Source organism: Haemaphysalis longicornis, unplaced genomic scaffold (assembly GCF_048455015.1).
Source record: "Haemaphysalis longicornis isolate Haplotype H1 unplaced genomic scaffold, Haemaphysalis longicornis Haplotype H1 scaffold_2, whole genome shotgun sequence".
Taxonomy (NCBI): domain Eukaryota; kingdom Metazoa; phylum Arthropoda; class Arachnida; order Ixodida; family Ixodidae; genus Haemaphysalis; species Haemaphysalis longicornis.
This window is the reverse complement of record NW_027526295.1, coordinates 236,624,768-236,906,076: the sequence shown is the minus strand read 5'-3', so window position 1 is coordinate 236,906,076 and position 281,309 is coordinate 236,624,768. Positions and strand designations below refer to the sequence as shown.

Sequence of the window (281,309 nt, the reverse complement as noted above, 5' to 3'; positions counted from 1 at the left end):
AGTATTATTATTTGGACATGTTAAAAAACGCGAAGTTGTCCGCTCTACGCGTCCTGAAAACCTGGCTATTACACGAGGCACCACAGTGCTCAATGCTTTCGCCGTCATTACACGTTCGGATATGTTAAAGGGTGAACACAGGAAGGGGTGTCTACAGAGTGAATTCCACATTTTAGTTTTTTGCTAATTCCACGGCTGGAGGCAGCAGAAACGAGTCGATGTTGTTAGTAGGAATTCGGCGTGTAATAATTTAAAACACCGAGGTGGGCCTTTTTTGTTTTGTTCTCCCATGGAAACACAGTTCTCCGAAAATATTGGCACGTCTGATACCCCGTATCAATCTACTACATGCCGTATATTGCGGGACGGCAGAGTAATTTAGAAAACCTGGGAATCTTTAACGTGCGTCGAAATTCAGGCACATTGAAGTTTTCTCATTTTTGTCGATATTATAAAAACGGCCGCTGGGTGACGTAATCCAACGGTTCTTCGGTTGTTGTGTAATTTTCGTGCTTCAACACCCCTCATGTAAAACCCCACCCATTGGGGTCTTTGAGGTATCTGTAAATAATAAATAAATAAATCAGCCAACGGCTCCGCCACCGGCCAGCTTTGATGATCACACTTGTCAAGTGTTTACACTTTCCACGTGCGCGACATTCGTTTTAAGCAAATTACGAAAGGAAACAAGTGTACACATCTCCGGTGTGGACCTTTGCCGTTGCGCAATGCGTCATTCTTGCGTCCTGGGTGTCGCTACACAGCCGCAGCGAGGGAAGGGCAACTAAGATGCTTCGTGTCACCTGCAGGTTTTCGAGAGCGGGCCGTTTAGTTTGTCGAGCCTTGCACTCAGCTTGCGCTACCAGCAACAGCATAGCAGCATCGGGAATCGGGGTGCACGCCCTTCATCATCTTGTAACGACGAAGAGGAAGGAGAAGGAGGTAGCCTTTATTGTGGCAGGAAGACTCTACGTCAAGTGGGGGAAGGGGGAGTAGAAGGTGAGGGTTTGTAACTTGGGACATCTTAAATGCGTACAGTTCGACCCAAAACAGGTGGGCTCCTTGAGAAGGCTGGAGAGGCCGCGTCGGGTGAGGAAGGCAGGCTCACGACTTGAAACTGCTCGCGCTAGACCGCTTTTTAGAGAAAAATGTGACATTAAAGCCAGCATGGAGGGTCCCGGTGTTCGAGGGTCGATGTAAAGAGAGGTTGTATTTGGAGGAGGCTTGAAGGTTCTGTAGCGCGCGAACTTTGTGCAGTGCCAAATTAGGTGCTGGAGATTGGCGGGCGGGGGGAGGCGCAGAAGGGACGAGAGCGTCAGGGGTGCTTGGAATTATCTTCTCAGGAAAAAGTGCGGGAGAAGTGTGTGAGAAGATGGGTTAAGCGTGCTCAAAAAAATAACTGTTCGGGTTCGGGTTCAGTTCTGGCAAACATTCCGGTCGGATCCGGTGTCCGGTTTAGTTTGGTTTTGGTTAGACAGCCTGATTTTAAACCACTCGATATTTCCAGAAAACGTCTCATTGAATGAATCGGGAGAATGCTTCAGGAACCCCACTTAGAAAGCCACGTCGTATGGCTAGCGATGAATATGAAGAAGTTGGAATTAACCCAGAACAGACTTGCAGAAAGCGTCACCTTTACCCAGGTAATGCAATGTTCGAAGAGATATCGGTGCATGAATATTACTGTCTTGGGCAAGTTACCACTGCTGGATACCACGAGAAGAAATCGATCTGGAATAATTGCAGGCTGCACTGTATCCGGTCAGCAAAAAAAAAAAAGGTACCCTTAACAACGAAGTTGTCGGTGGGGCGCTTGCTCTACTACTCCCAAGCGCAGGATGTAGTTACGTTGGCCTAGATATTAAAGATAGTGGCGAAGAACGCAGCCACCCAGATTGGCTTATCGCGTTACCATGGTACGAGTAATCAGGAGGTCGCGGGTTCAGTCCCCGTCCCGGACCACGGCATTATTTTGCTTTTTTAATGTGTCAAAAAATTTCCATTTATACACGAAAAAAGTGCTACTTACCCTTTGCCACGGAGCAAGAAGTATTAAGGAGGCGAAACAGGGCTTGCTCCGGCGGCGCGATAAAGTCACGGCGCCGGGCAAGGCTCCGACGCGCCCTCTGCCGCGAGGCGTTAGAGGGGAAAGGCTCGCCGGTTCAAGGTTACTCAGTGCATTGGGCGCTGCCGTCATGGGCAAACGACACCAGCGAGTCCCTCGCGCGACTGGACTTTCATTGGAGTTGGTTAGCGGCGGAAGAAATCTTCCCGTTTCAAACATCGTTGCCTATAGACGAAGGGGCTTTGATTATTTTAGAACGCGAAACCCACAAAAAAAAAAAGAAACTTCTGGTTGAGAATCCAGGTATAATTAGTTTCACTGAATGATGGTTCTTATTCCTCTATGCCACTAGTTCATGTTTAGATTGTCCCAACTTCTCCGCCCTGCGTGTGCAACATGAAAAGCTCGCGCAAATCTGAGAACCCCTCGAGAGGCGAGAGTGAAACACTCGTGGCGGGCAGGCGGCGTCGGCAGACGTCGCCTGCTCCGGGATTCCTTCTAGTGCTTCGTTTCAAGCGTGGTATGGCTTTTTACTAGGGCGGTATTTATTAATAACTGCTGCTAAAATGTCCACTACTTCTTTTTGTTTATTTTTTATATAGGTCAGGTCAGAAAAACATTCTAGGGACCCACTTTCTTCAAAGTGTCTCCCGCCCGGCCTCCAGCGGCTTGTGGACTGGACAACCCCGCTGCAGCCCGCCACTACACGGCAGACGCTGCTTTCTCTGTGGGAGTTCGCGCGCTCCTTAGGCGTCGACCGCCGAATGTAACCTTTAAACTCTCCCCCCCCACCTTCCTTTCTTCCCCATGCTGACCGACGTGTCCACCTCCTGTAATTAAGTTTGGTTATGTTATGTTATCTTACAGAAAGAAATCTGGAAAATTTCACACTATATTTGATGATATTGCGATTTTTGTGCGTCGCATCCGTAGAAGAACATGTAAACTATAGGGACCGGGCGGCCACTGTATGGCACCACCGTCGCTTCAGCGAACAGCGCCGCCTGTGGCGAACCACTCGTCAGTGGAATGCCGGAGGCGCTCAACGCACGTTGTTGCGCATGGCGTTCTGTCGTTCTGCTGCGGTGCAGCTTGCACAACGTAGATAACCATACGGACTTTTTTCAGATCGTAGAACTTGAGCGTGGAGGTGACCTTTACGAGGCATGCCATGTGCATGATTTACGCCCATACTCAGTAATTACAAATAGCGGACGACGCTCAATGCGCCCAGCTGGAAGTCAAGCTAGAAGTGTAAGTGCATTCCTTGATACAAATTTTTCATGCCTGGATGCAGTTTTGCGTAACGAGGAATATATTGCAGTAAATTGTCCTACAAAGCCGGTGTGTGCAGCCGATCCAGAAATGCTGCGGCGCTGGCGTTTGGCAGTTGACGAAACGGCATCGGGCACAAGCGACAAAGTTTGGGGGGGGGGGGGCTTCTAATATTTACCTTATAACAGAAATTGTGATGGACGACGCTTCCGTAACTTCATTAACTACGGTAGAAACGTGTTTAATTTCAGAGAAATAAGCTCAATACAGTAATCGGGAATAGTTTACAGAATAAATACTGCAAGATAGTAGAACGTTATTGATTGTCGTAGAAAAACATTGCTTTACAAGAATTGCGATGATTGCTGGCTAGTTGGTTAATGGTTTTTCAAAAATCAATTCCCGCATGGCTGAAGGACGAGAGACAGGAGGGTTCCGAAAACTATGTTCTCAGTTTCACAACTGAATGCTGCGGTCAGTTTACAAGCTGCCACCCACGCTTGAAAAATCATGAACTCCTCCGTCTAACGACGATAGCAAAGCTTTCTCGTGTGGATTTCGTTGGTTGCCTTCTGAATTTAAAATTTGACTTGTTGAGCTTTGAATTTGACCAGCACGCAGCTTGGTCTTTTGATTGCAGCGCACATTTCGCATTAGATTCCGCGAGAAGAAAGCTTCGCGTTCAACCGTCGCTGTCATTAAACGGAGGGCTGGATGATTTTGCTGATTAATTTTGCACTTCCATGCACCCCTTTCCACACTCCAACTGCTTCCAGCGGGTCGGAAATATGTTTGTGCTGGAAGACTCGGGCTGATGCACCCCCATTTGAGGCAACTAGTCGCGCGTTTTGATTTCTTCACAAGGCATTGCACGATGTACTCGGCAAAGAATACTTAAGCGTTATAAAACACAGGCTGACGTTAGCACTGCCAGATTTTTTAACTCTCGGTGCCAGCCTTTATACCACGTAGGTGGTAAAATGGGAAGGAGAAGGGGGATGGTTTGTAGCTTGGGTTGTTGGGTGGTTGAATAACTTTGGCTCTTGATAAAATGACCAATACAAACGTGGGAGCTCCCCACTTCAGCTATTAGGCTCCCATGCTGTCACAGTGTCGCTCACCAAAGCCGAAGGCACAAAGCTCTCGTTTACAGAAAGTGTAAACTGCCGCGACGTTTCCACGGCCACACGGTAATCGACCTCGTACGTAAGTGCCTTTTTCAAAGCGCACGTATCGAGGTATCCCAGCGCTAACGCTGGCGTGGAAAACGTAGTTAATGAAACCAGTGCAGATAATTTAAAGTTGTAGAAATGAATATTAATATTAATATATTGTTTTATTCCTACTCAGATCGAGCGGAACCAAGCGCAAAGCGCCGAAAAAGCGCTCATGCGGATGTAGCCCATTCCCAAACGTAGAAGCGTCAAATAAGGTTACGTGGCCGTTAGTGCATTGAAGAAGAAAAAGATACCAATAATAGTAGTTTTATTTGTACTCAGAACGTGTAGGGCAAGCGTAGATCACTGCTAAACATGCTCATATCATGTAGCACTTACCCAACTTTAGAAGCGTCTGACAAATTTAGGCAGCCGTTATTGCATCTAAGAACCCAACACGTATTGTGCACGTATTGTACCCATTGTACTAGACTTCATTTCAGCGCATATATCCGCTCAAAACACCACCAAAACGTTCAAAGCACCGAAGGAAACACGGCAAAAACAACGGGAGGCTGCGTAGCCCAATGCACCCGCTCATTCCACTAACGAGGGGAGCGCCGATTGGTGGCGCCACCCGTCCAGATGCCCGGTCCCTATGGCAACGCGCTTGACGCGTCATCTGTTGTGCTGCTCCGCAAGCTGCATTTCCCCCTCGTCAGATAGTGACACTAACGCGCCGCCCGCCCGCGCTATTCCAGCCCAGCGGATTCTAGCCCCTCCTCAAATACATCTTCCCGTGCCCTTTGCCGTAGTCGGTGTTCTGGACTACCGGATTTATGTGTCTAACCACAGAGGAAAGCTGTCCGAGTAGATTTCCTCAAGCATATTCCACATATCCTAGCTAGATTGACTAAGTAAAACAATGCCATCGCAAATTTTCGATGGTGCAACTATTCTTCATTGATCGGCAATGCTGACGTTCCCAATCAAGTTCTCCAACCCCCCCCCCCATTATAGACATCGTAACAGGGCTTCAGTAACCTGCATACGCTGGACGCAAACGGAAGGGATAATACGCCCTTCGATGCTGCGAACGAAACCCGCAAACTCTGGTTCAGCAGCATAACGTACACCGATTGTCTGCAGGGATTTTTGGCCTTACCTATACGCACGTATGTGGAGAAAATGAGCGTACGCACGTATACAGACGTACATTTAGTTCAACCAAGACAGCACATCTCATTCGGGTTTAGCAAACGTCGCATATTTGCGCTTAAACACAATTCTCCAGAAAACAAAATGAACATTAACTTCATTTTACCATAAGACCCCCAAGTTATCAAAAGCCAAAATGCAGCTATAGAGGCAACGTGCAGAAAATGAGCACCGGCTTCGAAACCGTCTGGCGTATACCTTACACGCGAAACACAGAGTTTAATCTTGCCGAAAACATAGATGGTCTTTATTCAGCAATCCTTTTTCTCTGTGCGGGCCGCCCCATTGATCCAAAGGGGATATGTCGAGACACCTAGGCCTCGCCCGCGTGGTGTTCGGGGCCTCCCGTATGCAGCGCCACCCCGCTGTGGTGGGCCGGCGGAATCGGGCCTTTGCGATCCGCATCTCCGGCGGCGGCGCTGACGTGGCCGTGGGTGTCCGGATCCCAGCCCATCGCCAGTGCGGCCTCCTTGACGTGCTCGTGGTCAGCCTCCGTCATCCCGGGGGGCACGATGCCGCGTTCGAACAGGAACAGCCGGTAGCGAGTCAAGATGGGCAGTTCCTTGGGACCCCATTCGGTGCTGGGCTTAACCGCCTCGGAGCAATTCTGCATGAAGAAATGGCAGGATGCAGATGCGTCGAGGGTATTGCCGAAAGCATATCGATTGGGGCAGTATCTGCGTGGCACGAAGTATTTAGCCGGGTTTCTCAGTGAAATAGTAGGACCATCCGGCGAAACTCGTGGCTGTGGACACAACCATAAATCGGAAGTCAAGCAAAGAATTAAGATGGGGCTTTATACGTTAACGAGCGCGTTTGACACTGGCGATATCACCGACGTAGCAGTTTCACGCATTTTATAAGGGAGAATGTCAATAGTTACGTTGACGTTACTATGGTTCTATTCGTTTCCAGGGTATAAAGACATTTGTTTCTTCAAGTAAAACTCAGCCGGAAGTTAGCGCCCGTCCATTGTAGTTGTGTGTTTGCTTCTGCCCTGTCGGTGTGGTGTGTTTTCTTCAAGTAATGTCGCTCCGACTCGCCCACATCATCTAGCTCCCGCTGCGTAAGAGTGACAATACATTTTCTTCGTAATGTAGTGCTGCATACAGTTCAGAACGTTGTCGCTGAAGTCATACAGCAGGCGGCTCTGGAATTTGTGCAGAACGAACTTAGCGTGACGACCGAGCACAAATTCCCAGACTTCCCAGCAATTTTTATTACGGATGCACGACTACGGATTCTAACGCGCACCACCGCCAAACCCGCGGATGCACTCACTGAGACAACCTATACATATGAATCGACACACCGCAGTCATTCCCAATAGTTGTAGTATTTTCGAATTTTTTGCCCCCAAAACGCTGCTGTATTCGAGATTTCGGCGCCCGTTAAAGATTACCAAGTGGTCAAAAGTAATCCGAAGCCCTCCACTACGGCGCGCCTCATCACCTGTGTAGCGTCGGCGTGTTAAATCAATCAATCAATCAATCAATCAATCAATCAATCAATCAATCAATCAATCAATCAATCAATCAATCAATCAATCAATCAATCAATCAATCAATCAAAGTTTTTGACCCTCGTATAACCGGACAAAATACAACTTGGAGTACTCCTCAGTCACATTCAAAGTAAAGTTTATTTGCATCGCAGAAGGGAATGATGCAGGAAGGCCCTGCCGAGAAAAGCGTTAATGCTGAATCACTTCGTGAACAAGGATCATACGCAGCCGGTGCAATTTTTTACAAAGGCTTTGATTAGATGGTTTGGCGGCGCCAACCAGGGAAAATGGTACGAAAGCAGCGTACGCCATCACCTTGAAAATTGACGCCATGAAATAAATAAAAGTTCCTTTAGCGCATAGACAATAACTAAAACTGCTAGTTTTCTGGGGCGTTGTTCTTCAAGGATGCCCATTGCGATAGACATCAGCCTTGTAGCGTTTTAGATGAGCTGAACGCTGGAAAGAACAATAAGTTCCGGTGAGAACAAAATCTCGACATTGAGGAAAAAAAAAATAACAAAAAAAAAACGGAGGTCGTGGTTTTATTCCCAAGCTTGCAAATCTATAAATACGGGCACTATGAAGCTAATTTCTTGTTGGTAGGCTAACGTGCTGATAAGGTTTAGGAGAACATGCAAAACATACGTTTCTGGACAACATAAAATGTTTAATTGCCAGATGTCTTCATTGCATCATTAAAAATCCGTTATTACTAGTACTACATGATATATTTTTGTTTGTGGACTTATGGGTCACTAAAATTTAAGAAAACACACAAAAAAACATTGTTTTGCTTGAAATTAAAAATAATCCGGGTTGAAAGGGTTAAAACGCTACTTATCTGAGCTTCGCAGTAGGTATACAGAATTCAGGGTCTGGGCGTAGATTTCATGTCATGTGTCCAGACTGACGGACGGACGGACAAATGGAATGGAACGACGGAATGGAACGGAATGGAATGATAGAACAAAACCGAACGGAACGGCAGGAAGGCAGGGAGATTGACTGATTGATTGATTGATTGATTGATTGATTGATTGATTGATTGATTGATTGATTGATTGATTGATTGATTGATTGATTGATTGATTGATTGATTGATTGATTGATTGATTGATTGATTGATTGATTGATTGATTGATTGATGCTCCAGCAGCGCCTGTAGGAACGCGCGCTGCAGCAGCACACGTTGCCGTTTATAAAGAAAGCATTGTCCACAACACCACAATACGGCCATGTGCAACTCTGTGGGTATACATATGTACCACTTTAGTGCAATAACAGCAGCAGCTCTCGGGTATGTGCCAGAGCTTAGGCCTCCAGTTTCACTTTGAGGTCTTACGACGTCATCCGCTACCCGCTGCCTGAAGTGCGAGGAGTACAAGAAGTATTTCTGCCAGTGGGTAGCAATTGATGGCGTTAGGCCTCAAAGCGTGATGTTAGGCATATAACGTCCTACGTTTCGGCGTAACGATTAAGTACCTCTTAAGTTGTGCCTTACAACAAACCAAGCAAAGTCATTCTCATTGCCCGTGGAGCTGCAGGTGCCGGCTGCCGGCTTTAGGCCTAGCGTGGGGGCGCGACATCCCCGAGGCACCCCGTTACTCAGCTGCGCGTCAAAGTTATAGCGCAGGCGAGTTAGTTGCAAACTGGACAGTATACTGGAGGCTTCGGACATGGTCACGCTGATTTGACAGACGTGCCACTTTTGCTTGCGCGAAAAAAAAAAAGCCGTTTCACTGCGGTGAATGCAAGTGGTAGCGCAGGGAACGCCGCTTGGTTATTAAAGGGACACTGAAGCGATCTCTAAACATTGCGCCATTACGAGCGAAAATTATAGTCTGGAGTCTGTAGCCCAACTTCTCTCGCTGCGTTTACGAGACTTTATTCACCAGAAAAATTAATTCGAACATGCTGTCCTCCTCTTTGCAACCCCGCCCATTTTCGGTGGCGTTTTGTATGACATCAGAAAAAAATGACTTGGCTTCACTGCGCGACTGCACGGCTCGCCGACCTTCCGGTGGAGCCAGTAGGGTCGGCGCAGCATTTAGTCCGCTGGCCGCCGACGGGTCGTCGCAATTCGTTCGCTCAGTTGAAACTAAGCCACGACACTTTTGTGGATGAAGAATGTGCCTTTCTTTAGTTTGTTGGTTTGTACACCGTATTTGATAGCTCCAAGTCCAGGTCGCTCCACACAAGCGCTAAACAAGCGGACATGCGATGCTTCGCTGACTGGTACGCTAGTAGGAAAATATAGGGCCACTTGAAGGCTGGAGAACAGTCAGCGAAGGAAATATAGGTACTAAGGAAATAAAATCAACCGAAACTTTTCCCGTACAGCGTAAAACTAGGGTGCAGGAAGCACTTTCTTGCGCTGGGTGATCAAGCACAGCGGTCAGCAGCACGATCACACATCTGCGAACGCTTTTCCGTCTTAGAAATGCAATTGTGGAAATTTATGGGACGCTTACTGCGCGAGCGCTATACAACAAACAGTCACCTGAGCTGCTCGAAATACTATAACTAAATAAAAATGTAAACTGGTTATACGTTATATACCTCATATTTCAAATGCCGGTAGCGCTGGCTCGTGGTAGAGATAAAAGAGAAAAAAAAAAGGCTCGTGGTCGAGTGGTCTGCAGCGCTAGGTATTTATTTTGCAAGTCGCAAGTTCGAATCCCCGAGAGTGCATACTTTTTTTATAAGTTGATTTCTTGAGTGGGCACAGGCCAGAATCAGCAGACCCTTGGCCTGGTGCGATCACGCTTTTTACGACACAGGCATGAGTGAGGCAAGCTCCAAATATGGGTGAAAAGCGCATGGCATTTCAGCGTCTGCGGTGACGCGGAGAGCGTTCGTTCATCCACTGCGTAGGCCTCGGCAAGCGATTGCTACGATTCGAAGCCGTCCTGGTAGGTTTAACTGACGCATTTTACAGCCGACAAAAACATGGCAGAAGCGCGGTATGGAGATTACTGAGACATCGCGAATGCCCATCCAATGATAACGTCGGTTGCCAAGCACGTTGTTTCACAGAACCGAAACCGAAACTTGTTTGAAGGCTAATCTTGGGCACCGTCCAATCGCGTAGCACCTTTACCTGACGTCACTGCGGTTAGTTCGTGCAGCCGCCGCAAACCACGCATGGTAGTTTTTCTTCTTTCAGGCTTTATAAAATAAATACCGCCTTAGCGCCCGAATAAACTATGAAAGGTGCGTTCATTTGAGCGAATCTACGCAGTACAAGCAAAAACGAGAGCTTGACAAATTCGCTTCAGTTAGTTCGTGCAGCCGCCGCAAACCACGCATGGTAGTTTTTCTTCTTTCAGGCTTTATAAAATAACTACCGTCTTATCGCCCGAATAAACTATGAAAGGGGCGTTGATTTGAGCGAATCTACGCAGTACAAGCAAAAACGAGAGCTTGACAAATTCGCTTCAGTGTCCCTTTAATTCTTTAATGCGTAGCATTCTTTGCCGAGAACCCCCCCCCCCCCCCTTCCCGACAGGACTCTGTAACGCCCTGCATTTCCACGAAAATGCAGATATCGCGGACGTTTCACCGGTAATCGCTATAATAGCGTAAATGGAGGTAATGGTTGCACAAAATTGTGAAATAAAAAATAAAAAAGCTACGGAAAATGACGAAACGTGTAACTTCCTGCATTTCCACAGTAATGAATATTTAGCGAAAGTTCAACCTGTTCCACCGGACAAAATATTGAAAAACTAGAAAAAAGAAGAATATAAAATAATTACGGAAACTGGCGAACCGTGTAACGCCCTGCATTTCCACAATACCTAATGCACATTTCGCGAAAGTTCCAAATGCATTCGTTATAATAACGTAAATGGAGATAATTCGTCGGAAGAAATTTTAAGAAACTAAAAAATAATAAAAATGTTAAAAAATTACAGAAATTGACAGAACCTATAAAGCATGGCATTTCCACAAAAATGCATATTTCGCGAAAGTTCCAAGTGTAATCGCTATAATAACGTAAATGGCGATAATTGGTCGCGCAAAATTTTCAGAATAAATAATTAGAAAAATATTAGGCAATTACGGAAAATGGCAAACCGTATAAATCCCTTCATTTCCATGATAATGCAATTGCGGGATTGGTGAGACAGGATTTAGAAAAACAAAAAAAATGGCTTAAAAAACTCACATTCAAGAGAAGTGGCGTAAGAATGCTACGCATTAGTAGATAATTCTCTGAATTTCTGCAGAATTGTTATTAATTATCCTGTGCTTCCTTGATGATTTTTAAATCAGTTTTAATTTAACTGGCATTTGGTGGTCAGCGGACCCACATTGAGCTTCGCGTCGTATTTATGCTGTTTTTCAGCCCAACGAGAGCATCGATATCGGTCGCAGCACTTGAACCGTTCATATATGAAACACAAGGAAGGCCACGTAAGCCTAAATGCTGCAATACATACGTAAAATATATCTCCGTACTGCCGTCCTCTAAGCATTCATAAAGACAAAAAACACACTCAGACATACAGACACAAAGTCATAGTGCGGAGGGTGGACGGGATTTTGGTAATCGATTCTGGCTCTGCGCCTAAAAAAGTCCTAGGAGACATCAGTTTGTTCGTGCGCACCACTCACCATGTTGCAGTTGACGAAGTGCTTGATGCCACCCGCCACCATGACCAATACGGGGATGTAGACGAGCACCACTCCAGTCAGCTGCACCCACTCCGGATACTTGTAGTCTCCGAGCGTAAGCGGCTCCGTCTGGATAACGCTGCTCCCACAGATCACCTGCGGGCGAAAGCAGTCACAAGAGCACCTTACTCCCAGGGCACGAAGTGCTCGTTGCGAATAAAATGTGATTTCATAAGGAAATTAGCGACCTGTTGGAGCAAAACAGTTTATACTTGAAGTCAAGCAGGGATTTTTTTACCTCAGCTTGAAAGCAGGCTACAAATACGCCGAGCTACAGCATCTAATTGACGAGGCAACAAACTGCTTTCATTTAGAGATCAGCGTAAGGGGCATCACACCGACAAAAGCAAGCTTTCGGTCAATACTGGGTTGTTTGCCCCTACATCTTGAAATTCGAGAAACGGGAATATTTCCCGCTAGGGACAAATATAAGCAAAATACTGACAATTCGATATCAATTAATCGTGAATTGCGGATAAGTCGTAACAACTTTTAGAACTGTTCTACTTGGCAAACAAAAAACTGAGCGCGCGCTAAATTTCCTTCAGAGATAAACTGAAATTCCGCAGCGAGGAAGGCCTCTGCCACGGCTCGCGCCGTACTGCGACACTGTATTCAGCTTCGCAATTTCGCGCAGCCTTGCAGAAGCTGCGATGCGCGAAGAAGCGCAGCACACAACGCGGAAACGAAGATTCTCAAGGCGCATGCTCCGTTCTTCTGATGGCAGAGCAGTGTAGCGAAATAAAGTGTAACTGACCGAAATATAATGAAGCCCGAAAATGAGATAAAGTGTGAATTGGAACGACTGCACATAGAAACCAACTAAAATGCATTAAAATGAGAGTCAGCATAGTAATTGCAAGAAATAACTACTAAGCACGCCCTTCATATGAAGGCGAAAAGCATAAGTAAATACATAAAATAAACACAGAAGCGCACACACACAATTAAGATAAACTAAGTTTCCTGGCACGGAAGCCTTGATGACTTCAGAGAGACACAAAGGCTACGTTCCCCTCGGTCAACGTTATTATCGTTCCCTCCATTCGGTTCAAAGCATACTCCAGTCAACGACCGGTCCCCTTCATGACCAGTCCCGTCGTTGGCCACCACAGTGATGCATCCGGGGGCGCGGGAGGAGGAGGAGGAGGAGGAGGGGGTCTTGCTCATCCTCTCATAACCAACACAGGAAGTGCGTCGAAAGCCCGTTTTAAAGCGAAGCTTTATTGTCCTCACTGATGCCTTTGTACGCCAATGCGCCCTGCAGGAAAGCCAACTTTCTCTGACGATGGTGATGAAAGAAAAAACGAAGGAAGCTCACACTAATGCGTAAGACGACGGTAGCGAAGCTGTACACAACAGTAGCGTTCTTCCTCTTTTCGCCTCACGGCGTTGTTTACAGCCCTGCCGCTGTACGAGGGACCAGCTAGATATTCGTCTTCCTCTATCGTACATGGTTCTGCGCCGCAGGTGTCCTCGTGGCCTTCTTTCGTGGCGCGCGCTTATCGCTGCGGTGGTGGCCACTGATCTCCACTTAGTTTCTGGATGGCGCTTATGCATCGTCAAGCGGCCCAGTTCCCGAACGAGACGTTGAGTGTGTCCTAGCCGAATGTGTCCTAGTTTATTCTTGTCAGTGCTTCGGGCAAGAACATGGAACGGCCTATATACACCTCGAAGTTGCCTTCCGGTGTTCTCAAATGAACATCCTGTATGTGTCAGCTTAAATAGAAATAGGAAGACAGCCTTCGTCTTCAGAGAGGTTGAAGAGGTAAGCTTGGAGACAAAACTCCGAGATCTCTTATTTGATACTCCGGATTTAACTCTCCTCCGCAAATATGGTAGATGGAACGTCTATCGTTTCTTTTACTCGTGTATATGACACCACACCAGGGTTTTGTACTGTTAACTGCTTAGCCGTATTGTAACTTGCATATTAGCAATAATAAATAGAGAACAAAGTATGAGGACATTTAGGTGCTTATGAATTGGGAATCTGAAAGCAGTATCTAAAAGAATTGTTTCTGGTCCCTTTAATGTCAAGGCTCGAGGCAGATTCACGATAAGCCCGTGTCATTGCGTGAAAAGGTGTTTCGAAAAGATCTTTCCTAAAAAAACCATAAAAAACAATAAAACTGCCAACTTACAGTGAGTACGATGGGACAGATGTACTTCCAGCATGTCTTTACTGGGCAGCCCACCTGCACGCCCATCATAAACTCTGCGTCCAGGCTGAATCGCTCGATGCCTGGAGGAGCGACCATTGGGTTATCATTAATGAAGCCAATTCTGCAGCAGGCAAGCAGGTTATAATTATACACAGGAATATCTGGTTACGGCCACACACGTAATACAAACTGCCGGATAAGTCGAAAAAATCTAAAGCCAAAACTATTATAGTTTTCAGAAGTATATAAGGTTACAGTAATAAAAACTACTACAGCCATAGTACAACACCTTCAGCGAATGTATTCCTCGACACGGTTGCTCGCTACATCGAAATCGCTCGAAACCCACCATACCCCCCCTCGATCCTAGCAGTCACCTATAACGCGAGTACCCTTCTCAACGCAGGTACGTTCCTTCATCTCTCTTATCTCTCTCCCCTGCCATTTCCGTTGTGGCAGCTACTCAAACACCCACCAACAACCCAACTATAATCACCGATTCTCAACAGGCCTTCCGACACTATGGAAAATATCACCGGCGGCCCTCTAAATCCTCAAAGCCACTTCCGACATGCCCACAATCACCATCCCAAGCAGTCCTGAGCATGCTTAACTCCCCGGGAACGAAGAAGCCCATGCTGCGAGTCGAAGCTTCACTTCAGGGCGTGCCCTACAGGGTTAGGTGGTTCGGCCCATACGACGGCCACTCTCCGTCCTCTTCCCTCTACTTCACTCACAGCGTATTGCACTATCATCACACTCACCAAGGTATCACCCGCTCTGCTCTACCCTCTCTGCCGAAAAATCGCGGATGTGGTGCCGACTACATCTCCCCTTCACGCTTCGCGGACAACTGCCCGGACTGCCAAGTTCGTGCCACTGCGGTTGACCTCGTCTTCAGGTGCCTCCAACACCTTATTCCTTTCCCTCGCCTTATTCCCGACCAGTGGGAATTCCCGATGAGCAGCTCGGATATGCAGGAGCTGCGCAGCCTGAGCCCAGGGCCCACATGAGCAGTGGCTCCGCGCGGCTTACTGGACTGAGGAGGCCACTGTTGGGACTATGGCATTCCCAGCGCTGTCACCCCTGCTGGGAACCAGCCATCCCGACGCTGTCACCACTGTTGGGGCTGGGGCCTCTCACCGCAGCCACCATTGTTGCGACTGGCCATACGAGCGCATTTGCCTGTGTAGGAACGTTGCCTTGCTCCGTCCGCTATCGACGTGGCGCAGAGCAGAGCGATGAAGTTCTCGAGCCGACGAAAAGTTGAAGCAACATTTATATACAGCATGTTACAAGGGTAACAAAAGCGTTTCACGGCTCGCACAAAGGCGACAGCACCTCTCCACTCGCCGCCTCCAAAAAGTGCCGCCGATAACTGCCGCGCTCGCTGCGCTTCCGGGCAGGGGTTTATACCCCCGGGAGACCGTTGCAGCCGTGAGCGGTTTGAATCGCTCCAATCAGGACTTTCGCTGGTCGAAGTTTCAAATCCGACGAATGGAGGCGAAGCCGTTGCATCAGCCGAGCCGCCACGGCGGGGAAAGGGAGGGCGACACAGCGGCACCCTCTCCAGGCATTTCGCTGCGCGTCTTCCACCGGCTGTTCTCCCGATGCATGATTCGGCCGGGCCGCCACGACGGGAAAAGGAGAGGCGACTCTGCGACGATACAAGTTTGGGCCTGTCGGCCGTGGGTGGTTTGGTCAAGGTGCGAATCGGCCCCGCTTTCGGCGCTTCACCCCGTGCAGTGAATTTGGCCTGGGCGCTCTGGCACAACACTACCCACAGTTTTAACAGGGGAGCTGTTTATGCTTGAGCTTGGTCCCGCGTCGTTAGCAAAAAAAAATGTCATTGATACTTCTTTCATAGGAATCGGTAAAACACGAAAGTGAAATGTGCCTTCACAGGAGCATTTCAATGTTTATTGTGCATGAATATGAACTTGCACATCGCTGTTTATATTTCGTCGGTGTGGCACCGTTAGACGCATCAACATTAGACACTAAATTCCACCCGCCGGAGCATTGCGTATATCCGAGTGAAACCCCACACACTGGCAAACCCTGCGAATCAAACTGAACGGGTTGTCAGCGGATCGTTTGGTGAAGTCACGGTCGGCTACACCGAAAGGAGCACGATTTGCGGGTCGGCAACAGTCTTGTGGGTGCGCTTGGCGAGCGACGTCCAGCTCGCGAGCGACGTCCTGCTGGCGGGGCGCTTCGGAATAGGTGCGACCCCATTGCTTCTTCTCCGTGGCGTGTACGCCAAACGCTTGCGTTGCGACGAGCTCAGCTTGTGGAACGCGGCGGCGGCGTTCCACATAGGCGGCGGACAGATGAACGCTGCCTTATCGTGGCGCCAACTATCGGCGCTCATTAGCGTCATGAAGCACTACTTCGCTTCACCTCTCCTAGGCGGCAGCACCATCTGAACGTTGAAGTTAGAGAGAAGGACATAAGGCGCGTTCGTACAGCGATTTCGGCGTAACTTCATGGCTCGATTGGCAGAGCATTTCACACCTCCCATTGCGGCAAGACTGATCGTAAGCTCGAATCCTATCGCCGGCGCACCAATAGAACTTTTTCTGGTGATGCCATTTCCGTGACGGATATGACGTCGCTGAAATTTGTGCACCCCGGCATAAAATACTTCCGTGTTTTAAAAAAATACCAAGAAAAGGAACTGCGCCACCTGTAATGGCTGCACCAGCACAGATAGGGTATCATAACAGTGAAGCCGACTTTCTCGCAAGCGTAAGTGTGAGCTCAAGGGCAATTTGCGTATGGGCACTCTTCACTATATCATTAGAAGGTGATAGTCTTTCTTGGGCTACTAACACGCAAGAAGTTGGCGCAGCTTGCACTGGGGTGCAAGGCTAAAGAAACAGCGGAGCTGGGGGTCGTCCAAGCTTCTTCCCCCCTCGCATCCGCAATCAGTGTGGGGGAACGACCTGAACGGCCTTGTAACAACCGCCGGCTAAACTTGGCCTCACCACTCAACCCTAAGCCAAGCCCAACAAGCACATCACAAAACCAAACAACTAAACAAAGCTAAAACAACTAAACAAATAAAACAACTAAACAAAAACTGGAAGAAGCTAAGTCGACCCCACCCCCCTTCCGGTGTTTCTCCAGCCTTGCACCACTAGTGTAAGCTGCGTCATTTTTTTATTTTCCCTCAAACGTTTCACGTGCACGTCACAAACCCACACACGCGCGCTCACGGACACACACACACACGCGCACCTGCGCGCACACACACACATACACACACACACACACACACACACACACACGCACACGCACACGCACGCACACACACACACACACACGCACACGCACGCACACACACACACCTACACACACATGCACGTATGCACGCACGAAAGCACGCACGCACACGCATACACACACACGCACGCACACACCCTCCCACCCAACGCACACACCCACGCACACACACGCCCACACACACGCACGCACACACACCCACACGCACGCACACGCACGCACACGCACGCACACACACACACCTACACACACACGCACACTCACACACACGCACCCGCACGCACGCACAGACACGCACGCGTGGACATGCGCATACGCACGCGCACACATCCGCACGCACGCACGAACGCACGCACCTCCACACACGTCGCTCACACACAGACACGCGCGCACACACACACACACGCACGCACGCACACACACTCACGCACCCGCACGCACACATACCTACACACGCACGCACGCATACGCACGCACACCTACACACGCGCACGCACACACACACCCGCCCACACACGCATGCACACACATACACACACACACGTACCCACACGCACGCACACATGCCCACACACGCACCCACGCAAACACACGCAGGCACGCACATGCACGCACGCACACACGCACGCACACATGCCCACACACGCGCGTGGGCACACCTCTCTTGACATAAGATCTTGCAACAGCCCCAGAAACACGCAAATAACGATATGGGGCCAATGAAACGCGGCATGGGCGCAGAATGCACCGGCCGGTGCGGTAGATTATGGCCTGGGTAGTTGACTGACCAGGAAATTATATTTTTAATATTTTTTCTCAATAAACGTTGTGCCTCCTCCTCCTGCTCCTGTGAGCCTATAAAAAATTGGCCACTGTCGAGTATCACTGGAATGAAATAAAATTGAACTACTAACATCCACAGAGCTTGGTCATAACGAAGTTTATACGTTACACAGGGAAACAGTAAATTTTATCATTCGTAAAGTAAATATACTTTTACAGCTCAGGTGTCAATAGAGCGTGAATAAGGGGCCTTGAAGTGTGCACAGAGCACGGGATTGGGGAGTGACTGGCGTCCGGAGCATTAACTTCTGGTGGTAGAAATAGTACCGCCGATATGCTTGAAGTGTAAAGGCGGATGCCGTCGCGGAGGGTTTCGCCAAGTTCTGCGTCCGTCACATCTGCGTAGCGGTCGTCATAGCAACCTTGCCAGGTGCACAGGGTAAGGTGCAAACAGAGCAGTCGTGGCCGTGGTTGCGTCAAGCAGAGACGTTGGGAGGGCTGCCCGTTGCGAAGAAAGCTCGGCGCCCGCCGTCAGATTTCTTTGTGGTCTTGTTGAAGCAAGTACGTCTCACTCTAAGTGTGCGGTGTGTGGACAGCCATAGCGGCCGAATGCATGGAAGCCATAGCGATCGAATGCGCCGAACAATGCATTACAAAAACCGCATGGTGAAAGTAAGATTCAGAGTGCGCCGCACGATTCCGTTCTTCCCTCGCCGCGTGTGGACGCGTCACTCCGCGCGCAGTGCGTGTGCGCTTAACAAAGAATAATCGGTTTAACGCAACAGCCGCTTGAATGGAACAAGCGCATCGGAGTTGGTTGGTTTTGTGTTGAGGGCCTGAAACAACGCTCGTCCCCTGCGTCTGGCCTCATCACTGATTCGTAGTTACGTTCTGCTTGCTGTCGTGCTGAGGAAGGCGTCAGTCTCACATCATAGACCACCGGCTCTTACCGTCCGGTGACCTCCGCAGGCGGAATCGGCAGTCCGAATGCCGTGAAGTTCATTCGAATGAGAAGGTTCTGAACAGTTTTGGCGAAACCTGTCGCGCATGGGTGGTGCCATTAAAAGCGGCGGCCAGGGCTAAAACCAGGAAATGTAAAGTTCACAAGTCAATAAACCGGAGCCCCCGTTGTATTTTCCAGGCTGAATAAGTGGGCGGTTTACATGCTTGATGTTCTTGTTTAATTTCTCTAGTAGTCTTGAAAAAAGACCACCCACTGCTTACTTTTGTGCAATAAGTTTGCGCCTGCAGTGCACCGTTTTACTTAATAGCTAAATTTCGCCTCGCGTAGTGCTGAAGCCGCTCTTTTTGTAAACGAAACACCTGATATACGGAACATACTTTTCCATTCTCTTGAGCTTATATGTAACGGGAGTTAACAGTATATGAAAGAATTAATAGGCTGCGCACAACCACAACAAAAAAACTCGCATTGCGTAGTGTCGAACTTAGCTCGTCGTCGAGCGCACCGGCGTGCCACATGCTCTCGCCGTTAGCCAGCGCTGAATGCAGAAGGGGTCTGAAGTTCTCTGTATAGTTCCATACAGAGGTGCATTTATACTGCAATATCAAGTGTTATAAACGAATATACAAGACAAATTCAAATAAAAAAAGCAAGATATTGTTCACACGTACACAACCAAACAACTAACTTTTCTAGATAGACGCAGGATGTTTTCCGTAGCACCGTCTGAAAGTTTAATGTGCCGATTAGGAGCATATTTACACGCGCGACGGTTTGTTCTTCTTTTTCTTTTTTTTCTTATGCTTAATGCTCCAGGTATGAAATGCTACCTTATCCGGAAGTAAAACACCATCCCGGTTACCTTGGAGGCTAGACTAGAATGGTTCAACCATGCTAGGAAGGGTCTTGGGGACACAACCAGCACTCCCTCACAAGAGGTGGATCTGGCCACCCTGGTGTATTAGTTGGCCCAACACCCTCATGAGTGACCAACCAAAATCTCGGCGCTCAGTCCCCAGCAGCTGTAGAACACCTGACCACGGCGGCGGTCAGGCAAGTGATACAGCTGAGATTGCTAAGAATCCCTGGGTCCGGACAGGCTGCCAATGGAACTAACATCGCAACGTTCAACGCACGAACCCTCTCTAGCAAGCGTAGCTTAGCTGTACTATTAGAGGAACTCAAAGACCTTAGGTGGGATATTATTGGGCTAAGTGAGGTTAGAAGAAGAAAAGAAGGCTGCATAGAACTGACTAGCGGGCATATTCTGTGCTATCGGGGGCCTCACGAAAAGGAAGAGCACGGGGTAGGATTTTTGATCCACAGGGAGATAGCAGGAAATGTGGAAGAATTCTTCAGTGTTAACGCAAGGGTCGGAGTCGTTGTGATCAAGCTTAACCAGCGGTACAGGGTAAAGATAACACAAGCGTATGCACCAACAGCTAGCTACGAGGATAAGGCCGTAGATAGTTTTTACGGAGACGTCAAGTCAGCAATGAATCAGAGAGCCGCACAGTTCACAATTGTAATGGGAGACTTTAACGCAAAAGTAGGCGCAAAGAGAGTAGGAGAAAAATCAGTGGTAAATTTTGGAATAGGCACTCGCAACTGTCGAGGTGATACACTGGTTGGATTTGCTGAGAGAAATAACCTCAAACTACTGAATACGTTCTTCCGGAAACGCAAGAGTAGGAAATGGACTTCGAGAAGTCCTGACGGGATTACAAAAAACGAAATTGACTTCATTCTGAGTGGCAACCAAGGTATTGTGCAGGACGTAGAGGTATTAAGCAAGATTCTGCGCATTGATCATAAGATGGTTAGGTGCAAACTAAGGCTAAATCTCAAAAATGAAAGAATGAAGCTCGTAAAAAGTAAGAAAGCCAGCGTAAAGTCAGTCAGAGACAGGACGCAGGAGTTTAAAAGAACCCTTCAGAACAAGTTCGTGCTTCTAGACGGTTCGAACGAGGACAGTGTGAACAACACCCTAATGATAACCTAACAGCAATCACTGAGGCCACAGCGGCTAATGGAGAAGCAGTATGTAGAAAGCAAACTGGAAAACTAACTAGGCAAACAAAGGAACTTATTTCGCAGCGCCAGAAGATGATATTGTCGAGTACGGTGGATCTAACTGAACTAGCGGAGCTGTCAAAATTGATAAACAGAAATAAAACAAATGACACTCGTGCGTACAACATGGAGGCCATCGAGGAAACGTTAGAAAAAGGAGAAAGCTTGAAGGCAACAAGGAGGACGCTCGCTATTGGCAGAGACAGAATGTACGCACTTAAAGAAGAACAGGGTAACATTAAGCACAATACGGAAGAGATAACAAAAAATTGCAGAACCATTCTACACCAGGCTATACGCCAGCGACGCTGGAGCGGGGCAAAATACCGAGCCTACAAGCGTTGATTGCGATGTTCCACCAGTAACGAAAGAGGAAGCAGAAAAAACACGTAAGTGCATGGAAAAGGGGAAAGCGGCAGGCGACGACGGCATAACCATAGACCTTCTAAAGAGGGTGGAGATATAATCTAGAAAAGCTTGCTGAACTATTCTCAGTAGTTTAAGGACTTTAAAAGTACCAAAAGCCTGGAAATTCGCCAACATAGTTTTAATTAACAAGAAGGGTGATAACACAGATCTCAAGAACTACAGACGCATAAGCGTTCTGTCAGTTGTATACAAGCTGTTTACCAAGATAGCAGTTCACCGCATAACCACCTGCCTAGACTTCCAACTACCCAGGGAACAGGCTGGGTCCAGTAAAGGATACTCTACAATGGATGATACCCGTGTCATCAACCAAGTAATAGAAAATGCGCAGAATATAATAAACCACTTTACATGATATTTGTAGACTGTAAAAAAGCGTTCGATTCAGTAAGCACCGCCACGGTGATGGATGCCTTAAAGTACCAGGGAATAGAGAAGACCTACCTACGACTCCTAGACGACATATATGAGGAATTCACAAGCAACGTGGTAAGTTCCCGATCCGAAAGGGAGTGCGACTTGGAGATACCATCTCACCAAAATTGTTCACAGCATGCCTGGAGGGTGGATTCAGGAGTATTGACTGGAGAAACTTGGGCTTACGGATAAACGGCGAATGGTTGAGCCATTTAAGGTTTGCAGACGACATAGTCTTGCTCAGTGAATCTGCAGAGCAACTCCAAAACATGATTGAGGAAGTGCAATCAGAAAGCTTCGCTGTAGGGCCGAAGATAAATATGAATAAAACTAAAATGATGATAAATAAACATGCTGAAGGCACCTTTTTTAGCCTTGGAGACGAAACACTGGAACAAGTAGAAGAATATAACTACCTTGGCTAGGTGGTCAGTGCGGACCCAAACCCCGATAAAGAACCCAGGCGCAGAATAGAACTGGGATGGGGTGCATTCGGCAAGCAGTCGCTAATAATGATAAGAAAGATGCCTCTATCGGTAAAAAGAAAGGTATTCAACCAATGTGTCCTGCCGGTGATGAAATACGGAGCGGAAAACTTGGCGACTTACTAAACAATCGGAAAGCAGGCGTAGGTCCGCTCAACGTGCCATGGGGAGAATAATGTTAGGTGTAACGCTTAGGGAGAGAAAACGAGCTACCTGGATTAGGGAACAAACTCGGATAGATGATATCATAGTGCAGGCTAAGAAAAAGAAATGGACTTGGGCTGGTCATGTGGTACGACGAACGGACGACAGGTGGACCACAAGGACAACAGAATGGACACCGAGAGACAGGACTAGAAGAAGAGGAAGGCCGTTAGCTCGATGGAAAGATGAATGGACTAACAGAAACGGGTGAGGGTCAATGCGGGAGGCCGTCGTCCTGCAGTGGACCTAAATAGGCTGTTGTTGTTGTTGATGATGATGATGATGATGATGATGATGGCACACAACTAAGTAGTGACGTTTTTGTTGGATATCATAAGATTTTAATTAATATTATGTTTGTAGCTTAAACGTTTCTTTAAGCATCTAAGACAGATGGTATTAAGAGTAGACAAGTCGTCTGCCATCACTAACGTTTTCCTTCGCAACTGGACAGGCAAGCAGAACGAGCAGGTCGCAAATATTTGATCGCCAGGAAGCACACTAACCGTAACCGGCGGCCAGGTACGCAGTCTCGAAGACGGCGATCCACCGAAGCAGTTTCCCCCCGATTTCGTTGTCGAACGCGTTGAGGATGTACAGGCCCCCCTGCGAGTGAAAGTTCATACCGTGTTGTGTGACGCTAAACGGTTACTAAGCGAAATTAAAGGAATAGTTGGGCATGCTTTCAGACAGTTCGAAATGTGATAGGCATGGTATGCCAATTGACGCCATGTTTAAAGGCGACCAACTTGGCTGGCTAACGGGCGCTCACGCACACACCTGATCGGGGTTCGACGATGTATACGTCGCAGATAAGAAGTTTGGGCCAAAACTCCCTATAGGGAATTGCTATACGGTGCATAGCAATCAAATTGGAATCATACGTAGCATTCAAATTGGAATCATCGTCGCGCTTTATTTTCAGGCGGTTGCAGCGACCCAGTTGGGCACGCGAGAAGAAATTGCGCATAAATGTATACGCGTGACACGTGTGAAGTGAACGGCGGCAGCGGTCAGGCGCCGCTCGAGCCGACAGCTCCTGTCGCCGTTCTTGTTTTTTCTTTCTGCTTGCTTTTTGTTTGGCGCCACTTGCGGCAGCGTGAGGCAAAGTATTTCTATGTATTTTTGGTCCAATTTTATCTATCATCTCTACGATGCCGTATTTCTAGCCCAGAGCACAGACCGCATTTTTTCCTTGTCTTTTGTTGTTGCGCGTGACACCGCTCGTGACAGTGCGAGGCAAGCTTTTACTTCAAATTTTGCTATCATTAATGGCACGTTATATGACGCTAGAAGGTTTGCGAATCAGAAAAAAAAAACACTGTAGCAAGAAGAGCGCGGGCGACTTAACGCCGAAATCCCCGGGTTGACAACCAAATGCCACGCATCATCGCAGTTTCCTTGCCCCTCACTCCTCTGAATACGAAGAGTGCATGCGGGAGGGAGCACCTGTGTGGTGTACGGAATGCCGAAGAGGAAGCCGGCAAGGCAGCCGATGGCGGCCAGCATCGTCGGGCGCTGCTGAAGGTAGGGGAACTCGTCCTTCATTGACGTCAGGAGGTTCTCCACGTACGCCATCTGAAGGACAATGGCAGAGGAGGGGGCAGGCGTCTTTCACATTAAATGGGCGAAAAATTGGGGCGAAGCGAGAGAGAAGCTCTTGAAGAGCACGACCGTAGCCGACAACAATCAACGTATGAAAGTGTCAGGCCACGGCAAAAGACCAGAAGAATGGTCATAAAAAGGAAACAATATGTACAACAATGAGGAACATGATATCGAAAGCCATAATCAATGCTGGCTAAATTCAGCGAAAAATTACTCTGTACTCGAGCACACGCGACCGTATCTCAGCTAATTGATGAGCATATTTTTTTAGAAAAAGGGAAAGAGGAATAGGGGTTGTGTAACAGACCTCCTTAGTCCAGGAGGCCTCGTGACCACGCTTACTCAAGAGCCCGGGAGAGGGCCTTTTGGCGGGCTGGGTCCAGGCTCCAACTCCCACAACTCCAACGTTGGCGCGAATCCTTTTGCACAAGCTGGATAGGGCTGTAGCTGAGAGGAAGCCACACACGTTGGCGGCCCCGCAATATTATATTTCCTCGACATCGCCCACCGATGTTCGATTTGCTGCTCATTCTCGCTGGGAGCCAGCGCCGTGTGTTTCATTTAAGCTGCTTCCTGAATCAAATTTTCGCTTATAGCGCATTTGGCACTGCTCGCTGAAAACGCAACGTGGCACTGCATTTTTGGACGCACGCAGCCATATTACCACTGTTATTGAGCTATTCTGATGTGACTCGTTCAGGGCATCACGTGCTCCGCTCGCTGCAGCGTGCTCGGCCAGCGTGCCGACACCGCTATGCTTTACGACGTCAGCTGGCCCTGCCAACTTGTCGTCCTGGCTGCTTTATTGAAGGGTTTTGCTACCAGCGAAGGCCCTAGGCTCTTACACTATCCGTTTCAACCAGGAAGATCGGAAAAAATTGGGCCCATAAAAAAAATTCACGCATCTCCACGAAGTGAATCATGACGAGCGGGCGAAGCACTGGGTATCGTTGTTACCGTAAATCACCTGTGAGAGTGCTTACAGCTGCTCAAACGATTTCTAATCCAATGCAATACAATACAAATGTAATCCAATCCAATACAATTCCAATCCAAACCCAAATCCAATTCAATCCAATCCAATGCTCCTCGCGCATGCGCAGCACGGCTCTCAAGGAGCCCTCTCTCTCTCTCTCTCTCTAACCTTTTGTGAACCTTTTATTTTGTTCTTGCTAACGTTTTGTGAACCTTTTGTTCACAGATGTTTCGATTTAGACGGTGCTGTGCGTCTCCCTCTCTCTCTCTCTCTCTCTCTGAACCTTTTGTGAACCTTTTATTTTGTTCTTGTTAACCTTTGTGAACCTTTTGTTCTCAGATGTTTCCATTTACACGGTGCTGTGCATCTCTCTCTCTCTCTCTCTCTCTCTCTCTCTCTCTCTCTCTCTCTCTCTCTCTCTCTCTCTCTCTCTCTCTCTCTCTCTCTCTCTCTCTCTCTCTCTCTCTCTCTCTCTCTAACCTTTTGTGAACCTTTTATTAGGGGCGAAGCACCTAAAGGCCGAGGCTTGTCCGCCCGGTGAACGTGCTCACGGCACAGCACCGTGTAAATCGAAACATCTGTGAACAAAAGGAACATAAAAGGTTAAAAACAGGAAAATAAAGGTTCACGAAAGGTTAGAGAGAGAGAGAGAGAGAGAGAGACAGGGAGGGAGGGAGGGAGGGAGGGAGGGAGGGAGGGAGGGAGGGAGAAACGCACAGCACCATGTAAATCGAAACATGTGTGAACAAAAGGTTCACAAAAGGTTAACAAGAACAAAATAAAACGTTCACAAAAGGTTAGAGAGAGAGAGAGAGAGAGAGAGAGAGAGAGAGAGAGAGAGAGAGAGAGAGAGAGAGAGAGAGAGAGCTCCTGAAGAATCGCTCTGCGCATGCGCGATGAGCATTGGATTGGAATGGACTGAATTGAATTGAATTTGGATTGGATTGAAATGGATTGGATTGGATTAAATTGAATTGTATTGGATTGGAGTGGATTGTGAATTGTTTTAGCAGCAGTAAGCATTCTCACGGGTGATTTTCGGTAATAACGATCCCCAATGCTTCGCCCCCTCGTCATGATTCCCTTCGTGGAAATGAGTGAATTTTTTTGTTCTTGTTAACCTTTTGTGAATCTTTAGTTCACAGATGTTTCGACTTACACGGTGCTGTGCCGTGAGCACGGACGCCGGACGCCGCACGGCTAGCATCGACCTTAAAGGGACACTGAAGTGATATGTAAACATTGCGGGATTACTAGCGCAAATTGTAGTCCGGAGTCCCCAGGCCATGTTTCGACCACTCTAGGCACGTTTACGCGATTTTATTTAGTAGAAAAAGTAATTCGAAAACGCTGTCCTCCTCTATTTACGCTCGCCCATTTTCTGTGGCGTTTTCGTGTGACGTCAGGAGGGGATGAGCTGGCAATTGGCTGCGCCACGGCTGCGCTACTGCACGGCTCCCCGGCCGACAGAGTCAGTCGGCCCAGCGTTTCGTCCGCCGGCCGCCGGCGGGTCGTCGCAATCAAGGAGGTTAAAAAAAAAATTGCTTGGTCGCAATTCGTTCGCTTAGTTGAAACGAAGCCAGGACACGTTTGTGAATGGAAGAATGTGCCTTTCTTTACTTGGTTTGTTTGTACACTGTATCTAGCTCCAAGTCAAGGTCGCTTCACACAAGCGCTGCACATGCGACGCTTCGCTGACTGGTACGCCAGTAGGAAAATATAAGGCCTCTTGAAGGCGGGAGAAGAGTCAGCGAAGTCAATATAGGTACTAAGGAAATAAAATCAACTGATATTTTTACCGTACAGCGTAAAACTAGGGCGCGGGAAGCACTTTTTTGCGCTGGGCGAACAAGCACAGCGGTCAGCAGCACGACTACGCATCTGCGAACGCTTTTCCGTCTACGAAATGCAATTGCTAGACGTGAGCTACTGTGGAAACTCGGGCAACGCTTACTGCACGATCGCAGTACAACAAATAGTCACCTAAGCAGCTTGAAATGCCAAAACTAAATAAAAGTGTAAACCGGTTGTACAATATATACCCTATATTAGAAAGGCAATCTCGTCGCGCTTTGTGGCCTAGCGGTCTGGGGCGCTCGGAATTCTCCGCAAATGTTTTGCGAGTCACGAGTTCGAATCCCCGCGGGTACATGCTTTTTTTTTGTAAGTTAACTTTTTTGTTTTCCGCCGATGTTTTCTATATTGAGTTCACCTTTTTTGGGGCCGCAACGTTCATGGCTACACGAACTAGTTCACAAAACGCGCGCAGGCTGGCACTGGCGCGCTAGCGAGTTCTCGTTGGCGTGCTGTTGCCATAAGCACCGACTGCTTGCAGGCAGTGGGCACAGGCCAGAATGAACAGACCCTTGGCCTGGTGCGAACACGCTTTTTACGATACAGGCATGAGGGAGGCAAGCTCCAAATATGGGGGAAAAAAAAGCGCATGACATTTGGGCGTCTGCGGGTACGCGGAGGGCGTTCATGCACTGCGTAGGTCTCGGCTAGTGAATGCTACGACTACAAGCCGTCCTGGGAGGCTTATCTTGTGCATTTTACAGCCGACAACATGGCAGAAGCGCGGTACGATGATTACTGAGATATTGAGAATGCCCATCCAACAAAGCCATTGGTTATGTTTTACAGAACCGAAACCGAAACTTGTGTGATTGCTAACCTTGGGCATCGTCCAATCACGGCGCCCCTCCTCTCAACGTCACAGCCTTAGTTGGTGCGGCCGCCGCAAACCGCGCATGGTAGTTTTTCTTCTTTCGCGCTTTGTAAAATAATTACCGATTTGTCAACCGGATAAACGATGAAAAGTGTGCTAATTTGAGCCAGTCTACGCAGTGCAAGCAAAAACGGGAGCTTGACAAATTCACTTCAGTGTCCCTTTAAGGTGCTTCGCCCCAAACAAACTCGCGCTGCTGCAAGGCGAGGCAAGTCGCTCCCCCACCTGCGATCCTATTCCGAGGCAGAAGAGCATTGCGAAGAAGGCTACCGCCCATGCGTTGGGGTAGCTCAGGTAAGAAACCGCCTGCGGGTAGGTGATGAAGGCCAGGCCGAACCCTGCAAGCACCATCAGAGACGAAGCCTCAGCCCAATATTTCCCGAGCCAGCACATATGCTGCGATGGCACAGTCGTGTGGCGGCCTAGGGCCTAAACGGAGTAACGGAATCTTCCAGAAGCTTTTTTTTTCCATACACGGGGAAAGATAGTCGCCACTCACAGGCCTCGGTACTTCGCTCAGCAAGGCAAATATTTCGTCCCGTCTTTTGAATCTGCGCAAATTGTTTTTGTTGCACTGTTTTTAAAGCGGTTGTGAAATACGTAGATAGGCAACTGAAAGCTATGTTGGAAAAGCATTCCTGAACTAGAAGGACAATTAACACATTGCTCCAGTGTCGTTTTAGGCTGGATCTGAGCTGCGGCACTTTATTTACTTTTTTGCACATGCGCTACAGCGCAACGTACGATCAGCTTCGATGCGGATAAATCCGGTTGCGCTTATCTGAACAGTTGCCGCACAGTGAGAGGGGGTCGCATAATTTTGAGCCAGGCTATACTTTCTTGTGGTATATGTTGCGCGTATCCAAAAAACATTGCGGAATCTCTTGTAATTGCGAAATCTCGCTGTATGACCACAGCAGCTATTGAGTCCATTTAGATTTCAGCCATTCAAGAGGCTGCAGCAGCTGTTGCCTATAAGAAGTATACAAAACTGTACAGAAGACCTAAAAGAACGCTTTAGTCTACTTGAAATGCTCTGGCGACTGACATAAGGCAATCCATGTATATTATAACTACAGCATTTTATAACTAAGAGTACCTGAATTTTTTCGTGGTCAAGGGAAGTGTCCCAGACCTTTGTGCCCGTGAGGCAATCGGGCGTATCGCAGTATTCATCTTGGTTGAACCTATTAATGTAGTCGCAACAGCCTGCTTCTCGATCTTTGAAATTACCTCTTTCTCGAACATAGAAATTAAGTTGTCGAACTTCCCTTGAAGCTTAATGATAGCCTTAAAGGAACCAGGAAGACAAAATGCAAGTTTGGTTCATCAAAAAGACGGCTTTTCCCAATAACAGCGATATCAATTTTATTGATTGGTATATTGTAGGGTTTAACGCGCCGACGCAACGCAGGCGATGAGGCGCGCCGTAGTGGAGGTCTCCGGATTAATTTTGACCACCAGTGGATCTTCAATGTGCGCCGAAATATCGTACACACGGGCGTTTTTGCTTCTCGCCTCCATCAGAAAAGCGGCCGCCGTGGCCGGGAATCCAACCCGCGACCTCGTGCTCAGCAGCGCAACGCCTTAGCCAGAGCCACCTCGGCGGGTATACAAATTTTATCGAAACCCTCAAAGAGGTAATGCGGTTATTAGGGAAAGCGGATGAAGTAGTGACAACTACCCGGCAACTTCCCGGCGACGTCTCTATGACGTCACAGAAACTATTTTGTGCGATTGGCAGCCGTCGAATATAACGCCACCTGCAGAAATGCTGCCGCGAACCGTGCATTGGGTTTGTTTGTTTATTTATGTTTTGTTTTTACCGCCGGCTGCGTCGGGCTAGCTGGGTCAACGCCGCCTGTATTAACATTGCCTGACGCGTCGCGCGCTTTTCAATGGGAAGGGTAGGGACGCTTAGTTCAGGCACTGATCCACTATGTGGCGCGTTCCGGCGGACATCACGCCTTACGTCACTGCTCGCGAGTCGCGAACGCTGCACCCACTTCTACGACGTGTGTCTGTCAGCTTGCCTGTTGGGCTTCAAGGGCCGTTTCGCTTACATCTTAGCCGCGACGGGGCGCTAGTTCTGTGGCACACTGGGGATCTCGTTCAACGTGTCGCTCGCTTCATACTTGCTGCATTTTTCGAAAGATAAAGACGGAGGCGAACTGAAATAGTGTAAGAACATACTGATTGTCGGGTAGACATATAGCTAACAGAAAAACGATATTTTGTGTGGGGCAGCCATTAGTTTACTGATATTTTTTTTTCTGGAGTATTTAGAGAAGAAAAACTTGCGTGCGCGTTTTTTGTTCAGGCGCTCACTTCTACGATTACTTTCCGATAATATCACGTGCTTGTAAACTTCAGAAAATTATAGGAAACAAAAGGATAAGCAGCTGGGATCCCGCCACGCTGTCCGGGCGCTTCTACAGTACAGTCCTCAATTTTAGAAGTGCGTACCGATGCGGAGTGCGAACAGCGGGGTCAAAACAATACCTAAATGCGGAGGGGACAGAGGTGGGATGCCCCACTCAGAAAATTTCAGGGCCTGTGATCCGAGTAGATAAGCGCGCAAAGCCGGCATCAGCCTGCTGCAGCGCAAGGGATTTTGCTTCGTGACAAAGGAAGTTTTATCAGTGACAGACCAAGACAGACAGGCATGGTGAAAAACAAGAAGGCGTAAGAGCGCCGCCTCGGGAACGCTAAACAAACTTTCCACTATTTTGCATAGTTTCCGAGAAGCGGCGCTGGCTGGCGGACACGAAAGCACGCTGGAAGGCTACGGAGCGGGGAAGGGTAGGAGAGAGCAACAGGAGAGTGGCTGTTTGGCCATTTTTCGCTCACGCGTTAGGCACTGTTTATACAGGCGGCGTTGGCTGGGTTATCTGTGTGGCAAGTGAAGCGCGTGTTCGTTTATTTTTTATGCCGCCCGTGTTATATCCTTTGACAGGGAGAGTGTTTCGAACTAATGTAACCAGCTTAACGTAAACTTCTTTAATTTGGATGTAATTCGAGTTCGAAAAACACTCGCGCCGAAAGATAAATGCCCGCACAGCAGACGACGCGATGTATACGACTCGCCCACACTCGCCTGCGCACGTCACTTTGTTGAGTGATGCTTCGCCGTCTGTGTATTGAGTTGTTAAGGGAGCACAAGTTCGCTCCAATAAACTTGCTTTTGCTTCAAGACAGCTGCGTCGTCTTTCGCTATGTGACAATATGACTGGGTGGTCGTAGTGGGTGCTATAGTTGCGTTTGATCGTATCGCTTGAATGTTATCGCCCAGTTAACTCACTGGTAACTATGTTTTAGAGGTGGCCTCTATTGCGTCATTCCGGCCTATATTTTGCCGCTGTAGCCTGAAATCTGAAATTCTTCAATATTGCTTGCTTTTTTCTCGTTTAAAGCATCTCTCGTGGCTGCAATAAAGCTGTGTTCTCTCCAGCTAGAACCAAAAACTAGTTATCTCAATCTGAACAAAGTTGAAGTTTGTCGCATGAAAGCGCGACGGACAGAGGCGATGAACGAGTGCGGTGCTGGCTCCCTTCTTCTGACGCCAGCCATGCCCAGTAAATCAAGGTTATGTCAGGAAATCAGCAATGTCTCGCAATGATTTATAAACAATTTTTTTCAGGTGCATACGGTCGAATGCTAGAAAAACGCCGTGTTGCGTATACTGCAACTCTCCAGCTCAGCGTTACAGCGATGGCTACACTGCCATCCGACAGCATTTATGTTCTTACAGCTCAGCTGCAGCATTAAGTATGTGCGGGTAAATGCATAGGGGCCAACGTCTTAACTTCCCGGCATACAAAGGGTCAAGTTTGACCCCGCACCCTACCTGATTTGTTTTTCTTTCCTTAGCTGTTAGTTATTTAGCTCCCTTAGCTTAGTCTCCGGTTTTCAGATATCTAAAATATTGTTTCCTTTGGCGAAATTAGGTACGTCAGAGATAAAATAGCGTCAGAAACTCAGCCTGACGGCACTTCGATGGAGCGTTGTCGGACGGCACTCTGGGCAGTGAAACAAAGAAACAGCGCTCTTGTGCGATCTCGGCAACTCATAACCGAATTTCCAGCGAAGCTGTTGCGGCGACTAGCCTCTTCCAGCGTCAAGAAGGTGGCCCCAAGTTATTCAAGCACCACCATATGCTCTGCAAACGCCAGGAAGAAAACTTGCGTATGGCCGTTCTACAACGCCTGCCCTCTGTAAACTCAGCGCGTATATATCACCTGCAACATGACCTTTCCCTGCAATTCTAAACTTGGTGACACAGCGAGTTCCAGACCTAACGGGAAAGACGACCAACCTGAGTGAAGAGGGCAAGCAATGGGGCGTCCTGGACTATGACACCCCCTCCCCTTCACCTAGTGAACGCCGCCATTATTTCGCCTTCAGTTTTTTCGCAGATCTCTTCCAGGGCACCTGAGAATGAGCCTACGCGTTTTCGTGAAACATACCATATGGAATGCACACGCTTTGAACTTTGCCTTCACATGGTGGCGATCATTGTTGTGAACAGGCCAGTGGACAACCATTGTAGGTGCTTCTTTATAACGCCTCCGAGAGCGTGCGTTTAGCACAGGTCGCTACAGAGCCAAAGTGGCCAACGAGTTCGAAGCTTTCATCGCACACCATCTTTGGCGTGCTCTTCATTCCTTCCACACTCAACCTCCGTGCGCCATTTCGCTCTGCCATGACACCGGAAAAAGCCTCGCGCAATGTTTTTTAGTCCCTCCCATCGCACTAGCAGTCTCCGAGGTGAAAAATTCACATGAAACATTTGCCGCATAAAATAAAGCATGCGCTCCTAGATAAGTGATTGTCACCGTTTTCTTAGTCGGGTGCGCTGTTAGGATATATGGGGAGTCGATTGAAGCGAGCATACAACCCCACCGAATCTACAGGGCACAGGTGACGAAGGGAGCGGCCGTCTAATGTGCGGCTTTCGCCGACCAGAGCGGTAAAAATGAGTCAGAGCCTTGAACGAAACAACAAAAGAAAAACTTATATCTGAACAGGCAAAACACTGTACAAGCACGAGGACAAGTAACGTAAACGAGAGGTAACTAAACGAATACAATTGCGGAAAACAGTTCAAATACAAAAAGTACAATAAGGAACTCTAACAATGGATATTATGAGATAGAAAAGTTAACCAGAAGAGAACAGTTCGATGCATATGAGAGACAAAGTCCCACAATATTCACCGACCGGGCCGGACGATGCACCGCTGTCGGAGGCGATTCAGCTACCTGTGAAGCATGGCTTCGTCGTAGGCCAGGCCGCCTGAGACGATCACGGTGATTCGAGGCCCGGGATTACGTTGGAGTCCTCCAAGGCGCGGGTCGTCGATGGTGGTGTACAAACTGGCAGAAGCCGTTGTTACATCCCGACGTCCAAACGGAACTAATTTGCTTCGGCGCGGATTCTCTTTATAACAGCGCCGACGTGGACAGAGGGGGCACGACACACAACGCGCCAGCCGCCGTCGAGCGCACAACTTCCCTCTTTCTCCCTCCTGGAATAATCGGCGCGCCTTAGCACGGGCAAAGCTACGTTCGCCCGCTCGAGAACGCTCGAAGCTTCGGCGAAAGCTGAGCTGCGGAAGTTTCATTTTAGGGGCGAAGCTCCTTAAGTCATGGGTCTGTCCATCCCTTGTGTCTCGTGGTACGTGACCGCCGCATGCTTTCGGAGATGTCGCAAAGTGGGCCGCGTTGCACGCGCAAGAACCGGCTGCAACCGGCAGCGCAAACTCGGCACCGGGAGCGCGAGCTTGTCTGTGTTCGCCAACGGAGGCGCGAGCGCACGTGCACTGCGAGGGGGAGATCACGCAAGAGATCACGCCACGAACGCAGGCAGTCGTTCTCGGAGATCGAACGAGACGCAAGGACCTTTGCTCGTTTCCTCTCGTCTTGTTCGGGCACAAGTTCGCCCTAAATAAAAGTTCTTTCTTTACCGTTGTGTCCCATCCTACGTGACAAATTGTGGTGGAGGTGCGGGGTAGTCGTCGATGGCGCGGGGTCTTTCACCAGGTCTGGGCCTGGGAGCATTGACTCCGAAAATAAAAGTTGATTTGTACAATGTACGCACACAGTCTTACGTCTTTCTTAATGGTGTAATGGGCGAACTTTCACGGGAGAGTTACGGTTACCGATGATCTCCCCCTCTCGAGCTTCGCCCCACTTATCATCATTCATTCCGTGGATATGGCGTGATTTTTTTTGTTATTTTCTTGCCGCCGAGCCGGCGAGTGGGCGTAGTTACCGCAACCTCGTTCGAGGGAGGTCTAGGGTTTTCCAGGGGCGAAAAGAACCGAAAGTGAATGATTTCGACTACTGTGACAAGAATTAGGCGCTGTACAATGATATGGAAAAGCTATACGGTACTTTAGACGTCGTACGTTCGAGTTTGTGACAGTGATATACTGCGACTCACAGTTGTTTACAGACCAGCACAGTGGTGATTTGGAGGAATCTCTATCTTATAGAGCCCAGCACTTTATGAGAGTGACATGTAGAGATAGTCGAACCTCGTTATAGCGAACGCTGATATAGCGAATTAGCGGCTATAGCGAAGTAAATGTGAACTTTGGTTGGTCACGCTTCATTTTTATCACACTCATTCTTTTTATAACGAAATCGAAACTGCGGGAACTTCCCGGTATTTCGGCTATAACGAAGAAATATTCGGTTTGCGCGAGGCTCGAAACTCCAAAGCTGCTTAGGAAGCCCAAGATAAAAAATTTGAAGATGACACAACATTTTTTAATAGTTTGTAATACCAAAGAAAACTGATTGATTCCTCTGTTATAGGAATCAGTAAGGCACGAAAGGGAAATGGGCAGCGAAAGCTGAAGCACGGCGCGATTTGCGGGTCGGTGGCTGTTTTGTGGGTGTGCTTGGCGAGCGACGTGCTGCTGGCGGGTCGTTTCGGCAAAGGTGTACTGGCGTCATTTCCGTGACGGATGTGACGTCAGTAAAATCTTGGTGTATCCAGCATAAAACACTTTCGTGTTAAAATATAAAAGCCGAAAACGAACATCCTTAAGTATAACGTAGTGATGATGACTGATGATTAGTGATTGCTATTGGTTTCCCCTTTGTAGCGGGGTGATGGCGTGTCATCTTACCAAAAAGTACTAATATACCTATGTTTTATACTCTTGCCGGGGTGAGACAGCTGAATCAGATTTAAGAGCAGTTTTTTGAGCAGCGAAACCTCGATTTTGGAGCAGAAGAACCTTGATTTGGAGCAGAAGAACGACATTTATTATGTCACCTTAGCAGCCCCCCAAAAAACATTTGTCAACTCAGGGGGGGGGGGGGAGGAGTGCACTTTTATTCGGTTTTGAATGTGCATAACACTGAAACAGCCTTTCAATAAAACTTTTTCTACCAGAGTATCACAAGGTGCAAATTGCACAACCTTTTTAACAAACCATTTTTAAATTCTTAGGCTCTATGCATAGATAGCGTGGAACGCCGTTGAGAATATCGAATTGAAAAACTAAGCAATTGTAAGACGTGTTTATTATCATGTGAATACCGAAATTATTATTTTGATAATCCCAGACTGGGCTTTGCGCACAAGTGTAGAGCCACAGCAAAAGTTGCGCAAAGCGAAGTGACAGTCGTCGCACCCCACCAGCCCTCCCATTTCAATCCCCAAGGCGCACGCACACTGCGATTGTAATTTGAGTAACGTTGGTATGTTTAGCCACCTCCCTCTTGGCATTAAATTTCACTTCAGATAGATGAACCATTATTACTAGCGTGCAGTAATAGCTTGTCCCGCTATCGGACACTGCTCCAACACTTTGCGGCGATGTAGCCTGCGCCGCCACTTCTGCAGTGTCAATCGTCCCATTCCCGCCGCTCGCAAGCTCGCTTTCATAGGCAGCAATAAGTCAGCGTTTTATAACACCTCAATGAGTCCAAAATTTCCCTTGGAACACGCACCGCGCATAACACTTAAGGTTGAAACACCGGGAATTCGCGGGCACCACGTTGTTTTATGAATTCCCGTCATTCGAGTCGCTCAACGTCCCTCAACACATCAAACGACTAAATGTAAGCCCAGCCACCCCCATAACCAACACCACGGAAGAAATCGGCGAAGAGCACTGCCTGAACCACGACCAACTGCTTCGCCCGCCCATGGTCTCCGAGATCACCCTGCACGCGCGCTGTGATCTCGGAGGCCATGGCCCGGCGGCCATGTTCTCCAATCTTCACGACACCAAGATGGCGGCGCCCAGTGATGTCGTTCCGGAGATACGGCGCTCCGAACACTGCCGTTTTTTCATCAACTAGCACAAGCAGTTTGTTGCCTCAGCACACGTAAGTATTGTTTCTACAGGACTTTGGAATGGTTTTCCATGGGGAAACTTTAAAAACTCACAGAACATAACATGTGCAACCAGAAATTGACTTTCCAAAAAACTATCTCTGGAACAATTTTATGCGGGTTTGTTAGTGAATGATTAAGCTATTAGACCTTTACAAACAGCATCACCATAAGGGTGCTGGATAATTATGCCGTCAGTAAGCATTTCCCCACACTGAAAGTGACGGGAGCGTTAAACTCCTTGGCTCTCAGGTTGTTTTGGAGCAGTTTGGAGAAACTTTTGCAATTTTCAAGCTTTTGGAGCAGCCTGACGCAGGAAAAGAATCCTGTATCAAAACTCGAAGCTGTCTCACCCCTGCTCTTGGTTTAGTACTAGCGCTGCTTAGGGCATACACAAAAAACTTAGCACAATTTTTTTTTTCTGTTACAGGTGGTAACTGCCCTAGTCAATATTACCCACTCTGCTTTTCGTCCACCAGCATCCTAATCTTCTTTTCGCCGCCTTGACAGCCTTGAAGTTAACTTCCCCTTTGCTACACTTAAATCCTCCTTTTGCTACCCTTAAATCCTAGGGCTTCTGGAAGCCCAATAATTCCCTCATGTATATTTGGATGGATACCCTCTCATTCCAACACTATGTGCCGCATTGATTGTTTCTTATCCGCAGACCACGCATACCTCTTCATTTTGTGAATACTTTCCCACGAAGCTCTTAGTTCGCAAGCAACCTGCTCTAGCCTCAAAAAGCGAAGCACTGGCCTGGGAATTACCGTAGAAATTTCCTTATCTGATTTCCAGTTTCTCAGCCCTGTACATCTCTAACGACGTTTGAGCTTCCATTTTTTTTCTCTCAATTTATTCGTTTCTATCTGCCTTGCCGCTTTTTTTGGTTACCTTGGCTGTTTTGGATTCTCCACTGTTCTTCCCGTATTTCATCATTAGCCTTCTAGTCTTCCTTAACCGCTGCGTGTCCCCGCTTTTCAAGTGTAGGTACCTAAAAACCTTAGCTGCCCACCTACGTTGATCCATTGATCTCAACTTCCTCTCAAAACACATTTTACTCTGCGCTTCTCGAACTTCAGACGACGCCCAGCCCATATCTTCCTGCACTGCTACGTTAGTTGTTTTTCCACGTGCTCGTAAGGCCAAACGGACTACCGTTCTCTGGTTCACTCCTTGGTTCTTTAGTACTAAAGGTTGCTTCCCCGCAAGACTCTGTGTGCAGGGGTGCACACTTTACAGGCCGCTTGTTTCGTCTGGCGTCACTTCCGTGACGGATATGACGTCAGCAAAATCTTGGTGTATCCGGGAATGAAACACTTTGGTGTTAAAAGTCGAAAAGCCCTTTCGTGCTCAGACACATTGGAAAACTTCAACCTGCAGCGCTCTGAAAAGCCGCCATACGAAGGTCACATTTTACTTCAAACAAATAAAAACGCGGGTCTGTTTTGTCAAACGAACTATGTTTTGTTGTAATTTAACGTTGTCATATTACGTTCCATTTAGTCTGAGATGCCACAGGGAGGCATGTAAGGATTATGAACAGGATGCTATAGGTAGCATCCTGGCCATGCATTGCCTGTATTTTTTCTTGGTATGTATTGCCCCCTCCTGCATGGGCCATCATCTTCGCTCTCAGTATGAATAAATGAAATGAAATGATTACCTCGTTTATAGTGGGTTCGAAGCCAGAGAAATGCGTTTTTTTATCTAGGAATATATCGTGAGCCAGATTGCCTATTTGTTGGAGTCGATTTTTACCGCTACTCATACAACGAATATTCGATATAACTAATTTACTGCGCCTGAACTACTTCGTTGTAACCAGGTTTGACTTTAGTTATTTGTTCAACTTCGGAAGGGCATTAGCGGTCATCGCGGTCACCGAAGCCCTTGTGCTTGGAAGAAGATATACATAATATTGTTTAACTTTAAGAACGCACATACAGAATCAAATTTTTGGGCTTGAAACCAAAGTAGCATTCGTACCTACACCCCTTGAAACCATGATGCGTCTTTAACAATTCAGAAGTTGTAACAGTAACAACGCGATGGCAACGAAAACCAATTAAAAGAGAATAGCGAGGCTCCCCGGTATGGGCCTAGGCGCACCCGAGCTGACGACATCGGGCACGTCGACCTGCAGGTTGTTCGCCATATGTCCCAGCACAGAAAAGACCACGAGCCCGCCCACGAAGCTGACCGAGAGATCCACCAGGGCGACGATGTAGACGTCCCTGCATGCATGCCGGCGAGCATTCAGCAACTATATTCACCGGGACACAATCTCTCCAAACTAGTGAACGACCTGTGGGGCTCCAGTAGGGAACGGTCTAATGCAAATGTACTTAAATAGCGCATAACTTGTGCTCTTTCCTTGTATAGCTTGTTCGAACATTCGCCTCGGGTTCACTTTCCACTGTCTAGGGGACTGCATGGCGCTGGTCGCGAATAAGACAGCAGCAGCTTTAAAGGGGCCACGCAGACAAAATACAAGTTTATTTTGTTCGAAAGATTTTTAGTAAGGCACCAAACGATGCTTTACTCACTGAGAAATTAAACAATTCAAGTCATAATTTTGACTCTCCCGCTGAATCGTGCATTTCGTGACGTCTGCGATCACGTTTCACGTTTCCAGGGCAAGTACATAAGCGAACGCAAGTATGCGGACTAGGCATGCAGAGAATGGCGGAACACCTTGTTTGCTGTCAGTCCTCCTAGATGGCGCCACCTTACCGTTCGGGTTAGCTGTCCACACTCACTTGATTCTTGACCGGGTTTGTGCTTGGATTATGTTTGTTGCTATTGATAGTACTCGTTTCGCAAAAGTTTTGCTTGACAAAAAGAGTCACAGAAGACAATGTCGCTTAAAGGGGTTGACCAGTGTAATCACAATGCGCCGGGCAGCTGTTGCTTCTATGTTTACGTGTGCTTTCGTAACTTCCATTATATAATCCTCCCCTCCATTATCACTGCTATTACAAAGATTATACGCTTAATTTAAGCGCGAACAGCTTGTCCCGAAATCTTATAACCCCTGTTTAATTTGAGTTGGATTTTGCCGGCCGCAGCCAATCGCAGAGCTGTCCATAATATGCCATAGGTTCCAGTGTGGGAAATGAGCTCGCTGCTAGTGGGCCACGTGGCTATTCTCTTTTTTCCTAATTACACAGCTTATTTGAGTGAAGTTAGCGTTAAATGCGGTGTCAGTGTTATTGTAACAAGGCTCCCTTTCTTCGAATAAACAAAAATTGCATTGTGTCTGCACGGCTCCTTCAAAGCTCATGCAAGCAGCATAAAGCACACGCCATGTTATCAAACTTAAACGAAAAGACAAAAACAATGCGCGCCAAACTACTTGTCTAGGTACTAAATGTAGGGACGAGCAGGTAGCCCAATAGTCGTGTCCAACATGATCACAAAAGCCTCCACGTGGTAACACTCCATTGAAACGCCCCCAAAGCTTGAGATCGCAGGTTTCGTGCATTTTGATTCTTTCACATTTTCGGATTACCCTGGCAACAAAAGGGAACATTGATAGGCAAGTATATTATTCCAAAACCGGATGCCAATCGAGCCCTATACTTGTATCGCTCCAGTGTCCTGTATTACACGCATCCATGTGTGTTTCTGCGTGAACCAGACATTCTACGCTCTCACCTGCACCCTGACTGAGATTAGTGCTACTACGGTGGCCTAGGTAACTGCGTTTGAAAAGCGACGAAATTACGGTGCGCACACTAGCCTCACAGGACAAAACGTGGCTGCCCTATGTCCCAACGATTATGAGCACAGTGCACGCTTCAGAAGGTGGCACACCGTACTTATTGGCTTCCCGGCACTCCAGTTTATACGCTTGGACTCTGTGTTACTCTTCAATGTCTTCACAGTCGGCATGGCGAGTGTAGTTTCAACGGACTGGTGCACCTACGAGTAAAGATTGTTGGGGAAGTCGTTGTAACTTCCCAACATGGTGGCCATGCCTTGCGCCACACTGAGGGAGAAGAACACCTGCTCTGTAGCCTTCTGCCATACCTGCGCATGCGTGGTGACAACAAAATATCCCAAGTTAGTTCCTTCCGGCCCGATAATCGGTGCCCACTCCGATGTAGGAGGAGGTATACTAGTGGCTTTAAAGACGCTTCTGGACTTAACTGGCACTCTGATGTATGGGTGTTGGTTTAAACACGTTTTATAGACTAAACTGTATTCAACATCGTCACCCAATTTACACTCGTTGCCGGACTTAGGACTAGCTCTGCTGTAGAGTTAGAATAACTCTCGATACCGGCAGACCGAAGCCACGCCCTTCAATTCTGGGACCATAAACGGCGTTTGTCGGCGTCTTCCCCGACTGGTGATGCCTAAGTCTATTTGGGAGCACCAGTTATACCTCGTCTTGTACCGGAACCTCGCGCCGTCACTGTCTTCGCGATAATTAAGTTATCCGTTTATCATGGGATTAACTGAACGGATGGATCTTATCTATATGGTATATGAAGCAGGGAAGAAGGCATCACTACGTAACTTTTGCAGCAATAACAAAGACACTCCTCACACCTGACGTATACATAATTTTCCTTAAAAATCAATACAGATATAGGTTTTACAAAGATGCTGCGCTGTTTTTAACTTCACCAATCTCTGCGGGTCAATGCGAACTGTCTTTAACGTAAAACTCAACAAGTTTCTCCGGCACCTCTTCCCTACATATAGAAGACTGATTGAATCGAATAGGAGTGTGGCCAGACGTACTGTGAACTCGATGATCTTCTTCCAGTCGGGCAGCAGGTAGTAACTAAGCCCCGCGCCGGCGCCCGTGAGCGAGACGCCTCGAATCAGGAAACCGCCCAGGATGACACACGGGACGAGCGACGTTACAACGGCGACCTGCGTTAGAGCTTGCCCTAGAACCTTTTTGAGCGATAGAAGACGAACAATGCCTGCATTGAAGTTTTAAAGCGAGAGCTTTACTACGCAATGTCTCGCAATGTCATTCATCATGCCCGAATGACCTTGAACCGCTACGGCGCAAGTGGGATAGGTGTGACGTGACACCGCGCGGTCGCTGCAACGAGGCGTCAAAGCTGCGCTTATTCGGAGCCTCGTCGCTGCGGTAGCAAGTGACCAGGCGAGATTTTAACGATTGCTTCGTCGGCGCTTGGTCGCTCTGTCCTGTCATGAATGGCGCGCGAACTGGACCGTCTGTGCGTGCGCTTAGGCGCAAGCGACAGCCTGAATCCAATCATCCGGACGCCTAATTTTCTTCAAACGCTGTGTGCGTAGTTTTTGCGCAGGTGCATATGTGCGCATAGGGGCCTAGCACAGCTAGTGAGCGCGGGTAAATCACTATATTCTATAGCTAGAATAACTCTTCCGATTAAAAAGCGGCTGCACTGAGGGGCGGCTTACCTTTCCCGATGACTGGATGCCCTTGCTGATGACACAGAAGACGATAAACCAAGCCGCGAGTAGGGCAACGAATAGCTCCGGCTGGATGTTTCCCAAGTCTTCAATCCCAGAGCTCAGGCGCAGAAATCGGTTGCTGGCGTGGCGCGATGGAGGTGTTCATGCGAACAGTACGGCAACGGATTATTCAGCAAATCGCGGATGCGGTTACAAACGCTCCTGCACAATTTTCCACTCTACCCCAACGTCAAGCACGCTGCCGCTATTACCACACCAAGACGCGACTCCGTACATGTGGTCATTTTTTCCCAAGTGTGGGAGAAAATTTCTCAAATCGAATGACAGGAATAATAAGTTCTACAATCTTCTTACTCACGCGCCTGCGTTCCTACCCACAAATCTTTGCGAACCTCCTGTGCTGTCCTTCCTTTGCGTCGTGCTGTTTTCACGTAATATAAAATCGGCCGCAAAAGTGTCTGGAACGCGGTCCACCGCCTCAGCTGCGATGCAGAACTTGCAAGCGCAAGCCAGATCTGTCTCGCCGAGATAGCCGAAGAAAAAGTTATTGAAGAACTGTATCCGCGTCTCTTCATGAATAGCAAATTTCATGAATAGCAAATTTTGTTTTATGCCTTCTTATCTCGCTTCTCAGACGCGGTTTTGTGCTTTTGTCGGAAGTAACAATTGGCGTTTGGAGCAAGAGTGATTTTAATTCTAATTATAGTTCATTTTCGCTTATGGTGACGTCGCCATACAAGACACCAGTGCAATGAAATGAAGCAGCATTGAACTAACTATAAAATGAGAAGGTCGTTGCTTATTTTGTTTTGCTGTCTTGCTGCTGTGATATGGACAAGCGACTTGTAGTGCGCAGTGCATTTTAACAACGCAAACACCTGATAAACCATTTGGAATAGCTACGCTGGCCCAACGCAACCATAGTAGGGGTACTGCACTGCATTCTTCCTCCCAGCCGTAGACGTGCACAGACGCCCTTCGAAGCACCTGCCACCTGCTTCCCCACTGCCAGCCTCCGACATCAAATTTATCTTACGCCCACGCGGCGGACTAGCGTTAACGTCTGTCGCATAAGCAACGCTAGCTGACGTCATCCAGGCTCAAGCTGGATTAGCCCTTAACCGAGATGACCAGATAAGAATTAACCAGGTCGCCAACTACGTCATCATCAGCACCCCATTAGAGGACCGAGCGAAAATGTACGCCAACATCAACTCCCTCACGCTCCGTGGACAGCAGTATGAAATTGCAGCTCACGTCTCGGCACCAGCCAACACCGTTGTCGGTGTAATCTTCAACATTCCCGAGGACGATACTCCAGAGCAGATCATGAACAGCATTTGCAACTACAACCCGGTTCTTAAAATACTGGACGCCAAAAGGTTGAACTCTTCCAATATGGTACAAATTCTCTTCGACGTCATGCAAGTCCCCTATTAGATCCGCTACAGGGCCACTACCTATCGCTGCAAGCCGTTTCGGAGGAAGACAGAGGCCTGCACAGCATGTTGTCAGGCCGGACACAGACCAGATGTGTGCCCGAATTCGAACGCTCAAGCTCGTCCCCGCTGCTCCAGCTGCGGCACAGTGAACCCCGCTGAAGCCCACCCCCGTTCTCCCAGGTGCATCGTCTGTGAGGGCCCTCATGTCACTGAAACTGCGGATTGCCCTAAACGATTCCAACCGCGCAGACGGCAACCCACATTTGCCCAGATCGTGGCTGAAGGCCACAACATCAACAGGACCCCTGGAAAGGACGCCGAATTCCCGCGATCACAAGACAAACCAAAGGATAATCCCACCAGCCAGGCCAACGACGCGGGACCCAAAACAACAACTGGTGGCAACTCCTTCTCGCCCCACCGCCGGGTCACCTCGTCAAAACCCGAACTGAACTTCGGAAAACAGGTGAGCTACCCGAGCGCTTCCCACCCTGGCTCGTCACACCCGCTCCCGCTCCTCCCTCCCTCCCATGACATCCTTAAAGAGCTCAACGCCATTAGGGCGGAAATGACTCTCCTTCGCCAGGAGAACGCAGCACTCAGGCAGGAAAACCAATCTCTGAAACAGAGAATTACTCCTCACGTGGAAGAAGCTACCTCTCCCTCTCCCAATCCCCCACCGCCCAAGCGTAAGGCAGTTTCAGACGACTCCCAGTCCGCTCCCGCCTTGTCGGACAGAGAGGAACTGGTGGGCAAGCACCTTACCGCTATAGAAGACTCATGTAAGCTCCTGGAGCAAAAGGCAGAATACTACAACTTTTATCAAGCTCTGCAAGGCAATCTCTCCGTTGTTGAGGCCAACATTGAAGAACTACGAACAGAACTGCACAATTTCATGAGGGAAATTTTTGCCCGTATTAACGCTTCCACGGCCCCTCCTGCGGTGAACCAGCCCCCTTATGACACCACGTATGAGCAACAATAAGGAGGTGCTCCGAGTCTGGCAGTGGAATTGCAGAGGGTACCGCAGGAAACGCCCCAATCTGCAGATGCTCATTTAGTCTATGGAGTTACCCCCTGTAGTTATTGTCTTACAGGAAACAGGCACTGCACTTAAGCTCCCGGGTTACAAGGCGTTCCAATGTATAACAAATCCAAAAACGGCGGTCTTGGTTCGACGGAATGTGCCATCTCAAAGATTTCAATTCGATAGCGTTGATATCGCACATGATCTTGTCGTCTTATTTCCCCCTAAACGAGATGCACTTAGGATATACATACTTAACGTATATAGCACCCCCAAAGATACTGGGCACAAATTTGGTCACTTATTTTCTCTCGCTAAGCAGGCAGCCCAGAATCACATGCTGATCATAGCAGGGGACTTCAGTGCCACTCATACTGCTTGGGGATACTCTCATTGTACAAAGAAGGGTCGCCTGCTATGGGAACAAATACAAGCACGCAGGCTTGTTATTGAGTCAGATTCCTCGATCCCCACCAGAATTGGCAATAGCGTCCAAAAAAGACTCCTCCCCAGACCTCACTCTCACTCACAAAATCAAGCGCTGCCGTTGGACCTGCACTGATTCATCGCTGGGCAGCGACCACTTAATTATCCAAACGGATATCTTCCTTGACGTTACCATTCTGCCGCGAACCAGACAAACCAATTTTACTAATTGGGATGAATTCCGCAACGTCCGTGCTAATAACCCCTCGCAAGAAGTTAGCACCGACAACTTCCAGGACTGGGTAGACAGAATCATCTCCGATGCCCGACTTGTAAGCACTCGCTTAAAACCAGAAATTCCTTCGGATGTAGTAGATTCCCGGCTACAGCACATGTGGGAAGCATTCAAAAGCATACAACGCCGCTGGCGCAACAACAAGCACAAACGCAAACTCCGCCTGAAGCTAGCTGAGTTAACCGAGTCTATACAAAACCATGCTGCCGAATTAGCGCGAGATCAATGGGGCCAGATCTGTGATCAGATGAAGGAAAACTTCAGTATGAAACGCACATGGTCACTTCTCAGACATCTTTTAGATCCCGGACGGTCCAAGACAATTCAGTTGAATCGACTATCCACCATAGTTCATAATTTCCCGGGCACAAATCAGCAACTCCTCCATAAGGTACGTTCTCTTTACATCCCGATAGGCGATAGACAGGCTCTTCCGTCCTATTCAGGGGAAGCTAATGCTGAACTAGATGCTGAAATAACGGAAGCGGAGGTACGAGCCGCCCTCCTCCACATTCGCCCAGGGTCGGCCCCAGGACCAGACGGCATCACAAATAAAATGCTCCGTAATCTGGACGACCATTCTATTTCAACACTTACAAAATACTATAAACATTTTTGAAACTCGCCATTTTACCCCAGTCCTGGAAGCACGTAAAAATTGCCCTGGTACCTAAACCAAGAAAGCCGCTCAATATTGAACATCTTCGGCCCATCTCCCTCACTTCATGCATGGGAAAAGTACTAGAGCACATCATCCATGTTCGCCTTACGAATTATCTCAACTCTACTAATTTTCTTCCTCACTCCATGATTGGCTTTAGATCAGGATTGTCCACTCAGGATATTCTTTTTCAACTATCCCGGGAAGTAATTAATTCTCCGTCAAAAATGGACACGGCCGCTGTACTTGCCCTAGACCCCACCAAGGCATTTGACCGGGTATCACACAAGGCAATCTTGCAAGGGCTGGCAACAGCCTCCCCTGGAGAACGTACTTACAACTACGTCAGGGACTTCCTCACGTCTCGCACTGCAATTATTCAGGAAGGAGACGTCACATCAGACGTTGTTGAACTCCCCTCAGTTGGCACTCCGCAGGGCGCCGTACTGTCTCCACTTTTGTTTAATCTCGCCCTCCTCAACATCCCCAAGAGGTTAGAAAGAATCCCGCACCTTCACTTTAGCCTGTACGCAGATGACATTACACTCTGGGTACCGAGTGGTAGCGATGCCCTCATAGAAGAAGCCCTACAAGCTGGTGCACAGGTGGTTGTCGAGGAGGCGGGTGCGGCAGGACTCAACTGTTCACCTCAGAAGTCTCAGCTCCTTCTTCTACCCGCGAAGCGTAGATCGGAAGCCCCACCGGACATAAAAATTCAGATCGGGACCAACACCATCCCAACAGTAGGAAGCGTGAAAATTCTTGGTCTTTTCATACAGCGTAACAGATCAAACACTCAATTTATATCGCAAATTACATCGCATGTGAACCAAACCATCGGCCTAATTCGACGAATAACCACCCGTCACAAAGGAATTAAGGAGACAGAAAGACTCCAGCTGGTACAAACTTTCGTGATAAGCCGCATCACCTACTCACTCCCTTATCTTCATGTAACAAAAACTGAACTGCAGAAAATTGATTGCCTCATTAGGAAAGCTTATAAGGCGGCGTTACAAGTGCCCATGCACGCATCCACTGCTCGACTCGAACGTCTGGGGGTCTATAATACCGCGGAGGAACTCGTGGAAGCCCATCATATTAATCAACTGCGGAGGCTTTCGGCCACCTCCACCGGAAGGCACATACTAGATCGTCTGAAGCTGCACGCCCCTTTAATTACTGATAAGAGACTCCCCATTCCCCGCGATACGCATGCGTGTCTTATAATCCGCCCCGTACCGCGCAATATGCACCCCATTCATCACAAGGGTCGCACGGAGCATAGAGCGCGAGAGCTGTGCCGGCGCTTTCCAATAAATCCAGGCATATTTATGTCGACGCGGAGGACTATCGACACTACGTCGCATACGCAGTGGCAGTAGTCGACCGACCAAATGCCCACCTGTCTCCTCCCTCTCCGTCCGTACCACCTGTCCCGCGACGGCGGAAGAGACGGCAATTGCAATAGCCTTTACTCAACGGCCAGCCCCCGCAATCGTAATCTATGATTCGAATACGGCCGTTCGAAATTTCACCCGGGGTCTAATAACCCCGCAGGCCCTCCAAATTCTCTCCAAAAATCCACCCACCACCCCGATAGAACTGATCTGGACCCCAGCCCACCGGTGTGGGGGGTAACGAGGCGGCCAACGCTACTGCTCGAGAACTCACTATCCGAGCGGGCCCTAGCCTTGTCCCCTCCCACGGTGCCAGATCGGCTCGACATAGCCTCCTCAGCTATCACGACTTGGTCCTACACTACCGTCTCTCCCGCCGCGCGTTTCCCCCCGCTCATGTCAGCCTTAACTCCCAGGAACGCACGTGGCGGCTCTTGCAGACCTATAACTCTTCCATGTCGTGCAGTGCTGCACCATATTCACCCCTCACTATTTCCCTCCCCCGACTTCCCTTCGTGCGGTGCTCTAGCCACCGTGTCGCACTCCATGTGGTCATGTCCTAATGATCCCTTCCCCTCCATAGCGTGTGACGAGCAGTGGGAGGGGGCGCTGGGTAGCTCGGATCCGGGGATCCAAATCTCCCTGGTAATCCGAGCCACCGCTGTCGCCGCCAGGCTCATGCCACCGGCCACCCCGCCCTCTTAACTGCCTTGTACATTAAATTTTTTCTCTCGCTCAATACAAATACTGAAAATCTCGGCCTTAGGAATTACAACTACATAAACCTAACCCAATACAGCAGAATTTATCACTATACTATCAGACTCAGATGATGTCATTAACGTCATTCAATGAAAAGCTCTTGTAAATATGGTCCAAATTGCTTTCCGTTGCCTAACAAACATCTCATACACCTTTGCTTGTCAGTCACTTGGCACAGTATGGGAATGTAAGGAATTTGTTTTTCTCGCCAAAATTCGAACCACCCCATCATAAATCTCCAGAGCAGAACCTTTAGCGATATTTTAGCCGTATGCCTCTTCCGGTACCTAGTGAGGTACCGAGTGTTCCCCCTGTTACACACCACGCCGGTTCCGTGGATACCGTGGCATTCAAGTGGAGGGCGTTGAGTTATTGACGGACTCCTCCCGCTGCTGACAATTGCACTAGCTGCTTGTGTGCGTCCTTGGTTACGTGGGTCATCGCTCCGATCTCTGTCCTGAGTAAGCGAGCTGACTGCTTTGGCAGCCCTGCTGTTTTATGATCCATCGGCGGTTTCGTCACATCAACAAGAGCACCGTGGTGCTGCATCGCCGCATCGCGAAACTGACCAACAAACGTCATTGCTTATTGGCGGTGAGATCTTTGAGTGGCGCCCCCTGGCTCTGACGTCGGCTTAGGGATTCGCGCCGCTGTCGTCTGCTACACTCCGCTTGTGAGGGGCAACAGTGCCTGGGCTAGAAATCGCCCACTTTGTTGCTGTAGTGCGTTAAAAAGCGTATTTCTAGCGACTCAGTTGTTTTTCCAGCTTCTGACGCATCTCAATAATTTGAAGCTGTATCCCCCACAAGTTTGCAACACACAAAGAGATAGAGAACAACTTTCTTCAGAGTATCGGTCAGAAGATCGTGTGTAACTCGTCCTTTCTTGCTTATTCGCGAGGATCAGCGATCAGAGCTTCTCGATAAGTATTCAAAATGCGTAGGCTTCCCTGCACTATTTTTTAGATGCTCCTATGAAGAATCAACAGTCTAATACTACGTAGCGGCCTCTACACGCTCATCGCACAGCAGGAAATAAAGCGGCTTTCTTCTGTTTCTTTCGTTGTTGTCTTGTATCGGATTAACGTTTCATGCTTTTTTTTCTGTCCAACGCATTAATTTTTCTGCGCCGTCACCAACTTCTTATTAGGAGGTTTCGGTAGGTTTGGGAGCCTCACAAAGGTCGTGTGGATATTTCCTTCATTTTGTATGGCATACACTCCCTTCTTCACAATTTGGCTTTCATTACGGCTGCGTGCAAGATGGTGCATATCCGCAGCGTGCTTTGTTTATTCACATGCAAATACAATGAGAACGTTTATGCTACGCCACCGCGATCGCGCCCTAAACAACGTGGTCCACAGTACTCGAAGGCGGCTTTTGTGCTCCGAATTTCTATCGTAATTATATCGTTATCATAACGAACTGACTCTCAACTCGAACAATGATGACATGATTACGGTTTTGAAGGCATGATATACTCGCTAACTAACGTAATAAATAGTATGCCTGCATATATTACAAGACTCGAAACCGAAGAAGAATTCCAAGTAGCTCTTTATTGCTTTTCAACCCTTCCAGGCGCGAAGAACAAATCCTGTTCTACTCGGGATGGCGTTCTGTGATTTGAAGAAAATTACTTTTACTCTCTTGTCCTGGACTGAGGACCCGGCCCACTAACTAGATCGATTTAATTGTTAAACAAAGTTTTCCCCTCCTCCCCTTACTCCTCCCCCTCGTCTTGAGTGCAGTTTTCCTATAACGCATATCCGAATATCGGGAAGATATCGCTGTGCAAAATGTTCCGAAATATCCCTCTAGGTCTTAACAAACATATATGTGTTACTATAAATTTAACGAAGACGTGACTCGTTTTGCTCAATAAACCTCCATACTGGTTAGATGCCTTGTATAGAATCATCACGCGCGTATATACACACTGGGTTATTTGGAACTCAACCTACAGTTTTTGCAGTCTATAGTGCATGTCGGCAAACTTTCATGCCTTGACAACGTAAAGTGATGTGACAAAACGCGTTCGAGCGTTCGGCAAGGTTGCAAAAACTGTTTTACCTTACATATTATTACCGGGAATCGTGATGCCTTCTGCAAAAGCCGACAGCTCTGAAGGCCTAGAATTTGTTTTGGTCTTCCATTTTCGCTGTTGTCGGTTATTAGCAGCTGACTGTTCCTTTTGTTCGAATGCTTACATGAGAAGCTGACGCCTAGCTCCGACTCTTCGCGCTGCGCACAGGACCGGCTTCGCAAGGAATGGGGTGGCGTCGGCAATGTTTCTCCCGTAGCGGTATCCAAAACTATACTTTAATTGACACCATGAGCTAGTGTATGCGATTTTAAGCCTATTATTATGATAAAAAATTGGCCGCGTATCTGCTCCTTTCGTTGCAAATGCCGTCAAAAGACGGTAGTCTTTATCGGCTTTTGCGAAGTAAATGCCTCCCTTCGCTTTCCCGCTCACCTCTCATGTTGTTCCTCTTGCGTCGCGCTCCTCCCAAGGTAAATACGCCAAAAGTTTGCTTAAATCATTTTAAATTTCCCGCGTTCCACTGCTCCAAACCGGGTGTCTCGATGCGAACGTTGCCGTACGGTGAAGACGAGCGTTCATCGAGGCGCCCTACTTCAACGTTTATAGAACCGCGTTTCCCTACTCCACGTGCGTTGCAAGCAGAACGTGAAACCAATCTAGTGGAAGCTTGCGTAACTGTTGCCGGTTGAGTTCTTAAAATGGTGCCACAAGCTGTAGTGGCGCGGGCGACAGCAGGCGACGGCGGGGTGAATTCTTTTTTTGCAGTTGATGAAGTATTTAATTTCGCAAAAGTCCAGCATGTTTGATTTTTTATAAAGGAACACTGCAAATATCACTTCTGTATTGATTTGTTGTCTCATATTTGCGTAATGTCTAGTTCTTCTTCAACAATGTTGACAAGTATGAGCATTGCACCGGACATAGACGGGTATTTTTAGCTCTGACTATATAAGACTATTGCGCAGTCATTGTTTTGCTTTGGCCAGGTGGCTGAATCGAGTCACAGACAGACAGACGGACAGACATACAAACATACAGACAGACCAAAATTTCTGGGTTTAAGTAACCCAAGAAAGACTATCGTCTTTAAAAGTTACCCACACGCCAATTCTGGTGCGGACAAGCATCAGACGTTGACCGAGCGCAAAGAAACAGCAGGGAGAGCGATCCTGAGTGAAGCAGACGACAAATGCGAGAATCCCTAAGCTTACGTCACGGAGGCGCGCTTCGCAGCGCCGCCTGTGTTCGCGCTCACCGCCAATACCCGCAGTTATAGCATCCCACAGGGTTGGCTAAGGCGCTACATGCACGTCTCTTACAGCGAATCTGTCTCAGGATTCTTTAATTGTTTCCGTTGAGGCCATGTCGCTGCACACAACATTAAATTCCAGAGAGCCAAGCCCGCGGGAAGCAACACACGGGAAATAACAGACAGCCCAGTGCGTTGTCGCCCTTCTTTGATCCCATGTAGATAATATATGTAGGAAAGTCCGACATGGGCTTCTGCGCAAGGCTATATATGTACCTTTAACGCGTAGCATTCTTTGCCGAGTATCCTCACAGCCAGTACAGGGTAAGGCGGGTAAGGCTACAATTGGTCAGACAGAATTTCGAAAAACCAAAAAGTAGGAAAAGAAAAAATATTTTCACAAAAATGATCTGACAAAATCAAAAATACGCATCTTATACACCTCCCCAGAAGAACGAATATTACGCAAAAAGTCCCTAAACATACCCTAAACGTCCCTAAAAGTCCCTAAAAGGCTAAACATACAAGTAAAAGTAGCAGATTTGGCGGGAGTAACGCCTTTAATCGTTAGAATACCGTAATTGGTGATAATTGGTCGAACACGATTTTGAAAAACTAGAAAAACATAAGGTTTACATAAAAATTATCTGATAAAATCAGAAATATGCATCTTATACATGTTTCTTTCTTTATTTCTTACCCACAGCACCCTGTGACATTACAGTGTGTGTCGGATGGGGGGGGGGGGGGCGGAGGCGCAAAAAAGTCATCAACAGAACGTTCAAAATACTAATAAGAAATAACAAAAATGAGAGAACCGTCTAACGTCCTGCATTTTCAATAAAAATGTAAGCTGAAAGTAACAGCTTTAGTAGTTATAATAGCGTAAATGGAGATTATTGGTCAGACAGAATTGTGAAAAACAAGGAAATAAGAAAAAATAAAAAAATTAAATTTGTACAGAAATATTCTTATACATCTTCCTAATGAAACTAAGACTGAACAATAGAATTCCGCAAAAGAACGCTAGAAATGCGAATAAAAATAGTGGTAACGAGCGAAGTTTGCGGTACGCCTTGCATATTCGAAAAAAAGCATAATTACAGAAGTAAATGCACTTCATCCCTACATGGTTAAATGTACATTACCAGCGATGAAAAAACGTAGCAAAAATAAAAAATCCGACGTCTTTTGCTACTCATAGCCATATTTGGCTGTAAAAAACAAATACTCCAGACAAGCGGCATCAGAATGCTAGGTATTAGTAGACAATTCTCTAAATTTCTGCGGGTTTTTCTTTGAACAGTTCTGATGCATTAATAATACGTGCGCATGCTTCTATGACATTCAAAACGTCGATCCCGTATTATACCGCCACGCAACTGGCGCAGACATACGTACTAGAAGAACTGCTCCGTAGGCGTCTCGTTCGCGTTAACGCAGCCGTTGGTCGCTGCAAAGAAATTATCTTGAGGTACCATGACAATTTGACCTTCCTTATTGCGCATGAGCACGGCGTCCTTCTCAGTCGAGTTGTCATTCGTAAACTCTGTAATGAGGGATTCATTGGCCTTCTTGCAGGTCACCTGGAAAATTGTTAAGGCCCAATTGAAGAATTTGCGCTGGGAAAACTGGTACCGCTATGAAGAATAAGACTCTTCTTGATTCTTATTGACACTGTTACGATTCCAGGAAAATAAATGAAGGAAGCTCACACTAACGCGTAAGACTTGGAGGTAGTGAAGCTGTACGGAACAGTAACGCTTTTCTTCTTTTTCGCCTCACGGCGTTGTTTAAGCCTCGCCGCTGTACGAGGGACTACCGCTAGATGTTCGTCTTCCAATATCGCAGACGGTTCTGTGGCGCACGTGGCATCGCGGCCTTCCTCCGTGGCGCGCGCTTATCGCTGCGGCGGCGGCCTCCTCGCCTTCCTCCACGACGTCCCGCGCACGGGTCCCGCGCACGGCTCCTTTCCCTCCTCGCATATCTCTCCCCTGCCGCGTATCTCCCCCCCATCGGGCCGCTGCTCCGTGCCGGGCGCTTGCGGAAGGGGGAGTGGTTTGACCCCTAGCGTTCAAGGGCAAAACTGGCCACCCCGCGAGGACTGCCCGGGGTACAATAGTGAAGCGGGGGCTACAAAGCGACATGAATGGCATACGCTATATACATGTTACACTCTCCCGCCTCTCAAAGGGAACATGGCCGCGAATGTGTGACAAGTATACCGTAGTTGTTCTCCGCGCTTCCATATTTTAGGCGAAGGGACAACAAAATAAGTTGCGGATACTAATTACCTCACGACATAAAGGTTCGGAATGCCCAAGTGGTGTTTTGAGCTTTTTCAGTCACTTGCATGAATTTGCAAAGAGAAAAGTACGCTCAAAATTTTCGTGGAGGCGAAAAAGGAAAACGCCCGTGTGCTGAAACTTCCGGCCAGGTTAAAATTCCCCGAGTTGTCTAAATTATACGCGGACCCTTACTAGCTCCTCACATCCCGGCTGTAGCATGCCTAAAATTTTAATTTAGACTCGATTCGTTCATTCTAACTCCTCGCCCACAAAGTCTTTGAGAAAAAGTTTACATCTTCCAAGCCGACGCAAGAAAATTCCCAGAAAACCAAGAGCATCATTGAACAGCGAAGCAGTTGAGCGAGTCGTTTGTGTATGGTGGTGTTAAAAATACCAAGGAAATGTCGCCCGCTCGTGCATGCATGCCCCAAGCGCGCATTCGTGAAGCATCCCCCCTTAGTGACATGGGCCAATATTGGTAAAAAAAAAAGTTTAGCCTTCGCCGCATACCTCGAGCACACGTTCCACAATCCAAGCGTACCCAGTTGGGGAGAATAGCCAACATTCGCCACAAAAAAACTCCTGTGTTCGCCGTTTCGTGACAGTGCACTTGCTCGGAACGATAAAGACACGTCATAGCGTACGCCCCTCGTTCCTTCGTCCTCATGTCGTCGTGCGCATGCGCTCTGTACCATATAAGAGCCGAGGCCTGAAAGTTGAAGCTGTAATAGGTGATGATTGACTCCCCATGGACCGGCTGCTGATAGTTCGCACGGCAGAGGAAGAGGCCGCGCTTCGGGAGGCTCGGCGTGCAAAGCATCCGCTTGAGACGATAAGCCGCGCTTGCAGAGTGCCGTTCGAAAACGTCGAGCAAAACGACGAGCTCACTCGGGCCTTGCTCAACATAAGGACATTGAAATTCTATGCCGCCGACGTCAACCACGGCAACACAACGGAACTAAAACTCAGCTTTGTGTCCATAAATGATCACCTGCAACAGCTTCGCCACTCAAGTCTTGCACGTTAGTGTAAGCTTCCCTGATTTTTTTTAGAATTTCAATTACTTTAAAAGCCAATATGAAATCTTACTGCAGGACTTAGTACCTCTTTTTGGCCAGTACAAGGATCTAGATCCGTATGATAACTGCAACCCATAAAACAAGGCTAATGCTTCACCGTTACGCCAACCCCAAGTTTTCAGCCTTCCACCGATCGTCTACGAAATGCACACGGGGTACACGGATAGAATCAAAACGATCGCCGCGCAGACAATAAAGTCTACGCTTCTCGATATATCCAAGCGATATGCGACGCTTAAAAGCATAAAGCGGTCATGAAGACTAAAAAACAAGTTTCGCTCAATAAAATACTGTCTTCTCCGTATAAAAATGCTACCAATTTTACGACTAACGTGTTTATCGCGAAAAGCAATGGGGAGGAGTCCTCTTTCCAAGACCCCTTGAGCTTTCTTAGAGCTCCCTGCGGGAGCTATATAGAAGAATTCTAAGCTTTCCCAGCCTCAACAGCCCTTACACCAGCAGGCGCTGATCACTGAAGTCGCAGCTGGTCAGAGCTCTCTCCCAAAGCTCGTAGAAAGGAAGTCAGGGATTTCACGAATGTAGTGTGGCGTGGGAGTAGCCCCTTATACCACATGAAAGAACGTCCCGGGGCTTGGCAGAAGCGGCATAACGTGAAATGTGCGGTAGGGTGCAGTATATGGCGTTTAGTGGGATGGGGAAAGGTATTTATCTGGAGTGCACGGAGATGCCTCTACTCCTCTTTCGGTAGGTGTTTATGCGGTGCTGGATAGGTGATACGTTCTAACTTATAGTGTAGAGTTATTTCGTGATACGTGACCGACGGGGAATTGGCCTTTCCTGCTCGCTTGAGGCAGTTGCCACTCCCCACCAACTCTCCGGCGACGTCTCTGTGACATTACAGAATCCAGTTTGCGCGATTTGCAGCCGCTGACAAAAGCCACCACCAAGAAATACGACTGGGCGGTTGTAGCGGTTTCTATAATTCAATTTTGCCGTGCCACCTGAATGCTAGCGTGAAGTTACCACTGGTAACGGTGTTTTCAGTGCCGGCCGATATTACGTCGCTCCTGCCCATATTACCTCACTCTCGGGCGAAATTTAAGTTTGCAAACATCTTTTCGCCCTTTCCCAGTTTAAAAGAATCGCCTTTCGTGGCTGGAAAGGAGGATTGCGAGTAACCAAAGGCTAATTCTTTCAAACCGAGCGAAGTTGTATTTTGCCTTCATGGCCCCTGTAAACATGCATCTGTTCTTTGTAGATTACTTTCCACCTGCGCGTACAGTGGTCCGTTTATTTGGCTTCGCACGTTTTTATAAAACTTTTTACAGCAGTGTAGTCCCGTCATTACAGTTAGACCCAGTTTGAAGCTCGCGCCGTATACCACGAAGTAGGTTTCACTGAGAATGCGGACTCTTAACGCGTGTGCACGGCCACGAGTGTGTTTGTGGATGGGGCTCATGTTGATTCTATGCTGACGCATAGCATACACTGCGTTCTGAACGGCTAAAAAACACTGGTCGTGGCTTCTATGCGTTGTACGGTAATGAAAACTGATTCACAAATACTTAATGATCCTCAGCTATGTTGGTAAGCGCTGCTGAGAGATCATTTGACCGCGGGCGAAGTGGCGCTGTATTGGAACGGACATGATCCTCGCCCACTGCTGCACTCACCAAGCCGGAGCTCTCGGTGTAGCAGAACTGGTTGGCCCACTCGGGGTCGCATTCACTCCAGGGCAGCACTTTGAAGAAGGAGTAGTACATGTACGCCAGCACGTACGACAGGATCGCGTTGTAGTAGACGCTTATGATCGCCGACGCGTACATCATCACCAACGGAACGGCTGCGATCAGGAGGAGGCATCGCTCGACCGTCAAGAAATAAAAAAAAGGCAACTAACTTTTCATGTAGGACGTCGAACGCGCGACACGCGAAAATGGATCTTCCTGCCGAGGAGGTCAAGCAAGGAAGGAAGTAAGCAATCTAGCTAGCTGATGTTTTTTGTGGCATCGCCTTTTCTGGCACCGCTTTATTGAAGCCGTTTTCGGGCCCCGGGGACCGATCGCCGTAGCAAAAAGCATTTCCCCTACAGCAAATAGCGTGAGCAGGGAGCATATACGTATGGGAAAGACCTCTTCAAACTACCCCAACCGGTGTCACGACCTATATACGTAAATTTTGTTCAACGTTATGAGGCAACCATAAGCGATTAATTGTGGATACCAGAGTTCTTTCAATTCAAAGTGCACGTGAAATTGGTTTCTACGGCAACAAAAACTTGTTAAAATGCGCCAAAAAAGGGAGAAGTAAAAGTACAACAAAAATCAGATGCTTAAGTACAAGCCAGACGTGGAACCCAGGAAGAAAGAAAGAGAGAAGTTGAAGTGCGCTGTCGTGCCGTACCTGCATGGTATTTCGCACAATCTCAAGAAAATAGGAAAACGCGTCAACGTAACGTTGTCTTCTCTGCTCCCAACAAATTGTCGAAACTAATGAACAGAGTCAATGGGAAAGAAAAAAAAAGAAAAGCAAGCGCGCAACGCAGCATCGCGACCGGTTCGTGAACGGTGTGACCAACTTCTGCTAGTTGGTCACACCGTCCGGCAGATTGCATAGCTACGTACGGTTGTCTGGCCGTGGGGTTGTATTCTGCCTGCCTATCTGTTTCGTTACTGCGCCTATTCAAAATCTTTCCATTTGAACGATACCTTGGGAACGCCTTTTTATAGCGTTCCAGGCGTTGCTGGAACAAGTAAAGCTATTTATAGTTAGCTCAAAATACCCTTTCAAAGTCAGTTTTGTTTTCATTTTTGTAACAAAAACTTGATTTTTGACACGCGTTTGCAATATAGCCATGTACTATAAGTCTATATTATTCTCCGTGTGTCCTTGCGTGTTCTCTTCCTGCGTTTCGTGTATGTTCCTACAATCTCTCTGCTGTCGTCTTTTCGTTTGTTTGTTTTCTTTCCAATCCCTGTCTATTTATTCAACGCGTTTTACGCTCCCTCCACCCACTCAGTGGCGGGCTAGCAGGCGCACCTGCGTAAGGGTCTCTACCTTTCTGCCTAGCCGTGCACGCCCCTGGGTGGGCACACTGACTTTGCAAATAAAATTATTAGTATTATTATTATTATCCCCTGGGTGTGGAAAAGGGGCGTGGTCATCGCGCGTCACTGCATGCGTGCCACTCGTAATTACTCTACATCAGCCTTAGGGGTTTGTTATAAGGGCACGAATTGTGTATCAGAAAATGGTTTTTAATCGTCAGGTTAGCACTCTGACAGTAATAATCTTTGAAATCGGGCGAAAATGTCAACAGTGCCTGTTTGCAAAGCTACTTGGCTTTAGGCAGTTTTATTGCCTTTGCTCACGTTGTGCTAAGTTGTGTAGTAGTTCTACTTACCCCAGGACCATTTGCGAACAGTTCGCAACAGTTTTGGTTTCGTTTCTGGATCGCGAAAATCACATTTTATCCTACTAGACAGTTACCCAACTTCAAGCACACCTGCATGCCATTACGCCTTGAGCATCTGCGACTGATCCTCGAAAACAGCATGCCGCTCCTGATTTCCCCCAACCCTAGCCCGATTTCTGTGATAATAACTTCCGATGCAAGTCAGAAGATAACACCCAGTCGCAAGATATCTGTTCCGACGAGGAGAGCGCTTCAAACCGGCGTTACACCCCTCCAGCTGTTCGCCTTCCAGTGTCGTTTCCGTACGAGGGTATCTCCGGGGGTGTAATGTTGCTTCTTAGTCGAACTGACTGTTTGGGCGGATTCTATAAAAGTCTTGTACTGTTTTATTTCAAAAATGCTAGGTGGCGCTGCAAAGCAAGAGGCTTGTAGTGCAGAGCACTTTAGGCGCTTGCCTTGTCGTCCTAGCTCGCTCGTTGGAACCAAGCATATCGCCACGGCGTTACGGTGTAGACTGCCACGGCCCCTTCGCCGCGGCGTAACCCAGAGGCTTCGAAAGCCAAGCGGTTTATGTAGACGGTATTCGTTGAAAAGTTTAGCTGTCAATTTCTTCGCTTGGCAGCACTGGAAACGGCCACTGACATGGCCGACGCGCCACGGACGCGACGCAGCCTGGGCCACTGCGGCCGCACGCCGAAGAAAAAAAAGACAGCGGCGTGCGTCATCTGCTCCGTTTAAATCCGATTTTAAACTGTGGCACCAACAGAGATGTTATTAATCGCACTCACAGTGAACTCAACGCAATACTTTGTGTTCGGGGAAGAGTTCGTAACGTGAAACACAGTGACACAGTCATGTGTTTCACAGTCGTGCTTAGCTCGGACAAGTGCCGCGACGCATCTCACGGAGCCCGACGTAACGAGTGACGGCGCACCACGGCCGGGCTGGAGGAGCGGCGGGGGCGCACTTTCATGAAAGTGCGCGCTCGCCGCTCCTCCAGTCCGGCCGTGGGCGCACTCACACGCTTGCATGGAGAAGAGGGGTGCCTGATCTGTGGGCCGTGCGCACAACGTCGCCTAGCAACAGACGCTTGGCCACAGATATGGCGGCGCACACTTGGTTGCCTGCATGCATTCCACGCCATTGAATACCGAGGATTCTTTACCCTACACCTCGAGTAATGCTAATGAGTAATTACGATGAACATCCGCACGTGTTTTCCTGTGACATTACGAAGAATAATACTGTAATGACGAACGTTTAATAAGACTTGCACGCTTTTTGGTCCCTGGCGAACTCGCTGCAGCCAGAGTGACTCTACTGCATCGGCAACATGCCGTTCCGTTTGCATTGCACGAGCGGATTTCAATGAGCAGGTACCCTGGGCAAGTGGCACGCATCTGAAGGCCTTGATGATTCCGAAGCTGGAGAACTGGCCCACGATGAGCTCCATGAAGTAGATGGGCCGCCCAATGACCGTCAGCAGCAGAACGTACGGCACCAAGAAGGCAGCTGGAAGAACGGCGGAAGAAGTATCACTCGATGCCGGCGGCGGTGCACAGACGATGTCGTCAGGGGATATGAAGTCGCTCGAACGCAAACTATTTACCCGTATACCCCCACACCAACACTCCGGATATATAAACGTGCCTCCATTAACGCACCTTTCCTATAGACTGTAAAGAACTTCGTTGGTATTTCATTGTCGTTATTCATGTCCTTTATTTTTGTTTCGTCTCATCTCCACCAATTTTTCTATTTCTTGCCCGATGCTCAAACCAGAGAGTGGGAACGCTATTTTTTTAGTTTTCAGAATCCGCGATTACCGCGCGCAGTTGCGCGATATGCATATCCCAAGAGCGATAAACAACCCCACATGGCCAGCGAAATGTTTCAATGCCGGACGTATAAGATTAGGCGGTCAGGATATAGGCCAGGCGTTAGGTAGCACCACTGCTGAAAGATGGCAGCACTTTGTAAAAGATGGTGCGTTGTTGGGGCGTGCAGTGTGCGCTCGAATACCTCCTCCGTTTTCGTACGTGAGGTACGGGAAGCGCCAGATGTTGCCGAGGCCGATGGACAGGCCGATGCACGAGAAGAGAAACTGTATCTTGTTGCCCCATTTCCCGCGCTCAATTCGCTCCTGGGTCAGGTCCATCTTGTAGCCGACACGTGCAAGACTGCAATGAGGAGAACAGGGGGATTCGTAAGAAGGCGCCTCGTCACGCACGTCCCCGTCAGTCTGCACGATTTAGGTGCCACTTGCTCTGCCAATGCGAAGCTACCAAGGTCTCGTCAAAAATTTTCTTACATGTAATCTCAAGCATGCATGAGTTTGCTTACCAGTAGCTAGACTGGACGTTAAGTTCCAGGAAAATTTGCTGCGCTCAATAGAAGTACCACAGTCTCGATTGCAATTCCGCCTGAGCCACGTCGACCACAGCGCTCCTAGCGGTATTCCGTTCCCGCCGCTGCAATGCCGCCCGCGCGCACATACGGCCATACGTAGGGTGCCTGAATGTTCCTCCTCTCCCGCGGCGAGGAGGAACATCCAGGCACCCTAGCCTTACGGTGTTTTCACTGTTGCGGCGCTGGGATGCGTCCTCATTGGTCGGTGTGCCAAGGTGGGTGGTGTGATTGTTTGCTGCCCGTATCAAAAGCCGTTAATTTTACATCGCAGTTGTTGTAAGTCGAGTCTTGTCGGGTCTATTCGTTTCACCTGCACCGCGTGAACCAGTTCAGGCGGTGCCGCACTTCGCCGTTCGTTTCAGCGGTGCAGCTCGCGGCACCTGAACCGCGCCGTTCGATTCACCGGTGGTGCCGACGGGTGCAGGACGGGTTCACGGCTTTGCCTGCACTCCCTGCCGAGGAGGTGCTGAAGCAGACGAAAAAAGTGCAGGGCTGGTTCCGCCGATGGCGGAACCCACTTTGCACTGCTGTGAACTGGTTCAAGAGGTGCAGGCTGAATCGAATAGACCCGTCGTCTGTCCGGCGGTGTCACGCAGGGGCAGGTTCCCGAACCCACCCCCAGATGGCGCCGAAGTTTCACTGGGATTAGAGTTCCTGTATATAGCTCCCGCAGGGAGCTAAAGGCCCAACCACATGCACGCGTAAAATCGACGTACTCGCGCAACGACGTACGCCTGCGGCGGCATACGCCGCTGCCTTTACGCCGGCCGACGACGTCGGAGAGGGCGAGTAACCACATATCGCCGCAACGCGCGCGTAAACCAATGCGCCGCGCAGTGTGGCTCGACTACTTCGGACTCAGCTTTGTGGCGACCAGTTCAACTACATTTTAACTCAAATAAAGCAAATAATGCCTATTCTCACAAATATACGTATATTTAATACAGAAACAACTAAAACAGTTCTCGGGACATTAAAAAACGTTAAGGATTAGTATGCATACTTGGCAGGCACAAAACCAACGAATCCCTTCCGCTACATTTGGCGTAAAACTGCCTTGCTCCCATAGTTGCTCGTTGCTTCGCGTGTTTTGTCCGGTTGTTTGGTCACCGTATTTTACAAATTACTTCGTTTTATCGCATAATAAATAGTGAAGTTAGCTTATTTATCAATTCACTGTCTTGTTATGCGACCTGACTGCCGATAACATCACCGCCAGAGGTGTACGTCAACACCGTACGCTTGAAAGTTTACGTCGATATCTGGCGGGTTCTGACTTGGGCGTAAAAGGCGCGTACCAATGCATTCGGCGTACGCCGGAGTACGCCGGCTCCTTACGCGCGTACGCCGGTTTACGTCGTTGCGCGAGTACGCCGGTTTTACGCGTGCATGTGGTTGGGCCTTAAGAGTTGCGCGACTACCCGCCATCTTGTTATCCGTATTACTGCGGGAAAGCCGCCCGTCGCGGGCGTAGGAGCCTCGCCGCCACGCTTCCGACGGCGGCCGACGCGCGGTGGGGGCGCTTCGGTCGGCGGCGCCCAACGTTTTTAGATTAGGTTAGGTTAATCTAAATCTAAATCTAAATCTAAATCTAAATCTAAATCTAAATCTAGTTAATCTAAAAACGTTGGCGGCGCCTCACGGCAGCTACGCTGGATTCCTGCGATGTCGCTCACGCTGCTGCTGCTGTTGTTCCTGGGAGGGACGCGGTGCCGCCCGCGTCGGCGGCTGCGGCGCAGCCATAGTGGGGGCTTCTCTGCGCGGCTTGGATAACCGGAATGACGTCATCACGGCGGCGCGTAGAAAAGGGTCGCGCAACTCTTAGCTCCCTGCGGGAGCTATATACAGGAACTCTAACTGGGATAGAAACGGACTAGTGTCATAGGTTACGGAGTATCGGCACTCTTTTCTCCCATTGTTCCGTGTAGCCGCCGTGATCATTGGTCAGTTTGCATCACGGTACATATGTTTACACTGTAACGGTCCATGGGCACCGCCATCTTGTTGTTAATGCGCTTTCTGTCGGTCAACTGTGGTAGCCTCAGCTTGCCTTTCCATCTCTGCGCCTGGGCGCTACTGGCGTCGTTCCGAACGCGAATCAAAGATAACACGCTTCGCAGCATTTCAGCTGCAGAAGTGTGTCCGAAGATGCCATGTTGCTGCATATTCGACAGTGTTGTTTACAAATGTCCTCGTTAAAGTTAGCGGTGAGGTCGCAGAAGCGGCAATCTAGCAACAATGATAAACACCAAAATTGCCGCCGTTGCTCACGCGCGTACTCTTGCATCTTATCTAGTGACGCTAGAGCGGACCAATCAGAGGGCGCGCCAGGGACAAAATTGAAACACGCGGCAAAGCCAGCTTTCTCGTAAATGCTCTGTGCATCTCAATATAATTCAGGTATCGTCAAACAATACTTAAATTACCCGCTATGGCGGCTTTATCATTACACCAAGTGTCTTCTACGTGTTTGTTTCGTGCACTTCTTTGTCTGCACCCAGCTCCGCTGGTAATCCTTCTCCAAAGAGTGGAAGAGCGCATCCTAAACGCGATCGCGAAAGGATCCCACTGATTAGAGCACCTTGCCTCCCTTGCGCGGTGGCTCGATGAGCTCCCGTTTACTAAATAGTTGGTGACTGCGCGTTCGTCCTGAAACTATGCGCCTGTGTATATTTGCAAATGAAGTTCCTCACATTTATTTACTCGTACCTCACGTGAGCGTCCTGCCAACATTGTTTTTGAGTAATTATTTTCTTCTCGTGAAGATGAAAAACGAAAACGGCTGTGTTTCGAAATTTCAGCACGCATTAAATATCCTCACGCGGTTGAAAGTAGTCTGGAGGCTTCTGCAGAGGGCGCGCCCGTAGTTCTCGCGGCCACACCAGCGAGTTGCATTACACCACTTACGCCCAACAACCAAAGCCAGGAGGCGAACAGGTGCACACCGGATGTTGATTAAAAACACTGACAAAGCCGCAGATGTTCGCTGTCGAGATTAACGGGGCCATGAAGACAAAATACAAGTTCGGTTCATTAGAAAGACTGCGTTGTCCCTATACCAATGGTGCTTATTTTATTGCGAACTTCAAACAAAAAAATTGGCCGCGTACCTGCTCCTTTCGTTGCAAATGTCGACAAAAGACGATAGTCGACTGGCGCCCCTGGCACGTAAATGCCTCCCTTTTCTTTCCCGCTCACCTCTCACGCTGTTCCTCTCCCGTCTTGTTCCTCTTGCCAAGATAACACGCTAGAGGTTTCCTTAAGTCAATTTAAATTTACCGCGTTCTACTGCTCCAAGTCGGGTGCCTCGATGCCAGCACTGCCGTACGGCGGAGACGCGCGTGAATCGAGGCACCCTACAACGTTTATAGAACCACGTTGCCCTACTCCACGAAGGTTCCAAGCGGAACGTGGAACCTACCTAGTACGTGGAACCAGAGTTCTTCTGGTGGAACCTTTCGTTGCTATTGCAAAAACCAAGCATCACCCACCGCGGTGGCTCAGTGGCTAAGGCGTTGCGCTGCTGAGCACGAGGACGCGAATTCGATTTCCGTCCGTGGCGGTCGCTTTGCTGATGGAGGCGAAAAGCAAAAACGCCTGTGTGTTCGAGATTTCGGCGCACGTTAAATCCCCAGGTGGTCAAAATTAATCCGGAGCCCTCCACTACGGCGCGCCTCATCGGCTGCGTTGCGTTGGCGCGTTAAACCATACAGTCAGTCAATCAAAAACCAAGCATCCGTAAATTTCTTAATAAAGGAACACTGCAAATATTACTCATGTATTGATTTTCTGCCTTATATTTGTGTAATTTATTCTTCTTGTTCAACTGTGTTGACAAGTATGAACATATAAACTGGACTTAGACATTTAGATTTGGCTGTGGGTATGTACAAGACAATTGCGCAGTTTCTGTTTCGCTTTGGCCGGGTGGCTGAATCGAATCACAGACAGGCAGACAGACCGACAGACAGGCGAAAATTTCTGCGTTTCATACCTGTGCTCCACAATAACTTCCAATTGACAATTGGACTCTCGCCCACAATACGTATTTACAATGCGGCACTCGATAGACAATTGGTTGAACGGCGTACGGAAGGCGTGCATTAGATAGCCCAGGAAAGACTATTGTCTTTAATAAAGTAGATACTAAACAAAACCTATGAAGCAATGGCGAATTCCCAGCCACTTCCCGGCGAAACTTTCACAGAATGTTGTTTGCGACTGGCGGGCGCCGACCTGAGTTATCGCCAAAAAAAACATGACTGGGAGATATCAGTGGGGTATCGAGTTCCATTTGATCGTATCACTTGAATGCTTTCGTGCACTTAACAATCTGATAACTACGCGTTAAGTGCTGGCCCATACTACATCACCGCCACGCATAATACGTCCCCAAAATCGAGTTTTCCAATATTTCTACCGATTTCATTTTTGTTAAAAAATGTCCTTCGTGGCCGTAACGGCGCTGACTGAGTCACCAAAGGTTGTTTATATCATCTTGAACAACGCTGTCTTCTTCACAGGCGCACTAGAAGTGCCGCCAAAAGACCACGCTAATCTTGATGAGAGCGCGTGTGTATTGCGGGTCCAATTCCGTAAACTTGCGGTGGGCCAGAGGCAAGGCGTACGTCACCTTTTTCTAGCAAGAGAGCCCCAACAGCGGAAATCATGGGACCCCAGAGTCAACTGTTCCTCCGAGCAAACGGAAAACACCAACAACCGTCGTGTGCTAAAGTGGCGGACGATCTCGTGGGGTATATTTTGAACGCTCGGAATTGCCTTAATGTGGTCTCCTACCTGAAATGGCGAGGACGCACGCGGTTGTCGGAGTCTGCGGTCTGCTGGTCCTACGCAGGATCGCCTCGTTCGGCTTAGTGGTGGTGGTGGTGGTGGTGGTGGTGGCCCGAAAAATGGCGCATACCCACTTAGGGGGATTGGCCAAGAAGAGTTATGTTTCCATTGCGCGAGGCAAAATAATGGAGCAGGAGGAAGAATTTGGTCTAAGTTCAAGAGAGAGAGAGAGAAAAAACACGGAAAAACAGCAGAGAGAAGAGTAGGAAAACTTCGTCGGTTTCCCCAGCCGAGCATTCTCGTTGCGGTGGACCTCAAGAAAGCGTTTGATTCCGTGACTCACCAGGCCCTTCTACGGGAACTTCATGAGGCGATCCGGGCAAGAGGATGTTAAACTTCATCAGAAGCTTCCTTGCAAATCGAACCTTCGAGATTCGCTCTGGCATACAGAACCAACCAGCTTCACGAACTGCGTTGGGGTTCCACAGGGCTCGATTCTCTCGCCCTTGCTCTTCAATGTGGTTATGCGTGGGCTCACCCTAGAACTCTCTAAAATTCCAGGTGTACATTTTGCTCTGTACGCACATGATATTACCATCTGGACTGAGGCCCCTGACCACAAAAAGACGGAGTTGGCTGTGGCCGCACTGCAGGAGGCACTCTGCGCCCTGGAGCGATACCTCGAGCATACCGGCATGCAGCTGTCGGTCGAGAAGACAGTATATCCTGATCGGAGGCACTCCTGAAGAGCGAGCCAAGGTTTCCCTTTCGCTAGAGGGGAGACCACTCAAGCGACCAGACGCAGGCTGCATCAGGATCCTCGGTTTACCCATCGCGGAGCGGGGAGGTGCAACCGAATGGTTAAGACAACTGGCGCCTACATGAAAAAACTCCTCTACCTGATCAAACTACTCGCAAGCAAATTTGGAGGAGCCACGTCGGAGGTAGCCCTCACTCTAGTTCAGGCCGTGCTCGTCTCTCGCGCCACGTTTGGTCCTCTGTGCTACCGCCTGACGAAAGCACAAACTGAAAAGCTCGAAACGATGTATAGAGCTGCTCTGCGAGTAGTGACCGGCCTGCCACGGCACACACGCATCGACGAACTGTACCGTTGTGCGTGACTCCCACCTTTGCGGGAGCTAATAAATGATCGACGGAAAGGTGCGGCTGACCGTCGTCAGAACACTCTCCAAGGACAGCAGCGCCTACTACATGAAGACCCTCAGATGCAAGCTGTACTAGAAGATGTTCCACCCCACATTCCGCCGTGACAAGACATCCAAATAATAGATCTCAAGCCACTATCGCGCAAGACAAACGTACAGAAATACGCCCAGCATCGAAAAACAATAGCCCAGGCCCTTAACGCACATAAACCTGACCCGGAGGAGCTACGCATCCATACAGGCTGCTCATGGGACCCCGAGGCCCGAATCGCAGCTATGGCAGCGAGAAGAGAGGACGGTGCCCACCACTCAGAAAGGTTCCTTCTAGAAGAGACCCCCTCAACCACGGAACTCGAACTCCGAGCCATTCACCTTAGCCTCCTCTGGGTGCTTGAATTCTTATCTACAGATGGCACCAAGCAAGTACGACGGATCAGGGTTTTAACGGACAGTGCTACGGCACTCAAAAACCTGGTTGGACCCCCCGAGTGACCTCCACAGAATATGCCATAAAGCAGACTTGCCGCGAACTACAACGGAAGAGCAATATTGATGTCAAGGTCCTCTGGGTACCTGGACACTCTGGCAACACGGGCAATGAGACTTTGCACAAGCTGGCCAGTGAGGCTCGCTCTTCCCACCACTCGCAGCTTGAGCTCACTTCTCTCAAAGCCCTGGGTCATAGCCCTGAAGAGAAGCGAAGAAGGAACAAGCTTCAAAGGTCCAAAGAGCTCCTGACCCACGTACCACCCCTTGAGGATCCCCTACCTAAGGGTATTACCCGGGGCGCCCAAGTGTTCGTGGTGAAAGCACGAAGTGGCTTTGCCGTCACGGAGGACGTGGTGGCAAGGTGGAATCACACACAGAAGTACTCCAAGCAGCCGAACCCGCCACCTTTCTCGCCGCCCCAGTGTAGTGTGTGCTTGGCCGCCCAGCCGACCAACATGCGTCACCTGGTGTGGGACTGTGAAGGACTGAAGGACGCACGTGACAAGCATAGCCCATCAACCGTATCAACATACAAGGACTGGATCCGGCCAACACACGACCACAAGAGAATCCGCCTCTTTCACAACGCTACTGCGCATGCGCATAGCCCTGGCGGAGAAGGCCAGAAACAGTATGGCAGGGGCGTGGCCTCCGCGATCGGCCGCCGGCAGCCGATCGCGGAGGCCACGGGCAGGGGTCGGCCCGTCTGCTCCGCGGCGACCCCACTGCTGTCTGCCGCTGTAACTGAGCCCGTGTAGTGAAAGCATGCGACCGGGTTCGGCCCCCACAGAAAAAACAAGATGCAAAACGCAACTGTCGGGCAAACAATAACATGAAGGGTGAAAATTTTGTTTTTATCGACACACGCCAACCTCGAAACGGGAGTGAACAAATAAGGAGCGGTCCGCCACGGCACCATGCACAAAAGCCCATTCTGCGTCCCGTCGCAGTCACACCAGGCATTCACACCATCAGTGACGACAACGAGCTGCCATGCCGAATCCAGAGGTCGCCTTGTCATACTACTCCGACGACGATACGAACACACCGGCCGACCGAGAGTTTCCGTAGTATGACAGGCTCGTTGACCAAGGCGGCTAGGCGGCCCCGACAAGATTCGGATCGCGATGAATGCGCCTCTATTTATTAGTTCGTAGAGCGTAATAAAATTCGTAAGGTCAACGAAGCGACCGTACCTTCCCACTATGCATGCGATCCGTATTTCGTGGCTAGCGACGCTTCGCTGACTTCGCTTAACCGAAGCTCCATGTGCGTACTGCTGTGATCACGCTTGTAGAAAATGTAAGGCTGGTTAAGTCCCGAACAAGAGTTACTCGACTTAATCTAGGTAACGAAGAATAAAAATCAACCAATGTTTTTGTCGTAAAGCGCGACACGAGAGTACGAAGGGCGCACATTTTTCGACGGGTGTACGAGCAGCTTGCGAGCTAAAATTTGCGATCGTATTACCTGGCTTAATAGTTGGAGTAACGCAGTCTATGGGTATCAGGTCAAGAGACGTTTAGTCGTCAAGCGATATTCAAAGAATGATCCGTTTTTGTGCCAGCAATACCACAAACAAAACTTTTTCAGCGAGGTTCAAAACATAAGCTAAGCCTCAGCATTGTGTCCGCGGCATTCGAGTGGGTTCTGCTGCTGCGCCGTGGCCGAGTGGTCTACAGCGTCAGAAACACCGCACCCCTCCTTTTTTCTTTTTTTTTTTTGTCCTGGCATGCTTGCGGAAAGTGACGCTTTTTTTTTCTTTCGTTCTAATCTGCATACAGCCCTCTACTGCTGGGAAATGTATGGATCCAAATGACGGGGGGCTTGCGTTTTTTGTAGAAATGTAGTTTCTGTGCACCACTTTTTTTTCACCCGCGATATTACCACTGCTTAAAAGGAATGAAACAATACTAAAACTGACAATTCTTCTAAACAAGAAAGTGTAATCGTGCGACTGGGACGAACAACACCGGTTACAAATAAAAATGCACAACAAAAAACTCCCCCCACCTCCCCGAAGGGGATCGTGCGTAAATGCGAATGCATTGGGTGCACCGATGAGTGCGCTGCGGCAAGCAGTAACGGAGAGAGGCGTGCGCTCCACTGCATTTATATACATTTTCCGAGCGCAGCGAGCGGAGAGAGTGTACGCGGAGAGGAGAGAGAGACCCGCGCAACACGCCCGCCCCGCGCGCGAGCTCTCTCTCCCGCCGAGCTCCGCGATGCGAGCGCCCTCACACGCCCGAGCGCGCTCCTCCTCTCCCCTTGCCCTCCGCTACTCCCGCCCGAGCTACGACCTGCTCCGGTTGCTAGGCGCGCCACAGCTGTTGCTAGGGGCGAGGAGGAGCGCGGAGAGATAACACCTGCGGGCGCACGCCGACGGAGCACGACAACCCCGACTAAGAAATGCATTCGCATTTAAAAAGCAATTTCCTGAGATACGTTGGTACTTCGGCTGCTTTGGACTTCACTTGCTTCGTTCAAAACGCTCACAAAATTAATCTGCACATGCATTTATGTTCGTTATGATAAGAAACAGAAAGAAAATGAACAGCGAAGTCGAACAAATCCGCAGCCACATCGCTGAAATCCACATACCGGCACCAAGCAATGATTTTTATAAAGGTCACATTAGGTGTGTGCGTTTATGCCGCTGCCTGACAGATGTCTGTGTCCCCCGTCCATTTTAAGAGCTAGAAAAGAAAAAAAGAAATGGCGTGAGAACATCGCTTCCACAAGCCTCAGATAGCCACCCTTTGGTACTCACACTTGCGAAATCGCTGCAAAAAGAGACGAGCGTCGCACCTTGTTCAGATGTTTCCCACTTGCAAGACGTACGTCTTGCAGCTTTAGCCTGGCTATACAATTCAAGTAAAACAAATGAACAACCAACAACGCAGCCCTGATTCCCCTTCCGCTGCGGTGGCGGTCCACTTGCACCCCTGCCATATCGCTTCTCGGTGGTGCCACCAGAGGCCACCACAGCGCAATGAAAAAGGCGGATTCTACTCTCACTGTGGACATTTGCGTGTGAAGCCTCCATAGTGCGACGCACGTAACCCCCTTCCCTTTTCCCCCTCCCACTGCAACAGACCTAGTGCCGTCCTATTCACAATAAATTTTACAACAACAACATAACACTGCAGACGAGCTGTCTCCGAAATGAAGGGGTGGATGGCGTTGCACACGTCCCTACGGCACCGGCCCAGCCTAGTCGCACCAAACGACAAAAGCACCGGTACAGTCAAAGGCAGTCCAAGACGTAGCAGGGGAATCTCCAGCAGGCTTCACCGATGGTTCGGAAATCTGCGGCAAAAAAGAAAGAAATGTTCTTCGGATTCAATTTCTTGGCAAAAGTGGCACAAGGGGGAGGTTATCAGATTTGCCCTATATAGATACCGACTAAGAGGCGGCCCACAACAGCGAAAAGAAGACAGCGATACTTCGCACAAGCGAGTTTGGCAGAAACTTCTCTTCCAGCGGTACCTGAAGTGTTCAAGTTCAGGAGAAGTGTTCAGACCATGATCGGAGGCATCTTGATTCAACAGGTATTGGCGATAACGTGCCAACAACACGCACAAAAATGGGTGAAGAACCTCTACGATCGGTAAAGCCAAAGCTGTTTTAGCTAATGTGTCAGCGGTTTCATTGAGGGTTAACCCACAGTGGCCGTGCAGCCAAACGAGCCGAATCTCCCGCACGTGAATATGGACACAGGAATCAAAAGTTTTAAGAATAGGATGTAAAGTTTCTGAGGAGAGAGCCATGCACACGGACAGGGAGTCGGTGAGTAACGTCATGGAAGATTTCGCCGAATCAAGTTTCAGGATTGCAAGGAGTACGGCAAGAAATTCTTCATAAATGGGGAAAAGGAAAGAAAAAAATTCTAGCGCTGTGACTGTCTCGGCGTTGTTCCCCTTTTGGCTGGGCACTCTGGTTTTGGTCAATCTCCCCAGATGAATGTGTTATTCCCTGCCACCATCATTAAGAAAAGCGCGCCTCGTGTCTCCGCTCCTATGCGTGCGTTTTGCCCGGTTAGGGTGCCTGGCCACTGCGAAAAATCTCTCGCACAGGGTGCATATGACAGGAATGCCTTGACCGTTATTGTAAATCTTTCTTCCTAATGCTTAAGTGTTGTTGCCTCGTTATGGTCCATACCTTTTGGCCCAAGATGCTTCTAGTCACGGGATAAAGACGTCCTCTGAGCTGTTTTTGCTGGAACACAAGTATCTGCCAAACCTGCTTCTGGCAGGTCTCACGACCTACCTCACCTCTGTGCCCCAAGCCAAGAAATGTCGATGATTAATTTGGGGGTGATGATGCTGTCGATGAATTTTCCACACACGCACATGCGGCCAGATCGATTGGGTAAGGCATAAACGTCCACTGTTCTCCGATTAGAGGTGATAGATGAGCCCCTAAGTGTAATGAATGTGTTTGTATATGCGGGACTGCAGATCTGACTAACTCGCCATCTGGACCAATATCGGAGAAGGCTCTTTATGTAAATATTTGTGATGCCCAATCGTTTTGTTTATGACCTAGAGTGCTTGGGCGGCGTACCCACGGCATGCATTATGGCTGCACACTCATCTACCATCCCGTGAGGAAATTTATGAAAAAGAAAAAAAAAAGTTTGGTGGGTGCAAACGGAATTATAGTAAAGGTGTAGTGGGGTGGCACGTCCTCATGCCTTTAGCGATGGATGAGGTCTTCATAGTTTGCGAGCTTCCTTGTTAAATCAATCAATCAATCAATCAATCAATTAATCAATATATGTTTGCTGCGACAAAGATGATTCAATGCTTAGGAACAGAGTGTGCCCGCGGCGATAAAAGGAGACTATGTTTTTAACCCAAGAGGACACGTAAGGGGTTCATGTATCCCGCGATATCGAGGTGATTCCACCTACGTTCAATGAAGAGCCATAGCACAAGCTTTTACACTGCCTACATTGGAGGAGGAGGATGAATCACTTTATTGAGCCTTAGGCTGGTTTACGGAAGTGGTGTGGCCGTCGGTTTGAGGCCGGCAGTGACGTTGGCAGCACGGGTCATTGTGTAATGGGGTCTCATTGTGTAATGGTCAGCACTCTGGACTCCGAATCCTATATTTGAAGTCCAAGCGCCCACCGCCCCCTCGCTTGGGGCCAACACATGTACATGCATCGTGTCATTACATCCAACGAGCAGACAGATCCAATTTCGTGCCGTTACATCCAATCCAATTTTGGCCACTGCATCCAATACATCTAACGTGCCAGCACATTCAACGTGCCATTACATCCAACGCGCCATTACATCCAATGTGCCATTACATCCATAGAACAACTTCGTCCAAAGCTATGTCATTACATCCATTTTCGGCCAGAACATCCAATGAGCCACCACATCCAACGTTTCATTGCTTCCAGCGCGTAATGCCCTGTTGCCTAACATAACTACATTTGCTAGGAACTACATTGCTAGGAACTCTCACGAAGGCTTGAAGAAACAATGTTTGCCCGGCCTGGCGGTCTGTATAGGAACATTCTGTTCGTTCTTGGAATTTCTTTTTCGACGTACTCAAAGGCAACAGTGCACAGAAATACAGTACCTCTATAGCTGATCTCGCTGAGCTGCCATATTCCCCGCTGCTGATCCGGTGGTTGGGCTCCGGAACAGCGTCCAGGAAGGCCCATTTGCCAGCATAGCACTCGCTAGAAGGCTGGCCGCTGGTGGTCTTGCGTACCTTCTTTCGTTCTTTCCGGTATGTGCGCCGTTTGTTCGAAAAAATGCCCTTCAGACCTTCTGCAAAAATAAAAAAAATGTAAGAGATTTTGCACATTGAGCAGAAAAATTGCTACAAGTCACAAATGTGACGACTTTGCGGCTGTGCATAGGACTGTCTTTAGTGGAACCGGCGCGCCAAAAATGGGGACAGAGAAGCGCACACCGGGGTGATAGCTGGTATAGCAACTACAATTTATGAAGCAGGAAGAGAATATGCACATGTAAAAAAAATTACACCATCTTCCCGAGGGGAACCCTGAGGTGATGCAAAGCATCGCGGAGTTCCCTTTATTTTCACTTGTGTTGGTTACCCACATCGCGTGAACGTTGTTGGAAACTCCGTGATAAGGTGGCTGCTTCGCATCAGCTCAGGGTTCCGCTCTGAAAAACGGCTCTGTTAAATGGTTGGCTGATGCTGGCTGAACTTGCGTCAGCCAATCCACTAGCAGGACTGTCGGTACTCATCAGACGCCGGAGCGAGACTCATCCGACGAAGCAACTGAGGCAGGTGTAGAGGACGATGGAGGGAGTAGCGCGCTATCGCGCAGCTGGCGTGGAGAGGGGGATGAGGAGGAGAGGTGCAGACGCCAACGGACAACGGACACCGGACATAGCCCCGAGCAAAAGATGCTCTGCATCTAAAAAATGACGAACAAGCAAAGATTGCTTTGTCGCAAGAAGGACTTACCCCCAGTGTACGGTCCGTTTTCCGGGTAGCGCAGGCTCATCTCTTCAACAATGTTGCCCCAGAGGGAACGCTTTTTCTTGCTGTCACTAAAGTCGCTGCGTGACGGGTCCCACAAAGTGGGAAACTGTCGAAAAAAGAGAAAGAATTACTTTATTTTATTTTCGGAGAACACAGAGCTAGGGTGCCTGAGACACTGGGTCGGGAGCCAAGCCCGACAGAGGGGGGGTACCGCTGTGCGTACGGTCATAAAAGCAGGGACATGTGCGCGCGCTGGGGTTTCTCGGAACTGCGCTGCCGTGGCGGCCGAGGGGCGGAAAAGCAGACGACAGAGCGACTGGCTTTTTTTTTTAGTTTTTTTTAGCCGAAAATTAGATTGGATTTAGCTAATAACACTGTACATGTTGCCAGACAACATTCGTTGTCCAGACCAATTCCTTCGGTTCGGCTCCTTCGAGCGCTTCGAAACAGCCGCACTGCCCGCGCCGTTCTCTATTGGCGCAACTGGACCCGGCTCCGCCCACGCGACGCGGGCCCTGACAGAACACGCTGATTGATGTCGCGGCCCGCCGTCGAGACTGCGGACCGAAAAGCTTCGGCGAATATTTGTACCGCGAGCGCTGCAGTCCTGCGCGGTCCAACGGCGGTCCGCGCACAACTGGTGACGTCCTATCACGTGATGCGCGGACCGCGGTCCAAAGAATTCATCGGTTTGGTCCGCCGTGTGGATCGGCCTACCCGCTGAAGCTTGGACTAGCCAAGGCAAGGTGGTGCCAAGGCACTATTTTTTTTCCTCAGAACGCGCTGAAGCGAAAAATATCACGGGATGGTTAACGCGAGGGTGTCGATGAAAAAAAATCCTCAGAAGGATCGTCAGAAATCCTCAGGCGCCCAGAAACCGCCACGGGAGCAAGTCTTGATGCGACCGCTCTTGGTAACAGCTCCGTACGAACTCGTTAAAGCCTGCTTTCAAGAGGTCGTAAACAAAGCTGCCTTCCCACCTCATCGCAGTACCATTAGGGTTTTGCCCTCTGCCCCCCCCCCCCCCCCCAAGCCTGTCCCCGAAGGTCAGGATGAGGACAGGAAAGCCTTCCCGACGCCTTTTGAAAAGCCGCCGGCTAGGCCCATACAAACGGTTGCGACTCGCTGTCGTCGGGGGAGGTTCCCGTTTGAACCCATTCCCATTTCACCCTTCCCGCTTGTTCCCTCCCGTTTCAACCCGGCGCAAAACGACCTTCCCGTTTCGCCCTTTCCCACTTGGCCCGTTCCCGTTGGAACCCGTTCCCATTTCAACCTTCCCGTTTGTTCCTGCCCATTTCAACCCGGGGCGAAAGAGCCTTCCCGTTTCGTATTTTCCTATTTATTTAGCCCGTTCCCGGGATAACGTACCCATTATGAAACGTTATAAAAAAAAATTTCATATTCTTTTGCATTTATTTTCGTTTGTCGCTGCGATAGCATGCTCAGTACATCCAGAGTCCTTGACTGCTTTTCAAACCTGGGCTTCACTTTTTGAATCTACAGAAGACGAAATTTGATTGCAATTCAAGTCATACCAATTAACATTTTTTTTAAATTAACAAAGCCTAACAAACAAATTAACAATTAACAAATTAATAAACAAACCTTTTAAATTAACAAACAAGTCTTTTAAATTAACAAACCAAAAAATTATGAAACCAAAAAGCCCAGAAAAGCGCCACGGAAGCACAAATAAAAAATCGCAAAAACACCCTCACTTTGAAAGAAATCGTATTTGGCGGACTAACACATTTAATCGTTATATTAGCGCAAGTGTACATCAATGTCAAAAAGAAACAGATGAAAACTATAAAAGATAAAAAGATGTATAAAAATAAAGTAACCCTGTGTATCTGGATACATATGCCACATCTGGCTATAAAAAATCACAGTCATGAGAAGCGGCGAAAATTATAAACTTAGCTTTGCGTTTTATTGATTCTGTTTATAGGCTCCGGAACGATCGCCGGGTGGCGCTGCACTCTCCCCGGAGGGGGAGTACGCCGGGCCGGCGGCCTATTCGGCACGTGCTTTTTTCGCTGCGCGCGTGCTGCATTTCTCGCGCTAGGAAGAGGGCTGGGTAAAATTTTCTTTCGACTTATGAAAGCATACACATTAGCACGTGTCCAGCAAGTTCGGTTTACACGTAGAGTAGCTACTGGGTCCATTTTTGCCGGTGCATGTTTTGTCGTCTGCTAGAGACGCGTCGTCTGCTACGCGCCGCTCGAATGGCCGAGCGCCCCGGCGGTTTCACAGGATAAAGAGTGCTCTTGTGAAGCAGTCGCCTCCCGGCCCGCTCCTCCGCGTCTGGCAAGTGCACGCGCAGCTCGCGCTGTCTCCCGCACCGCCTGAGGCATCCAGCCCCCTACTCACGAATGCGAAGAAAGCGACCGCCTGCTTCGCGAGCCACTTAAGCCAGCCCGTACAAAGGGCGGCGGGAACACTCCTCACTCGCCCGAAAGGAAAATATTAACTGAAAGTGAAGCAAACCCCGCATATTGTTGCATGGTCAGCTGCCACGACAGTAACAAGGCGAAAGTAGAGGATCCATTCGTTAAATTCTGCATATTCCCCGCGAAAGCGCACCAAAAGGATAGATGGTAAGCATAGATCACTGCAGTTCGAAAGGTGAAATAAGTTGACACATTTTTGTTTGTATCTGTGTGCTTTCAGTTTACATTACCCGGCTTTGAAAATGCAAACTAGTGTTCTAACGAGTCCTCCCCTCTACACTTTTTAATGCATGCTGCCAATGATTGTTTTCCGCTATAATAAATGAACTTCGGAGTTGTTTAGCTGGTGCCGTTCGATATCGTCCATATAAAACACAATAGGTTGACATTTTGCATGGGTAAAAAAAAAATAGTTTCTAGCGATTTACCTGGCTGTAGTAGCTCTGGTCCGTCTTGTCATTGTGACTTGTGTTCTGGACGGGATTTCTGCGTTGTTCGCTTTTTTCCCACATTTAGCAATACTGGTAATTAGAAGAGGTATACATCAAATTCTGTATATTATAGTAATTAAAAGTTATACGCCACAAGCTGTTCTGTTGTTTCCGCGAACTGTCACGCTAACCCATACTTGTACTACAAGCGGGTGACAAACATTGCAAACAAAAATTTCTTCAAGGACAAGTAAAATGGAAATGCGGCGCTGTCAGCGCACCCCTTATTAGCGTGTGCCTTTCTAATGCGTTTTTATTAGATGCAGCTGATTGTTTCAAGAGTAAGAAATAACCTATTAACCATAATCAATCACGTTTATCTTACATTTCTTGCAAGCGTCAGTGTTTCTGCAGTCCAGAAAGTCCGGATGTCAGAAGCGCGAGCCCGCGAAGGGAGTAACAAACAAGAGAAAAGTACGCTGTAACCAGCTGTACAGCTGTCGCCTTGCAGAAGAAAAGAGCAACCGACGACCGCCGAATAACGCGTTTCCCCCCTTAAAATCGGGGCAGTCTGCCGGTCGAGCGGCGCGAAGCAGGCGACAAGACAAGACAAGTCTGTAGCAGACGACAAGACAAACGTCGACAAAAATGAACTCAGTAACTACTCTACGTGTAAACCGAACTTGCTGGACACGTGCTAATGTGTATGCTTTCATAAGTCGAAAGAAAATTTTACCCAGCCCTCTTCCTAGCGCGAGAAATGCAGCACGCGCGCAGCGAAAAAAGCACGTGCCGAATAAGCCGCCGGCCCGGCGTACTCCCCCGGAGGGGAGAGGGCAGCGCTTCCCTCGCCCGGCAAACTTTAGCTTCGCCTCCCTATTCCCGTCACTCTAGCGTACTCAATTTGCATAATAGGGCAAACCTTCAAAAACTTAAGCAGTGCAGGGTCGTCTCTAGCCTAAATTTTCTTTACTACAAAAACTTAAAATTGTCGCGGGAATACTACCTCCAAGGGCCTTTCAGACGTTCAGCCAGAAGACAGCCAATCAGCTCAATTACTATTCGAAAGTTCTCTTTGCTTCCTCGTGCAATTTCTTACTGGAATACGTTAACTGAACGTACAGTGAACTCGGTATTGTTAGAAGAATTTTCCCCACGTATTGTAAATATGTGTTCTGGTTGAATCGTCGTATTTTAAAATTGGAATACATTACGAATGCATATCCTTGTTCGGACCCCTTTGCGTCTTTTACATATTTATGTCTTTTACTTATTTGTGTGGGGCGTTTTTAAACTACGCCAACCAATACTGATGTGCTTTTATGTTCACTCCTGCATGAGCCCGACCAGGCAGTAAAGTATCAGTAAATAAATAAAAATATCTGCCCATTACTCACGTAGGAAAGGCATTTATAGCCAATTATCAGATTTCTGCACATGTTTTTGCCTTTTTTTAAAGTCTCTCCTACGGACATCTTTGATCTATAGATCTCTCGAACCCGATGACAAAGCTACGCTCCAAACAATGAGCATAAGAGCGGCTGATAAATAAATTTCAGCCGCACGTGCGAACACCAACTGCAGAAAAATCCAATGCGTGCATTTAAGATATTGGGTATCTTTATACGCCTCGAGCGCGGCCTGTAGGGGCGCCACTGAAATCCTCCTAGCGGCCCGTTTCGAAAGCAGGCGCGGGAGTCGCCGTCCCGCTCCCCAGTGTCGCCGCTGCTTTTGCGGCATGTTCACGACTGAGATTTAGCGTTTGCGGGCGTTGGAAATCCATGTTTATGTGGAGCAGTCACTCTGTTCCCAAATGGGATGTGTTTACGAGAGTGTAAATGTTTCTGACGCGATCTTAGTGTGGTATATATATTCGGTCTGCATAAGCGCCAGGTGTGTGTGACAGGCCAACATCGCGGAACCGGCGTATCATGGAGCCGATTGTAGTTACACTGCCCCGAATTTACTAGCAGTGTCTCCGTAACCACCGGTTCCTCAGATGTTCATGCTACGGCTGTACACTACGATGTAGCGCTTACATATTCAGCGGAGCACTGATACCTGACGGCACGCCAGTTACGTTTGCCAATATCATACCTCATATATTGATCCCCACCATTTACAAGCCAATGTGTGTTAATTTCGGGAATATTCAACGTCAATACGACGGATAATGCAGAATTACAATCGGGGATCACCACACGACAAAAAGTCATCTTGTCGTGAGGTGAGCGCCCGCAAACATTCATCTGCTACGTACATCCTCTGCGAGCAGCGCGCAGACGGGCTTAGAATATAATCGGCGTCCGCGACTAAACGCTTCTTCGAAATATCGTCACATGGCACAGGGAGCCTATAGAATAAAGGAGAAACTGAAATCAGATGGCCTTATCATACCACACTCTTCCACTGATCTCCACTAGAGTTGCATGGCGCTTCGAGCTCTCCGGCGCACGGCCGCCGGAAGTTCGAGCGCTCGTCCCGGAAGTCGGGCCGTTCCAGCATAGCGCATGCTACACATGGGCTGGTTTCGCACGCATTCCGCTAAAAATTCCTGCTTGTTGCGCCGTCAACTGCACAAGCAGACCAGAGTAGTCGTCTGGGAAGACGTTCCACTTGGAAGTATTACAATATTCTGTACGACGTGCGTGATACGCAGCGAAACGCAAATGTCATATCAGTGTCGTTTTTAAGCTGCGGCTAGCTCTTGTTAGGCAGATTCCCTTGCTCTAAGCCGGATTTATACCGGCGTTGGGTGGCGAACTTATACCCTTATACCCTAGTTACACGGCGAAAGTAACCGCAGTGAAGTTTAACCGCGGGTATCGCAAACTGCGGTTTTGGCTGTTACACGCGAAATTGCAAGTTTGGTGACCGCGGTCACTTGATTGTGAGCGTAACAAAAATAAATTACCACACAAATAAATTCACGATAAAAGAAACATTAAGAGAACCTGTGTAGACAAAAAAAGTATCGTTAAAGCAGTCGCTTCTGACCCAAACGCTACGCACTCGCGCGCGGCGAGGAGAGGGGTTTCCCCAACAGCTCGCAACCGGCTTGGTTTGCTTAGGTCTGCTCGGGGTTGGTAACTTTCCGCTTAGCATCGCCGCCGATATTTGACCGCCGCTACCTTTACAACTGCGAATTACAATCCACATAGCACAATTTTTCACCGCACTAACATCCATTTTCTCACAAGTGGAAGTTCTTTTCCGCGATCAGATTGATTTCGAAGGGCGGCGATAAGCTGTTTGCTGCCGTGGTCTGGGCCGGTTCGGGGAAGGCGCGCCGGCGTGTTTGCAGGCACGGCCGACGCGCGCGCCGATCGTTTCCGAGTGCTGAAAACGCTCCAGGATTGCCTGCTATATCCAGTTTTGGCGAACGACGCGCGGAATTTACAAATTTAGCACGGCTTTTGTCGTAGTTGATCGGGCGGATCGGGAAACGAGCCGCTGCTGACGGACAGTCGCGCTGATTGTGAGAGCGGTGAAAAGAACGCAAGCGCGTCTTGGGGACAGCTTTGGGGCACCCGCTGCTTGAGAACCTTCGTCTCTTCCGAACGCCAGGTGATTTTTTTTTAGCTTCCGCTGATGCGCCGCCACTTGCGTCCGAACTGACTTGTGCGATTTTGAGCACTGCGGCTGCGGAAACTGCGGTTAGCGTGACCAAACTGAGGTGGCCAAGCTGAGTTTGCGTTAACCATATGGTTAGCGACGTAACCGCAGTTTCGTCTGTCGTGTAACGTAGCAAACTGCGGTTTTGTTGAATCGCGGTTCGCTTAACCGTGGTGAACTGTGCCCGTGTAACTAGCGTATTGAGAAGGGACAAATGGGCTCCACCCCCAGGCAGCAGGCTCTGCAGTGACCACTTTACTGACAACTGTTTTGACAGAACGGGCGCACAAACTCGGCTACAGCCTGACGCCGTGCCCACGTTGTTTTCTTTCTAGCATAAATCCCTAGCATAAATCCCGTTAGAGCTGCGTCGTCTCCTCTCAAACCAAGACCCAAGTTACATTTTCGTTCTCCTTCGCAATGAAATTCTGCTTCATATTAACGTCGCATGTTTCGGTATAGCATAAGATGCGATCTGAAGGCGATCTGTAGAGCCAAAATGCAATAAAGTAAGAACAAAATGACAAAATGCGCCAATGGGGACGATTATCAGCGCTTGAGAAGCGTAGCAGACGCCCGACTTCCGGGACGAGCCGTTGAACTTCCGGTGGCCGTGCGCGCGCCCGGTCGCGACAGCGGCGAAGCGCCATCCAGCAACTAAGTGGAGATCAGTGCACTCTTCCAACGACACCTTTCATCGCTTGTGAACTGCCTACCCTATATACTTCCAAAAATGCGTCCGCCGAACGATCAGCTGTTCGTTGAAGTCGAAAAACAAAACGACAGTGAACGCGAGGTTTGCGTATGTGATTACTAAAACGTCCATTGCTTGATTCCGCTCTGCATTTGTACACAGCGTCCCCCCCCCCCTACCCCCCCCCCCCCCCCCCCCCCCCCATATGTCTCGCGATATAGCAGTGCATTTTGCGTATTGTTGGTCTGGTGAGCCCTACCTGGCTCAAGTTTCGACGAACGTCTTTAGCATATCACAAGCTGCATTGTGTTTTTTTTTTTTCATTTCCGTTAGAGCTATTATGTTAATTTCTTCCGCACTTGCGCAGCATGTATTTTTCCGTGGTTTCATATTAGATTACCTTGGTTCTTTCTATAAGGCGTGTGTGGGCACATATTTAACGAAGTACAGGCTTGGAATATACTTAACATTTTCGCATGGTTTATATTCTTATAAAAGGCATAATGTATTGTCCGGGATTGGTTGATCACATCCCCGAAAGATATTTTTCGGGGATGTGGACAACGAAGCCGCATTCGTTGTCCACGCTGCAAAATGAAGCCAACCTCTCCCTGTGCAGTACCAGGTCTAAACGAGGCGACAGTAGAATTCATTTGTGCCTGATGTATTTGGAGGTGACAGGGGTGATATGCTGCTATCGTCGCCGACGCCCGGAAGAGCGGCGACGATGCGCGCAGAACCGCGTCCCCGCGGGTGGCTCTTGCAGGCGATCGCGTGCTCTACGAAGACGCAGCTGCCTTTTAAGTGACCTAAACGTACTCTTTGCCTATAGACGTCATCATAACAAGTTTTGTTTAGGGCGCCGAAAGGCGAAAAAAAGCGAAACAGAACCAAAACACTGCACGAGCCCCTATCAGCCACGCAGCGCAGATCCCGTCAACGCCGCGGAGAAGCGGCGGCAGGCGGCGCAGCGATCGCGAAGCTCTTCGCCGCTACAAATTTTGTGTCAAGAGGGCAGTATCGACCTAAGGCATACGGAAACTTTTATCGGCCGGAAATACCGGTCGATTCCGGAAAATTTGGTGCATACAAGTTTTTAGTGCATGACCCGTTGCTTGTAAGCACATTTTGGGGAACAGTTTCGAAGACGGTAACGCATATTTTCAGAAATTCAAATGGTTTGCAACGATGCGGGTTCAAATGAGAAGGGCGCTTTGGGAGCGGGTTGTAACGGGAAGGGCGTTTTAACGGGCTGAAACAGGAAGCGCCAAAACGGGAAGGTCGTTTCGGGAACGGGCGCACACGGGACGGGTCAAGCGGGAAGGACGTTTCGGGAATGGGTTCAAATGGGAAGGGGTCAAACGGGAATGGGTTCTTTCGAGGTCACACCACACCTCGCTCCCGCCGACGGAGGGGGCACAACAAAGCCACGAGAAAGGAAGGAGGTCATCGTTCCGTCAGGGTCTATATGGACGCTGCCATATCATTACGCCTTCCCTCTTCAGAAGGGTGAGCAACTATACATCCAACATGCCACTACATCCAGCGAGCAAATACATCCAAAAGCATGTCAATACATCCATCGTGCCATTACATCCAACGTTGGATTTGTTGGCTCGTAATCCTGTCAACTGACTGACGTGAGGTGCCCATCAGAACCCATTCAGTCCGGATTTGATTGATTGTAGGGTTTAACGCGCCGACGCAACGCAGGCGATGAGGCGCGCCGTAGTGGAGGGCTCCGGATTAATTTTGACCACCTGGGGATCTTTAACGTGCGTCGAAATCTCGAACACACGGACGTTTTTGCTTTTCGCCTCCATCAGAAAAGCGGCCGCCGCGGCCGGGAATCGAACCCGCGACCTCGTGCTCAGCAGCGCAACGCCTTAGCCACTGAGCCACCGCGGCGGGTCATTCAGTCCGGAAATGGCTTTCGGCAAAATGACGGGGTGTTTAGCGTACCGCGCAAAGTGCGCGTACGGTGCGCCGCTCTGGATGACGATCAGAGCACGTGGACCGAAAATACTGACACCGCAGGGGACAGCCCTGCGCCCCCTCTCTTCCCAGCTGGGTGCAAGCCCGCGCAGCGTGAACCGCGCATACGCTCCCCAAACACTTCTTCAGGAGGACTCAACAGTGACGGATGGTTCTCCCAGCTGGTGAAGCCGACATTGAACAGCTCGAAAGTTACTTCTTTGACTCAAGTCTCCCACTTAATGCGGTTGTTTCTCGCTCGCTAGTTAGCCGGCTACGTTCGAACAATCTGCGGCATCGTTTTCTGTTCCTTGTCACCGTTTCAATCCAATATGCTGCAACATAGAATTAGTTTTCACATCGACGCCCGGTATGCTAAACGGTGTGCGAAAATTTTCATGCGGTATGTTGAATGGTGTGCGAAAATTTTCATGCGGAGAAGCATTAATGGATTTGAATATCGTATTATTCGATCTTAAAATGTCTGCCGACGTATAGAAATAAAAAAAATAAAAACCCGGCATGGCGCAAATGTTGCCGTTCTTGAGTAAGGTTTAAAAGGTTGTGATATTACCAACTGTAGCAAGAAAAATTGCCAAAACTTGCACAAGTGGTGCGAGGCTGGACAAAGCAGAGTTGGCGCGGCCCCTCTTCCTCGTCGGAGACACGGCTGTAGCACCTCACATGGATTTCCGATCTTGCCGCTGAAAGTGCTCCATGACTGGCAGGCTCAGATCGTTTTGGCCGCAGGCTTGCACATCTCTGCCAAACTGGACTGCGTTAGCATGCGCTAGAGGCTGTGGCAACCGGCTTCTCGAAATCAGCGTCTGTAGCACGAACTCGGCGTCTATGCCCCCCACTTCAGGCGTGAAAGCACGTTGCGGGGAGTTCTTACGGCGGCCTAGCTCGATTCTCGAAATTCGGCCGCAGGGTTAGCTCGGCTGAACACCGCCACGTAGCTTATTTAGTGGCTCTACCGCCCCGAATCGCCAACTTGGCATAGCGGCAGCGAACAGCAAGGAACACAGGACACAGAATTCGCCCACTCCGACGTTTATATTGCACTGCAATAAGCTTCTACACCGCCAAGACCACCTTAGCCAGGAAGGGAGAAACAGGCGCGAGGGCGGACAAAGGAAGGCCAAAAAGGAGCGAGTCGTACTTACTATACGCCTCGAGCGCGGCCTGTAGGGGCGCCACTGAAATCCCCCTAGCGGCCTGTTTCGAAAGCAGCCGCGGGAGTCCGCGTCCCGCTCCCCACTGTCACCGCTGCTTTTGCGGCACGTTCACGACCGAGATTTACCGTTTGCGGCAGTTTGAAATCTATGTTTATGTGGAGCAGACACTCTGTTCGCAAATGGGGTGTGTTTACGTGAGTGTAAATGTTTCTGACGCGATCTTAGTGTGGCATATTCGGTCTGTATAAGCGCCAGGTGTGTGTGACAGGCCAGCGTCACGGAACCGGCGTATCATGGAGCCGATTGTAGTTACACTGCCCTGAATTTACTAGCAGTGTCTCCGTAACCACCTGTTCTTCAGATGTTCATGCTACGGCTATACATTACGATGTAAATCAGTTTTGTGCGCTTACATAATCAGCGGAGCACTCATTCCTGACAGCACGCCAGTTACTTTTGCCAATAATATACCTCAGATGCCTCAGATGTTGATCACCACCATTTGCAAGCTAGGGTGTGTTAATTTCGGGAATATTCAACGTAATTACGATGAATAATGCAGAATTATACTCGGGGATCAGCACACGACAGAGTCTTCTTGTCGTGAGGTGAGCGCCCGCAAACATTCATCTGCTACATATATCCTCTGCGAGCAGCGCGGGGACCGAATTTTAATATAATCCGCGTCCGCGATAAATGCTTCTTCGAAATATCGTCATATGGCACAGGGAGCCTGCAGAATGAAGCAGAAACTGAAATCAGAGGGCCTATCACATGCCACACTCTTCCAACGACACCTTTCATCGCTTGTTGTGCTGCCTACCCTGTATACTTCCAAAAATGCGCCCGCCGTACGATCAGCTGTTCGTTGAAGTCGAAAAACAAAAGGAAAGTGAACGCGAGATTTGTGTGTGTGATTACTAAAACATTCATTGCTTGATTCCGCTCCGCATTTGTACACAACGCCCCCCCCCCCACCGATGTCTCGCGAAATAGCAGTGCATTTCGCGTATAGTTGGTCTAGTGAACCCTACCTGGCTTAAGTTTCGACGAACGTCTTTAGCATGTCAGAAGCTGCACTGTTTTTTTTTTCATTTTCGTTAGAGCTATTAGGTTTCTTCCGCACTTGCACAGCATTTATTTTCCCGTGGTTTTATTAACTTGCCTTGGTTCTTGTTATAAGGCGTGTGTGGGCACATATTTAACGACGCACAGGCTTGGAATATATTTAACATTTTCGCATGGTTTATATTCTTATAAAAGGCACAAGTTACTGTCCGAGATTGGGTAATTACATCTCGGAAACATACTTTTCTGCGACGTATATATTCGAAACGAATCCGCAATCGTTCTCCACGCTGCAAAATGAAGCCAACCTCTCACTGTGCCAGTATCAGGTCTAAACGAGGCGACAGTAGAATTAATTTGTGCTTGACGTATTTGGAGGTTACAGGGGTGATAGGTTGCTACCTTCGCCGACGCCCGGAATGAGCGAGCGGCGACGAAGCGCGCAGAACCGCGTTCCCGGGTAGCTTTTGCAGGCGCTTGCGTACTCTACGAAGACGCAGCTGCTTTTTAAGTGACCTAAACGTACTCTTTGCTATAGACGTCACCATAACATGTTTTTTTAGGGCGCGGAAAGGCGAACAGAAGCAAAACAGAACCAGAACACTGCACGAGCCCCTATCAGCCATGCAGCGCAAATCCCGTCAACGCCGCGGAAAAGCGGCGGCAGGCGGCGCAGCGATCGCGAAGCTCGAGGCGTATAGGGTGCTTCGATGGCGGGCGCGCATCGAGGCACCCTAGTACTTACGGCCGCTCCCGACGATGGTTCGCATCCAAAGAGGGCCTACCTCCGTCGTCCGCCTCGGACCAAGCCGCGGGAACTTCCGGGCAAAACCTGTCACGTGAGGGGTTCGGCCGCGCCCCCGCGCTCTCACGGGCATCCTCCCGGAGAGGGAAGCGCGCGGCCGCGAAGAGAGGGGTACCACCCCTCTCGCCTCCGCGGCGGGCCGAGAGGGATAGGAAAGATGGCGGAGCTCCGCAATTCCCACAAGGCAAACAGGCGAAGGGAACAGCGCGCGAGACATCACGCCACAAACGAAATCGCATAGAAGCCGGTTTCATAACGTGAGGACCTCAGGTTCGATTCCGACCCCGGGAAGCGTTTTAAATGCAGAGCATTTCAATAACTCACGCTGTCACCCGCGTTGTCCCGTCGTTGTCCGCACCCCTCCCCCTACACCATATAAAAGAAAATACTATCCGGCGCCAGGTTTCGATCCCTCGACCCTGCGGGCGGAACGCAATGTACATGGTGCTCTACCCACTGCGCCACAAAGCCGACACAGAATGGGACGCTACGAATGCGCCTTATATCGTTGACTCATTCAAATTACTGCTGACGAGCGCTCTCTCGTCAGCAGTTGCCACAAGTGCAACAACATTAACGTAACGCAAACTACTTAACGTCGTGCGCCCCCGGAAATGCTCTGCATTTGGTCGTGCCCCTCGCGAGGGGGATGTTTCACTGCGTCGCCATGCGAACAGTTTGCCGCTTTAGTTTCAGTTCTTTCTTTGCTGGGGTGCCGACGAGCGGCGCCACCTCCTCGCACTTCGCCGCGGGAGGATCCGCGGCGGGGGGCGAGAGATGGCGCTGGCGTCTCCGCGGCCGCGTCTGCGGCCTCCGCGGGCACCGGCGCCGGCTCGGGGTCATCGCCCTACTTTAAAAGTTTAGTTCGCACGCCACGCAGGTTTTCCCAGTTTCTTCTCCTGCGACACATGCCGCTTTTTACCAGCCACGTATCGTTAGAGTTTCGTGTCCGCAGTTAAAAAAATGAAGGAAGCTCAGACTAACGCGTAAATCTTGAAGGTAGCAGAGGTGCATGCAACCTTCACGACCATCACGCAGGTTTTGGTCCACTATTGCAGCTAATTTGCTTCTTCGCTGCTGCAACGACCTTTACTACATTATTGTTGCTATAAGTGAGAGCTTCCTTCTTTTTTTTTTCCTTGCAAGAAATCCTTGAACATCACCTTGGAGGGGCGTACGCAATGACGTGTCTTTTCCGTTCCGAAACTCTAACCATTTGCTCAGCAGCTTCCCTGTTAAAATAACATGGCAAATTGATTGATTGATTGATTGATTGTGGGGTTTAACGCGCCGACGCAACGCAGGCGATGAGGCGCGCCGTAGTGGAGGGCTCCGGATTAATTTAGACCACCTGGGGATCTTTAACGTGCGCCGAAATCTCGTACACAGGGGCGTTTTTGCTTTTCGCCTCCATCAGAAAAGCGGCCGCCGCGGCCGGGAATCGAACCCGCGACCTCGTGCTCAGCAGCGCAACGCCTTAGCCACTGAGCCACCGCGGCGGGTGATACCATGGCAAATTGCCAAGCACACGTGACTGCCCACACGTGAGCGTATGCCTCGCGGCGACTGCCCGGCAGTTAAAAAAACCAAGCAAAGGCCGAGCGCTTCGGTGTGCGCGCCTCGAAGCGACCGCCCAGCGTCCCCGTCGCACGTTTGTCAAGCCAAGCGTACTCACTTAGGGAGCAATCTTAGATTGGCCAAGATTGACAAAAAACGACAACAACAACAACAACGAAAAACGAAATTCCAGCGTTTGTCTTAATCGTGGTAGCACTTGCTTGGAATGAGAAAGACACATCATAGCGTATGCCCCTCCAATGTGATGTCCAATGATTATCACTTCCAAAAGAAAGGAGGAGGCTCACACTTATAGCAACAAGAATGGAGTAAAGGTCGTTGCGGCAGCGAAGTAGCGAATCGGCTGCAATCGTGGACTTAAACCGTCGTGATGATCGTGAAAGTTACGTGAGCTTCCTTCGTTTTTTCTAGCGTGAGCTAGGTACACTGTCCGAAGTTTAGCAGTTTCGCGTGGCTCCTGGAGAACCGTGCTGCGCATGTGCGAGGAGCAGTGACGTCACACGGCGCAGATAATTTTGCTCGCTGCCTGGCGTCTCTCTCACACCCCACGCACCCAGCGTCTTCGCCGACCTCCGTTCCGCACGTGGCGGCCCGGTCCACTTGATGATCATGCGAGGGGTGGCCAGGTGTGCAATCGATGGCTCGTGCGTCGCGGCAACATTGGCGTGCGCCTGTGTAAACAGCTTATCTCTAAGGCGATTGGTGACGCTGCGCCGCAGCCGCTTGATGAATATAGATGTGTCACATAATGTGTATACTGTGTGCGTGTCATTGAAGCAGTAAGCATGATAATCAAGCTAATCCTAGACAACCAGGAAAGCTAAGAATAGCCAGCTGAACCTTGGCTCACGCTACGCATATTCTGGCATAGCCGAGCTAAGCCACTGCTAATTTTTACCTGGTTCGTCGCTTTGTTTATGCGGCGGTGGTCTTTTGTTTTCTGTGGTGCTTTGCGGGGTTAGGTTATCGCGATTACTTCGTTCTTTGATTTATTATTTTCAACCTCCCAAACCCATGTGTGCATTTGCTTTCCCGTCTCGTAATGAAGCGGCCTGGGAAGGCAAGATGGAACGGTTTTAGACTGACAAGACCACTCCTAGCCTTTTTCAGCTGCAGCGTTCTTGACGGCCTCAAGTTCACAGCACTTCACAGCCTCGTGCGAAGTACCGAGCTAGAGCGGATCTAGAGCGCCTATTCTTTTAGTGCCTGTCCGCAGTGATCAAGCTGGACCACATTACAGCGCGAGATAGTCCCGGCCTCTCTGTGAGCTTCATCCTTACAGGAAAATGGGGCTCCTTATGTTGGGGTGCAACGTCATGTCTGTCGTAACAAATTCACACCTGCAGAGCCCGTCACTGGTGCAAGGCTGGTGCAAGGTAACTCACTGGCTTTGTTCGTTATGAGCGACGGCTTTGCAGATGTAAATTTGTTACGACAGACATGACGTTGCACCCAAACGTGACACCCTTTACAGCATGACACGTCCATCCTCGGTGTCATCGACACACGCGATTTCACTTTTGGTTTGTGGTGCCACACTGCAATGCGCTGCACAAACACTATGCAGCACAAAGTAGCCGTACCAGTTGAACTCGCTTCTTTTTAGCTTCACCATCCTTGTAAAACTGTTACACGTATCTTAGGGAGTGGAGTTTTTCATAACTTACGGATAACTAAATGCCGAAGAAACGTGCCCGGCAATTCAAATGTTCTGAATTTGATGGATTAAAACACTACTGGTTGATTGATTTAAAAGGAGTTTTACGCACTGAAGCTGCACCTGGGCTATGAGGTGCACCGCAGTGGAGGGCTCCGGATTAATGTTGACCACCTGGGGATCTTTAATGTGTGCCGGAATCTCGACAAATGTGCACTTTTGCTTTTCGCCTCCATCAGAAAACCAGCTGCCGCGGACAGGAAGAGAAACCGCATCCTTGGAAGAGAACCCGCATCCTTGAGCTCAGTAGAACACCGCCTTAGCCACTGAGCCACCATGGTGGGTCGATTAAAATATGATTGAAATAGTTGCTCAGAACCACCACGCATCAGCCATGTATTTGAATACATTACAAGAAAGTAAGCACATCTTTACCAGCTGCTTCTCTGGCTTTAAAACCTATCGTCATGCACTTGTCGTGACCTTAACCTCATGAGCAGGCAAAATCCAAAATGGTCAGGTAGCCGGAGAAACTTTTGGAGTGCATTTTAGCCTAGACCGCCCAGAGTTCTAGTATGCAGCCACGTGCAAGCAAAGCATATGCTTTTTTTTTTCCGATTCTGCATAGTAATAAATGAGCATAATGCAGTCATTGAACAAAGCTTTTGTCTTGATTGATTGATTGATTGATTGTAGGGTTTAATGCGCCAACACAACGCAGGTGATGAGGAGTGCCATAGTGGAGGGCTCGGGATTAATTTTGACCACCTGGGGATCTTTACATGCACCGAAATCTAGTACACACGGCCGTTTTTGCTTTTCGCCTCCATCAGAATAGCGGCCGCTGCGGCTGGGAATGGCACCCACGTCCTTGTGCTCAGCAGCGCAACGCCTTAGCCATTGAGCCACAGCAGCGGGAAACGCTCTTGTCGTGTAGCTGACAGTGAAGACTGCAGCTACACTTCAACAACAGTTTTGGTTTTCTACTCACTCACGTGCAATATGACTTAGCAACAGGGCAACAGTTTATTGCTCTTTTATACAGTGTTGTGCAAGATTTGTCTTGTGCATGGGATTTATACATAAATGCCAGTAGGTATTCAGAGGTGTATAACAATGATTTGTAAACTGCTTACGCTGTACATAACTCAGGTCTTGTGCACCTGCCAATTAAACTTTTCCAAGATTCGGCTTCCCCACAGACACAGAGTATGTAAAAATAGCAGTAATGAGTGATCATGTATCTTTAGTGTTTTGACCAGGCTAGTACAAAATAAGCTGAAAAAGTTGGAAGGGCTTTTACTTCACAGCAGCACTAGTGAAACAAAGTCAACCAAAAACTCATTGTTCAGGTGATAGAGGGGAAGGGGGCTAACGCCGTCGTCAGGCCTTACTATGGCCATTAAAGGCATCTCAAAAGATAAATATCCGCTCACTATAGAAATGTGAGCATAGAAGTACAAGAGAGACTCTTGCCCCCTCAGTAGTATCACGAAATTGTCATGAAGATATAGTTCTGGCCCTCCTAGCAGCAAAAGCTGTCTTGCTCAAACACAAAAAAATGTGAAACGTACTAAGGAGGGAAAAGGGGGGACAGAGCTGTGCTACTAACTTGAGTAGATTCACAAAACAAATTAGGATGCCAACTCTCGGCCCTCTCATATCGCAAAGACAACAAAGAAAGTACTTCGGAATGTTCAACCACTGTCAAACAATGGCAGAGTGTTCTAAAAGCTCCAACGACCAATATCCCAACACCGGTGGTATCACAGCCATTTAAAAAGAAAATATATAGTTGAGGACAACAACAACAAAAAAAAACCTAATCTGGATTATTGCTTAGTCCAGAACAAGGGCATGCCTGTATGGATGAAAGGTTTGAACATGAATGCACACCAGCAACCAACTGACGAGCTCAGAAAATGAAGTTTCAGGAAACAACTACAGTCCATTTCACAAGCTGCATACGGCACAGTAGCTGCTGCCTGTCCAATTAACGCATCGAACGCACCACAACATCCTACACAGGCCACTTGAAGAAAAGTGACAATAGGCATTGGGGCCACGTAATGACATGTGATTGTGCTGTGCGGGTAAAAATGGCCGTGGTACACTTTGTAGCAGCTTCAGGCAAGCTGCACAGCCCACTGCAGTGCTTTCGCATTCAAAAGTGGCAAGGGGCAAGGCTAGCATGTAAAACTTATAAATGTGACTACTTTCTGACATCCCAGAGTAATTCATGTGATCAACCTTGGCCAAGCAAAGACAACATCCCATCCCAACACCAGTATATACGTATTACATTTAGTTCGAAAACGCTGGTCAACTGTTATCAAATCCTGCATATACAATGCTAGAATGCAGGCTAGATCACTAGGTGCCTTTGTTTTACCATGGCTGTAACTCTTATCTTTCCGGTTGCGTTATGTTTGACAATTAAAATATCAGGAGCTATCAAACAAGTGTATGTGTTGCACAGATCCTACCGCTCACCAACACTTCTCAAGGTATGCACTAAGAATACACTCCAACGTAGTACTAGTGCTGGGCAAAGGAAACCTCACTGTTACAAAGGTTGATCGAAACAGGAGAATGAGAAATGTTACTACAAGAAAAAATGAAATGTGAAGGCAGATAAAAGCAGATTCAACACCAAAGCGATATGCCACTTCCACATATACAATAGGTGCAACAACAAAGCAATAAGCTCGTGAGTCAAGATGCCTGTGATTTTGAATAACAGCTGTGACATGGCTAGCTTACAGCCCTGTCAAAGAATAATAATGATAAAAAACTCCGATGACACCTATGCACTTCTTATGAGTTGTAAATGCGAAAGCATTAATGTCTGAACGAACGCCGCTGAGTGCTTCTTTGAACAACGCTATGAGCAATGTTCTTGAGTTTACCAGAATTTGGGAATCGTTGTTTTCATGTAGTGTCGTCACAACAGTCTATAAGGAAGGCCAAGTTGATGATGTCTTCTTCGGTCAGGTACAATGACTTCGTCACCTGACGGGTAAGGGGTGTGTAGCCTCCCTGTCGCAGTGGCCTTAACATTTAGCACCGATCTCTTGCTATAAAATGCGAGGCCTGTGCAAGAGCCCAGCACAGTTGTGATGGCGTCTTGCGGTGTAGGGCAAGTTTAAACTAAAGGTCGTCACAGTGTGGTGGTCATTACATCGTTGGTTTAGGCGTTTTGGCCTTCATTTAAGGAGTTTTGTGTAAAGTTTCGATCACATGGCCGGTGAGACATTTCGGATGACAAGAGAAGCTGTTTTATATTCAGGTGTGTTCGATGCTATGTAAACCCACACGACGATGGGTCCACTTGATGACTTGACATCGCAAATCTCTTCGATGTCTTACCATATGGAGAGCCACCAGATTTCAGTTCAATGTCCGGTTTTGTGCAAATAAAATGGCTATGCCTGCTGCTGTGTTGTTGCAGTCATTCCCTTCCCCAAGAGAATCTGCGTCCCGAGATTTCTCAACTACCCGTGGTTATTACATCAAGCTTCAGTTACTGAGAGTATCAACACTTGGTTGGTGTTGATTGATCAACTATTCATAATGAAGTTAAATGTGCCAACACTACACAGGCGATAAGGCACGCCATAGTGGAGGGCTCTGGATTAATTTTGCCCACCTGGGGATCCTAAACGTGCGCTGAAATCTCGAATGCATGGGCGTTTTCGCTTTTTGCCTCCATGAGGACAGCGACCACTGCGGCTGGAAATCGAACCCATGTCCTTGGGCTCAGCAGCACGAAGCCTTAGCCATTGAGCCACCGCGGCAGGTGGAATTTGAAATCGCCACCCTTGTTGGTAATGTAGAGGCCCTACAGGTTGGTGGTGTGGCTCAAAGCAACATACACCAATTTGTCGTAGGCTCCTCCTCGGTATTTGCGAATGTCTAATGCAGTGACCCATGTGATGCGGAATTGCACACTTTTGAGCATGTCGCAATTCTTTTACCTTTCAGGTAGCATCCATGCGCGACGAGTTCCACAAACTCACGAGTGGGCAGTACTGTGGATATACACATCCTCAGGCGACTTTGCTTCACGACATAATGCCGATGTCGTCGGGGAATGCAAGCCTGAGTTGTAGGACTTGACTGTGGACATCTTGCTGAATTAATGGGAGCTTCTCTGCCAATCTGCGACTAGTCCACCGGTGACATCCCTGGGTGGCCAATGCAAGTTTCGCTGACAATGACCCCATGTCTACTTTTGAGCGTTTATATCTTGGCTTTGGCACCTTGGTACTCTTCGGTGGAACGGTAGCCCGCAATGTTGTCCGTGGCGAGCGTTTTCAGGGTGCCTTCATAGGCCGCAGCCGCTTTCGATATACTAGTCATCAGAGTCCTGGTTCGAGAAGAAGAGAGGCACGCCATTGATTTGGTTTCTATGCAGCCAATAAAATTTAGGTGATTTTTCTCTGCTCCAGACAGTGCTGCTGCCAGCTTTCTCGCTCAAAGAGACATTAATGCTTTCGCATCAAAATTACAAAAGAGTCGATGCATCTGTCGATGCAATACAAAGCACATTCAGTGACACTATTCCTTAGGCACTGAGAATGCCTAAAATTGTGAGATACACAGTTCCAGTGACATTTGTGTGTGACCAGAAGGGTTGTTCTGCACAAAACAATAAATAACCTGCGCATGAACAAATAATTATTGCGTGTAAATATAAATTCTTCTTACCATCGTGTAACTAGCGTGCTGTTTCATTATTTGGCCTTGCTTAAATACAAAGCCTCAAGCACTTGTAAAAACTATGAAAAGTCGAAACAATTTTGTACCACAACCACAAGTGGGGTTGCACATGATGCAATAACATTCTGTACAGGCAGTGCTATAAACTGGACAATTTAAGCAAAGTTAGCATAGAAGGTTTATCCACAATTTGGACTTGTCAAAGGGGATGAATACACCACCTTTTAGGGTCAGAGAAAAGGCGACTACAGCATCGCCAGAAAAAACTGGAAATAGAAGAGAAATTGGTCCTACAAGAGAAAGTGCCAGTCTCAATTACGATCAGCGATTTCACATTTGCTCGTAATAACGTACTCTCCAACTCTTCTTTTCCAGCAACTCAACGAAGAAAAAGTGCCTGCTGCTGAAAGTTTGAGCGATGTGTCAACGTTCCTTGCTCACACATCTGTGGCGTAATGGTACACTTGTAGAGTCCTTCGATAAAAACTTTAAAATTGTTGGTTCCACAGGCAACAACACAGGGTTGAACAGCAGAACTACAACAGGGGTGAAATGGCACTAGTCTTCCGGTCAAACCTGGCCAATGCTCTGGCATGATGTACACCGGGAGGAGCCTCCACCATGATCTGACAGAGGATGCTGTCGTCAATACTTTGCTTGCACCATTCAGCTCTCCACAATGTTTGAGCTCATGCTGTCACCCTCGATTTCGGCATACGGAGCCTCCTTCTTGAATCGGAAGTACAGGTACCTGCGAATTGGTAGGCAACATTTTTTTTCATCATCACTGCACTGCCCAGTGATGATGCAACAATTGACCACATGCAACAATTGACCAACGTCAATGTCTCTTACTCAGAAATGTGCAGCAGGCCAAAAATACAGTGTTTGGGGCCTCTCATTTTTATATAAGCAAACTTGCCAATTTCCTTTCCTGTTCATAAAAATAAGAAATAAGCCCATCAAAACTTGCAGATGCAATGTAGCCTCTCTGTTGATCTCCTGTTTAATACACTAGTGTTTATTGATATGTGGTCTGGCTTTTTTTTTTTCTACTTATGCTGCTAGGGGCATCTGTTGTGGTTATTGTGACCAGTGCTGAGGCTGTCTAGCTACACACATGCCACAGAGCTTAAGCGAGCTAGGTATTTCAATGTATTTCCTGCCTGTGAATCAAACATTTTTATTATTTTTATTAATAAATTAACAAACACAGAGGTCAGCATTCTCAAAAAATAAAGCGTAAAAAAAAACTAGTTAAAAATTTAAAACTTACGAGTTCCTAAAATGTTTTTATCTTGAGATGCATCGAACAGCCCCAGCCAGAAGGTCTACATTAATTGAACCCCCCCCCCCTCCCCTCCCCAACAGTGCATATCATAGCATAAACGAAAGCCACCCTGCAAACTTCAATTCACATGGGAGTCATGTTTTTTAAGTGCCGGCATTACCCATTATATTCTCCTTGAATGAACGACAACTATTTCTACAGCTGCGCAAGTTAGTAAATTTCCAACAGCCTGATGTTACATTAGGCTGTGCCTTCCTTCACCTTGAAAAATGGATAAAAATTGCCATGTCCCAAATTTATTATCCAGTCTGTTCACTTATTTGTGCACGTCAGACAATGAACAGACATGTATTTTACATTATTAGTGAGATAACGTTGTTTCTCGCTGTATCACTCACAGACCAAGACATGCAAGATTATCCCACGTGCCAATACTAAAAGATATGGCTGGAAGCAAGAGTTCCACATCTAATGCATGGCTTCAAATGAGAGGTGACCCAGCGAGCACTCTAGGCTACTTCCGCAACTGCGGAGATCAATCTACAACTTTCGGGGCTGAACTCACAAGAAGATTCCGATGGGGACGACTTGCAGGGCTGCAGCAAACTCGAAGCCAAAGCCCTTGAAGAACTTTGATGTGGCTGGGTAGAGGCCGTTGAACAGCAGGGACCCAGTGAACATGGCAAAGGACTGCAGAGCACTCATCACAGCAAACGCCTTGCCTGCAATCAAAGCAGCGGGCACAGCCAACAGATAATGTTATTATAAAAACTCCATTTCCCATAAAACTGCAAGCAATGGCACCTGGAAGACCGAAAAGGGTATTGCAAAGACCAAATTTCGGAAGAAAAAAAATAGTGTAACTGGCCCCCATAAGACCCAAAAAACTGAGCACTAATTCCAAAAAAGTTTGTCTACTTGGGGAATTCTCTTAGACACATGGTTCAAAAAAGAACAATAAGAACAAGATAGAACAAAGTGGTGCTTGCACAATTTTGTTCATTCAATACCCAAATAATAAAATCCAGGCAGAAGTCAGCAAATGGTTTTACCTTCTTTCCCTGCTATCTACGTATTGCTGTTTTTTGTTCTCACTATATTAATAAAAAAAATTTAATAATTTAATCACATAGTCACGAACACCGATATTTTGTGAATGGTTGTGATAGAAGCACTGAATCATCAGATGACTGATAAGCATACATAGTTGAGTTTGTGTACACCGATAATGGCCTATAGTAAAAATCAATGGCTGCAACAGTAAAGAATGTTCAACAGCCTTCATAGAGTATCTTGCTTTCCATATGAAAATTTCTTGACTTACAATAGCAAACTGATCATCCCAAGAAGCAGGCTAACCGACAGTTTTGTGGAAATAAACAGCGTTTACTCAGAGAAACAGCTTGCCTGAAAATTACTCAATGCCATCGGGCAATTCAGTTCAAATGCCAGTGTAAAAGTGTAAAGATAGGAATAGGCCTTACCTTTCTCATCAATAGCCACGATCTTTGACAGCAGTGCACGTACTGAAGGGCTTGTAAACTCACTAAACACGAAAAGAACAGGAGCTGCAACATACAAAACAAAAAGCAAATTAAGTTTGTCAAAAAAAGGGAGAGAAAACTATGTACGGCAACAAAACATTCAACCACCACTGCATTCTTGAAAGTACAGGACATGTGGTTCAAGACCATCTTACTAAAACACAATCACCATTCTCCCTCTTTTCACTCGCTTCAGTTTGGACAGTCAGTGCAAGCAAACTGTGACCTGTGCAATGATTACATATTATCAAGAAAACCTTCATAAGGTATACATGGCTTGCACATGACATCACCACCGCCACTTCCGTGTGCTGCTCTCAGCTTTCTCAGGGCCGCTAAAGATAAGAACAGCAGATAAGCTCACGGCCTTTCCCCGTGCATGCGGTGCACCAACATAGGCGCTAAAGTGAGGTTAGTGTAATCTACGTATAGCCTATGTTGCCTATATACCTTGAGTGCTGCCTGTAGGGGCGCCACTGAAATCCCCCTAGCGACCCGTATCGAAAATAGTTGTGGGAGTCTCTGGCCCGCTCACCACTGTCACCGCTGCTTTTGCGACATGTTCACGGCTGAGATTTACCCTTTGTATGCGTTGTAAATACAGATTTATTTGGAGCAGTCACTCTGTTCGCAAATGTGGTGTATTCACAAGAGTGTAAATGTTTTTGACGCGATTTTAGAGCGGTACATTTGGTCCGTATAAGCGCCAGGCGTGTGTCACAGGCCAGTGTCGCGAAACAGGCATATACATGGAGCTGACTGCAATTCCACTGCCCGGAAATTTACTAACAATATCTCTGTAAGCAGTGTTTCTTCAGATGGTCATGCTACGGCTATACGCTACGATGTATATTGGTTTTGTCTGCTTACATATTCTAGCAGAGCACTCATACCTGATCACGCCAGTTACTCTTCATACCTCAGATATTGATCACTACCCTTGACAAGCCAGCGTGGCATAAATTTCACGAACACTCTACAAAATAAGTTCGATTAATAATGCAAAATTCTACATGGGCATCAGCACACGAGAAAAAAATTTAATGCTGGGTTGCCTCGTTGCGAGATGAGCGCTCAAAATCGATCATCTGCTACATATTGTGTTTTGTGATTGTAATTGTGTTTTGTATTAACCCATCGACCCTCCTGAAGCCCATCATCGTCTAAATGACTCATTTACTAAATGTTGTGAATGGTGTGCAACCTGGCAAATGGGTATCAATTTTAACAAATCTGTGCTTATGTCTTTCACGAATAGTAAGTCCCCTTCCTGCTTCACGTACTCGTTTAACGGATCCACCTTAAAAAAAATAACAGAATACAAATATCTTGGTGTTGTTCTTTCCAGCAATCTATCTTGGTCTCAGCATATTAATTTTATCTGCACAAAATCTTTAAAAAAGTTAGGTTATTTAAGACGAACACTGTCCCAATCCCCAAAAAGCACTAAATTACTAATGTATAAGACACTGATTCGTCCAGTACTTGAATACGCATGCCCCGTATGGAACCCACACAAGCAGGGTGAAATCGATAGAATTGAGGCCATTAAAAAAAAAGCTATCAGATTTATTTGTAATCGCTATGATCGCTACTTTTCACCTTCCCTTGCCCTGTCCTCTCTTGAACTCACCACATTACGCATGCGCCGACTAAAAGATTCTATGAAATTGCTTTACTGTTTTATAAACTCGGTATATCGCATGTCTCGCAATACCTACATCTCATTTGCCTCGCCGTCCATAACTAGAAGTAATCATCACCACCTTAATATCAAGCCTTACCATTGTCGAACCAACGCATTCAAATTTAGTTTTTTTCCTTTCACTGCCGGCCTCTGGAATGGATTGTCCGGTGATACTCGCTCCCTTCCGCTGGAAAATTTTTTACTTGTCGTTGCTGATTTGCGTTAACTGTTCTTTTGTTTTATTGCTCAGTTGATCTGTTTATTTGTTATTTTTTGTTCTGTGAATGCTCACTCCTGCCATAGCCCCAAATTGTGGGCTGCAGTATGTGTAAATAAATAAATATACCTTTCACAAGCAGCGCGGAGACGGGCTTATAGAGTAATCCACTTTCGCGACTAAACGCTTCTTCGAAACATCGTCATACGACACAGGAAGCCTGCAGAATCTAGCACAAACTGAAATCAGAAGGCTTTATCAGACACCACACTCTTCCAGCGACATCATTTATCGCTTGTGAACTTACCGAATACTTAAGAAAATGCGTCCGCCGAGTGATCAGCTGTTGGTTGAATTCGAAAAGTCGAAAAACTAAAGGAAAGTGAACGCGCAGCTTGCGCATATTATTACTAAACCGTTCGTTGCTTGACTTGGCTCCGCACTTGTACACAACGATAGTTAACCCCCCCCCCCCTCCATGTCTTGTGAAATATCAGTGCATTTCGCATCTAGGTGATCCGGTGAGTCCTACCTTGCTTAAGTTTTGATGAATGTCTTTAGCATGTCAGAAGCTGCACTGAATTTTTTTATTACCGTACGAGCTGTTCTGTCTATTTCGGACTTGGCAGGCCATCTATTTTTCCATGGTTTCATTAACTTTCTTTGGTCCTTGCTATGAGGCGTGAGTGGGCACATATTTAACGAGCCACAGCCTTGGAATATACTTAACATTTTTGCGTGACTTATATTCCCATAAAAGGCACAAATTATTGTCAGGTATTGGGTAATCACATCCCCAAAACATATGTTTCTACAACGTATGTGTACATTCGATACAAAGCCACATTCGTTGTCTGCCCTGCAAAATGAAACACACCTCTCACTGTGCCAGCATCAGGTCTAAACGTGGCGACAGTAGAATTCACTTGTTCCTGAAGTATTCGGAGGTGACAGTGGTTATATGCTGCTGCCGTTGCCGACGCTGATAAGGGCGGCCTAGAAGCGCGTAGAACCGCGTCCCCGGATAGCTCCTGTTGGCGTTCGAGCACTTTACCAAGACGCAGCTGTTTTTTGCAGTGCCCTGAATGTACTAATTGCTTACAGACCTCACCATAACAAGTTGCGTCGGGTGCGGAAAGTCAAAAAGAAGCAAAAGAGAACCAAAAGCCCCCATCAGCGACGCAGCGCTGCTCCCGTGAGCGCCATGGAGAAGTGGCGGCAGGAGGTGCAGCGATCACGGAGCTCGAGGCATATAGTATACCAGATTCTAGATTCTTGGTGGTGTTGGATGCCCTGTTTTTCCTAAACAGTGCTTTGTACATTTGTCATAATTTCTGGGTTCCTGCATTGTCATTAAAGCTAATGCAGTGGTCAAGCCATCAGATATGTGCAAGTTTTTTCACACACTGACTGGCTATTGCTGCTTTGTAATGGATTTTTAACAGGTCCTGCCATCTTTTTCTATTTTGTTCTGTACTCTGGTTGCACAGAGACGCTTTTCTAGTGTAGAGCTTGCACAGTTAAAATTATTTTAATTACAGTCAAACACCTGTATAACGAAGCGTGTGGGACCACTATAATTGTTCGTTACACATGTCACTTCGTTATTTGCGTCATGCACTTCCATGACCCCCTATAAAGCAAATAAGCTTACTTAAAGAAACAATCATCAGATATAAACTGCAATAGGCGAAAAAAAGTCAACAATTGCCTTCTACACAGTAGTATGACGTACTGAATGCGCAGCCACTGCCTACCTGATTCTGTAATGGTTAAAGGCGTGCTGTGGCGCGAGGTGAGGGAGTGACGAGATATATTACCTGCAGCGCGTCATACGCCGCTACTGCTTTGCGGGCACTCATAATACCTGGCTCCTCTGCAAGCTCTTCATAACTGCTCGCCTGATCATTTGCAGCATCTCTTTTCTCTATGATGACCTCTACGATGTCGGTCAAGTCAGACCAAACCAGGACCTGGTCATGCATTGAGATGTAATTGTCAGTTGTCAGAACCGATGCTGCACTGGAGCACGCATTGTACGCGGTAATCAATTCGAACAGCGCCGTGGTCGAACTGGATGACTCACACTCGTCAGGGCACCTATCAGTTGCACACTACCACGTGTGCGGCTAGGCGTATTTGTTATCAAACAACAATTCGGTGACTGTAAGCGCATGAATTTCTTCGTTATACAGGCAAATTTGCTGCAGTGGTCTTCGCTGTAGAGGCATTCATAATACATAGGAAAAATAACAACCTGGCCAGGCCATACGGCATGCTTCGTTGCACAGGCTATTTCGTAGTAGAAGCGTTCGTTGTAGTGGCCCTTGGTAGCCCCAACTACCTTAACACATAGTGGTAGCATTCTATTACAGTTCAGTATCAGTTGTCTGGTGCTTCCTGCTGCTCGTTGTTGTGTAGGCAAGTTCAAACCATTAGGTGTCGTGATCTAAACCTATGAGATCTTGTACCCGCCTCCACTGTCTGATTGCCCTTGGCACGGCCCACATGAGATCCAAGATGGGTATCACACTTCTTGTGTGGCATGGAGCTCATGTCGTGCCAGGTATACGTTGCTGCATAGTTATAACCCTGCTTTTGCAGCAGTGTCAGTACTTGGTGCCTGTCCCCTTAGATCTGGTGTCCTGTATTTCCATCCTTTGTGTTTTTAATTGATGCCCCTGCAATCATTATGCTATCTTTAGATAATTGTTTCCCCAAGTTTGGGTATCCACGAATAAGCAATGCTATCTGTAGCTTTAAAGCTCGTTTGAGGTCATATCTAGTGCAACACCAGAAGCTTTTTGCCCTATTCAGACATGCTACCACCACAAACTGTTCTATTTTGTAACAGAACTTAAATTTAAAACAGAAAACACCTTTCTTGAAGCGACCTTCACGTGGCCTTAATGGCCTTGAATGACTTTCAAAACCTTCAGAGCTGAGGCTTCAAAAATGCAAGCTGACGGGACCTATAAATGCTAATCATATTTTTCAAAAAGTCTCACTGCGCAAGGTGCTTTAGGAGTTTTAGCAGTTGGCGTGCTAGTTACAGAACTTTCCATGCATGCTATAGTGGGACTTTAGAGATGTCACATCTCTCAAGAAACTTCAGTTATTGTAAAGTTCTACAAATAAGGCTGTTCGCTGTTGAGGAAGACCAAACACCCTGAACATTACGGACACATACCGGGGAGATACAGATATTTTGTTGGGAAAATTCCTGTTGCGGTCTTTTGTAAAGATCAACTGCAATGCTGCCAAGCAAGAGTAATGTTGTATGCATGTAAATAAGGAGAGTATTAAACCACTGCCACTCACTGAAATAGACCATAGTGGGTGATGTGCAGAGGCCCAGCCACAAGAGACCCAGGAATCTGGAGACTGAGCCCAGGAGCCCAGCGAAGGCATCGGAGATGTTGAGGCATCGGTACGCCAGCGGAAGCACCACCAGCAGGGCCACGCCCTCCACAGCAATGTTCACCCCTTGCAGGAAGCTGTACTGGCTTGCATTCCAGCGCAGAGGCTCGTCAGTCAGGAACGTGTACGTCAGGTACGTCTGGGCTGCAAGGCACACAGGCCAGATTGGTGGGGTGCCCAGCCTGGAGTGTTCCCACTACTGCTGTGTTTGCACAACAATGCTCTACTTGGAGTGTTTCTTTCTTTTCCTGCAATGTGATGCACATTTTTATGCATGCACATTTACATGCAAACAGCACAGCCACCCACCCCATCATCACCATAGCGAAGAAACCAAAATAACCTCTTCCTCAAAGCTCCACCTCTGAGCAGGAGAAATCCCCCAGGCTCTGTACAGCACCTTTGTTATGCTTTACAGTTTGAAGTTCCAATGCTACGGGCAGGATTGGCAAGCTGTTGGCTGCATGAATGCTTCCCCAGTAGAGTAGGGGTGAGAGGGATCTGTTGAAGGAGGGAGGGACGTTCGAAAGATGCCCCGTTTTAGTCTGGAGGTATGAAAGGGGGTTTCAATACGCACACATGGATTTAGCATATGTACATACACTCTGTGCATGTATGTATGTGCGCACTCATGAGGGTGCATGAATACACCAACTACATCTTATATTATGTTACCTTCTTATACATTTCTTTAAAAAAGAAAGCAATCCTGAACATTTTTGGTTCCTTTTCTGGGGCAGGACGAAAAAAATGTATGAGGTTCAGGCACGTGGAAATGAACAGCATTACTAAACTGCATAAGCGGCCTTTTTCTTAGCTTTCGTCACTGTGGAATATCTCTATGATTGCTCCTGCTTTATTTTGCCCCATTGTGTGTATACTAATAAAGTTGCCTGCACTGTACAACTGCGTGCTATATTGTCCCTTATCTTATCTTATCTATTGGGAGTTCCCATGCTGTGCAAACAGGATTTAAGATAGATGCCAATGACAAAATTTGAGCGTTACGCTTGCCCAGAAATCAGAGCACCGTATGCTTACCGGCCAAGCCGTAGAACATGGCAAAAGCGGCGGAAAGCAGCAGGATGATATGGCGCCTGTTGCCACGGTCTCGTAGCCTGAACACGGTCATCGCCATGTCGGCTACGTGCCGGAAAGAGAAGACGCCCGGCCGCTCCATTCCACTATCAACGCTGGTTTCGCCAGGCACTTTGTCCCGGATGGCAATCAAAACGTAGAAAATGGTCACTGCATAGATGAAGAGCTCAACCAAGAAGATAACTTCGTAGGTCGTGGTCTTGAGCAAGCCTCCCACAAGGTACATTCCGAGCGCGCCGCCGGTGAAGATCATGGCCTCCAAAATAGAGATGCGTCGGCTGCGTGACTGGAACGGCGTCACGTCAGTCAGGTAGCCGAAGCAGCTTGAGATGATCCCCAGGCTCCCGGTGGATATGCCGACCAGGACGGCACTGATCATGATGAGCGACACGCTGCCGTCGAGGTAGTGCGAGAGAAAGATGAAGTTGAGAACGCTCGCCATCCCACCCACGAGCGGGACGAGCATGGGTCGCTTGCGGCCAAAGCGGTCGTTCCACGATCCCACCCACATGCCGCAGATCAGAGTGAGCACAGACATGGTCCCGTAGTAGAAGGCGATCCACACGGAGGCCTCGGCCTTGATGTCGGTTCTCGTCTGGTTCTGGGCCGAGTGGCAGTCGGCAACTTGGGTCGTGTTGAGGTGCCTGAAGCAGCACTTGGTGTTTATCAGGTCCTGGACGGCACTCATTTCCAAATGCATCGTGGAGAAGAACAGGAACACCACAGGTTCCACGGTGATTTGGAGCCCCATTTTCCTGCAAGGAAGTTACAGCAATCACCATAGAAGCTTCAGCAGAATATCGCAGAATAGTTGAACGACAAATAACCGAGGGGCTCTACGCAGACTTGCACACTCTGGTAGAAAACAAAATTTCCAGAATTGAAAGTCAACAGAACTTTGACTATACGATCACTTATGAAAAGAAATCAAAATGTCGTGCAGCTATAGGTGATAACAAAAAGTCTGACGGGGATTTAACTATGACCTCTGGTAAGTTCATCTTTGTAGCCAAACATTGTTGTAATATAAAGCCTTCTGGTTTCTTCCTCAGCCTGTGTCAGACAGTAAAACATGGCCTGGAAAAACAATGAGAATGAGCGACAAGAGGCATCCTCCTAGCTCTTACCAATACCCTGGTTTGCAAGACTCGTGTTGCCTTAGCTGTCACTTAACAGTCCTAAAGGTCTACCCCAGATGAAAATATGTTTTTTTCTAGCTGGATTATTGAACCAGAAATTTCCTCTAGCTAGAAACTGCATAATTATGCTGTTAATTCAGAAACTGAATTTCAGCAGAAATTTAGAAATCCAAAATTCAGAAACTGAATTTCAGCAGAAATTCAGTTTCTAGTTTATTTCTAGCTGTATTGAGATTTACTAGTCAAGCTAGCATTTGTCAGTAAAAGCCCGCAAGCTGGAAATAATTGTCTCTAGCTAGACTAAGAATTTTAATTTTACTTAGAAGCTGTCGATTGCAGCTAAAATCTAATATTCTAGCCAGAAATGAAGCCGGAAATTATGCTTTCTTGCTTGGAATGCTCTTTTCATTTTCATGGGGGACCAGAAGGTCGTAAATTAATTTATCTTTTTTACAGTGTACGTAAAAGCTTTGATATTCCCTAGGCCACAAGCTTTGAGTGCTGCAGCTTACTAAAATTACTAGCAAAATTTTATGAGCAGTACCCTATAACGATACTCGCTCAAGTAGCCGATCAAAATCGCTAAGCCGCATTGTTTATCATTGCATATTACCTTCCATGAAATGCATTCTGAACCTTCCATAGCTGCCTGTGTCTTTTCCTAAACTGTACCGTTCACGTCAGATACAACCCGCACACACTTGAACATCTCACCACCAAATTCACACAAGAACAAAACCGTGCAGCGAGCTACAACCACCCGCCGGTCTCATTATTCCTGACTGTTATCGGGAAGCACTTGGAAGTGCGACTTTTTTTCTTTTTAATGTCATTAATTGCTTTGCGCCCATCCCTCCTGCATGTATTATTTCAAATCATTTTCGTTCTTGATGCACCCCATGTGTGCTTGCATTGACCTTTTTATTTGAGCGCAGCCTTTCCAGTTCTTGGGAACTGACAAACATGGCTGCATTTTTTATTCAGTACAATAATTTATTATACCAGTGAACGCATCTGATTGCTTCATCTCCGGGCCTGTACCCCCCTTACACTGCTTTATGCGATTGAAGAAAAAATAGTATAACCGTATAACGACCAATCAGCTACCTCACATTCGGAATGCAAGCCCCTTCCCTCCACACTGATAACCGCGCCCTGCTCCTGAAGTCCGGTTTAAAGGCACAGCTTTCGCAAGCAGTTCACACACCTGGCCAGACCGGCCGATTGACCTAGTTTCCGCCCTTTCGCTTTTCTTCGCGCAAGGCGGCCCGCGGTAAGATATGCGACGATCAAAACAATTCGCGAACATATGCTTTCCCGCACACACACAAAACATGCACCTTTTTTAAGACGCGCCGTCAGGATGAAGCGACAGTTTGCATTATCTTTAGTGCCCCCTCTTCCCCCTCCACGAGATAAACTACACCGCTACTGCTTCAAGGAAAGAGCAAGAAAGAGAAACTCCACTTCAATCTTTCGCGCGACATGCGCAACTGTTTCGTACCCATGTAAGGACGCTTACCTTTTTATGACTGCGGCGAAATTGTCACACTTCTTAACGACGCACGCAGCTTGTAACAAATTAGTAACTCACGCGCCTGTCACAAGGTATGAGATTACTCCAGCATAAAATGATCACAACACGCAACACAACAGCTGCTGCCGCGGCAGCTCACGAGCGCCTGTGCGTCAATAAACGAGTGCACTCCAGCGTCACCATGGGCGCTGCGTTCGTTCTAATAAACTGTTGTTTTGGTTTCGGTTTCATGTTTTCGCTCATTGTAACATCGAACTATTATATTTCATTTGAAGTACTCATGCGTTGCATTTCTAAAGTGCACATTACCGCAAGCTCGGCCTTCCTTTTTTTTTCTGCTCTAACTACCTATGTATCGGGCAAGAGCAGTTGCCACGACTCGCGGCTATCCGGACTAGGCAGGCCACCCACAACAGCACTTTCCCTTCCAATAATTTGTTCCTCTCCTCCCCATCTTCCTAACTACACACGCATGGTCTCTTCTTGTACGCGCCAATCTGGCAGAACAATTTTTTGCAATCACTCAGCTAACTAAAAAGCCATAGAAAGTTTCTTTTCTTTTTTCAATTTTTTTTTTATATGACTACACCCGTTTTATGCGCTGCTGCCTGAAGCAAACCAGATGATGCCACGCACAGCCGGAACTAGGGCGCAACCTCACGACATTTAATGAATTTAGAAAGCATGTTACTAATTAAACCAACTCCCGGAGCTATCTCTCTCACACTCACTTCGCGCGGACACAAGCAAGAAATGAAAGAACAGCCAGATAAAATGAAATAAACAAGGCGACCACACCTAAAAAATCTCATTTGCAACATCACAGGAAGTTGAGTAATATTGGTGTGACCTTTGGACAATTTGTGCTTCATCATTCTGATTTTGCTGTTTTTTTTTTTTTTAGAACGTGAAAACGACAATGCACTGTCTTGTCACTGCTTGCGAGCAGTGGCCTCTTTTTACGCTGTCGGCACATCAGCACATCCCAAGAACCATACTGCTTTTACTAATCCCATGGTGGTCCCAGTATAAGTCATTCTCAAAAATTAAGTGGTAGCTATTAGTACATGCACAGTACTTAAGCGCCCGTTCCTGCGGTTTCCCGGCGCCATCGTCCCTCGTTGTAACCGAGTGAATGAAGGGTACACCAAAGACAAACGAGATAGGAGGTGCAGGAAAGCGGAGAATGAAGGTAGGGCGAATGGCACAAAACACGGTCCCCACGGCGACGTGCTACGAGACAACGGCAGAGTCGCCTTCTTGCGTTCGCTGATGTGGCGATCAGATTGCGAGACACAGCAAGTATGCACCGTCACCCAGAAGACTGCAGTTTGAACTCAGCACAAATTTCGCATTAGGGGGAACCGAAAGCGTCAGCCAATTTTTTTTTAAATATCGAAGCAATGGGCAAGTCCTATGCTAGATTTGGAACCAATTACTGCTTTACCTAAATTGAACTATTCGCCTACTCACCCTCACCGCACCCTTTCCACTCAGTGTCACGTGCAGTGCTCTTCACCGTTCTCCCATGCAAGAGTTGATTGATTGTAGGGTTTAACGCGCCGACGCAACGCAGGCGATGAGGCGCGCCGTAGTGGAGGGCTCCGGATTAATTTCGACCACCTGGGGATCTTTAACGTGCGCCGAAATCTCGTACACACGGGCGTTTTTGCTTTTCGCCTCCATCAGAAAAGCGGCCGCCACGGCCGGGAATCGAACCCGCGACCTCGTGCTCAGCAGTGCAACGCCTTAGCCACTGAGCCACCGCGGCGGGTCCCATGCAAGAGTCACACACCAGCCTTTCTACACCAAAGGCTGTTTATAACGAGGGACCCCTAGTGTCCCAGCATAACCTTCCTTAGAACGAATGGGACAGATAGGAGATAATACTTGCCACTGTTGGTGGGAATCGAAACACAAACCACATGACCACCAACTAGGCACGCTAACTACCAGGCAATAGAAATATTCAAGTATGCTATTCACAAAACGTGTTCACAGAAGGAGGTGAAAATAACAGCATCAATTAGATGCATGCAGGTTGTGGCTTGTATGCACCTATTTGTTGCCAACGTAAAAGTGGACGATTTCAGAACTAGCACGAAGCAAACGTTGGACTGATTCTTTAAATGCCAAATATATGCAGAAAATACAATACGGACCCATCCAAGTGCACCTTGTGGCAGAGATTCATGCGAGGACAGCTAAACTTGGGACTTTCGAACGGTTATCAGGTGCCCATGATAAAAAAAACCAGGAAAGCAACGCGGAGAGAAATTATTAACACAGGATAACTGGGGTAGTGTTGTAAGGAAGCAGTTAAAAAGCAAACAAAAATAAAATGCTGAACTGGTACTTGGGTAACCCTGTAACAGGCATCAGAAATCGCCACCAAACTGTCCCATTGTCAGGGTACTTCCTAGTGGTCAAGCATTGCAACTTTTCAGAATTTTTGAGGCCATAATTGCTTATTTTGTTGTTAGGTCAGTCAGCCACAGCTAGTACCCACAACACAGGCTTCATTCACCTACAGCCATAACAGTATTTGTTACTAATGTAGTTGACAGTGCTTCCTGCGATAGCACTGAGCTTTGCAGGGGACTACACATTTTTTATTAACTGCAACTACTGGTGGGGCTAAATACAGGTGGTGCTAGGATGGTTGCAAAAGAAGGCTCATCGGTTTAACGAAGGCAGCTCTTGCTGTCCAGATGTCGCCACCACGATTGGCATGCAGCCCCTCACATAGGTGACAAACGGGCAAAGCAAGGCAGGCCAAGGCATTGGTAACAATGAGAAAAAAAAAAAGGCTTTATTCACAACTCCTTTCAAAATAGGTGGCTATGTACACGTCTCTGTATGTATACATATATGATAGCAATAATTATAATAAAACAATACCACTAAGACGCAACTCGTACGCAAGACGTTTGTGCACGAGTTGCATGTGCAGCAATATGAGGCAGTGGGACGTCGACTTCACGTGGGAGCCTTGCGGCAGGAACAGACGCGGTGGCTGGCATGGTGTTGCCCACAGACACCGACGCCGATATTTGCAGTACTTGAACAACTTACCACCACTGTTGGTCTAGGCATAACAGCACCTGAACAGCCTTTTTCTAATCACTGGCACACTATGATGCAACTTTCAGCTCGGCCAACAATTACTTATGCAGGTATGTGCAGCCACGTTAACTTCTCAAAACAGCTTGTGCAGCATTAGAGACGTGCTGCAGTCGAAAGCTCTAGGTTTGCACCGATCACAAAATTTAATGGATGTGCAACAAAGTCTCAGTTCAGTCGTAACACAGGCATAGTAACTGGAAATTGAGCTCGTATGCAGCCACATATGCAATGCAGTGTTACAGAAAGTGAAAAGGTTGACTAAAAACAATGCGAGAAGAGATGCTAGCATATTTCCTGAATCTCTTTGCAAGTAAGTCTTCAATGAGTCAATCTTTTTCAGTGAGGAGCCACTAGCCTGGTACTAGGCCTGAATAATTTTGGAGAAAATTGCCCAAGCAGTTGTAAAACATATTGGAAAACCTGAAAAGCTGTTCTTTTCATTCAAAACAGCTTTTTAACAGAGGGATTAAGCGGTACAAATGTAGGCCCCACGAAAAAAATACCAGCTATACAGCATCTGAACAAGGAGCTTTCTTATCACTCATTATAATTTCCTTACAGAACCTGCACACAACCCAAAACTAAGTAGTTGGTGCTAGAATTCACAGAACCAGTCAAAAAAGCCAGGTGTATGAAAAAGAACAAACATAGGATGTATCAAACTTCTTAAACCGACTGAAACAGTCAATGCTACCTGGTCACACCGAGATAGACTTTATTAAGGATGACTTGAGCGCTTTGAAAGGCCAATAACCACTAGAAGTGAACACCTAAACTTCTGCACTTGCTTCGAATAGCTTGAATTTTTCTTGTACTAAGATCCCCATTAAACTAAATCTTTTGACTAATGAAACATTCATGAATGCTACTCACAAACAATCGCTAACACGAAGCGATTTCCTTTGATTCCCACTTTACTCGTAAGCTTAAGACTGTTGCATAGAAGCAGAACATTGCACAAGCTTGCGACTGAGATGTACAGTCGTCAAAACTGTTAACAACAACAAAGAACGAGGTACCAGCGTAGGCACAGAGCGGCAGCTTACGATAGCGCTCAAGCTGCTAAGCCAGGGTGCGCGCATGCGCTGAAGCACCCGAATGCAGTAGGGCAGCATCGTGAGGGCCGATAACCAGCCGCAAAAGATGCGGCTGTGGCTATTGTGAGCTGCCAATCTGTGCGTAGGCAGGCACCTCGTGTTTTGTTGTTGTTAACAGTTTTGACGACTGTAAGTGACATACACGGTAGTTTACAACCTGCCTATGCAACAAGCCTACAAGTTTCACCTTGCATAACAGCTGCAAACTGTTCTAAAGGTTTCCACTAGAGTCGCTAAGTGCATAAAAACAGAGCAGAGGCAGTCATGGTGGTGTTGTAAAACAAATGTCGTAGTAAGTGCCAATAACTTGCATTGAATGTGCTGACACGTCGGACACTTTGTCGCACTAGTCAGCTCTCTCACCTTGGCACTGAGGTTTGCAGTCCTTGCAACTTAACAAAAGCCATACACAGCCTACCAGCAGGTGTACCTTAGAGTACTTTGTTCGTAGCCCTAAGCAAGGCACCTGAGTTGCTTTTCCCATTTCCTGTCTGATCTGCAGAGCTCATTTTCAGTGAACACTTGGAGCCACGCATGTCATCAACTTTGCCTTTTCAGGCACACATCACAGCATCACCCTATAAATAAAAGTTGCCCCTTGGCACATCCCCTGCTTAATTTTCCACAGTCATTTCAAGGTACCTTTTGTTAGACATCACAGGTCGAGATATTTTCGTACTATTTTTTTCTAGTTTATGTAAAGAAGCACTAAAAGACACATGCTTGGTCACTCCTAAGTGATCCTAGACCGAGCAAAGCAGAGGTAGAGAAAATTTGCGTGGTCAATTCTCAGCCATTGAAGGACAAGGTTGGCCCCAAGGTAAAACTAGTGAAATCTGTTGCTTACAACGCCCAGTATGTTGGCGCTTTGACATACCATGAAGCAAAAGAAGGGGGGGGGGGGGGCATAGGTTCTTATCACAAGGTTCCCAAGAGGAATGAGCACTGAAGATAAACATCATCCCCTTTCTGCAGTGTGACAAACTTGTGAAGAGTGCTCAGACACCATAATTAACCACTGTCGCCAGAACAATATCAAGTATTCCACTCATCATATGCAAATAATATTGCTGCTAGTGCTAAACAGCTCTGCACTCCAGATGTCTTTGTGCAGGGCAGAATTAAGAGTACCGGTTGCGTCTACTCCCACAGTTTGTGTTCCTTCGCACGAGGTAATTTTGTGAACAAGACACTGTGTAGACCTGCGTACCGTAAAGATCTGAGAGAACGGCTTCCCCCGGAACATCACCCTCCCCTGTCCCCACTCCCCTTTATGGGTGAACTATTCAATTTATTAAAAGACCCGAAAGACCGCCCACCTTGTAAACTCGATGGCTTTAGCGCTGATTAGCGAACAAAATATAAACACGAATCATCTATTCCAGTGTTCGTGCGATCACCTGTTTGTCCTTTCACACTTGACCCAAAAGTTCACCCATCTCGTATTTTTTCTTGATATCTCCACAATTTTGATTGGCGGTGCGGCCACTTTTCTGTAGTTTTTCGTGCATGACTCGAAAGCTCGCCCATCCCATGTTTTTCACTTGACATCTGCGTACCTTGGGTGGGCGTTCTTTCGGAACTTTACGGTAATATATTTTCACTACAAAAAATATCTGTTACTCTGAAATTATTGAACAAAATACAAAGTTTTCTTACTGAGTCCCCTCACAACATTCAATAAAAATTCAGAGAGAGCAAGTGCGCTCTTTAAACAAGTTACTGCGGTAGGCTACAGTCCTTATACCTTTTTGCATGGTGCAATCTTACTAGTATTTCTGAACCTGAAAGGGGCAACAGGCATATTGCCTGCAATGGCTTATTTCTTTCTTTACTTTTGAAGCAGTGTGCAATAAAATAAGGTGGAAAACGGCTCGCAGATAAAAACAAAAAAAGAATGCCGACTGCCAAACCAAAACTGCAGAAAATAGCTTCTGATGGCACTAGAAGAAAGTAACCTGTTTTTGCGGAATTTGTTCTGCTTTCTTTCACATATTGTCATCAAAATATAAGGTTAAAAAAAGTTCGGAAAACGTATCATTTCAGAGCACCAGCTTTCTTTCCTTCCCTAATGGTGTTTGCTAGTTAACTGGCTGTGTCAATGTTATAGCAAAAAGCAGTTGGTGCCATGTATGCTACTGTACTGCCTTAGTACAGTGCTTCTGTGAATATTGTTTCAAAACCAAGTGTGCTGTGAATGTGGCCAAAGAGCCGTAACCCATAACAGTAAATAAAGTTAGAAACTGATTGCAGCAGCTACATCACTCCCACCAGCGTTCTTTGCAACAATAAAGCTCTATGCAACCCTTTTTAACTTTTCATAGCATGTGTCACTATCTCTGTGTCTTTTGTAACATAGCTATGCTCCAAGTTGTTTCTCAAATACCACGCCAATGCATTACAGTAGCAACCGGAAAAAATATAATTATGCTTAAATCTTTGCTTCTGCTGTGCTCCAACAATAAAAGTAGATTTGGTATGGATGCACGCTGGATGTGCGCGCATGGATGTGCGCTTTCCCCCAAAGCAAATTTGTCGGCACTGTTTCTTTGCAGCTAAGGGTTTGACGTTACTTCGCATCAAATGTGTAGCAAGCAATGTGCAGCAGAACACATATTAAGTGTATAGCACATTGTGCAGAAAACAGCAAGCTAAACAAAGCATTCCCCCATGCATGCTTTCGGCCACGAAGGTAACGATTGGTTTCCTGCACCTTTTTACAGCCCATGAAGGTACATACGCACTGCCATTTCGTGTTACCTGCTGAGTTTCTCCTCAGCCTAGTATGCAATGCCACCAATCCTGAGTGCACTTTGCCAGTGTTTGCGAGTTGGAGCCTGTGCGAACAAATAGATAATTTATACAACTTGAGGACGTATGCTAACATCTGCAGTATCGCTATGCTCAGCACAAAGAAGTCTGGAAATAAAAAAGGGACGGAGGGAAAGAAACTTAAAGGCGAGATGGAAAAGCACCTTAAGACATTTATAAATTAAGACAAAGATGATAATTCATACGTTCAGGGAACGCCCAGGTAAAAAAGTGGCATATAAATTAAAGTTGCATTCTGTTTACCAAAAAGGTGTTACCGATACTACCAACTAAATGCATAGTGAGCCAACTTGAAACAATACTGAAAGAATGGAATGTGTTAACTACATATGTAGTCAATTATATATAACTAAATCTAACTAAGGAAACGTACGGACCGTGTGAAGTTAGCAGGCTGTTTTATATTCTTTCACCTTCTAGTGCTGCTCAATCACACGAAATAATAATAATGATTTCACTGCCCTTCTGTTACAGAAAACTTTTATAGAAATTATACATGTCCAGGGGGCAGGTCGTGGTGTAAGGTATCCTATTTTGCGCAGTGCATATAAACTTTCCCTTGGTGCCTCCTTTCAAAGACAAACATTCCAAGCGCTAATTTTCACATGATCCAAGCTAGCAGAACATTAACAAAAGAAAAGAGAGAAGGCACACAATAATAAAAAAAAAAGGGTAACGCTTGTTAGTATGTACAAACATTGACAAAATATAAATAAGGCTTCTTCTAGAAACACAGTAGACTCTTGTCAAGACAAACTCAGCTGCGAAGAATTTTATGGTTAAGACGAACTAAACTTTTGCTTCTCTGTAACGTGCATAATGCAAAAAACGTCCGCCTACGACGAATTTCTGATAATTTGAACAAATTTTCGCAACCCATTTGGGTTGTCTTAAACAGAGTTTGCAAGAGTTTTGAATAGCTAAAGCATGACCATTCAAGCTATAAAAAAAGAGGCTTTCGTACAGCACAGATTTGCCGACTTGCCACCTGATTTCGCAACACGGAAAAAATACGAGTACGACGACACACGCTCCTCGGCATATTTACACTGGATCCGTGTGCTATCCATAGCAGAGAAAATGTTATACAGAAAGACATTTCGAATAAATGTATTAAAACCAATTTAATATATGTTAGCCTTTTTTGTATATAGCCGAGAAAATATATTTAGCAGTGGATCAGGATGGCGACAGATTATTTGCAGACGTGAGCATATAGCTTTCGATAGAAATAAATGGGTCTGCTTTAATACTCGTAAAGCTAGTTATCCCAAGCAAAAGGTCTGTTTGGCTTGTTTTTGCAAAGCCTGTGCACAAAGTGTTTCTGTTTCAAGAAAGTAACTCCCTTAGCTCTAGTGTTGCAACAGCCACCTTGCTTGAGATTTCACAGCCTGCCATGCAGCTATGTCTACTGGATGATTGGATTTAGCTTGTCGTTTGCACTGAAGCGCACGTCCCAATGGCCCAGCCATGGCTAGACTGAGCGACCAAGCGCTGGCGAGCAGCCGTTAAACCCTCGCCTAGTGACGCAGTACTGTAGCGGCGAGGTTCCGAGAGAGCGCACCTGTGACACCTATCCACAGTAGATCACAAAGCATGATGTCACACCTGCTACACCTGTGCTCTGGCCAGGCTCAAGGTCATTGCAACGTGACGAATGGCCTTGCGAGACATGGCGTAGTAAAGCTTTCACTTTAAAAACATCCAACTGCTTTTTTTTTTTTTTTCCACTTTCACCTATCCCTAAGAAATCCTGTCATGTCTTTTTTTTTTTTTTTTTCACTTTCACCTATCCCTGTCTAAGAAATCCTGTCACGTCTCTATCTCTTTCACCTATCTTTGCCTCAAAAATCCTGTCAGGACTGCTTTCACGACGGAAACATAATCTCACCCATACATTATTGCTTTCAGTTTTGATTACAAATACACAGTTTTATCAGATGCAGTTAATGCAGGCCACACTCGCTGCTTTTTCTTTTTTTGCAAGCTGGCAAACGGAGAATCACCGAGTTGGGCTGGCCTGAAGTTCACTGCTTATAAATGCTTTTCTCAGGTATCGTTTGTTCTCAATTCGAAGTTTCAGCTTGTTCTCAAGACATTTTTTGGCATAATTTTGTCAGTTTCGAAGACAGCATAAATCTATGACACCACTTACCAAGTACTAAAAGAACAAACCCAACATTCTTCAGCAGGCATTGTTCTCTTCCTTTTTCTGCTTACCAGCTTACCTAGAGGAGCATATGGTACTTTGAACAACTGCCGTGCCGCTAGAACTCGCCACACCACCAGAATTATTTAACATGGAACGCAGCTGTCGAAGACGGCGCGAGTCCTTTTGTGTTTCCAATGCATCATACTACAGGCATTGTGGGCACTTTCACTCACTGTGGCGCCATCCAACTCTCACATTTACACCCTGAAATTCACACATTCGAAAGCAAGGTGGCTTCATCCTTACAACAGCTTGCACAGCCCTGAAGCTATGCACGTCTGCTCATGCAACAAGCTGTGGCAATGCTGCACGCATGTTTGCCATTATTTTGGGCCATGGTGTTCTTTCACAGGGCCACAGTGCGTGGTTGTCGTTGGCTGCCTTTCGACCTTAGTATGCTAGGCAGCCATCTGAGGTAAGTGAGAAAATTCCTCAAAAGTGTCTAACTTTGTTCTAGGCGAGAATGTGTCCCTAACACTTTGCTGTATCGAGAGAGATCGGCACCACAGGTACTTTTTTTGAGGAGTACGCAATTCCGTATCACCGAATGAAAAATAAGCAAGGATATGCATATTGCTAGAAACTCATGTTAACTAATATCTCACCCCAAGTGCCGAGGAAAAAAAAACTAAAACAGCATCTCTGATTAGATGTCCTTTTTTTTTTCTTTTGCTCAAGAACAGTAATTCCTGATCCAACAAAAGCAAAATCCTCCGCAAACAAAATAATCTAACCAAGTCCTGATAAGCAAACAAGGCCTGAAAAGTTGAAATGAACCCCATACTTGTATTGTGGTTACCACAGTTGCTAGAAAGAACTTAGCAACATAGCCAGACATGTGACCCAAAGTACATGGTTGTACACTGTGCATGACAGTTAAAAAATGTGACTAATCTAGTACTTTACAAGAAACATCTTTGTGTATTGTTTATAACAGCAGTGCTGCAGTAATAGTCATAGCCTGATACACACAGCAATTATGATTTTCTCTGCCAAGAACAGCAATGGTGTCTCACCAAATTTCCGCAGCACGACAGCAACAGCAAAAAAAAAAAAAAAAAAAAGCATAATAAGGCCTGTCAAAACCTTCACCAACTTTGTTTATGCCCCAAAGTCCACGCTTTTGCACTGATTTCACCGAAATGAAGATATAAAAATAAACCTCTCACAAGTCGCAACGGGCAACTGTTAGAATTGGCTTCCTAGGCAGAGCAGTGCACCTCAGGAAGGAAAACACACGCAGACACAACAAACAAGTTAACACTTATAAAAAGAAACATCTCAGTTCCCTGCGAGTGCAAAAGGCAGCAAGTCACCAAGTCGCACGGTCACCTGAAGCACCTAGTAACACGCACACTCAGGTGCAACAAACAAGCACTTCACCAACACAGTCAACAGCAGCAGTGTAAGCCCATTACCTACGCAAACTTCACCCAAAACAGAAACGTCTCTCGCGCGTTTCGGGAACAGCAGTCTAGGCACACCGAAAGGAAGAAGCAATGAAGCAAGAAGGCGCCACCGCTGGGCTGAGGGAAGACCTTGAGTGCAAAACCTGCAAGCACTTTCGGAGGCCCTCGCCCCCGCTAGCTGGTGTTCTGCAGCACGTCCACCTGTGGCTGGGCGTAGTGAAGGAACCACCAGACCTGGTTGTGGCCGCCCGTGCAGGGCCTGGCCCGCACGGCGTCCTGCTCCGTGGTGCCGGCCTCGATGCACAGGCCGCTCTCCTTGTGCTTGAGGGGGCCTCCCCGCGTGTGCTCCCAGCGCTGCTTCTCCAGGGACTCGGAGCCCTCGCCGCAGGGGGCCATCATCACCTTGCGGCCTCCCTTTCCACCCTCGCTGGTTTCGCTGCCCAACTCGGCACAGCTGTCCTCCTTGCGGATCTCCTTCCGCCACGTGTACGACACCAGCTGCGCATGCAAGGCAACAAAGCCACCCGAAGTATAACCGCAGTTAGGCCTCACTGCAATGAAATTGAACCAGCATTGCAATTCATTCGTTATGGCCATTATTTTATCCTCAACAGCAGTGGAAATTTCCTGCAAATATTGTGCACGCGCGTAAAACAGTCACCTAAGTACTACCATAGTTAAGCCTCGTTATGACAAAATTGAAATGGAATTTAAATTTGTTCATCCGAATCATTAGTATTGCAACTGCAGTATTTGCCACAAATACTATGCACTAGGAGTTCTGTACACACCTCAAGCAAACAGTGGGTGAATATCAACTCACAGTCGCCATGTTGCACACCATCTATAATCAACATTGAACACTTTCTGGAAATTAGCTTGTAATTTTAATTTTAGAACAAAAATGTTGGTCACAGCCTATAATAAGCAAAGTAAATTCATTAAACTGAGATGCTGAATGCACAGGTTTCTATGAAGACTTTCAAGGGGAACTGCAGTTTGTTTGTTATATCCATTATTTTGTTAGTGTAAGCCGGCTTACTTTAACAAGGTTTACGTGTACCCTAGCCACAGTCGACTTTACTATTTTCGACCGCAATTCTTGTCAGTAATAGGGCACCTGACTATTGTGTCTTACTTCTTGTAGTGAGGCTACAGAATATTTTTGTTTAATGCTGCTGACTTGAAATGAATGCATCACAAAACATTTTTCCTCCGCCAACGACACCATCCAAGTACTCAAGCCCAGAACTTTTAGTTTCTTCGGTGAACAATGTTAACAGACAATGCAATGTTGCGCAGACATGACCTTTAATTAAAAGCTTCATTGCCATTATTATCAGCCTTCTAGGCATCCAACTGCTCCTACCTTGCACCATCCGAATCCATTCTTTGCTTGGATTTTAATTACCTCATTTCTCTATCGAGCCACCTGTCTTCCCACCCATACTTCTGTTTCTCTGTCTGAATATCCTTATCTTTTGCACTCTTCTGCATTACATGCCCAGCCCAACTCCACTTCGTTCTCTTTATTTGAGCTAGGATGGCGCCCACCCCAGTTTGCTCCATTCACTACTAGAGAGCACTTGACGAATGTAGCTCAGCCCCAACATTATTACCTAAGAAGGGGGAAGCAGCAGAGATAATTTCCTCCTCACCCCCCAACGAACCTGCAAATCTTGTGCTACCAAGCCTAGAAAGTGCACCATGCCCCAAAGTGTTTCCGCCCCCTCCCCCCTTCAAGAAGTCGCTCTGGATTCGCCCCCGCTTCCCCCTGAAGTGAGAGAAGGGGACGGCACTTGCCTGGTTGCCCCCACTGGAGGAAGTGTCTTTGTGGCACGGGTAGAGGCCCATGGGCTCCGTGTTGTCGTAGTTGTGGCTCATGGAGTCAAGGCACATGCCCGTGTGCGGGTTCCTGGCCTGCACACAAACACGCCGCACCACCAAAAGAAATGACAAAGCACTCCCCAAGGCCTGTCAAACAAAAATCTCGCAAAACGGTTATAAAGCCACTCTTGCCATAAGCACACCAGCAACATCGTATCGTGAAAATGGACACTTCCCTTCAATCCTAGCACTCGGACGATTTCCAGATCAAAGCGTCACACCATAATTGGGGGTTATTTATATGCCTTATACGATGCTTAGCAGTAGCCGCATTTCTCTGAGCCATTTCCAGGCTAACTGGTTGCCCTGGCAACTGGGCAGATTATGCTGTTTATAGGATTGCGGCGCCAGAGTGGGAGATGCTAAGGTAGTAGCTACCCCTAACATATTAAAACCGCTCTGTGAATCTAGGCCAAACTTCACAGCTCCAGTGTACAATTACAAATGTCTCATAAATGTAGAGAGATCACACTGTTCATCGAAGTCAGATCCATGAAGCATTTTGGTAAAATGCAGGGGTTTCGAACTGTTTCGAGAATGCGGCTGTAGATTCACACGGCCATTGCACAAACGTGAATGCCTAGTACTGTTGCCTCCCATCCTTATACAATACCAACCAAATCAAGCGAACATTTTTGCAGACGATGCTCCAATAAGCCACAACCTCCTGCTGCCCAGACTTGCTGCAGTACTCACATTTCCGAAGGCAAACACTTTCTCGCTGGGCACAAACTTGTTGGGGTACACATTGTCCAGGTACCACTTGAAAGACTTGCATTTAAGTTTCTGGCGCAGGGCCTTGCGCTCCGAGATGTCGCCAAAAGATATTTTCTGCAGGAAAAGAAAGGCAGGAGACAGGCAGTCAACCAAGGTCCAGTGCAATGTCGTTTGAGTGACAGCAAGGAACTAACACTTTGCTCGAATAGCCCAGCTGAGTGATGCACACCTGAAGAAAACTTTGGCCGGCCTTTTATATAGCTCTATATAGCTGAAAGCAGGCAAATTAGACCACAGCCTAGCCAACATTGTTAATAGCGACACGCACACTTGCTCTCGAAGTTCCAGGAGTTGCGCAACAATTTTGGATTCCTCACAATCTTCCAGCTTTTATTTTCGATTTCGAGATGCTGTCTACTGTGACTCTTTCCCTCCACTTTTACGGCTCGTATATATCTGTTCCATAATCAGCGATCACATCCCTACTCTATTCCTTTTTGTCTAGCAACAAGAAAAAAAAAAGGCATAACTTATGATACTAAAACAGGAAATACACCCACAAATTGGTGTCAGATTAGTTAATGGACCCTTATGATGTACCCGCATGCTCTTGTAGGTGAGGAAGCGTAGACGGCACACATAAAGGCCAATTTGAAGGTGCAACGGTGGATGCTCCAACAAGTTCTTGAATTCGGTCAAATTATTCTGGGCCCAAATTTGTACAAAAAGCACAGATCTGTTGTTACTGACCAAATACAGAGGCATTACTGAACATTTTGCTGCTTAGATACAAAAACGAATATAATGCAATAACACAGACACTAATTTTCTCAAAATGTTTGTTCGTGGATGTCTACATTTTTTTCAAGCTGCATTATGATTAAATTAATCCTGAAGCAAGCAACTCCTAGTATGCAAGATTCTAGTAGTGTTGACTTTCAATAAATACACCAGAGAGTAAATAATCCAGCTTTAAAGTCTGCATGCACTCTTAAGCTAGTTGGTAAATAGTGCACAAGAAAACTTGCCCTGTATGCGTAGTACAGAGAAGATGCTACAATTCCCTTAGTGGGTAACTTATTCCCAAAACAGTGCCCGTATTTTTTCCCTAACAGCCATTTCCCGATTTCTTTGTTTAGGCATTTTTTGTTCCCTCATGGAAAGTATAAGACACCAATAACAGCAACAACAATATGCGAAGACATCTGGCTGACTTGACAGCAACGCAATTTGCAGAACAAATTGCTCACCAAGAACAAGTTGGCACACATAGTTGGCCATCTCATGATTAGAGTTTAGGGGGTGATTACACTCCCCCATAAACCCCGTAGAATTTGCCACTGCCACAAGGGCACTCGTACCGAAAGCGTCCGTGAAATGCTTTTCCTGCACAAAAGTGCCTTTAACCCAACCTCGAGCAAAAAGATGCGGCAAAACAAAGCAGCCACCAAACGGATTTCCCTAGAGATTTCATTCAAACCACAAAAAATCCCCAGGAGCCTTTCCTCTGCTGATCTGTGGGGCATATACTTGGAGATACTAACACCAATGCTGCATCTACGCATGTAATTAAATTTACAGTCGGTCTAGGGCTGAGCGTCTGGTTAAAAATTTAATCCAATCATTTGGCAGGCTTTAATCGGTTAACTGATTGATTGATTAATTGGTTGCATTTGTTAAAAAAAATACAAAATAAGAATTTAACAACAACCATAAAATAAACATTATCAATGTGCTCCTCAGCCTGTTCACAGCTTTTTGTAGTGGTTCAAGAGAAAGCAAAAGGAGAGGAAGTGCACTGGAGATATTATTGAGCTTGGCAGGGAGCTCACCCTTATACAACCAAGTGCGTGGAAGGGGGAGTCGAGGGGGGATGAAAGGACAAAGCAGAGTGTCGAAGAGATAGAGGAAGAGAGAAGAAAGAAGAGAAGATGGGGCTAAGCCATGCTAGCACATCACGGGCATCCAGGATGTGCTGACCAGATCATCATCATGGCGCTGATGCGGGCGGGACGTTTATCACCGCGTTTGTCAATAGTACTATTTCTACAATCATTGGCATGCGCCATAGATGCAGCGGACGCTGACTAGTCGTGGCTTACTTACGCCATAGTTGGTTTATACAACGACAAAACGGTGGAGTGCCCGTTCGCCATTTTTGGTACCATGTATATTTGCATTAAGAGTAGCCATTTTTTCCATCTGTCATAGCTATCAGCTTGCAGTTTTATAACTATCATCTCTGGGGATGCTTGCATTGTTATTTTTTTGCTGTAATGCAAGGTGGGTTATTTGAACATGGATATATAATCTTCAACAGGCTTGCGCACAATTTAAACATGGTACCATTGTTTCATTTCGCTCAAGTGGCTGCAACCGATTAACCGATTAAAAAAATTGATTGTAAATCAATCGCCCATCCCTAATTTGTTCCTGTTTGTCCAGACATTCCGTACCACTGGGTGGATGATCGGTTATAATCTGTGCAACGAACAAGAAAATCTTACTCAGTGATTTAGGAGTAATCCTATTATCAAAATTCTTAATTCTCACTAGCCCTTGAGTTTTATACAATCATCACTGCAAAAATAAGCAATGTGCGAGAAGAAAAGGTTTACTAGGCACAGGCCGCCTCCCATGGCACTTTCTAATGTCGTGTTCCACATCCCTTTTTGAAGTTTTGTACCCCTTCGCGACAACCTTCGGGGGTAATCCACTTTATGTCGGTCATTCCCCACGATCCACCTGGCAACAAAGGTGCAACCCTGGTGCTCGACACTCACCCTGAGCTCTGGCCGGTTCTGGTAGAAGTAGTACTTGTAGTTGTCCATCCAGACTTCGACCAGTCGGGCAGTGTTGATGCCGTGCGTGTCCTTGTTGCTAGGGAACTTGTACGGGTGATAGTCCCGGAAAATGTGACCCACATGCGAGCAGGGAGCAACCACCAGCGAACCACCACACATCCAAATCTGCAAGCAAGAAGCGTCCACAACTCAAGACCCTGCTTGCAACGGAATACACCTTTTGCCAGAGAGGCCTCAACATTGTAGCCAATGTTGAAATAAACTTTGATTTGATTTGATCAAAGAACAATGGCACGCCTTTCCTTTAGGAAGGGTGACACATCTTTTTAATACACAGGTTGCCCCCAATTTTTGGCCACTTTCGGGTGGGAGCTGAGAACTCGGCAAGTGCATAGTTTCTTTGAAACGTGAACGTCTGACTGAATGCATTGCCATGTTTCTCTAAATCCAAAACAAGACAGGCATGTCTAAATATAACTCCACTGAACAAACGCAGCCTGGCTTCTAAATACGCATTCCGAGCTCAACATTTTGCAGGCCCAGCAGCAAGAACCTATCTATAGCTAAAAAGGGTGCCTGGGAGCTGCTGATCAAGGAATTTCTGAAGCCTCAGCAGAGCAATGGGTACAGTTGTGTTCACCTATGAACCCAAAACAGATTTTTCACCGAAGAGTCTAAGTGAGTACTGAAGCTAAAAAGTAACAAAACATCCCCAAACACACAAGATGAATCAATGAGTTGAGATTAGTACCTGACCATGCAATAAGTATGTACATCACCCAAAAGTACTGATAACAGTCACACTAGCTTTCCCTGTACCTGTAGCAGCCGATGATCACTTTTATGCCGTGAAAAAGCTATGAAAAATTCTCATGTATGGCTAGCTTTGCTGTAAAGTTTCAGCCCTCAACAATGGCAGCTGCTGCTTCTTCCCAGAATAGAGAGAAAGCTTTGACCAGCAATAAGTTCTGCATACGTTCTGTCCTGCTCCCACCCTCCAACCATCCGCTGATGGTATGCACAGGCATCGCGCAGCCAGGGAATCGCAGCTCACCCGGAAGGACATCTCGAGGTTCTCGCCGCCCCAGCCCTCCATGGAGTCGTCGTACGAGCCGCTCTCCCAGAAGTACTGGCGATCAATGGCAAACAGGCCGCCTGCCATGGTGGGCGAGCGCATGGGGTCTGCCCGGCTCTTGCGTGACTCGCGCCACTCCTCGGGAACATTGATCCAGATGAACTCGCCCTTCCAGTTGAAGCCGCCAATCTGGTAGAAGTCGGCGCTGGTGCCCATGTACTGCATCGACTTGTCGTCAATCACGTCGATGATGGGGCACACTACCGTCTTGCGGTCTTTCTTGATCAGCTCCACCAGGGGCTCCAGCCTGGGAAAAGGATGGACCTTCCTCTGGACAACTGTGTCTCAGCAGGACCACAATCACGCTTCTCCAGAGGAACCACGACATGTCACTCTACTTTGCGTCCACACTCATCCACGATTGATGTTTGTGTCCTGTTCCGTTCTGCCCATCCTCATTTAGCAAAGAGCGGGATGACCAGCTGCTGCCTCTTATACGATCCCCTTGGCTTGTGACGAGCAGGCCATGATAACCACGACACGTGCGCACAGACTTGTGCTTGAAGCCAGGATTACATATTCAATGACAATCATAACCCTGTAACCGGTCTCTTGCTAGTGGTGTACTTCCACGTAGAATGAAAACCGCAGACGTCTTAGCTTTACTCAAGAAGGGCGACCAAATTGAGACACCCAACAACAGGCTAACATCTATTTTCCAGATTTCTTCAAAAGCTTCAGAAAGAATTTATTTTTTGTTGTATATCTAACTTTCTTGAAAATAGACACCTCTTCTAACTGATTTGCAACTTGCTTTTCATAAGCCCAGCTAAGCTTCAGCTTGCCTTTGTTCATCAGAAATAATAGTACATTCTAAAGAATTTCGAAGACTGTCTGGTGACTTTAGGGATATTTATTGACTTCAGTAATGCCTTCACCTTCAATAAACATGAACTGTTATTACTTCACTTGTATTTTAAGCACAGACACCCATGTGTATTCACAAACAACAAATCAAAGAATTTTGTCAGTAACCGCAGGGCATATTCTTGGTCCTCTTTAGTTTAATGTTTATGTAGGAGTATGGATGTTTATGCCAATGACCTGGTTAATGTCGAATTCAAACATTACGACAAGAACACCCATGGCCCCACCTTTGCCACAGTCGAACCTTGTTATAATGTAGTATCGGGGCACTAAATTAGTTTGGGATTTCTGATATTCATTATAACCGTAGCGGTAAAAATCGGCTCTAATAAATCGGCAATCTGGCTCGCGCAACAATCCCAGATAAAAAATGCATTGTTCTAGGCTTCAAACCCACTATAAACGAGGCAGGCCTTACCTGTCTCCTTGTGACATATCAAACTAAACAGACCGCAACATGAGAACGCGAAATTACAACAGAACAAAGTTCGTTCAGCGAAACAGGCCGGCCTTCTTGTTTACTTGAAGGAGGATGTGGCCTTCACCTGGTGGCTTTTCACAGTCTGAGTGGTCTGAAGTTTTTCACAGTGTCCACGCAATAAAGGGCCTTAGGCTACTAAAAAACGGTTGTCTCGCTTTCTTTTTTTAATTTTGCTTTTAATATTCTAGCTGCCGAGCTTTGAGCCCCACGGGAACCAAATCTTTTTTCCTTATAGCCGATACCGCGTGGCTCTCGAGGTTTCGTTTTCGTAATACTAACAAGAATAGGTGTCGTTGAAATTAAGTGTGACCAAACAAACTTCGTATTTAGTTGTCATATCTGATAATTCGCCTTATCAGTGTTTGCTATAACGAGATTCGACTGCATTGTGGATTTACTATGTTGAATTATAGGGACAGCGGCGCGACCTCTACATTACAAAGGACACACATGATTGGTGGGTAGAGACAATAATGTCTGGGTCTATTGCACCGCACAGGTAGCCGCCAAAGAACGTGCGGCATTGTGTAATGTCACGGGGGAGAGATACACCAAGCATGGCAAGGTGTATACATGACTTGGGAACGAGGCGGCAGAGGTGGAGAGGAGTTTAAATTAGGGTTTTAACCATACTCCCTTTGCTATGCTTCACTGTGCAACACACCATGTGGGAAAGCCAGCTTACAAAAACCAAGCTTACCTGATGATGATGATGATAATTGATTGCTATTGGTTTCCCCTTTGTAGCGGAGTGATCACGTGCCATCTTACCAAAAAGGACTAATACACCTATGTTTTATACTCTTGGTTTAATACTACCGCTGCTTAGGGAAGGCACAAAAAACTTATTAGGCACAAAATACTTTTTTTTTTTCCTGTTACAGGAGGTAGCTGTCCTAGGCAATATTCCCCTCTGCTTTTCGTCCACCAGCATTTTAATCTTCTTTTCGTCGTCTCGACAGCCTTAAAGTTAACTTCCTCTGTGCTACCCTTAAATCCTAGGGCTTCTGGAAGCCGAATATTTCCCTCATGTAGATTTGGATGGATACCCTCACATTCTAAAACTATGTGCCGCATGGTTTCTGTTTCTTTTCCGCAGACCACGCATACCCCATCATTTTGTGAATACTTCCCCACACAGCTCTTAGTTCGCAAGCAACCTGCTCTAGCCTCAAAAAGCGAAGCACTGCCCTGGGAATTATCGTAGAAATTTTCCTTTCTGATGTCCAATTTCTCAGCCCTGTACATCTCTAACGACGTTTTAGCCTCCATTTTTTCTCTCCATTTATTAATTTCTATCTGCCTTGCCTACTTTTTGGTCACCTTGGCTATTTTGGATTCTCCACTGTTCTTTCCGTATTTCACATTGGATTCATTAAAGTCGGATTCACGTCCAAACACACATGAATTGCTCCGGAGACATATTTCCGGGTGCACTATAAGGCGTCTCACATTATGGGAGGCCTCATGCCCCTTTTTAATTTTTTGATGAATTTTTTCCACACCCCGAAAATTGGTGGTCTAAGCTAACACTGCCTGCCGGACAGAGTATTGCCAATTTGCTCATTGTTTATCTCCTTTTTTATGTATTTTTATCCTTGTCAACTTGCCCTGTGTGTTATATATATGATAAAATCAACCTTCACCCCAATACTCCTATTCCTATGTACTCTTTTCTCCCCATCCCACCTCCCCTACACCAACAGGCGTTCCGGTGTCCGCCCCTATGGGAGACAATTTACGCCTGCTGTTGGACCTCCTCTCTTCCTAATTTACAATAAATACATACACAAGCTCAGTCTGCCGCCTACAACGATTTGCTGAACCCTAGCAACAGACAGCCTTGCTGTAGAACAGTATAATTTAAAGCTAAAAATAAGAATATCTGTTTGTCTCGGGACGCGATGCTAAAGACATGACCTGCCCTATCTTTTGATGAAATTACGAGCTCAAACTATCCCAATTTTTTTGCAGGCAAACCTTTACAAATTACTGGATGCATATTCGTTTCTACACAACCCTGCCTCGTAAAAATGCAGCGTCGATATTGCTTATATCACAAATAAGGTTGTTCGAACAAATTAGCGGTGCGCCATTTCACTTCCCACTTCAGCCCCTCTTTGCAATGCTGTGATGCACAATAATCCCCCAGAGCACGTGGCTCGGCTCGACTACCGCAAGTAATAATGCACGCTGGCCAGTGAAAGTCCGCGGGGAAACCTGAAGGTAAAAGGAAGGAAAGCAGAGCAAGACTGGAAAATCGAGGTTTTCTGAATTCTGGTCGGGCTGGTTCCGCGCGGCCGTGGCGGCGATTGCGCTGGGGCAACCTGTCAAGCACCGGCCGATACAAATAAATAAAAAAAGCGAGGAGGAATTCACGACCGCGCTTGAAAGTCATCGCAGGGCCCGCCTCCGAGCGCGCGCTTGCTACGTCGTTCGCTACATCCATGCTATGCCGGAATAAGACAGGAGGCAAATTAAGAGAAAAAAAAGCGCTAATAAAAAAAAAATGAACGCCTGCCCGCAACAAACCGCACGTTGCCTCATTTCTCGAACCTCTACCACCCCCCTCCCATTGCGTCACGGTCTTCTCGAGGCGCACCCGCTCCCCACTCCCGTCACGCCGGATCGCCGGGTCAGGGCGATAGCACTGATACGGGCCCTCATGCGACAACGGCCGTTTCTGCTCCCCTCCCGCTCAGACGCCACCCCCGCTGAAGAATCACCCCAGCGTTCGAGGTTTCCGCGCCGCAGGGATTTATACACCCCCCCCCCCCCCAACACCTCCCCAGAACTTCGACACCCCCCCCCCCCCCCCCCCCCAAAAAAAAAAAAAAATATCGAAATTCTGCATAAATCCCTGCCGCGCCGGCTCCGCATGGAGGAAAGAAAAGTTTATGTTTGCGGGGGCCCTTCCTTCTTTCTTGCGTGACGTCACCTCTTGTCCTGTCCCTCCTACGCAACTGTTGGGCCGCCGTTCACCTCTATCTATCCTCACCTCTCAACGGGAGCGCAATCTGGTCACCGCAGCAGTCGTCGTTCACTTTACAAAAGGCCTCCACAAAATGTGCTGTGCGTTCGGAAGCCTCGCGTGGACGAGTAGGTTGCGTTACAAGGCGAGACGAAACAAAGCACACCGCAACACGGCGCAAACTTGCAACACACCGAAATCGAGCAGCGCGCGATGAACCGGCGCTCGGCCGCGGGAGGTCAACAGCGGCAGCCCCGGGAGAAGACAAAAGAGAGCGCGGCCGCAGCGGGTGGTCTCACCAGTGGTCTGTGGCCTCGCAGTGCGAGTCGAGGAAGACGAGCACGTCACCCGAGGCGACCCGGGCCCCCGTGAGCCGGGCGCGGATCAGGCCGCTGCGCTGGGGCAGCGTGATCAGCTTCACGAAGCCCGGGCGGAAGTGGCGCCGCAGGAACCGCTCCAGCCGGCCGCCCGCCAGTTCCTCTGCACAGCAGCGGGGAAGAAAGGACGAGACAGCGTTGCGGTTCGCCGCCGCATGTCGGGCAGCAAGCACCGTTCCACGCAAACAAACTCGCTTTCAACCACCACACCGTAAAAGGTCGATAGCGCTATGGTGGCCACATAATACTGCCACGACGTGTCCATAAACAGTTGACAACCTGCCTTGAACGGTGTCATTCCTTCGCTTCGTCGTGCCACGAGTGCAGAGCTTTTTGTCGACCGAAATACAGAATAACACGATTGTTTTATTCGATGTTATTCACGCTCTATCGCATAACAGTTGCTCGCCCGCCGCACACGCCAAATTTTGCCCCACTCGCTAACATTGCGCCACAGCAGTGGCTGGCGCTCCTGCCTAGCTCGGTCTAGAGCCTCTGGAGCCTAGAGTCATTAGTAGCTTATTTAGTATCTCTAGCTCGACCCTAGCCGCCCAGTGTATGCTGGTAAAGAAGGCCCAACTCGCCAGAAAGCACAAAGGTATCCTGGATTGAGGACACCTGCCACCGAGAGACCACCCGAAGGCCGATCACTCCGTCGACAATCCCCTCTTGTACCCCCCTTCCGATCCGCTCTCGCATTTCTTAAAGCACTCCTTCAACTATCGCATTGCGTGCGAACACTTGCCATCGTCCGTGCATACGCAGTCAAGCTTTACTCAGTGACAGCCTACGTCAGGATGAGCTGAAGAAGAAGCGGCACAGAAGTGCTCCGTTTCTTCCTGCCATGTCGATCGAGACTATCATATTTACCCTACATTATGTCCGTCCCCTAATTTCCTTGCATGTGGTGCAAAGAACACCGTCGCCCGTCTCGTACGGACTAGCCATGAAGACACCTGCCCCTAGTCGACCTCTGGGAGGAGGCACTGAACAGCCCGGACTTGCAGACTGAGAAGGGCCTCGCGGAACGAGCTGCCATGGTCACTGGCAAGCTGCGGCGGCCGGTCGCCCAACACACGTAACCATTATTTTTCAAATCTCTCTCTCTCTCTCTCTCTCTCTCTCTCTCTCTCTCTCTCAGGCACTATGTAGACAGGGTGTTGTTCCTGTAACCCTTCATACATGTCAGAACAGAGAACGTAAGCAGAGCAACAGTCCCTCTGCGTTTAAATAAAGATTTATTCAATGAATCAATGTCTCGGTGAGCCAAATAAAGTTCCCGCTACGACCACCGCAACTCGTGAAAATGTAACAAGGTTTTACGTTCACAATGATTAATTCGAAGTTTCTATTCTACGCCGCAAAACGGCCATCCCAAGATGTGCCCAACGCTAAACGAGCGTGACTGAGTTGTTTCACGGCACGTCTTACGGCATACGTTTGGAGCAGCTCGTTTCATAACTAAAACTTTTTTTATTACCTGGGCAAGGGGCTTGAGATATGGTACGCACAAGGCTTGACGCGTAATGAACGGCCCACTGCAGCCAGAGGTGCAAGCACAATCGCGAACGATAGAACAAATTTCTTTTGTAACCGCTGCAGCGTTCAAAGCAAGGTTTAGGCCCCAAACTTGTGCTTTTTGTTCTGGCAGCTGTCAGTACTTACGCAGTTGTTTCCAAAAAAAAAAAAAAAAAACAATGGGGGAAAATCAGCCATAGAAGGCTGGCGAAACGAGTTCCGGCTTGTTTTAAGGTGCATCAATCTGCTAAAGAATAGTATAAAGTGCAGTTAGATAACTAGTGTGGCTCATGATATAAGAATGTAAGGTTTCGATCTTTACATCGCTTCCCCAACAAATAAAGCTGCCCCAAATTAACAGCGTATATAAGTCCAAAATCCAGACTGCTTGGACCGTGCCGGAATGCCGCAATCGGATAGACGTCGGCTACACGAGGGACCCAGGTTCGATTAAGCCCACGCACTATAAGAAAAAAAGGGAGAAAAAGGGAGAAAATCGCGGGTTTTCTCCCTGAGCCTAGCGAGCTTCTCCCTTTAGCTCTTACCGCAGAAAGCGTTTTAAGTGCGAATGCACTTCTTAAGCGAGCCTGAATCGTCCGCCGCCGTAGTCCGCATAGCAACAGCTGCGGGTGCGCGCGCTCCTCGTCTTCCCTAGCAACGGGGGGAGATGGGCGCGCGCTGCCTGGCCGCTGACATGGCACATACCCACGTGGGGGATTGGCCAGGAATCTCCTCGTCTTCCTTGGCAACGGGGGGAGATGGGCGCGCGCTGCGTGGCCGCTGACATGGCACATACCCACGTGGGGGATTGGCCAGGAATCGGGCGTGAGAAGGGCTAATGCACCCGCTCAAAGGAGTACTGACACGAAATTTCAAAGCTGAGATCCGCTCTAGCAATCAAGTACAACAACACAAATAGGTGTCTGTGAATAAATGCATCTTTCTTTCTTTGTAGTTGTGTGTGTGTGTGTGATCTCTCTTTCGCGAACATTACCGAACCGCGCAAATTCAACTCGTGCATTCGCACTTTCACATTCTTCCCCTCGGGGAAATGCGGGGATTTTTTTTTTTTTAAGAGGCGCTTGTTGTGCCTTCGCGCAACAATCATATTAGTTGTCTTCTTTTAAACACTCTGTGCGAGTTGGCTTTCCTGCAGTGCGTTCTGGCGCGACATCAAACGCCAACTATTCGCTCTGAAAACTGGATGAAAGCATTAAATTAACGTGTGTGACTTTTAATGATAGAGGCGATTTTTTGCGCCACATGAGAGCAAAATGGAAAGAGAATCACGAAACATACAGAAAAAAAGAACGGTGAAGAGCGGAAACCAGTCCTTTTTGTTCTTGGATCTTTTTATGGTTTCGCGGCTTTTATATGGCGGGTGCGGACAACAATCTCTGAACGATTGGACATGAGACGAGGTAACCTGTTAAGTGTCATGGCACCCCACGCCAACTGCTCGTCACAAAAGGTGTTCCTCAAGCGCCATCGCGGAACAATTAGCCACGAAAGACGCCATTCAAACCGACGTGTAGCAGCATTTCTGTCTCGTCAAATCGCTTGACCGTTTCCAAGAAACTCGGCTGGAAAAAGATCCCCCAATTAGACTCCCGCCGCTGGTGTCGCGAAGCGGAGCCGGAAAACTATATCGCCTTTCTTCAGCCTGCAGCCCTAAGTAGATTTTTTCTCGTTTGTTCACGCCCTACACTGCGGTACCGCTGGGCCCCTTATGGCAAGTCCGCTCGCGACATCGTTATTCTGTCGGCGGCGCGGCGCCTGTTGCTTTTTTCCCTGTCCGCGGCTGTCCGCGCCGAGGAACCCGGCGCAAGAACAAAGCGCAGGCGGGACGAAGCCGTCATTGTCAGTTTTTACCCTCCGCTCACGAGAACATCCTGGTCAAGGGTAAGTTTCCTCTTTCGGTGGCCGCGCTTTCGTGCGGGAAACGCCGCGGGCGTGAGCCAAATGCAAAAACACACTCGGGCGCTCGCAGTAAGTACAAAGCAGGCGCGCCAACTATACTGTTGGCGGCTTCAGTAAAGCGATCACCTTGAGAACTTGCTAGGAACTATCTGAAACATCGGGTTTACTGCAGGCGTGTCGCAACGAACACTCGGTGCCGAAATGCGCGCAGAAGCGTACAAGGCCAACCAAAAATTGGCGCTCAAGTACACCGCATTAATAACACGCGTTTGTTCTACTTATAAAAGATGACATGAGCCTTCGGTCAACTTCACATCACGCCGGCTATTTGTTCAGCGAGCCTAGTCTATTCATTGAGCCGCGCAGGAGCCTGCGACGAGTCTTGTCGCAGTTCCCGCTCAAGAAGCCTAATCGCCTTTTTTCCGTCGCTATTTCGCGACGCCCGATACAAAACGACGCAACGAAACAAACAGCCTCGTCAGAGCGATGAAGAGCCACAAACAAGCTCGTCAGTGCGATGAAGATACAAGGAGGTGACACCTTGCAAAACCGTGAGCTGAGATGCTGATTGACTGAGCGTGGCCTCCGCGATCGGCTGCCGGCGGGCGGACTGTTCAACTTCAACGCGCCGGCGCTACACAGGCGCTGAGATGCGAATGAAGTTTGGCGAAGCGCAGCAAGTCCGTTTGACGACGAACGCCAATGTACTCCGCTGTCAGTCCTCGGCGCTTGATCTCCCGGAACAAACATTTCCGGGGTGCGGCTCAACCCGGCGCGCTTCAGTGCGTCTTGAAGGAGCAGCCGCAACGGAAAACAAAAATTGCGCAAGCGCCCAATGACAGCAGCGGCAAAATGGCCACGCGCCGATATTTTGCTGGGTGGTGCTGCATTAAACGTTTTCAGCGTGAGGGTGGCCGGCAAAAAAAACATCTGATATCATCTGAACGCGAATGTCACAAGACCCCATACCACCAGCCATGACCAACGCATTTCGCAATGAATTTGCAATACAAACTCAACCATGGCTCAATTTATGCAAAGCCTAGTTACTGCTCGAAGGTAGGTCACTTGACGTGCACCACGGACGCGGGCGTTTATGTATTTCGACTCGGTCGGAAATACAGCCGCCGAGGTCACGCACGATGACCCGACGTCCAGCAGCTAGGCTTTCGTGGCACGTCAGGAAGGCGGTTTGAACGAGCGTGCGCTTTTCTCCAGCCGGCTAGTCATATTCGTACACATTCAGAGGCTGATTCAAAAATTACGGGGGATGCCTAGAACTTCCTTTATAAGAACGTCATGGCTAAAGCATCGTTGCACCTCCTCCTGTTGCTCTGCTGTTGAAATTTCCGCTGAACTTTGCGGCCGCGCCCGTCACCACCTAACCAGACCCCTGGACAGCAGCACCCCACGCGAAGCTCGTCGGTAAACTTCACCCCTCGAGGCGGCTCCACTGTACATGCGGCAGCGGACTCTCAACCTCGATCCACGCGCGCTCCGTCGCCTTTTCCCTTTCCCGGTGCGCGCTCCGACTTTCCGTGTGAATCTGTGCACCTCACAACGAACATCTGTACTATCGTGATGAATTGAAATACGAACAACGGAGCGCGTGGCTTTCAGCGCTTGCCACGCATCCTGGCGACGGGCCGCGGATGCGCGCAGTGCGAACAAGTTACGTGAGTCCGTGACCAACCTTGATATGGAAAGACCATCGTATTTCCATAGTCCGCTGGGCGCTCAGCACGGAATAAAAAAAAACTCCCTCCTCCCCTCGCGGGAACCCCTGTGTAGATGCGACGCATAGGCGGAGCGCCGAAGGGACCGCGTTTTATAGCGCGCATAACGTTGAGGGGACTGCGAAAGCCGGTCCCAGTCGATGATGACGTTGGCGTACTTGTAAATCGGCGTGGACTCTAGGTGTTTGAGCCAAGCGTGGATGTTGCTTCGCCGGAGAACGGCACACCGGTTATATGCGCAGCGCTCCCGAAGGAGAGGAAACCGCGGAAGAGGGAGTACTGGACATGCGCCGGCCCCAGCGCGTCTGCCGCGGCTATGACGCAACGTGCCGCGGCTATGACGCAACACAATCCACTTTAATCCAATCCAATCGAAATCCAATCCAATCGAATCGAATCCAATCCAATGCCCCTCGCGAGAGAGTGTTCCATGGAGGAAAGAATACTCTTTCCTCCATGGAGTGTTCGCTATCGGAGAGGAGAGGGGGTGAGCGGCGGAGAGCGCAGCTGGCGCGGCGAGGAGAATGGGGGAGGGGTGGACAACGCCGACGACAACGACGACGACGACGCCGGAGGGACAAGGCGAGTGAATCAGATGCTCTGCATCTAATAAAGGAATTTATCTGCGAGCGCCGTTTTCACTCATCGCAGCAACAGAGTTAGATAAAGCTCGCGTGAGTGGGCGCCGAACGCGGTGGGAAAGACAAACCAAAACGCCCACACGCCGGACGACGGTGTTTCCATAACAACGTTGGACGCAAACTCTCGTAACGTGTTCGCACTGCGCATACACGGCCCGTCTCCAGGATGCGCGGCATGTACTGAAAGCAACGCGTATTTCAATTTATCCCGATAGTAGAGGGGGGGCTAAAAGAAATACCAGAGTCAGCATTGAAGGACTCTGGAAATACGAACAACGGAGCGCACAGCCTCCGACGCATGCGGCACCGTCTGGCTGCAAAGTCAGTAAAACTGCGCTTACGCGCACTTCTTCGAGAGCGTCTGAGAGCGTGGCCTATATTTGTGGGAAATGCTTGATCAAGAAGCGACGTTGGTTGTTTAGTTTTAGGCGCCTTTTCACGCTGCGTCGCCACTGAGCAGGATGATCGTTGAAGGGCATCATGCTCGCTGCAATCAGCCTGTTGCGCGCTTGGCTCCCGAATGTAGTAGATAACGGGATGCTCAGTGGCGACAGAGCGTAAAAATACGCCTCAAAATGAATTACCGGCCTCGCTTCTTTATCAAACATTTCCCCTAACAGTAGGCCACACTCTCAAACGCTCCCAAAGAACTACACATGCGCGCAGCTTTCTGGCAGTGCAGCCAGACGGTGCGGCATGCGTCGGAGGCTGTGTGCTCTGTTGTTCGTATTTCTTTTAATCCCCCCTGTACACCACGCGTTCCATGAAGCGTAGAATTGGTAGAAGCGTAAAAAGCTTTCGCCTTAAAAATACGAAAACCTGGCACGCGGAACGGTGAAGAAACGAAACTCCTTCAGGCGACCCCTCCCACCCCAGAAATCTGTCCCCGTAACGCGTGACACGACGCGCTCCATATACTTGTAACAGCGTATGCTGCTCGGTATGCTTGCGCGCACAAGCGCTGGGCGTGCTTCAGCAGGGCCTTCCGAGAACAAGCGTTCGCTGCGAGCACTGAGGGCGCTGCCCCGTTTTGTTTCCACGTGCAAGCGGCGGTGGCAACAACAGAGAAACCGTGAGAGACGACGAAGACGCGTCACTTCCTCGCAAGAAGCCGGAAAAGGCGCGTGAAGCGAATCTCCAGAAACACGCCGACGTACGAAGGCTCCGTGCACCGGCTCCTTCGAGAGCCGCGGAGGTAACAGCCGCCGCAAGAGATGGTTCCTGCCGGGCCGGTTCGTGACACAACGAAAGCACGACGGCGCCAAATAGCTTGCACCATGACCTTCGTGGCCCCTCTTTGTGTACACACTGCGTGCCAGGGGAGATACTATACTTTATGGCTACAAGCCTTGCCCGTTTTCTTGTCTCGCGACGAGAGAGACTGACCAGAGAGGCCACAAAAGGTCAGTAGGCGGTCCCAGTGTGGCATTTCTCGCTGGCCATAAACAGTATCGATTGAGGCGCAAAGTACGTGTAAACTTGTCAAAAAAAAAAAAAAAAAAAAAAACAGCCCCACTTTGATCTGATTCTGATTGTAGGGTTTAGCGCACCGACGCAACGCAGGCGATGAGGCGCGTCGTAGTGGACGGCTCCGGATCAATTTTGACCACCCGGGGGTCTTTAACGTCCGCCGAAATCTCGTACACACGGGCTTTTTAAAGCAAAGCTTTACTACTTTCGTCCAGAAACTTCGCGGAGGATGCGCAAGTTAACTTTTTGACAGGAGTCACACTCCCGACGACACACCCCTCGAAGCGCATCGCGTGATTCGCCGTGCCCGCTGTTGGCGCTGCGCAAAAGGCCCCGTTTTCGGTCGTTCTGCTTGCTCCCGTAGCGGCGGCGACCGCGACGGGAGCGGCCGCTCAGCTGATCGGCAGCCGACTCTAACCCGCAGTCTAGCTCCCACGCACGCGCCGCTGGGTCGTCTCGGGCTAAGTGACTCATCCCCCATCCCCTTCAGGGTCTTATGACCTCCTCCAATAAACAGACAATCAATCAATTAATCAAGTGACTCATCTTGCGCCGCGTTCGCCGTGACTACGGAATGAAAGCGAGGGCGGGCCACCTTCTGTGAGCGTTGCACGGGACCGAACGGCTTCGATCCGTGGTCGGCAATACAGCTGCATCAAAGGTTAACCAAGCGAAACCAAGACTCAGCCTTTTGCTTTGCATATCGAAGGTTGGCTAAGCTAAGCCGCAACTATTTTTTGCTTTTCGCCTCCATCAGAAGAGCGACCACCTCGGCCGGGAATCCAACCCGCGTCCTCATGCTCAGCAGCACAACGCCTTAGCCACTGAACAAGTCCCACTTTGAGTCGGAAGAGTTCACACGATAAAGTTGAATGACCCCCTCCCACTCTTCCCTTTCCAAGAAAATAAAAATAGAATGGACAACTGGGCGAGTTGGTGCTGGTTCATGACTAGAGTAACAGCGCGCACAGACGAAGACAAAGAAAGAAATAAGACAGGACGAGCGCTGGTCTTGTCGTATTTCTTTCTCTGTCTTCCTTCAGCGCGCGGTTACTTAAGTCATGAGAATAAAAATAAACACGGAACGGAATGTGAAACACGAATACGCGCGAGTCCTAATCGCTGAGTGCATCGCGTAACAATTAATCGCACAAGGCGTTCTGAAGGAGCCTGCAGTTGCCTAAATTATTATTCTAATGCTTGCGCCTAAAACAGAGCGCAGAGAACCCTGTAGGGCACACAAGGGTGGACAGGACTACGGCACCAGCTACGCACAGAAAAAGGCCTGCCTTTTGCAACTCTTGCGGCTGAAGGCCTGCCTGACGTCATGTTGCACTCCCATAGAAAACGATAACTTTTCAGGTAACATTGGCCAAACTCGAAGCTTGGTCAACGATCGGGAAAGGGGACACGTTTGGCTGCGGGCGCGAGCCTCTGTGGACTGGCGGCAGATGCCGCGATCAGACATAGTGGAGGCCAACAAGAAAGGCGACAGCTGTGGGCACGCGACACGTGGCAGCAGTGAAACTGCGAGTTTGGGTCGCTTTCAAAGAACAACAAAAGCGCGAAATTGAACATCCGCTTCCCTGGGTGAATGCCAACACATGCCAAGATGCTCTCACGCATCATTCAATTCACTGGTTCCCCGCTCATGTAGGATCTCTCGCGGGTGCTCCCCCGAACCTCAATGAGTCTGCTCACGAGGCTGCGCGCGACCTCACTGACCGCGCTTCCTCTGTAAGGAGAGCTGACTCGCCTCCCCCTTACGGCCACAGGGATGCTCCCGCTACTTATAACGAAGTCACGAAATTTTTCTACATGTCTAGAAGGGTCTTTCCACCCCCTCACCCCAAGTTGAATAGGGCGCAAGCCGTTTCCCTTAGACTATTACAGACCTGCACATATCCGTGTTTGGCAGTTCTACACGAAGTTTACCCCGACGTATATCGCGACGACGCCTGCCCGTCCTGCGGACAGACCTCTACTCTAGCTCACATGCTCTGGGAGTGCGGGTCCGCACACCCCAAGTTCAGCAAGGAGGAGTGGGACTCTCTTCTGCGTAGCCCCGCTCTAGACAAGCAAATCCTGGCAGTCCAGCGTGCCCGCGACCGGACCGGTGGGCTAGACCTGCCGATCCCGACGTGGGACTAGCCGGGTGCGCGACGAGCTCGCGTCATCGCCGGACCCTCAATAAAGTTCTTTCACTCACTCACTCACTCACAACACATGCCATGCGTGGCTTAACAGCTCACTCCGCACCAGCTTGCAGCAGCGAGTCCTACCGGCCACGTAACGTTAGCGGGCCACGTGAACTGCTTTCTCAGCCGGTGTCGCGCAACTCCTCCACATGTGCCATTTCGGTAGGAAGGGAAATACGAGACTGATAGTCCTTTGCTATGAAGTTGCCTTTCCCGCAGAGTCATCGCGCGGGTTCTCCATATTTGCCACTGCAAACATCGTAATAGAGCCAATAAATAAGCTACGTTAAGCGTAACGACACTGATGCACGCCGGCAGCCGTTTTGGCGCCTGTCGCCATGGGGGCCAGCTTTATGCGCCAAATTGCGGCCGACCTTGACGGGCGGAAATTGCCCGGGCGCCGCAAGGAAATCATGACAGCTGTGTTTACGTTTCGAGGATTTCGAGATAGGATTTCGAGGATTTGGAACGCGCCCGTGCGACAGGGTCAGGCTCGAGCGTATTTAGTTGCTCTACGTTAGGCTAGAGCTACTAAATAAGCTAGGTTTTACCAGTGGCTGTAGGTTACGCTAGGCGACTGTCGTTCTTTCCCAGTGGGAACGCGAAGCAGGCGTTTTTCACCGTTTCGTCTGGTTTAAACAGCCCGGTGCAGAGCAGCACGGCATCGCTACTCTGTCTGGGGCTTAAAAACTCACTCTCGAAGTGTCTTAACGCGAATCTGAAAAATTCACACACACAAAAAAAATGCCTTATTGGCTGACAGAGTGCACTTGTCTTGGTTGAAATAGTTTGAAAATGCGCAACATCGTGCATTTTTCTGGAGAGCGTAACGACATAAAAAAAGCAAAAATGCTTTAAGAATGCGGCATAAATGCGGTTTTGAAAAATGGTGGCGTTTGAATGGTGGCGTTTGAAAAATGTGTTTTCTTTAACGAATTATTTGACAGACCTAACTTTGCTTTAAACCCTGGAGATAAAAGGGCGGCAACAAAAAGGAAACCATTTTTCGGAGAAAAATACTTTAAAGGAGCCATGAAGAGAAAACAAAAGTTTGTTTTATTCGAAAGATTAGGTGTTTCATAGTACCCCAAGCGCTTTCCCGGAAGCAAATGATGCTTTATTCACTGAGAAATAAGGCAATTTAAGCCAAAATTTTAAATCTCCCGCTAAAATTGCACATTTGGTGACGTGAGCAATGGTGTCACACGGGCCGGTCCATGAAACAGATACTTAGTATGTCGACTCCATATAGCACCCACACGCGGGAGTCGACCGAGACGGCGGCCATTTTAAAAATGCTATTAAAGGGACACTGAAGTGATTTGTAAACATTGCGGGATTACTAGCGCAAATTGTAGTTCGGAGTCCGTAGGCATTGTTTCGACCACTCTGGCCGCGTTTACGCGAAGTTATTTAGTAGAAAAATCAATTCGAAAATGCTGTCCTCCTCTCTTTACGCTCGCCCATTTTCTGTGGCGTTTTCGTGTGACGTCAGCAGGAGATGAGCTGGAAAATGGCTGCGCTACTGCACGGTTCGCCGACCAGCCGACCTACCGATCGAGTCAGTCGGCCCAGCGTTTCGTCCGCCGGCCGCCGACGGGTCGTCGCTATTCGCTCGCTCAATTGAAACTAAGCCACAACACCTTTGTGAATGAAAGAATGTGCCTTTCCTTACTTTGTTGGTTTGTACACTGTGTCAAACTCAGAGTCCGGGTCGCTCCACACAAGCGCTGCACAAGTGCACATGCGACGCTTCGCTGACTTTACGCTAGTAGGAAAATCTAAGGCCAATTGAAGGCGGGAGAAGAGTCAGCGAAGTCAATATAGGTACTAAGAAAATAAAATCACCTGAAACTTTTACCGTATAGCGCAAAACTAGGGAGCAAAAAGCACTTTTTGCGCTGGGTAAACAAGCCCAGCGGTCAGCAGCACGACAGCACATCTGCGAACGCTTTTTTCCGTCAAAGAAATGCAATTGCTAGACGTGAGATATTGTGGAAGTTTGGGGGACACTTACTACAGGAGTGATGTACAACAAATAGTCACATAAAGTACTTAAAATGCTTAAAATAAATAAAAGTGTAAACTGGTCATACATTATAAACCTTATATATCCTACCCGGCCACCGCCGGCTCGTGGCCTAGCGGTCTGAGGCGCTGGAATTTGTTTTGAAAGTCGCAAGTTCGAATCCCCGAGAGTACGTGTATTTTTTTTTTTTGTAAGTTGATTTTTTCGTATGCGGCCGATGTTTTCTGAACTGAGTTCACCATTTTTGGTCTGTAACGTTCACTGCTCCACGAGCGAGATCGCAGAACGCGCGCATACTGACAATGACGCGCTAGCGAGTTCTCGTTGGCGTGCTGTTGCCACAAGCACCGACTGCTTGCAGGCAGTGGGCCCAGGCCTGAATCAGCACACCCTTGGCCTGGTGCGAACTAGCTTTTTACGAACAGACATGAGTGAGGCAAGCTCCGAATATGTGGGAAAAGCGCATGGCATTTGAGAGTCTGCGGTGACGCGGAGGGCGTTCATCCACTGCGTAGGCCTCGTCTAGTGATTTCTACGATTCCAAGCCGCCCTGGGAGGTTTATCTTAGACATTTGACAGCCGACAACATGGCAGAAGCGCGGTACGGCGATAATTGAGAAATCGAGAATGCCCATCCAACAACGCCATCAGATGTCAAGCATGTTGTTTTACAGAACCGAAACCGAAACCGAAACTTTTGATTGCTAACCTTGGGCATCGTCCAATCACGGTGCCCCCCCCTCCTGACGTCACAGCCTTTAGTTGGTGCGGCCGCCGCAAACCGCGCATAGTAGTTTTTCTTCTTTCGCGCTTTGTAAAATAATTACCGATTTGTCAACCGGATAAACGATGAATAGTGTGTTAATTTGAGCCAGTCTACACAGTGCAAGCAAAAACGGGAGCTTGACAAATTCACTTCAGTGTCCCTTTAAAACCTAGTGCACCCGCAGCCCTAGTCATGGAATCGCCTGATCCGGAGAACAAAACTCTCGCCGAGGAGCTCGGGCTTGCATTTAACAACCTCACACCACTTGAACGCTCAACGCTTCTAAGTGCACGAGCGGCAAGAGTTGTGGGATACGCGGTGGACGGAAAAGCGACCATTCCGCGATAGCCACAACAGACGAACGCCCTGCCGTCGGCACCGCTGCCTCGTCAGCGCCGTCGCCACGGACGAATACAGACTGGTACGTATGTGCCGTATTTTTATTACGGTTAATAATAGTTCAACTTCAGTAGCAGTATCGCTTATGCCAGTTGGCCGGTGTCGTGTATGGAAAGCCGTTCGCGCGAGCTCTCTGCTTCGACCAGAAAGATACGAGCGTCAATGCGCGGTGTTTACGGCATTTTTCCTCCAAGGTCAGAGCGCCTCGAACCCGAAAATTCGTCTGCGCGACGGTGAGATGTCGAGCTCGGCCAGGCGGTTGTTTCGTACGCATTGGCGCACACGCTTGCGTGTTCGTTCGGAACTTCAACCGTTTACTCCACCGTTCTTTGTCATAAAAAGAATGTGCAGTATGTTTCACGGGCATTTAGCTCGCTATGCAAACTGTAAGCCCTGCCTAACATGCGTTTGCTTTTGCCGGCCTCCGCCAATCGCAGAGCTTAGCCCATGTGACGGCATAGGTTCTGTTGCGGGAAATGAGCTGGTGGGTCGCATGACCATTCCCGTTTTTCCTAATTATGTAGCTTATTTGAGCGAAGTTTGCGTTATAAGTGGTGTCGTTATGGTTCTAACGAGGCAATCTTTCGAATGAACCAAACTTGTGTTTTCTCTTCATGGCTCCTTTAAAGGAGCATTCAGGGCCATGTAAGGATGAGCCACAATTTTTACTGAAGAAATCTGGGATGGTCGCCATTAAGCTGGGACATTCGGCATGGAATGACCCGTATATTGGTTGGGTATCCGGCACTGTCTCTCTTTCTTTCTTATTTTTTTTTTAATTTCCCGATGGCGTATAACGGGTACCCCCAGAAATAAATTTGACCGTGCTTAGTACTGTGAGAGCTCGCTCCGATCGGGTTTTTTTTTCCCCTCTTTTTTGTACGTGTTCACTGTTTTTTTTTTACGTTCAATTTTAAAACGTTCAAGCCTTTCTATGTGAGCTCGACGAGGAATCCCATCAGTCCGTGCGAAACGCTTGAGTCTTGACGTGTCGCATTTCGCAATGCTATAATCAGAAGGCCTCCAAATGTTCATTTAAAAACGATTATTTTGCCCTAGAGAAACCTTCTTTCCAGCAATGCGCCAGCATATAGCAGTAAAGCCGACTTTAAATTCGCACAGCTATTTTATCTGACTTGAAAGCCCAAGACTGCATGCATTTTCATTTTCTTCGGGGGGGGGGAGGTTGGGGGGGGGCACTGAGTGGAAATGAAAAGCCCCAGAAGTAGTTCATCTTGACTATGACATGGAGCTACGCTCTAACGAGGCAACATCGCAAAGGAGAGTGGATGGCAGGAATACGGGCCGTGTACACATCATCACTGTCGTCCGCCAGCCTCTCGTACCCTGCATGCAGCCTAGCAGGGCGCGAGTCCCTCCTCGCCGCCACTGACATTTCCGACTCCGGATTGCGGCTATTAAGAGTAACGCTGGCTCAGCAGCCCAATTACCGCGTGCTTCCTGGCATCTGAGGCACGCCGCAAATTAGCACCGCCAGCCACGCGACCTTGACGGAACCTGTTCTACTTTCGACAAGAAGCGACGCGGAGGAAATAGCGAAAGGACGACCCAAAGTCCGCCGCCCACATTAAATGCCCTCCGACGCGACAGGGGTGCCGGCGTAAATCTGTATTTCCAGTTCTCTCACGCCCAGCGCTGCGCTCTGCACCCACTGGAACAGCACAGGTGGAAAGGAGAACCGGCTCCGCGACATTTTCGTAAAACCGATGCTGCCGATCAATAAATAAAGAGTACCAACGCTCATCCGGCGTCTGCTCAGCATTCCTTTTCTTTTTTAAGCGAAAAGGCTGGCGTCGGCGTTGGAAGCCGAGAAGCGGCTGACACGCGACCGCGACGCGTTCCATATCACGAGCTTCGTTAACGTTAGTAATGACACAAGTTGAGGAGCGCGCTGGTAGGCAACTCCTGGGCATGCGCAGAGCCACGTGGGAAGCGAAAAGTTGCAGAAGCAGCGGCATCAGGATGTCTACCAAGTTATTTTCAAATTTCCTGAGTTTTCCAGGTTTGCCCCGAGACTTCTTGATAAATTCCGTGAGTGACACGGAACTCTGTTTTACGTCAACACGGACTGACATCCCTTCACCAGTTGCTGTCATCCTCTAAAAAGCACTTATAAAATAAAATATGACATAATAAAGTTTGAATGCTAACCAGTAACCTTTCCCTTATTCAAAAAGAAAACGTAACAGAGTGGTAGTAAAATTCACAGTGAAATAAATATAAAAAAATGGTAAAACCGTACTGCCATGTTCTCAGCTCGCACTCAATGCCTCAGTGCTGTATTTTGGTTTAGATGAGGGACACGTGCACCTTATACCCCTGCTACACTAGCGTCCGAATGTCATTTGAACCAAATGTCATTTGACTCAAATGCTAAGTTGTGCTGCTACACTAGGTTTTGAAATGCCATTCGGCTCAAATGACACTCGACCCAAATGAACACCGAGAGAGACATTTGGGATTTCAAATGACAGCACTCTCGCACGCAGCGTCTCCGGTCAGCAATAAAAAAATATACTTCCGTACGTAAAATCAACAAAATATTTTTGTTTGTGGAACTTTGTTCACTGTTGATTTACTTAAAATATGAAATAAACATATTTAATTTTCATACTCTCAAAACCAGTGGGTCAGTCGCAAAAAAAATAAAACTACGCAAGAAAGCCGCCACATTAGTCAAAACTGGTGCCTCTTCTAAATTTGATATCATTTTACTGCCTAGACTACCCCTAAACTTGATTGTTGTATTATTGTACGAAAACGGAACGGGGCGACAACAGTGCCACTACACCACGGCGTGAAAGCTTTCAAATGCCATCGAAATTGTAGTGTAGCACGGCGGATGCTGAATGGCATTCGAAGCACCCCATTTGGGTAAAATGACATTTGGTTCAAATGACATTCGGACCCTAGTGTAGCCGGGGTATTAAGCACCGTCACGTCAGGTGCCCCTCAACGCCGCCATACTTCTAGCATCGAAGCGCTGCGCAGGATGAGCGGGAAGAGTTTATTTGGGATTCACACTGGAAATCAGAAACACCTCAACTACACCCCGCTGTGGTGACTCCACGTAAAGTTTTTGGCGCGCAGCGAAAGCTACAGAGCTGAAACATGCTGTCTTCCTATGTAGCGGAATATAGTGCTGGGTTGCAGTTAAAAAACACATTGATTTGATTGATTGTAGGGTTTAACGCGCCGACGCAACGCAGGCGATGAGACGCGCCGTAGTGGAGGGCTCCGGATTAATTTTGACCACCTGGGGATCTTTAACGTGCGCCGAAATCTCGTACACACGGGCGTTTTTGCTTTTCGCCTCCATGAGAAAAGCGGCCACCGCGGCCGGGAAAGTTAAAAAAAAAAAAACAGGGTACAATGTCTATATTCAATACTTAAGACGTATCTTGAACACAGCTGCAAGCTTTTAAAGATGAAAATTAAGAGAGAAATGTGTTTTTATTATTACGCCAGATTCACAAGTCAAAAATTCGCAACGTACTTCAACTAACTAGAAACCACAGTAGATGGTGCCAGGTGTTCTAGCATAGGATTGAAAGCTACTACTCCTGCCCCTGCAGCCTTCCTTTCGCTGCCACAACAAGCTATCGCGGCGCGCAACGTTTTCTTCTGCCTTCCATGAGTCTGGGAAACACGCCAGAACACAAGGGGAGTGCACAGGGGGCTAGGGGGTGACTTTCAAGCTGTATGAAGCCAGTTCTCACTGGAACCAGCGTCTTCAGACGGCGCCATCAGCGACGGCTCCGGAGGGCTGTCCACTTTTGAATTGCTGTTACTTGAGCCAGCATGACTGTGAAGTTCGCTTCCTTTATAAAGTACAGCTAATTTTCCCTGATAGAAGCACAAATTCCATGAGTTTTCCCCGAGTTTTTCGAGAATATTCAAAATCCCTGAGAATTCCCGGTTTTCCCTGTTTTCCAGGTTGGTAGACACTAAAGCCCCTCCATACTGCTCTCCTGTCCGTGATGGAGGGCTTTAGTAGACACCCTGGGCATGTCGTGTCAAGCACGCGCGCCGCCGACCTCGCATAGCGGCGAAACAGCCACCATTACTTGCACATCCAAACTCCAAGGATCACTCAGCGGCGCTCAACCGGAAATCTTTCGCATTCACAGTTCACAAGAAGTGCTTAGGATGTTTCCTTTTTCTTTTGAGCGCGTACGCACACGGAACATGCAGGAAGCGAAGGTTTGAGCCATCAAACCGAAATTCTTGGTTTTGAAGCAAAGCTGTATACCTATAACGGTTTCATTTACGTGGGCAAAAACGCCAAGGCTCCAAGGCCTAAGACGCCGAGCGCATGCGTCAGGCTAATCAGGCATACAGCATAGAGCTCGTAATTCGTTTAAAGGGGTCATGCAGACAAAATACAAGTTTGCTTTATTCGAAAAGTTTGGTGTTTTATAGTGCCCCAGGCCTTGTCCGACAGTAAACGAGCAATGCTTTATTCACTGAGAAATTAATCGATTTGAGTTAAAATTCTGATTACCCCGCCAAATCGTGTTTGGGGGCGTCTACCATGACGTCACATGGCGGGTCTTCAAGCAAACTTCAAGTGCGCTGTTCAGTCGGCAGAGGATTCCGGAGCCTTGTTTACCGTCAGTCCTCCTAGATGGCGTCATATATAGAGCACTGCACGGGCCTGATTTTAAGGCCCGAGCCCAGCCCGAGCCCGCTTTGTGAAGCCCGAGCCCGACCCGGGCCCGTAACACCGAGCCCGGGCCCGGCCCGGGCCCGGGCATTCATAAGTGAGCCTAGCCCGGGCCCGGCCCGGGCCCGTCGTCTCAAGCCCAGGCCCGGCCCGGGCCCGTCGTCTCAATCCCAGGCCCGGCCCAGGCCCGTCGTCTCAAGCCCACGCCCAGCCCGGGCATGGTCGTTTTTTTCTTTTTTGAGCCTAGGGAGGGCCCGCATGTGTGTGACCAGGCCTGGTCTTAGACGTCGAAGAAAATTTGTTTATTATATTTGGTCGAGTGTCTTCGTAGCGGGAAATCAGACGGAGCATCTAGTCTGCAGAAGCATGCCCTGAATTGTAACGCAAAAAATAATGGTTTAAAAGTACACGTAGCTTAGCTCACACCGTCTGCAGTTCACGCCACATGGGCGTAATAATAGCTCGTATTCTTACACGAGAGACACCATCACCTTTGATGACCAGACTCTTGGCAACTTCATGTGGTTGTTTCGGTCACAAGTTGGTATTAATGAAATTTTTTGCTCTCCATTTGAATCCCCGAATATGTGCGTGCGTTGAGATATTTTTCCTGGAGTGGTTGTTAAGCGGTGGCGCTTCTCTAGCACGCGAGTTTGATTTACAGCCACGGCTGCCGCATTTAGATTGGTTCGACATCTAAAATACACGTACATAGACATAGGTGCACAGCTCCAGGGCACGGCCTCCGCGATCGGCTGCCGCAGGCGCGCCGCCGGCAGCCGATCGCGGAGGCCGTGCCCAGGGTGGCTTAATTAATTCCTTCCCCGCTATGGCATTCCTTGTAACCGTATCTTTGATATCTTATACACCAAAATATAAAATCTTGATGCAGTAGATGAAATGTCATTAAAGTACAGTATAGTGACTATCAGACCTAGCAAAACGCGTTTTTATAACAATGTGTACAACTAACATCAAAAAGCGCGTAAAAGTGTACTCAGAATATTCAATTTTATGCTCATTTCTACACTTCACATCGGAACTATTAACGGCCGGGCCTATGAATTCATGCCCGAGCCCGGCCCGGGCCCGTGGCGTCGAGCCCGAGCCCGGCCCGGGCCCGCGGCACTGAGCCCGAGCCCAGCCCGGGCCCGCAGCACTGAGCCCGGGCCCGGCCCGAGCCCGCCGATAATCGACTTCGGGCGGCCCGGCCCGGCCCGCGGGCCGGGTCGGGCCCGGGCTTTTGGGCCGGCCCGGGCCCGTGCAGTGCTCTACGTGACGGTCATAATACCTTGTTTTGTTTTTGACCGTATTTGCACCTGGCTTGTTTCTGTTACGTTAGGTTAGTAATCGTTTCGGGAAACATGGGGTATGGTTGACAAATAGGGTCACGTAAAACAATGTCGCTTACGCCAATCGGCCAGTGTCGCCTCGGACAACCCCAAAAAGCCGCACCGCTGTGCAGCTATAACCAGCATAGTGCGCGCAGAACCAACCGCAGTACGCACTGGTACTTCTATGATTAAATGTAGTTTCGTAACTTCCACTGTTTCACCCCACCATTCTTACTGCTATAAAATGAATATAAATTACACTTAAGCGAAAATAGCTCGCTCTGCAAGCTTAAAGGAGTACTGACAGCAATTTTCGGCGTTAATATTGTTGCACAGTTCGCTTCCTTTGCTTTACTTCCACCGGCTGTACTGTCGATGTTTAGAAGCCTTCCTACATCACGGAAGCGTGGTTTCACTGTCTGTGCAACCGCCAGAGCGGAGTGGCAAAAGAGAAGTCGCTTCTTCAAAGAGTGTCTGTTCCAGCGCCTGCACAGAGGAGTGGAGGTTCACCGCGCCTCGGCTCGGTGGCGAGAATGTGTGCGTATCCTGGACACAACAACTGAGTGCTGGTTCAGCGCTTGTCCTGTCTTCTCTTCCTTGTGTGTCGTCGAAATTGTGCGCTGTTAACCCTTTATCAGCAGAATACCCTGGCTGAAATATGAGCGGCCTGCGACGCGAAGAACATACTTTAATTGGTTCTCATTTATCGACCGACGGAACAGCACGCAGACCGGTACTCAGCAAATGGACATCAGCGTGACATCATCCTGAGGTAGCCAAAAGAAGTGACGCGGGCACCGCTCGTCAAAAACTCGTGACGTCACTTCACACGCGCGGCGGCGCGGCCCCGCGAGCGGCGACTGGGCGCTGGCGCATTCACAAACGGGTACACGTAGCCATAGCTACAACACGGGAAAGGAAGCGATAATATAGCCCGGAATCGAAATAGAAGTCGCCATCGGGACTTTTATTGAAAGCGGTCATCGAATTCCCGCCGCAATAGTAGGCCTAGCACCTTCAGGCAGCTCAGCCGTTCAGCTCCGGAGGCGGCGCGGTCGAAACAACGCCCCTACCGGCCTCTGCAGTGTTTTGACGTCCGCACAAAGCGCGGGAAATTGAAACGAAAGATTTTCAGGTCGTTCAATGTAGTTGATTATTGCGCGCTGAAGTAATTAAAGTGCTCTGTCGTGTTCGCCAGACCATTAAGCATCGATAAAAGCAATAAAAATGGATCATAAAATTTTCGTTCAGTACTCCTTTGAAAGCCCTGCCTAACTTGCGTTTGCTTTTGCCGGCCTCAGCCAATCGCACGGCTGTGATATGGCGTCATATGTTCTGGTGCGAGAAATGAGCGAGTGAGCCGCATGGCCATTCCGTTTTTTCCTAATTATGTATCTTATTTGAGCGAAGTTTACGTTAAAATTGAGGTCAGTATGATTCTAACGAAGCAATCCATCGAACGAACCAAAGTTGTGTTTTGTCTGCATGGCCCCTTGAGGAAAACCACAAAGCAATAATCTAAACTGCATTAGTGATGATAAGGCGCATGTGAACAATGGGGCCCCACACCGTGTGTTCCTGGTAAGGATTATGTTTGCAGATTATTTTTGAAGGCTAGGCGGGACTAGTGTCACTAAAAGAGCAGTCCTTGCCCAAGACGCCGAGCGCAGGCGTCAGGCTAGGCAGGACCCAGAATTTGCTGCCAGGGAAGCCGAGCGTAGTGTCAGTAGATAAGGTATTAGACTAACGTCGTGACGCCACTGAGGCACGCAAGTCAGCAATGGCGGCAATTTTGGCATTTATCAGTGTTGCGAGATTGCCGCATCTACGGCCACACCGGGCGGCATCTTTTGACACACTTTTTGCTGCTCAAATGCTGTTACACGCGTTATCTTTGATTTGCATTCGGAACGGCGTCATTCGCGCGCAGCCACAGAGCAGGGAGGACAAGCTAAGCCTACTAGAGCTGACCGACTAAAACGCACAAACAACAAAATGGCGGCGCCCATGAACCGTCGCAGTGTAAGCAAATGACACGTAATGCGAACTGACCAATGATCATGGCGGCGGCTCGGAACAATAGAACAGAGTTCCGATACTCTGTGGCCTTATCTAGTGACACTAGCCGAGCGCGAGCGACAAGCTCGCCGAGACAACGACAAGCATTTCATACCCTCCTCCATCACCATTTAAAGCGGTTTACAACAGCTTTGCTAGACATCCACTTTTGCAGGGGGGGATGGCGACCAATTTTGAGGAAGGACCACAAATAAGTGCCTAATAAACTGTGTGCAACAGTGGTCGCAATGAGAGCAGTGAAATTGAAACAGAAGAAAGGGCCAAGGTGTAAAAATAGGAACAAATTTGTCGTTATGTTCTGGTAAAAAAAAAAAAGTCACTTGTAACTATGTTACTAAAAGGGCCATGTAGACATTTGTTTCGTTTGAAAAAACTAGCCTTTGGTAGCTCATTCAGCCATATTAAAGCCACAAAGGACGTTTTTTTTAACTGAAGAAATGCAAGAAATACTGAAAAACTGAAATGTTGCACAAAAAAATCACACACCCCTATGTCTAACGACGACGACTGTCAAACGTGAAGCTTTCTCGTGATGGATTCCTTGGTTGGCCAATCCCAGAATGTGAGTATGTGCATTCCTGGAGGTATACACCACTTTTCCAGGATAACCACAGCAACTCTCAGGTATGCATTCCATAGGCATAACATTGGGGTTTGGGGTCTATGGCGTGAATCGTATGCATTCCATAGGCGTAACATTGGGGTTTGGGGTCTACTGTGTGAATCGGTACCTGATGCTTGGCGTACGGTGAGTACATTTTCGAGTAGGTGCCGGTTGAAGGTGTTTTTCCTCAAAATGTGCATTAGGCTGTACATCTTGCAGCTAACAGCTTCACAGCATGCAGAGAAATGTCATCCTCATCGTACGTCGAGCTGTGGGTAACAGCTGTCGACGTTCACCCCAGAACATGACGTTAAGTTCTTATTCATCGCGCCATCGCACACCGGCATTACACCCGCTCACTCTGCTGCACATCAAACTTCAGGGGAGGGGGCCTAACGGAGCTGTCGCCAAGCTTTGCAGCGAAGCGTTTGAATCTTTCTACACCTCACCCACAATCGACATCATCGTCGGAGAAAGTTGGCTTTCCTGCAGTGTGTTTTTGCCAATGCACATCATCAGTAAAAGGCTGAAAGCTTCACTTTAAAACATTGTTATCAGTGCGTTCACTTCACGTTAACATCCAAGTGATACGACCAAACGGAATTAGAGTCCCAGTTGCAATTGCCTAGTCACATTTGTTGGTGGTGGCTCAGGTTGGCAGCCACTAATCGCACAAACAAGATTCTGTGGAGTCAAAACAAAAATCACCGGAAAGTGGCTAGGAGCCGTCATTGTTTCGTCTGTTTTCCTTATCTCTGGGATTTGTTTGAAGTTTGTGATAAAATTGGTACCACTGTTATCGGGACAGAGCAGTCTTCTTAGTGAACAAAACTTTTATTTTGTGTTCGTGGCCCCGCTAACCTAGTGTCAAGCCCTAAAATGTCAATGCCAATAGTGCTTTGATTCGGTCAATGATGATGTGGTCTGTGAGAGAGGAAATTTCAAGCACTTCATAAAGACTTTCATGAACATGCTATGCAAAGCCATATGTCGGAAAGGTTTGTCTCACTCCTCGTATGCACTATGCTGTAAAGTGATAGGCGATTTCCTGTGCGGACTTTTGCCGGAGCATGTAATAACCCAGAAGATAGTTTACTACAGCATTTTTTTTTCCGTACGCTTCGTTCGTTCACAAGGGTCAAGACAAGTGTTCGGACAATACTAGCCCAGACAATACAGGCACACATCGCACATCAGGGAGAGTCAAGCAGGCAGAAGACAAGAGCCTAAATATGGAAGAGGTCAGCTACTGACGTCAAAACAGAAATGCCATGAACAATGCTGTCTCTTCTGTTCACGGCTCAGAATATTCCAAAGAACATTTTTGTACAGTCTACTCTTCAAAATAGACAGAGCTCGGAACCTTTGTAGTGTGCGTTAAAGTGCGTGTAAAGAGGAAAAAAAATGACTGGACAATAGCTCGCTTCAGAATAACGTTTCTTTCTGCATATGGTCTTCTATGCGATACTTTTTTTCATTAAATCTGGCATAAAATACAGCTATGCATGCGATGTGTCGCCACATAGAATTACGGATTTTAAATGGTCCACATTATAATGCTGAAGTCAGTTTATTTCAGATTCAGAATTCACTGAATTCAGATTTAATTCAGACAGTTAAACACGTAATCATCATTTTCTTGCATCATGTTTAACTTAGTACTGACATTAGGCCCTCTATTTCTTTTGTGTACTTATGTATTTTTTGTACCTGTTGTTTGCCTTTTTTGTGGTGTCCTCATCATTTGTACCCTCCTGCCAAAATCCCCAAAGTGGGATTTCAGTGTGGATGAATAAAACAAATAAAATAAAAATAAGCTATTTATACCATACAATTAACAATCCCTTTATTTTAGAGGTCCAGTGAATCACTGCAAGGTTCTAACTGGTGCCTACCTATTACACTTCAAAAGAGACAATGACAGCAAATACGGGGGGGGGGGGGGGGGCTCAACAAGATTTGCTACCATATGCCATCTTTCTGTATGTTTAAGTTAACTGAGCAAGGGTGATTTCCCACTCTCATGAAGTATGATGCACTAGAACCAGTGTTTCGTCAACTAAGTTGTCTAGCAGGTACTTGCATTAAAGTAGTGATCACATTTTGTATCATTAGACTGCACTACTCAAATTAAACAAAAAACTGGGGACAATTTTTTTCATAACAACAATGGAGCAGCTTCGACAGATAATATTTTAGGTTCAAGCTAGTGAAAGCCACCCATGTATAATACAGTTGCTTGTGCCAAGCAGGCCACTAAGGTTTCATTGAACTAAGCGAAAGATCAGGCAAGTAAATGTGGTTGAATTAAGCCACGCAGTCAAATAAACTGATAGCAAATTAATGAGAACCAACAATTAAAAATTTAAGACCAGTAAGACAACCTCACATCAATCTGCGAGATCCCATTTTAACTACAGCAGAGGTGCATTCCATGTAATTGGCTTCAATGAAATTGGATTTAAAAATGACGTGCAGCTTAAATGGGCAAGCACTAGAAGTAAAGTAACCAACCTCTCTCCCTGAACATTAAACTAAACCGGCTGCCTCCTACATGATATCGTCAAGGCAATAAGCGAGAAATTTAACTCCAAACCACACTTAATTTTAATTAGTTGTTCTACGCACAAACAGCTCAAGATGATGTCAAACAATACAAGGCAATTTGCACATATTTCAAATTAGGAAATGGTATGTAGAAGGCAAGCATTGCAGGGGGCGGCAGAAAGTTAGATGGGCAGATGAGATCAAGAAGTTTGCAGAGATGATAAATTGGTCGTAGTAGGCACAGGACCGGGGTAATTGGAAAATAATGGGAGAGGCCTTTGCCCTGCAGTGGGTGTAGATAGGCTGGTGGTGGTGATGATGATGTAGTTTACACTAAGCTGAGCTGATGGTAGCTGAGCTCAGAATGAATTACACACTGGACAAGACCAAAATGACACTTAATCCACCAAAAAACCACAGAAAGCTGGGATAAATATGCTGGAAGGTTAGTAGGCCTGGAATCATCAAAAAAAAGTAATGCCCCTCATTTTATGAAACGCAAGACAGTCATTGTACATAACAATTAAATGCATGACCAAAAACAAACCTCTTGACAGACCTTGTAGCAGGATATAATCGGCCATAAAGAACTTCTTATCTTGGCATGGGTGGATGTGAAACCTCAAATTGTTATGCTGCCTATACAAGTACAGAGCTCGACAGTTACGCAAAAACTTGGTCCATGAAACAATGCTTTCTGAGCAAACGGTGGGACGTGGCTGACATCCTAGTTTGCCAGCTAGTTTCTGGCTAGAATTTCCAGCAAGTGCCTCCGAGTGGGGACACACCTCAGTAATTAACTTAGTTACCCAGGATGGTTAATAGAAGCACAACTATGAAACTATAAAACCCCAAATATCACTGTTGCATGCGAGGCAACCAGTAGGGGAACACACTACTTGCCAGCTGCTTTTTGAGAATACATGCAAATATTCAAAAGCTTTATTTAATTTGTTTGTTATTGAAATATTCCGGTAAGAGATTTGTTGCAATCTTGTCCACTTGATCTCGAGGAATGTTGGACGAAAATTTTCAGTACCAGTTTTACTTTGCTGCGAATTAAGGGGTAACCATATGCAGCGGTTTTGGTGAGCAACGCAAAAAGTGTAGCTCAATAAGTACAGTAAGCAGGTAGTGTGGGCAGTAGCGACAAGCGAAAAAGTTAATACACGGCCCCCCGTCCCCATCACTAGCAGCAGCGATGATGGACTGCCGCCCCACCGTCTATGTCACCAGCGACAGCAACATAGACTTCGGTGGCAGTGTATGAATTTTTTTCGCTGTCACCCACACTAACGGTTGAGTGTGCTCAATGAGTTACGCTTTTCGCATCCCTTACCAAAATCGCTGCATGGTATTTTCCCAAATACAACATCCCAAATAAAAAGAAGCAGGGCTTTGTGCTCCTCTAAACGATTTTTCTTTTGTGTGTTTATGCGATGTAGCACTCTTTACTGTACTTTCTTTGATAAGTAACCCCGGGATGCCGGCAGCATAGACATGTCACTGACGATATTTCGCACTGGCATAAAATAATTAGGGGGGCGACAGCGCAGCTGGAACACGGACAGAAAGGAAGAGATATAGACACCCTTGAGCGCTGGTCCCAGCGCTCCCAGCCCTCACGTGTGACTATAACCAACAAGGCCAAATAGCCACTTCAGGGCATAAAATATTTTAGGCACTCTTCCCCTTTAAAAAATCAACATTTTGGCAGACTATAAATTCATTCGGCGGTTATATTTAAGGTGTCATCGAAGTCTCGTTCACAAGTACAAGCACAAGTCCAAACACACACACAAAGTGTACACTAGTTCGTGAAATGAACTGACTCACTGATTTGGCTGTAGTCATCGACCAGTATGATTTCCCTCAGGAGGCGACGCGGTGAGCGGTTGATCACACTGTACACAGTTCTCAGGAGCGCCGAGAATATCTCGTCGGTGAAAATGATCACCACGGACACGGTGGGCAGGTTTTCCACGTCGTACTTCGCGCTGCGGCAACTGCGGAAGGGAGCAACAGAAAAAGAAAACGGGCGACCGTCGATAACGGTGTCACCTACGCGAAGCTTTCACATTTCACGTCCTTACCCCGGGGCGATCTCCTTGCGCAATGTGCTGACCCTACCGCCCGCCGCTGTAGGGCCGATGCGGCGAAGGATTACAGCTCGAACCGATTAATGTATACTACCCCGCCGTTGCCCCGAGGCACTCTGTCATGCACTGTCACAATGGGCAACTCGACACGACTTTTATTGTGGGCAACCGCTACACTGTCGCGTAGCGTGGACAAGGTTGCATGCGCTCTGCTTCAGAGATTGCGTCTCGCGTTACTCGGAACACAGACAGATCGTATCACGTTTGCGTCACGTACGACAGCAGAGGTGACAAGGACGGAAATGTTTATGGGGCAGAGGTGAAAATAATGACTGCACGGGCACTGCCTTTTTCGCTCGTGTATTTTTTTCTCACCCCGGCTCTTAGGAGCTTCTACTTGGGTCACATACCAGGAGTGACCCAAAACAAACACCAACCTTACTACTATGGTGGCATTTTGATGCACCTGCAACGGTGTAAAGGAACTTTACCTGCGGTGACGACGGTCGCCCAGTGTCCTGTTCAGGGGAATCCGGTCGCAAACGTAGGCGTTGAAGCCAGCGCGCGAGAACTCCTTGTCAGCTCTCTCCTTTTCGGAACCCTTGAGATGCACCCCCGCACCGTTCTTGCCCCAGTCCTCGTTAAATCTTCGGAAGAATTCCGCCTCGTCCGCATCTTCCACATCCGAAAGCAACGGGCTCTCATCGCCCCAGTCGCGCGGCGCTTGAACTCTGCCAGCCCGGTAGCCGCCGGCCGTAAACTTGCCGTGGTCGTCACCGGTGTCGGACTTTTGTGGGAGCCGTGCTTTGTGGATGACGCCATCTTCGGGGTGATCGTTGGAGCCTGTGCGGCCCCGGAGCAACAGCAGCGTGACACCGGCGACGGCGAGCACGGAGAGAACGCGTACGAGACTGACACGACGGCGCCGCGAGAAGAGTAGAGCCATCGTGTGCTCCCCTGTTCGCGGCCCATCAAACAGCGGAGCCGACGTTGTGAGGCGGCGCGCCGACCGGCGAAAGGTGCTCCCGCGCGTGGAAGCATCCTGACATTCTCGATATCTCCGACATGTCTGAAAACACACGTGGCACACACTCAGCTGGAAGAGCGCAGCGAGCAGCGGGGAACGTAGCGAGCACGGGACGCGCGAGGGCAGAAACTCTTCACGAATCACACTCGGCGGAAGGAAGCGCGGAAAGCAAAACGCAAGCTAGCAAGTTCGCAAGCCGCTGCGAGCCAGACGAATTCGAGTAAACTGGACAGATGAACGCCTTGTGGCCTCATTAAACTGCCATGCTAGAGAGTCAGCCTGCGCCATCTACCGAAGGATAACTGACTCTTTAGCTTTGTGCCGCGTTTTTCAACTCTCGGCAAGCCGTAATAAACACTGGTAGATCAAAAATGGTTGCTTTAGTATTTATAAGGTTCCCAGTCTCGTAAGATGCCGTACTTTCGCACGAGGTGGAGGTCAGTCGACCGATTATCTCACCTTTTTTTCTTATCCCTTCATGTGTACACTCGCTCCCTTAGAATCGGCCCTGTCCTCTAACAAATGTTAAAAAAAAATGCGGGCAAAAAGGGCTGGGTGGAGCAATCATTTCGTGCAAGAATAGTTCCAAAGAAGTTCTGGCAGGCAGCGCTTTCAAATTAAAAAAAAAATCGTCATCGTATTTTTCTTTTTTTTTTTTTTCTTTTGAGGCAGGCCCTACTGGAACTTTTATTTCTACATGCTATTCGCTCACATCGTGTTATAAGTGATTTGTATTTAATACCACCCACTTTGTGGTATATTTATGCTGCTGGGCGGCTGGAAACAACTGCAAAAAAAAAAATCTGGCTTCGCGTGCGTTGGTTTTATTCCACAAATGCTTTCGCTGTAAAGTTAGCGTTCATCCCGTGCGCATCCTCACCATTCGCTTCTTGCAGGACGGTTTCCGTCCAGACAGCCAGTCAGCGCTTCAATGTATCCGCACGCTCATCCCGTGCGCATCCTCACCATTCGCTTCTTGCAGGACGGTTTCAATGTATCCGCATTTCTTCGTTTACAGTCTAATCATAAATTAAACCGCTTTTCACCACCTGACCTGTAATCCGTCCAAAGCAGCAAGTGACTGGTTATGGGAATATATTCCTTTCGTAGTATGTAATGCAACCAATGAGCAGCGTGTCGAGCTAAAATTTAAAACCGAACGAAAAAAATGATCGCCGTCCCGCCCTGCGAAACTGGATGTCCAGCGAAGGTGTTGTAAACCCCTACAAATGCTGATGGGGGTGGGTATAAATGTTTCTCATCGTCTCGGCGGGCTTCTCGCTTGCGCTCGACATCTCTGGCGGGAAATGCTGGGTCAGCTACATAGCCTGACGCATGCGCTAGGTGCCTTGGGCGAGAACTGCTCTGACACGTCCTGCCTATCCTCCAAACATAATCTGCAAGCACAATTTTTAGCAGGAACACAGGGGGCTGGGGGGAGGGGGGGGGGGGGGGGGGGGGCGTCCCATTGTTCACAGGTGTCTTATCACCAATAATGCAGTTTCGATGCTTGTTTTATGTTTTTGACGAATGCTGAGCTCTATGCTGTATGCCTGATTAGCTTGACGCATGCGCTCGGCGTCCTAGGCGACAACTGCTGCAGGTCCTGCCTGGGTTTTGTTGTCGTTGTTGTTGTTTACGGAACGAAACCTGAGACTAACAACTTCGCTGTAAAAAAGAGGGAGGAGGCTCAGAGGCTGCCTTTTTATCCGGCTTGTGCCATACGGTTGCGTAGCGCTAGATGCATTTCAGGGATTTAGGGAGACGAGGTTTGCGGCCTTCGGTGTGGCGTTCCATTCCGCTACTCAATAAAGCGGAATCATGGTTTGCCGTGCTCCTTTTTTCGTGCTAGTGCGGGTGAGCACACGACGGCGCGCGCTACTCTGGCGCCATCTCGTAACGGGTTCCCGCCGCGGGGCACGTCTCGCGCGGCGCCCGCGGCGGCACTTCGCTTTCCTCCTCACACTTTCGCCATACTCTCTTCCTCCGCTTTACTCCTCGCTATCTCTTCGGTGTCCTCCTCGTCTTCTCGGTTACATCGAGGGACGACGGCAAGGGACGCTGCGAAACCACAGGAGAGGCCGCATAAGAGCTTCGCTCTAAAAAAATTTGACATGGCCATTGCCCAGACATGCGGGGGAAATGATGTTACCAACGCTTCGCCAAGAAACCACCAGACAGCACCATGCCGCAACCGCATTCAACCACAGTCCTGAATTCTGCCCCCAGGCGACGTAAAATCAGCCTAGTTGACAGTGTGTACAGTGGACAGCGAGAGCCTGTGCAAAGCCTCGAGTCATAAAATAAAAACTAATTAATTAATTGGCTATTAATTTGTACCATTTTGTATTTGAAGGAAAAGTAAAGATTTTCTTACTGCCGGAATCAGTTAAGCAATGGCTCAGTAATGTTCAACCAGCTTGAGCGATCTTCTCAGTACGAAATGCATGCTCTATCGCAGTCGCCATGATCACGTCCGTGTTGGCCTTTGGGCTCATGAAAAATGTAGTATGCTCTCAACGGGATAAGCACTGCATTTCATATCCCGCGGGTGAACCGTGCCCCTTCCAACACACATGATAAATTCTTCACAGCAGTCTAAAAGCGTCCTGAAAAATTTGGACAACCTGCCAAAAACTAATCTAGAATACACTTTCTGTAATTTTGATCAGGTATATATATATATATATATATATATATATATATATATATATATATATATATATATATATATATATATATATCAGTAATATTTTCTCTGGACATCACTATAGCACAAAATCTCCCCGTCATTACCCATCACCTGCCACTTTTTTCTTCTCTCGACAGCATTTACCACGTGGCATAGGCTTTCCGGCTTTTCTCCACAAGCCAACTGTGATGCCCCCAACCAGGGCCTTCGGTCTTCTTCTCATCAAACCATTCATTCACTCGTTCGTTCGTTTCCCGAGTTGTGCCCTTCCCCTTAACATTTGGAGGACTCTCACTGACCAGTTCCGATCACTCGAGCCCGTACTGGAGCCAAGGCGAAAGGGCACCTGGGCTAAGGTGCAGGGGAATGGCTGCACCACCTCCGTATTGCTCACAATAAATCTTTGCTCTCTCGCTCTCTCTTTCTCCGACTCCCCGCCTCTGGCCAGAAGTTTGATTTTTTCTGCGTGTTCTTTTTTTTTTGTGTAGCAATCACGGAGCATGCGCAACAAGTGTGCACGACTGTGCCGCGTATTTACAAAACGTGTTCACCGACTGTTTGCTACGCGGTGCACAAGGAAGCGGTGAAGGGTAAATGCTGAATGATTGATTGATTGATGAAACAATCAATTGATTGATTGATTTATTGATTGTTTGTTGTTCGATTGATTTATTAATTGACTAATAATCAGTTAAGTAATTAATTAATCGATGTATAATTGATTGTAGGGTTTTGCGCGCCGACGCAACGCAGGCGATGAAACGCGCCGTAGTGGAGGGATACGGATTGCATTTGACCACCGGGGGACCTTTAACGTGCGCCGAAATCTCGTTCACACAGGCGTTTTTACTTTTCGCCTACATCAGAAAAGCGGCCGCCGCGGCCGGGATTCGAACCCACGACCACGTGATCAGCAGCGCAACGCCTTATCCACTGAGCCACGGCGGCGGGTAAGGGGAAATTCTATGACTTAGAATAACGCACTACATTGGGTTGTAGTGAGCTAATACATACTTACAAACGATATCCGTCAAGTCCTGCGTGAAAAGCATCAAGTCACTGCCACGCGACGAGAAGGTGGCCGAGCACGTGCTGTGGGCGCGCGTATACAATCAGGTTTTCTCCACGAGTATCAGTCCGCGCCTCGTGTGCTTCACTTCGGCTTGGTTTCTTCAACGCACGTGCTGAACTGACTGACGATCGGCTATCAGCATTCGAGCATGCGCTTCCCTGCAACTCAGGCAGCGGGAATTCGTCGCAGGCAGGGGATCAGAAAAGCGGTGGTTGCCGTTGCACCAGGCGCCGGCTCCGCCTGCTCAGCACAGACCACCGTCCAAGTAAGACGATCTTCTTAGACTCTTAACACGGCAAGGGGCAGCCTTAAAAGAAAATGTGGCAAGGACGATCTCGTTGTGCGTCAACGAATCAAGGTCAGCGTGAAGACGCGCCCAAGAAAAACCAACTCAAGACTTCATGTAACCATGTGAAGGGCAGGTCATGGTCGGTAGAAAGGCCTTAGCGAGCACTTCCAGACCCTTTGGATGAGCCCGCTAAAAGTAGTAGTAGTTGGATGCATGATGGCAGCAGTGCCGTTTCAGGTCAGATTGGGTTATTAGAGCCACACGAATCGCAGATGAGGATTTGCTTTTCAAGGTGTCTGTCTTTAGGCTGGAGGTGTCAGTTCGAAGTGCAAAAAAATGCTGTACGAGCACTTTTCAAATCGCTTAACCATTTACTTGCACGCTTGTGGAAATTGTAGAAATTTTGGTTTTTAGAGTCGCCCAAGAGACAGTGCTGGATGTCGGGGCCTGTGCATAATGTTGTGCATGATGTCAATCGCGCGACGAACGCGCAAGCGGTGGAGTCTTTTCATCGGTGGCTACTTATCACTTTCAGAGCAGAGCGGCAGCTCAAGGGTCCCCTGTCTGAAGCTCGGACTTCATGCTCAATCACTTATATCGTTGCAATTTCATTATTGTGCGAGCTTTAGAATGTTCATGCGGGTGAAAACCTGCCCGTCGGCCTGCGTACGGCCATCTGGCGCGCAGCCAATGAAAGAGTGCAGGCCGTGACTCTATCTGGATTGCCGCCCGCACAGATGACTCATTTCGTTCCCGGGACAGCGTTTGTGTTCTGTGGGCTGTGCAGTTAAAAGTAATGATCAACGCTGCGCCTGGTACGAGTGATATTTCACCAGCGCCTCAACGAAAGTGTACCGGACTACGCGAAGACGTGTAGCCGAAACGAACGAGCAAATTTCAACGGCGTTTGGCGAAGCAGATAGATTGTTTTCAAACCTTTAATTCAGCGCCCGTCGCATAATTTCGCGCAAGAGGGGTAAAACGGAGAGCGAGAGAGAGAAATGAAACGTTTATTATTAGGAAAAAAGGAAGTGGCGCGATTGTCTTAGGGGTGGTGCCCTCCTTCCAGGGCCCCAGACTGTTCTGCTCCTCTCCGGGCTCGAAGAATTAAGTCCTTCTGAATCCCGAAGTCGGAGCTGGCCAGAGCTGCCTCCCATAGCGCGACCGTATTTGTGGGGTTGTTTCCTGAAGGCCAGATGATAGGGCAGGCCCATGTTGCGTGAAATAAGTTGGAAGGGTTTCCGCATTTATTGCATGCGTCTGTGTGTGTTTGAGGGAACATTTTGGATAGCCGGGATTTGTTAGGATAAGTGTTCGTCTGGATTTGCCTCAGCGTTTGAGCTTCTGCGCCAGAGAGGTTCTTGTCCGGGTTGGGGAAAAGGGCTCGTTCACCTCTTTGGACAGTGAGGCGTTCGCCAAAGCCACTTGGGAGGGGCTGCAGAAGGCTAGGACTGTTAGCCGCGCGGTTTGTATGATCGGAACACCAATTCCAACGCGTTATGGTCGCACGCATCGCTTTGAACCCCCTCCATTTGTCATTGTTTTGTTCTCCGGCGAGAATGTTTAGGGCGGCGCCATGACGATCGCGTACCAGGCGGACGTGTCTACGAGCACGCTGCTGGGCTTCTGGAAGCTGGTGGCCCGTTGGCGCGGCTCCGTGTACAAGCTCATCTTCAAGGAGCTGCTGGTGTACGGCGCTGCGTTCACGGCCATCGCCATCTGGTACCGGCGCTTCATGACGCCCGACCAGCGCCGGCTGTTCGAGCAGCTGGCGCTCTACAGCGACCGCGCACTCGAGCACATCCCGCTCTCGTTCGTGCTCGGCTTCTACGTGTCGTTCGTGGCGGGCCGCTGGTGGGACCAGTTCACCTGCATCCCCTGGCCGGACAGGCTGGCGCACGTGGTGCTCGCTTACGTCACGGGAGGCGACGACCAGGGGCGCCTGCTGCGTCGCACAATGGTGCGCTACGCGAACTTGGGACTCGTGCTCGTACTCCAGTCGGTAAGTGTAGGCGCCTTTTCTGACAACACATGATTTGCCCCCGTAGGAAACTGCGGGGGCAACCATAAAAAGCTTACGATACGCGGTCGCACAAGTATTGAGTTTATGAACGTTCGTGCACCATAAGTTCGTCACGTTTCTGTTTCTGTACGCTTTTTTATTTCTGTAGCATATCTTTCTTTGAGTAGGCTGTGTTCGTTTGATTAACAAGCTGCCTTTAATTTAGGGCCCCTGTCTTATTCATTAGCACAACTTTCGCTGCGTGACTGCGTCGTTGCGGCAATGACGCTTGCAGCGATGAATGCGTGTTGGAGTCTAACGAGGCGTATTTGTATGCATGCCCGGCTAACAACACACCTATTTTGCGTGTGGTAATCGAGCTTCATTCACATCACTGAAAGCTGCTGGCCTCAAAAGAAAAAAAGAGCTTCCAATAGCGCACCGTCGTATTTGGCGGGAACGAAATGCTAAAACTGTCGTTATTTCCTAAACTTTGGTACGCGTTAAAAGCTAAGTTTATTTATTGCAGAAGGCCCGATACAATTTTTGACCCGCGTGCTGCTGACGGGCTCATGAACGTCAAGTCAAATGTTTCATACTGCGATGCGTGCATGTATGTACCCAACGATAGCCTAGGTCGGTTACCCTATTCCCCAAGATAAGAAAGTTCATGTTCTGACTCAACTGCGTGAATGTAGCTACCGTCGCTAGTGAACCGAGTCATATTATACGCTAAAAGACTTGAAAGCAAAGTTGAGCTTTTGCGCATGCCACAGCGCAAAATGAGGGTAATCTATTTCGTGATTAGCAGATATTCTTTATCGGTAATCGCAGAATAAATGCGGCGAATACTTCCTGCAAAAATGCAGGAACTTTTTTTTTGTTTGATTTGTGTTTTTTGGGGGTTTGATTGGGATGCTGGGTTTGATTTATTATCATAGCTCATATAGAGCGCTAGTTGCACCATCAGCGGAAATCTTGTCTACTATGTGAGGCCTGCCGGCCGAGAGAATTCCGAGCCAGCAAGAAAAAAGTCGGTGCGTCTTTCTTGCTGGCCGAAACGTTCCCGGAGTTGTGAAGCACCGCCTCGTTCAACTGTGTCGATTACGAGGTCGCGGGCCGGAAATCGCTGAGGCTGCTTCAAGGCTAGGCCCGTAGCTTGTGGGATACCTTTTTGAGGTACAGAGAATCGTGAGGAACAAAATTTAACTCTCCATGCCGGCTGTGCGAAAGTGGTTGACCAGCAAAGCTTTTTAGCCCATGACATACGTAGAGGTGACACACAATTTAGGTGACAGGTAATAGTAGCAGATTTTATTTCTCTTGGGCGTTTAAGGCGATCACCTCTAAGGAAGACAGGTGCACGCACACACTTTTATTTTGCCTGTGTTTCAAAAATAGTGCCTATTAATCATAACTAGCACACTCCGAATCAGGTTCAAAGATCGAGGTCCAAATCACGTTTTCAACGCTCCGCGCTTGGTCGCCTTATCAGGCGCACGCGCACTACGGCATACTTTCACACACACACGCAGCCCCGAAGTAAGCGGCGATATGCGTTTGGTTTGCTAACAAGCTTGGTGTTTCTGAGCTGGCTTTCCCACATCCTGTTTTAGGGGCGAAACACCTTAGGACCTCGCTTTGTCCGGCGCTTGGCGTCCGTGTACAACGTGTTGCGCATGCGCGAGAAGCATTGGATTGGATTTGGATTGGATTGGAATTGTATACTCTGTACACACGCGTTGTCACTTATTTACATGCGCGAGTGGGCAATGCCACGGGTGATTTACGGTAAGAACGATCCCCAGTGCTTCGCCCGCTCGTCATGATTCACTTCGTGGAGATGCGTGAATTTTTCCGTGCGCGCACGGACGCCATATAAAATCCCGGATGCTAGCCTTAGAATCTTCTTTAAAATAGGAGCGCGAGCCGGGGATCACGCGCCTGAAGGCGGAAACAGCAGCGCCGGAGGAGGCCTCTTCAGCTCGTGCAATACGGGTTAAGAGGTGAAGGCACCGACAGCGGCTAACACAAGGCTCCTGGCGATGGCGAGCGAGCTGAAGGGGTTTCTAGGGGCCGGGTCAAGGGGTGACCGGCATTGTCCCAAGGATTCATAAAAAAGGTGCAACCAGGCTCTCGCTTTGACATTCTTAGAAAGTTCTGAGCATCAGCGCAATTTTTTTCCCCTGCGAAACAAAACGTTTCTGCGCACCAGGTTTTGCGCACCCGTCGCAGTGGCTGAGGCGTTGTGCTGCTGAGCCCAAGGACTCGGGTTCGATCCCGGCTGCGGTGGCATTTCTGATGGAGGCGAAAAGCAAGAACGCCCGTATGCCGAGATTTTACCGCAGTTTTAAGATCCCCCAGGTGGTCAAAACTAATCCAAAACCCTTCGCTACGGCGCGCCCCATAGTCGCGTGTAGCTTCGGCGCATTAAACCCCACAATCAATCTGATCGGGGGGCGAATGAATCAATCAGCCAACCATCCTTCATATAGGTCCAAATACTTGCATTAGTTCCCAGAACCATCAGTAAAGCTGCCTTGCGAAGATGATGACTTAAAAAGAACATTAGGTGGGGGTCTAAATATTTCCGTGGCCCTCAATTATGCGCAAACCCGCCGCGGTGGCTCAGTGGCTAAGGCGTTGCGCTCCTGAGCACGAGGTCCCGGGTTCGATTCCCGGCCGCGGCGGCCGCTTTTCTGATGGAGGCGAAAAGCAAAAACACCCGTGTGTACGAGATTTTGGGCGCACGATAAAGATCCCCAGGTGGTCAAAATTAATCCGGAGCCCTCCACTACGGCGCGCCTCATCGCCTGCGTTGCGTCGGCGCGTTAAACCCTACAATCAATCAATCAATTATGCGCAAACTCTTCGCAGACCGGGGGAGGGTGAGGAAATAGTCTGTACTAGTCATTAAATGAAATTTAGTGACACTAGCTGTAGGTAAGGAATTGTGTAAGCCGATTGCGCGTAATTGTAGGGTAGTTATAGGGTTGACGCACGGAACGACCTTTGTTCCGTGTGCCCTCCCTAACTTTGCGTGTCCTTAAACAGACCAAACTGCAAAGAGCGCAGTGCATTAGTGGTGTCCACGATGGACTTCACGAGTGCGCTGCGCTCTTTGCAGTTTGTCCTCTTTGAAAGTTGCTGTAATGTTTTAGATGCGACGCTGAGATCATCAGCTTGTCGGCGGCCATGTCCTTCCTGCGTGCGTCCGTCGTCGTCGGCGTCCGCACTCTCATCCGCTCACCCCCTCTCCTCTCCGATAGCGAACACACTCTCGCGAGGGGCATTGGATTGGATTCGATTGGATTGGCTTGGATTGGATTAAAGTGGATTGTGTTGCGTCATAGCCACGGCAGACGCACTGGCGCCGGCGCGTGCCCAGGTGAGAGCGAACACTGTCTCAACATCTGCGGGTGTGCGGCCCAGCGCGCTCTCACTCCGCCGGTGGGCGGCGCTGCGCGTGGTGCTGCGCATGTTCAGTACTGTCTCTCTCCGCGGTCTCCTCTCCTTCGGGCGCGCTGCGCATATAACCGGTGTGCCGCTCTCCGGTGGCCTTTCGGTCGACGGTTGCTCTCCGCTTGCGCTTGAACCCCCCTCAGCGTCGCATCACACCAGGGTTCCCGCGAGGGAAAGTGGGCGTAATTTTTTTTTTAATTCGTGCTCGCGCTGTCTTTTTCGTTCCGTGTGTATACAGGGTGTCCCAGACTCCCAGCTCTCATGCACCAAGAAAAAAAAAGAGCAATGGCGTTATTCGAGGAAAACCTGTTGCGTAATGTTTGCAACACTGGAGAAGCGGGCAGTAATTTCTTTCGTTAATGAGACCTAAATAATTTTAATTATTTATCTAGCGCGAGAAGTACTCTCCTAATCATTAAAGTGTCAATTAGACACTTGTAGGTACCCACGAGAGGCACCCAGCGACGAACTAATGGCGTACTCATTGATTCTGACTGTTAAAGAACCCCCGCGAAAAAACGAAAAATGCCACGTGATGGCGCTCCCGCCCGCTTCATTAAGCAGCGCCCTCTAATAGGCCGATTGAAAGCAACTGCTTTGCCTGTCATCCACCCGAAGTGACAGTGCATCACCTTGATAATGGCACGCAAGGAAGGAGCAGCAACGGCAAGCTTCGCGGGGCGTGTGGCAGATAAGGCACAAACTGGGACGATTTCTTCTTTCTTTCTTTTCTTTATTTCATTCTGGCTAACTCGGAGGGAGCCTGCTTGAGGGCATCGCTTTACGTGGCGGGGGGGGGGGGGGGGGAGCGCTGTCACGTGGTATTTTCATTTTTCGCAGGGTTTCTTTAACAGTCAGAATAAATGAGTACGCAATCAGTTAGTCGCTGGAATACCGCAGTTAGATGCCTCTCGTGCGTACCCACAAGTGCCTCGTTGACACTTTGATGATTCAGACAGTACTCCTCGAGTTATATAGTTAATTATAATTAGGTCTCATTAACCAAAAAAAAATTACTGTCCGCCTACTCCACTGTACTCGAAACATTACGCACTAGGTTTTCTTCGAGTAACGCCATTTCTCTTTTTTAAGATCTTGGTACATGATAGCTGGGGCACCCTGTATACTCCCAAGCTTTTCTGTATTCTATATCTTTGCGGGCCGCAGTCGAACAGTTGGTGACACTACTCCGTATACATGTACGCGCAGGTGAGCGGCTCGGTGAAGAAGCGCTTCCCGAGCACGCAGCACCTCGTGGAGGCCGGCTTCATGACATCCGAGGAGTGCTCGCTGTACGAGTCGACGCCGAGCCGCACCAACCGCCACTGGCTGCCCTCGGTGTGGTTCGTGAACCTTGCCAACTCGGCCGTGCGCCAGGGCCGGCTCCAGTCGGGGCCCCCGCTCAAGCACCTGCTCGAGGAGCTCAACCAGTTCCGCGAAAAGTGCTCCTTGCTCTGGTGCTACGACTGGGTCACCGTGCCGCTCGTCTACACGCAGGTCGCCTACTCATCCCTGTTGAGGGTGTCAACTTAAATGAACAACCACGCGTCCGAACCTATGCTGTTCCAGGTGGTGACGCTGACGACGCACCTGTTCTTCGTGACGTGCCTGGTGGCTCGCCAGAGCCTGGACCCTGCGCGAGGCTACCTGGGCCACCAGCTGGACGTGTACTTCCCCTTCTTCACCTTCCTCCAGTTCATCTTCTTCATGGGCTGGCTCAAGGCATGCACGCCCCACCTCTCTACACAAGCAGCTAAAGGCTGTCAAAACGGGAAGCACCTCCGTCTCTCTCTCTCTCTCTCTCTCTGTGTGTGTGTGTGTGTGTGTGTGTGTGTGTGTGTGTGTGTGTGTGTGTGTGTGTGTGTGTGTGTGTGTGTGTGTGTGTGTGTGTGTGTGTGTGTGTGTGTGTGTGTGTGTGTGTGTGTGTGTGTGTGTGTGTGTGTGTGTGTGTGTGTGTGTGTGTGTGTGTGTGTGTGTGTGTGTGTGTGTGTGTGTGTGTGTGTGTGTGTGTGTGTGTGTGTGTGTGTGTGTGTGTGTGTGTGTGTGTGTGTGTGTGTGTGTGTGTGTGTGTGTGTGTGTGTGTGTGTGTGTGTGTGTGTGTGTGTGTGTGTGTGTGTGTGTGTGTGTGTGTGTGTGTGTGTGTGTGTGTGTGTGTGTGTGTGTGTGTGTGTGTGTGTGTGTGTGTGTGTGTGTGTGTGTGTGTGTGTGTGTGTGTGTGTGTGTGTGTGTGTGTGTGTGTGTGTGTGTGTGTGTGTGTGTGTGTGTGTGTGTGTGTGTGTGTGTGTGTGTGTGTGTGTGTGTGTGTGTGTGTGTGTGTGTGTGTGTGTGTGTGTGTGTGTGTGTGTGTGTGTGTGTGTGTGTGTGTGTGTGTGTGTGTGTGTGTGTGTGTGTGTGTGTGTGTGTGTGTGTGTGTGTGTGTGTGTGTGTGTGTGTGTGTGTGTGTGTGTGTGTGTGTGTGTGTGTGTGTGTGTGTGTGTGTGTGTGTGTGTGTGTGTGTGTGTGTGTGTGTGTGTGTGTGTGTGTGTGTGTGTGTGTGTGTGTGTGTGTGTGTGTGTGTGTGTGTGTGTGTGTGTGTGTGTGTGTGTGTGTGTGTGTGTGTGTGTGTGTGTGTGTGTGTGTGTGTGTGTGTGTGTGTGTGTGTGTGTGTGTGTGTGTGTGTGTGTGTGTGTGTGTGTGTGTGTGTGTGTGTGTGTGTGTGTGTGTGTGTGTGTGTGTGTGTGTGTGTGTGTGTGTGTGTGTGTGTGTGTGTGTGTGTGTGTGTGTGTGTGTGTGTGTGTGTGTGTGTGTGTGTGTGTGTGTGTGTGTGTGTGTGTGTGTGTGTGTGTGTGTGTGTGTGTGTGTGTGTGTGTGTGTGTGTGTGTGTGTGTGTGTGTGTGTGTGTGTGTGTGTGTGTGTGTGTGTGTGTGTGTGTGTGTGTGTGTGTGTGTGTGTGTGTGTGTGTGTGTGTGAGAGAGAGAGAGAGAGAGAGAACAAACTTTATTGTCCGCAGAACCTAGGTCCAGGTGCTCATTTCAGGGTTCAATTCACGGGGTCCACGCAGTGCTGGAGAATGTAGTAATAATAATAACCGACATCATCATCAACAAAAGCCTACTAGGCTACGCGACAAAAATGAAAGAGTGCGATGTTTGAATTCCCCGTGCGCAGCCGACCTCGTTTTCGAGCCTTCCTTATCCCCTTTCGTACGTGGCGGAAGGCCGAAGTGCAGAGCGCCCCTTTTCCGGAGCACGCTACGTGTGGCTACGTTACGACAGATACATGGCCAGTGCAGAAACTTGGACAAAAGAAAAATAACAAACATGGCGTCACTTGAAACGCATTCTTTGTGGCTTTCTTGCTGCCGTTTCAGGTTGCCGAGCAGTTGATCAACCCATTCGGGGAAGACGACGACGACTTTGAGACAAATTGGCTCATCGACCGGCACACACAGGTTCGGCACAAACATGTTCCAGAAGCTGCGCGTCCCACGGCGACCGAGTAACTAACATCCTAGAGAGTTAGCATAGTGGTTTGCGTACGCTCACGCTACGACGGTTTTGATACAATATGGGGATAGAGAGGAGGAGAGGTGATTTTATTTGCTCCCGTCAATTAGAGCACAGGGTAAAGCTTGTGTCTGGACCCCAAATCATTCTCCTTAACCGTCGGCCGGGATTCTTTGGGGCTGTTGCAACTGGGCGGGCCGAGCAGCAGCCGGGAAGAGGTCCAGACCGTAGGCTAACGTAACTGTTTACTTCATAGCGAGAGGTGAGCCGAAGCCCAAAGAACAATGCCCCGACTGGCGAGGTTACAATACAGGACTCGAGCAGAGTGACAGCATGGATTCGCTGCTCTAACAGGAATGGGTTACAGCGCTTGCGGGGTCTTTTTATACCCAAAAGCGGTAACGGTAAAAACAGCGTTCCCTCTACATTTTGCGCACGCTACGCACTTCACAGACACACACAACGCTCTTTCCAGAGTTCGTAAGCAGTCGGTAGCCTCGGCGCACGTTGAGGGGAGAGACGAGGACTCCGCTGAAATCGCGAGGCCTCTGTGTCCTTGAACAAGTCTCGACGTGCCGCTGGCAACCGCCGGAGTTTGGAGCGCGTTGAAAGCGAGGCATCTGGCCCGGCTTGTCGAAACTTGAATGATGAGTCACCGACATGGTGGCGCCTGACGGCTGAAAGGCGCACGCAGTGGCTTCGCCGCACAGCCGTGGAGTGATGCGGGAAAGTACGGCGGCGCTGGCCGATTCGTAACAGGGCGCGGCGGCAGACAGGGAGAGGCCGATTTGATCCCCTTTTTCCTGGTTGAGTAGCAAGGACTCTGAGGATTGCAGATCTGGCTAGTTAAAACTAGGGCATGTCCACACCATGTGGACTGAGCGATTTTTAACATCTAATTGGATGGCATGTGGAACGGCCTGCGCGTTACTAATACTTGTAAGCCTTGGAAGTGGTAGACTGTACGACGCGGCTTCGCAGGTTTCCTACATGGCTGTGGACGAGATGTACGGCAAATTTCCGCGCATGGAGCGCGACTTGCACTGGGACAGCCAGGAACCCGACCTACCATACACGGCCGCTGCAATCGTTCACAAAATACCCACCTACCGCGGATCTACTGTCAACATCGGATGAACGAACGCCTGACAGCCCGCACCTCCGGCGCTCGAAGAACTCACCTGGGAAATCCGTCCCTCGGAGATACGTGGTACAGCGAACCAACGTTAAGACTGCTGGGAAGATACTTTTTAAAATACTGTAATGAAGTCGCGAAGCCCCGGAAGCCCCCATTGCGGCGAATGCTGCAATTATCCAATTGCTAGCGCCTGGTGCCGTAGGGTCTTCTTGGATGCGCTCAGGTTTCAAACCTCTTTTAAACGGCACGAGTCTTATCGCCCCTGGCTAGTTTTTAATCACCGGTACATGCCGTTCAGGAAGCCTTGTTTTGTACATGGTGAATAGTGCCCTGTTCAATGCTTTTATTGCCGGGCTCACGAATGTTTACGCTGTGTACGGCCAGTTCAAGCGTCGATGGCACTCTGTTCCTCTTATACGGATGCCTTATCTAAGCTTTAGGCTATAGGTTGATTGGAAGTAGCAAATACTGTAATAGGTAACTGCTTGATAACGGCGTACACGCATGACCCGAAAACAGGTCAGATCTAAGTCATAAGGCGTGCAGCTTTCATGGTGAAATCTGCACGCTTCTTTCCGTATAAATGCGCATTAGAGACAGCAAGACGGTGTCGACTAGTCGCTGGGCTTTTATTCCAACTGACGGGAGCTGTCAACGTCTATGCCTGTTTTCCGTATTTTGTTCGTATCATTTTTTTCTTTCACTTCGACGCTAAGCGCCAAAAGGAAATTCGTTTCTGCCTGTGTCTGCCTTTCCTTGAACTCGGAGGACTCTATATTTTACTATTAAACTGATCTGTATTTTATGCAACCACTGCGTTGTCCCAATTTCTCGGCGATGAAGATGAGTAAGCGCGAGCATGCACGCACGGCGTCCACTTATTACGGCCATGATTTAAGGGTCCAACCAACCAACCAATTGTAACGGCGGAACGAAAGCTGCAACCGCAGCACCATGTCGGCTGCAGTGAAATTCCCCCACAATATTCAGGGTACCGCTTCGAAGTCCCGCGGGTTGAGTAGACGGCTTTTTTAATGCTTTCGTACTAAACAATGTAGCGGGAATGACATGCCTTCGATGAGATTGAGGCGCAGGGGAATGATATATAATTGCGCACTCGTTTATTCTGACGGATAAACCCGCGAAATATGAAAAATACCACGTGACGGCGCCCCCGCGCGCATTGGCGCGCATCGTAAAGCAATGCACTCAAACAGGCTGCCTCTGAGTTAGCTAGAATGAAATAAACAAAATAAAGAATAAATCGTGACCGAGTTTGCGCCTCATCTGCACGCGCGCCCCGCGAATCTTGCTGTTGCTGCTGCTTTCATGCACGTCATTATCAAGTTGATGCACTGTCTCTTCAGGCGGGTGACAGGCGAAGCAGTTGCTTTCAATCAGCTTATTTGGGGACGCTGCTTTACAATGCGCGCGGAATCGCCGTCACGTGGTATTTTTCATATTTCGCTGGTTTTCTTTATCCGTCAGAATAAATGAGCACGCAATTAGTTCGTCGCTGAAAATACCGCTCTTAGATGCCCCTCGTGGGTACCTACAAGTGCCTCATTGACACTTCAGTGATTAGGACAATAATTCTCGAGTTAGATCATTAATTTCAATTAATTAGTTAAGTACCATAAACGAAAAAAAATACTGTCCGCTTCTCCACAGTACTGCAAACATTACGCACTAGGTTTTCTTCGAGTAACGCCATTTCTCTTTTTTTAAATCGTGGTGCATGATAGCTGGGACACCCTGTATATGATTGTTGTGGGGCAGTAATTGTGGGAAGCGACAAGGCGAACTAGTATTGGGGACCGTATTAAAAGTCGGAGAGCCCGATCGAAGTAGAGGGAGAGAAGGATAGATGCGGAAGAGACGAGGGATATGCGGGCGAAAAGCTGTAGCGGAGGGCGGTTGCGTCAGGGAGGGGAAGGGAAATCTGGACGGGGAAGAGGGGGAAATCGGTAAAGGAAATATATGGGAGAGCACAAGAAGAATTGGCGGTGTTGAAGGGAACTGGGGGAGGGAGAGCATATATGGTGAGGGAGAGGTTGGATGTCGGTGAGAGCCATAAGACTAAAGGAAGGACATGAGGTACCTAGTAGGGTGAAGGTGTTGAATCGGAAAGGAGGGGGAGTTTAGGAGAGGGAAAGGTAGCAGAGACAGAGGGTTGGCGAAAGGAGGAGGGGTCAGGTGGGCGATGGATGCGAAGGAGAGGAGGTAGAAGTTGCGGGCGCGGGAAGGAGTATTGAAGGGGAGTGATGAGCCAACACCCTCTAGACTTATTGGATGAACGCCGAAGGAAGGGAGGAGCATGAAATGGGTGGAGTTTTAATGAGCAAACAGAAAAATAAAGAAGTCAGCTGGCGTTTTCCGTTCAGAAAGCCCCATTAAAGTTTTTTTAGCCGCTCAAGTGCGAAACCACCCCCTTGCCCTCTTCCCCCATCCGAGCCTACAAGAAAAATATTCCTGCACTTTTGCACCGTGACACCGCCATTATGCAATGGACACAAGCAACAGCTTTACCGGCAAGATTTGAGGTCACGTCACTTCGAGCAAGTGCTTCGTCTTGGCTACGGCTCAGAGTTTAATAATAAAAAAAAACTCAACAGCATTACTGCGGAATCACGCCATCGTTCGGTGAAAAAGCAAAATATTCACCGCTTCGACCAACGCCATCGGTCTAACCTTGCTCTTCCTCGCGCGCTGATAAGCGTGGAACCCGGCTCGCAAGAGATGCCGCTGCAGTGCATAGTTGCAATGGTTGCAATCAAAGCGGTGGTGCCACTCGCTCGAGTGACGGCAAACTTCGCTCTTCCGCGCGCAATGCCGCGCACGCCGCATAAGCCCAAAAGTCCGGCTATCCGCGCAGTAACATAGCAAGACCGCAGCGTGTACGCGGTGAGTGGTAGAGCCTAATAATGTTTCCTCCTGATTTCGAAAGACGGAGCCACCAACAAGAGTGGGAATAGTGTGACTCTAAGTGGGAAATTTGATTGCGAGCGTTCTCGAGCTGCGGAACTTTCAGAAAGCCTAGCGCTAAACCTATTTGCCTCAGAAGAATTATACCGGCATGTATGCAATCAGAAGAGCCAAAGGGAGGGAATGTTGCGAACAGAATTTCTATATTGTGTGGGAATCGTGGAGAACTGCGACCTGCGATCCCGAGCCAGCGCGCGCTTCGGGAGAGACGCTTGTGCGCTGGAACCGGTCCGGCGCTCCGCTGGTTCGTCGGCGTCCCCCGAGAGATGGCGCCACCGATGTGTGCGGGGATAGGCGCGCGGGCGGCGCGAGGGTGCGCGCACGGGAGAAGGGAGAGTCTCGTCGGAGACCCGGTCGGGGCGACATCGGCGGAACGCGGCGGTGATGGATACTTGTGTCTCAGGTGGGAGCTTTGTTTGTCGCGCGCCGTGAGTGCCTGCCTCCCGTTCGCGGTCACGACCCGGACGGCGTGATTCGTGAACGCCGTCGAGCCCTGTGCTCGCATGCTTTGGGATTCCCCAAATAAACGGCTGTGCTTCGGCACTACTGTCTACTGTGTTCTCGTATCGGCGAACCTCGCTGGGCTGCCGTAGCCATGGGAGCCCGCGTGGTTGACACGCCGGGAGCTAGCGTGGTGGCTTACGCCAGGACTGGCTAAGGCCCCCGAGGAACCCCTCATATATCCCACAATTGGGAGGTTTTTTCAATGCGGCGTGCAGAAACACAGGCACCCCGAAAACCCATGTTTTTGCTCATATTTCTTACTCGTTTGTAAAAAAATGAGATCCCAGTTTAAAAATCTGTCCGCAACATTCCCCCCGTTTTTGAAAGCGGAAAAAGTTGATACTAACCCCATAGGGCTAGGCCAAATATTAGGCGCGCTATGGCTTCTGAAAGTGCCTATGTATTGTCAGAGAGAGAGAGAGAGAGAGAGAAATGGACGGACAGACGGATGGACAGACAGACAAACAGACAGATAGATAGATAGATAGATAGATAGATAGATAGATAGATAGATAGATAGATAGATAGATAGATAGATAGATAGATAAATAGATAGAGTGAGTGAGTGAGTAAGAGAGAGAGAGACTAAGGAGTAGGTTGAGGAGGGGAGATGGCGTTACACGGAATAGACGCAACATTTCAAAAACACTAGCGGCACTCTTTAGACTGACTGCTAAAAAGGAGCTGCCATTGGAACCTTGTGCCTATTTGGGGCCCAATTCTCGACTCCGTGAATTCACCGTGCACTGTTAATTTGCCGGAAGTCCTTTCTGATTGGATTTCATATTTCATGCCCGGATGTTCCCGCACCTCGTAATGTCCCCCCCCTCCCCCTACCCCTGCTTCGAAACTTACCCCTATAGACAAAAAAGGGGGCTCCTTTAAAGCAAAATTTACATTTTATTGAATCTCGCTGCACTACCCAATTGTCGAAACGCATTCTAAAATTGATTCCTTCTGGCCCGTTCTATACACGCGATTGCAGCGGGCAGCGACGAATGCTTTTGTGCGGCCAGCTTTTGCTCGGCTACTCGGGTATAGTGCCTAGAAATACTATTCTAGGCGCTAGAACTCGGGCTCCTTGATGCCGAAGAGCTTGTGCAGCGCCACGGGGCCGAAGTCGACCTCCCGCACGATGTTCAGCTGGAAGACCTCGTTCATCTTGGCCTTGAGCGAGGCCAGCGGATACAGCGGGTCGCCGATCTTGAAGCGCAGCACGTTCTGCGAGGCACACGCCGCACGCGCGTTTCATTGTACGAGCGACGTAAAATCCAAAACGCTTACAGGTATCAAGGCAGACACATCGTTTAGGATTTACAGCCACACGGTACATCTGCAGTTTCTGCCTCTTTCCGTTCGGCGTCTTTCTTGGGTATTCGCAGCGAGATCGACATGCACGTTCTGCGAGGCACACTGTGGGCGCGCTTCGTGTCTTCCTCGCGCCGTATGTGCGCACGAAAGGCGCAGACAAGAGTGGTATGGCGTAGTTCGGTTCCTCAGCGTTCAATGTATTTCATGGAAGCGGCAATAAGTTTTCATTACTACGCCAAAAAAAGCGGCGACCCATCGGGAACCCCAGAACGGCCGCAATAATGACAATGGACTTGTACGCCGTGGCTCGTAGCAAGCTGGATCTTTCCAGACTATGGCTTTGAGCCCTTAATTCAGTTTACAACAGCAGTTTCAATCGCTTTCACTAGTAGCATGACGCATTCTTGCATTTGTGGGATGCCCTGAAATGGTAACACCACTTAACTGTCCCGACATCTTTTCTAAGAGCTTACAATAAAATCGAGGCTTCGACGGACGCCCGTCTGGTCGGGAATGACACTGAAGTACATAATAAAGAATACGCCGACCACCAGAGAAAATAAAGCAATGACGTTTCGGCACCCCGAACGGGAGCCTTGTTCACACGGGAGCCTTGTGTGAACAAGGCTCCCGTTCGGGGTGCCGAAACGCCATTGTTTTATTTTTTCTGGTGGTCGGCGTATTCTTTACTATGTACTTCAGCTCACAATATTTTTTGTGTGTTCGAAGGGCAACGTAAAATTACTGAATTCCAACCAGCGCAGAGATATCAATGCAACCGTTCTAGCAGGTCTTTTGCGTGTAGCTTTAGTTGAATGAAATTTTAGCGACTCTGAAGGCAGGTTTGAGGAATAACGGTGTAGGATCGCTTATTTAAGGCTTTCATCGCAAGTGAACTTGTGAATTATATTAAATTTTTAACGCGTGCAGTACAATCAACATTTAGCTAGACTTGCAAAGAGACAACAAGCAGGATTACAGTGTGTAAACCAAGCTTCTGGGACCTCACACAGAGCACAGATTTTTTGTTACGGGTGCACTGTTGACCTCTTGCGTTCCCTTTAAAATCTAACAGGTGCCTAGAAACGCGAGATGTGTTTGCAGTCTTGCGTAATGTCGCTTACAAACCACAAAGATGGCAAATGAAGTTGCCCTGTTGCAGATGTAGTAAAACGTTCCTTTTTTATTTCTCGTTACGAAACAGCGCAACGGGTTCCAGGTAACTACTTTGTGTTGTAAACTGAACCTCGTTTTTTGTCTCGGCATTTATTTCTTGAGGATTGGCTAGAAAAGGCACGGATAAAAGTGTTCTGTGCATCTGTGCATTTCGTTTTTTTTTTTTTTTTTTTTGGGGGGGGGGGGGGGGGAAAGAGGTTCCGCCAACGTTGCCAAACGTTGGTTATCAGTATTACTTGCAGTTGAAAGTGCGCTCGGCGTCGTGTTCCGTATGAAAAAGCTGTACTTCAACGAGTAGACGCCGGTATTTTCAAAACTGATTAACCCCATTTTTTTCCCGTGGTTGCCCAGGAATTGTGGCACGCCTTTTTCAGAATTGTATTGAAAGCGAGCATTGTGGGAAAAATAAAAAAAATCCAGCGAGTCACGGCACACACGCTCCACACATGTGGGCAACAACGTGCATTATATTACGCGATTTTTTCTCCTCATCTAAAGTACACCTTAACAGGTAAATACGGGACCATATTAGGCATTTGGTTATGCTGAGTGAAACACATTTCTGGACAAGCTGATTCAAGTCGGGATTAGAAAATGGGGTAAAATAAAATGACACACGAAATGCCACAGGACAGGCGCAAACTCACAACTGCTTAATTTTAGTGAGAAATCCCCCCGAAATACTCTTGCGCATCCACAGAAACGTATTTTAAATAATACGTAAAATTAGCAACAGAGTATAAGCAACGACTGTTAAAAAATGGTAGTTATTTTCGAAAAGGTACGGGAAGAATTCAATCGCCAGACGCTTGCGAGTGTAAACTACGTCCCCGGTAATGTATTGGCGATACCGCACGACTAGGGTGCAGTGTAATTGTTTTTGTTTGTGTTTCTTCTTTCTATAAGGACACAGCGCAATTTTACAAGGGTATGGCAAATGCTCGGGTATGCACAGGTCTTGTCGCTTCTTACCCATTTCGTGTATTAAACTTTTATCCTTTAACTAATCACCACGCCACCTTCATAAAGCCCTTTTTGAAGTTACCGAAACGGCAGACGACTTCACTCATCAATAAGAAAAGTGCAATGTGTCGAAGCAATGTTTTTTACATGTTTCACACGTTTCACCACGGCGAAGATGTTTCGTGGAATTAGACCAGCGCACTAACCCGCAACGGCCGCTGATTATTGCGTCTCTAGACGAAATGCGCAAGCAGAAGTAACTATGCCATTGCTTACTGCCAAACAAGTACACATATTGGTTGTTTAATCGCGAGCAGTACGCGTCTTGCGAGGCGCGCAACGTGAACGAGCAGACGACGCGAAAGCGCCATCCACACTAGGAGCGGTTCATCCGGCCGCCGCCAGGGGCCGACTGTGTTCGATCTCGGGGTGAATACCTAAATTATAGTGCCTAGAATACCCAAATGCTACAATTTTCGTCCGTCCGCCCGCTCGCCCATCTGTCTGTCTGTCTGTCTGTCTCTGTCTGTCTCTGTCTGTCTGTTCTGTCTGTTCTGTCTGTCTGTCTGTCTGTCTGTCTGTCTGTCTGTCTGTCTGTCTGTCCCTCGATTCAGCCTGCTGGCCCAAAGACAAAAGAGTTCTGAATCGAGATATTTATATGGGCAAAACCTTTCCGAACCACTAGACCTGTTAGCAAACTTCCTATTTGTGCAAAAAGAAAACAGGCATATTTGAGGCAAAACATCAATACATCACAAGTACTAGGCATATGTGCGAGAGCAAATAAAAAACGCGTTGAAAACGATACTTTGACACAAAAATACAGAAAGCGCTCACGCCCGAGCCTAGACCTCGAGGGGGCATATAAAGGATTCCAACAGTAACTAAAGGTTCCAGCAGACGGCGCGCGAGTAGTGGAACGCGCGAAAATTGAATTGACATGAGCAAACCTCCAACGCTTATCGTGGGAGGAGCGCGACGGCATAAGAAAGGTAGGCGGAGAGAGAAGAGGCACTTGTGTGGCGGAGAGGCAGAAGACCACCGTCTTTCGAAGGCATTTGCAGTGAAGCGAGCCGATACGCCCACAATTTTTTTTAACCGATGCATGAAGTCTCCTCCGGGAGAGGCTTTCGTGGCTTCAAGGGGCCATGAAGACAAAACACAAGTTTGGTTCATTCAGAAGATTGCCTCGCTAGAATCGTACTGACACCACTTTTAACGTAAACTTGGCTCACATAAGCTATATAATAAGGAAAAAAGGGAATGGCCATGCCACCCACAAGCTCATTTCCCGCAACAGAACCTATGATGTCATATGTGCCCAGCTGTGCGATTGGCTGAGGCAGGCAAAAGGAAACGCAAATTAGGCAGGGCTTATAAGCTCGCCGAACGAGCTATCTGCGCTTAAATTTAGGGAACATCCTTTTTAAAGCCCTAAGAATGGTGGGACAAACAGTGGAAGTTACGAAAGCACACGTAAACATAGAAGTACCGATGCGTACTGCTGTTGGTACTACGCGCACTGCTTGGTTTAGCTGCGCAGGACTGCGGGGCTTTGGGGTTTTCTCAGACGACACTGACCGATTAGGCAAGCAACGGTGTCTTACGTGACCATATATATCCTGCGAGCACTATGTTTTCCGAAACGATTATTTTTTTTTTCCCAGAACAAAAACACGCCAGATTTAAATGCGGTCAAAAACAAACCCAAGGCAGAAAACGGCATGCCGCGGTATGGTGACGCCATCTAGGTTCCCTAACGGTAAACAAGGTTTCGCCATCGGATGCAGAGCGGTCCGTTCCTGTGATGTCATTGCAGACTACGAAAACGCATGATTTAGCGGGAAAATCAAAATTTTAACTTAAAGGAGTACTGACACGAAATTTCAAAGCTGAGATAACTATGTAAAACGCTTCCTTTTTATCAGGAGATATCTCCCAGCAAGTTTCAACAGCAACCGTTCAGCGAAACATATTTAAAATCCATTTTAATCTTCGCCCGCACGAGAAAGCCCAGAGCGGGCCGACGTGACATCATCTGCTACGTGCCCCAAACTGCCGACGTCGGGGCTCCCGTGACGAAGCCGACGCGCTGGCTGTGGTTGGCGCGCGCTGCTCGGGCGTGTGTACACGTCATGGTTTTGGGACTGACGTCATGCTGCCCGGGCCTGTGGGGACGGCGAAAACCTCGGCCGGTCTGGGCGCGCGCGTGCGCTCGCTCGCGCGCGCTTCCAGAGAGGCAGCGATACGGCAAGAATGGTGACGTCATGTTATACATGCTGTCATGGCGGCCGCTCGGCGTTTTTCAGTCGAAACCGAAACTGGCACGAATAAACGACGCCGTAAATGAATGTTTACGCTGCGCTCGACCGTCTAATCTGTCATTCTATGATTAGTGGGCTGGTAGGCACGCATAGCAGCGAAAAAAACGTAACATAAAAATTTCGTGTCAGTACTCCTTTAAATTGACTAATTTCTCAACGAATAAAGCATCGTTTGCATCCGGACAAGTGCTGGGGGCACTACAAAACATGAAATCTTTCGAATAAAGCAAACTTGTATTTTGTCTGCATGGTCCCGCCCCTTTCAAGGCGTTCATGGGTACTGTGGTGGGCAAAGAGAAACCATCCTCTTAAAGGTTAAAGCCATTTTAAGGATCGAAACGGGGTTTTCGTGGCCCTTATTCCTGAATTCGTCTCCATTGAAAAAAGGTTGGCGTGAGTTCGCAGAAACGCACTCTTATCAAAAAATGCTAGTAAAAAGATAGTAACGGGTTGTACTTCTAACTCCTTGCGAACTATACTACCCCCAGAGCGGTACTTAGGTCCTGCCACTAAGTGTAAAACCTAGATGCTATCATGAATAGTCTAGACCGTGCACTCAGTAACTGCTGCTTGTTTGATACTAACAATCACTGATACTAACAAAATTCTATGAATTATTGAACATAAAAACTATGGCACTTTTACCACTCCCAACCACTATTAAAAATATTTTGCAAATCGACATGATGACTTGATGACTTGTATATGCTCACATTAAAATGCATAATTGTAAAATTTTCGCTAAAAGACGATTTTTGCGACACGCCCACTGACTTTTAAGTTCTAAGGTAATTGAGTTATACTCGCTCTCCTCGTGCATCCCGTTGGTTTTCTTGCTCAATTTACTTTTTTTAGTGAGACAAGTGAGTGTTGAATGTGTCTATGTCGTCGTAAGTAGCGCTTGAAACGAGACACAGAAGAGAAGACGCTCCGCCGACTCACGCTCAGCCGACTCATTGTCACGCGTAGCTTTTTACTAGGTTATGCATGGCCAAGTAGTAAAAGCACTAAGTACCTAGTGGATACTGTGACAAGTAACTCGTTAGTGCTAGGAAAGGTCCTGTTAGGCTTCGTAGCGTCGTACGCATGCAGTCCTCACGTTTTTTTACCCTTTCCAGAAAGCACAGAAGACCAGCAAGCTGTCCGTTCCACCTGCTATGCCCGTGGTTCTGCGTTGCAACGGCACTGGTCGTTGAGATTTGCAACGGTTTCACTGAAAACATAACCAAAGCAATCGCACAAAATAACTCTTTGTCTATTCATTAATAGAGAGTTATAACAGAGCGGAGAACCGGTCCGGGTACGGTGCCCGGTAAACCTGCGCATGCGCACAACCAGTTTTCCCGCTTCTGCGCAAGCGCAGTAGCGCCGGTCGCCTACCGGGTACCGTACCGGCATCGGTTCTCCGCTCTGCTGTAACTTTCTCATGGGGAGTTTTAGCTTGCCATGTGTACCGTGTTACCATGCGTACCTTGCGTACCGGGAACCGACTGCGCATGAGCGCGCGGACACGCTGAGGCGGGGGCCGCCCGTCAGCCCGTCAGGGCACACATGACGGGGGCCGCCCGTCAGCAGAACTAAGCATCCCTACCGGAACGAACGCGCACAGCCTCAGTCGGGTCACGGTACGCATGCTACACAGGGCACACATGGTAGGGAGGAGGAGGGGGGGGCTCATCGACTTTCACCGTTACATCTCTTTCAGGTTGCAACAGGGGGAGCGGTGATTTGCGCTTGTGTGGGAAAACCGCCGCGAGTTGGGAGCGTGGCAGATCGTAGTAAGTTCATCTGGCCACTAGAAAAGCCGGGTGAGGCCTGGGGTGTATACCTTGTGCATGGTGACCATGTGCGCCTCTCCCTCGAAGATCTCGCGCACGTTCCTCTGGAACTGGGCAATCACGTCGGGCTCCTCTTCGTCCGACAGGGTGACGGTGATCACCATGCCCATGAAGAAGGTGTTGCGAAGGTCCGGCACCCGGCCCATCCACGTAGGCTTGCCCTGGCTCAGCACCACCGTGTCCGAGCAGAGCGCCAGGCACTCGGGGATTCTGCGCCGGGGCGGACGACAACGTGTGTACGTGGTGATGCAAACGGGCCGCTGAGGCGGCGCTTATTGGCTTCAAGTGAAGCTTGCTTGTGGGAATATAGAAGAGCGCAGGTTATTGGCGCACGCACACAGGGATTTTGCTGTGTCATTGGCCCGAGGACCCTAATCGGTAGTTATATATGCGCAAAATGATAATTTGATCTTTTCATGTATACCGTTCACCAGGTTAACACTATACGAGAGGTACGGCGTGGGCGAATCGACAGGCACCAAGGGGGACAAGTTCGTCTGGTCGGTTCCTCCGTTCTAACCCTCATTTCTCACTCAGTAGGTGGAAGGTAGCCTCGTTATCCTTGCGGTGTGGGAGGGATTGTGGCCCAGAAGGTTCCACGGTGCTAGTTCAGATGCGGAATGGAGGACAGTGCACGTTTTTGGCGAAGGACGAAGCAGAGAAACACATAACACAAGCACTTTTGTAGTGCGCTTCTCTGCTCCGTCCTTCGTCAAAAGTGGCTTCTGTCCTCCTTTCAGCATCTTAACACCAACTAGCCCAATATGGTACCCTGTTGGCTATATACAGTTTAGAAGCATGGGGGAAACGGAAAAACCACCTGCCCTTTCGCTTTAGCCTTTTTGGTCTCGTCACAGGCATGCCTGGTGTACAAACAATATGCACGACAACTGGTGGTCCCCTGAGGGCAGATTTGAAACATTTATTCAAAACAATTTGAATGGTTTCACCACTATACTCGCGATCTGCTCGTGGTTGTTGTTTATCGCTTGCTTTATTTGGGTCTGCTTCTATTTGTGCTTGGACCAACGCAATGACTGCCGTACCGAGCAGTCCAGTAATCGGCTGCTTAGCCGCAAACGGCACGTATACTGTATACAGTTCCCAAAGTGCGAGTTGTAGCGCCCGGTTGCCATCAGCTGGCGCGAAAGTGTTCCGAGTGGAGACTTACTGCGTCGTGGCGAGCACGACGGCCTGGTTGTTAGCCACGATGAACGCGTTCAGCGCCTGCCACATCTTTCGCGCCGAGATGGGGTCGACGCCGCTCGTCGGCGCGTCCAGCAGAACGAGCCGGGGGGCTCCGAGCAGTGCCATCGCCAGGCCCAGCTTGCGAAGGGACGCCCGACTGCGGTATACCACGCATCGTTGCCAAGAGGAAGAAAAATATGAGATGTGTTGGTTGATTCAGTCAGCGCTGCACGCTAACGGGCTAGTAACTGGGCATTGTGTGACGTTTTACATAAAAAAAATATCTGGCAATGTCAACCGAAGTAGCTCTAAAAAGTTAGTGGTGGAAGCTTTTTCTCCTCCTCAGTGAGCAATAAAAATTGCTGATCACTACAATAGAGAGTTTTAGCTGACCGGTATCGGCGGTCTGTGTGTGCGTGCGTGCGTGCGTGCGTGCGCGCGCGCATGTATGTATGTATGTATGTATGTATGTATGTATGTATGTATGTATGTATGTATGTATGTATGTATGTATGTATGTATGTATGTATGTATGTATGTATGTATGTATGTGTGTGTGTGTATGTATGTATGTATGTATGTATGTATGTATGTATGTATGTATGTATAAATACAGCCCCCCATATCTTCCACAACCACAGAGGTATACCGCAGGGCAGTATTGTCTCCAACTCTTTTCAATCATGTGCCAAAAATTGCCATGCAACTCCGACAAATACATCACATTTAAAGCACTATATATGTGGACAATATTACGATTTGGATTGAGCCTCGCAAGACGGATCTAACCCAACAGCAGGTTCAGGTACATATACAAGCTGCATTTGATACTCTCGCTGACACCCTTCAACATACTGGGATGCAGCTCTTCGCCCGAAAAAAGCCCATATGCGGTGTTTGCCGGTACACAACAACAGAAGAACGACTGCACTTGTCAATTTGCACGTTCTCAAAGCCATCCCCGAAGAGGTGGGCTGAAATCCTTGGCATACCTATCCCTGAGGATGGAGGATTCAGTGTGTGGCCTGAGCAAATCAAGAAAACATGGCATCAACAGCTTCACAAAATAAAATGCACAAGTAACGGAGTAGGAGGGGCCACAACAAAGGCACTCAAACTTTTGACCCAGGCTGTCCTAACGATCAAAGCGACATATGGGGCAGTATGCATGTATCGACTTCACTCAGACCTAGTTTCAGCAGCTGGAGGGGTTACATTGCGAGGGCCTTCGAGTTGTCACTGGCCATCCCAAACATGCAAAGCTCGAGGAGCTATACAAATACGCCCAACCCCCTCCTCTTACGGAAATCATTCGAACCCGTCAGGAAGGCCACGGATTCCGACGAGCATCCACTATATCCGGCCGTGCGCTACCTGCATTTCTGCCACCGATAAGTGTACCACAACATCCCATTCATTTGCCGCTTTCTCCATGGGACTTCGTCGTTAACCCGAAGCCACTGCCGGCCAAGGTTCCTAAGCTTCGCCATACTAACGAGCGCAGACGCACGGCTCAAATTACAGAGCAGATTGCGCATCGCGCCGTTAATACCGATCCCATGGACCCAACCACAATACAGCCGGATAGCGGCCATTCATTCGACATTTCGTGCCACCTGTCAACAAGAATACGCAGCAGCGCTTTCGTCTACCCACCTCCAACTCTAAGCAATATTACTTTCTGTCCGTCAACTTGAACTTTCTCACTCGTCTTCCCACCAGCCTCATTTTTACAGCGAGCAAGGAGGCATTCCGCGCACTAAACAGGGTGCCTTACCAGAATTCCACCTTCGCCTTTATTATGATGCTTGTTAGGAGGCTACATCATACTAAAGGAATACAAATTCGGGTAGACTGGCTGCCAGGACACTGCGTTAACTCTTTGAAAGATGCGGCGCGCGCCCTGGCGAGCGATGTTATTTGTACCTGCTCCCACCCTGCTTTACCTCATCACGACCTCAGTTTGGACCCCCTTGAAGCCCGTACCACCTACAAGCACTGTGCTAGAGCTCGACTCCGCAGCCACATCCCTACCAACGACCACCCTTCACCTCTACGACTGTCACGTGGCATCCAGGTTCTGATCCACAAGGCTCGTGGTAGGGCGGTGCTTACAGAGGACATCCTTTGCAAAGACGCTCCTGCACTACCAAGAAATGGCGGCCAGCCATTCCCCTCACTGGAAATACCGCTAACAGTTCCCCCCCGCCGGCCGCGACACCACCCACGTGCGTGACATGCCCTGCAGGAGACCCACCAACACTGACCATCTGCTCTCGGCGTGCACGGGACTGCACGCAGAGCGCGTCTCTTGAAAAGCAAGCAGCGTCACGTGTTTGCAGGACTGGCTTTACCCGCCCGCAGCCACAGCCAAGCAGGTATTCGCCTCATTAAGGGACTTCGCTCTCGCCACCGGCGTCCATTTATTTGCCCATGTAAGTTTGTTTCGGCTTCCTTCACACAAACCTCCCCATCCGCCTCCACTTAGGCCTATTTGCCATCCGTATGTTAATAAAACTTCTCAAACAAACAAACAAACAAACAAACAAACAAACAAACAAACAAACAAACAAACAAATAAATAAATAAATAAATAAATAAATAAATAAATAAATAAATAAATAAATAAATAAATAAATAAATAAATAAATAAATAAATAAATAAAACACTTGTGCCGTGTCTGGAATCTGAAACTTCGGATTTTTATTTGAATATTTAGAAGTCTGTGTGTGCCATAAGACCGAAGCTCCAATGGGACAGATTATACTTAGGAAACTCGCCCTCGCCATTCTATAAGTGTGGGCACAACCATATATGCGCAAGCATCGATAAACTTAAGCACAAACATTGTACACGTGCCGTAAAAAGTGATTGAAACACGGTCTCGTAACAGGAATTTCTTCCGGAAAGTGCCTGGCTGCATTGGTGTGCGTTGAAAGGAGTCTTCCCTAATAGAAAAACCTCCCTGCAAACCGGTAATGGCTGTCATAAAGGCATAGGACTAATGTTTTATGATATTCACAAATCCTTGTTCCGTTTACTTATCGCGGCACCTGTACAGTCATGTACAGATGAAACGCGCTCACGAAAATATAAACGGGAACACACAAATAGCGCGATTTGTTTCCATGCATGCAGTCAAATTGACGTATGGCTTAATTACAGTAACGAATTGCGGAAATGTGGCTTCCCAAATGTATACCAATAGAATCCCATTATTGAACCTCAACGAACAGCATTTTTCAATTTTGCGGGTTGCGTTTCATATTTTCGTGTTCGCATTGCATTTGTTAATGACTGTACAAATATAGATTGCAACAAGTGCATTCCTATAATTACACACCGAATCGAGCGGCGGCTTCCAAGCGTGCCGATGCACGCAGGAGCCAACTCTCCTCATACACGGCGCTAGGAGCGAGCAGCGGAGCAACACGTAGGGGACAGATCGAAGCCATTCGAAAGCGTAAAGGCACGTCCCAACTTGCGGAAATAAGCGGCGAGAGAATGAAGCCCTTCCAGAACGCAAGGTGGAAGCAAAGCATCCCAGGCGTTTAGTTGGGCAGTGGAGCTGTCGCATTCGGAACCCTTAGGAAGTGCTTATAGGGGTCCTCGAACATTTTAACACGAAAGTGTTTTATTCCGGGGTACACAAAGATGACGAACACCTCAGTCATGCTCATGCTCAGCTGCAAATTTCGCTGCACATTTCACTTTCATGTTTTACCGATTCCTATTACAGAGGAATAAACCACAGTTTTTTTCTTTCTTGTGTGGAAGCGGAATGGAAGGACGCGACTAAATCCCCCTGTTTAGTTGGTATGAGTGTATCGCAGCTATAGGACAGGGAAGCGCAGCGCGAAAAGCGACGTACCAATAGTGTCTCGTCGGCATGTCACCCTCCTTTTCAAGGTCCATGAGCCTGAGCAGGTGGTAGACCAGGTTCTCCGTGTCCGGCAAAAGTCTCAACGCGGCCAACAACCGCAGGTGCTGGCGGGCTGTCAGGTCGGGAGAACATCCCGCTGTGCTGGGCTGCCGAAAAGAGGAAAGAAACAAATCGTAGCGTCCTGGCTTGCTTCGCTGCAGACCATGTCAAAAGCGATAACACACGTGGCGCGTTTACTTGTTCCTTGTATGGGCTGCTGTGCCGCAAATGCTTTCTTGCTGTACGCTGCAGTGGTGCTCTTTTGCAGACTGGGGCATTAGGTCGTCGCTACAGACTGGATTTTAGGCAAATGCCTATTTTGTTCCTTGCGCTCCTATCGCACCGTTTGGATGTATGAGCACGAGTTGGAGGTTAAGAAGGGCTTTCGAGGTGTTTTTATAGTGCCTAAAAATATCTATTATGGTGTTTGTGCCTAAATGCGCATAAATGCCCATAAATACCTATTTTCCAGAATCGGCGCCTGTACAGACAATATTTAGCCCCAATTCTTGCTTTCGGGTGCGGTTTGAGACCATTATTCGTGATTCCGGGCAACATTGGTGTTGTGAACTCTATAGGGCTCAACTGTCCTCTTGTTCAACCCAGTACTCTAGTTCAGCTTCCTCCCGGAAAGCAACAGCTAGCAGCAGCGAAGTGGAACGCTCAGTGACAAGCGGCAAAGTTTTAAATAAAAAGCCTGGAGATGGCGCAGTTTGCTATCGCTTCCACAGTTTTCGCTGCGATTCTGTTCTCCGTACCATCCAAAGAGATTTTTTCAAACATGTGCAGTCGCATCCTCCTTTCTAAAAGCATACTGCAATCCAACTCTATTTTAAACGTACTTGAACGTTCAGTACGCGAGCTACACGAAGACGAAGAAAGAAGACGAGGCAGTGCGGAAACTTGCAACTAAGTTTGTTAGGAAAAACTGTGGTGGTTTCCTCTGTCATAGGAATCGCTAAAACACGAAAGCGAAATGTGCAGTGAAATCTGCAGCTGAGCATGATTTGCGGATCGGCGGTACGTCTTGTGGGTGTGCTTGGCGAGCGACGTCCTGCTGGCGGGTCGCTTCGGCAAAGGGGTACGGGTGTCATATCCGTGACGGTTATGACGTGAGTGAAATCTTGGTGTATCCCGGCATAAAATACTTTCATGTTAAAATATAAAACCCGAAAACGAACAACCCGAAGTAATACGTACTCTTTAGTACTAAAGGTTGCTTCCCCTCAAAAGACCCTGTGTGCAGGGGTGCACCCTTTACAGGCCGATTGCTTCGTTGTACTGGCGTCACTTCCGTGACGGATATGACGTAAGCGATATCTTCATGAAACCCGGAATAAAACACTTTCGTGTAAAAACGCGTTTTTACATACGCCGAATCATCACGTCACCTTACACTATCTTCCACACGACACTACTGGGGAACGTGTTCATTACACTATCTTCCACGTGATACTACTGGGGAATGTGTTCAGATTGTTCAGTCATTACAAAGCATCACCTTGTCTTAAGAAGGACACTTCTTTCTCGGTGAGCGTGAGGGAGGGCAGACTCACACAATCATCGCCGGCACGTGTGATCTCACGTGCCTCTACAATCTCTCGAGTCCGCTGACTCCTGTGTTTGGAGATAATGGCTGCTCTTATCAAACAAAGGCGTACAACCATGGTCACGGCAGTGGGCGGCCAGTTCTGCCGTTACGCACATTGTTGGCGTGCTCACGCAATCGATCGCTGAGGCAACGCCCAGTCTGCTCATTATACTTCTTGCCACGGTTCAATAGGATGTCATAGACTGCGCTCTCACTGCAGTAAACGATCTTGGCCTTGAGTTTAATATCCCATGCACGTTTGACAGTAGTACGATAACTCATCTTGCATAAAGCGACAAGTTTCCGTGGCACTGAAAAGATAACGTTGACATCTGCGTTTTCCCCACACTTTTTAAGACGGTGGGAAACACCGTGCTTGTACGGAATGACCGCATTTTTTTTTTTTTTTGCTGTTTACTTCCTGTTGCCGTTCAGACTTTTCTAATGACTGAAATGTCTGAACACGTTCGACAGTAGTGTCGTGCGGAAGATAGTGTAGGGTAGCGCGATGATTTGGTGTATGTAAAAACTCGCTTCTTCCTAATAAAGTTAGTTGCAAGTTCGCGCATTGTCTCGTCTTCTTTCTTCGTCTTCGTGTAGTTTGCGCATTGAACGTTCAAGTATGATATACCAGTGACCAAAACATATACCTTGTTATATTTTAAACGCAATGGTTTAGCATTTTATTAGCCTTTGTTTGCATATCACTCTTATACTGAAGAGCCAATGGCGAAACATAACTGTACAGCTGCATTTCCACAAGCTCTACGATACGATTTCTTTACCCGCCGCGGTGGCTCAGTGGCTAAGGCGTTGCGCTGCTGAGCACGAGGTCGCGGGTTCGATTCCCGGCCGCGGCGGCCGCTTTTCTGATGGAGGCGAAAAGCAAAAACACCCGTGTGTCCGAGATTTCGGCGCACGTTAAAGATCCCCAGGTGGTCAAAATTAATCCGGAGCCCTCCACTACGGCGCGCCTCATCGCCTGCGTTGCGTCGGCGCGTTAAACCCTACAATCAATCAATCAATCAATAAGATACGATTTTCCATCAAAAACCTGCTCGGCTGCTAAACACGTTGCGAAAAATGCTCTGCAGATATGTGGAAGTTTGTTTGGCAGTGTTGGAACGTCTTGCTTGTACAATTCGGATAATATTTATGAGAAAATTCTAAGTTGTAGCCAACAGTCTTCATGTCAGAGCATGTTAAATTCTAATAAATAATCGTCTTTCTTGTGTTTACTATTTGCGTCCGTTCTTGTCGCGCCGTAATTAAATCGCGTCAGGAGACACAAAGTAGGGCTTTTTTCTGACCCCCCTCTACATTTTTGAATTTACACCCCCAACCAGATGACCCCTCAGGTCGTAGAAAAAGTCTAGTTAATGATGTTTTTCTATTTCTTGAACGTGTGGTTCTTCAAAATTTCGGTGAATAACAAAAGCTACTATCCTCTACCTCATCGTCATCGTCACACCATCATCATCATCATAATCATCATCATCATCACAGAAAGGAGCTGACCCCCCTCAGAAAAACCTAGATCCGCCCCTGCTCTCAAGTAAATTTTTTTTCTGATGCCTGTTTTTCTATGTGATGCTAGAGCAAGCAAACGTGATTATTGAGCATGAAAGCGGGCAGTGCACTTGTTGAATTAAGATAATGTATTTCATTAGTTCAGCTGCAGTGTCATGAAACAATTGAACGGCTATGGCCAACTGTTGGTGCCTTTGTGTCATGATAAACAACATTTTTGGTTTTCCTGTCGTGGATACAGACCGCGCATGTTTTCGTTTTAAATATTTTGCATTCTTGCAAAAATGTATCGTGCTTATATTTGCGACGTTGGGGGCCTAAAACGTTACTTTTCCTGCCTATTTCAGGCGCCTAAAATTCGCTTTTTTATTGCCTAAAAATCCGCGGCCTCTGGGACTCATCGCATTACTTCGGTGGCTTAATTTGTTTGAACTTCGCGCCATCATACGGTTCCTCAGAATTCGCGGACCAAGAATTTATAGGTGTATAGCCCAGTCTGTGTCCCAATCGCCTGCCACAAGTGATATACAGGTTAAATTGAAGTTCAGAATTTAATTTTCTAATATCGCTTCCGACATTTTATTTTCTGCTCTTGGCCAGTTTGGGGTAAACACAGGAAGCCTGTAGGCGACGACTTTTCAGCAAAGTATTACAAGGAAAGCTGCTGGTTTTGAAGTAGTTTCAAAGTTCAACCATACGTTGCAATACATCGCCATGAAATGCTATCATTGAAGTTGTAGCTGCTGCTATTTGCGGCAAGCTTCCGCAATTTTTGTTCGTAGCAGGTGCAAGCTCGTCTACGTTATAACGTCTGCTTTTCTTTCTAATTTTAGTCGCCTGCACGGCTTCGCAGTTTCCTTTTTTATCTGTTTTGTTCTTGTTATTTTTGTAGTAAACTCTTAAGCTTGAGGAAGGCGGACTTTTACCTCACGGATTTGGGTGAATATTTTCAAATTCTAATAAATCTGTCGAATCGTCTTTGTTTCCCTTTTACAGGCCACACATGCCTTATCATTTTGGGTGTACCTTCTGAGAAAACTGATTGTTCTCAAGAGCGTGAAAATCAAAACACTACAGCTTCGAATTATCGTAGATGTTTATATTTCTAATATGGCACTTAGCCTGGTACAACTTTACCGACGTTTATGGCTGCATTTTTTCCTCCCAGGCAATATTTTCCGATTTTTATTGCCTGTTTTCCTTTTGTTGTTGTTTACCGCAGCCACACCGTCTTTCCTTTGTCTCGTATCTCATAAAACGCACTCCGTTTTCTTTTTTTTTTTTGCTGCCATGTACTAAGCCTCCACCCTAGCAAGAGACATTGCCTCTGAAGGGCTGGCTGCTGTTTTTCACAAACCCCTGTTTTAAAATGTAACGAAAACCCAAAGATCATGTGACAGAGAAGTTGCCGTGACGGAGGTAAATACGGAACAAAAAGCGGTAGATATGACGTTGTGCGTAAAAAAATTACGCCCACCTCCCCTCGCGGGAACCCTGGTGTGATGCAACGCATCTCATGGGGGGTTCCATTGGCGTTTTCCATCGTATTGATTACGCTTATAGCAGGGATTCTCACGCGAAGGGGAGGTGGGCGTAACTTTCCATTTTCACCATGCAATGCACATGCAGTACACGTATGCACAGGTACGGTCTTTATTGCAGACGAGAATGAGTGCCTTGTGGTCCGTAAAGTGCACAGTTAAGGGCTGGACGATTGTCGAGTAGTGCGAGAGAGTGCAAGCGTAACGCGGAGACTGAGACCGTCGGAGCGCGGCATGCCGCTTTATATTCACAGCGCCCGAAGGAGAGGAGAGCGCGGAGAGAGAGAGTACTGCACATGCGCAGCGCCGCCCACCGGCGCCTAGCAATGGAGTGAGAGCGCGCTGCACCAACCTGCAGCTGTTTGGGAGAGAGTGTTCGCTATCGGAGAGAGGAGAGGAGGAGAGGCGCAGCTGTGGTCTATTCTGTGCTTTCGCAATTTCAATGCATTGCGTTATCACGAACAGATTGTCATCCAGTCGCCTGTCTTGTCTAAATCCATTCTGCAGTTCCCCAAGTATTTCATTTTCGCAGTGCGCAGTCGACCTGTTCGGACGTGCTTTTCTGGTGCTCCGACAACAGCGTGTTTCTGCAGTGAAGGACAGCGAAACGGCAGAGACAGCGGAGGACAGCCGAAGCTGAGTATTTACCTGCACGGTTTCTTTCTCGTTGTGTCGGGGTTTCAGCCTAGATGGCGCGTAGAAAGCTGGTAAAGTGTAGTAGCTGTCCGCGGCACGTAGACGCAGAGGAGTTTCAGCGGGATGGCGGCGAGGCAGACGAAGGGGCAGGTACGTGTCGGTTATGCGTAGTGGTGTCGCGGCTAGAACGCGTAGAAGCGGATAACTCGGGGTTAGCTAAGCGGGTTGCAGAACTGGAGGCAGCGCTAAGTAACGAACGCGAGGAACGGAGGGCCGTTGAGGGAAAGTTAGAAGCAGCTGAGAGGAAGCTAGAAAGGAGCGTCATTTCGCCAACAAATGACGACCACCTCGGCCCATGCAGCGAAACGGAGGCATGCGCCGAGGGGACACCGGGGGTGGAAGCAACGATAGGCAACAGCTACTCCCACGTGCTGCAAGATAGGACAGCAAAACCAGCCGATAAGCCGGGTACCAGTAAAGAGCGGCACGTGGCAGATGATAGCGTGGTAATCATTGCGGGTGACTCTAACATGAAGAGGAGCGGCGCTGCCATAGTGGAAAGGGTAAAGGGGGATAAGCGTGTGAAGGTGGGGTGTTTCCCAGGTCAAACGATGCAGACGGTGATGACTGCAGCGAAGGGGCAGCTGGCCTTGTCTAGTAAAGCTAGAAACCTTGTGGTGATTGCCGCGGGGCTTAACGATGTTCTAAAGGGAGAGGAGGGTAAACTTGGCCAGGAGATAGCGAAGGGGGTAAAGGACCTGCGGGCGACGGCCCCAAATGTGAGCATTGCTGTCTGCACCGTGCCGGAGGTGATGAAGCAGGGCGTGCACACCGAACGGGTAGTACTCGCTGCTAACAGCGAGATCGTGAGGTGCGGCAGGGAACTTGGGCTTGAAGTGATAGACGTGAACAGGGTAGTGGGCAGCATCGGACATAGGCAAGCTTTTCAGTGGGACGGGATTCACTTCAGCCCCAGGCTAGGAAACGAGGTGGGGTGGCGCTTAGGTGGGAGAGCGGTAGCTTTTTTAGGGGGCCCCGCGCAGCTAAGGAAGGCAAACTAGGAGACAAAGGGGAAGCAAGAGACACATGCACACTCAACGCGGGGAGGCAGCCAGGCCTAGAGCTAAACGGAGAACCTACGGACGTAACTGAGAGCGTTGACAGAAGCCATTTAAGTGGAAACAATGGAGCAAACAACTCTGTAAACGACAAAAACAGACCCCGTAAGCGGAGAGGGAAAAACAAATGCAATAAATATTTAATCAGCTACATAAATATGCAGGGAGGCAGAAAGCCAGATAAGTGGGTGGAAATTCAAAAGCAACTTGAACGGGAAGGAATAGACGTGTACGCTTTAGCCGAGACTCACCTCCGGGACCTAGAAGCCCCACCTATCATAGACAATTATGTCTGGGAAGGTTGCAACAGGACCACAGGAATGAAGAAAGGGGGAGGTGTTGGCATGCTCATTAAACAAGGGACCGACTGGCAGAGAGTGCATGAAAGTTGTAAAGAGCATCTATGGGTTAGAGGCACCATAGAGGGGAAAAAGACATGGTTAGGAGTGGTGTATCTGTGGACCGGAGGTAGTGCTAAGGAAGAAAATGAGGAAATGGTAAACTGTTTGAGAAGGGATATAAACGAGTTCAAAGATTCGGGCGAAATAATCATAGTTGGAGATATGAATGCCCATATAGAAGGTTTGGATGGATACACAGACCACAACGGTTCTCTAGTGATAGATCTATGTCAGGAAAACCGGCTTGTAATAGTAAACACGCAAAGCAAGTGTGACGGACAAATAACGTGGGAAAGCGGTAACAGGCAGTCCAGCATAGACTACGGTTTAGTATCCGAGACAGTATACGGAAGGCTGCGGGAAATGAGGATAGATGAAAATGGAACAGACAGCTTAGGAAGCGACCACAAGCGGTTTAGTTTGCACTTTGGAGGCGCAACCCGGACAAATGCCGAAATATGTACAATAGGAGGAAATAATTTGAATAATGAGCAGTTAAAGATCATCGCTGATAGATTGGAAGATGAAATCAAAAAATACCCATGCAAAAATTGGGATTACGATGAAATAATTGCGTTCATAAAGGGTAAGATTAATGAAGAACAGGAACGAAACCGATGGAAAGGGAAGAGAAAGCCGAGAAGCTGGTGGAATAAGGAAATAAAAGAGGCTATCGACCAGCGAAGAAAGGCGTCGAGAGAACATAGAGAAGCAAAAAGAACTAGTATGGAACCGGAGGTAGTGAAGGAAAAGTGGGATGTCTACCGTGGGAAAAAACTAAAGTGCAGAAAATGGTGCAAGCGAAGATCAAGCAGAAAAGCGAACAATGGATGGCAGAAATACGGAAGAAGGACAAAAGCGCACCCAAGAAGTTTTGGAACCATGTAAAATCACTAAGCTCAAAAAACGATAACCATCAAAATTTTCTGATTGATGAGGAGGGGGAACATTTAGAAGGAGAGCACGCGTTGGCGCATATTCATCGAGTGATTAGTGAGAAGTTTAGGATAATAGTGGTAGGGAAACCGGCACCGATAACATCAGCGCCACAAAAGACTGCGGAAAGGGAAATAAGTTTGAGCAACCTTGATTGGAAAAAAGCAGAGCAAAAGGTTTCCCCTCAGACAGCAGTGGGCCCGGACGGAATACCAATGCAACTGATAAACCTACTTGGACCTAAAAGTAAGGAATCGTTTATGAGGGCAATAGATAAGGTAATAGAAACCAAACATGTACCAGAGGACTGGTTAGAAAGTAGGATGAATTTAATATATAAAGGCAGAGGAGACAAAGCCAGTATTGAGTCATACAGACCACTCACAGTAACGTCAGTGGTGTATAGATTCGTAATGCAGGCGATAAAATCGGAAATTCAAGCATGGATGGAAGAAAATGAAATACTTGGGGAACTGCAGAATGGATTTAGACAAGACAGGCGACTGGATGACAATCTGTTCGTGATAACGCAATGCATTGAAATTGCGAAAGCACAGAATAGACCACTATGGATTACGTTCTTGGACATTAAAGGGGCATATGACAACGTAAACAGAGAACGGCTGTGGAGAATGTTGAAACTCCAGGGATTAGATGACGAGTTAGTACAGTTCCTTATAGCAATCTATAAAGACAATAGACTGCACCTTACTTGGGAAGGACAGAAATGCGCCCGGCAGGTCAACATCCATCGGGGACTGAAACAGGGATGCCCTTTGAGCCCAATACTGTTCATGCTTTACATGGCAGGGTTAGAAAAGAAACGGGAAGAAAGTCAAGTAGGGTTTAGCCTAACCCATATGCTGCAAGGCGAAGTGGTACAACAGCATATTCCGGGAATGTTATACGCAGACGACATTGTTCTTTTAGCTGATAACCAAACCGATATGCAGCGGCTAATAAATATTTGCGGCCAGGAAGCCACTGACCTCGGGTTAAATTTCGGTGCAGAAAAATCAGGAATAATGGTTTTCAATGACGCTACCACCGACGTAGTGTCTATCCAGCAAGGCGAATTACCTAGAGTCAAGGAATATAAATATTTGGGAGTGTGGATAAACGAAGGGGATAGCTACTTAAGTACTCACGAGGAGCAACTTAAGGTTAAGGGAAAGCGAAACGCAGCTATAATGAAGCATAGAGCTCTCTGGGGGTATAACAAATATGAAGTAGTAAGAGGAATGTGGAAAGGAGTAATGGTTCCGGGTCTCACGTTTGCGAATGCTGTACTCTGCTTAAAATCAGACGTTCTATCACGCCTTGAAGTAAACCAGAGAACGGTAGGACGTCTGGCCTTAGGCGCGCATGGAAAAACAACTAACGAAGCAGTTCAGGGAGATATGGGCTGGGCGTCGTTTGAAGTTAGAGAAGCTCAGAGTAAAATATGCTTTGAGATGAGGTTGAGGGCAATGGATCAACGAAGGTGGGCAGCTAAGGTTTTTAGGTACCTATACTTGAAAAGCGTGGACACGCAGTGGTTAAGAAAGACTAGAAGGCTAACGATGAAATACGGAAAGAACAGTGGGGAATCCAAAACAGCCAAGGTAACCAAAAAAGAGGCAAGGCAGATTGAAACGAATAAATGGAGGGAAAAAATGGAAGCCAAAACGTCGTTAGAGATGTACAGGGCTGAGAAGATGAAAATCAGAAAGGAAAATTTCTACGATAATTCCCAGGGCAGTGCTTTGCTTTTTGAGGCTAGAGCAGGTTGCCTGCGAACTAAGAGTTTTGTGGGGAAGTATTCACAAAATGATGGGGTATGCGTGGTCTGCGGAAAAGAAACAGAAACTATGCGGCACATCGTGCTAGAATGTGAGGGTATCCATCCAAATCTACATGAAGGGAATATTGGGCTGTCAGAAGCCCTAGGATTTAAAGGTATCACAGAGGAAGTGAACTTCAAGGCTGTCGAGGGGACGAAAAGAAGATTAGAATGCTGGTGGACGAAAAGCAGAGAGGGGAATATTGCCTAGGACAGTTACCACTTGTAACAGAAAAAAAAAGTATTTTGTGCCTAATAAGCTTTTTGTGCCTGCCCTAAGCAGCGCTAGTATTGAACCAAAAGTGTAAAACATAGGTATATTAGTCTTTTTTGGTAAGATGACATGTCATCACCCCGATACAAAGGGGAAACCAATAGAAATCATCATCATCATCATCATCATCATCATCTGTGCTGACAACGCCGGGCAGACGCAGGAAGGACAGAGGGGCGAGCATGAGATGCGTTGCTTCTAATAAACAAGAAACTACAATTCCGTCTTGCCGCAGACACCATCACTACGGGGGGCATGTCCTGTGTGCTTTCCACACTAACAAAATCTACAGTAAATAAAAAAAAATTAAACCCAGCTTCACCTAGTCTGAAAGCTGGTGAAACAGCAGAGCTGTGTTTCGCTTGCGCCGGCTGGAACATCAACGGGCGCTCGCCCAACAACGGCAGAGCCGTCGGCGCGCAAATTCTGCGGTTCGCGCAAAGGAATGAGCAGCTAAGCGTCAGCAGCGGGTGGCTCCCTTTCCCCTCCCTTCCCTAGCGGGAGGGAGAGAAACCCGTCCTGCGAGACCACCGCGCCCTCTATCTGTGGGTCTGGGAACCGCCGGCGAAGCGGCCCCAGACTTACCGATAGAGGTCGCCGGTGAGTCTGGGAACCTAAGCTAAGAGTTTCGTGACCACCCGCCATCTTGTTATCCGGATTGCTGCGGGAGAGCTGCCCGTCGCGTGTGTAGGAGCCGCGCCGCAACGCTTCCGACGGCGGCCGACGCGCGGTGGGGGCGCTTCGGTCGGCGGCGCCTTACGGGACCTATCGGCGGCTACGGTGCATTCCTGCGATGTCGCGCACGCTGCTGCTGCTGCTGCTGCTCCTGGGCGAGGCGCGGTGCTGCCCCCGTCGGCGGCTTCGGCGCAGCCGTAGCGGGGGCTTCTCTGCGCGGCATGGATAACCAGAGGGACGTCATCACGGCGGCGCGTGGAAAAGGGTCACGCAACTCTTAGCTCCCTGCGGGAGCTATGTACAGGAACTCTATGGGAACCTTCCCCTGCCCCTGCGTGACGCACGACATACAGCAGACGGACAAACAGCAGCTCCGCTGTTAATCGCAGCAGGGCTCCCGCACGCGTTCACTGCAAGACCGCGCGCGTATACCTGGTAGCCGATGAGGGTGGCGGACTCCGAGTCGGGGGCGTGGACGATCTTTATGCCTTCCGTGGGCTGCAGTTCTCCCGAGAGCATGCGGAGCGTCGTGGACTTGCCGGACCCGCTCTGGCCGAGCAGGCCGACGCACTCGCCCTCGCGCACGTGCAGCCAGACGCCGCGAACCGCCACGACGGAGCCGAACGTGCAGCACAGATCCCTTGCCTCCATCACCACCGACTTCTCCTGCACGAGGGGAGACTGAGGCAGAACCCCCCATCATTTTTGGGGTGACCCTTGGTGGGAGGGGGTACATTATCTGCCTAAATACGGTTAGCATTGAATTAGTGCATGGTGATAAAGCTGCAGTAGGGGTCGTTGTCCCCACTTGACCACTGCAGCAGTGTACCTCTGCAGTGGTCACGTCAGGGGCAATGCAGAACTGCTAGCACACGAAAGCTATTAGCATATGGACGCATGGCGATCTTGGGGCGATCATTGCGCTTGGAAGTGCTCTGTTCTGCGCTGGAAGTGCATTACCGGTCGGTGCGTGGCGGATTGTGGCTGACGAATTCCTTTCACCTCCCCCCCCCCTTCCATATCTCGCTCCCCCCCCCCCCCCTATCTCTCCAGTATGTTCAGCCTCCTCATCCCTATGTCCGCCATTCCACTTTCGCCGAGGCATCATGCACAGACGACTGGGCAAGTCTAGACAGGGATAGACAGACGAGTCGCAATGCGGGTGAGTAAGCCGAGAATGCTATCGCATCAAAAGACGTCAAATGCGGCCAGGAAGATTAACATGCGACATTTTTCTCACAAACATTACGAGTGCAGGCAACAGTGCGGCAGCTGAGGTCAACACTGCGTCGCTCTTAGCAGGGTGGCTACAGCTGTGGAAGCCCTATGCGAAGTTAAGTTTCGGCGGGAAATCGATGGCGTCCTTTGGTGGGAGGGAACGCGGATCTTCATCCATGTCCTCATTTATCATGACAGAACCATAAAGCACCGTGACCTTTTACCCAACGTCTGCGAAGGAGCGGATAAGGGCGGTAATTAGCACCCGATAACAATGCGGGACGCCAAGACAGAGAACAGACCTTTGATAACGGCTAACTACGCTTCCAGCTCTAAGTAAAATGGAGGCCAGCGCATGCGTCATCGGCACTGACAACCTGCCAGGTTGGGCTGATTAGCCATTCATAACTTGCCTACTAAAGGATGGCGGAAATGTTGTGCCAGGAAAGCAAGCAATATAATTCTCGGAATGAACGGACTTGTGGTCTGAAAAAGAGGCATCAAAATTTTGATTCGTAAGAAAGGTGTTGCCACAGAGCAAGGATTACCTACATATCAGTTAAAAATGTCGTACGCAAGTTATTTAGGAGAATATTAGTTAACCGCGCAAGTGATGCCCAGGTACGAACAAGTAAATTAACAGGTTTTATGAGGCAAGCATACTAAAATGGATAACTCTGGAGAGTATAGCAAACTTTATTTAAAGACACTTGCACATTACTAAAAATTCTTTGATTCAGTAGAAACTCCAGCAGGGATGGAAGCATTGAGAGTACCTGGAGTGGAGAAGCCTTTGACAACTCCGTTCGGGGACATATGCGAGGGATGCGAGAGTTCGGTACTCCTTCATAAGTAGTAGTTCTTTCTCAAAAATGGTGTCAGACAAGTCGACACGATCTCTCAGAAACTATTTGCAGCCCGCCTGCAGGGGGTTTTGGGACTCTTGATTGGAATAATTCAAGGTTCCAGGTAAATGGGGAATACTTGAACCACTTGACGTTTGCGAATGGCATTGTATCGTCCAGTCACTCGTGTGAAGACTTGTAAGCAATGTTTCTGGAGCCGCACTCGAAAAGCTTTGTTGCAGGGTTATAGATACTGTGAGTAACTCGAGAGTAATGTTAAATAGACATTCAGAAAGCGCCCTCTTCAGCTTACATTAAAAACTATGGTGAGCTGTTACGGGTATTTTGACAAACAATCAGTACATCTGACTTATAGTTGCACGCGTAATTTTTAGTCTTTGACCTCTCCCTTCTTGCGGACTACAGTAGGGACAACAGTCTGCAAAGCTTGTGCTACCTTTGAAAGCTTTAGGCATTGCGAGAATGCGTGATTGTATGTCTTAATTACGTTCCTCAATGTAGCGCTTTTTGAAGGTTTCGTCGTGCATATATACCAACTATCCCAGCTCGCCATTCTGCTGCAGCATATTCCGAGAATGGTGTTTACAAGCTTACCTGTTACGATGTCATCTTCATACTTCAGCACGTGCGCAGTTATTCTATCAACTTCTGCATCTTTTCCGCCCTTCATCTTATCAGATACTCAGCCTCGTCAACACTTCTCCTGGGCCTGGAATTACTGGCTTGCATATCCGTATAGAACCTCTTTCACTATCTCATCCATGTGTACATCGTTCGTTCGTTACCTCTCTCGCCTCTGCATGCACGAATTTTGTCTCTGCGAACAGTAAGCTCCTTGGCTGCTCTTCAACCTCCTCCCCATCTTTAATGCTTTCACAATCTTCGTCATGTTGTATACGAAGGATTATCGCAAACATTGCATATGTTTATCAATTTCGACAACCCCGCCATTTTCTTTTCTTTTTTTCTCACTCGTGTTGTACACTTTAACATTTTTTGCAGCCCTCAAAGAGATATTCCGACGTTTCGAGACCCATTTTAGCGGTTTTCTTGGCCAGTAGCTACTGCTAATTACTTGCGTTGTAATCACGGAGTGAGAAACAAAACAGGATGGCGGATAGATAACATCACAAGCACTTGGCGCTGCAGGTTAAGCTAGCGGCATCTGTTGCGGGAGAATAAACTGCGCGGACATCGTGTCCGGTATTTCGCTGCGCAGCTAAAACGTAGTTTAATCACAGAGTGAATGTGGCTGCAATCATCTCCTTCGCGTCTGCGAATCTCCGAAGTGCGCGGTCGTATTCATTGTGACATCTGCTAACTCACCCACGCCCGCCGCGTTTTTGGTTTGCGATTTTCATTCAGTACGTCTGCTACCCTCGTCCTGGGGCAGTATTCTCGTCTTTTGTCCGTTTTGTGCCCGTTTCAAAAGTGTCCGTTTTGAGCAAGCCCAGATTGGCTAAAAGCGAACGCCCCGATGTGACGCGAGCCGCGGCATCTCGGAGCAGACGATTTGGAGTAGACGATTTTTCGTCGTCTTGTCGTTGGTTCGCTGGCGGAACAATAAACACGTAAAAGACAGTTTAAAATATGTTTATAGTCATTTAAAGTGTGTTTGCAAGACCAGTTGCGCAAAAGTCAACCAAAATCCCGCCTACAACTGAAGTTCGTCACAATAAAACGGTCGCAAAACGGACGTTTTCAAAACGGACAAACACGATTAATCTTTGTCCAACGAGCATACCTTGCTGCCTCGGGAGCTCCCCGGCAAGGGGCTGGCATTGCGGGTTGCCGGGGCGGAGGATGGCGGCGCACGCCTAAGGGGAATGGGCGAGGACGGAGACATGAGGCCGCTGCCTTCGCCGCCGGGCGTGACCGACTTGAGCTCGATTGCGCTGGGCCCCCAGAACGAGTGGCAGGCGCGGTGCGTCACGAAGTGCCAGATGGGAGCCAGCACGCTGGCGCTCACAGCAAGCAGGAGAAGGACGTTCATCCCCACGAGCAGGAGCGCGAGCACGTCCAGCGCGAAGTGCGTGTCACCGAGCAGCAGGTCGGAGAAGCCGGGCACAGGCTGCGAACGAAAGGAGTGCCACGTCAGGCTTGCGCGACTCTTTGGGTCCCTAGTTGAGGCCCACCTTGGTGTTCATCCTCCCCGATGGGTGGATGAAGACTTGATAAACTTGAAATAAAAAGATGAATACTCCCGTGACTAAGCCACGAAAACCTTGCCAGCTACTTCCATGTGCTCTGGCATTTGAGAGATGCGTAGTTGAGAATTGGCCAGGATATCTCTCAACTTGCAATAGCGCTTATGTACAAGGCTAACAGACGTAAGTGTAGGGGGGAACGGTGGCTTCAGGTATCCGGCAAGTGAAAGGAAGATAAAAAAATTAAAGCCGTTCCAATCTATGTGAAAGCTGTCGGAAGTGCAGAGCAGTGAATCGCCATAATGGGCTGCAGTGCCGTTATCCGCTCGCTGCGGCCACCCAATGCATTTCAAATTTCCCGCCTTCACAGTCAAGTAGGGACAACGACCCCTACTGCAGCTTTACCACCGTGCACTAATTCAATGCTAACCGTATTTAGGCAGATAATGTACCCCCTCCCACCAAGGGTCACCCCGAAAATGATGGGGGGTTCTGCCTCAGTCTCCCCTCGTGCAGGAGAAGTCGGTGGTGATGGAGGCAAGGGATCTGTGCCGCACGTTCGGCTCCGTCGTGGCGGTTCGCGGCGTCTGGCTGCACGTGCGCGAGGGCGAGTGCGTCGGCCTGCTCGGCCAGAGCGAGGCCGGCAAGTCCACGACGCTCCGCATGCTCCCGGGAGTACTGCAGCCCACGGAAGGCATAAAGATCGTCCATGCCCCCGATTCGGAGTCCGCCACCCTCATCGGCTACCAGGTATACGCGTTCGGTCTTGCAGTGAACGCGAGCGGCAGCCCTGCTGCGATTAACAGCGGAGCTGTTGTTTGTCCGTCTGCTGTATGTCGTGCGTCACGCAGGGGTAGGGGAAGGTTCCCAGACTCACCGGCGACCTCTATCGGTAAGTCTGGGCCGCTTCGCCGGCGGGTCCCAGACCCACAGATAGGGGACGCGGTGGTCTCGCAGGACGGGTTTCTCTCCCTGCCGCTAGGGAAGGGAGAGGAAAGGGAGCCACCCGCTGCTGACGCTTAGCTGCTCATTCCTTGGCGCGAACCGTAGAATTTGCGCGCCGACGGCTCTGCCGTTTTTGGGATAGCGCCCGTTGATGTTCCAGCCGGCGCAAGCGAAACACAGATCTGCTGTTTCACCAGCTTTCAGACTAGGTGAAACTGGGTTTAATTTTTTTTATTTACTGTAGCTTTTGTTACGAAAGGACATGCCCCCCGTAGTGATGGTGTCTGCGGCAAGACGGAATCGTAGTGTCTTGTTTATTTCTACGCACAACGTCATATCTACCGCTTTCTGTTTCGGATTTACCTCCGTCACGGCAACTTCTCTGTCACATGTTCTTTGGGTTGTCATTACGTTTTGCAACAGGGGTTTGTGAAAAACAGCAGCCAGCCCTTCAGACTGCCCGAAACTACGCCAGCGGGAGTTCTGTTCTTTTTGTGCTTGCTTTAATTTCGTATGCTGGAGCTGTGTTGCGTCATTTCGAAAGCGTAATTTTTTTTTCTTGCGCGTCATTTCGAACGCGCCATTTCTTTCTTGCGTGGCCGCTTTTTTCGCTTACTATCGTAAAAACCAACCCAACGAGTGTTCCTAACTAAATTAACGCAGGAGCTACCGGTTATATACACAGATATTGCCTGAAATGTACCAGCAGTTCTTTTTGCTCTAAACAGCGGGGAGATGCACGAAAAGCGCCAGCGGTTCACGAGGTTCGAACGGTTATGACTATTTAAACCGCGTTGTTTTTGAAGCCTCAGCGTGACCCCTGACGACGGTACATTGCATGGGCTCTACTTGGGTCCGTTATCTCGCTGCGTAGCCTGATTCCGGCAGTCTCATCGACCGTTAGCGAGCTACGACGACAAGGCGAGCCCATCAAGTGCTCCGCACTTAAAATAGGAATACGGACGGATGAATGGACGGATTGTGATGAACCGGTTTCTTAAATTGCCCCTGTGCAAGAGGAGCCGATGGTGGCTTAGGCTAACGCTAGCCTCTTTTCGCGCCGGCTCCCAGTATGGACATTGTTGGGGGAGGTGACGAGACGCCAGTATGGCGCGATGAGCTGTGCATGATCCGTCACAGGACGGACGGACGGACGGACGGACGGACGGATAGATGGATGGATGGATGGATGGATGGATGGATGGATGGATGGATGGATGGATGAACGGACGGACGGACGGACGGACGGACGGACGGACGGACGGACGGACGGACGGACGGATGGATGGATGGATGGATGGATGGATGGATGGATGGATGGATGGATGGATGGATGGACGGACGCACGCGCGCACGCATGCACGGAACGACGGATGGACGGATGGGTGGGTGGGTATAGGTAGCAGGGTAAATATAATGTAGACCAACTCGAAAGGACCAGCCAGTACTATATAGCCTGCCAAAACAATAAAATTTTCATTACTGATAACTTTTTTATGCTTTGGAGGCACTGACACGGACCGAATAAATAAATTTCCGCAGAAAATGTATAAAAAAAACGCCGTATTCTTCAGAGTCCACCACGATTTCACGGTTTATGTATCCGATTTCGCGAGGCAGCCAAGGAGGGAACGCCGAGACTCGCATTTTCCCCAAAAATTTATACAGAAAATGTATAGAAAAACGCCGTATTCTTCACTAAGACCACAACGAGTTCACTGTTTGTCTATCTGCTTTCGCGAAACAGCCAAGGAGGAAACACCGAGACTCGCAGTTTCCCCTTCGACAAGAAAAAAACACCCTTGTATCAATAATTCCCAATGAAGGTATTCCTTCTCTTCCTCCTCACCTTCAAACCAAAGAGGGTGAATGGCGCGGAGAGTATGGGCTGAGGAGAAGGGAAAGAGAAAACCTCCAAACCAAGGAGCATGAAGCGGTAGTGGGGCCGTTACTTCAATTCAACACAAACTCGCCACACCCCATGGGAGCTTGGTTCCCACCGGGAGAAGCTCTCAACTTAGTCGAGTTTGAGAAGAGCGTGAAGGCTGCCGGGCACGACGGTGCTTCCAAGGCGCGTGACGTACGCTTTGCATACAAGAGAGAGAGAGAGAGAGAGAGAGAGAGAGAGAGAGAGAGAGAGAGAGAGAGAGAGAGAGAGAGAGAGAGAGAGAGAGAGAGAGAGAGAGAGAGAGAGAGAGAGAGAGAGAGAGAGAGAGTTTTTGCCAAGTCATAGGCCTAGGTCCATGAAGAAGAAAGTGTATGACAGCTGCATCTTACTGGTACTGACCTACGGGGCAGAAACTTGGAGGCTCACTAAGAGGGTTCAACTTAAATTGAGGACGACTCAGTGAGCAATGGAACGGAAGATGATAAGTGTAACATTAAGGGACGAGAAGAGAGCGGAGTGGGTCAGGGAAGAAACGCGTGTTATGGACATATTAGTAGAAATTAAGAAGAAATAGTGGATCCCTAGAGGAGGCAAGCGGGGCAGAAGGCGACAGAAAGTTAGATGGGCAGATGAGATCAAGTAGTTTGCGGGGATAAATTGGTCGCAGTTAGCACAGGACCGGGGTAATTGGAGATTAATGGGAGATGCCTTTGCCCTGCAGTGGGTGTAGATAGGCTGGTGGTGATGATGATGATGATGAGACCTAGGTCCAGGTGAGCTAAACATGGCAAACTGAGGCATCAGCGTCCACACAGTGGGCAAGAATGCCTTCGGAAATCTTCTGGAAATGAAGACATAGAGCCTCCTGGCTGGCCCGAACGTCTGTTCTGGGCGGAGGAGCCAGCCAGGTCTTTAATCAAGGGATCCTGGATAGAAAGGCGGACAGTCTCGGGGATTGGCAGTCCCAGTAGGAATCAGGAATAGAGGGAATCGCTGCCTCAAGACGGGCACGTTGGGGGCGTAAAATGGGGTGAATGGGAGGTAGTCCATCCTGGAGGAGAAGAACGGTTTGGACGCTACTGAGTCGAGGGTCTGGGGTAGGGTATAGGCATGGCGAGTGAGGGGATAGGAGAACAGGATGAATTTACAAGTCACGTCATCGTGGAGACAAATGGAAGGAGGATTTTAAGGGGTTAGCCTCAGCATAGATGGACTCGGGGATCGATCTCGGGAAAGCGCGTTTACTTTTCCGTTGCCTTCCATATTAAACGTGGATTACATTGCATAAACGAAAAAAGAAAACGTCCAGGCGTCGCAAGGACCGAACACACTTGTGAAGCAACGTCGTGGAATCAGCCAAGGGCCCAAACGAACATGTCGTGAGCGGGCATGTGCTCCAACGTGGAGACAGGCCACCACTTCAACATGCACTTCACAAAGACCCGTTCAGGACCATGTGTAGCGCCTGCAACGAGCTCTTGTTCCTCATGATTCAAGGAGTCATTGTCGTAATCCAACAATTGTTCGCATTGTTGCTTAAAACCTAAACCTAGCCAGCATGCAACAAGCTTAATGCAGACAAGGACCGCGGATGAACACTTAACAGCTGAATACCCCAGTGCTGGTCGCATTTCATAGCCTTTGTGTACTCACGTGTGCTTATCTTGAGCCCCTAGTATCACGTCTCGTATACAAGAAGTACAGTGCACAATACGCCCACACGATCCCATCGACCTCTTCCAGGCTTACCTTCCCGATGTCGTGGTCGCAGCAGACGGCTAGGGACTCGAGCGCGGTCGGCGAGAACAGCAACCGCTGCCTCAGCTGGTCGCACAGGCCGGTCCTGTTCTCCAGGGGAAGCTCGCACAGCTGCCCGAGGGCCTGCAGCCGCAGAAGTCGGACCAGACCCGAGCTGAGCGCGGCCGAAGGCACCACGCGCGAAGCCGCTGTGATGGAGCGGCCCATGGGCGCCGCGCTTGGACCCTCCGCATCCCAGATGAGTTCCAGCACCGTTGGCCCCACACCTGCAAAGCATGCGTGAGGCCGCATGCAGTACCCGCTAGCCATGCGCAGAACGGGCTTGCGCGTGACTATCTGGGGAAGAGCTGCTTGAGGCGTGCAGCCGATATCCATTATTATGGCATCCCTTCCCACCCAGGCCTATAGCTTGCTGATGGCGACTGCGCCTTTCCCGTCGCCCAGAATCTAGAAGTGTCGCGGAGGAGAAAAACGGAGCGGGGACGAGGGGTTACTTCATCCTACTTACAGGAGGCAGAACCCTGATGTCGCTTCCTCCATCGCAGCTGCATCCCAACAATCAGTGTAACGCTTTCACGGCTAATTTGGGAGTGTAAAAAGGCGCAGAGAGCTTTCAAAAACTCGTCCAGCTGTTCATCTTCCCTGACCAATCCCCCTGACTTGGTATGTTGAGGTTGTGTGTGAGTATGTTGTCGTCGCAGCCAACTGAGAATTGTTGAATTGGCCTTCAGCTTCTGGAGGCTGTTGTCATCGTCACTGGCCGATCCTCTTCAGTGGGATGTGACAAAGACCACCACAAACTTCTGAACTGCGCACTGAAAAGCTTCGAACAATTGGCCTCTACAACGACTCCAACACCACGATGACTTTCATCTGCTTTTTCACAATTACGCAGTTTAGAGTAAAGTTGTAAGTATTGTGGAATTCCTGCCTGCTTCCATGCGTGGGCTCCATCGGCAGGGAAGCCGACAGCCCCGTGTTTGCGAGCTAGAATAAAACTCCAGCCCTTCCAAGCGCAAATTGCTAGGGTGCCTCGATGCCAGCGCCGTACGGCAGACGCGCGCAAATCGAGGCACCCTACAAATTATAAACAGGCGTAGTTTGTTTTGTGCATAGATGCGTCGACTGACGTACAACCACCACAGCTTCGCTGCTCGTACCTCTTCTCAGACGGAAGAAGGTGAAATATTATTTCCCCTTTCAGTTTAAGGTATGTGGAATTTCATGGCCATCCGCTGTTGACAACGCCATGTTTTTCGCCCTATTGGGCACATAATGCTTTCGCATTAAGAGGTCTGCACTGCGTCAGAGAGCGCGGTATTGTGTTTCAGCTTGTAAGCCCACCCAGTGCGTCACCTGCGGGGAAGTTCCCGCCCCAAAAAACTGGGCGCGCGCCGCACACTTCATCGCACCATCCACAGATGGAAAACAAGAGCCGAATTTATAGGCGCCGAACAGCGCCCCTTACACGGATCCCGCGCACCCAGCGCCCCCTTCGGCAGGTATGCGCAACGCTGGGTCGGTCCCCGCATGCCGGTACGTTCCTGACTAGGCGTATCGTAATAAATTACGGAATATTCATGTTCGGGTATTTTTTTTCTCTCCACGCCAACGGGTCCGGCGTGAGACCTCTCTTAGAAAGAAATAGTAACGCTTTTATTACCGTCAATACCTTTGCAGCAACTCACGGGAGAAAAACTTAGTTCCCTGATGACACCCCTCACTGCTCCGGAGTGACCGGAATCACAACGGATGGGATAAATAAGTTTGTCCTCCTCCTCCTCCTCCCCGAGCGCGAAAATTTCGTCTTGCGTTCATATATTCCCAACTTTTATTGCGGAACGTCTTCTCTCTATTCTTTGCTTTTCATGGGCTTAGACAACTATTTCATTGTTTCTTTTGCAGGAAGAGGCGGTAATTTTATGATATCCAATAGCTCGCGAAACATTTGGGAACGTTAACTTCTATAAGTGTCCGCCCCATATGTGTTTATATGTATTTAATACGGCGATATAAGCACGTTAAATATTAGATGAAGCAGAGTAGAACCGCTGGGTGATAGACTACGCTGCTATAACTGTGTTTGGGGGCTCTCTTCGTTACCAACTTTAATGCGCATATATGTGTATTTACCACCTGCTGCAGTATACTAACAAGCTGCTCGTACACCACGGCAGTATGTAATCCGCTAGCTTAGTGTGGGCTTTTCAATATTCAGTAACTATGCTTCGTACGTGCGAAAAAAAGAGAAGAATCTTCGGGAGAATCCCAAGCCTTCAACACACGCTTCCCAGTTGTATCAACTTACGGCTAGGCAGCAAGGCGAAAGCATTTTATCGGCGTCCCGTTTTATTTGGAGGCTTATCCTAACTATAAAAAAATTCTGCGTGACTTTGTCGCAGTATGCACTAGATATACACACAAATAACGTTATGACACACGTTTTTGCAAAGTTGCGTTCACGGGCGCTGAAGGCGGTGTGCGCGGCGGGACCGACCCAGAGTTGCGCGGGTCTGCCGTGGCTGGCGCTGCGCTCGCCCGGCAAACTTCGCTGTCCCTCTTGAGCCGCTCAACCAGAAGTTGCCGTCCCTACTGGGACGCACTCCTGCTTCGCTCACGGTGGCCTTCGAATTCTTGACGAAAGACTGTACGGTCATGGACAAATCAAATGCGATCGCGAAAATATGAACCAGAAGACGCTAAATTCAGAAATACTGTTCATAGAGGATCAATAATGGCACGCTATTGGTATATTTGGAAAGCCACATTTCCCAACTTAGTTTTTGTAATAATTAGGCCACGCGTCATTTTTGATTTGCATGGAAAGAAATTGCGGTATCTGTGTGTTCTGGTTCATGTCTTCGTGTACACGTCACATTTGTCCGTGAGCGTACATTCGTAAAGAACACTTCATCCGACGGAATTATGGAAAAAGGGAAAAGGATGGTCAGGAGAGAGTGGTTGCAGGTTACTTAGCCTGCTATTCTGAGTCCTTCTCTTACTCGAGCCTCCAGTCGAGGAGATCCTTGAAATCAACTTTCCCGTGCATAGACATTGCGGTATCCTCCCCTCAGCCGAGTGGAGGGAGTAAATGGAGTGGAGGATGGACTCAGAATATGGCCCTTAGTCACTGAGCTCTGAGAAGGGAAGAAATTTATCAGCGGGAACTTGTTCTCCCGAATGATTTTGGAATATATTTGGCGCCATCCCCCTCCGGAACTCTTGTTCCTGCGCGCGAACGTTGCCCGCAACTTAGCCGCTTACTGAAGACGATGCTCAGAAAGGTAACGGTGACTTGGCTGCGAAACGGAAACAGCTTGCCGATGAGATGCACCACCGGAATCAGCGCCAAGCCGTAGATCAGGAACAGTGCAAGCGAAGTCGCTGGCAAAAGGCAGAAAAGCGACACATTATATTTTTTTGTAATAAGCAATGGAATGGTCCACATAGCGCACATTAGCTGAGAAGTCAAGCATCGTAGGAAACAGTAAAATTAAATTTTTTAATAAATCTGTTTTCAGACAATCAAAACTCGAACTCAATAAAATGCGAATTTAGTGTCATCAGTGCACGTGGCACTTCAAGAATGACCTCACCATAACTTTTGCGAGATAACAAAGCCAGATGTGCTCAAATCGCAGCGAGTTATCGTCACTCACAGCGTCCCTAAAAGAATCTTTGACAGCTTACGAGGCCCATCATTCTTTCACTCTTCACATATTTACGCTCACTGCCGCTATTTTGATACAGTCACAATTTCGGAGAGGGAAAAAAACAAAACAAGACGGTCTGATGAAGACTCGTTCTGGGATCCCGCCTCATTCGCTCCGATTGCGCCAAAAGCGGGCTCGAAGGGATCACGCAAATTCTCCCGTACCTGTGTGCATCGGACTGCTTCAGAAGATGATTGCTGATTGCTATTGGTTTCCCCTTTGTATTGGGTGATGACGTGTCATCTTACCAAAAAGAACTAATATACCTATGTTTTGTACTTTTGGTTTAGTACTATCGCTGCTTAGGGCAGGTACAAAAAACGTATTAGGCACAAAATACCTTTTTTTCCTGTTATAGGTGGTAACTGTCCTAGGTAATATTCCCCTCTCTGCTTTTCGTCCACCGGCATTCTAATTTTTTTTTTCGTCTACTCGACAGCCTTGAAGTTAACTGCCTCTGTGCTACCCTTGGATCCTAGGGCTTCTGGAAGCCGAATATTTCCCTCATATAGATTTGGATGGATACCTTCGCATTCTAACACTATGTCCGCATAGTTTGTTTCTTTTGCGCCTATCGTCTATCTTTCTGCGCCTATCGCCCTTTCCCGAGCCGGGGCGGCGTCCCTTCCTTCTCTCACGGCGTTGCTAATCGCGGAGGCCGTACACATACATGCACACAAACACCCGCTCGCCGGACGCACACAAGACCCTACACTACGCAGGCGGGGCGTGTCCTCTCTCTTCTCAGCTGTACTACCGCTCGTTCGCCCTTGCTCCACAGTACGCGCCAAGTCCCAAATGCTCCAGAAACGCGCACAGATTTCTCGTGGTCACCTTCCTAGTGCTCGAGCACAACCGTGTGCCCAGCAGCGTAAACCCACCGAGGAAGAGGGCGCCCCTGCCGAAGAAGATATAGACGAAGGCTGGCGCCAGGGCGGGCACGTAGAAGGTCAGGTATGGGGCGATGAAGTCCCACAAGAAGTGGGAGAGCCAGTACCAGCAGCCGCCGAGGCCGGTCATCGCCTGGAGAAGCTCCAGGCCCGACAGCGCCTCGCTGCGCGCCAGGGCACCCAGCGAGACGGTCAGCGACGCCAGAAGCACGGAGAGGACCAGCACGGCGCCGAACGCGTGCACGTCGTTGAAGGCGCGCTCGAGGACCTGCTCCGCGCTGGCCGCCCACCGCGCTCGGGGAAGGGGTCCCGCCCGGGCGCGAATCCGAGCGCCGGCCACCCGCGACACGTTGGCCAGCTGGGCCGCGTGCAGCAAGGTGAGCGCCGCGCCGCTGGACGCCCAGCGCTCGCCCGACCACCACAGGGTCACCCAGCTGCTGGCGCCTGCATGCGAGAGTCGCCCCAAACAGCACCGAAGGCACGACGGGGTTGTGAGTGCTAGGCCAACCCTCAGCTGTGCTGATGATCGCCCAGATGAACGAGTTACAGTGAAAGAACAGGAGCTGCTTGTCGTCGCCACTAGGAGCACAGTGGCGACGACAAGCACCATCTTGGGACTAAGCGCTCTCGATTTTCGGTGCAGGTGCCAGTCTGCGCAGCTGTACTCAGCTCTACAAGACTGCTAAATCAACCATGCGTTCCACAAGGAAACTGCGTGACGGGTTTTTTCAACGACAGTCGGCGGAACTTGACATCTGCGCAGATCATCGGCGCCAGAGTCACTGAAGCAAGCTATAAAAGAACAAGGAACATCTCTGACAAGCACACTTGGCAGTGGCGACCACAAGCAGCAACTTGGGACTAAGCGCTCTCAATTTCGGTGCAGGTTAGTGTCTGGCAAAGCGTTGCTGCATGATCTTGTTTTTGACGTCGTCGCCTCTGCCAAGCTTCTTGTAGAGCGCTTATTTTTGGCGTTCTGTGAAATCTTATGCTGTACATGTGAAAAATTACCAAAGACATAGCAAAAATGAAGGAAGAGATACGGGTGGAAGTTGAACAGGAACTTCTAGCTGAGATAGAGGCATCACGTGAGGCATTTGAGAGAGAGATGCGAAATGAATTACGCGACCTTCGAAACGAACAAAGAGGCATTGTTCAATGCTTGTAACACTCTCAGACTGACATTCATGACTTGAAGAAACGGCTAGAAGTTGGACTTGCAAAGAATGGAAAACTAAGGAGCGAAATGATGACCTCGGTGCAAAATGTCAAGTTCTTGAAGACAGGGTAGTTGATCTGCAGAAGAGAGTCCTTCAAATCGAGCAATATTCTAGGAATTGCAATCTTGAGATACAGGGTGTTGAAAAGCAAGAAAACGAAAATGTTATCGAGATTGTCTCTAAGCTTGGTAAGGTCTTCAGTGAACCCATTTCTCAGGGTGACATATTAGCCTGCCACTGCGTTCCGACACGAAATTCTGACAAATCGAACATTGTTGTACAATTCAGATCTCGCGATAAACGTGAACGTGCTATAAAAAGGCAAAAAGAATGAGGTTGGCAAACGAAGACATGGGATATGAAAGCACATTGCCTATCTATGTTCATGAACATCTGTGTCCGACCCTGAAGCGTTTGCTTGGCATGGCTGTCAAGAAAAAGCACGACCACAAGTAGAAATCAGTGTGGTCCTTCAAGGGCAAGATGTACGCAAAGAAAACTGAAACTTCGCCAATGATCCATGTAGCCGACGAAAATACAGTAAAGTCAATCCGAAACCGCTTTACCGCAGTAATAATGGATCAGCCGGCTTACCGACAGTTCGTCTTGCCAGAATGTTTCGGGTATCAAAATTTAAAACAGCATTCCGTAATACACTTCAATGTACGCTCCGCTACTAACAAAAAAGAAGAAATTTACCATTTTTTAAGCCAGTTTTCCTTCCGATATAATGTTGTCATGATTACTGAGACGTGGTACAGTGACGGTTGTCAAATGCTTCAGCTTCCAGATTACAATGACTTCTTTATAAACCGTCCCGATCGGCGAGGAGGGGGAGTCGCTATTTACGTAGAAGAAAACATGCACTGTGAATTCGTTTCGAAATTTTCAGTAGTCTCAAATGACTACGAGGTATTGGCACTCAAATACGACAAAGACATCATGGTTGCTGTATACCGGCCACCAGAAGGCAATATCTCACAATTTCTGCATTTCTTCGAAAATATCTTAGACCACGTGTCCAACAATGGTTTTCGCCTTGTTTGTGCCGGTGACTTCAATATAAACGTCTTAGAAGATACTGCAATATTCACCGACGTTTGCACTACACTTAGTTGAGTTGGATTTCTAAACCTAATCAAAACACGTATACGCGCGTCACAGCAACCAGTACGTCTGCCTTTGACCTGTTGATTACAAACGTTGAAACTAGTTTTTTTCTGCCGGTACTATCGCATCAAGCCTACGTGATCATTGTCCAGTTTTTATGATATATAATAACAAAACAAAAAAACAAGAAGCATCACTTTGAGGCTAACAAGACCCAGGTTGTGTCTGCGGCGGCTTTAGAATCGTTTAAATGCGAAATAAGCGCTTGTGACTGGTCCTTTGTATATGATATAAATTCGGTAAATGACGTTTATTCCGAGTTTATGAAAACGTTTCTCGCCATTTACACTTGGCACTTTCCGTTCACAACCTGCACGCAATTCAAGAAAATGAGAAAGCCTTGGGTAAGCGTGCTCACACGAAAATGATCAAACGAAAAAACAAACTGCATCATCCATTCTTGCGAACAGGACTGCCGACGATGCTGCAGGAATTCAAGAAGCAGCGTAATCTACCCAACAAAGAACTAAGGCGAGCAAAGGCTGCTTATTGTCATTCCGTGTTCGCAGATATTGATAACAGGCACCCGGATACTGCGTGGAAAGCTATAAACCACGTTTTGGGGCGGGGACGAAATCATTTCACACCCGACAAAATCCCTGAACGGAAACCGTGCTACTCACACTTAAAGAACACATAATAGATAATATTGAGGAAAAACTGTACACTTTAGGTCTCTTTATTGACTTCAGTCGAGCTTTTGATTTCCTGAAGCATGCTATCCTAATAAAAAAATTATGTACATGTGGTATTCGGGGAAAGGCTTCGGACTTGCTAAACTCATACTTACACAACCGTCAGCAATGCATGTACCTAGACATCCACAAGTCACCGTTTCTTTCTATTGCAAAAGGGCGTACCGCAAGGAAGCATTTTGGGAACCTTGCTCTTTAACGTCTATATCAACGATATCACAAAAATAGACCCAACCGTAAAATTTATTATGTACGCAGACGACAGACAACTCGCCCAACTTTCAACCCTTTTGACAGCACTATACTTATTTCCGGTACTGATGCCAGCGATTTCATTGCAAAATGTAACGACGTGCTTCGGAAGCTATCCGTTTCGTCGCAGTCGAATCAAATTAGCATTAGTTCCAATAAGACTAAAGTAGTTATCTTTAGGTCTAAAAATAAAGCACTTAACCTGCAAAGTAACATAATTTATGAGGATAAAGTTATTGACATAGTAGACGAACACAAGGTTCTAGGCGTTACATTTTCTGCACCCCTAGGTTGGGACACACACATTGTTAACCTTTGTAATAAACTGTCCTCAGTCACCGGAGTATTATCGCGATGCCGGGATTTTCTTCCGGCACAGGTCAAACTGCAAATTTACAACGCATTATTTTCATCGCATGTTAACTATTGTAGTCGTGTGGGTTACGACAAATAAAAAAATGAAATAAAAATTCTGCGGTTGCAAAAGAGAATGCTCCGAAACATCGCCAATATTCCGTATCTGGCATCAACACAAAATGCTTTCCCAAAATATAGCATCGTCAAAGTAAACCACTCGTACAGGTTTCGTAATTTAAGTGCATTTGTTTCTGCATCAAACGCACTAAAAAGCGTTTTAATATCACTCTAATCCCTAACAGCAAGGGATGCTGATTCACGCACGCGCAGCACAGAACAATGGGTATACTGCGCGATTCCGCATTAATTATAAATATCAGGCTCTGCGCTTCAACATTCCCACCATTTAAATGAACATAGACATACACATTGAATTTCCCGCAAACAGTTCCGGCAATACTTCATAAACTTGTAGTTTCCATCACTGTTACAATCATTGCTGCTGTTTTGTATTTATGTGCTATTGGTGTTGTTCCGTGTCTTCCTGTGTATAGAGCTGTCTTTTTGTGTTAATTTGTACGAACTGTGAATTTTGAAACCGTAGATCTTGTATAACTTTTCGAATTCAGCTTATTGTGAACTACGTACCAAGGATGTACTCTTTCATTTGCTTTCGTTATGAGTGATTTTTTTTTCCTTTCTTGAACCCTGCCAAGTGAGGGTTTCCCAGCCACTGTCAAGCTGTCTTCAGCAGCTTGTAGCCCGTACGACCTTCCAGCTTTTTCTGGAGAAAAAGATTATTATTATTATTATTATTATTATTATTCAAGCAACGCAAAACCAGGAAATGTAAAAACCAAAAAAACAAGAACATGATTTGCCTAAAATAAATACGGCACATAAATTTGCAATGACATAAAGGCACTTAAGCTACAACCGTTTTCAAGTCGTTTGAGAACAAAGAAAAAGAGCTCTGGAAAATATCAAGACGATCAGAATATTCATTATATGCACATTGTATTCGTCCATCTGCAGAATACAATGTGCATATAATGAATATTCTGATCGTCTTGATATTTTCCAGAGCTCTTTTTCTTTGTTCTCAAACGACTTGAAAACTGTTGTAGCTTAAGTGCCTTTATGTCATTGCAAATTTATGTGCCGTATTTATTTTAGGCAAATCATGTTCTTGTTTTTTTGGTTTTTACATTTCCTGGTTTTGCGTTGCTTGAATTTCTGTAGGTTTGAGTGCCAGTGCTTGTAATGCTGAGCTTCTTTCAAAGTTGAAACTTCCGAACATTTTGTTATGAAACCTTCGTTTTATGCGTATAACTTATCTGTGTCATGTTCAGTGAATATTTCCTGTTTTTCACGTGCCTTGAACATTTCGCTGTCCGAGTGTCATGGCTTGCAACGCTAGGTCTCCTGTTTCTTTTCTTTTCTTTTTTTTTTTTTGCTGTTTTGCTTTCTGAGATTACTGTAACTATCTTTACTTTATTGTTTCTTTCATGCATACGGTTTTGGGTGTTGTGTTGTCTTGATTTTAGTTTGTTTTTATGTATGTTTTGTATATGGTGTACCAGTACCAAGACCCTAGGGTTGTTCCTGGGCACCGAAAATAAAGGTTGATTGATTGATTGATTGATTGATTGATTGATTGATTATTATTATTATTATTATTATTATTATTATTATTACTAATGAATTGAAAACTGTTGTAGCTTAAGTGCCTTTATGTCATTTATGTGTCGTATTTCTGTTCCGTATTTATTTTATGCAAATCATCATCTTGCTTGTTTGTTTTCCCTTTTCCTGATTTTGTGTTGCTTGAATTTCTGTCGGTTTAGGTGTCAGTGCTTGTAACGCTGAACTTCGTTTTTCCATTTTGAAACTTCCTAACATTTTGTTACAAAACCTTTGTTTTATGTGTATAATCTATCTCCGTCATGTGCATTGAGTATTTGCTTGTGTATTTTCAATTTTTCACGTGCCTTCAACGTTTTGCTGGCCGGGTGTCATGGCTTCTAACACTAGGCTTCCTTTTTTTTTTTTGCTGTTTTGCTTTCTGGGATCTCTAACTATTTTTATCTTATTGTTTCTTTCATATATATGGTTTTCTGTGTTGTGTTGTCTTGATTCTAGTTTGTTTTTATGAATGCTTGTATATGGTGTACCAGTACCAAGACCCTAGGGTTGTTCCTGGGCACCAAAAATAAAGGTTGATTGATTGATTGATTGATTATTATTATTATTATTATTATTATGGAAAGCCCTGATTGATTGATTGATTGATTGATTGATTGATTATTATTATTATTATTATTATTATTATTATTATTATTATTATTATTATTATTATTATTATTATTATTATTATTATTATTATTATTATTATTATTATTATTATTATTATTATTATTATTATTATTATTATTATTATTATTATTATTATTATTATTATTCAAGCGACTGAAAACGAGGCATGACTCGTACGCTTCCTTCTACGTCGCCGTGGACGACGTGTGTTTCGAGAAACTGAGAGACCCTGCGCTTTGGCCGCGGCACTGCCTGTTTAAACCCTTCCGCGGTGAGTTGTGTGAACAAATGATCTATGTCGAGGAACACCGTTTCGATGGCGAGTAACTGCAGTTTTGATTTTTTCTACCAAAATGTCCGTGGGCTACGTACTAAATCTGCCGAATTTTTTTCTAATGTAGTTTCTTCTTGCTTTCCAGTAATAATTCTTACAGAAACCTGGCTGTGCCCGGAAATTAGCTCTAATTCCTTCTTTCCCCCAAACTACCAAGTCTTTCGGCATGACCGCGACCCTTCGTGCGGCAAACAACGGGGAGGTGGCGTTTTGGTTGCCCTACACGATTCGATTAAATGTAAACGGCGCCTGGACCTTGAATTGGAAACTGAGTCTATCTGGTTAGAGGTGCTTTGCTCTCGGGGCAAACGCCTCTTACTATGTACTTACTACATACCACCCGAGACAAGTGCCACTGACTTCAAACATGCCCTAAATTCAATAGAGATTGTTGTAACCTCTCACAGTGATCACGATTTTCTAATAACTGGTGACTTTAACGCACCCGGCATTACATGGGAAACTCAGTTGGTTGATCGGGCGTCCCATCCGATATCACAGAAGTGTGAAATTTTGCTAGATTTTATTTCTTTCATTTCGTTACAGCAATGCAACTTCATTAGGAATCGGTGTGGAAACGTTTTGGACTTGTCTTTTACTAACATGGAACACGTTGAGGTGTCGCGTAGTTATATTGACCTCGTAAAACCAGACAGGTTTCACCCCCCATTACTCATTTCAATTTCTAACGTATCCCTTGCCCACCACAGTCCTCCCATCAACCCACCAGGCGTCCGTGGTTACAACTTCGCTCGTGGGGACTATATTGGCTTGTTTCACTTCCTTGCTGAGACGGATTGGTCACCATTGGACACTCTCAATGACGTAGACGAAATGACTGATTTTTTCACCGAAGTACTTCACGATGGCTTAAGCAGATTTGTACCCAAAAAAACTAAAAAAAGTAGCAATTATCCGTACTGGTTTTCATCTGAACTAAGAAAGGCCCTTGGTAGAAAGAATCGAGCTCACAAACAAGCAAAAAAAACTGGCCAAGAGAGGTGGCAGAGCGAGTTTCGTCAACTCAGGTCGCATTGTAAAAATCTGCTTAAGCGCGATAGGTCCAGTTATATAGCCGCGGTTGAAGCCGATGCGCCGCGCAATGCTAAAGCTTTCTGGGGTCATGTCCGTGCACAAACTTCCAAAAACAACCCTGGAGATATTAACCTCATTGACAAGAGGGGTGACAGCATTCCTGACGTTCCTAATGCTTTTGCTCAACAATTCAGTTCAGTATTCGGCAAGAAAAGTGCAGCCTGCCCCCCTCAAGTGTTTCCGGGGTATGATAAAAGCTCAGAATGTTTTATTTCGGAAAGTCTTGTATCAAGAGCTCTAAAGCGAGTTAAGCCCTCATTTTCGTGCGGCCCTGATGGCATTCCTTCGGCGGTACTGAAGGCGTTTGGGGATCTTCTTGTTCCGGTCTTGGCGCGATTATTTCGAACGTCACTCAATACCGGCAAGTTCCCTACTCGTTGGAAGACTGCGCGGGTTGTTCCTATATTTAAGTCAGGGTCAAAGTTAGACCCCACAAACTACCGCCCGATTTCTATTCTCTGCGCTGCTTCAAAACTCTTTGAGACTGTACTACATACAGTACTCTCTTTCAGCGTAAAAACTATATTATTACCTCAGCAACACGGCTTTTTCGCTGGGAGATCGACCACCACTAATCTCGTCAACTTCATGCTGCATGCTTCGGAAGCTGTGCAAGGGAGAGGTCAACTTGATGTAGTCTACTTTGATTTAAGCAAGGCTTTTGATGTCGTCTGCCACGAGCTCTTAGCCAAAAAACTATCTGAGCTTGATATACAACCAACCCTGATGTCTCTTATATGCAATTATCTATGTGATAGGTCATGTTTCGTGCATGTAAATGGACATTCTTCTCTTTCCTATGAGGTCACCAGTGGTGTCCCTCAGGGCTCAGTTCTCGGGCCACTTCTCTTCTCAATCTTTATAAATGATGTCGCGACAATATTTAATGATTGTAATTTTCTTTTATATGCCGATGATGTAAAAATATTTAAATCTGTTTCCAACTCTGCCAGCTGTTCCGCTCTCCAGAGAGCAATCTCGTCCTTCTCGCATTGGTGCTCATGCAACAAACTCCTCATTAATACATCTAAAACTAAGGTAATGACATACACAAGAAAGACTGACAACATCTTGTTTCCCTACAACATCAACGGTGAATTACTCCCACGTGTGGTAGAGGTTAATGACCTAGGCGTCACTTTCGACAGTAAACTGAGCTTCTCTCCACATATTCAGGTAATTACTCGTAGAGCTCTTCGATCGCTTGGCGTTGTCTGTCGCGTGTCCAAGGAGTTCAAGGAGCCGATTTCTCTTCTCAAGCTCTACACAACTATATGTCGTCCTCAGCTTGAATATGCATCTGTTGTCTGGAACAGCACGAGTAAAACAAACCGTAAGCTTGTAGAAAGAGTCCAAAATAAGTTCATATCTATCTTCAACCATCGCTTTGGCGATAGTAGTAATTATAACCCTGGATCGCCCTCTTCATTGACGCTATCATGCTTAACTTCCAGGCGGAACAAGGCTGATATTCTCTTCCTCTTTAAAATTATGCACGGCATAGTGTCTTGTGGTGAGCTGCTACAACATGTCCGTCTTTATGTGCCGCAAAAGTGGACCAGGAAACATGATACCTTTTGCAACTCCAATTGTCTGCGTGTCTTGTGCCCTGTGTGCCGACTGCAATGCACGTACAATCGGTACTCGGATTACCTTGATATATTTAATGATTGTCCTACTCTGTTTCGCAAACATGTCTGTGAGTTTGTATTGGCGTAACTGCCAACTTTTCTTATTCTGCATTTGTCTTTTATCATTGAGTTCATGCACTTGAATGACTTTCATTCCGTAACTTCAACATAAGCTATGCTTTCGTTTTTTTTTCGTATTTTATTTTGTATTTGAGAGATGTGTACATTATGTTTCGTGTGTTTCTGTTTCCGTGCGCCAGCACAAAGGCCCCCCCCGGCTGTTCCTGGGCACGCAAATAAATGATTGATTGATTGATTGATTGATTGATTGATTGATTATTATTATTATTATTATTATTATTATTAACTCAAAAGTAATGTCGTTACATTTCAAAGGAAATCGTAATGCGATTACTTTTCAGGGCCGGTCATTTGGGACGTAATTGGGTTTCGATCACGTTTTCGAAAATTATTTGTGATTTGAGCGCAGGAGTATCATCGACATGTCTCCCGGTATACCTGGAGCGGCGTTGGCGGCGTGGAGCTCGATGCCCAGTCCCTGGCGGCGCCATTCGCCCACGGGTAGCGACCGGAGGAACTCGCCCGGCTCCTCTTGCAGCGGCAGCAGGTGCTTGACGCCGCTCTCCTCGAGCAGGGAGCGCAGCACGATGCCAGCGAAGACGGGGCTCGCGGGCCAGTCCCGCACGAAGGCGCCCAGGCCCACGCTGCGCGCGTCCAGCTTCACCAGGGAACCCGAGGCCGCGTGCGCGCCCAGCGACGGGGCCCGGCCCACGAGGAACAAGTGGAGAAGGAAGAACAACGCGCCGCACGTGATAGCGTCGCGCCCGAACTTGCTCACGTGCGCCCTGAACAGCAGCATGTTCTTGAGTGACAGGGCGGAGAAGCGCCGCCTCGCCGACCACCACGTTGAGAGATTAGAGACTCGATTCTGGTGCTGGCTCAGGGCTGCGCGAGTCAGGGGAATCTTTGAACATGGCACCCCGAAATGGCCCACGAATTGTGCCAAAAAAATGCCTGACTGCTCAAAGAGTACAAAACGGCTGAATGAACACTCTAAATGACGCTAAGTACCTCGGGGAAGCGCCTATAAACGAACTTAACTAATTGAGTTAAAAACATATGGATGAATTTGGCTCTGGGTGGTATCCTTCGCCGTTGCTTTGTGCACGCGAGCTACGCCACCTTCAGCCAAATTTTGTGCATTGCGTGAACGCCCTACGCGTGGTAGTAAGGCCAGCCTTACAGAACCTTTCATGATTCGCACAAGGCGGCGTTTGGCTGCCGCGCGGCGGCTCGCGGCCCTGTTGTCGCCGTTGCGAGAACCGATATGAACTGGGCTCATCAAAGACGTGTTCCGACAAGCCATCTGCAAACGGCGGCCGTTACGCCAAATCACCTCAGCTACATTGGCCCCCACTCCGGTGCATCGTGCACCGGCTTCAGGGGAAACCACCACAAGAACCATGGACGTTGTTTTGGGTATTTGTTCCTTTTTTGCGTCGTGCGCAACATGCCCAACGGCTGTTGACGGTTGTGAATTTCTTATTATGCTCCCCCTTCCGCGAGGCGTGGCAGCAGTGCATTTGGGACGGAGCTAGAGGGCGCTACTCTGCCGGTTGGAGCTTCCATGTTTTAGCCCACCAGCGTGCCACTGTATCTTCGCTTCTCTCCACTCGCCACGCAATAAACAGTTCAAGTTCGGCCTTTGCTCTTCGGCGTCGGAACGGAGGCAACTCTCTTGCAAGCCACTTGCCAGCCACGCTGCCTCAGCAAGAGGAGGGCCGGAACGCGGCTCGGAGAGCCAAACCAACGACCAGCACAACGCCATCGGACGGAAAACCACGGAGATAAGACAAAACCGAGAGCGGAGCAGCGGCGGAGAGGGAAAATAAGAAAGTGCTACCATAGCCTCCGCGATCGGCTGCCGCCGGCAGCCCATCGTGGAGGCCACGGTGCTACCAACGCCACTAGATGAGGGTAAACTCCCCGTTGAGATCAACAATATCCCCAGTTCTTTTCTTTTCCCTGCTTTAATACATCCCCACCGACAACTCCTGACAACATCCGCCCTATTTCGCCGATGTCGTGCATCGGTAAGTTTTTAGAGCACGTGGTACACTACTGCCTGACTGCGAATCTGGAGGACAACGACCTGTATCCCCACACCATGTTTGGTTTCCGCAACCACCTATCTACCCAAGACGTACTTCTCCAAATTAAAGAGCAAGTAATTTATAACCTCAACAAAACACAGCCCAGCTGCATTCTTACCCTTGATGTGCAAGGCGTTTTCGACAAAGTTAGAGCCAGTCTTCAAGAACTTCAAGCAACCAACTGTGGACAGGCAATATACAATTATGTTCGCGCTTTTGTAACAAACTGGACAGCCATCATACCCCTCAGACCAATAAATTCTGACGCATTGCCCACTCCCGCGAAAGGAACACCGCAAAGATCCGTACTATCCCCTCTGCCACCAATGCTGGGTGCGACAGCGGAGAAGATGAAGCGATGTACTACGGGGCGTTAGCTCAGTGGCTGCTGTGAAATAACTGGGATCATACGGCGCAGCCTCAACACATGACACGGAAGCCGTACCACGTACAAGTCGAATGAAACACGCCTTGCACGTGTTTTCCCCCAACACAACATGGCGGTGCACGCAATACCCCCAACCCCCAACTCCCCAACCAACACAACATGGCGGCGCGCATAATACCGTTACATGCGTTCGACGATTGCTTCCACATTCATTTCTAATAAAAGTGCTTACGTGCCACAGCATTCCCTTTTTCGCGTTTCACGTTATCACACCGCTGAACCGTGCACTTGTCATTCCACTACGCGTTTTGGTCAACTGTCCACAGACAAATAAATCCAAGTTGCAGAAGGAGGTTCGGTGTCACTCCGTTTCGTTTACCACAGTAAGAAGGTTTCGTCGGGTTACCTGCCTGACTAACACTCGTGTTTCTAACACGAAAGTGTTTTATTCCCGGATACGGGGAGGATTTCGTTGACGTCATATCCGTCATGGAAGTGACGCCAGCACAACGAAGCAAACGGCCTGTAAAGGGTGCACCCCTGCACACAGGGTGTTCTTGCGGGGAAGCAACCTTTAGTACTAAAGAGTACGTTATACTTAGGGTTGTTCGTTTTCGGGTTTTATATTTTAACACAAAAGTGTTTTATGCCGGGATACACCAAGATTTCACTGACGTCATATCCGTCACGGAAATGACGCCATTACACCTTTTGCCGAATGACCCGCCAGCAGGACTTCGCTCGCCAAGCACACCCACAAGACAGCCGCCGACCCTCAAAATGCATGCTTAGCTGCAGATTTAGCTGCACATTTCACTTTCATGTTTTACTGCGTTCCTATGACAGAGGAATCTACGACAGTGTGCGTGTGCGTGTGCGCGCGCGCGTGTGTGTGTGTGTGTGTGTGTGTGTGTGTGTGTGTGTGTGCTTGTGCGTGTGCGTGTGCGTGTGCGTGTGCGTGTGCGCGTGTGCGTGCGTGTGCGCGCGCTACGCTGCACGGAATCTGATAATGTGTCAATGCTTCTTTATGCTTGAAGTAGCGTCTTCTTTCCGGTAAACACGTTCGTGTCGTTCTTTAGTTACTGATGCTGCTACATCAAATACCGCATTTACAGTACATTTCAAAGCTTACAAAGCCTGGTTGTACTGAACCCCTCTGCGGGAAAGCAGTGCCAACCTGGAGCTGCAGCTCAGCAGCCTGCGTCGGTTAATTTTTGCAAATGTTTGCGTAGAACGCGGCGCCCACCTGTGACGTCGAAGTCAGAACTTGGTGATGCAGCATACGAAGGCTGGTGCACCCTATTCCAGATCCTGCGAAGACAGCAGCGATACAAATAGTTCATGCGTATCACGGCAAAACTTATTCGCGAGGCAAGCTTTCTGCGTTCGCGCAGAAATGAGAGGGAAAATGCCGTACTACGCCTCCTGGTGTGAAGCGCCCACAAGCTGTCGAAACAGTAGAGTTCATTGCATATCGATGCATACACGAGTCAGATTTGACGCTGTCATGTGTCTACGCAGCGGCTATCGAATGAGTAGGCTATTGCCGATCCAATTACCAGTTTATTTTACCGTGTAGTGTTCGGCTGTTCGAGAAACACATGTTTTCTAACTAGATGCAAACAGTACAACTTTTAAATTGCTGATTGAAATGATTTCACTCAAAATTAAGCATCGCCACTCTCATTGATTACCGCAACCTCGCTGCATTTAGTACGCTGCTGTGCGTTCACGGCAGTTGATCAGCTCTGCCATCAGTTCTCGCGCGCAATCAGATGCGCCATAGCGCAATATGTTCGCTGATTAAGGGGCCACGTAAAGGCCACAGCCACAGGCCTTCATGCACATGAAACCACGGGGTTGCCTAAGCACCTTGTTTAGGGTGATTCTCATAGTGAGTTGTAGCCAAGGACGAAAGGTGTGAAAGACGGATCGGAAAGGAAGCCGAATTAACAGAAACGAGTGACCTGAGGGCAATGGCTGGATAACCATATAGTACCACTAGAAATTGATCCCGTACATCAAATCGCGATGTAAGACAATTAATATCGATACAGTAACTTAATGCGTCACGGTTCGAGCCTCGAACAGCTCCTTCGAGAACAAATAGCGTTGAAATTAGGTGCGGTCTCCAAAAAAACCTGAACGGTTAGGCCCGACCATTAGAATACGCTAGCGTCCATCCGTATCCACTTGTGGGAAGTGTCTACGGTTTCACCATGTGCAGAAATTGTGGCTGACGATACGGTGGACGTTACAGGCTTCGCGAAAAAAGCAAGTGCCACAGTTTTTCCTAAATACAGTCAGATCCAGCAGCGGAAACAACGTGAAAGGTTACTCCCAGACAATGCAAAAAAAAAAAAAAAAAAAACTCGACATGAGCTATGCTATACTCGGTTACAACTCAAGAACGGCACCACCTCATGTAGTGTATCACTCCGCCAAAGCGCCGGACCCGTGACGTCAGTGCGCGCGCGTTTTGAAAGGGGTTTGCTATGAATGCGTGATATCGTCTGCTTTGTCTCACGCAGTTTGTTTGTCGTCACTGGAGTCGTTTAGAAGCATATTAAGTTCAAAAAATCACGGGAACGGCTCACGCCATGTTCAAAATATTCCCAGTAACGCCCTACTTGCGCCGCGCGGAGAAACATCCGGCCACGGTGATAAGGCACAGCGGCAACTTCCGGTGCCGTTGTTAAGTTGTCACCGAGTATAGGAAGTGGGGTGACCAGTCTCATCAAGCAGGCAGGGGCGATGTGGCCGCCTTTGTGATTGTACCGTCCCCTCCAAACGCCGTGAATTCACCGACTTTTAGAAAGTCAGACTAAGGTCAGACGAGCGTCGTCTCGCGAGACGACGCTCGAGCGAGCTGGCCCACACCACGAGCAAACCTCATGACGGCGTCCTCGATGGTCCGGTACGGCGCACCGACGTGCGAGAGCTTCAAGGCGCGCTTCTGTGCACGCAACTGTAGGGCGATCTCCCGCGCCCTGGCTTGATCCGTGTTTGGCAGGTAAATCATCATCTCGAGCCCGATCTCGGACAGGACTCGGTACTCCGGATTCAGCAACTGTAGCCGATTCCGAATGAGCGCACTCGAGGCGTATGGCAGCAGCTGCAGGCAGATTCGGTAACCCAGCCCTGCGTGCAAGAGTGCGGGGGCAGGAGCCGCCGTTTAAGCGGCTCCTCACACATGGCGGAACCCACGCATATCGAACTCAAGCGGAATCATCGACAATTAGGCATGTGGGACGGCCAATGTTTCGCCTGGAACAGGACATGACACGACAGGACAGGACAGGACAGGACAGGACGGAACGGAACAGAACAACAAAAAACAGCCCAAGGCCGTACAGAACAGAACAGAACAGAACAGAGCAGAATAAAATGGAGCGGAATAGAACAGAACGGATCAAAACAGAACGGAACATAACATAACGTAACATAACGTAACATAACCAACATAACATACCAGAACATAACATAGCATAACTAACATAACTAATATACCTTAACGTATCATAACATAACATAACATAACATAGCATAACATAACAGTGCTGCTTCTCACTGAGGTTTTCGCGAAGATACGCGACTTCGTTGTTCAGCTGGACGACCCCACGCGCAAGAATCACAGCGCGGTCGGCGAGTACATCGACCTCGGCCGACTTGTTAGATGTCATGATGATAGTCGATGTCCGACGCATCAGCCACAGCACCTGCGACAGCAGCGGCAGAAATTGGCTTGGCCAGAAAATTTTGGATATGACGCAGAGGAAACTCCCCCACCCTAGACGCCAAACTAGTGGCCGTCGGGCCTCGCTTTTCTTATCAGAATACCGTGATGCTCAAAAGATAAAGAAAGGCTAATGTCAGGGGCCGCTTTTTACTTTTATCTCACTCATACGTAGCAAATTCTTGTTTTGCGCTTGTTTGCTTCAAATAAGCAGCAGTGTATTCTGAGTGGAAAATGTTGCACAAGTATAGTTGCACACGAGAAAATCTCTGAAAAAAAAAATAAGAAGAACAAATTGGATTTATAAATACGTTACAGAAAAAGCTTGATAAATCGGCCCACGCACAATAGGATTGAGCAGATTCTTCGTTTGTTTTTATTGACTTGCTCAATTCTGCAGTTTTCTACGTTGTTCTCGCATTTTCTTGAATGATAACTACAAAACACATTCCCTTCACTGTATTAGCCCATACTAGTCTTCAAATGAGGTATAACAACAGTATTACAAAAATAAATAATTTATTTTCCTTTGACGTGGTACATCATGATTCGAGCACCCGTAGTTGAAGAAGCACTTCCTTTACCTCCGAGACGAAGCCACGGCACCCCTTTTTTGGCAGCCGCTCATTAGACCAAACCGTACGAATTCAACCCCCAGCGTTTTAAACTCGGTTTATAAGATTTCGACATATATTGAACAATTTTTAAGATATCTTAAATTTTAATAAGGGAGCGGAGGGAAGGGGCGTTTTAGACTACATCGAAAAAAAAACACTGAAGGCTCGTGATCACACAACTTCGGGTACGAACTGGACCCTTCCAAACAGGCCGTGCTCCAGCGTACGATTTCCTCTACTACACGGTTTATAAACGAAATAACTGCGGGTATGCGTGTTGCAACAAATCAGTTATAACGGTGGAATACAGAGTTCTTGTAACTGTGTTTTTAAGTACCAATCCAGTCACCTCACCGCTTCTTAATTTAATAGTTTACTCTACGACAAAAAAAAATGTTCGTGAGAGCGCAAAAAAAAAAAGAAAAACAGTATCTACCAGTGGAACTGCCGGTCCTTTAAAAGCAAGAAAGCCCAACTGGGGCACTACATCTTCACCTCCCCTTTCGATATTATCGCCTTGCAAGAAACCGATACACCGAAGCCCGAACAACGAGGATACGATACCTACACCCAAGACTCTACACACCGGACTGCAATTCTGACGGCCCGAACGCTCACCGCTCAACAGGATCACATCTCATCTCCCATAGCTCGTACATTCGACTAAGTGATCTCAAGAAAACCTGGGCAGTCCAGTCTGCTCATATTGAACGTATACAGCCCTCCACAGCACGCTCTCCGTAAAATTGACCCACTTCTGTGTGAATCCATCAAGATCGCTGGCGCCAATCAACTGATTCTGCTTGGGAACTACAACGCCCCGCACCATTCCTGGGGGGATATTCCACTGCCTCCAAAAAAGGCCTAGCTCTGCTTCACGCGACCCAGCATCATCTTTTTACTCTGCGCAACGAGTTGGCGACGCTGACAAGACGGAACAAACGTTGCAAGAGACACCATCCCGGACCTCACGTTCGCGCGAGAAGCACCACACTTACAATGGGCACGCCGACCACTCGGAAGTGACCACTGCATCCTTGCCATCACTCTACCTCAACTCCCTTACGCCGCGAAACTGGATAAGCAACACTCATCGACTGGCCTTCCTTTTGCGAAGACCGCGCCTCCCTCCCCCCCGCTGACACAGATCTCGACCAGTGGACCACGGAGCTCATAGCCCTGGTACAAAAACACAGCAAGACCATGCCTCTTGCTCCGGAAAACCCATCCGTTGACTCTCACCTAGACCACCTGTGGGATGCAAGACACGGCTTAGTCAATGGTTGGAAGACACGTAAACATAATCGTTCCCTCAGACTACGAATCCCCGAAATCACCCAACAAGCAGCCAGCTATGCCAGAACACTTCAAACCCGGAACTGGCACTTATTATGTGACCAGCTAGGATGCACGCTAACCACGAAGTGCAGCACATCCTTCGCACTCTCCTGGGCTCCAAACCAACCCAAACAGCTAGCAGTAGCTTCGACCCCTTATCCACAACCACACGCATCCACCGCAACATCTCCGTGCGTGAGTCCGCGAAAAACTTTTTGATCCATCTTCCCAGTCCCTACCCCCTTCACCCCCCAAATACTTGGGGCTCCCAAATCCTAACCTCGATGTCCCCTTCACAATTCAGCAACTGGAACAAGCGCTCGCCCGTCTGACGAGAAACACGACGCCCGGCAAAGACAAGATTGCGATCAAGATCCTGCGCAACCTCGACAATCCGGCCCTCACCTCTCTCCTGGCACTCTACAACAACCACTGGGAAGCAGGAACCCTTCCACCACAGTGGAAGCATTCAGAAATAACTCATACACAAGCCACACAAACCGACAACTCCTGACAACCTCCGCCCTATTTCGCCGATGTCGTGCGTTGGTAAGTTTTTAGAGCACGTGGTACACTACCCCCTGACTGCGAATCTGGAGGACAACGACCTGCATCCCCACACTATGTTTGGTTTATACAACCACCTATCTACCCAAGACGTACTTCTCCAAATTAAAGAGCAAGTAATTTATAACCTCAACGAAACACAGCCCAGCTGCATTCTTACCCTTGATGTGCAAGGCGTTTTCGACAAAGTTACACATAGAGCCATTCTTCAAAGACTTCAAGCAACCAACTGTGGACAGGCAATATACAATTATGTTCGCGCTTTTCAAACAAGCTGGACAGCCACCATACGCCTCGGACCAATACATTCGGACGCATTTCCCACTCCCGCGAAAGGAACACCGCAAAGATTCGTACTATCCCCTCTGCTTTTTAATATCGCCCTTCTGGAACTGCCAGCCAAACCCTCCGACATTCCTGACCTCCACCATGCCTTTCACGCCGAGGACTTAACGACATAAACGATAACCGGCTCCTCAGGACAACAGCAAGACAACCTCCAACAAGCTACCAACGACACGCTCGAATACTTGGAGCAACGAGGACTCACCTGCGCCCCTAACAAATCTGCCCTTCTCGTACTCCGGGCTATAACATGCGCTCGACCCCAAAAACCTGCGCCGGACCCAACCGTAACAATCGCCACTGCTCCCGTACCACAAATCCATACCCTCCGAATTCTAGAAGTCCCTTTTTACACCGACGGATCGGGGGCGGCACTTTTACCACAATTACACCAAATGACTACGCAACTGACTCATCTGATTCGACGCATCTGCACAGCGCCATGGCCTAATGGAACAAGACAAATGCTGCATCGTCCAAGCACTGCTGAACAGCCGCACAGCACACGGAACACCTTATGTTCAGTTGAACCCAAAAGAGCTTCCAAACTTGACACCCTAATCCGTAAGACATAAAATAGCCCTCGGACTTCCGTCCTTCACGCCGACTGAGCACCTCTTCAAAATCGGCCTGCATAATACCCTGTCAGAAATACTGGAAGCCCAACAACCCAACCAACTCACGCGATTGTCTCTAACACCTACAGGCCGACATGTTCTCACGAGACTTGACTGCCACGTCGTAACTCCGACCGAAACGCCCACTCGAAATCCTCCCGACATTCATGCCAACATTTAAGTAGCCCTCATTCTACGCCATATGCACCCGTTTTACAACAAAGGCCGACGAGCAGCGCGAGTTCGCTGTCTCCAGAGACACAATTCGAAGAATCCTGACACCCGATACACCTACGCAGCTGCATACCATAACCGCCTAGCTCGCGCCCTTGCAGTCCTCAACACTCAAGAAACCCTCCTGACGTCCACCACGCTACGCACTACCACCTCCACGACAGCAGAAGAAACTGCCGTAGCTTTAGCTGAAACCACAGCCACGACAGATTACATTGTCATCATCACAGACTCTCAGGAATCATGCCACCACTATCAAAAAGGATGTATCTCGCCTCAAGCCCTCAACATACTACGACACATACAGAAGCTGCCGGGCCAGAGCACTGCCCAGGCCCGGGCCGGCCCGAAAGCCCGGGCCCAACCCAGCACGCGGGCCGGGCCGGGCCGCCCAAAGTCGGTTATCGGTGGGCCCGGGCCGGGCCCGTGCTCGGGCTTAAATTAATAGGCCCGGCCGTTAATAGTTCCGACATGAAGTGTAGAAAAAAAGCATAAAAATGAATATTCTGAGTTAACTTTTGCGCGCTTCTTGATATTAGTTGTACACATTGTTTTAAAAACGTGTTTTGCTAGGTCTGATAGTCACTATACTGTAATTTTAATGATATTTTATGTACTGCATCAAGATTTTATAATTTGGTATATAACATACCAAAGATACGGTTACAAGGAATTTCCTAGCGGAGAATGAATGAATGAATTTATTGACAAGAAAAAGGAAAGGAAAGACCACCAGCAGGCGTAAATTGTCACACGTAGGGGTGGACACCGGAACGCCTGCTGGTGTGGGAGTTGGGGCAGAGGTGAGATACACAGGTACACGTGGGTTTTAGATGCCGAACCAATCTGAATGTGGCAGCCGTGGCTGAAAATCAAACTCGCGTGCTAAAGAAACACCGCCGCTTAACAAACACTGGAGGGAAAATATTTCAACGCACGCACATACTCGTGGATTCAAATGGGGAGCAAAAATTTCAGCAATACCAACTTGTGACCGAGACAACCACGTAAAGTTGCCAAGAGTCTGGTCATCAAAGGTGATGGTGTCTCTCGTGTAAGAATACGAGCTATTATTACGCCGATGTGGCGTGAACTGCGGACGGTATAAGCTAAACTACGTGCACTTTTAAACCCTTATTTTTTGCGTTTCAATTCACGACGTGCTTGCGCAGACTAGATGCTTTGTCTGATTGCCCGCTACGAAGACACTGCACCAAATAAAATTAAAAAAAAATTTCTTCAGCGTCTAAGACAGGGCCTGGTCCCACACACACGGGCCCTCCCTAGGCTCAAAAATAAATTGCCGGGCCCGGGCCGGGCCCGGGCTCGGTGTTACGGACCTGGGTCGGACTCCGGCTTCACGAAGCGGGCTCAGGCCGAGCTCGGGCCTTAATATCAGGCCCGTGCAGTGCTCTAAGCTGCCCTCCATCTACATCGTGGGGACACCAGGCCACGCCAACCTTCTAGGGAATGAGGCGGCACACGCCGCTGCCCGCGAATTGAGTAGCCGGGCACTTCCTGAAGCCAGAGAAGAACCACCAGAATCGCTCAATCACCTCCCAGTCCCGAGTCGTCACACTGACATCTTGTACCACTACCGTAGAGATCGTCTCATTTACCCTTATCCTTGTAGCTCCACCATCATCATCTTCTTAAGCGCCGCCATCATCATCAGCAGATTGGCCAGCTGGCACAGCGGAACACACTCAGCACTCGGCACACCTCTGGAACGGCCCCCTCGTTTCTACGCGCCTCGTTCCGACCATGGCACGGCCAACGCAACCGAAATAAACGTGGGCTCGGCCGCACCGCCTCATCGGCCGCCTACAATTTGGTGACCCGACAAGCGGCTTCGCCATGGCTTCAAAAAGCTGCTCCCCAGCCACAACGCGGACGACGGCACGCGAAGAACGTTCCCCGCTCTCCCAGACCTCCCCTTGCTGATCCCGTTTGACCCCATCTCAAACCACGCTGCATGGTTCGTCATCCTGGAGAGCCATTTTTATATATATGACATCTGGTCCCCCGGAATCAGGTACCTCGTGACACTACCGAAGCTACCTGCTGACCTCATTGAGCAGATCCAGCTGCCGACCCCAGGCCCCAGTGCGTATGACAACTTAAAAGACACTGTCCTCAACCACTACGGCATGAAAACCCGGCAGACGACAATCCCGACAGAACCTGGTGCCGTTACCACCATCAGTCCTCCTCCGACACCGCCCTCGGCCCATGTACCCGAACCCTCACTAGGTGACGGGTCTGCGATCATGGGCGCGTATCTCGAGCTCCCGGCAGCACCTTCCACGAGAGGACTGGAGGCCAACGACATCACGGGCGCCCACCAACCACCGCCTGCTTTGTCCACTACTTCCACACTACAAGAAGGCGCCGGTGATCCGCAGAGCACCGAGGCGGAGACCTCCCTCACTCCACGGTTGACGCCACCCCCATCTAAGCCCACTGCGAGCCCTTCCCTGACACCACTCCACAACGTGTGCTCCGCAACGCAGCCACCTGAATGGCATACACGACAGGTACAGTGCGCCACCGACGAGACTCCCATCGACGCACCAACCATTTGCCGTCGTGACATTACGTGTTCCGTCTTGGTGGATGCGCAGGAGCAGCGTGACTCCTCCAAGGAAGCACCTGGGCTAGTAGGTTCACAACGAGCAAAGATGGACACCCTCCAACTACCTGTGACCAAAACAATGACGGGGCAGTCAGGCCAGAACAAAGAAGCCCGCAGTCGGCCTCCGAACCACCCACCACGTGCACTCTTGCCTGTTGTTTCGCTTGCGGAAGCCGCGTCTTCTGCTTCGAGTCGTCAACGCCGCATTAGACCACACAAACATCATGCACCTTGCGACCGACTTGTCGCTCCCCGCCAACTCGCTCCTTTCATGACAGTGCGGGAGTGAGAAAATCAGCGGAGACAACTTTCTGCCCGCCCCCTTCGACAGCAACGCGTTCGAGTTCCCAGAGCATTCACCACCCTTCTGGGTGCCTCATGGGCCTTCGCACATATGCAACGTCCCTTCGAGCTATCACGACGGTCAATGGCCCATGGTTCGCTCATCCGTAGACGAACGCGGCGGCGACTGCGTCACTCCCTCCGCACATGCTGCCGTGGTCTGTGGAACAACAGAGGTGGCAGCAGAACGGAGCCGCCCTATACCCGCAAGCCATCTGCACCCGTTTGTCTGGACCACCTTGTAGCCCGGAGAGTGCACTCGAGCTTTGTGGGACATCACTCTCTCCTCTGAGCGCTGCTAGCAGTTTCCGCCCCGCAGGACGCTCGTTTCCGCCTACGGCCTCTGTGCCACTCCCAGGCAAGGCCCCCCGAGGGAAATTCACACACCGGACGCTACCTCGCCGACGACCAGGACCGTGCCGTTAGTCGACCCCAGCCACTTGACCACGGACTGCCCACGGACTCTCCCTGACAACGGACAAATTGTACATACCTGTACATAGTGCACAGGGCATTTTCGTGCATTGTCATTTAAATGTGTCACTTTATCGCGCTTCACGCTAGGGGGGGAGCCCTGTAGTGCCACCATCATCATCTTCTTAAGCGCCACCATCATCATCAGCAGATTGGCCAGCTGGCACAGCGGAACACACTAAGCCCTCGGCACACCTCTGGAACGGCCCCCTCGTTTCTACGCGCCTCGTTTCGACCATGGCACGGCCAACGCAACCGAAATAAACGTGGGCTCGGCCGCACCGCCTCATCGGCCGCCTACATCCTCATTCACCTCTCAACACCCATGACGCACGCCATTGGCGACGACTACAAACCCAGACATACTGCAACAACACAACATATCACCAACCATGCACCCCTACGAATGTCCATCCTGTAACACCCCCCAACACCACATAACACCTTGTCTGGGTTTGCCCCCCCCCCCACCCAAACCCCATCCCTTCCCCCTCCCTGGAGTGCGAGCTGACCAGCTGCCGGCTAGAGACACAGGTTAACATCGTGTCTCGGGCAAGAGCAGCTGCCACGACTCGCGGCTATCCGCACTAGGAAGGTTACTCACAACAGCATTTTTCACTCCAATAAACGTTTCTCTCCTCCTCCTCCTCCCCTTCCTTCTCCTCCTCCTCCTCATTCATCCGTTCATCTATTCACCCCCTAATAAGGCGCAGAGCAGACAACGATCAAGAATACGTGAAGGCCATAATTTGCCTAAATAGCTTTTAGGAGACTGCTCGACAAGCCAGCGCCAGAAGCGAGCACCAGCTCGACTTTTTGACCTCTAAATTTCTCGTCAACTTTTCAGTAAACTTTACACTTTTATCAATTTCACTACTTTTATATGTTTCGCATATGGCGCCCTGTACCGACCACCACCGCTTCGCTTAGCCATTTGCTTATACTTCGAATTGTACTCGCCTTGCTACGCTGTTAGCAAACTGGAATGCAGCTATAAAATCTTCCAAACGTGGCGGGCACAAGTGAGTACCTTCCAGACGTCGGCCTGGCTGACGGCGTCCATGCCAGAGGTTGGTTCGTCGAGCACCAAGACCTCTGCCGGTCGGGACAGGGCCACGGCGACGGCAACCTTACGCTGAACCCCGTATGCCAGCTTGCTGATGAGGGAATCGGTGTAGTCGGACAGCCTCAGCCTGTAGAGCAGATCGTCGGTGTCCACCTCCCGCCACGCGGCCGGGGTTTGGCTCGAAGCGTTCAACTGGGTTCGGGAAGGTGGGACGCAGACCTCAGTTTAGCATTGACATACGAATTCAAACCCGCTGCTTCCCTTACAACAGGAAATCCAATTATGTCTTACAGCAGGAAATATATGTTCAATCGTTCGTACACGTTTGTTTGGTGCTCGACTAGCATATTTGTACTTACATACCCATGGTGCGTATGAAATATTGTGCAAAAGTGTGAAGGAGAGGAAATGCGGGCCTACTCCCAGGCGGCACAGAAAGTGTGCCCCAAGACCGGCCCGTCTATGGCCGCTTTCTGGCATGTCCGGCCAGCATCGAGGTTCTGGCAGCCACTGATCATGCGTTGAACGGCCAACATTGGGCAACCAGCGCTTCGGTGTTTTTCCGTCCGCCCGTGACCGGACGCACAACGGCATCTAACCGGCTGCCAGATATTCAGTTCTCTTACGGCTGCCGATGTTGAAAAAGAGAACGGTCGAAGTACGGCCTTAGGGCATCCGTTTTTTCTTCGGGAAGCGGTAATCGGCCGAAGCACGGCAAGCGACCGGCCACAGAATAGGCGTATTGTTGCGGCAGTTGGTGTTCGAAAGGAGACCGGCCGGAGTGCGGCTGCCGTGCATTCGTTGTTTCAACGCTGAACCGCGCGTCAGGCGGTAGAATATTCGTTTTCCTCGGGCAACCAGTGTTATGAAGGATACCGGCCGACGTACGGCCCCAGAATATACGTTTTTCATTCGCTTAGCTGACCTCGGCCGAATTACGGCAAGCGAATGGCCACAGAATATTTGGCAACCGGTGTTCAAGAGGATACCGGCCTACGTAAGGTATCTGGTTATACATCATTTTTTCGGCAAACGGCATACAGCCGAACAACGGCACGCGCCTGGGCGCCGAGAATTCATGCACACACGTGTTTGAAAGTAGACCGACTGGTTTTTTCCTGGGGGGAGAAAAAGCCGTTAGGGAGCCGAACGACGGGGACGCGTTTTTCATCCGCTCCGTGTTTCTACGTTTTAAATGAACGAACATCGTTTGTCAAACAGTAATGAGTGTTCTCGGTGAACGGGCAAGGTGAAATCCCTCACTGGAAATTAGCAGGGAACCTTTTAGGCCATCGAAATGTAATTTATTGCCACAAGAAGACTGTGCCACACCGACGGGTGAGCTAAGCCTCGCCAGTTATCGCCGCTACCACGCCTCTGCCGCCGGCTTCGTCGACGCATCAGCTCGAGGCTCTTCGCCCTCTAAAGAAATGGAGAGCATTGGAGACATCGACCCGGCAGAGATGTCCAACCCGAGATGGAGATGGTTCACGAAAATAACTGGCCTTCAAGGGCGTTGAGCAAGCGGCCAACACGCCGGAGCTAAACCGCCACCATGTCAAGGACTCCCCACCAAAGAAAGGCAAGTGCGAGCAAAAGCGCAAGTTATTCTGCTTACAATTAAACTGCGACAAGCAATGTTGCACTATGTTGTTGGTGATAAATGTAGAAGAGACTCGCTCGTGCATTGGTAGGATCAACTTCATGCCCTGCACTATGTTACTTCATGGGATCCTACGACTCCCTGTTTAGAAAAAAAAATATTTTAAATTTGCGATAACAACAGAGCCTTGTCACTGACGAAGCCTAGCTGTTAATTTAGTTCCGATGTTTGAAGGTGAGCTTAGCTACTCCTGGGATATGACTAATTTGGTTAAACATAATCGCCAGCATCCTAGCAAACACGGATTTTGACAGGATTTTCTTGCTCAACGCAGATTGTTGAGTTCACGCACGATTTGGCTCATGAAATAAGCTTAAAATGGTTGACTGTATATTCTTGGACTGCAAAAAAGCAAATGATGGTTTACATATCACCTTCTGCGTAGTACATTTCATCATATGAACTGAATGAATCGGTTTTTGCATTGTTATTACTATTGGCCCTATAGCTTTGTTCAAAAGTACTGTGTAGTTTACCGGACTATAGCGAACGAACGTGATTCCGTATACCTGCAGCTTTATTCGAATTTAATAAAATCCTGGTGTGCTGATTCAGAAACGTTTTTGGAGGTTAAACAGTGTGTTAACGGCACCTTTACAAGAAAACCTTCATTCCAATTGAATACGTATACCGTAAATTATGGTCCTGTAACAACGGCCGAGGAATATAAATACCTAGTAGTTTATTTAGGGAGTGGTTAGAGGTTAAATAGGCAGGTTCACAATATAAAAGTTACGGCTGCATATGTTTTTGGCTTTCTGAGACGAAATTTCAGTGAAGCTCCATCTAACTGAAAAGAACAACCGTATTTCACTCATGTGCGCTCAATCTTGGAGTACGCATGTGTTTTCGTGGATCCCTACACCAAAGATCTGGTTGATATGATCGAAAACATACAGAATATGTCAGTGCGATTTGTATTAGGTAATTGGCACGCTCAACTTAGCATGAGAGAAAGTAGAAGTAAACTGAAATGGCAGGACGTGAAAGTTCACAGACGAAACCACAGGTTGAACTTTTTTCGTAATATCTATCATTCGAAAACTGGAGTAGAAGGGGAGAAGTATGTCCAAGCGCCATTCTGCATATCGCAAAGTGGGACCGCTAGCTTAAAGCAAATTAGTAACTTTCCTTTAAAGGTGACGCCTTGCGCGATTCATTTTATTTTACATCAATACTGCAGTGTAATTATCTTCCACGTATGATTGCATTAACTGTTTATATTGATGATTTTCAGCGCGCTTTGTAGAATTATTTTGTTATTTTGTCTTATAGTTAATGCTTAGTGTTATGTATCTCCCTTCTGTAATGCATGCAAAGGCAAGCAGGCATCAAATAAATACATACATAAATAAATAAATGAAACAATGAATTTAATAATCAATAAAAATAAATAAATAAAACAATGAATAAATAATGAATAAAAATAAATAAATAAATAAACTTCCAGAGGCGCAAGTTTCCCTCTGACAGGTTGAGAACCCTACGCATTCCAATAAAATATTTATTGCCCTATTCGTTGCAGTATGCAAGGTTTCCTGTATGCATGCTACCATTGCTATGTTATTGGTTTGAAACAAATTATGTAACTCTAATTTTACGCCTTTCCTTGCGTGAATACAGAGGGATACAACTGCAGCCACCTGAAGCAGGGCGTCATTCGCAACGCGTCTAGAACTTTTTGAACGTAGTGTGACATTAGAAGAAAATTAAGTTCTTTTGGACAATTAAGTGGTGTGGACGTATACTCATGAAAACAACATTAAAATAGATTGAAAATGAAAGTACCTGTTCGCTCCTTCTTAGGATCAGCCCTGCGCAAGATCTTCAGAAAAGTTGATCGAGTAGAAAATGTCTTTGCAGGAAAAATGGGCAAAAACTGGACATACTTTGTTGTGAAGGAGATATAATAAATGCTCCTGAGTGTTTTGTTGAGAACCAAAACGCTTCGTAAAGGCATTCACGCCGGTTTTATATACATCAAAATTGGTCAAGCAACTGTAATAAAAATAGTTTGTGAAGTCGTAGCATGAACGTGTTCCGGAATATTGCCCTAAAAAAATTGGCTAAAAGCGGCGCAATTTATCCCTCTGAAATTCAACCCATTAAAGTATGCGCCCTCCGCCGCCCCCCCCCCCCCCCCATCCCCACCCTCCTCTTTCCCCGTTTATTACAGGTAAGCTGCCCAACAGAGGATATCAGGACCTGGAAAATACATCTATTCAAGCTCTACAAAGAACTGAATATTTTCTGTGTTCGGCGGTAAAAGAGGCAAAGCAATTAAAGGAACGACAATTTGTGAGCACTGTTTAATAAATGAATTTTGCTGTCAACTGAGGCTGGTAATTAAGAAAGGCTGCGCTGAAAGCTTGACGGCTGGTGGTTGCTCGCGAGCACACTTTGATGCGGCTGCATTGGACCCAAAATGCTGGGTTTGTGCTGCATCTGCACTGTGCGAATGAGTCATCTGCTTGCGCGACATGCAGTGACCGGCCTCAGTACAGTTAACGTACTGTGGCTGAACTCCAATGCCCGTAGCACGGCCGTATTTCCGGTAGCTTTAGTCCGGCTGGAGTCCGACGACCGCATCTCGGCTGTCCTACGGCGGCCGTACTTCGGCCGTACACGGGTGGCTTTGGAATGGCCGGAGCCCTACGGCTGGAATCTGGCCGTATGACCGTAAGCCGGTCGACTGGCCGACGGACACTGGCGTTGGACAGCCATGGGAGTACGGCCGTATACGGCCAAAAGGCCCACATTTGGACATGGGCCGAACGTGGCTGCCGGAAAACGGCCGGACAGAAAATCACCGGCCAAAGTACACCGGGCTGTTTTAGGCCGAGCAGTCCTGTGCTGCCTGGGCTGTTAATAGTTTTTTAACAGCGGAATAACTGGGTCATAGTTACTCTTGTGGTTTACCGCGCGAGTGAGCCCGCGTTTTTTGACGAGCGCCCTGCGTCGTCCAGACTTGCGCGTGGTGCTCGCAAAAAACACCAAGAAAACAGTTCACGTAAGTCCGCACGTCAAGAGGGGAGCACAAGACAGATCACATTACAGACGTCCGGTTTGTGAGGCTGGTTGCCCCGGTTCTAGCGCTTCCTGGTGCGTTCCACTTTTGGAAAAATGTCAAAGCCCGCGAACAAAACGATCCGGGCCTACCAGTCATGTATGAGAAAGACCGCGGTATAGATGGATATGACGATGACTACTACTACCACAGTAAAGAGCGAAGACGTAACAAGGAAATAAGCAATTTCAAGCCTAATGCAATGCGTAGTGGTGTGTCCTTAACCGCTTACATAGAAACAAATCCTCCAGCTTCGCTATGGTTCAATTTTTGCGCGACTTTGTAGAAGCTTCGCCAATTGTTTAAAGTACGCTTCAGCTATTGCTCTGACGATAGAAACTGGGAGCACATCGACGTTCTGAAATGGTGTACATCGTGCAAATAACAGTACGAATAGAAACTTCAAGGGAAAAATCTCCCTGTGATGTTCCTTTCGCAAATCCCGCTGTAAATAATGCTGACCAGTGCTGGTGAATGTACTCCTGTGTTTAGTTGATGCATGTAACCCCAGCCTTGGTCAACATGGTAAAACCGAATTACATTTATTTTGGATGCCTAAGTTTGCTCTGGACACCGCAGGGCAGCCATCTGTGTATTTACTAATTATTTATTTTCCAGTTATTCATTTGCATTTATTTACTTCACTTATTTACAAGTTTCCTTATCTGCAGTTAGTCTCCATCTGGAAGTCCGCTGGCCGGGAGTACCTTGTGATAGCTGAAGTAGGCTGGTCGACAAGATACGCTTTCTGATAAGAAAACAAGGGTTGTTTCACTGTCTATTACCCGTGGTCACAGACGGCTCAGCCTGATAAACTTTCTTTGCGCGCGTTTCATTTCTACCTTGTGTGGACGCGGCGTAACACAATATCTTGGACGCAATTACAGCCCATATAAGTAATAAACACCGACTCTTCGCTCTAGTTAAACCTACCTCGTAGCTGAGTCGGCAGTGCGTCCGGCTGAACATGAGTTGGTCTCGGGGACGTTATGCTTGTTTTTACTTATACTCATCCGTGACGGGGACGTTATACTTGTTTTTAACCATGTGTAGAGCCTGCGTGCTGAACGCTCGACGAAATGTTCAGATAGTTTGGTTTTTGAAAACGCACGTAAAAACACATTAGTATGCTTATCAACCACGAATTATGGTTCCTGTGAGTTCTGGGGATTATTTATTGACAATGACCAGCTCGAAAAAACGTTTGCCAGTGGTAAACCGAAAGTATTGCCGCAAGGCATGCCAAGGTCATGGTGGTCAGCGCCTTAAAACGCGTATCTATTGAATCTTGTACTGAAAGCGGAGAGTCCACTTGTTCATCCTTGTTTTTATACTGTTCGATGGAAAAAAACAGTAGACAGCGCGGCACAGATAGATTATTCTAGTCCGACCGACAATTTATTCGAACTGACTGGAAAGGGCTGTGTTCCAACATTAATACAAACAAAAAAAGGACGCCTTTGAATTCAATTCGACAATTTTCAACGCACACGTTATTGTTTGGCCACTTCTTCCAGAATTTTGATAGCTTCTTTAGGATCACATTTACTCTAATAAACTTTACTGAGCGCATAAACAATGGTTCACTTCTGATTGCCGACATTAAGCTTCACTTGGCAGGTAAATCACTCTCTCTCTCTTTGGATTAACCTATCCACAATGAACTGGCAAAACCAGCTCGTATACGCGGTTACGTTCACCCAGCTTTCTGTAGTTAAAGATATTCTACTCGATCTCTCACCAGCTTGGAGTAGCCGATGTGCTCCTTGACGGTCATGAACTCGTACAGCGTGCTCTTCTCGGCGCAGTAGCTCATGAGAGAGCGTGCCTCGGAAAGATTGTGCTGCACGTTCACGTCATGCACGTAGATGCTGCCTTCGTCCGGCGCCTGGATTCCTGCCGAACGGGCGTCGATTTCGCTCATTTAACTGAACAGCGCCTTTACGCCAGCCTGTAAAGCGTGCTCTGTTGCAATAAGAGTCACTGCGCGGAGAAGCCAACTGGGAGTACCAACGCATTTTGTCGACAAGACGGGTGCCCGCTCGCCTCTTCAATCTCACAGAGGGGAAACGACATCGAAACTTATAGAATTATTGATCTCAAGAAGGAGATTATTGAAATAGCATTCCGGGCGTGAAAAAAATATTTGTATATGCGGTGGCGATGGATTTTTTAAAAAAAAAAGGCTGACGATTACGATACTCCCTAATGCGAAATTGAAGCGCAACGCGAACTGTAGTCTTACTGGAGACGACGCATACCTGCTGCGTCTTAGGAAGTGATCGCGTCATCAGTGAATGCACGAGGATGGGCGCTACTCTGGCTTTATTTCTCAGCGCGTAGCCGCCGCCGAGCATATCTCGCGTGGCCTCGGCATACCGCCTTCCCCCTCACACTTCGCCATACTTTCCTCCTCCGCTTTCCTGCTAAACTATCTCATCTATCATCGGTGTCCTCTACGTTCGACCGGTTACAACGAGGTCGACGGTGACGCGAAACCACAGGATCGGGTGCTTAACCTAAAAACAAAGTCGGAGGAGTGGAACTCTCCTCGACCCGCCTAGTATCTTGTATGCAAATCATATCTTGGCTAACCCACGTAGGTTTTTCTCAGTCTATTTTGTGGCGTGAGCTACACTGTCCGAGGTTGAGAAGTTTCGCGTGGCTCCCGGAGAGCCGTGCTGCGCATGCGCGAGGAGCAGTGACGTCACACGGCGCACAGAACGTTGCTCGCTGCCCGGCGTCTCTCACACACTTCACACGCCCAGCGTCTTCGCCGACTTTCGTTCCGCACGTGGCGGCCCGGTCCACTTGATGATCATGCGGGGTGTGGCCGGGTGTGGAACCGATGGCTCGTGCGTCGCAGCAACACCGGCGTGCGCCTGTGGAACCAGCTTAGCTCTGGGGCGATTGGTGACGCTGCGCCGGAACCACTTGATAAATACCGTATAAACCGGATTATAGGTCGAGTGGGAATATAGGTCGACCCCCTACCCTGAGGTGGGAAAAGTTCACAAAAAAAATAATTCGGCACAGAAGCGCAATCACAATGTCTATATTTATTTTCGACGCCCGTCCGTCACTGCCACTCACTATGCCTGCCGAAGTCACTCGCCTGAGCTCTCAGAGTCGTCCAAGGATGACTGCTTCGCAGTCATCTTCCATGCCATCAGGCACGTTGCTGATGAAGCACTTCCTGAACGCTCGTGTAACCCTGTCGCCGGGCAGCGACTGCCAAGAGGAGGACACCCAGCTTGACACGGTCGCAACCGGCCCGTATAGGTCTTTTTGTTGTCGCCGGCTATACACTCATTGTACAGTTCGCGGAGCCGGTCCGCGCATGGCCTCCGGAGCGATCGTGAGCGAAGTTCCCGGACGAAGTCCGCCACTTTGTTCTCCAACTCGGGGTGGACCGCTTGTCGTCCACGGAACGATCGGTTTCGGGGGTTGCACGCGCACAGCTTAGCTTTCTGGCTCCGCCAGTACCGCACACTTTTCTTCGAAACGCCTAACTGGCGTTGCGCCGCCATATTCCCATTCTGCTCGGTGACTCAATCGCCGTCAGCTTAAACGCCGCGGTGAACTGGCATCAACTGCCGCCACTCATTTCGGAACAGAGACGTACAGAAATGTACGCACGCACGCACAATAAACGAGTAAAAGACGAAAAACTAGAGAAAAGCGAAATCAAATAAAAGCCTGATAGTGCGAGAGAGCAGTCCGACACGAATGGCAATGGCGACGGACGGCGCTTGCACATTGTTGCCAGACAACGATTTACATTCTGCCAATGACCGCTATATAAGACGAGGGGTGACTTTTGTGCGGATTTTTCTCGAAAAAAACTCGACCTATATTCCGGTTTATACGTATACATGTATCACATAATGCGCATACCGTGTGTGGGTCATTGAAGCAGCAGTAACCATGATAAGCTAATCCTAGACAAGCAAGAAAGCTAAGAATAACCAGTTGAACCTGAGCTCACGCTACGTATATGCTGGCATAGCCGAGCTGAGCCACTGCTAATTTTTTTTCTGTCGTTTTATTGCGCAGCACTTACGCGTCCGCTACCATGGTTTGACGGCGTCGCCGGCCTCGAAACCGAGCGAACGAAGGGGGCACCGAAGACACAACGAAAACGGAGGAGAGAATTAAATGCGGTGAAAGTGTGAGGGGGAGAGCGGTATGCCGAGGACGCGCTACAGCAGCTCAGCACGCGCTGCGTGCTGCACGTACATCGGGCCTTAGGCGTACTGCTCGTTGCGTGGCTCATCCGAACCACGTGACATTTGTGCGGGAGGTTCAAACACGATTGCTCAAACACGATTCAAACAACATGCTCGGCGGCGGCGACGCCCTGCGAGATAACGACAGGGTAGCGCGCGCCGCCGTTCATTCACTGATCACGCGATTACTTCCTGAGACGCAGCAGCTATGTGCCGTGACCGAGAAGACTGCAGTTCGCGCTGCGCACAAAGTTCGCATTAGGGACTATAGTAATCGTCAGCCTTTTTTTTTTTTTTCGGAAGTTCATTGACTTTGCTTTTTTTTTACGACAATTTCAGCTCACAGGACCGAACCAATGTAAGAAACAGTGCTGCCGTAGTAGTATGATTACGAAGTACATATACGCAAACAGCTTCCCAAACAACTATTACCGGTATAGTATGGTCTGGTTTCGTACGGTTCATACACATTTGAGGCAGAGCGCATTTGCATAGCGACTGGGGGCAGTATGCTTTTATTTCGAAATAAGGCATTGATTTGGTATTTACAATGCAAATCAAAGCCACTGACTGTATTTTAAAAAGTGCTTAGAAGAGTGTAAAGGACTCCATAAAAAAAGGAAAATAAAATAGCCAGCCGTGCGACGGCACCGCTGAGAGAATCGCGGAGTTCAAATTCAGGCCGCATGGCTTAGCTCGCAAAAAAAAAAAAAAAAAAAGAAGATTCGAAGAGACGAGTCCGCCACGCGCTTTGTGGACAAGTTTTTCTCCTCGTCTTTCTCGTCGTTCTAACTAATGAGAATGCCAGAGAAGAATTCATATCAATAAAATGATCCCCACCCCGTCCCCTGCGGACAGCCTGCCGTAAAAACCGAAGCTTACATCGTTGATAGGGACGGGGGAAGGGAGGCAAACACCCCCCACCTCTTTACCCTCCAAAACGACTGCAGTTGGGACTACACACAAATTAAAATCTTTTAAACTCGATCTCCGTGAAATATATTTCGGCACAGAGATCAAGCAGTCTAGCACTGCTCCATCAATGTTGACAGTCTTGGCGTTTATGCGCGCGTCATTGGGTCACTCATGGCTGTTTAAATTCCCGTGTTTAAATTTCCGCGTGATTTAAGGATCCCAATCATATTTGTTAACCTAAAGTGTCGCTAAGCCCCAATTTATTCCCTTAACTTTCTTGCTTGTGCCTGCGTGTGTTGCAATGGGTCGAAGGAGGCGTGCGTTTATGTTGAATAATCTAAGCTCCCACACGTCAATACGTTACTAGAGTTCACCGTTCAAATATACAGATCGATAAATTCATGAAAGGGGGGGTGGGGGAGCAGTTGCTAATGTTATTACGGCGAATGGAGCTCTATTTGCAGGCTAGCGAGGCGGCCTCAAAACTAAACCATTAATTGGAATCTCCGAACCAAAATGCGCTTGCACGCCGTAACGTCATACATGGAGCTTAAAGCTTTTAGACGTGAAATCGGGCCTATTACGAACAGGCCCTTATGTTTTTCTAGCGTTTTTTTACTTCCACCAGATAACAGTATCGACGCGGGGCATTGAACCAGCCACAAGCTAGGCACGCCAACAAATGCGTCTTCACCACTCAGCCACCGTAGACGTTACGAAGTGAATCATGACGAGTGGGCGAAGCACTGGGGATCGTTCTTACCGTAAAACACCTGTGAGAGTGCTTACTGCTGCTAGAACGATTTCCAATCCAATCCAATCCAATCCAATCCGATCCAATTCAATTTAATACAATTCATTTCAATCCAATCCAAATCCGATTCAATCCAATCCAACGCTCCTCGCGCATAAGGTTATAATCTATCGTATGTTAGTTGCAGTTATGCTAACAGGGTGAACACCGTTTTTGAAACAAAAAGCGCTAAGTTTTAAATCATTAATTTAAAGATTTAAATCACCGCTGTATGCCAGAATCGCGTGTACAATGGACGAAGGGCTCAGAGGATATATCAGTGAGACGCACCGCAGATCATCTTGACGAGCGTGCTTTTTCCCGAGCCGCTATGCCCGAAGATGACGGTGATGCGATTGCAGATGAAGTCGATGGACAGGTGGTCCATCTGGATGTTGCCAACGTGCTTGCGGACATCAAGCACGGTAACAGCGGGCTCACCCGCAGGATTGCAGCAGTGCCCGTCCGGGGCCTGCAGTGCGTGCGGAGAGCGAGTTCCTTGCTGCTGCCGCTGAGTAACAGTGAGGGGCATGTGCGCATCTGGGATTAACGATGTCAAACGCAAACTGTGAGCGCTCATAGACACGCGTACGTTTAAAACAGACCCTAGCTTGATGTATTCCGTGATTAGAGGCGACAGCATTAACAGCCCCGACGCCCCGACGCCATTAAACTGAACTGCTCGTAATCAAGGCCCTGTGTTCCCAGTGCCCACGGAGAATGAGATGGTACGGGAAAGTATTCTAAGAATACGCGCGTTGTATTCCTGAACTTCTCCGCCACTCTTTTTAAGCCAAGGACACCGCGAGGATGGCGTAAGTTGGCTATGGATTACGCATATTTAACACTTAGAGAACAGCGCAGAGACGAGGACGTCAGAAGTAAAAAAACTAAAGCGCTGGCGAACAACTGGAGAACGATTTATTACAAGACAGTAAATGCACGGAAAAACATATGACGCAGGCATGGGTTCGTTCAAGGATATATAACACTGCATATATACAATGTAAGCTATAGCCAGTTGAATCTAGCCACGTGAATCTGCCTTGTACTAGATAGTAGCCTCGACACTGTCGGCTTGGTTGGTTTTGTCGCTGATATAAGCGTCTATTGTATATCTGGAGTGTTGTTATGTCCTTGAACGGACGCATGCATGCTTGCGTCCTTGTTTTTCCGTGTCTTGTAATAAATCGTTCCACGGTTGTTCGTCAGCGTTCTAGTTTGTCACTTCTGTCTTCATCCCTGCGCTGTTCTTGAAGTGTCGAAAATTCGCAAGTGGGCAACTTTGGGTTTTTAAACAGTCAAAGACAAAAAAAAAAGTTCCGTTAAGAGCCAGGAACCAGCGCGACGGTCTGATCCGCCTCCCGTAATGTCCGCGAAGAACCTTGTATCTGTCGGCGGCCTTGGAGGACAGCTGCCAGAAATCGTCCTGGAACAGGAAGTGGAAGGGCTGGCGCCGCATCCGGTCCGGGTAGGGCAACGTGGCGTCCAGGTACCACACCAGCGTCACCAGCATCAGCAGCGAGAGCGCCGACATCAGCGCCACCAGCCAGCCTCCCTGAAGGTCCAGCCGGCCCCACGAGAGACCCACACCTTCGCGGGAAATTTGAAAGCGCAGTTGAGACGAGGCAACGCTACGGCAGGGTGAAAGCAAAAAACTAACTTAACCTTGATTTTTAACACAAAAGTGTTTTATTCCGGGATTCACGAAGATTTAACTTCCGTCATAACCGTCACGGAAATGACGCCAGTACAACGAAGCAAGCGGCCTGCAAAGGGTGCACCCCTGCACACAGGGTCTTCTTGCAGGGAATCAACCTTTAGTACTAAAGAGTGTGTTATACTTCGGGTTGTTCGTATTCGGGTTTTACGTTTTAACACGAAAGTGGGTTATGCAGGGACACACCAAGATTTCACTGATTTCATATCCGCCACGGAAATGACGCCACTACACCTTTGCCGAAGAACCCGCCAGAAGGACGTCGCTCGCCAAGCACACCCACAAGACAGCCACCAACCCGCAAATCATGCTCAGCTGCAGATTTCACTGCTCATTTCACTTTGGTGTTTTACCGATTCCTGTGACAGAGGATGCGACCACAGTTTTAAGTGCAGATCACTTTAGGCGCTCGCCTTGTCGTCCTATCGCTCGCACGCTCGACCCAAGTATATAGAGCACCAAGGCGGCGTCCTGGGGTAACGCTGTTGTTCGCGGCGTACCCCGGAGGCTTCGAAAGCCAAGCGGTTTATATAGTCATATAGCCAAGCGTTCGAAACTCGTGAAACGCTGGCGCTTGTTCATACATCTTCCCGTTGTTTAGCGCAAAGAAAACTATACGTACATTAGAGGGGAAATATACGTAATTAACCGTCAGCGCCCTCATTCCTTTAGTTAAGGACGCCCGTTGGGTTGGTGTTTACGACAGTAAAGGCGAAATGTGGCAGTGCAACGCCGGCACGTGCGGGGAGAAAAGCACAAAGAGAACAGAACTCCCGCTGGTGCAGTTTCAGGCAGGGGGAGCGCGAGCACTGCGAAGGCGGGAAATTTGAATTGCATGGGGTGGCAGCAGTAAGCGGATAACGGCGGTACAGCCCATTATGGCGAATCACTACTCTGCACTTCCGACAGCTTTCACATTGAGTGGAACGGCTTTAATTTTTTCTCCCTTCCTTTTCGTGGCAGCGGGAAAGCCATTGGGCTGATGTTCAGTTTGCTAGAGCCGAAGACTTGTAAGCTGATGAAGATCACTGCACAAGGGCGAGGCTCGTAATGTGTAAATTGATAAGTTCTCATGTTCATGTTTTTATCTTCACTGACAGAAATTTTCTGTGTTTTACTTTGTTTTAAAGTGATAAGTGCTCCCGTACACATTAAATGTTTACTTTCTGCAAGCGGTTGTGATTTACTTTGTTCGAACTGTTGCATATAGCTATCATTAGTATTGAGGGATTTACGCGTGAAAGGGTCCGGGACATCGTCAGGCGACTTTTCTCCTTTAGCCTGGGTCCCCACTTAGACCTGTACACTGTTTGAAATGTAACGAAAACAGTATATTCCCGGCGCTCTGTGGCCGTCTATTGCCGTCTGCCGCTCGGCTGATGGTTCTCACCTGCAATTTCATCGCGGGTACAGATCGCTTCTAAAATGACTTCATCTTGCATTGCTTGCTATTACAGCATTACGAATTCGGCTGTTATGAATTCGTTGTTGCGAGAAGGACTTCGTAGCACACTGTCAGTGCCCAGTATATGTTTCTTTTAAAATCTGAAGCACAGTGTTGCCTGCCCTAACAGGTCCTTGGCGCCGAATCGTAAAAGAAAATCCCAGAAAAGAAAATCACAAAAATTACATTAAAAGAAAATCACAAGAAATGTAGCATGGCAAAAAAAAAAACATTTATGACACAAGAGTGCCCACAAACAAGGCGTATCGAAACACACAACTTTATGAACACTGTTACGCAAAGGCAACCTTGGGCACATTTGAGTCAGGGCTTAGTGGATAATCAAGGGAAAGTTAGCCGCGCCAGCCATTGGGAAGATATTTGCCGCGATAACGACCGTATCTATTCTCCTTAAAGGAACCCTGCAACACTTTCGATAAGCGCTTTCACTCTTTCCTTCACGTCTGGAACCACTGCGAAAGCTACAGTTATCGCCAGCACGGAGCGGCACTGCGTGATTTGCTCGTCGCACCAGATACGCCTTCCGTTTCTGCTTTGTTTTTGTGGCTTTCTTTTTAAGTTGCTATCGAAAAGCGTTCGTTGCTGCAACTGAAGGAAAACCGGCCAACCGCCGCTACATGGCCCTAGTGACGTAATTCGAGCCGTCGAAGAACTTCAAGATCGGGAAAGAGAGAACAATCTTTTGAGCGAGCTTACAAGTTATCTGATGGGCATAGAGCAGTAATTTTTGGCTGAAGTACTTTGCGACCCCCTAATTCAAGTACTGGGTGTGTTGGGTTACTACTTTCTGCAAGCATTTAAGGCTTAAAAAAAGTTGGGAGAAGTGTTGCAGGGTCCCTTTAACCGTCACTCAATGGGCTGCACGCGGCACGGCGAAAACCGACAAAGCAAACGGGGCCGCATAGCTCGTGAGGGGGAATATGGCTCCTCTGAGCGACACAGCGATGAAGCAGGACTGGTGGCCAGCGGCCGCCTTAGGCCGGTGGCACAGCCATGCAACCAATGAGGCGCCAATGATGTGTGCGGATAGTGACCTTGCCGTTCGGCGTCCCAGACACTGCGCAGTCCGAGCGTGAGGCTCAGGTTTGGCAGGAACAGGCACAAGAGCCAGGCCCAGGTGTCGCCCGTGTCCAGCTCAAAGGCGAGGCCCAGGGCGGCGGTCACCAGCCACCACAGGGTGAAGGAGCGGGTGCACATCCAGCCTGCAGGCAGTACGGACGACGGCCTTCATTTAAGTGGCATTCGAGGGAGGAAAAATAGGATGGGTGGTAAAACCTTTAGAGTGAACTGCCCAAATAAAATACCAACACCCATTGTCTGAGCGAAGAAGTGTCCTGAATGTTTTCATTGAAGATTTTTAAAAATTAAAGTGCGCCTTTTTTGTCAATTGCAGAAGTTTTTTTCTTCTTTCTACTACAGAAATGAGCGGGGTTGCGTAGGGTTAAACCTTAGAGCACACGTGATTTATTTAATGCGCTTCCATTGAGAGACAACTGCCTTGGATTAGGAGAAAACTATAGGGTATCAGAGAGAAAGTTAAGCTGGACATCTAGGGCGCACTACTTGCAACTGGTGGATTGATTGATTGATTGATTGATTGATTGATTGATTGATTGATTGATTGATCGATTGATTGATTGATTGATTGATTGATTGATTGATTGATTGATTGATTGATTGATTGATTGATTGATTGATTGATTGATTGATTGATTGATTTGACGCTCCGAAGCTACACCCGGGCTATGAGGCGCGCTGTAGTGGAAGACTACGGATTAATTTTGACCACCTGGGGATTCTTAACGTGCGCCGAAATATCAACACACGGGCGTTTTCGCTTTTCGCCTCCATCGAAAAGCAGCCACCGTGACCGGAATCGTACCCGTGTCCTTGGGCTCAGCAACACAATGCCCTAGCCCCAAAGACACGTTGGCGAGATCGATAAAAGAATTAAATAAGGAAACTCAGGTAACGAATCTATTTGGAAAGCAAGGGATCGGTTCGAGGTCTATAGGAGAGGCCGTCATCCTGCAGTGATATAAATTGGATGATGTGCTCGTACCATACTTACGATATCTAACTGAAAGACAACTGTCTAATAGTATCATGCTTACGATGTATTTCGAGCCACCATTGACATATACATGCAGGAGCGTCCTTTTTTTCTTGCCGCATGATTAAAGATCTTTTAGCTTTTCCTTGTTGCATGATCATCATCTTTTTGGAGAGAGAGAGAGAGAGAGAGAGAGAGAGAGAGAGAGAGAGAGAGAGAGAGAGAGAGAGAGAGAGAGAGAGAGAGAGAGAGAGATAATATGTTTAATCGAAACCGGTGACGTTAGCCGAGCCTTCGCGCTGACTTGCTACGCCAGATGATGAAAACAAAAAAAAAAGGAAAATGTAATGATTAAAATAAAAATATGTTGGATGATGCGCGTAAAATTCTCAGTGTTCCGCTCACCATATCGCCCTCACCTTACGCACTGGATTACACAATAGAGGTGCAATAGCCAAAGGAGCCGTGTTTTTTTTTTCTTTGTTTCATTCGTGTAGCTGAAAATGAACTATTGTTGCAGTTCCCTGCTTTGTCTAGTGGCTTCTGGCAGAATTTTCCAGCAGACCTGAATGTTTATTGGGCTACGTTAAATCAGTTATTTAAAAAAAAACGTTACACAACATTTCCTTCACATAGTAGCACGTATTTTCAGGCCCGTAAACTCAAATTTACTAATTTGTGAAAAGGCATTTTTTGCATGTCTGAGCCGAAATAAGTTGCGTCAAACACAAGACTTATTTCATCCAATGCGCGCAGCGTTAAATCTTCGCGAAACGTTCCCTTTTCTAATGTTTTTCCTGTCGATGACGGCGACAAATAATGTCAATCTTTATAACGAATCTGACTGCATTTTAATTTCGCTAGTGACCGGAAATCAGCCCTGATGCGGTACAAGGCGAAACATTTCCGGAGTGACTCGCTCGTAGTTTGCGCCTACATCTGCATAACGGCGGCCGGGGACAGAGCGAAAGAAAAAAAGCTCGCGCATTACGGCTCATGAAGACGGTTCCGAAGAGCAGGCAGGAGGCGGCGAGCTTGGCGGCGTAGAGCAGGAAGAGGGCGGTGAAGAGCGCAGTGGGTTCGGAGTAGGAGAAGGCCGTGAAAAGGACGCTGTGGTGAGGCCACGCGAGCACCGACACGGTCGCCAGGCAGGGAAGCGAGGCGACGATGAACTGGGCGACGCCTTGTCCCCACAGGTAGGCGCCGTTGCGGAGGCCCTGGATCATCATCCACTCCTGCAGCGACGAGGGCGCGTGAAGATCAGTCCCTTATCAGGCCTGCCTTTACGAATTCCCCGCTTCTTTAGATGAACCGACAAAGCAAACGCACCGGAATGAAATCGAATGTGGACCCACAAGTAATCCAATTTCGTCTTCTACTGCGTCTTCTTTTAACATCATTACTTTATCTCTAGAGGCCGCAAAGTGAACGGATCGTGTTGTCAGAGCAGAGGGGAAGAGGTGTTATTGAAAGCGTTTATTGATAAAAGAGGGGAAGGGAGTTGGGTTAAAAATAGAGCAATGGTTCGCCCTCCTATTCCGGCATGCCGCGGGCTGTGGCTGCAGTCTTCGCTCGGAGAATCAGGGCATGGCCTCCGCTATCGAATGCCGGCGGCGCGCCGCCGGCGGACGATCGCTGAGGCCGTGTCAGGGCTTCCTGTTCTCCGAGCTGGCCGCAGCGCAGCGTGCGCTCCCAATGCTCAGGAGAGGGGAGAGAGGGGTGGGGAGTAGGATTGGACGGACACGTCCAAACTAGGTGGATGGTGGTGTTGGGAGGGTTGCAGTATGAACAGTTCAATGGGTAGACGGTGGGGGAGACATGGTGAAGGCGAGCGTGATTGAGGTACACCTGTGTTTGTAGGCGGCGCCATATGCGGGCGTCGGTGGTTGCAAGGAAGGGGTGTGGGGGGTGGAGTCGTCGGGAGTTCCGGTAGCGGACTAAGATGTCGGAGTACGTTGGGGGCAGGGGGTGGAGTGTTAGGTCATCATGAGCCGGTTCGTCGTTGGTCTATTCTGGGAATGTCCGGTCAGTTAGTTCGCGGGCGGTGACGTGCGCCACCTCGTCCCCAAGAGATGTGTGGCCAGGGATCCACCCTATACGGGTCGTTGGGAGTGCAGGCCGGCGTGCTAGGATGTTGGAGCTGATGCGAGTGATGCGTCCCGTGTCGTAGAGGCGGCAAGCGGACTGGGCATCGGTCGGTCAGTGCTGTGATGTCCGATGAAGGTGTGTTGGCGACGGCCAAAGCGATTGCAGCCTCTCTTGCAGATTGCAGATTGTCTAGTTGGAGGCCCGGGGAGCCTTTGTTGGTCCATATTGTAATATCGACCGCTTAGTGTACGTGGCAGATATCTGGGATGTTTGAGAGCAGTGGCGGGAGTCCGGCCATAGCAATATTAAATAGCAGGGGGGAGATGACTGACCCTTGTGGTGTTACATGGGCAGGTGTTCTAAAGCGATCGGATCGATGGAGGCCGATGCTTAATGTGGCCGTACGACGGGTTAGGAACGCGCGGATGTAGTTTTAGGTGGACAGTGGACTGGCCGCAGCCTGTAGTTTGTAGCTGACAGAGAATTTCGGTGTGAGACACGTTGTCGAACGCTCCTTTAATGTTCAACGCCAATATGGTGCTTGGGTGCGTCTTGCTGAGCTTATCGATTATATCCTCTTTCAGTTGTAGGCGAATATATTTGTTTTGATAGATGCGCCCGAAAGCCAAACATGGTGTGCGGGAGTTGTTCTGCATCGTTGAGGTGGGCAGTTAGGCGGCGTGTGACAAGGCGCTCTAGTAGTTTGTCGGTGCATGATGTTAGCAAGATTGGGCGTAGGTTGTCCAGGTTAACATGCAGGCTAGTTTGGCTTGGGGAGTAGGTTCATTTAATCAGTTTGTGTTACCTCACGGCAGTATATCTCCCCCTTTTTTGTGTTAACATTCCAGATCTGATATAGCAGAATTTTTTTTCTCCGTGAAAACTAATCAAGAAGTGTCTTTCCTGCGGCTGCTTGGGGGATACCAGTCATATATGGTTTCAAACGCGTTAAGAGTGTTCACAGCGAATGGTCTTTTGTTTGTCTCATTTCAAATGAGATGAGCGTATGTGGTGCATGTGACTGTCCTTAGTTATCGCCGCCCACATTTCTTGTCTCACCACCGGTTCTGTATTAGCAACTCGTCCTGAAGACAACGTCAGCTTCAAGCACAGCACTACGATGCAGCGTCGAACGAACATGTCTTTTATGTTAATAAAATAAACTAAAGAACATAGCTTAACATAGTTATGTGCTGACAATTGGGATATAATTTATTGCAGAGCAACTTTTCTAGAACGGCAACGGTTCTTTATCGTAGCCCATGCACGTGCTTTTCATTGAGCCTAACAGTCTGTGTGCTCAAAGCAGCGCAAGATGATCCCTTTTGAACTGCAGTGAAAGGCATTTTTACCGTTCTCGACCTAATAAAATTTCTCAAGGCGACAGATTCATTATTGAGGTTATATTCGATGTACCGCACGATTGTAGGAACGGTCCCCCCCCCCCCCCCCTCTTTTATATCCGAGCTATATCAACCATAAAATGACCGTTTTTCTAGGCATTATCTTTACCTCGGCGGGGGAGGGGGGGGCATAGATTTGTGGGGTACTTAGAATGGAGAAAATACGTCTTAGCAGTCCTTCAAAAGCATTGAAGGACTCTAGTTTTAGTTCGTCGTTAGTTTTAGCTTAGCTTTCGCTATTTATTTTAGTGTTTGCGTTGACCTTCCGTTACAACCACCTCACCGTGCTAAGCGCCTTCCGCTGGAACTCGTGAACAAAAGCGACACTGCAAAACAAGTGCAAAAAAAAAAAATATCTGCCGGATTTGCAAGACAAGTTTCGAAAGTGTAGATATTGCTTCGCGCAGTTTGAACCTGTGCAGCAGTTTCGTACAGCGTGAGTGATACAGGAGCTTCAATTTTTTTCTAGATTCCGACAGCCGGGCAGATCCTTCAGGTAGCAACACTCAGGAACGCGGTATTCCGTTCCAAAATAGGCACAAGCCGGTCACTTCTGGTGCGATGCACAACGTTAATTATAAGCATTGATGCGCCACTTTCCACCTCTCAACCGAACAGAGACACCAAGCCACCTCTTTTTTAATGAAACGAATCCGCAGAATTTCCACATAAAAATAAAATCGTGGGTCTTGGAAAAAATTCTGTTCGACCAAGTACTTCCACTAACAATAATATAAACCTTAACTGCGTAAACTCCGCCAGTTATGAATTTTTGAGCAAACGCACGGCGTTACACGGTTGGCCCATCTTCGCTTTACCAATGCTCTTTTCCGGTCATTTTTATTTTAGGTTTTGTTCTTTTATATGTATAAGGTACATACTCTTTATTCTGTTGTATTTTTGTAATACATTTGGCTTTGGCTAATTTTGTATTTTGATTGGTTTGTCCAAATTCCGTTCGACCATTTATATCCATCAAACAAGCTAGCGAAGCTTGCACTAAGCCGCGCAAGGCTTGAACCATAGCGAAGCTGCAGAATTTCTACGTGAGCACTCAACGACACATCACCTCGCATTTGTACAAGTGTGTTTATTAGATGCGACGCATCTCTTGCTCGGGGGTATGTCCTTCCTGCGTCGTGGCGTTGTCCGCACGCTCACTGCACATACGCAACTCTCCTCCGTTCTTCTCTCCGGCAGCTGTGCGCAACACTCTCACTCCGTCTCATTATCATAACAACAGTTGCGCGTGCGCGCTTCACTGCTCTTGGTGCACGCATGTGTGCGCATGCGCGCGACTCTCCCCCCCCCCCCCCCCCCCCCGGCTCCTCTCCTTTCAAAAGCGGGAATATAAGAGGGGGAGCGCACGGCGTAGGATCAGTCCAGCGCTCGCTCATGCACTTGACTTGACTTTGCTTGACGATACCTCCTTGCAAGATCTTCCGATGAAGACGTGATGGAAGCGACAGTCCCTTCAGCGAGTGGACTGACGCAATCCAATACCAGCGTCAGTCCAAACGCTCCCCCCTGATGCGTCGCATCACGTCAGGGTTCCCTCGCGGGCAGATGTGCGTAATTTTTTACATGTCCCGCCGTCGCTTTGCATTGTGCTAGTAGTAGTAATCGTCATATGCATCGATATCATCGAGTTCCTCATGCCAAGCATTACATGCGCGGTAGCGCTTGACGACAGCTGGGGCGCAGCGGCAGCGCGTACGTGCACGACGCATGTACGGCGTTCCTGGAGTAGCGTAGAGGTTCCGTGGAGCAGGTGTTCGCCAGCTGTGGCGTTGTTGGTGGCTAGGCAACGCGAGACGCTGCTCCTGGTTCTAGCCAGTGTTTTTTTTTTTTTTTTGCTCGACAACCTATCGACAACCTTAGCAAGATTTACCCCAGCACCATCTTCACCCTAGACGTCCAGGCGCCTTTGACAACGTGGGGCACGACGCCATATTACAAGGGCTCCTTCACACGCAATGTGGTCCTCGAACATTTGACTACGTGCGCACCTTTCTCACTTACCGAACAGCAACTATCCGCCTCGGACCATACAAATCCCCGACTTCCAACACACCAGTTAAAGGGACTCCTCAAGGGTCGGTCATTTTCCCCTTGCTATTAAATCTCGCCCTCTTTGAACTATTTAAACAACTTTCCACCACACCAAATCTACGCCACGCTTTTACGGGGATGATAACACACTTTGGATAAACAAAAGCTCGCCAGGCTACTAACAAGATGCTTTGCAACAAGCTATCGACCTCACCCTCCAGTATCTTGCACTTCGAGGCCTAACTTGTGCTCCCCAAAAGTCCGCGCTCTTGGTCCTCCCCGCCATAACCCGTGGTCTACCCCGAGCACCACACCAGATCATCGAGTTACTATTAAGGATGCACTGGTGCCGAAAATGAAAACCCTGCGAATTCTCGGAGTACCTTTCCCCGCGAATGGGTCTGGAGCAGCACTCCTCCCATAACTGCAGGACACAATATCGCAATTTATCCATCTTACCCAGTGAATCTGCACACACCAACATGGCCTGAGGGAACAAGACACTTGCCGTCTCGTCCACACTCTACTCCTCAGCCGCCTCACATACGGCACCCCCTACGTCTGTCTCAAACCTCAAGCACAGAGCAAGCTGGATGCACTCATTCGCCAGGCTTACAAGATCGTTCTACGCCTTCCAGCTTTCGCCGCCACACAAATTGCTTCACCTGGGGCTGCACAACACCCTCTCCGGACTCCTCGTAGCACAACAGACAAGTCAATTGGCACGCCTGTCCCCCACTCCTACCGGCCGAACTGTCCTCAGGGCACTAGGCCGCCGTACGCCGAACCCCCATAACGAGATTCACCCCCTCCCTCCCCACATCCGGACCAATATCAAGGTGGCACCGATTCCACGTCACGTGCATCCCGTATACAACTCCGGCCGACGCAAAGCCAGAGTGCAGCACCTTGAACGGAAGTGCTCCTCAGCCCCGAATGCTCGCTACACCGGCATCGCCCAAACCCCACCGCACCCCCGCTCGACCCTAGCAGTCACGGACAACGATGGCAACGTTCTCAACGTATACCTTTCTTCATCTCTCTTCAACCGCTGCTGAATCCACCACGATTGCCCTCGCGGCGGCCACCCACACACCCACAACCTACCTAACCATAATCACCGATTCTCAACAAGCCTACCGACATTTACCAATCTCTCGACAATGCTGACTGGTCCTCTGTGTACAATGCGCCCTGTGTTGACGTGGCCATCCATCATCTAACCAAAATAGTACAAAACGCTATGGACCAGCACATCCCAAAGCAGCGAAATCGCTCCACTAAGTTTCCCTTTTGGTTCAATCACGAGCTGCGAGGCGCGCTTCGAAAAAAAAAACGTAATTTCCACCGCTTGTTTAAGGCCCACAATGACCCGTCCTCTCTCGCAAGCTTCAAGAAATGGCGGTCCTTAGCGAAAAAGCTTCCTGCCCCGGGACAAAAAGACGTCCACCCACTACACTGAATCATCTCACCCACTCCCCTCGTGAGTTCTGGCGGTGTATTAAGTTCCGCTCACGTCATGCACGCGATAGCATAACTATTTAGGATGGTGACAAGTTTGTGTCTGACCCCGAAGGCGTATGTGAACTTTTCGCACGTAATTTTTGTTTTGTTTTTTATTTATTTATTGGTACTGCAGGCCAATATTTAGGCCCAGGCAGGAGTGGCAACAATACAAAAATACTAAGCAAAACAGCTCTAGCATCGTCACAGACAATGTAGGAGGTACATAAAATACATCAAAAAACTTCATACAATACAAGAACAGACAGCAATCACTCCATAACTCAGTGCAGCCCTAAGCAAACAAGAAAAGACGCTCCAGTTCTTCTAAAAATTTGCCGGATTCAAACACACCTGGCGGCAATTAGTTTACTCTGACACTGTGCGTGGGAAAAAGCTGTTTTTAAAATCAGTTGTGCGAGCGAAAATTGGTGTTAGAGCGCCCTTATGACTGCGTCTTGTGGTCCTGGTAGTCAGGGGTTTCACAATTTGGGGGAGAGCTATTTTCAATTTGCCAGTTATACAATTATGTAAGAATGATAGTCGACTAATTTTCCTGCGTGCTTCTAATGTTGGAATGTTGTTAAGTTTCATCAAAGATGTTGGAGAACCACACCGATTATATTTTGAAAAAATAAATCTTACCGCCTTTCTTTGAATATTTTCCAGTTGGTGGGAATCTTTTTTGGCAAAAGTGTCCCAGACAACTGCGGCATATTCAAGTTTTGAACGTATACATGTGTTATATGCGAGGAGCTTTGTACTTACTGGACTGTTTTTTAATCTTCTTTTTAGGAACCAAAGCTTTCGTAGGGCGGATTTCGAGATGTCAGATATATGTTCAGACCAGGTGAGCTTATTTGTAAATGTGACACCTAGATATTTATATTTACTGACCTCTAAAACGGGTTTATCATGCAGTAAGTAGGTATAAATACTAGGCTATTTCTTTCTTGTAATTCGAACAAGCACTGTTTTGTCACCATTTAGAACCATGCCCCAGCGGGAACACCAGTCATTAATACCAGCGAGCGATTTCTGTAGTGAAATATGGCTATCTTCCGACACTATTTCTTTGAAAACAATACAATCATCCGCGAACAACTTTATGGTTACATCTTCAGGCACCACATCAACCAAGTCATTCACATAAATAAAAAACAGCAATGGTCCCAGCACACTTCCCTGAGGTACCCCAGAGGTTACAGGAAGCACTTTTGATGCACGCTTCTTGATTTCTACAAACTGTTTCCGGTTTCTCAGATAAGCACTTATCCAGCGAATAACAGGAAAAGGCAAGTTCAGGCGTTCAAGCTTGTAGAGTAGTTCCGCGTGAGGCACCTTATCGAAGGCCTTGCTAAAATCGAGACATAACATGTCAACTTGGCCAGACATATCAAGAACCCGTGCCATTTCGTGTACCGTCAAGACGAGTTGCGTGGTAGTTGACATTCCCTTCCGAAAGCCGTGTTGGCAGGGGGTCAACAAAATTCTGTCTTCGACCTACTCGACATCTTCTGACAGTGGCAGCGAACTGTGCTTCCAGACTCATGGGCCAGTATTGCAAATCCCGAACATTACCGACAATGATGTGTACGCTATTCGCAAATTCCCTTCGAAAAAGTCACCGGGCTGCGACAGCATTTCCTGCTTCATCGTGAAAGGCTGTTGTGCTGCCTTTGCACCTCTGCCCTGTCACATCATACGCATGTCACTTGTTGAGCAACATTTTCAAGCAGACTGGAAATTAGGCCCTATCTTCCCTTTGCGCAAGTATGGAAGAGTCACTATCCCCGGAAACTATAGGCCAAGCTCCCTGTTGTCTTCCTTTTCCAAAGTCTTCGAGAAAGTCAGCATCGTTACCTCCTCGCAGCATTGCGTCCATTAATCCATCCCAACCAACACGGCTTCATGCCCGGAAGGTCAGTAAAATCAAATCTCGCATGTTTTCTAAATGACATCGGCCCTCCAGTGTTCTCTCATCAACAGGTACGTACAGTATTTTTCGACTGTAGCAAGCCCTTCGACGCTGTTAATCATGACTTACTACTTCGAAAATTGTCCGCAAACGGTCAATCCAGTGAGTTCTGTCATTGGTTCAGCAGTTATTTGAAAGGCAGGTCCAATTGTGTATGTTACGAAGGCGTCACCTCCCGGTCTTTCGCGATGATATCAGGGGTACCTCAAGGCTCGACACTGGGCTCACTTCTCTTTAACATTTTTGTTAATGACATCCACCATATATTGTTCGCTCTCTCAGCACGCCGATATGAAGCTCTTTCGCGCCGTTTCTTCTCCGAACTATCGCGTCCTGCTGCAAAATGACATCAACGCAGTTTCGGCATGGTGCGGCAGCAACTATTAATGCGCGGCATTCTTTGCCGAGTGTAACGCCCTGCATTTCCACAAAAAATGCGGATGTCGCGGAAGTTCCATCTGTAATCGTTAAAATAGCGTAAATGGAGATAATTGATCGAACTAAATTTTCAAGAACTAAAAAATAAGAAAATATAAAAAAATTACGGCAAACGGGGAACTCTGTAACGTCCTGCATTTCCACAATAATGCAGCTTTTGCGGAAGTTCCACTTCTTATCGTTAGAACAGCGTAAATGGAGACAATTGCACGGAAAGGATTTAGAAAAACCAAAAAATTTGGCTGGAAAAAACTCAAACTCAAGACAAGCGGCAAAAGAATGTTACGCATTAGTAGATAATTCCCTGAATTTCTGCACAATTTTTTTAAAGCTTAATCTCTCCAAAACTATCGTGATCACATATTCCCGTTAGGCTGTTCCGCTCCTTTTCTCATACTCTCTGCTTGGTGTATTCGTAAAACGCGGTACTGTAGTGCGTGATTTGAGTGTAATGATGGACGTAAAACTACTTTTCCACTCACACGTGAGCCGCCTAACCAACTGCTGTATCCGATCGCTTGGCGTGATTTCCCGGGCCACCAGTGAATTCACCGACCGATCATGCTTTGTCTCCCTCTACCGCGCCCTAATTTTACCGAAGCCCGACTTTGGCAGTGCTATTTGGAACCTTTTAAGTCCTTCGTCGTCTATTTGTCTTGAAGGGACTCAGAAGCGCTTCACTAGAACCGTATTTTATCGTTGCTCACCAGTGAGCCATTATCTACACGGGGGGCTTCTCACGCTCCTGAATCTTGGTGAGCTACGTATTAGGCGTTCAAGGCGTGACCTTGTTTTTCTTTTTAACTGCATTCATTCCAAGTTTGACTTCCCTTGCCTTGTAAGCTCTGTTCACCTGTGGGTGCCAGTCATACCACTGCGGCTGCACGGCTGCTTTCATGCTGGCAGAACACTGAGCCTGGCACCAGCTAACCGATGCCAACATACCCTATAACAGTCTGTTTTTATCTTCCATTGACATTTATTGCAGCGACATGGTTCTTTTTACATGCTCCTTGAAAATTTTGACATTTTGAATGCACATGCTGTGGAGAGGTCGCGCATGCACTTCTCCCTCTGTTCATGTGTTTCTGCTGAGTACAAGGTCGCGGGTCCAATTCCCTGCCGCGGCGGCCACTTTTCTGATGGAGGCTGAAATCAAAAACGCCCTGAAAGCAAAAAACGAGATTTCGGCGCACGTCCCCAGGTGGTCAAAATTAATCCGGATCCCTCCACTACGGCGCGCCTCATCGCCTGCGTTGCGTCGGCGCGTTAAACCCTACAAACAATTAATTCTTGTGTTTCTGCGCCAAAAGCACCACATTGCTTATTCTTGTTTGTGTAATTAGGGCATCTTCTTTACACGACCTCCGAGCTCTTGTTGTTCAGAAAATGTTTTCGCTTCTTTGATCGCTCTCCTTCTTTATATATATCTACATATTTATTTCCACCCATTTTTGGAGTTTTTTCCTTCCTACATGTCTATTGTATGCCTTGTATTCATGTACCCAGTGCTTCACCCGAGAAGGCCCTTGCACTGTTGGCGAGCACTTTAAATAAATAAATAAATAAATAAATAAATAAATAAATAAATAAATAAATAAATAAATAAATAAATAAAACCCCTGGGAACAGTACCACCGGCAGCGCTGAAAGCCATTTCCGACCTACTTACGATAACCATCGTATGGACCCCGGGACATGCCTCACTCCCCAGGAACGAAGCAGCACATGTTGCGGCCCGCGAGCTTCACTTCTGGGCGTTCCCTACAGGGCCAGGTGGCTCGGACTTTACGACGGCCACTGTCCATCCTCTTCCCTCCTGCTTCAGCGACATCCTAACACACTACCGCCACGCTTGCCGAAGGTATCCCCCCCCCCCCCCCCCCGACCGTCTCCGTCGGAGAATCACAAATCTGGTGCCGACGACGACAAACCGGCACGTACTACATGGAACCCTAATAATACGACTTTCAAAGGAACCGCAAGAATGCGTCGTATGATCGGGGTGCGGGTAAATGCCGGCCTGGTAGACGGTCTCACGCGACAGGTGGGCTAAGAACTTATTCAAACTACTATATTTAGCGCGTTCTCGCGCGATTTGCGAACCTTTAGCTGAAATCCCGAGTAAAAAAAAGCAACGCCTATGTTGTGCCCCCATCCCCTTCATGGCGTCCGGCTAGCCCGCCTGCCAAGCGCAGTGCGCTACGCGATACCCCTGCCGTCCGGCGCTATTTATGACCCACCACCCCGCGCCTTGAGCGCGCGAGCTAAGACCGACGTGGTAAGCAAACTGACAAAGGAAAAGGCGAGTGTGAAACTACCAAGTCCAAGCGAAACGAACGATAGTACAAGGCGGAGATGAAACAAAAACAGCATTGCTGTACATGGTGGGGACACCCTTTGAACGGTGTCGTGCCGTCGCTATTGTGTAAAAGTGTTCATCACATAGCTGTTTTCGTTTCCCACAAGACCCAGCAATGCGAAATAGATAAGATGATTCAAACTTCGCGAGTAAACCGTGTTGCGGCGAAAATTATAGCGCGGTCTTGCTACAGTGACTAGCTGCGGCGGCCAGCGGGTGACCCAAATGACGGTGTTAACATATACGTGTCCCCACTCTTGCAGCGGACGCGGGTGATTTGAGGCGCTGTAGCAAAGCAATGAGCGGAGTGACAACACGGATTTGAAAGACAGTGTAAACCAGAGAGCAGAGATAGGGGAGAGATAGCTTGGTGAAAGGAAGAAACTTGGATTGAGCGGGCGGGGAAAGCGGCTGTTCGGTCATCGCTGTGGGGTTGCGTCGTGTGTGTTCTCGCGTTCGTCGGTGGCTCGACGGGAGCTGGCTGGGCCCGTTAGGATTGTGGTTAGTGCGGGGTGTTTATATGGCGCTTGGAGGAGCGCTGTTATACGGCCTTTCCTTGTTTCTAAGTGCCTGTGCGATGCAGCGGAATGGTTCCTTTTTAACCTATTTTCACTAGTTAAAGGCCTCTCTGGCTGAATTACTTGCTTATTCTGCGACGGTCCGCCTGCCACCGGAGCGACGACTTCTCGCGGTTGGCGCATCGGCGTACTGCTTCCGCCGCGTGGGGCCATCGAAGGTTAACTCCCGCTCACGGGTACGCCGCGCCTCCTTGCTTGCGTCTGTTCAGCAAGTGGTCTGGCCCGCTGTTAAGTTCGGGCTCCGCATGTAATTAATGAAGGCAGCCGGTGGCCCATGTATTGGCGTCGCCTCCGCTGGTAGCTACTTTCCCGTGTCCCTTTCATGTAGCCGCACGGACGACAAGTTCGGAGCCGCGGAGAGCGGGTGTTGTGCCCGTCCTTTTGTGTGTCAAAGGACGGGGGTGCTTAGCCTGAGTACCTCTGTCGCGCCGGAGGTGGCTGGGTCATTCGGCATAACAAGCTGACGGGAGGCCAGATGATCGTATCTCTTAGTGTTGAGAGCGCGCGCGGTGTAAGTTTAGAAAATCTTCGACTCCGGCGGCGGGCGCTCTTCGTCGACGGGTCGTTCGCCTCGACGATGGTCGCCTCGGCTGGCAGCGTCTCTCCCCGTGGTCTGTTAAGGTGGGCGGCGGCGCCCCTTCGTCTGGGAGGGAATTAGCAACCCTCATTGCCCGCGCGTCGCGGGACAATGGGTGCGTCGCGGGAGGCGCCGCGCGGAGGGAGGTCAGCCGCGCGAGGACCGCTCCGGGCCCTCGGCTTGGCTGTTGTTTGTGCAGATGCCGCCCGCTGAACGTAATGGATGGTTCACTTTAGGCCGCAGATGTCCTGTATTTTCTGGCCGGGTGTAACAGCGTGCGTAGGAAACGCACTTTGAGTGCATAAGAGAGAGAGTTGGGTCACGGGACCGCAGGTGGGGACATGTGTGTGATTGGCTGGTTCCTGTGGCCAATCAATGGTTTGTAATAATTGTTTTGAAAGGTTTTTCTCTCTTTCTTGAACGCCCCCTTTTTTGGAGGCGGGGTTTTTGCTATCAAAACCGGAGTGTTGGGTTTTGTCGGGGGTCGGTCGAGAGGGGATCTAGTTCAGGATAGATCTCGGCCGAACAGGCTGCTGCTGTCAGAGTGACAATGTAGCCGTCACTCTGACGTGATGTAAACGTGGAGTCATGTAAATAATGTAAATAAACCTAATATCCAGCAAGGAAGGCAGTCCTCATCCCTCACCCGCTCCAAGCATCGGTCGTCGGTCATCGGAGCGAGTCGAGATCGTCCTCTCGGCTCGCGCATCAAAAGAACATCACTATTTCGCCTCCATCACTTCGCCAAGAAGATGGAGAGGCGAAATTTAACTCCCGCCTGCGGACCTTTGCACATCAAGCAGCGTCAAACGGCGGTTAAGAATAAAGGTCGGGACAAGGCGGCGAAGCGGTGTAAAATATGGGAAAAACGCCAGTTTATCCGCGCCATGGTCCGTCGTATGAAGCGGTGCGCGTGCACCCGAGCGTCATATTATCGGGGTTTTTAATGCATTGTTTCTATGGAAAGTTTGCCGGGACCGCCGTGATCCGTCGTAAGAAGCGGGGCGTCTAAAGTCCGGGGTACGTATCAGCGGGGTTTCACTGTATAGCTCCACCATTATCTCCCACATTTCCCCCTCACGCTTCGAGTATAACTGCCCGGACTGTCAAGTTCCGCCTCGTCTTCATGTGCCCTCAAACACCCTGTCCCTCTCCTTTCCACTACCCCCGAGCAGTGGGAATGCGCGTTTACCAGCTTGGACCTGCAGGAGCTGCAGCTCAGACTGATCCAGCGGGCCACGTGAGCCGCGGTGGCGCGCGGCCTCCTGAACTGAGAAGGCCACCCACCGTTTTTTTTTTTTTTTTTGCTCGATAAACGTTTTGCCTCCTCCTCCTCTTTTTTTGGTAAAGCCACTGCTAGCAGTTTTCGGAAAGAATAGCTGGGGTGTTCTAAGAGAATCAGTAGCTGTGGGTGCGTGCAGGAAGTGTCTGGCTTGTGCCTATCTGGCAATGGAACGTCGCCTTAGTGACAGCCATAGACAAAAAAAAAAAAAAACGCGCGCAATATGCCACGCATAAAGCGCCAGTAGGTATAATGCATGTCGCACCCGTTTGTCGTTGACCTTGTCGTCGATGATGCGGTAGAGGTCGTTGAGGCAGAGCGGAAGGAAGCCAACCTGGAACATAAACACCGCCACCCAGGGAAGCAGCGGCTGGCACGGGCCCACGTCCGTCTCCATCGCGGGAAGCGGGAACCGCTTCATGCGGACCTGCAGATGCCGCAAGCACCGTGCACGCTTATAGCCGGCACGAGGATCCTGATCCGTGGCATAATTGAACAAATAAAGTAGAAATTGAAGTGTCCGCATTATCTGACAATTATAAATAGGTGTCTTCCACCCTGACTAAGGGTGCATTTTCAATTCGCAGACAGCTTGGTAGACAGCTCACGAAGCAGTCTAATTAGGCGTCTAAAGGAATACGAATTGGAACGGCGCAGCAGTCACGAGCGCAACACCAACGCAGACGACAACCTCGTAGCCGACATGTTGAGTAACGCAAGCCGCAGGTTTCGTAAACAATATTACCGTTATTTTTACAAACGTTACGCAAGCCAAAAAATAAACAGTCGTCTTCACCCCTAGTGAATCATACTAAATATTATAATAAAGAAGAAGTTAGTTTGCCGCAACTATATTACACAAAAAGGTGGTGCTGGCGTCACTTAGTAGTTTAGAGAGGATGGTAGCCTGCATCGTTGCTCACTCCGATGCCACTCTACCGATGCTGTCTCCACGAAGCAGTCTTCGTTGACTGTTTCATTAAAATTGGAAGTGGGCTTAACATGGCCCATTGTCCGCGAAGACGGCAACGAAGCTGTCTAAACGGTAAATTGGAATACACCCTAAGTTCAGGCAGCTGCTGCAGGAAAGCAAATTTTGGGACAACTGTGAGCCACCTGCAGGTAACGGAGACGAGGCTAATGAGAGTCGGACGGGATCGCAAAAACTGTGTGCAATTTAAACAGAAAATTATTGAGGCGATCGACGGTGTGGTTTTATATAAGTATTCTTTAATGTAGGACCAAGCTTTCAAAGAAGAATGAAGCTTTTTCCAGCAGCACAATCAATGATAATGACTGACTTATAGCAGTACCTTAGGCTACTTTTGATTACCCAAGATCCTTCTTTTTGAGTTCTAACAGCTCAAACCGCCATGGCTGGAACTTTGTGAAGAACGAAGTTGCGAATCTTGCCTTTAGTACAGGTGGCGGCGGATTGATGTTTCTTGTTTCAGCGTACAACGACAGGTGGGCTCGATTCAGCCGGCACTGGACAGGCCACAGCGTTCCTGCACGCATGCATAACAAGCCGGGAAGATGAATCATCAAATCTTGTGAACCAATTGAAACACAGACAAAGAAACAAACAAACAAACAAACAAAAGAAAGATTGGCCAATGTTACCAAGTACATTAAGAGCTCACAGAGCGTTGTTTACTTAATGCTCGTACAATGTTAGGACCTTTTCTGGTTATTTTTGTCTGGCGTCGGCCATAGCATTAAATAGTACCGAACTGAAGCGGCTTCACCACGCTGCATTGCACTGCAAAGTCACGCGGGATGACTTCACCAGAAGTGTTGTTATAGATTCCGGTGACGTCTCTTCCTGTTACCTATCTTCCGGGATTGATACCACCACTTCGGTAGTGTTTTCAGGCCTGCCGCTAAGATTTTCATGAGGTCCCCCTGTCCATAAATGAAAATTTTCTCAGCAGTGTCCCACGGCAGTAAATGCGCCACGTAATGAATTCCTAGGAGGACTGTGTTAAGTACAGTGGATGCGGCCCAAATTCTTGCGCACTATCGGAGAATTCCAAAAGATTGTTAACAGCGGAGCTGTTCTAAAGCTGGCTTCGGCGACAGTCTGCTGCTGTTATGTCACGCCCTCTATGGGGCAGGTTTCTCCACTGCAAGAAGACCGGTTAGCAGTATAAAAAATTCACAAAAAATAAAAAGAGGATCCTAGGGCTTTCGTATTGTTACGTGGCAGGGAATTAAATTCTCTTCAAAGAGGGCGCTACATGTGCTGTGGCTACGCAGGAATCATCATCAAGAAAGGAGAGGAGGAGGACGCTGACGGTGAAGCGTTCGTTCCCCGGCTTGTGCAGTGCTCTCATCCAGCGTGGCTTTTGTGATTACTAGCCTGTAAATAAGTGCAGTAGACTGTCGATAAACGGAACTTCAAGGGACAGAAAAAATTAGTTCCGTTTAGCTTCTAGGAGTTCCGTTTACTGAGAGAGATGTGCAAAGGTGCAGATTTATGTGCGTACACACTCTTAATGGCATTTCATGGAACTCTAATGGTCAATGTAGCTGATAGTTTTTCAGAAAGCAAGAAAACTACAAGGGGCTTAGGCACAGCACTCAGAAAGTTGATCCTCAACTTCGCGAGTGCTTACGAGCCACGTACCGAATTTAGAAGACGGCAACGCGGTAATGAAGCGTGAATAGCACCACGATGGCACGAACGAGGTGTTAGGAGCTGAGCCCTGTAATCTCGGCGTCTTGAATCGAGACCGAATGACTGGAACAAGAACTGCGATGTTGCATTCGTTGTGCTAACACGGCTAACCACTTACTAGACGAGGCTTACGAGGCTAAAAAAAACAACGAAAAACTCGGAGGAAGAAAACAAAAGCAAAAACGAAACAGCCGGAACCGCAAAAAGCTGATTCTCATGCCAAGGGGTATCTCAAGAAGTTCCAATTTCGGTTCAGTTTACACGGTGACGCAGAAATTTTAGTTTCGATTACAGGGAGTTTTTAAGTCTGAATACAAAACCGCCAAACTCACAGGCTATTGTTCTGTTTAAGCGGCAATTTTTGTTTATCGAGATTCTGCTTTATTGTAAATATTCCCTTTGAAAATACCGCTCTACCTTGTATCAATATTGCCCCTAAAAATGTCTTCTCAGCAATGCACTTGTGTTTATACGTGAGGCCGACTTTACGGCTACTTCTTATTCGTAAAAATGGCTTACCGAGGCTGGGAATGAAGCCCGCGACTTTGAGTGTAAAATCCCAATGTTAGGCTTCTGCATCACCGGGCGAAAATAACAAAGTCGAGCAAAAAAAATAGAAAGAACACACGTTTGTGTTTGGCTGGTCTTTCGAGTTCCGCGTCATCATTAATAAAATAATCACAAAAACTCAAGCAAAAAAAAAAAAGAGGGCTCGTCCGGGATTTGAACCCGGGACCTCTCGCACCCTAAGCGAGAATCATACCCCTAGACCAACGAGCCAGGCTGCCCAGATTGCTCTATTTTCCGACGCAACCGGTTGTTGTCTTCATCTCTGTCTACTCGACTACTCAGGGGTTTTAGGGCTGAGTGACAAGACCAAGCCAGGCCTTATCAGCTTTCCGCTAGATACCGCCGAGGCTGGGATTTTGCTGGGGGGTCTAAAACTCTCCAAGAACAAGGTATAAGAGGGGAAATGAAGGTTTATATCTTGAGCAAAACGGGAGGCGGCCCAAGAAATGTCTGGCGTTGAGGCAAACGCGCTCAAAGGAAGGAAAAATGTTCGAGCCAATTTCATGGGCCCATCGCTGTCGTCAAAGTACTTTGACCGCGGAAATCCTCACTGCGTAGAATGTCGGTAGCAGCCAATTTCAGGGCAATTTTAATGCGTGGCATTCTTTGCCGAGACCCCAACAGCCAGGACCATGTGACGCCCTGCATTTCCACAAAAATGCAGATATCGCGAAAGTTCCTCCTGTAATCGCTGTAATGGCGCAAATGGAGATAACTGGGCGCACGAAATTTTGAAAAACTAAAAAATAGGAAGAATATTTTAAAAATATGAAATATGGCGAAACGTGTAACGCCCTGCATTTCCAAAATAATGCAGATTTCGGGAAAGTTCCACCGGTAGTCGTTATAACAACGTAAATGGAGATAATTGAACGGACGAAATTTTGAAAAACTAAAAAATAAGAAAAATATAAAGAAATGCAGAAAGTGGCAAATCGTACAACGAACGACCTTCATGCTTCCAGATTAATGCAGCTTTTGCGGAAGTTGCGGAGATAATAAGTAGAAAAAATCTTGAAACACCAAAAAATAAGACAAAAAAAATTACTTCTAATCGTTACAATAGCGTAAATCGAGCAAATTTCACAAAAAGGATTTAGAAAAACAAAAAAATTTGGCTAGAAAAAACTAACACTCACTGACAAGCGGGAAGACAATGCTACGCATTAGTAGATAGTTCTCTGAATTTCTGTAGGATATATTTTTTTCTTTCAAGATACGTCATTAGATTGAAAGCTGCAGAGCATTCACATGAAAGTTGGCTTTGCTGCCGGATTAATTTTTTTCGACGCGTCTTCTTTCTTCCCATCATGTCCACGCACGCAGTTTTCGCCAGAACCAAGCCTATCACAGCTCCGCTGTAAAATATCGTATTGAAATTCGTCGAGAAGACGACTCTCACTGCTGCCAGGATTCGAACCTGTGATTAAGCAGCCAGACGGCTCAGGCACTGCCGGAAACCGTGCCGACAATTCACCTCGCAAGGTGTAAAGGATGCAGTGTCCCGCATTTAGCAAAATTATTATCTTTTTGCCGAAGGTTTATTTACTTGTCGCAAGGATCAGTGAAGTTGTAAACGTTCCAGAAGTTGTAAACGTTACTGTCTGCTGTCGATTCATGGCCATCTATGGAGGGAGTGCGGTTATAAAATACGTCTGCAACTGTTGTTTTACCGGAACTATCGGGAAGCGAATTATATGAGAATTAGCCGCCAAGTCGACTCTAAACAATATATATATTACAATTAGCCCCTAAGACAACTTTAACATCACACGCAGGATTGAAGTCGAAGCTAAACGTAATCTTCGTAAAGACAACCCACAGCTTTACTGTTTCACCATATTTCACACTGGGTGGAACTTTCTTTTTAGGGACGAAGCCGCTTAAAGGCTTGGCCTGTCGGCGTCTCCTGTCGTCGTCGTTTCGTGTAGTCACGGTACTAAAACACCGGGACGCTCGTTTTCCAACGCCTCGCGCAGGAATGTAACGCGTACTAAAAGAACACACCGGGACACTCGTTTTCCAACGGCTCGCGCTAGAACGTTTCATCTCCGTGGGCAAAAACACGTATTAAAAGAACACACCGGGACACTCGTCTTCCAATGCCTCGCGCTAGAACGCTTCGTGCTTCAAAGACACGAAACATTTACAGCAAAGCTGTATACCTCGACCTCCCAACGGTTTCATCTCCGTGGGCAGAAACGCCAAGGCGCCGAGAATACGCTTACACACTGCATGCTTCGCCCCTCCCTGGGTTTCACGTTAGTGGAGATGGCCCGGTTTTTGTGCGTCTCCACCCACGCCCACCAGTTTTTCTAATAGAAGTCGCTTTGAACACTCACTTGCCAGCAGCTCCTCCTGGGCGTCGTCGATGGCCCGGGGTCCCTGGCAGCGGAACATGAATTTCTCTGGAGGCAACGCCTCGCCGAAGAGGAGCGTGTAGTTGAGGTCCCCGGGGGCATTCGGCGTTTCTTCGTTAGGTTTACTCGCCTCCTCCATGCCGTCGAAGATGACCGCCACGTCCGAACCCAGTGAACCATCGCTCGCTTTATCCAGGATCTCTTGCTTGCTCGAGAATCCGCTCAGGCCTGCACGAGGGTCGAGTACACGTCGTGGTCAGTAAAAAACAGTTCTCCAAGTACAGTCGCTCCTGCTCTCGTTCAAACCATTTGTTCCGGAGAATTAAGCGATTCCTGCTGCACCTGTACTCATCTTAGCGACCCTGGTGTTGGGAACCTGTTATTTTGCTGTGTCGGCCCCACACGCAGCTCGTAGCGAATACCACAAGACTGAAATGTACCATTCATCAACTGTTCTGTTCGGCATACGGGTGCTCCGCAGTCGTTTTGTAGTACATGGCCGTGTTCAAGACGGCGCATGGATTCCCGGGAATAACCCCTTCCACATGATCTTCGGATCAATGCACATAATAAAAGCTGCTCTCTCTCTCTCTCTCTCTCTCTCTCTCTCTCTCTCTCTCTCTCTCTCTCTCTCTCTCTCTCTCTCTCTCTCTCTCTCTCTCTCTCTCTCTCTCTCTCTCTCTCTCTCTCTCTATCTCTCTCTACATGATTCTAACCGTCAGAAAGATGTTTTTGCCGGAAAGGACTTGGCGTTTCACAGAGCATTGAACATCGCACTCCCACTGGAGATTTCAAAGTAACGCCGGCGCTGCGTTCAAGATCAGTATCCAAAAGTTATTACAAATCAACTTCGAAGTCAGCTGCCGAGTTGCCACGTCAAAATCTTCGTCAAAGTCTACTCTTGCTAGTTTTACTGGCATAGCGCCACCAATTTTAATTATTTCTCAACCCATTTCTAGTACTGCTACAAAGCAGGCTACACATGCAGGGCTTAATTTTTTTTTCTTTTCAAGAACTTACAAGTTGTAATTGTCGGACAATACGTATGCCTTCTTTCTAGCCGCGATTCTATACACACCGAATGCCTTTAAAGCCGGCTTCATTACTGCACAAAAATGCATTCCGGAACATACGTTATTTCAGAGAAAACTTAAACGGTCTCATGCAAAGATATGAAGGCCCTTTGGTCCTTTATTAAAGCATTTTCTTATGCAACCAGAACGTGAACTGAGTAATACGTGACAGACAGATTCTTGTGCGGGGTCGCCGAAGTATGCTACACATTGAAAAGAACGAAAGGAACAAAACAAGCAGTCTTATGACAAATTTCGTCGCGTCATTCTGCGTAACGCTCAGCCTTTTTGAAGCGTTGCCACAGGCGCAACATCACAACGGTATACGGCTGTCGCTTTACCCAGGTCAGATGTGACAGTCTTAAAGATATCTGAATCGCCATTGCACTCTGGGATGCCCTTGAAAATGTCAGGGAAGGGTCCTGTCACTCCTGAGGACAGCAATCATTAACTCGAACTTCAGAAGGAAGGAGAGGACACCTGGCTTGGTGGTTGCAACATTTCAGGGTCGCAACTGTTTCAACGCTCCTGGCAGTCTCGCAAACAGCAGGGGCGGTATTCTCGTGTTTGTCCGTTTTGAAAACGTCCGTTTTGCGTCCGTTTTATTGTGACATACTTCCAGTTGCAGGCGGGCTTTGGGTTGACTTATGCGCAACTGTTCTCGTGAACACATTTTAAACGACCAAGCCTATTTTAAACTATCTTTAATGTGTTTATTGTTCCGCCAGTGAACCAACAACAAGGCGACGAAAAATCGTCTGCTCCAGATCGTCTGCTCCGAGAAGCCGCGCATCATAGCACCGCCGTGTTTGCATGGCGTCACATACGGGTGTTCGCTTTTAGCCAATCAGGGCTTGCTCAAAACGGACACTTTTGAAATGGGCGCAAAACGAACAAAACACGAGAATACCGCCCCAGCTCATTGGCTGCCATAACAGCCACTCCATTCTTGACAAGTCAGATTTTGGGCAATAAACTATAAAATGCGAAACCGGGATTTTGCTTCAAGGTTAGTAATGTCCCACAAGTCCAGGGTGCACAGTTTAAGGTTTTGCAGTAGAGTCATCACCTTATGCAAGGTAATCGCTCGGAGGTGACTTTTAGGAAGTTCGTAGCCAAGTTGAGAAACTTGATTGCGCGACAGCCCTGTTTAACCAATCGCTCGGCTTCGATGAGCGTCAGTGATACGTAAAGCCCTCACAAGCCATAAGGTCTTAGTTTTTTTTTTTTTTTTTTTCCTCCTGCATCGTTCTCCGAGGAATCCGCTATTAGATTACGGTGCACTTGACAGACTGGCACAAAATTGCAAACACTGGTGTACGTATTGCACCTACTTCTTACACTTCCCTCTTTTACGCCACCGCTTGGCCAGGGCCTTCAGCTGCCGAATAAGAGCTGTTTTTCAGATAGAGGCTTAAATTCATTCGTAGCCGACTACAGCTTGCTCATAATCCAAATGTATACCTTCGGCGCGCATGACACAGGTTTACATTTATTTCTATCGTTTCTTCTTTGGCCATCCTGTGGCCCTCACCTTCGTTCTTTGCGAGGGCCGGGAAGGCCCTGAGCATCAGTTCCCGAGCGTAGGGGCTGTCGGCCGGTGCGAAGGCGATGCGGTCGGCCGCGTACGGCGCGTCGCAGGGGTCCCGTCGTGGGCCCGGGAGGCCGGCGTCGAGCCAGGCTGCCCCGTGTGTGTCCGGGTGGGCGGCGAACGAGAGCCAGAAGAGCGCCAGCAGCACGACGGGTGCGCTCAGCTCGATCAGGCTGAGCAGCCGCTCCCGACGCAGCCGGTACACGACCAGGTCCTTCCACACGACCAGGCACACCTGCACCGCCTGCACCGCGCATGCGCACCGCACGCAGTTTGTTCACGGTTCGAGTGCAAGGAGAACAAAGTTTTTGCTCGTTCTCGCGTAAAAGAAAGATAGTCGAAACGCGAAGCTTTCTCCCATGCAACGGGAGTTAAAGTCGAAGTCCAAAATTCAAACAGCGTCAAACAGCGTCAAACAGCGTCGACCGTGTCGGAAAGGAGCAGTCGGTTAGACGCTGGCTTCATAACGCGAGGGACTCAGGTTGGATTCATCATCATCATCGCCGTCGTCGTCGTCGTCGTCGTTTTGTGAAACCCTTTGCGTAAAGTTGCCTTTCCTGCAGTGCGTATTGGCGCGGCATTGAACGCCATCACTGAGGCATACAAATCCTCGCTTTAAAATGTTCGGTGTCACCGATTCCGGTACTTGTGAGTTGGGAGCCCTTGTGTTCCACGGTGAGTGAGGATAGACAAGACATAACAGCGCGAAATGTTGACAGAGCCTAGTTACAAAGACGCACAGGACAAGCGCTGCTGTAGCACTTGTCATGGAGTGTCTGTATGTCTTAGTCAATATTTCGCGGAATTATGCCGTGTTTAACCCAGTACCAACTTGTCCAACATGATTATCTGCAACAAACGAGGTTAGTATGACCGGTAGATGCAGATGTTAAAGAGTTTTAGCATTCCATCTGTTCCGTGCGTACCGTCAGTACCGGGACCCGAATACGCCTGCGCGCGCGGGCACTGCGAGGAGGACACCCTCCTCCCCGTAACGAATGCCGTAACGAATGAGCGGGCATGGTGAGGACCTGCCCGCGGAACTAATCCGCCCTACCGGAACGAATGCGAAAGAGCCCCCGGTCAACGCGGAACGCACGGAAGACAGCGAACACACGGGATGCTAAAAATCTTTATTAATGAGGGAGAGGATGGGTGAATTATGCCCGATCCCCGAAATTTATAAACAGCCAGCCAAGCCGATATGGCACATGAATTACAGGACATGACTCACCGATGCAAATAGTAAGGCAACTAGGTAAGATTTAAGGAATGTATCGTCATTGATCAGTATACTTAGGCCGATTTTTCGTATCGATGAGCTGCCGCCTCTACTCCAGGAAAGAACATTGCACTCGCCTTTCTTTATGGCTTCTTGGTAAGTCTTTCAAGAGTTACGAAACCATAAAAAGAAACAAGGAACTGAGAAATCCCCAAAACGTGGTTAACGTAAGCAAACAAACAAAAAAAAGCTATGTAAATGAATTGGCATCATCTTAAAAGATACCCCTTTTTATGTGAAATGTCACGAGCTTGACGTCAGGCTTACACAGTTGTCAACATTCTCGATAATCCTAGAGCCTCAGATTCCCTCGGTGGTTTACAATATCTCCTTAACAACTGACATCATCCTAATCTTAGTGCCCAGCCGCATTTGTGGCGATGAGCGTCGAGATGGCCTCCCGTCAATCCCTTCATCAAGTCTACATATTCTTGTCGGTTCTTGTTTATGCACCGGCATGACTGCAGGACAGCTGAATGCTGTAAAGCAGGTAGTGTCTATTATTCCGGCAATTGTGAGAATTACTGTCAGAAATTTCTCACGGCAGTCACCTCTAATTGGCTAAACGTGCACGCCACGCGGAGATTCTATGGGATAAATTTTCCCTAAAAAAACCGTGTTTGCTAAGCTAAAAAGCTAAACTAAACGTATGCAGTATACGTGCTGCTTCTCGTTCGCCCGTGTATTGTGACGGTGCTTGAAGACAAATACCATTAGGAACACCCCGGTGAAAAAAAATTGGGCCCATCTCCCCGCGAGGGGGACTCGAGTAAATGCGTCGCATAGGGGATGGGTGTATTGCGTTAACGTTTAGTGTTTGGGGAGTTGGTGGTAGTGAATGCGTTGTATCAGCAGCTTCTTGACGTAGTTTGAATGAGTCAAGGATATAAGGCGCGTTCGTAGCCTCCCATTCTGTGTCGGCTTTGTGGCGCAGTGGGTAGAGCACCATGTACATTGCGTTCCGCCCGCAGGGTCGAGGGATCGAAACCAGGCGCCGGATAGTATTTCTTTTTATATAGTGTAGGGGGAGGGGTGCGGACTACGACTACGGACGTCAACGCGGGTGACATCGTGAGTTACTGAAATGCTCTGCATTTAAAACGGTGAGAAAGGCCGGAAGGAATACTGCGTATGGGTAACGACAGGCAGCCCGAAGCAGGTTGCCAGCACATTCCGCGCCATGTTAGACGCGCCTCACCAAAGACTGTACTGTCCTAAGTGACACTATACTCCGCGTCACTGCCGCACAACAAGCAACTGACATGGCTGGTTCGGTGACGAAATAACGTCTACCGACTAGAACAGTCTCGGAAGCTTACGAATGGGTGGGGCATCCTTCTGGTTGCTTGCTGCGACGAATTACCAGTCCCGAACCCTGGGGACGATTCGTGAGCTTCTTTCTCGTCTATATTCCTCACGGGGTCACGAGCGCTATTTCGCGTGCGGTTGCGTCTCTGGCGTTGCGTTAGGTTGAAAGAAAACAAAAGGAACTAAAATTATGGCTTTTTAAAGTCACACTGAATGTGGCAGGGGATTCAATTGAAATATTTGGTCGCTCAATCAGTGAACGACTGAGCTGGCGAGTTAATAAACGTACTTGGGAAGGGGATGTCACATAGCGGAGCAGGTAGGAGGACGCAGCAAGGACATAAATAATTGAAAGCTTTAAAACATTGTATATGAACTGATTAAGACTTTTGGTACAGTGCATGATTTTCAGACTACTGTGCTCGCTCGGGCCTTTCAACTGGTTTGTAGAGGGCTGCACCGCACGCACAGTCGTCCGCGGTAAAGCCAACTTGCAGTAGCATAAGTGAATGAAGTCAGTGATTTATGTGCGTGGTCCAGGTGCACTCGTGGTTTCTTTCTTGCACACGCATTGGGTGGCCTCACGCCGGTGGCTTTTATATGTTCGTAGACGAGGAAGAAGATGACTGGTGAGCGCGCAGTGTGTGCGCGCGGGATTGAAGTAATGCTTCTTGCGGGCTCCTTTCCAGTGTGCACGGCTCCTCGTCAGAACATTCTTCACCTCAGCTGAAAAGGATTTACTCTTGCCTCATGTGCGTCATACTCGCCTCCTTTGGTGATTGACCATTGTGGAATGTCTCGTAATTAAGCTGCAGACAATCGGGCAGGATTCGCAATTGTCTTATTACCGACTCCATCACTGACGTGGTGGCGGCCCTGGAACACGCCCGTGCCACCAGGCAGGTGGCTGCCCTGGTGCTGCTCGATGTGAAGGGCGCTTTCGACAACCTGCAGCGCCCCGCCATCTCCTTGGCCATGGAGGAGGCCGGCATTGCGGGGAAGCTGCGGGGCTTCGTCGAGGCGTTCCTAACGGGCCGGACGGCGCAGGTGCAGGTGGGGAACGTCTTGTCGGCACCTCGGCCAGTGGATATCGGCACCCCACAGGGCTCCGTCATCAGCCCCTTCCTCTTCAACCTGGTAATGGCAGCCCTGCCAGGCTGCCTGCCCAGAGGGGGGGGGGGGGGGGGGGGGGGCGGGCACAGGGTACACATGTCGGTGTACGCCGACGACATTGCCCTGTGGGTGCTTGGACCGAAAGGAGACAACAGGGCGGTCGTGCAGCAGCTGCAGGCGGCTATGGATGCGGTGCAGGGCAAGCTTGAAGGTGTCGGCCTGCAGCTGTCGGCTGCAAAGACAGAGGCCATGCTTGTGCACCCGAGCGCAGCCGCCCGCGGAAGGACGAGGAAACTCCGCATAGACGGCGAGGAGCTCGAGTGGAAGACCAGGGTGAGCTACCTGGGGCTCACCCTGGACCACAGGGTGGACTTCCGCCAGGCCGCCAAGGAGCTACGTGCCAGGGCACAGCTGGCCACCTCGGCCGTGCGGAAGATGGTCGCCCGGGACAAAGGCTGCTCCCAGCAGACAGCCCTGCGGCTGTACAGCGCCTCGGCCGTGGGGCTACTGATGTACGCGCTGCCGCTGGTCACCCTGCGGAGACCCAACTGGCGGCAGCTGGAGGGCGACCATCGAAAGGGCGTCCGCGCCTGCCTTGGCCTGCCCCGAAACTCGCAGTGCGACAGGACGCTGGCTGAGGCAGGGATGTGGACGCTGGAGATGACGGCCGAGCAGAGGGCCCTGGGCCACATTGACCGGCTGCGCCGAGCCGAGGGGGGCGGCCCCCTGCTGCAGCGGCTGCGCACCCACCGGCACTCGCGCATGGGGCGCATGCTGGCCCGGTACGAGCGGGTGGTGGGCACCACAGACTTGGGGCCCTCCAGCCGCCCTCCGGACCTGGCGGCCGAGCTGCACCTGGAGATTCCGGGCCTGCGCAGCAAGCGGCGAACGCCCCACTGCGGGTTGCTGCAGCTGACCCGGGCCGTCGTCTGGAAAGAACTGGAGGGCCACACCCTGGCGTACTCGGATGGCTCTGTGCGGCGGCGGCAGGGCTCCGCTACAGCGGCCGCCGTGCTGGGGGAGGCCACCCGGCAGGCCCGGCTGCACTACGCCGCATCCTCGGCCACGGCAGAGCTTGTGGGGGTCCAGCTGGGCTTGGACCTGCTGCTGGAGCTGGAGCCCGCACCCGAGCGCTGCGCCCTGCTGTGCGACTCCCGGGTGGCTCTGCTGCGCATCCGGGAGGGCGACCCGCACTCCCCTCTGGTTCGAGGAGTGCGCGAGAAGGCGGAGCGGCTGGCAGGCAGGGGTGCCCGGCTGCGGCTGCAGTGGGTGCCCGGCCACATCGGGCTCGAGGGCAACGAGCGGGCGGACGAGCTGGCCGCTGAGGCCCACGAGCTGACGCCCGCGGCCACGGATGCCCAGGCAGCGGCGTACGACTCCCGCCTGCTTATACAACGGCACGTGCGGGCACAGCACCCGGACCCAAGGCTGGCTGCTGGAGAGGCCCCACCACCTGTGCGGGCTGCACGGCTGCCCCGACAGCAGCGTTCGGCAATCCTGCGCCTCCGCGTGGGGGCGGTGTGGACGGCGGAACGAAAGCACCGCCTGGGGCTGGCAGACAGCCCTGCCTGCCGGCACTGCCGCACACCTGTCCAGTCCCTGCCGCACCTGCTCTTCGAGTGCCCCGAGTATGCGGCAGGGAGGCCGGAACTGCTGGCCGCCCTGGGAGGAAGGGCTCGGCCGCTAGACGAGCTACTATGGCCGCCGGGCAACACCAGGGAGAGGGACAGCGTCCACGAGGCGCTGGGCGGCTACCTGGATGCCTCAGGGCTCCGCCTGGCACTTGACTCTCTGGCACAGTGACTGTGTGAACTTTTACGAGACTGTGCGAACTTTTTTTTTTTTTTCTCTTGCTCCAGACTTTGTTTGGGTGTGGGAGTGAGTGTTAACTTGTAAATATGCCCCTCTCTCTCTTGTGTTCTGTAAACATGTCACCTCTATCATCTGTCTCTCCTCTCTATGAATCTGTCATCCTCTGCCCCAACCCCCACACCAGCAGGCGTTCCGGTGTCCACCCCTAGGTGTGACAATTTACGCCTGCTGGTGGTCTTTCCTTTCCTTTTTCTGGACAATAAATTCATTCATTCATTCATTACCTGATAGTGACACTTTTGTTCCTTTTGTTCACGTGGTGCTGCGGCCTGCTATAGTAAGCGCTAGGTCCCTCCCAACATGTTGCTGATCGAGGGTTGAACAGCGGCCGGAAAATGGGTTTTTGTCAATATATAGCTATGCAAAGTCGCCCTGACTTTTTTCTCTGGAGTATATATCACCTCACTTGGTCAAATGTCATCAATTTAATTTGTTTAATGGAACCACTCTGAGAAATTTAATGCCAATCGGAACTTTCCTGAGGTGTTTTTACGTGTTGCGCTTCGTTTATTTTTGGCAGGGCAAATTTTTCTGCTCAGTAGCCATATGCTTTCATGATTGTAATGAGGATTGAAGTTCTCGAGAAATAAGGCCAGGTTATTCGAACCGATGGTTCTAGTACACCGCCTAGTTGAGGAAAGGGTTGAAGGGAAAGAATATTCCAGTGAGCAGAGGGTGAGTTAATAAAATTTAGCTCTGTGTACTGAAAGCGTCGGCTGCGAACAAGTAGCACAAGGGCCCTTGTCCGCATCGGTTACAGCGAACGTCCCTGACTGCGCGGGGAAATAAATGAAACGCGCCACGTAACGCGCAGAAGGAAAGAGGGGAAAAATAGTCCGCAAGGTGTGGAATGAAGGGACACTTTTATTAGCGCTCAATGCTTGTTAGGACGGCCGAAATACCCGAAATACCCGAAAACCCTCTAAGTACCCGACGACATAATTTAGCAGTTTTCCATGCTGGTTGTGACGGTCGCCGAAAGAGCTCTTGGCAACCATGAGTTCAAGCGTGAAAACGTTACCTGACGTTCAGGAACGGTAACGTTTCGTCTTGATATAGTGCCTATAGCCTTGAGAATAAAACGCGCAATCCGTGATTCCGTAATTGTAGCACGGTAGAAAAGTGGTTCTTTGCTAATGTAGCAACTAAACAACTCATAGGCTCGTCGGTGAAGAGTTTGCCGAAAAAAAAAAAAATGAAGCTGAAGCATTTGAAAAGCATACTGGACGATGTCGACACATTTGAGTCGCCAAACGTGCACTTTGAGCAGTATCCAACACCCCCAGATATCGCAGGTATGACCACGTAATTTTGTGGATACTCTGCTTTCCCTCGGAAGAAAGTATCTGTCTTTCTGTGGAGGAAAGGAACTCCTTATGCTTTGGCTCCGCACGTGCGAAAAGCGCGCATTTTTGACCTGCGTAAACATCGAAACTTTTCGATGTTTTTTGGACTGCCTGCGTCTGCGTTTACGAATTGTCTCTTTCAGCCCAAGTAATGCATCATGCGTACAGCCAAGGAGAAATTGAAGACATGCTTGTGGCGGACTTAGGTTGTGGGGCTGGAATACTGAGCGTAGCTGCGTCGTTTCTGGACGCTGGGTGAGTACGTGATTCCGCTTTGGTTGTGTGTCCCAATATTCAAGCGATGTTGCTCTTTATTCACTTTTACTTGCTTACACTGCAGGTTATTTTGTAAATTCTCGCACGTCATTACGTAAACAGGGGCGCAGAACGCTGTTAAATAAAACGCGCTGTCCAAAAGTACGCCGGATGTACCCGCAACATTACGTCGGACGTATTCGCAAAATTTTTTAAAGTACGTCGGCGTAGTCGGTTGCAGTGGGACCTTTTCGATTTTCGAGTATCTAACCTTGAGCTACCTTGGCGAGCTTATCCTTGCGCTTTAATGGCAACTGTTACTAAAGTTCCATCCAGAGGAAATTTAACTCGCGGTGGGAGCTGTCTTTCTTGATTTTCACCCAAGCTGCCAAACCGCTGCCGCTCACTGGCTGCTGTTAATTATTAATCATTAACAATTAAAAATGATCGGACTTAACTTTAGGGATGGCTACGTTTGCCGCAATAGTGGTTTGGCTGTTTGGGTAAAAATCAACACCAACTGCTCTCACCGCATGAATTGTAACACGAGTGTGATGTATAGCTATTATGAAACATTAACCAAAGCAAAGAAAAAATCGAACCCACAACTATCACATCCGCAATCAGATGTTGGTGTATGATCAACTGGCTTTCATTCTGGCTGGACGGGACTCGGCACTTCTCCCTTTGCATTTTGCCTGGACGAAACTGTAGCATTCCTTATCGTTCCGTCTGGATGAAACGAGAGTCACTTCTAAAAAAAAGAAACAATGACCAAAAGGGGACAGGTGCTCTAACATCTAAACACGCAGCAATGGCACGTCCATTTGTTACCCTATTTGCAGTTTCTCCCCTCAGGTACTATGTCTTGGGGGACTCATTTCGTTGTTCTGGCGTAAGAAACCTTATATTCCAGGGTTCTAGAGACTTTCATGAGAATGAAACGATCCAGATTTTAGATCAATCATTGCATGCCAAAGATCTCTGCGGCGTCCATTGCAGCAAACAAGCAGCACTTGGGCCTTTGGAGTCACTGAAGAATCTTCGAAAAGCAATGCCGGCGTTCTTTTTTTATTTCAACACTTATTTCGATGGTGAGGACAGATTTCAGGCTACCCGAAAACTACCTGTGGCAAGTCCGTGAGTGGTCATCGAAGAGCCGTACTGTCGCCACAAAGTTGGCTATTACGTAGAGGTACTACGCCCGTCAGACCTGCCCTAGAGTATTGCCAGTGATTGGTCATTCACACTCGCTGGCGTTGGTTGTAGTTTCCTGCCCAACATTCCTCAGTCAGTTTTCCTTGCATTTGACCTTAAAGGGACACTGAAGTGATTTGTAAACATTGCGGGATTACTAGCGCAAATTGTAATCCTGAGTTCATACGCCATGTTTCGACCACTCTGAGTGCATTTACGCGAATTTATTTAGTAGAAAAATCAATTCAATAATGCTGTCCTCCTCTCTGCATCCTCGCCCATTTTCTGTGGCATTTTCGTGGGACGTCAGGAGGAAATGACTTGGCTGGACTGCGCTACTGCACGGCTTGCCGACCTTCCGACAGTCAGTTGGCCCAGCGTTTAGTCCGCCGGCCGCCGACTTGTCGTCGCAATTCGTTCGCTGAGCTGAAACTAAGCCACGACACGTTTATGAATGAGGAATGTGCCTTTCTTTAGTTTGTTAGTTTGTACACCGTATCAAGCTCCAAGTACAGGTCGCTCCACACAAGCGCTGCACGAGCGCACATGCGACGCTTCGCTGACTGGTATGCTAGTAGGAAAATCTAAGGCCACTTGAAGGCGGGAGAAGAGTCAGCGAAGTCAATATAGGTACTAAAGAAATAAAATCAACTGAATCTTCTACCGGACAGCGTAAAACTAGGGAGCAGGAAACACTTTTTTGCACTGGGTGAACGAGCACAGCGGTCAGCAGCACGGCCACACATCTGCGAATGCTTTTCCGTCTAAGAAATGCAATTGCTAGATGTGAGATATTGTGGAAATTTGGGGGACGCTTACTGCACGAGCGCTATGCAACAAATAGTCTAGTCATGTAAGCTGCTTGAAATGCTAAATCTAAATAAATGTGTAAACTGGTTATACATTATGTACCTGATTTTTTCAATGCCGGCAGCGCTGGCCCGTTTCCGAGTGGTTTGGAGTGCTAGGTATGTTATTTTTCAAGTCGCAAGTTCAAATCCCTGAGGGTAGATTCTTTTGTTTTGTGTGTGTGTGTGTGCGTGCGTGCGTGCGCGCGCGCGCGCGCGCGCGTGTAAGTTGATTTTTTTAGTTTTCGGCGGATGCTTTCTATACTGAGATCACTATTTTTGGGCCGTAACGTCCAATGCTCTAGAGCGAGTTCGCAGAACACACGCAGTCTGACACTGACGGGCTATTGAGTTCTCGTTGGCGTGCTGTTGCCATAAGTACCGACTGCAGTGGGCACATGCCAGAATCAGCAGATCCTTGGCCTTGTGCGAACACGCTTTTTTCGATACAGGCATGAGTGAGGCAAGCTCCAAATATGGGGGAAAAGCTCATGGCATTTGAGCGTCTGCGGTTTGAGATATCGAGAATGCCCATCCAACGATAACGTCGGATGTTAAGCATGTTGGTTTACAGAACTGAAACCGAAACTTGTTTGGAAGCTAATCTTGGACATTGTCCAATCACGGTGCACGTCCTCCCGACGTCACAGCCTTTAGTTGGTGCGGCCGCTGCAGACCGCGCATAGTAGTTTTTCTTCTTTGGGGCTTTATAAAGTAATTATCAACTTATCAACGGGATAAATGATGAAAAATCAGTTAATTGGAGCCAGTCTACACAGTGCAAGCAAAAACGGGAGCTTGACAAATTCACTTCAGCGCCCCCCTAAGCCCGTCAAACCAGCGATGACGCAGGCACCGCAGTGGTAGGGTAATACGCGAGTGCAGGATTGCTACATTCGATATCAGACCTCTGTGAAGGCTCTAACGGGTGCTTCAACTAAACTTTGGTCCAACTCAAGAACACAAGAAAAAAAAACATTTTGGATCAGGTTAGGCATGGTTAGATTCATGGCTTATGCAGTAAGCGCATGGCCGTTTAGCGATCGATGGTTCGAGATAATCCCATTGGTTTCGAGCCACTCTGGGGGCTGTATGTTGAACATATCTTTAAAGAGACCCTGCAGCACTTACCATTGACTACTTGGAATGTATTTTCGGGTAAAGTCTATTGTCCGGGCTATCTCCACCCGCAAGAATTATGAAAATCCGTTCACTATCACCGAAACTACGCGTGATGAGAAATCGCGCATAATTGATCCCTCTCAACTCGACAGCGGACACTGCGACGAAAGCTGCTTGCTCTCTCCCGGAGACGGGGGCGGCTTGCGGCATTCTCTTTGGCGGCTGTCGATATATCACATGCCGGGGAGTTTTCTCCTTTTCTCCGCAGTGTAGAGGGGTCTACTTCTGGTCTGATGCCACATAAAAGCAGGCATGGCCACCTGCTTGCCAGTGCGCGCTCAGGCTGGTAGGGCGT

At 48.4% G+C, this 281,309-nt stretch overlaps 7 protein-coding genes and 1 non-coding gene across 13 annotated transcripts in view; 2 read left to right on the top strand and 6 right to left on the bottom strand.

The window, feature by feature from the left end:
- Positions 1-5,994: 5,994 nt before the first annotated feature.
- LOC144168567 (sodium- and chloride-dependent glycine transporter 2-like) lies at positions 5,995-41,378 on the bottom strand. The gene is made up of 10 exons (XM_077697523.1): positions 41,355-41,378; positions 41,133-41,267; positions 40,309-40,412; positions 38,490-38,614; positions 28,248-28,360; positions 24,160-24,288; positions 23,217-23,316; positions 14,047-14,147; positions 11,843-11,998; positions 5,995-6,322 (listed from the first exon to the last, which is right to left on the bottom strand). Exons 1-10 carry the CDS (start codon positions 41,376-41,378, stop codon positions 6,029-6,031), a joined length of 1,281 nt encoding a protein of 426 aa, XP_077553649.1. The 3' UTR covers positions 5,995-6,028.
- A 48,268-nt stretch (positions 41,379-89,646) lies between these two features.
- Positions 89,647-105,456, bottom strand: LOC144170186 (proton-coupled folate transporter-like). The gene is made up of 6 exons (XM_077699812.1): positions 105,284-105,456; positions 102,566-103,377; positions 101,426-101,668; positions 96,141-96,224; positions 95,222-95,378; positions 89,647-94,116 (listed from the first exon to the last, which is right to left on the bottom strand). Exons 2-6 carry the CDS (start codon positions 103,371-103,373, stop codon positions 94,032-94,034), a joined length of 1,377 nt encoding a protein of 458 aa, XP_077555938.1. The 5' UTR covers positions 103,374-103,377; positions 105,284-105,456; the 3' UTR covers positions 89,647-94,031.
- A 2,629-nt stretch (positions 105,457-108,085) lies between these two features.
- LOC144170185 (polypeptide N-acetylgalactosaminyltransferase 1-like) lies at positions 108,086-154,565 on the bottom strand. Of its 2 annotated transcripts, XR_013322574.1 has the most exons (9): positions 153,732-154,565; positions 152,978-153,147; positions 127,136-127,316; positions 122,437-122,764; positions 121,362-121,547; positions 118,558-118,692; positions 117,778-117,894; positions 114,143-116,472; positions 108,086-114,090 (listed from the first exon to the last, which is right to left on the bottom strand). XR_013322574.1 is itself a non-coding variant. In XM_077699811.1 (8 exons), exons 1-8 carry the CDS (start codon positions 154,184-154,186, stop codon positions 116,149-116,151), a joined length of 1,896 nt encoding a protein of 631 aa, XP_077555937.1. In that variant the 5' UTR covers positions 154,187-154,565; the 3' UTR covers positions 114,097-116,148. The 2 variants fall into 2 exon arrangements, 1 of the variants encoding a protein (XP_077555937.1); XM_077699811.1 differs by lacking the exon at positions 108,086-114,090 and having other exon boundaries at positions 114,097-116,472.
- Positions 154,566-158,060: 3,495 nt separating this feature from the next.
- Positions 158,061-169,217, top strand: LOC144170184 (bestrophin-3-like). 4 transcript variants are annotated; one of them, XM_077699807.1, is made up of 6 exons: positions 158,069-158,296; positions 159,888-160,322; positions 164,994-165,281; positions 165,354-165,506; positions 167,134-167,214; positions 168,251-169,217. In XM_077699807.1, the coding sequence occupies exons 1-6, from the start codon at positions 158,180-158,182 to the stop codon at positions 168,404-168,406; spliced, it is 1,230 nt and encodes a 409-aa protein (XP_077555933.1). In that variant the 5' UTR covers positions 158,069-158,179; the 3' UTR covers positions 168,407-169,217. The 4 variants fall into 4 exon arrangements, with proteins under 4 accessions (XP_077555934.1, XP_077555933.1, XP_077555935.1 ...); XM_077699809.1 differs by having other exon boundaries at positions 158,141-158,296; positions 159,879-160,322; XM_077699810.1 differs by lacking the exon at positions 158,069-158,296 and adding an exon at positions 159,094-159,135.
- Positions 169,218-172,813: 3,596 nt separating this feature from the next.
- LOC144168566 (uncharacterized) lies at positions 172,814-209,178 on the bottom strand. The gene is made up of 9 exons (XM_077697522.1): positions 208,560-209,178; positions 207,230-207,349; positions 203,957-204,231; positions 198,972-199,298; positions 195,576-195,824; positions 184,569-184,726; positions 180,680-180,853; positions 179,499-179,718; positions 172,814-173,117 (listed from the first exon to the last, which is right to left on the bottom strand). The coding sequence occupies exons 1-9, from the start codon at positions 209,176-209,178 to the stop codon at positions 172,962-172,964; spliced, it is 2,298 nt and encodes a 765-aa protein (XP_077553648.1). The 3' UTR covers positions 172,814-172,961.
- Positions 209,179-218,107: 8,929 nt separating this feature from the next.
- Positions 218,108-271,454, bottom strand: LOC144168565 (phospholipid-transporting ATPase ABCA3-like). The gene is made up of 15 exons (XM_077697521.1): positions 271,440-271,454; positions 270,555-270,855; positions 267,930-268,175; positions 263,751-263,845; positions 262,603-262,764; positions 249,068-249,311; positions 247,058-247,225; positions 244,223-244,431; positions 243,130-243,310; positions 238,643-238,797; positions 232,136-232,363; positions 223,772-223,919; positions 223,092-223,341; positions 221,447-221,511; positions 218,108-218,604 (listed from the first exon to the last, which is right to left on the bottom strand). The coding sequence occupies exons 1-15, from the start codon at positions 271,452-271,454 to the stop codon at positions 218,108-218,110; spliced, it is 2,964 nt and encodes a 987-aa protein (XP_077553647.1).
- Trnap-agg (transfer RNA proline (anticodon AGG)) lies at positions 265,726-265,797 on the bottom strand. The gene has a single exon. It is a non-coding gene; the product is annotated as a tRNA-Pro (tRNA).
- Positions 271,455-277,174: 5,720 nt separating the features above from the next.
- The window catches only part of Mettl5 (Methyltransferase like 5), a 15,065-nt gene continuing 10,930 nt past the window's right edge, over positions 277,175-281,309 (top strand). Inside the window, exons 1-2 of one of the 2 annotated variants that reach the window (XM_077699806.1) lie at positions 277,175-277,481; positions 277,676-277,787. In XM_077699806.1, coding sequence (XP_077555932.1) covers positions 277,382-277,481; positions 277,676-277,787 — 212 coding nt within the window. In that variant the 5' untranslated portion in view covers positions 277,175-277,381. The remainder of the gene's footprint in view (positions 277,482-277,675; positions 277,788-281,309) is intronic. The other variant, XM_077699805.1, reaches the window with a different exon arrangement.

Excerpts from the sequence above, each read along its gene's own strand:
- LOC144168565 (XM_077697521.1), bottom strand. Across the intron at positions 262,765-263,750 it reads CGCCGCCACCTGTACTAAAG|GTCCGCATGAAGCGGTTCCC; the intron begins GCAAGATTCGCA and ends CGGCATCTGCAG. Across the intron at positions 249,312-262,602 it reads ACAAGGTCAACGACAAACGG|GAGTGGATGATGATCCAGGG; the intron begins GTGCGACATGCA and ends TCGTCGCTGCAG.
- LOC144170186 (XM_077699812.1), bottom strand. The coding sequence starts at position 103,373 with ATGGGGCTCCAAATCACCGTGGAACCTGTGGTGTTCCTGTTCTTCTCC. Across the intron at positions 96,225-101,425 it reads ACCCACTATGGTCTATTTCA|CTCCTGTTCTTTTCGTGTTT; the intron begins GTGAGTGGCAGT and ends TGTATGTTGCAG. Across the intron at positions 94,117-95,221 it reads GTCCCCATCGGAATCTTCTT|GTACCTGTACTTCCGATTCA; the intron begins GTGAGTTCAGCC and ends ACCAATTCGCAG.
- LOC144170184 (XM_077699807.1), top strand. The coding sequence starts at position 158,180 with ATGCGCTTCCCTGCAACTCAGGCAGCGGGAATTCGTCGCAGGCAGGGG. Across the intron at positions 158,297-159,887 it reads CAGCACAGACCACCGTCCAA|GGCGGCGCCATGACGATCGC; the intron begins GTAAGACGATCT and ends GAGAATGTTTAG. Across the intron at positions 165,507-167,133 it reads TCTTCATGGGCTGGCTCAAG|GTTGCCGAGCAGTTGATCAA; the intron begins GCATGCACGCCC and ends CTGCCGTTTCAG.
- LOC144168567 (XM_077697523.1), bottom strand. The coding sequence starts at position 41,378 with ATGAATGACATTGCGAGACATTGC. Across the intron at positions 23,317-24,159 it reads GCATTCCGTACACCACACAG|GGGGGCCTGTACATCCTCAA; the intron begins GTGCTCCCTCCC and ends TTTCACTCGCAG. Across the intron at positions 14,148-23,216 it reads GTACCTGGCCGCCGGTTACG|GCATCGAGCGATTCAGCCTG; the intron begins GTTAGTGTGCTT and ends TCGCTCCTCCAG.
- LOC144168566 (XM_077697522.1), bottom strand. The coding sequence starts at position 209,178 with ATGGTGCTTGTCGTCGCCACTGTGCTCCTAGTGGCGACGACAAGCAGC. Across the intron at positions 184,727-195,575 it reads CCACCCTCATCGGCTACCAG|CCCAGCACAGCGGGATGTTC; the intron begins GTATACGCGCGC and ends TCTTTTCGGCAG. Across the intron at positions 179,719-180,679 it reads GTCGTGCTCGCCACGACGCA|AATCCCCGAGTGCCTGGCGC; the intron begins GTAAGTCTCCAC and ends GCCCCGGCGCAG.
- LOC144170185 (XM_077699811.1), bottom strand. The coding sequence starts at position 154,186 with ATGGCTCTACTCTTCTCGCGGCGCCGTCGTGTCAGTCTCGTACGCGTT. Across the intron at positions 127,317-152,977 it reads CGATGACTACAGCCAAATCA|AGGAACTGGCGGGCGGCCGG; the intron begins GTGAGTCAGTTC and ends GCTGCTGTGCAG. Across the intron at positions 116,473-117,777 it reads CCTCCAGTGGGGGCAACCAG|CTGGTGTCGTACACGTGGCG; the intron begins GCAAGTGCCGTC and ends TTGCATGCGCAG.